The following is a 288,358-nucleotide window of genomic DNA, read 5'->3' as shown; positions in this document are numbered from 1 at the left end:
ATTTACTGTGTACTTTTTAATATATAAAATAGGAACACACACTGACCCACACAGTGTCATGTGACACTGTGACATAGGCTTTCCCATGATGCATTGGGGTGCAGTTGAATTTTTAAATTTGATTAATATTTGAGGAATTGTGTATGAAGGATTTTTTCTAAGGTATTGTGGTGTTAGTTTGTGGTGAAATAGATGTTTTAGGCTTGTTGTTTTGCGTTTTTGGACGTTTTTGGGTCATTCTGAGCAGTCACCATGAAGAAGTAAAGCGTGGGGGGACCGTGCTTTAAAAGGCCCCCGTCTCCCAGGCTCTAATGTATTGGCTCTGTGGTCATTACTAAACACTGGGAAACTGCTACTTGTCTAAAGTATGTGATATCAAAAACACAAAGGAAATCTAATGGGAAAAACTGGGTCTTCAGGGAAATAAGTCGAATTTATTTATTTATTTATTTATTTTTTTTTTTCACTTTTTAATCTCTTTTACAAAAGTTTACTTATTTTACAAAATCATCCTACTTTCAATAACATGTTTGTCATGAGCTCTTTAGTGAGTTATTTTCGCTCCTTTTTGGCATTGGCTGTGTATTTACTGTGTACTTTTTAATATATAAAATAGGAACACACACTGACCCACACAGTGTCATGTGACACTGTGACATAGGCTTTCCCATGATGCATTGGGGTGCAGTTGAATTTTTAAATTTGATTAATATTTGAGGAATTGTGTATGAAGGATTTTTTCTAAGGTATTGTGGTGTTAGTTTGTGGTGAAATAGATGTTTTAGGCTTGTTGTTTTGCGTTTTTGGACGTTTTTGGGTCATTCTGAGCAGTCACCATGAAGAAGTAAAGCGTGGGGGGACCGTGCTTTAAAAGGCCCCCGTCTCCCAGGCTCTAATGTATTGGCTCTGTGGTCATTACTAAACACTGGGAAACTGCTACTTGTCTAAAGTATGTGATATCAAAAACACAAAGGAAATCTAATGGGAAAAACTGGGTCTTCAGGGAAATAAGTCGAATTTATTTATTTATTTATTTATTTTTTTTTTTCACTTTTTAATCTCTTTTACAAAAGTTTACTTATTTTACAAAATCATCCTACTTTCAATAACATGTTTGTCATGAGCTCTTTAGTGAGTTATTTTCGCTCCTTTTTGGCATTGGCTGTGTATTTACTGTGTACTTTTTAATATATAAAATAGGAACACACACTGACCCACACAGTGTCATGTGACACTGTGACATAGGCTTTCCCATGATGCATTGGGGTGCAGTTGAATTTTTAAATTTGATTAATATTTGAGGAATTGTGTATGAAGGATTTTTTCTAAGGTATTGTGGTGTTAGTTTGTGGTGAAATAGATGTTTTAGGGTTGTTGTTTTGCGTTTTTGGACGTTTTTGGGTCATTCTGAGCAGTCACCATGAAGAAGTAAAGCGTGGGGGGGACCGTGCTTTAAAAGGCCCCCGTCTCGCAGGCTCTAATGTATTGGCTCTGTGGTCATTACTAAACACTGGGAAACTGCTACTTGTCTAAAGTATGTGATATCAAAAACACAAGGGAAATCTAATGGGAAAAACTGGGTCTTCAGGGAAATAAGTCGAATTTATTTATTTATTTATTTATTTTTTTTTCACTTTTTAATCTCTTTTACAAAAGTTTACTTATTTTACAAAATCATCCTACTTTCAATAACATGTTTGTCATGAGCTCTTTAGTGAGTTATTTTCGCTCCTTTTTGGCATTGGCTGTGTATTTACTGTGTACTTTTTAATATATAAAATAGGAACACACACTGACCCACACAGTGTCATGTGACACTGTGACATAGGCTTTCCCATGATGCATTGGGGTGCAGTTGAATTTTTAAATTTGATTAATATTTGAGGAATTGTGTATGAAGGATTTTTTCTAAGGTATTGTGGTGTTAGTTTGTGGTGAAATAGATGTTTTAGGCTTGTTGTTTTGCGTTTTTGGGCGTTTTTTGGTCATTCTGAGCAGTCACCATGAAGAAGTAAAGCGTGGGGGGGACCGTGCTTTAAAAGGCCCCCGTCTCCCAGGCTCTAATGTATTGGCTCTGTGGTCATTACTAAACACTGGGAAACTGCTACTTGTCTAAAGTATGTGATATCAAAAACACAAGGGAAATCTAATGGGAAAAACTGGGTCTTCAGGGAAATAAGTCGAATTTATTTATTCATTTTTTTTTTTTTTTTTTCACTTTTTAATCTCTTTTACAAAAGTTTACTTATTTTACAAAATCATCCTACTTTCAATAACATGTTTGTCATGAGCTCTTTAGTGAGTTATTTTCGCTCCTTTTTGGCATTGGCTGTGTATTTACTGTGTACTTTTTAATATATAAAATAGGAACACACACTGACCCACACAGTGTCATGTGACACTGTGACATAGGCTTTCCCATGATGCATTGGGGTGCAGTTGAATTTTTAAATTTGATTAATATTTGAGGAATTGTGTATGAAGGATTTTTTCTAAGGTATTGTGGTGTTAGTTTGTGGTGAAATAGATGTTTTAGGCTTGTTGTTTTGCGTTTTTGGACGTTTTTGGGTCATTCTGAGCAGTCACCATGAAGAAGTAAAGCGTGGGGGGACCGTGCTTTAAAAGGCCCCCGTCTCCCAGGCTCTAATGTATTGGCTCTGTGGTCATTACTAAACACTGGGAAACTGCTACTTGTCTAAAGTATGTGATATCAAAAACACAAAGGAAATCTAATGGGAAAAACTGGGTCTTCAGGGAAATAAGTCGAATTTATTTATTTATTTTTATTATTTTTTTTTTTTTACTTTTTAATCTCTTTTACAAAAGTTTACTTATTTTACAAAATCATCCTACTTTCAATAACATGTTTGTCATGAGCTCTTTAGTGAGTTATTTTCGCTCCTTTTTGGCATTGGCTGTGTATTTACTGTGTACTTTTTAATATATAAAATAGGAACACACACTGACCCACACAGTGTCATGTGACACTGTGACATAGGCTTTCCCATGATGCATTGGGGTGCAGTTGAATTTTTAAATTTGATTAATATTTGAGGAATTGTGTATGAAGGATTTTTTCTAAGGTATTGTGGTGTTAGTTTGTGGTGAAATAGATGTTTTAGGCTTGTTGTTTTGCGTTTTTGGGCGTTTTTTGGTCATTCTGAGCAGTCACCATGAAGAAGTAAAGCGTGGGGGGACCGTGCTTTAAAAGGCCCCCGTCTCCCAGGCTCTAATGTATTGGCTCTGTGGTCATTACTAAACACTGGGAAACTGCTACTTGTCTAAAGTATGTGATATCAAAAACACAAGGGAAATCTAATGGGAAAAACTGGGTCTTCAGGGAAATAAGTCGAATTTATTTATTTATTTATTTTTTTTTTTTTCACTTTTTAATCTCTTTTACAAAAGTTTACTTATTTTACAAAATCATCCTACTTTCAATAACATGTTTGTCATGAGCTCTTTAGTGAGTTATTTTCGCTCCTTTTTGGCATTGGCTGTGTATTTACTGTGTACTTTTTAATATATAAAATAGGAACACACACTGACCCACACAGTGTCATGTGACACTGTGACATAGGCTTTCCCATGATGCATTGGGGTGCAGTTGAATTTTTAAATTTGATTAATATTTGAGGAATTGTGTATGAAGGATTTTTTCTAAGGTATTGTGGTGTTAGTTTGTGGTGAAATAGATGTTTTAGGCTTGTTGTTTTGCGTTTTTGGACGTTTTTGGGTCATTCTGAGCAGTCACCATGAAGAAGTAAAGCGTGGGGGGACCGTGCTTTAAAAGGCCCCCGTCTCCCAGGCTCTAATGTATTGGCTCTGTGGTCATTACTAAACACTGGGAAACTGCTACTTGTCTAAAGTATGTGATATCAAAAACACAAAGGAAATCTAATGGGAAAAACTGGGTCTTCAGGGAAATAAGTCGAATTTATTTATTTATTTTTATTATTTTTTTTTTTTTACTTTTTAATCTCTTTTACAAAAGTTTACTTATTTTACAAAATCATCCTACTTTCAATAACATGTTTGTCATGAGCTCTTTAGTGAGTTATTTTCGCTCCTTTTTGGCATTGGCTGTGTATTTACTGTGTACTTTTTAATATATAAAATAGGAACACACACTGACCCACACAGTGTCATGTGACACTGTGACATAGGCTTTCCCATGATGCATTGGGGTGCAGTTGAATTTTTAAATTTGATTAATATTTGAGGAATTGTGTATGAAGGATTTTTTCTAAGGTATTGTGGTGTTAGTTTGTGGTGAAATAGATGTTTTAGGCTTGTTGTTTTGCGTTTTTGGGCGTTTTTTGGTCATTCTGAGCAGTCACCATGAAGAAGTAAAGCGTGGGGGGACCGTGCTTTAAAAGGCCCCCGTCTCCCAGGCTCTAATGTATTGGCTCTGTGGTCATTACTAAACACTGGGAAACTGCTACTTGTCTAAAGTATGTGATATCAAAAACACAAGGGAAATCTAATGGGAAAAACTGGGTCTTCAGGGAAATAAGTTGAATTTATTTATTTATTTATTTTTTTTTTTTCACTTTTTAATCTCTTTTACAAAAGTTTACTTATTTTACAAAATCATCCTACTTTCAATAACATGTTTGTCATGAGCTCTTTAGTGAGTTATTTTCGCTCCTTTTTGGCATTGGCTGTGTATTTACTGTGTACTTTTTAATATATAAAATAGGAACACACACTGACCCACACAGTGTCATGTGACACTGTGACATAGGCTTTCCCATGATGCATTGGGGTGCAGTTGAATTTTTAAATTTGATTAATATTTGAGGAATTGTGTATGAAGGATTTTTTCTAAGGTATTGTGGTGTTAGTTTGTGGTGAAATAGATGTTTTAGGCTTGTTGTTTTGCGTTTTTGGGCGTTTTTTGGTCATTCTGAGCAGTCACCATGAAGAAGTAAAGCGTGGGGGGACCGTGCTTTAAAAGGCCCCCGTCTCCCAGGCTCTAATGTATTGGCTCTGTGGTCATTACTAAACACTGGGAAACTGCTACTTATCTAAAGTATGTGATATCAAAAACACAAGGGAAATCTAATGGTAAAAACTGGGTCTTCAGGGAAATAAGTCGAATTTATTTATTTATTTATTTTTTTTTTTTCACTTTTTAATCTCTTTTACAAAAGTTTACTTATTTTACAAAATCATCCTACTTTCAATAACATGTTTGTCATGAGCTCTTTAGTGAGTTATTTTCGCTCCTTTTTGGCATTGGCTGTGTATTTACTGTGTACTTTTTAATATATAAAATAGGAACACACACTGACCCACACAGTGTCATGTGACACTGTGACATAGGCTTTCCCATGATGCATTGGGGTGCAGTTGAATTTTTAAATTTGATTAATATTTGAGGAATTGTGTATGAAGGATTTTTTCTAAGGTATTGTGGTGTTAGTTTGTGGTGAAATAGATGTTTTAGGGTTGTTGTTTTGCGTTTTTGGACGTTTTTGGGTCATTCTGAGCAGTCACCATGAAGAAGTAAAGCGTGGGGGGACCGTGCTTTAAAAGGCCCCCGTCTCCCAGGCTCTAATGTATTGGCTCTGTGGTCATTACTAAACACTGGGAAACTGCTACTTGTCTAAAGTATGTGATATCAAAAACACAAAGGAAATCTAATGGGAAAAACTGGGTCTTCAGGGAAATAAGTCGAATTTATTTATTTATTTTTATTTTTTTTTTTTTTTCACTTTTTAATCTCTTTTACAAAAGTTTACTTATTTTACAAAATCATCCTACTTTCAATAACATGTTTGTCATGAGCTCTTTAGTGAGTTATTTTCGCTCCTTTTTGGCATTGGCTGTGTATTTACTGTGTACTTTTTAATATATAAAATAGGAACACACACTGACCCACACAGTGTCATGTGACACTGTGACATAGGCTTTCCCATGATGCATTGGGGTGCAGTTGAATTTTTAAATTTGATTAATATTTGAGGAATTGTGTATGAAGGATTTTTTCTAAGGTATTGTGGTGTTAGTTTGTGGTGAAATAGATGTTTTAGGCTTGTTGTTTTGCGTTTTTGGGCGTTTTTGGGTCATTCTGAGCAGTCACCATGAAGAAGTAAAGCGTGGGGGGGACCGTGCTTTAAAAGGCCCCCGTCTCCCAGGCTCTAATGTATTGGCTCTGTGGTCATTACTAAACACTGGGAAACTGCTACTTGTCTAAAGTATGTGATATCAAAAACACAAGGGAAATCTAATGGTAAAAACTGGGTCTTCAGGGAAATAAGTTGAATTTATTTATTTATTTTTTTTTTTTTTTCACTTTTTAATCTCTTTTACAAAAGTTTACTTATTTTACAAAATCATCCTACTTTCAATAACATGTTTGTCATGAGCTCTTTAGTGAGTTATTTTCGCTCCTTTTTGGCATTGGCTGTGTATTTACTGTGTACTTTTTAATATATAAAATAGGAACACACACTGACCCACACAGTGTCATGTGACACTGTGACATAGGCTTTCCCATGATGCATTGGGGTGCAGTTGAATTTTTAAATTTGATTAATATTTGAGGAATTGTGTATGAAGGATTTTTTCTAAGGTATTGTGGTGTTAGTTTGTGGTGAAATAGATGTTTTAGGCTTGTTGTTTTGCGTTTTTGGGCGTTTTTTGGTCATTCTGAGCAGTCACCATGAAGAAGTAAAGCGTGGGGGGACCGTGCTTTAAAAGGCCCCCGTCTCCCAGGCTCTAATGTATTGGCTCTGTGGTCATTACTAAACACTGGGAAACTGCTACTTGTCTAAAGTATGTGATATCAAAAACACAAGGGAAATCTAATGGTAAAAACTGGGTCTTCAGGGAAATAAGTCGAATTTATTTATTTATTTATTTATTTTTTTTCACTTTTTAATCTCTTTTACAAAAGTTTACTTATTTTACAAAATCATCCTACTTTCAATAACATGTTTGTCATGAGCTCTTTAGTGAGTTATTTTCGCTCCTTTTTGGCATTGGCTGTGTATTTACTGTGTACTTTTTAATATATAAAATAGGAACACACACTGACCCACACAGTGTCATGTGACACTGTGACATAGGCTTTCCCATGATGCATTGGGGTGCAGTTGAATTTTTAAATTTGATTAATATTTGAGGAATTGTGTATGAAGGATTTTTTCTAAGGTATTGTGGTGTTAGTTTGTGGTGAAATAGATGTTTTAGGGTTGTTGTTTTGCGTTTTTGGACGTTTTTGGGTCATTCTGAGCAGTCACCATGAAGAAGTAAAGCGTGGGGGGACCGTGCTTTAAAAGGCCCCGTCTCCCAGGCTCTAATGTATTGGCTCTGTGGTCATTACTAAACACTGGGAAACTGCTACTTGTCTAAAGTATGTGATATCAAAAACACAAAGGAAATCTAATGGGAAAAACTGGGTCTTCAGGGAAATAAGTCGAATTTATTTATTTATTTTTTTTTTTTTTTTTTTTTCACTTTTTAATCTCTTTTACAAAAGTTTACTTATTTTACAAAATCATCCTACTTTCAATAACATGTTTGTCATGAGCTCTTTAGTGAGTTATTTTCGCTCCTTTTTGGCATTGGCTGTGTATTTACTGTGTACTTTTTAATATATAAAATAGGAACACACACTGACCCACACAGTGTCATGTGACACTGTGACATAGGCTTTCCCATGATGCATTGGGGTGCAGTTGAATTTTTAAATTTGATTAATATTTGAGGAATTGTGTATGAAGGATTTTTTCTAAGGTATTGTGGTGTTAGTTTGTGGTGAAATAGATGTTTTAGGGTTGTTGTTTTGCGTTTTTGGACGTTTTTGGGTCATTCTGAGCAGTCACCATGAAGAAGTAAAGCGTGGGGGGGACCGTGCTTTAAAAGGCCCCCGTCTCCCAGGCTCTAATGTATTGGCTCTGTGGTCATTACTAAACACTGGGAAACTGCTACTTGTCTAAAGTATGTGATATCAAAAACACAAGGGAAATCTAATGGGAAAAACTGGGTCTTCAGGGAAATAAGTCGAATTTATTTATTTATTTTTTTTTTTTTTTTTCACTTTTTAATCTCTTTTACAAAAGTTTACTTATTTTACAAAATCATCCTACTTTCAATAACATGTTTGTCATGAGCTCTTTAGTGAGTTATTTTCGCTCCTTTTTGGCATTGGCTGTGTATTTACTGTGTACTTTTTAATATATAAAATAGGAACACACACTGACCCACACAGTGTCATGTGACACTGTGACATAGGCTTTCCCATGATGCATTGGGGTGCAGTTGAATTTTTAAATTTGATTAATATTTGAGGAATTGTGTATGAAGGATTTTTTCTAAGGTATTGTGGTGTTAGTTTGTGGTGAAATAGATGTTTTAGGCTTGTTGTTTTGCGTTTTTGGGCGTTTTTGGGTCATTCTGAGCAGTCACCATGAAGAAGTAAAGCGTGGGGGGGACCGTGCTTTAAAAGGCCCCCGTCTCCCAGGCTCTAATGTATTGGCTCTGTGGTCATTACTAAACACTGGGAAACTGCTACTTGTCTAAAGTATGTGATATCAAAAACACAAGGGAAATCTAATGGTAAAAACTGGGTCTTCAGGGAAATAAGTTGAATTTATTTATTTATTTATTTTTTTTTTTTCACTTTTTAATCTCTTTTACAAAAGTTTACTTATTTTACAAAATCATCCTACTTTCAATAACATGTTTGTCATGAGCTCTTTAGTGAGTTATTTTCGCTCCTTTTTGGCATTGGCTGTGTATTTACTGTGTACTTTTTAATATATAAAATAGGAACACACACTGACCCACACAGTGTCATGTGACACTGTGACATAGGCTTTCCCATGATGCATTGGGGTGCAGTTGAATTTTTAAATTTGATTAATATTTGAGGAATTGTGTATGAAGGATTTTTTCTAAGGTATTGTGGTGTTAGTTTGTGGTGAAATAGATGTTTTAGGCTTGTTGTTTTGCGTTTTTGGACGTTTTTGGGTCATTCTGAGCAGTCACCATGAAGAAGTAAAGCGTGGGGGGACCGTGCTTTAAAAGGCCCCCGTCTCCCAGGCTCTAATGTATTGGCTCTGTGGTCATTACTAAACACTGGGAAACTGCTACTTGTCTAAAGTATGTGATATCAAAAACACAAGGGAAATCTAATGGGAAAAACTGGGTCTTCAGGGAAATAAGTTGAATTTATTTATTTATTTATTTTTTTTTTTTTTCACTTTTTAATCTCTTTTACAAAAGTTTACTTATTTTACAAAATCATCCTACTTTCAATAACATGTTTGTCATGAGCTCTTTAGTGAGTTATTTTCGCTCCTTTTTGGCATTGGCTGTGTATTTACTGTGTACTTTTTAATATATAAAATAGGAACACACACTGACCCACACAGTGTCATGTGACACTGTGACATAGGCTTTCCCATGATGCATTGGGGTGCAGTTGAATTTTTAAATTTGATTAATATTTGAGGAATTGTGTATGAAGGATTTTTTCTAAGGTATTGTGGTGTTAGTTTGTGGTGAAATAGATGTTTTAGGCTTGTTGTTTTGCGTTTTTGGACGTTTTTGGGTCATTCTGAGCAGTCACCATGAAGAAGTAAAGCGTGGGGGGACCGTGCTTTAAAAGGCCCCCGTCTCCCAGGCTCTAATGTATTGGCTCTGTGGTCATTACTAAACACTGGGAAACTGCTACTTGTCTAAAGTATGTGATATCAAAAACACAAGGGAAATCTAATGGGAAAAACTGGGTCTTCAGGGAAATAAGTTGAATTTATTTATTTATTTATTTTTTTTTTTTTCACTTTTTAATCTCTTTTACAAAAGTTTACTTATTTTACAAAATCATCCTACTTTCAATAACATGTTTGTCATGAGCTCTTTAGTGAGTTATTTTCGCTCCTTTTTGGCATTGGCTGTGTATTTACTGTGTACTTTTTAATATATAAAATAGGAACACACACTGACCCACACAGTGTCATGTGACACTGTGACATAGGCTTTCCCATGATGCATTGGGGTGCAGTTGAATTTTTAAATTTGATTAATATTTGAGGAATTGTGTATGAAGGATTTTTTCTAAGGTATTGTGGTGTTAGTTTGTGGTGAAATAGATGTTTTAGGCTTGTTGTTTTGCGTTTTTGGGCGTTTTTTGGTCATTCTGAGCAGTCACCATGAAGAAGTAAAGCGTGGGGGGACCGTGCTTTAAAAGGCCCCCGTCTCCCAGGCTCTAATGTATTGGCTCTGTGGTCATTACTAAACACTGGGAAACTGCTACTTGTCTAAAGTATGTGATATCAAAAACACAAGGGAAATCTAATGGGAAAAACTGGGTCTTCAGGGAAATAAGTTGAATTTATTTATTTATTTATTTTTTTTTTTTCACTTTTTAATCTCTTTTACAAAAGTTTACTTATTTTACAAAATCATCCTACTTTCAATAACATGTTTGTCATGAGCTCTTTAGTGAGTTATTTTCGCTCCTTTTTGGCATTGGCTGTGTATTTACTGTGTACTTTTTAATATATAAAATAGGAACACACACTGACCCACACAGTGTCATGTGACACTGTGACATAGGCTTTCCCATGATGCATTGGGGTGCAGTTGAATTTTTAAATTTGATTAATATTTGAGGAATTGTGTATGAAGGATTTTTTCTAAGGTATTGTGGTGTTAGTTTGTGGTGAAATAGATGTTTTAGGCTTGTTGTTTTGCGTTTTTGGGCGTTTTTTGGTCATTCTGAGCAGTCACCATGAAGAAGTAAAGCGTGGGGGGGACCGTGCTTTAAAAGGCCCCCGTCTCCCAGGCTCTAATGTATTGGCTCTGTGGTCATTACTAAACACTGGGAAACTGCTACTTGTCTAAAGTATGTGATATCAAAAACACAAGGGAAATCTAATGGGAAAAACTGGGTCTTCAGGGAAATAAGTCGAATTTATTTATTTATTTATTTATTTTTTTTTCACTTTTTAATCTCTTTTACAAAAGTTTACTTATTTTACAAAATCATCCTACTTTCAATAACATGTTTGTCATGAGCTCTTTAGTGAGTTATTTTCGCTCCTTTTTGGCATTGGCTGTGTATTTACTGTGTACTTTTTAATATATAAAATAGGAACACACACTGACCCACACAGTGTCATGTGACACTGTGACATAGGCTTTCCCATGATGCATTGGGGTGCAGTTGAATTTTTAAATTTGATTAATATTTGAGGAATTGTGTATGAAGGATTTTTTCTAAGGTATTGTGGTGTTAGTTTGTGGTGAAATAGATGTTTTAGGCTTGTTGTTTTGCGTTTTTGGGCGTTTTTTGGTCATTCTGAGCAGTCACCATGAAGAAGTAAAGCGTGGGGGGACCGTGCTTTAAAAGGCCCCCGTCTCCCAGGCTCTAATGTATTGGCTCTGTGGTCATTACTAAACACTGGGAAACTGCTACTTGTCTAAAGTATGTGATATCAAAAACACAAGGGAAATCTAATGGGAAAAACTGGGTCTTCAGGGAAATAAGTTGAATTTATTTATTTATTTTTTTTTTTTTTTCACTTTTTAATCTCTTTTACAAAAGTTTACTTATTTTACAAAATCATCCTACTTTCAATAACATGTTTGTCATGAGCTCTTTAGTGAGTTATTTTCGCTCCTTTTTGGCATTGGCTGTGTATTTACTGTGTACTTTTTAATATATAAAATAGGAACACACACTGACCCACACAGTGTCATGTGACACTGTGACATAGGCTTTCCCATGATGCATTGGGGTGCAGTTGAATTTTTAAATTTGATTAATATTTGAGGAATTGTGTATGAAGGATTTTTTCTAAGGTATTGTGGTGTTAGTTTGTGGTGAAATAGATGTTTTAGGCTTGTTGTTTTGCGTTTTTGGGCGTTTTTTGGTCATTCTGAGCAGTCACCATGAAGAAGTAAAGCGTGGGGGGACCGTGCTTTAAAAGGCCCCCGTCTCCCAGGCTCTAATGTATTGGCTCTGTGGTCATTACTAAACACTGGGAAACTGCTACTTGTCTAAAGTATGTGATATCAAAAACACAAGGGAAATCTAATGGTAAAAACTGGGTCTTCAGGGAAATAAGTCGAATTTATTTATTTATTTATTTTTTTTTTTTCACTTTTTAATCTCTTTTACAAAAGTTTACTTATTTTACAAAATCATCCTACTTTCAATAACATGTTTGTCATGAGCTCTTTAGTGAGTTATTTTCGCTCCTTTTTGGCATTGGCTGTGTATTTACTGTGTACTTTTTAATATATAAAATAGGAACACACACTGACCCACACAGTGTCATGTGACACTGTGACATAGGCTTTCCCATGATGCATTGGGGTGCAGTTGAATTTTTAAATTTGATTAATATTTGAGGAATTGTGTATGAAGGATTTTTTCTAAGGTATTGTGGTGTTAGTTTGTGGTGAAATAGATGTTTTAGGCTTGTTGTTTTGCGTTTTTGGACGTTTTTGGGTCATTCTGAGCAGTCACCATGAAGAAGTAAAGCGTGGGGGGACCGTGCTTTAAAAGGCCCCCGTCTCCCAGGCTCTAATGTATTGGCTCTGTGGTCATTACTAAACACTGGGAAACTGCTACTTGTCTAAAGTATGTGATATCAAAAACACAAAGGAAATCTAATGGGAAAAACTGGGTCTTCAGGGAAATAAGTTGAATTTATTTATTTATTTATTTATTTTTTTTCACTTTTTAATCTCTTTTACAAAAGTTTACTTATTTTACAAAATCATCCTACTTTCAATAACATGTTTGTCATGAGCTCTTTAGTGAGTTATTTTCGCTCCTTTTTGGCATTGGCTGTGTATTTACTGTGTACTTTTTAATATATAAAATAGGAACACACACTGACCCACACAGTGTCATGTGACACTGTGACATAGGCTTTCCCATGATGCATTGGGGTGCAGTTGAATTTTTAAATTTGATTAATATTTGAGGAATTGTGTATGAAGGATTTTTTCTAAGGTATTGTGGTGTTAGTTTGTGGTGAAATAGATGTTTTAGGCTTGTTGTTTTGCGTTTTTGGGCGTTTTTTGGTCATTCTGAGCAGTCACCATGAAGAAGTAAAGCGTGGGGGGGACCGTGCTTTAAAAGGCCCCCGTCTCCCAGGCTCTAATGTATTGGCTCTGTGGTCATTACTAAACACTGGGAAACTGCTACTTGTCTAAAGTATGTGATATCAAAAACACAAGGGAAATCTAATGGGAAAAACTGGGTCTTCAGGGAAATAAGTCGAATTTATTTATTTATTTATTTATTTTTTTTTCACTTTTTAATCTCTTTTACAAAAGTTTACTTATTTTACAAAATCATCCTACTTTCAATAACATGTTTGTCATGAGCTCTTTAGTGAGTTATTTTCGCTCCTTTTTGGCATTGGCTGTGTATTTACTGTGTACTTTTTAATATATAAAATAGGAACACACACTGACCCACACAGTGTCATGTGACACTGTGACATAGGCTTTCCCATGATGCATTGGGGTGCAGTTGAATTTTTAAATTTGATTAATATTTGAGGAATTGTGTATGAAGGATTTTTTCTAAGGTATTGTGGTGTTAGTTTGTGGTGAAATAGATGTTTTAGGCTTGTTGTTTTGCGTTTTTGGACGTTTTTGGGTCATTCTGAGCAGTCACCATGAAGAAGTAAAGCGTGGGGGGACCGTGCTTTAAAAGGCCCCCGTCTCCCAGGCTCTAATGTATTGGCTCTGTGGTCATTACTAAACACTGGGAAACTGCTACTTGTCTAAAGTATGTGATATCAAAAACACAAGGGAAATCTAATGGGAAAAACTGGGTCTTCAGGGAAATAAGTTGAATTTATTTATTTATTTATTTTTTTTTTTTCACTTTTTAATCTCTTTTACAAAAGTTTACTTATTTTACAAAATCATCCTACTTTCAATAACATGTTTGTCATGAGCTCTTTAGTGAGTTATTTTCGCTCCTTTTTGGCATTGGCTGTGTATTTACTGTGTACTTTTTAATATATAAAATAGGAACACACACTGACCCACACAGTGTCATGTGACACTGTGACATAGGCTTTCCCATGATGCATTGGGGTGCAGTTGAATTTTTAAATTTGATTAATATTTGAGGAATTGTGTATGAAGGATTTTTTCTAAGGTATTGTGGTGTTAGTTTGTGGTGAAATAGATGTTTTAGGCTTGTTGTTTTGCGTTTTTGGGCGTTTTTTGGTCATTCTGAGCAGTCACCATGAAGAAGTAAAGCGTGGGGGGACCGTGCTTTAAAAGGCCCCCGTCTCCCAGGCTCTAATGTATTGGCTCTGTGGTCATTACTAAACACTGGGAAACTGCTACTTGTCTAAAGTATGTGATATCAAAAACACAAGGGAAATCTAATGGTAAAAACTGGGTCTTCAGGGAAATAAGTCGAATTTATTTATTTATTTATTTTTTTTTTTTCACTTTTTAATCTCTTTTACAAAAGTTTACTTATTTTACAAAATCATCCTACTTTCAATAACATGTTTGTCATGAGCTCTTTAGTGAGTTATTTTCGCTCCTTTTTGGCATTGGCTGTGTATTTACTGTGTACTTTTTAATATATAAAATAGGAACACACACTGACCCACACAGTGTCATGTGACACTGTGACATAGGCTTTCCCATGATGCATTGGGGTGCAGTTGAATTTTTAAATTTGATTAATATTTGAGGAATTGTGTATGAAGGATTTTTTCTAAGGTATTGTGGTGTTAGTTTGTGGTGAAATAGATGTTTTAGGCTTGTTGTTTTGCGTTTTTGGACGTTTTTGGGTCATTCTGAGCAGTCACCATGAAGAAGTAAAGCGTGGGGGGACCGTGCTTTAAAAGGCCCCCGTCTCCCAGGCTCTAATGTATTGGCTCTGTGGTCATTACTAAACACTGGGAAACTGCTACTTGTCTAAAGTATGTGATATCAAAAACACAAGGGAAATCTAATGGGAAAAACTGGGTCTTCAGGGAAATAAGTCGAATTTATTTATTTATTTATTTTTTTTTTTTTTCACTTTTTAATCTCTTTTACAAAAGTTTACTTATTTTACAAAATCATCCTACTTTCAATAACATGTTTGTCATGAGCTCTTTAGTGAGTTATTTTCGCTCCTTTTTGGCATTGGCTGTGTATTTACTGTGTACTTTTTAATATATAAAATAGGAACACACACTGACCCACACAGTGTCATGTGACACTGTGACATAGGCTTTCCCATGATGCATTGGGGTGCAGTTGAATTTTTAAATTTGATTAATATTTGAGGAATTGTGTATGAAGGATTTTTTCTAAGGTATTGTGGTGTTAGTTTGTGGTGAAATAGATGTTTTAGGCTTGTTGTTTTGCGTTTTTGGACGTTTTTGGGTCATTCTGAGCAGTCACCATGAAGAAGTAAAGCGTGGGGGGACCGTGCTTTAAAAGGCCCCCGTCTCCCAGGCTCTAATGTATTGGCTCTGTGGTCATTACTAAACACTGGGAAACTGCTACTTGTCTAAAGTATGTGATATCAAAAACACAAGGGAAATCTAATGGTAAAAACTGGGTCTTCAGGGAAATAAGTCGAATTTATTTATTTATTTATTTATTTTTTTTCACTTTTTAATCTCTTTTACAAAAGTTTACTTATTTTACAAAATCATCCTACTTTCAATAACATGTTTGTCATGAGCTCTTTAGTGAGTTATTTTCGCTCCTTTTTGGCATTGGCTGTGTATTTACTGTGTACTTTTTAATATATAAAATAGGAACACACACTGACCCACACAGTGTCATGTGACACTGTGACATAGGCTTTCCCATGATGCATTGGGGTGCAGTTGAATTTTTAAATTTGATTAATATTTGAGGAATTGTGTATGAAGGATTTTTTCTAAGGTATTGTGGTGTTAGTTTGTGGTGAAATAGATGTTTTAGGCTTGTTGTTTTGCGTTTTTGGACGTTTTTGGGTCATTCTGAGCAGTCACCATGAAGAAGTAAAGCGTGGGGGGACCGTGCTTTAAAAGGCCCCCGTCTCCCAGGCTCTAATGTATTGGCTCTGTGGTCATTACTAAACACTGGGAAACTGCTACTTGTCTAAAGTATGTGATATCAAAAACACAAAGGAAATCTAATGGGAAAAACTGGGTCTTCAGGGAAATAAGTTGAATTTATTTATTTATTTATTTATTTTTTTTCACTTTTTAATCTCTTTTACAAAAGTTTACTTATTTTACAAAATCATCCTACTTTCAATAACATGTTTGTCATGAGCTCTTTAGTGAGTTATTTTCGCTCCTTTTTGGCATTGGCTGTGTATTTACTGTGTACTTTTTAATATATAAAATAGGAACACACACTGACCCACACAGTGTCATGTGACACTGTGACATAGGCTTTCCCATGATGCATTGGGGTGCAGTTGAATTTTTAAATTTGATTAATATTTGAGGAATTGTGTATGAAGGATTTTTTCTAAGGTATTGTGGTGTTAGTTTGTGGTGAAATAGATGTTTTAGGCTTGTTGTTTTGCGTTTTTGGACGTTTTTGGGTCATTCTGAGCAGTCACCATGAAGAAGTAAAGCGTGGGGGGACCGTGCTTTAAAAGGCCCCCGTCTCCCAGGCTCTAATGTATTGGCTCTGTGGTCATTACTAAACACTGGGAAACTGCTACTTGTCTAAAGTATGTGATATCAAAAACACAAGGGAAATCTAATGGGAAAAACTGGGTCTTCAGGGAAATAAGTTGAATTTATTTATTTATTTATTTTTTTTTTTTCACTTTTTAATCTCTTTTACAAAAGTTTACTTATTTTACAAAATCATCCTACTTTCAATAACATGTTTGTCATGAGCTCTTTAGTGAGTTATTTTCGCTCCTTTTTGGCATTGGCTGTGTATTTACTGTGTACTTTTTAATATATAAAATAGGAACACACACTGACCCACACAGTGTCATGTGACACTGTGACATAGGCTTTCCCATGATGCATTGGGGTGCAGTTGAATTTTTAAATTTGATTAATATTTGAGGAATTGTGTATGAAGGATTTTTTCTAAGGTATTGTGGTGTTAGTTTGTGGTGAAATAGATGTTTTAGGCTTGTTGTTTTGCGTTTTTGGGCGTTTTTTGGTCATTCTGAGCAGTCACCATGAAGAAGTAAAGCGTGGGGGGACCGTGCTTTAAAAGGCCCCCGTCTCCCAGGCTCTAATGTATTGGCTCTGTGGTCATTACTAAACACTGGGAAACTGCTACTTGTCTAAAGTATGTGATATCAAAAACACAAGGGAAATCTAATGGGAAAAACTGGGTCTTCAGGGAAATAAGTTGAATTTATTTATTTATTTATTTTTTTTTTTTCACTTTTTAATCTCTTTTACAAAAGTTTATTTATTTTACAAAATCATCCTACTTTCAATAACATGTTTGTCATGAGCTCTTTAGTGAGTTATTTTCGCTCCTTTTTGGCATTGGCTGTGTATTTACTGTGTACTTTTTAATATATAAAATAGGAACACACACTGACCCACACAGTGTCATGTGACACTGTGACATAGGCTTTCCCATGATGCATTGGGGTGCAGTTGAATTTTTAAATTTGATTAATATTTGAGGAATTGTGTATGAAGGATTTTTTCTAAGGTATTGTGGTGTTAGTTTGTGGTGAAATAGATGTTTTAGGCTTGTTGTTTTGCGTTTTTGGGCGTTTTTTGGTCATTCTGAGCAGTCACCATGAAGAAGTAAAGCGTGGGGGGACCGTGCTTTAAAAGGCCCCCGTCTCCCAGGCTCTAATGTATTGGCTCTGTGGTCATTACTAAACACTGGGAAACTGCTACTTGTCTAAAGTATGTGATATCAAAAACACAAGGGAAATCTAATGGGAAAAACTGGGTCTTCAGGGAAATAAGTCGAATTTATTTATTTATTTATTTTTTTTTTTTTTCACTTTTTAATCTCTTTTACAAAAGTTTATTTATTTTACAAAATCATCCTACTTTCAATAACATGTTTGTCATGAGCTCTTTAGTGAGTTATTTTCGCTCCATTTTGGCATTGGCTGTGTATTTACTGTGTACTTTTTAATATATAAAATAGGAACACACACTGACCCACACAGTGTCATGTGACACTGTGACATAGGCTTTCCCATGATGCATTGGGGTGCAGTTGAATTTTTAAATTTGATTAATATTTGAGGAATTGTGTATGAAGGATTTTTTCTAAGGTATTGTGGTGTTAGTTTGTGGTGAAATAGATGTTTTAGGGTTGTTGTTTTGCGTTTTTGGGCGTTTTTGGGTCATTCTGAGCAGTCACCATGAAGAAGTAAAGCGTGGGGGGGACCGTGCTTTAAAAGGCCCCCGTCTCCCAGGCTCTAATGTATTGGCTCTGTGGTCATTACTAAACACTGGGAAACTGCTACTTGTCTAAAGTATGTGATATCAAAAACACAAGGGAAATCTAATGGGAAAAACTGGGTCTTCAGGGAAATAAGTCGAATTTATTTATTTATTTATTTTTTTTTTTTTTTTCACTTTTTAATCTCTTTTACAAAAGTTTACTTATTTTACAAAATCATCCTACTTTCAATAACATGTTTGTCATGAGCTCTTTAGTGAGTTATTTTCGCTCCTTTTTGGCATTGGCTGTGTATTTACTGTGTACTTTTTAATATATAAAATAGGAACACACACTGACCCACACAGTGTCATGTGACACTGTGACATAGGCTTTCCCATGATGCATTGGGGTACAGTTGAATTTTTAAATTTGATTAATATTTGAGGAATTGTGTATGAAGGATTTTTTCTAAGGTATTGTGGTGTTAGTTTGTGGTGAAATAGATGTTTTAGGGTTGTTGTTTTGCGTTTTTGGACGTTTTTGGGTCATTCTGAGCAGTCACCATGAAGAAGTAAAGCGTGGGGGGGACCGTGCTTTAAAAGGCCCCCGTCTCCCAGGCTCTAATGTATTGGCTCTGTGGTCATTACTAAACACTGGGAAACTGCTACTTGTCTAAAGTATGTGATATCAAAAACACAAGGGAAATCTAATGGGAAAAACTGGGTCTTCAGGGAAATAAGTCGAATTTATTTATTTATTTATTTTTTTTTTTTTCACTTTTTAATCTCTTTTACAAAAGTTTACTTATTTTACAAAATCATCCTACTTTCAATAACATGTTTGTCATGAGCTCTTTAGTGAGTTATTTTCGCTCCATTTTGGCATTGGCTGTGTATTTACTGTGTACTTTTTAATATATAAAATAGGAACACACACTGACCCACACAGTGTCATGTGACACTGTGACATAGGCTTTCCCATGATGCATTGGGGTGCAGTTGAATTTTTAAATTTGATTAATATTTGAGGAATTGTGTATGAAGGATTTTTTCTAAGGTATTGTGGTGTTAGTTTGTGGTGAAATAGATGTTTTAGGGTTGTTGTTTTGCGTTTTTGGGCGTTTTTGGGTCATTCTGAGCAGTCACCATGAAGAAGTAAAGCGTGGGGGGGACCGTGCTTTAAAAGGCCCCCGTCTCCCAGGCTCTAATGTATTGGCTCTGTGGTCGTTACTAAACACTGGGAAACTGCTACTTGTCTAAAGTATGTGATATCAAAAACACAAGGGAAATCTAATGGGAAAAACTGGGTCTTCAGGGAAATAAGTCGAATTTATTTATTTATTTATTTATTTTTTTTTTTCACTTTTTAATCTCTTTTACAAAAGTTTATTTATTTTACAAAATCATCCTACTTTCAATAACATGTTTGTCATGAGCTCTTTAGTGAGTTATTTTCGCTCCATTTTGGCATTGGCTGTGTATTTACTGTGTACTTTTTAATATATAAAATAGGAACACACACTGACCCACACAGTGTCATGTGACACTGTGACATAGGCTTTCCCATGATGCATTGGGGTGCAGTTGAATTTTTAAATTTGATTAATATTTGAGGAATTGTGTATGAAGGATTTTTTCTAAGGTATTGTGGTGTTAGTTTGTGGTGAAATAGATGTTTTAGGCTTGTTGTTTTGCGTTTTTGGGCGTTTTTGGGTCATTCTGAGCAGTCACCATGAAGAAGTAAAGCGTGGGGGGACCGTGCTTTAAAAGGCCCCCGTCTCCCAGGCTCTAATGTATTGGCTCTGTGGTCATTACTAAACACTGGGAAACTGCTACTTGTCTAAAGTATGTGATATCAAAAACACAAGGGAAATCTAATGGGAAAAACTGGGTCTTCAGGGAAATAAGTCGAATTTATTTATTTATTTATTTTTTTTTTTTTTCACTTTTTAATCTCTTTTACAAAAGTTTATTTATTTTACAAAATCATCCTACTTTCAATAACATGTTTGTCATGAGCTCTTTAGTGAGTTATTTTCGCTCCTTTTTGGCATTGGCTGTGTATTTACTGTGTACTTTTTAATATATAAAATAGGAACACACACTGACCCACACAGTGTCATGTGACACTGTGACATAGGCTTTCCCATGATGCATTGGGGTGCAGTTGAATTTTTAAATTTGATTAATATTTGAGGAATTGTGTATGAAGGATTTTTTCTAAGGTATTGTGGTGTTAGTTTGTGGTGAAATAGATGTTTTAGGGTTGTTGTTTTGCGTTTTTGGGCGTTTTTGGGTCATTCTGAGCAGTCACCATGAAGAAGTAAAGCGTGGGGGGACCGTGCTTTAAAAGGCCCCCGTCTCCCAGGCTCTAATGTATTGGCTCTGTGGTCATTACTAAACACTGGGAAACTGCTACTTGTCTAAAGTATGTGATATCAAAAACACAAGGGAAATCTAATGGGAAAAACTGGGTCTTCAGGGAAATAAGTCGAATTTATTTATTTATTTATTTTTTTTTTTTCACTTTTTAATCTCTTTTACAAAAGTTTATTTATTTTACAAAATCATCCTACTTTCAATAACATGTTTGTCATGAGCTCTTTAGTGAGTTATTTTCGCTCCTTTTTGGCATTGGCTGTGTATTTACTGTGTACTTTTTAATATATAAAATAGGAACACACACTGACCCACACAGTGTCATGTGACACTGTGACATAGGCTTTCCCATGATGCATTGGGGTGCAGTTGAATTTTTAAATTTGATTAATATTTGAGGAATTGTGTATGAAGGATTTTTTCTAAGGTATTGTGGTGTTAGTTTGTGGTGAAATAGATGTTTTAGGGTTGTTGTTTTGCATTTTTGGGCGTTTTTGGGTCATTCTGAGCAGTCACCATGAAGAAGTAAAGCGTGGGGGGACCGTGCTTTAAAAGGCCCCCGTCTCCCAGGCTCTAATGTATTGGCTCTGTGGTCATTACTAAACACTGGGAAACTGCTACTTGTCTAAAGTATGTGATATCAAAAACACAAGGGAAATCTAATGGGAAAAACTGGGTCTTCAGGGAAATAAGTTGAATTTATTTATTTATTTATTTTTTTTTTTTCACTTTTTAATCTCTTTTACAAAAGTTTACTTATTTTACAAAATCATCCTACTTTCAATAACATGTTTGTCATGAGCTCTTTAGTGAGTTATTTTCGCTCCTTTTTGGCATTGGCTGTGTATTTACTGTGTACTTTTTAATATATAAAATAGGAACACACACTGACCCACACAGTGTCATGTGACACTGTGACATAGGCTTTCCCATGATGCATTGGGGTGCAGTTGAATTTTTAAATTTGATTAATATTTGAGGAATTGTGTATGAAGGATTTTTTCTAAGGTATTGTGGTGTTAGTTTCTGGTGAAATAGATGTTTTAGGCTTGTTGTTTTGCGTTTTTGGGCGTTTTTTGGTCATTCTGAGCAGTCACCATGAAGAAGTAAAGCGTGGGGGGACCGTGCTTTAAAAGGCCCCCGTCTCCCAGGCTCTAATGTATTGGCTCTGTGGTCATTACTAAACACTGGGAAACTGCTACTTGTCTAAAGTATGTGATATCAAAAACACAAGGGAAATCTAATGGGAAAAACTGGGTCTTCAGGGAAATAAGTCGAATTTATTTATTTATTTATTTATTTTTTTTTTTTTCACTTTTTAATCTCTTTTACAAAAGTTTACTTATTTTACAAAATCATCCTACTTTCAATAACATGTTTGTCATGAGCTCTTTAGTGAGTTATTTTCGCTCCTTTTTGGCATTGGCTGTGTATTTACTGTGTACTTTTTAATATATAAAATAGGAACACACACTGACCCACACAGTGTCATGTGACACTGTGACATAGGCTTTCCCATGATGCATTGGGGTGCAGTTGAATTTTTAAATTTGATTAATATTTGAGGAATTGTGTATGAAGGATTTTTTCTAAGGTATTGTGGTGTTAGTTTGTGGTGAAATAGATGTTTTAGGCTTGTTGTTTTGCATTTTTGGGCGTTTTTGGGTCATTCTGAGCAGTCACCATGAAGAAGTAAAGCGTGGGGGGACCGTGCTTTAAAAGGCCCCCGTCTCCCAGGCTCTAATGTATTGGCTCTGTGGTCATTACTAAACACTGGGAAACTGCTACTTGTCTAAAGTATGTGATATCAAAAACACAAGGGAAATCTAATGGTAAAAACTGGGTCTTCAGGGAAATAAGTCGAATTTATTTATTTATTTATTTATTTTTTTTCACTTTTTAATCTCTTTTACAAAAGTTTACTTATTTTACAAAATCATCCTACTTTCAATAACATGTTTGTCATGAGCTCTTTAGTGAGTTATTTTCGCTCCTTTTTGGCATTGGCTGTGTATTTACTGTGTACTTTTTAATATATAAAATAGGAACACACACTGACCCACACAGTGTCATGTGACACTGTGACATAGGCTTTCCCATGATGCATTGGGGTGCAGTTGAATTTTTAAATTTGATTAATATTTGAGGAATTGTGTATGAAGGATTTTTTCTAAGGTATTGTGGTGTTAGTTTGTGGTGAAATAGATGTTTTAGGCTTGTTGTTTTGCGTTTTTGGACGTTTTTGGGTCATTCTGAGCAGTCACCATGAAGAAGTAAAGCGTGGGGGGACCGTGCTTTAAAAGGCCCCCGTCTCCCAGGCTCTAATGTATTGGCTCTGTGGTCATTACTAAACACTGGGAAACTGCTACTTGTCTAAAGTATGTGATATCAAAAACACAAAGGAAATCTAATGGGAAAAACTGGGTCTTCAGGGAAATAAGTTGAATTTATTTATTTATTTATTTTTTTTTTTTCACTTTTTAATCTCTTTTACAAAAGTTTACTTATTTTACAAAATCATCCTACTTTCAATAACATGTTTGTCATGAGCTCTTTAGTGAGTTATTTTCGCTCCTTTTTGGCATTGGCTGTGTATTTACTGTGTACTTTTTAATATATAAAATAGGAACACACACTGACCCACACAGTGTCATGTGACACTGTGACATAGGCTTTCCCATGATGCATTGGGGTGCAGTTGAATTTTTAAATTTGATTAATATTTGAGGAATTGTGTATGAAGGATTTTTTCTAAGGTATTGTGGTGTTAGTTTGTGGTGAAATAGATGTTTTAGGCTTGTTGTTTTGCGTTTTTGGGCGTTTTTTGGTCATTCTGAGCAGTCACCATGAAGAAGTAAAGCGTGGGGGGGACCGTGCTTTAAAAGGCCCCCGTCTCCCAGGCTCTAATGTATTGGCTCTGTGGTCATTACTAAACACTGGGAAACTGCTACTTGTCTAAAGTATGTGATATCAAAAACACAAGGGAAATCTAATGGGAAAAACTGGGTCTTCAGGGAAATAAGTCGAATTTATTTATTTATTTTTTTTTTTTTTTTCACTTTTTAATCTCTTTTACAAAAGTTTACTTATTTTACAAAATCATCCTACTTTCAATAACATGTTTGTCATGAGCTCTTTAGTGAGTTATTTTCGCTCCTTTTTGGCATTGGCTGTGTATTTACTGTGTACTTTTTAATATATAAAATAGGAACACACACTGACCCACACAGTGTCATGTGACACTGTGACATAGGCTTTCCCATGATGCATTGGGGTGCAGTTGAATTTTTAAATTTGATTAATATTTGAGGAATTGTGTATGAAGGATTTTTTCTAAGGTATTGTGGTGTTAGTTTGTGGTGAAATAGATGTTTTAGGCTTGTTGTTTTGCGTTTTTGGGCGTTTTTTGGTCATTCTGAGCAGTCACCATGAAGAAGTAAAGCGTGGGGGGACCGTGCTTTAAAAGGCCCCCGTCTCCCAGGCTCTAATGTATTGGCTCTGTGGTCATTACTAAACACTGGGAAACTGCTACTTGTCTAAAGTATGTGATATCAAAAACACAAGGGAAATCTAATGGGAAAAACTGGGTCTTCAGGGAAATAAGTTGAATTTATTTATTTATTATTTTTTTTTTTTTCACTTTTTAATCTCTTTTACAAAAGTTTACTTATTTTACAAAATCATCCTACTTTCAATAACATGTTTGTCATGAGCTCTTTAGTGAGTTATTTTCGCTCCTTTTTGGCATTGGCTGTGTATTTACTGTGTACTTTTTAATATATAAAATAGGAACACACACTGACCCACACAGTGTCATGTGACACTGTGACATAGGCTTTCCCATGATGCATTGGGGTGCAGTTGAATTTTTAAATTTGATTAATATTTGAGGAATTGTGTATGAAGGATTTTTTCTAAGGTATTGTTGTGTTAGTTTGTGGTGAAATAGATGTTTTAGGCTTGTTGTTTTGCGTTTTTGGGCGTTTTTTGGTCATTCTGAGCAGTCACCATGAAGAAGTAAAGCGTGGGGGGACCGTGCTTTAAAAGGCCCCCGTCTCCCAGGCTCTAATGTATTGGCTCTGTGGTCATTACTAAACACTGGGAAACTGCTACTTGTCTAAAGTATGTGATATCAAAAACACAAGGGAAATCTAATGGTAAAAACTGGGTCTTCAGGGAAATAAGTCGAATTTATTTATTTATTTATTTTTTTTTTTTCACTTTTTAATCTCTTTTACAAAAGTTTACTTATTTTACAAAATCATCCTACTTTCAATAACATGTTTGTCATGAGCTCTTTAGTGAGTTATTTTCGCTCCTTTTTGGCATTGGCTGTGTATTTACTGTGTACTTTTTAATATATAAAATAGGAACACACACTGACCCACACAGTGTCATGTGACACTGTGACATAGGCTTTCCCATGATGCATTGGGGTGCAGTTGAATTTTTAAATTTGATTAATATTTGAGGAATTGTGTATGAAGGATTTTTTCTAAGGTATTGTGGTGTTAGTTTGTGGTGAAATAGATGTTTTAGGCTTGTTGTTTTGCGTTTTTGGACGTTTTTGGGTCATTCTGAGCAGTCACCATGAAGAAGTAAAGCGTGGGGGGACCGTGCTTTAAAAGGCCCCCGTCTCCCAGGCTCTAATGTATTGGCTCTGTGGTCATTACTAAACACTGGGAAACTGCTACTTGTCTAAAGTATGTGATATCAAAAACACAAGGGAAATCTAATGGGAAAAACTGGGTCTTCAGGGAAATAAGTCGAATTTATTTATTTATTTATTTTTTTTTTTTTTCACTTTTTAATCTCTTTTACAAAAGTTTACTTATTTTACAAAATCATCCTACTTTCAATAACATGTTTGTCATGAGCTCTTTAGTGAGTTATTTTCGCTCCTTTTTGGCATTGGCTGTGTATTTACTGTGTACTTTTTAATATATAAAATAGGAACACACACTGACCCACACAGTGTCATGTGACACTGTGACATAGGCTTTCCCATGATGCATTGGGGTGCAGTTGAATTTTTAAATTTGATTAATATTTGAGGAATTGTGTATGAAGGATTTTTTCTAAGGTATTGTGGTGTTAGTTTGTGGTGAAATAGATGTTTTAGGCTTGTTGTTTTGCGTTTTTGGACGTTTTTGGGTCATTCTGAGCAGTCACCATGAAGAAGTAAAGCGTGGGGGGACCGTGCTTTAAAAGGCCCCCGTCTCCCAGGCTCTAATGTATTGGCTCTGTGGTCATTACTAAACACTGGGAAACTGCTACTTGTCTAAAGTATGTGATATCAAAAACACAAGGGAAATCTAATGGGAAAAACTGGGTCTTCAGGGAAATAAGTTGAATTTATTTATTTATTTTTTTTTTTTTTTTCACTTTTTAATCTCTTTTACAAAAGTTTACTTATTTTACAAAATCATCCTACTTTCAATAACATGTTTGTCATGAGCTCTTTAGTGAGTTATTTTCGCTCCTTTTTGGCATTGGCTGTGTATTTACTGTGTACTTTTTAATATATAAAATAGGAACACACACTGACCCACACAGTGTCATGTGACACTGTGACATAGGCTTTCCCATGATGCATTGGGGTGCAGTTGAATTTTTAAATTTGATTAATATTTGAGGAATTGTGTATGAAGGATTTTTTCTAAGGTATTGTGGTGTTAGTTTGTGGTGAAATAGATGTTTTAGGCTTGTTGTTTTGCGTTTTTGGGCGTTTTTTGGTCATTCTGAGCAGTCACCATGAAGAAGTAAAGCGTGGGGGGACCGTGCTTTAAAAGGCCCCCGTCTCCCAGGCTCTAATGTATTGGCTCTGTGGTCATTACTAAACACTGGGAAACTGCTACTTGTCTAAAGTATGTGATATCAAAAACACAAGGGAAATCTAATGGGAAAAACTGGGTCTTCAGGGAAATAAGTCGAATTTATTTATTTATTTATTTATTTATTTTTTTTTCACTTTTTAATCTCTTTTACAAAAGTTTACTTATTTTACAAAATCATCCTACTTTCAATAACATGTTTGTCATGAGCTCTTTAGTGAGTTATTTTCGCTCCTTTTTGGCATTGGCTGTGTATTTACTGTGTACTTTTTAATATATAAAATAGGAACACACACTGACCCACACAGTGTCATGTGACACTGTGACATAGGCTTTCCCATGATGCATTGGGGTGCAGTTGAATTTTTAAATTTGATTAATATTTGAGGAATTGTGTATGAAGGATTTTTTCTAAGGTATTGTGGTGTTAGTTTGTGGTGAAATAGATGTTTTAGGCTTGTTGTTTTGCGTTTTTGGGCGTTTTTGGGTCATTCTGAGCAGTCACCATGAAGAAGTAAAGCGTGGGGGGACCGTGCTTTAAAAGGCCCCCGTCTCCCAGGCTCTAATGTATTGGCTCTGTGGTCATTACTAAACACTGGGAAACTGCTACTTGTCTAAAGTATGTGATATCAAAAACACAAGGGAAATCTAATGGGAAAAACTGGGTCTTCAGGGAAATAAGTTGAATTTATTTATTTATTTATTTTTTTTTTTTCACTTTTTAATCTCTTTTACAAAAGTTTATTTATTTTACAAAATCATCCTACTTTCAATAACATGTTTGTCATGAGCTCTTTAGTGAGTTATTTTCGCTCCTTTTTGGCATTGGCTGTGTATTTACTGTGTACTTTTTAATATATAAAATAGGAACACACACTGACCCACACAGTGTCATGTGACACTGTGACATAGGCTTTCCCATGATGCATTGGGGTGCAGTTGAATTTTTAAATTTGATTAATATTTGAGGAATTGTGTATGAAGGATTTTTTCTAAGGTATTGTGGTGTTAGTTTGTGGTGAAATAGATGTTTTAGGCTTGTTGTTTTGCGTTTTTGGGCGTTTTTTGGTCATTATGAGCAGTCACCATGAAGAAGTAAAGCGTGGGGGGACCGTGCTTTAAAAGGCCCCCGTCTCCCAGGCTCTAATGTATTGGCTCTGTGGTCATTACTAAACACTGGGAAACTGCTACTTGTCTAAAGTATGTGATATCAAAAACACAAGGGAAATCTAATGGGAAAAACTGGGTCTTCAGGGAAATAAGTTGAATTTATTTATTTATTATTTTTTTTTTTCACTTTTTAATCTCTTTTACAAAAGTTTACTTATTTTACAAAATCATCCTACTTTCAATAACATGTTTGTCATGAGCTCTTTAGTGAGTTATTTTCGCTCCTTTTTGGCATTGGCTGTGTATTTACTGTGTACTTTTTAATATATAAAATAGGAACACACACTGACCCACACAGTGTCATGTGACACTGTGACATAGGCTTTCCCATGATGCATTGGGGTGCAGTTGAATTTTTAAATTTGATTAATATTTGAGGAATTGTGTATGAAGGATTTTTTCTAAGGTATTGTGGTGTTAGTTTGTGGTGAAATAGATGTTTTAGGCTTGTTGTTTTGCGTTTTTGGACGTTTTTGGGTCATTCTGAGCAGTCACCATGAAGAAGTAAAGCGTGGGGGGACCGTGCTTTAAAAGGCCCCCGTCTCCCAGGCTCTAATGTATTGGCTCTGTGGTCATTACTAAACACTGGGAAACTGCTACTTGTCTAAAGTATGTGATATCAAAAACACAAGGGAAATCTAATGGGAAAAACTGGGTCTTCAGGGAAATAAGTTGAATTTATTTATTTATTTATTTTTTTTTTTTCACTTTTTAATCTCTTTTACAAAAGTTTACTTATTTTACAAAATCATCCTACTTTCAATAACATGTTTGTCATGAGCTCTTTAGTGAGTTATTTTCGCTCCTTTTTGGCATTGGCTGTGTATTTACTGTGTACTTTTTAATATATAAAATAGGAACACACACTGACCCACACAGTGTCATGTGACACTGTGACATAGGCTTTCCCATGATGCATTGGGGTGCAGTTGAATTTTTAAATTTGATTAATATTTGAGGAATTGTGTATGAAGGATTTTTTCTAAGGTATTGTGGTGTTAGTTTGTGGTGAAATAGATGTTTTAGGCTTGTTGTTTTGCGTTTTTGGGCGTTTTTTGGTCATTCTGAGCAGTCACCATGAAGAAGTAAAGCGTGGGGGGACCGTGCTTTAAAAGGCCCCCGTCTCCCAGGCTCTAATGTATTGGCTCTGTGGTCATTACTAAACACTGGGAAACTGCTACTTGTCTAAAGTATGTGATATCAAAAACACAAGGGAAATCTAATGGGAAAAACTGGGTCTTCAGGGAAATAAGTCGAATTTATTTATTTATTTATTTTTTATTTTTTTTCACTTTTTAATCTCTTTTACAAAAGTTTACTTATTTTACAAAATCATCCTACTTTCAATAACATGTTTGTCATGAGCTCTTTAGTGAGTTATTTTCGCTCCTTTTTGGCATTGGCTGTGTATTTACTGTGTACTTTTTAATATATAAAATAGGAACACACACTGACCCACACAGTGTCATGTGACACTGTGACATAGGCTTTCCCATGATGCATTGGGGTGCAGTTGAATTTTTAAATTTGATTAATATTTGAGGAATTGTGTATGAAGGATTTTTTCTAAGGTATTGTGGTGTTAGTTTGTGGTGAAATAGATGTTTTAGGCTTGTTGTTTTGCGTTTTTGGGCGTTTTTTGGTCATTCTGAGCAGTCACCATGAAGAAGTAAAGCGTGGGGGGGACCGTGCTTTAAAAGGCCCCCGTCTCCCAGGCTCTAATGTATTGGCTCTGTGGTCATTACTAAACACTGGGAAACTGCTACTTGTCTAAAGTATGTGATATCAAAAACACAAGGGAAATCTAATGGGAAAAACTGGGTCTTCAGGGAAATAAGTCGAATTTATTTATTTATTTATTTTTTTTTTTTTCACTTTTTAATCTCTTTTACAAAAGTTTACTTATTTTACAAAATCATCCTACTTTCAATAACATGTTTGTCATGAGCTCTTTAGTGAGTTATTTTCGCTCCTTTTTGGCATTGGCTGTGTATTTACTGTGTACTTTTTAATATATAAAATAGGAACACACACTGACCCACACAGTGTCATGTGACACTGTGACATAGGCTTTCCCATGATGCATTGGGGTGCAGTTGAATTTTTAAATTTGATTAATATTTGAGGAATTGTGTATGAAGGATTTTTTCTAAGGTATTGTGGTGTTAGTTTGTGGTGAAATAGATGTTTTAGGCTTGTTGTTTTGCGTTTTTGGGCGTTTTTTGGTCATTCTGAGCAGTCACCATGAAGAAGTAAAGCGTGGGGGGACCGTGCTTTAAAAGGCCCCCGTCTCCCAGGCTCTAATGTATTGGCTCTGTGGTCATTACTAAACACTGGGAAACTGCTACTTGTCTAAAGTATGTGATATCAAAAACACAAGGGAAATCTAATGGGAAAAACTGGGTCTTCAGGGAAATAAGTTGAATTTATTTATTTATTTTTTTTTTTTTTTTCACTTTTTAATCTCTTTTACAAAAGTTTACTTATTTTTCAAAATCATCCTACTTTCAATAACATGTTTGTCATGAGCTCTTTAGTGAGTTATTTTCGCTCCTTTTTGGCATTGGCTGTGTATTTACTGTGTACTTTTTAATATATAAAATAGGAACACACACTGACCCACACAGTGTCATGTGACACTGTGACATAGGCTTTCCCATGATGCATTGGGGTGCAGTTGAATTTTTAAATTTGATTAATATTTGAGGAATTGTGTATGAAGGATTTTTTCTAAGGTATTGTGGTGTTAGTTTGTGGTGAAATAGATGTTTTAGGCTTGTTGTTTTGCGTTTTTGGGCGTTTTTTGGTCATTCTGAGCAGTCACCATGAAGAAGTAAAGCGTGGGGGGACCGTGCTTTAAAAGGCCCCCGTCTCCCAGGCTCTAATGTATTGGCTCTGTGGTCATTACTAAACACTGGGAAACTGCTACTTGTCTAAAGTATGTGATATCAAAAACACAAGGGAAATCTAATGGGAAAAACTGGGTCTTCAGGGAAATAAGTTGAATTTATTTATTTATTTATTTTTTTTTTTTCACTTTTTAATCTCTTTTACAAAAGTTTACTTATTTTACAAAATCATCCTACTTTCAATAACATGTTTGTCATGAGCTCTTTAGTGAGTTATTTTCGCTCCTTTTTGGCATTGGCTGTGTATTTACTGTGTACTTTTTAATATATAAAATAGGAACACACACTGACCCACACAGTGTCATGTGACACTGTGACATAGGCTTTCCCATGATGCATTGGGGTGCAGTTGAATTTTTAAATTTGATTAATATTTGAGGAATTGTGTATGAAGGATTTTTTCTAAGGTATTGTGGTGTTAGTTTGTGGTGAAATAGATGTTTTAGGCTTGTTGTTTTGCGTTTTTGGGCGTTTTTTGGTCATTCTGAGCAGTCACCATGAAGAAGTAAAGCGTGGGGGGACCGTGCTTTAAAAGGCCCCCGTCTCCCAGGCTCTAATGTATTGGCTCTGTGGTCATTACTAAACACTGGGAAACTGCTACTTGTCTAAAGTATGTGATATCAAAAACACAAGGGAAATCTAATGGGAAAAACTGGGTCTTCAGGGAAATAAGTCGAATTTATTTATTTATTTATTTTTTATTTTTTTTCACTTTTTAATCTCTTTTACAAAAGTTTACTTATTTTACAAAATCATCCTACTTTCAATAACATGTTTGTCATGAGCTCTTTAGTGAGTTATTTTCGCTCCTTTTTGGCATTGGCTGTGTATTTACTGTGTACTTTTTAATATATAAAATAGGAACACACACTGACCCACACAGTGTCATGTGACACTGTGACATAGGCTTTCCCATGATGCATTGGGGTGCAGTTGAATTTTTAAATTTGATTAATATTTGAGGAATTGTGTATGAAGGATTTTTTCTAAGGTATTGTGGTGTTAGTTTGTGGTGAAATAGATGTTTTAGGCTTGTTGTTTTGCGTTTTTGGGCGTTTTTTGGTCATTCTGAGCAGTCACCATGAAGAAGTAAAGCGTGGGGGGGACCGTGCTTTAAAAGGCCCCCGTCTCCCAGGCTCTAATGTATTGGCTCTGTGGTCATTACTAAACACTGGGAAACTGCTACTTGTCTAAAGTATGTGATATCAAAAACACAAGGGAAATCTAATGGGAAAAACTGGGTCTTCAGGGAAATAAGTCGAATTTATTTATTTATTTATTTATTTTTTTTTCACTTTTTAATCTCTTTTACAAAAGTTTACTTATTTTACAAAATCATCCTACTTTCAATAACATGTTTGTCATGAGCTCTTTAGTGAGTTATTTTCGCTCCTTTTTGGCATTGGCTGTGTATTTACTGTGTACTTTTTAATATATAAAATAGGAACACACACTGACCCACACAGTGTCATGTGACACTGTGACATAGGCTTTCCCATGATGCATTGGGGTGCAGTTGAATTTTTAAATTTGATTAATATTTGAGGAATTGTGTATGAAGGATTTTTTCTAAGGTATTGTGGTGTTAGTTTGTGGTGAAATAGATGTTTTAGGCTTGTTGTTTTGCGTTTTTGGGCGTTTTTTGGTCATTCTGAGCAGTCACCATGAAGAAGTAAAGCGTGGGGGGACCGTGCTTTAAAAGGCCCCCGTCTCCCAGGCTCTAATGTATTGGCTCTGTGGTCATTACTAAACACTGGGAAACTGCTACTTGTCTAAAGTATGTGATATCAAAAACACAAGGGAAATCTAATGGGAAAAACTGGGTCTTCAGGGAAATAAGTTGAATTTATTTATTTATTTTTTTTTTTTTTTTCACTTTTTAATCTCTTTTACAAAAGTTTACTTATTTTACAAAATCATCCTACTTTCAATAACATGTTTGTCATGAGCTCTTTAGTGAGTTATTTTCGCTCCTTTTTGGCATTGGCTGTGTATTTACTGTGTACTTTTTAATATATAAAATAGGAACACACACTGACCCACACAGTGTCATGTGACACTGTGACATAGGCTTTCCCATGATGCATTGGGGTGCAGTTGAATTTTTAAATTTGATTAATATTTGAGGAATTGTGTATGAAGGATTTTTTCTAAGGTATTGTGGTGTTAGTTTGTGGTGAAATAGATGTTTTAGGCTTGTTGTTTTGCGTTTTTGGGCGTTTTTTGGTCATTCTGAGCAGTCACCATGAAGAAGTAAAGCGTGGGGGGACCGTGCTTTAAAAGGCCCCCGTCTCCCAGGCTCTAATGTATTGGCTCTGTGGTCATTACTAAACACTGGGAAACTGCTACTTGTCTAAAGTATGTGATATCAAAAACACAAGGGAAATCTAATGGTAAAAACTGGGTCTTCAGGGAAATAAGTCGAATTTATTTATTTATTTATTTTTTTTTTTTCACTTTTTAATCTCTTTTACAAAAGTTTACTTATTTTACAAAATCATCCTACTTTCAATAACATGTTTGTCATGAGCTCTTTAGTGAGTTATTTTCGCTCCTTTTTGGCATTGGCTGTGTATTTACTGTGTACTTTTTAATATATAAAATAGGAACACACACTGACCCACACAGTGTCATGTGACACTGTGACATAGGCTTTCCCATGATGCATTGGGGTGCAGTTGAATTTTTAAATTTGATTAATATTTGAGGAATTGTGTATGAAGGATTTTTTCTAAGGTATTGTGGTGTTAGTTTGTGGTGAAATAGATGTTTTAGGCTTGTTGTTTTGCGTTTTTGGACGTTTTTGGGTCATTCTGAGCAGTCACCATGAAGAAGTAAAGCGTGGGGGGACCGTGCTTTAAAAGGCCCCCGTCTCCCAGGCTCTAATGTATTGGCTCTGTGGTCATTACTAAACACTGGGAAACTGCTACTTGTCTAAAGTATGTGATATCAAAAACACAAGGGAAATCTAATGGGAAAAACTGGGTCTTCAGGGAAATAAGTTGAATTTATTTATTTATTTTTTTTTTTTTTTCACTTTTTAATCTCTTTTACAAAAGTTTACTTATTTTACAAAATCATCCTACTTTCAATAACATGTTTGTCATGAGCTCTTTAGTGAGTTATTTTCGCTCCTTTTTGGCATTGGCTGTGTATTTACTGTGTACTTTTTAATATATAAAATAGGAACACACACTGACCCACACAGTGTCATGTGACACTGTGACATAGGCTTTCCCATGATGCATTGGGGTGCAGTTGAATTTTTAAATTTGATTAATATTTGAGGAATTGTGTATGAAGGATTTTTTCTAAGGTATTGTGGTGTTAGTTTGTGGTGAAATAGATGTTTTAGGCTTGTTGTTTTGCGTTTTTGGGCGTTTTTTGGTCATTCTGAGCAGTCACCATGAAGAAGTAAAGCGTGGGGGGACCGTGCTTTAAAAGGCCCCCGTCTCCCAGGCTCTAATGTATTGGCTCTGTGGTCATTACTAAACACTGGGAAACTGCTACTTGTCTAAAGTATGTGATATCAAAAACACAAGGGAAATCTAATGGGAAAAACTGGGTCTTCAGGGAAATAAGTCGAATTTATTTATTTATTTATTTATTTATTTTTTTTTCACTTTTTAATCTCTTTTACAAAAGTTTACTTATTTTACAAAATCATCCTACTTTCAATAACATGTTTGTCATGAGCTCTTTAGTGAGTTATTTTCGCTCCTTTTTGGCATTGGCTGTGTATTTACTGTGTACTTTTTAATATATAAAATAGGAACACACACTGACCCACACAGTGTCATGTGACACTGTGACATAGGCTTTCCCATGATGCATTGGGGTGCAGTTGAATTTTTAAATTTGATTAATATTTGAGGAATTGTGTATGAAGGATTTTTTCTAAGGTATTGTGGTGTTAGTTTGTGGTGAAATAGATGTTTTAGGCTTGTTGTTTTGCGTTTTTGGGCGTTTTTGGGTCATTCTGAGCAGTCACCATGAAGAAGTAAAGCGTGGGGGGACCGTGCTTTAAAAGGCCCCCGTCTCCCAGGCTCTAATGTATTGGCTCTGTGGTCATTACTAAACACTGGGAAACTGCTACTTGTCTAAAGTATGTGATATCAAAAACACAAGGGAAATCTAATGGGAAAAACTGGGTCTTCAGGGAAATAAGTTGAATTTATTTATTTATTTTTTTTTTTTTTTTCACTTTTTAATCTCTTTTACAAAAGTTTACTTATTTTACAAAATCATCCTACTTTCAATAACATGTTTGTCATGAGCTCTTTAGTGAGTTATTTTCGCTCCTTTTTGGCATTGGCTGTGTATTTACTGTGTACTTTTTAATATATAAAATAGGAACACACACTGACCCACACAGTGTCATGTGACACTGTGACATAGGCTTTCCCATGATGCATTGGGGTGCAGTTGAATTTTTAAATTTGATTAATATTTGAGGAATTGTGTATGAAGGATTTTTTCTAAGGTATTGTTGTGTTAGTTTGTGGTGAAATAGATGTTTTAGGCTTGTTGTTTTGCGTTTTTGGGCGTTTTTTGGTCATTCTGAGCAGTCACCATGAAGAAGTAAAGCGTGGGGGGACCGTGCTTTAAAAGGCCCCCGTCTCCCAGGCTCTAATGTATTGGCTCTGTGGTCATTACTAAACACTGGGAAACTGCTACTTGTCTAAAGTATGTGATATCAAAAACACAAGGGAAATCTAATGGTAAAAACTGGGTCTTCAGGGAAATAAGTCGAATTTATTTATTTATTTATTTTTTTTTTTTTCACTTTTTAATCTCTTTTACAAAAGTTTACTTATTTTACAAAATCATCCTACTTTCAATAACATGTTTGTCATGAGCTCTTTAGTGAGTTATTTTCGCTCCTTTTTGGCATTGGCTGTGTATTTACTGTGTACTTTTTAATATATAAAATAGGAACACACACTGACCCACACAGTGTCATGTGACACTGTGACATAGGCTTTCCCATGATGCATTGGGGTGCAGTTGAATTTTTAAATTTGATTAATATTTGAGGAATTGTGTATGAAGGATTTTTTCTAAGGTATTGTGGTGTTAGTTTGTGGTGAAATAGATGTTTTAGGCTTGTTGTTTTGCGTTTTTGGACGTTTTTGGGTCATTCTGAGCAGTCACCATGAAGAAGTAAAGCGTGGGGGGACCGTGCTTTAAAAGGCCCCCGTCTCCCAGGCTCTAATGTATTGGCTCTGTGGTCATTACTAAACACTGGGAAACTGCTACTTGTCTAAAGTATGTGATATCAAAAACACAAGGGAAATCTAATGGGAAAAACTGGGTCTTCAGGGAAATAAGTTGAATTTATTTATTTATTTTTTTTTTTTTTTTCACTTTTTAATCTCTTTTACAAAAGTTTACTTATTTTACAAAATCATCCTACTTTCAATAACATGTTTGTCATGAGCTCTTTAGTGAGTTATTTTCGCTCCTTTTTGGCATTGGCTGTGTATTTACTGTGTACTTTTTAATATATAAAATAGGAACACACACTGACCCACACAGTGTCATGTGACACTGTGACATAGGCTTTCCCATGATGCATTGGGGTGCAGTTGAATTTTTAAATTTGATTAATATTTGAGGAATTGTGTATGAAGGATTTTTTCTAAGGTATTGTGGTGTTAGTTTGTGGTGAAATAGATGTTTTAGGCTTGTTGTTTTGCGTTTTTGGGCGTTTTTTGGTCATTCTGAGCAGTCACCATGAAGAAGTAAAGCGTGGGGGGACCGTGCTTTAAAAGGCCCCCGTCTCCCAGGCTCTAATGTATTGGCTCTGTGGTCATTACTAAACACTGGGAAACTGCTACTTGTCTAAAGTATGTGATATCAAAAACACAAGGGAAATCTAATGGGAAAAACTGGGTCTTCAGGGAAATAAGTCGAATTTATTTATTTATTTATTTTTTTTTCACTTTTTAATCTCTTTTACAAAAGTTTACTTATTTTACAAAATCATCCTACTTTCAATAACATGTTTGTCATGAGCTCTTTAGTGAGTTATTTTCGCTCCTTTTTGGCATTGGCTGTGTATTTACTGTGTACTTTTTAATATATAAAATAGGAACACACACTGACCCACACAGTGTCATGTGACACTGTGACATAGGCTTTCCCATGATGCATTGGGGTGCAGTTGAATTTTTAAATTTGATTAATATTTGAGGAATTGTGTATGAAGGATTTTTTCTAAGGTATTGTGGTGTTAGTTTGTGGTGAAATAGATGTTTTAGGCTTGTTGTTTTGCGTTTTTGGGCGTTTTTTGGTCATTCTGAGCAGTCACCATGAAGAAGTAAAGCGTGGGGGGGACCGTGCTTTAAAAGGCCCCCGTCTCCCAGGCTCTAATGTATTGGCTCTGTGGTCATTACTAAACACTGGGAAACTGCTACTTGTCTAAAGTATGTGATATCAAAAACACAAGGGAAATCTAATGGGAAAAACTGGGTCTTCAGGGAAATAAGTTGAATTTATTTATTTATTTATTTTTTTTTTTTTCACTTTTTAATCTCTTTTACAAAAGTTTATTTATTTTACAAAATCATCCTACTTTCAATAACATGTTTGTCATGAGCTCTTTAGTGAGTTATTTTCGCTCCTTTTTGGCATTGGCTGTGTATTTACTGTGTACTTTTTAATATATAAAATAGGAACACACACTGACCCACACAGTGTCATGTGACACTGTGACATAGGCTTTCCCATGATGCATTGGGGTGCAGTTGAATTTTTAAATTTGATTAATATTTGAGGAATTGTGTATGAAGGATTTTTTCTAAGGTATTGTGGTGTTAGTTTGTGGTGAAATAGATGTTTTAGGCTTGTTGTTTTGCGTTTTTGGGCGTTTTTTGGTCATTATGAGCAGTCACCATGAAGAAGTAAAGCGTGGGGGGACCGTGCTTTAAAAGGCCCCCGTCTCCCAGGCTCTAATGTATTGGCTCTGTGGTCATTACTAAACACTGGGAAACTGCTACTTGTCTAAAGTATGTGATATCAAAAACACAAGGGAAATCTAATGGGAAAAACTGGGTCTTCAGGGAAATAAGTTGAATTTATTTATTTATTATTTTTTTTTTTTCACTTTTTAATCTCTTTTACAAAAGTTTACTTATTTTACAAAATCATCCTACTTTCAATAACATGTTTGTCATGAGCTCTTTAGTGAGTTATTTTCGCTCCTTTTTGGCATTGGCTGTGTATTTACTGTGTACTTTTTAATATATAAAATAGGAACACACACTGACCCACACAGTGTCATGTGACACTGTGACATAGGCTTTCCCATGATGCATTGGGGTGCAGTTGAATTTTTAAATTTGATTAATATTTGAGGAATTGTGTATGAAGGATTTTTTCTAAGGTATTGTGGTGTTAGTTTGTGGTGAAATAGATGTTTTAGGCTTGTTGTTTTGCGTTTTTGGACGTTTTTGGGTCATTCTGAGCAGTCACCATGAAGAAGTAAAGCGTGGGGGGACCGTGCTTTAAAAGGCCCCCGTCTCCCAGGCTCTAATGTATTGGCTCTGTGGTCATTACTAAACACTGGGAAACTGCTACTTGTCTAAAGTATGTGATATCAAAAACACAAGGGAAATCTAATGGGAAAAACTGGGTCTTCAGGGAAATAAGTTGAATTTATTTATTTATTTATTTTTTTTTTTTCACTTTTTAATCTCTTTTACAAAAGTTTACTTATTTTACAAAATCATCCTACTTTCAATAACATGTTTGTCATGAGCTCTTTAGTGAGTTATTTTCGCTCCTTTTTGGCATTGGCTGTGTATTTACTGTGTACTTTTTAATATATAAAATAGGAACACACACTGACCCACACAGTGTCATGTGACACTGTGACATAGGCTTTCCCATGATGCATTGGGGTGCAGTTGAATTTTTAAATTTGATTAATATTTGAGGAATTGTGTATGAAGGATTTTTTCTAAGGTATTGTGGTGTTAGTTTGTGGTGAAATAGATGTTTTAGGCTTGTTGTTTTGCGTTTTTGGGCGTTTTTTGGTCATTCTGAGCAGTCACCATGAAGAAGTAAAGCGTGGGGGGACCGTGCTTTAAAAGGCCCCCGTCTCCCAGGCTCTAATGTATTGGCTCTGTGGTCATTACTAAACACTGGGAAACTGCTACTTGTCTAAAGTATGTGATATCAAAAACACAAGGGAAATCTAATGGGAAAAACTGGGTCTTCAGGGAAATAAGTCGAATTTATTTATTTATTTATTTATTTTTTTTTTTTCACTTTTTAATCTCTTTTACAAAAGTTTACTTATTTTACAAAATCATCCTACTTTCAATAACATGTTTGTCATGAGCTCTTTAGTGAGTTATTTTCGCTCCTTTTTGGCATTGGCTGTGTATTTACTGTGTACTTTTTAATATATAAAATAGGAACACACACTGACCCACACAGTGTCATGTGACACTGTGACATAGGCTTTCCCATGATGCATTGGGGTGCAGTTGAATTTTTAAATTTGATTAATATTTGAGGAATTGTGTATGAAGGATTTTTTCTAAGGTATTGTGGTGTTAGTTTGTGGTGAAATAGATGTTTTAGGCTTGTTGTTTTGCGTTTTTGGGCGTTTTTTGGTCATTCTGAGCAGTCACCATGAAGAAGTAAAGCGTGGGGGGACCGTGCTTTAAAAGGCCCCCGTCTCCCAGGCTCTAATGTATTGGCTCTGTGGTCATTACTAAACACTGGGAAACTGCTACTTGTCTAAAGTATGTGATATCAAAAACACAAGGGAAATCTAATGGGAAAAACTGGGTCTTCAGGGAAATAAGTCGAATTTATTTATTTATTTATTTTTTTTTCACTTTTTAATCTCTTTTACAAAAGTTTACTTATTTTACAAAATCATCCTACTTTCAATAACATGTTTGTCATGAGCTCTTTAGTGAGTTATTTTCGCTCCTTTTTGGCATTGGCTGTGTATTTACTGTGTACTTTTTAATATATAAAATAGGAACACACACTGACCCACACAGTGTCATGTGACACTGTGACATAGGCTTTCCCATGATGCATTGGGGTGCAGTTGAATTTTTAAATTTGATTAATATTTGAGGAATTGTGTATGAAGGATTTTTTCTAAGGTATTGTGGTGTTAGTTTGTGGTGAAATAGATGTTTTAGGCTTGTTGTTTTGCGTTTTTGGGCGTTTTTGGGTCATTCTGAGCAGTCACCATGAAGAAGTAAAGCGTGGGGGGACCGTGCTTTAAAAGGCCCCCGTCTCCCAGGCTCTAATGTATTGGCTCTGTGGTCATTACTAAACACTGGGAAACTGCTACTTGTCTAAAGTATGTGATATCAAAAACACAAGGGAAATCTAATGGGAAAAACTGGGTCTTCAGGGAAATAAGTTGAATTTATTTATTTATTTATTTTTTTTTTTTCACTTTTTAATCTCTTTTACAAAAGTTTATTTATTTTACAAAATCATCCTACTTTCAATAACATGTTTGTCATGAGCTCTTTAGTGAGTTATTTTCGCTCCTTTTTGGCATTGGCTGTGTATTTACTGTGTACTTTTTAATATATAAAATAGGAACACACACTGACCCACACAGTGTCATGTGACACTGTGACATAGGCTTTCCCATGATGCATTGGGGTGCAGTTGAATTTTTAAATTTGATTAATATTTGAGGAATTGTGTATGAAGGATTTTTTCTAAGGTATTGTGGTGTTAGTTTGTGGTGAAATAGATGTTTTAGGCTTGTTGTTTTGCGTTTTTGGGCGTTTTTTGGTCATTATGAGCAGTCACCATGAAGAAGTAAAGCGTGGGGGGACCGTGCTTTAAAAGGCCCCCGTCTCCCAGGCTCTAATGTATTGGCTCTGTGGTCATTACTAAACACTGGGAAACTGCTACTTGTCTAAAGTATGTGATATCAAAAACACAAGGGAAATCTAATGGGAAAAACTGGGTCTTCAGGGAAATAAGTTGAATTTATTTATTTATTTTTTTTTTTTTTTCACTTTTTAATCTCTTTTACAAAAGTTTACTTATTTTACAAAATCATCCTACTTTCAATAACATGTTTGTCATGAGCTCTTTAGTGAGTTATTTTCGCTCCTTTTTGGCATTGGCTGTGTATTTACTGTGTACTTTTTAATATATAAAATAGGAACACACACTGACCCACACAGTGTCATGTGACACTGTGACATAGGCTTTCCCATGATGCATTGGGGTGCAGTTGAATTTTTAAATTTGATTAATATTTGAGGAATTGTGTATGAAGGATTTTTTCTAAGGTATTGTGGTGTTAGTTTGTGGTGAAATAGATGTTTTAGGCTTGTTGTTTTGCGTTTTTGGACGTTTTTGGGTCATTCTGAGCAGTCACCATGAAGAAGTAAAGCGTGGGGGGACCGTGCTTTAAAAGGCCCCCGTCTCCCAGGCTCTAATGTATTGGCTCTGTGGTCATTACTAAACACTGGGAAACTGCTACTTGTCTAAAGTATGTGATATCAAAAACACAAGGGAAATCTAATGGGAAAAACTGGGTCTTCAGGGAAATAAGTTGAATTTATTTATTTATTTATTTTTTTTTTTTCACTTTTTAATCTCTTTTACAAAAGTTTACTTATTTTACAAAATCATCCTACTTTCAATAACATGTTTGTCATGAGCTCTTTAGTGAGTTATTTTCGCTCCTTTTTGGCATTGGCTGTGTATTTACTGTGTACTTTTTAATATATAAAATAGGAACACACACTGACCCACACAGTGTCATGTGACACTGTGACATAGGCTTTCCCATGATGCATTGGGGTGCAGTTGAATTTTTAAATTTGATTAATATTTGAGGAATTGTGTATGAAGGATTTTTTCTAAGGTATTGTGGTGTTAGTTTGTGGTGAAATAGATGTTTTAGGCTTGTTGTTTTGCGTTTTTGGGCGTTTTTTGGTCATTCTGAGCAGTCACCATGAAGAAGTAAAGCGTGGGGGGACCGTGCTTTAAAAGGCCCCCGTCTCCCAGGCTCTAATGTATTGGCTCTGTGGTCATTACTAAACACTGGGAAACTGCTACTTGTCTAAAGTATGTGATATCAAAAACACAAGGGAAATCTAATGGGAAAAACTGGGTCTTCAGGGAAATAAGTCGAATTTATTTATTTATTTATTTATTTTTTTTTTTCACTTTTTAATCTCTTTTACAAAAGTTTACTTATTTTACAAAATCATCCTACTTTCAATAACATGTTTGTCATGAGCTCTTTAGTGAGTTATTTTCGCTCCTTTTTGGCATTGGCTGTGTATTTACTGTGTACTTTTTAATATATAAAATAGGAACACACACTGACCCACACAGTGTCATGTGACACTGTGACATAGGCTTTCCCATGATGCATTGGGGTGCAGTTGAATTTTTAAATTTGATTAATATTTGAGGAATTGTGTATGAAGGATTTTTTCTAAGGTATTGTGGTGTTAGTTTGTGGTGAAATAGATGTTTTAGGGTTGTTGTTTTGCATTTTTGGGCGTTTTTGGGTCATTCTGAGCAGTCACCATGAAGAAGTAAAGCGTGGGGGGACCGTGCTTTAAAAGGCCCCCGTCTCCCAGGCTCTAATGTATTGGCTCTGTGGTCATTACTAAACACTGGGAAACTGCTACTTGTCTAAAGTATGTGATATCAAAAACACAAGGGAAATCTAATGGTAAAAACTGGGTCTTCAGGGAAATAAGTCGAATTTATTTATTTATTTATTTTTTTTTTTTCACTTTTTAATCTCTTTTACAAAAGTTTACTTATTTTACAAAATCATCCTACTTTCAATAACATGTTTGTCATGAGCTCTTTAGTGAGTTATTTTCGCTCCTTTTTGGCATTGGCTGTGTATTTACTGTGTACTTTTTAATATATAAAATAGGAACACACACTGACCCACACAGTGTCATGTGACACTGTGACATAGGCTTTCCCATGATGCATTGGGGTGCAGTTGAATTTTTAAATTTGATTAATATTTGAGGAATTGTGTATGAAGGATTTTTTCTAAGGTATTGTGGTGTTAGTTTGTGGTGAAATAGATGTTTTAGGCTTGTTGTTTTGCGTTTTTGGACGTTTTTGGGTCATTCTGAGCAGTCACCATGAAGAAGTAAAGCGTGGGGGGACCGTGCTTTAAAAGGCCCCCGTCTCCCAGGCTCTAATGTATTGGCTCTGTGGTCATTACTAAACACTGGGAAACTGCTACTTGTCTAAAGTATGTGATATCAAAAACACAAAGGAAATCTAATGGGAAAAACTGGGTCTTCAGGGAAATAAGTTGAATTTATTTATTTATTTATTTATTTTTTTTCACTTTTTAATCTCTTTTACAAAAGTTTACTTATTTTACAAAATCATCCTACTTTCAATAACATGTTTGTCATGAGCTCTTTAGTGAGTTATTTTCGCTCCTTTTTGGCATTGGCTGTGTATTTACTGTGTACTTTTTAATATATAAAATAGGAACACACACTGACCCACACAGTGTCATGTGACACTGTGACATAGGCTTTCCCATGATGCATTGGGGTGCAGTTGAATTTTTAAATTTGATTAATATTTGAGGAATTGTGTATGAAGGATTTTTTCTAAGGTATTGTGGTGTTAGTTTGTGGTGAAATAGATGTTTTAGGCTTGTTGTTTTGCGTTTTTGGGCGTTTTTTGGTCATTCTGAGCAGTCACCATGAAGAAGTAAAGCGTGGGGGGGACCGTGCTTTAAAAGGCCCCCGTCTCCCAGGCTCTAATGTATTGGCTCTGTGGTCATTACTAAACACTGGGAAACTGCTACTTGTCTAAAGTATGTGATATCAAAAACACAAGGGAAATCTAATGGGAAAAACTGGGTCTTCAGGGAAATAAGTCGAATTTATTTATTTATTTATTTATTTTTTTTTCACTTTTTAATCTCTTTTACAAAAGTTTACTTATTTTACAAAATCATCCTACTTTCAATAACATGTTTGTCATGAGCTCTTTAGTGAGTTATTTTCGCTCCTTTTTGGCATTGGCTGTGTATTTACTGTGTACTTTTTAATATATAAAATAGGAACACACACTGACCCACACAGTGTCATGTGACACTGTGACATAGGCTTTCCCATGATGCATTGGGGTGCAGTTGAATTTTTAAATTTGATTAATATTTGAGGAATTGTGTATGAAGGATTTTTTCTAAGGTATTGTGGTGTTAGTTTGTGGTGAAATAGATGTTTTAGGCTTGTTGTTTTGCGTTTTTGGGCGTTTTTTGGTCATTCTGAGCAGTCACCATGAAGAAGTAAAGCGTGGGGGGACCGTGCTTTAAAAGGCCCCCGTCTCCCAGGCTCTAATGTATTGGCTCTGTGGTCATTACTAAACACTGGGAAACTGCTACTTGTCTAAAGTATGTGATATCAAAAACACAAGGGAAATCTAATGGGAAAAACTGGGTCTTCAGGGAAATAAGTTGAATTTATTTATTTATTTTTTTTTTTTTTTTCACTTTTTAATCTCTTTTACAAAAGTTTACTTATTTTACAAAATCATCCTACTTTCAATAACATGTTTGTCATGAGCTCTTTAGTGAGTTATTTTCGCTCCTTTTTGGCATTGGCTGTGTATTTACTGTGTACTTTTTAATATATAAAATAGGAACACACACTGACCCACACAGTGTCATGTGACACTGTGACATAGGCTTTCCCATGATGCATTGGGGTGCAGTTGAATTTTTAAATTTGATTAATATTTGAGGAATTGTGTATGAAGGATTTTTTCTAAGGTATTGTGGTGTTAGTTTGTGGTGAAATAGATGTTTTAGGCTTGTTGTTTTGCGTTTTTGGGCGTTTTTTGGTCATTCTGAGCAGTCACCATGAAGAAGTAAAGCGTGGGGGGACCGTGCTTTAAAAGGCCCCCGTCTCCCAGGCTCTAATGTATTGGCTCTGTGGTCATTACTAAACACTGGGAAACTGCTACTTGTCTAAAGTATGTGATATCAAAAACACAAGGGAAATCTAATGGTAAAAACTGGGTCTTCAGGGAAATAAGTCGAATTTATTTATTTATTTATTTTTTTTTTTTCACTTTTTAATCTCTTTTACAAAAGTTTACTTATTTTACAAAATCATCCTACTTTCAATAACATGTTTGTCATGAGCTCTTTAGTGAGTTATTTTCGCTCCTTTTTGGCATTGGCTGTGTATTTACTGTGTACTTTTTAATATATAAAATAGGAACACACACTGACCCACACAGTGTCATGTGACACTGTGACATAGGCTTTCCCATGATGCATTGGGGTGCAGTTGAATTTTTAAATTTGATTAATATTTGAGGAATTGTGTATGAAGGATTTTTTCTAAGGTATTGTGGTGTTAGTTTGTGGTGAAATAGATGTTTTAGGCTTGTTGTTTTGCGTTTTTGGACGTTTTTGGGTCATTCTGAGCAGTCACCATGAAGAAGTAAAGCGTGGGGGGACCGTGCTTTAAAAGGCCCCCGTCTCCCAGGCTCTAATGTATTGGCTCTGTGGTCATTACTAAACACTGGGAAACTGCTACTTGTCTAAAGTATGTGATATCAAAAACACAAGGGAAATCTAATGGGAAAAACTGGGTCTTCAGGGAAATAAGTTGAATTTATTTATTTATTTTTTTTTTTTTTTCACTTTTTAATCTCTTTTACAAAAGTTTACTTATTTTACAAAATCATCCTACTTTCAATAACATGTTTGTCATGAGCTCTTTAGTGAGTTATTTTCGCTCCTTTTTGGCATTGGCTGTGTATTTACTGTGTACTTTTTAATATATAAAATAGGAACACACACTGACCCACACAGTGTCATGTGACACTGTGACATAGGCTTTCCCATGATGCATTGGGGTGCAGTTGAATTTTTAAATTTGATTAATATTTGAGGAATTGTGTATGAAGGATTTTTTCTAAGGTATTGTGGTGTTAGTTTGTGGTGAAATAGATGTTTTAGGCTTGTTGTTTTGCGTTTTTGGGCGTTTTTTGGTCATTCTGAGCAGTCACCATGAAGAAGTAAAGCGTGGGGGGACCGTGCTTTAAAAGGCCCCCGTCTCCCAGGCTCTAATGTATTGGCTCTGTGGTCATTACTAAACACTGGGAAACTGCTACTTGTCTAAAGTATGTGATATCAAAAACACAAGGGAAATCTAATGGGAAAAACTGGGTCTTCAGGGAAATAAGTCGAATTTATTTATTTATTTATTTATTTATTTATTTTTTTTTTCACTTTTTAATCTCTTTTACAAAAGTTTACTTATTTTACAAAATCATCCTACTTTCAATAACATGTTTGTCATGAGCTCTTTAGTGAGTTATTTTCGCTCCTTTTTGGCATTGGCTGTGTATTTACTGTGTACTTTTTAATATATAAAATAGGAACACACACTGACCCACACAGTGTCATGTGACACTGTGACATAGGCTTTCCCATGATGCATTGGGGTGCAGTTGAATTTTTAAATTTGATTAATATTTGAGGAATTGTGTATGAAGGATTTTTTCTAAGGTATTGTGGTGTTAGTTTGTGGTGAAATAGATGTTTTAGGCTTGTTGTTTTGCGTTTTTGGGCGTTTTTGGGTCATTCTGAGCAGTCACCATGAAGAAGTAAAGCGTGGGGGGACCGTGCTTTAAAAGGCCCCCGTCTCCCAGGCTCTAATGTATTGGCTCTGTGGTCATTACTAAACACTGGGAAACTGCTACTTGTCTAAAGTATGTGATATCAAAAACACAAGGGAAATCTAATGGGAAAAACTGGGTCTTCAGGGAAATAAGTTGAATTTATTTATTTATTTTTTTTTTTTTTTTCACTTTTTAATCTCTTTTACAAAAGTTTATTTATTTTACAAAATCATCCTACTTTCAATAACATGTTTGTCATGAGCTCTTTAGTGAGTTATTTTCGCTCCTTTTTGGCATTGGCTGTGTATTTACTGTGTACTTTTTAATATATAAAATAGGAACACACACTGACCCACACAGTGTCATGTGACACTGTGACATAGGCTTTCCCATGATGCATTGGGGTGCAGTTGAATTTTTAAATTTGATTAATATTTGAGGAATTGTGTATGAAGGATTTTTTCTAAGGTATTGTGGTGTTAGTTTGTGGTGAAATAGATGTTTTAGGCTTGTTGTTTTGCGTTTTTGGGCGTTTTTTGGTCATTATGAGCAGTCACCATGAAGAAGTAAAGCGTGGGGGGACCGTGCTTTAAAAGGCCCCCGTCTCCCAGGCTCTAATGTATTGGCTCTGTGGTCATTACTAAACACTGGGAAACTGCTACTTGTCTAAAGTATGTGATATCAAAAACACAAGGGAAATCTAATGGGAAAAACTGGGTCTTCAGGGAAATAAGTTGAATTTATTTATTTATTATTTTTTTTTTTTTCACTTTTTAATCTCTTTTACAAAAGTTTACTTATTTTACAAAATCATCCTACTTTCAATAACATGTTTGTCATGAGCTCTTTAGTGAGTTATTTTCGCTCCTTTTTGGCATTGGCTGTGTATTTACTGTGTACTTTTTAATATATAAAATAGGAACACACACTGACCCACACAGTGTCATGTGACACTGTGACATAGGCTTTCCCATGATGCATTGGGGTGCAGTTGAATTTTTAAATTTGATTAATATTTGAGGAATTGTGTATGAAGGATTTTTTCTAAGGTATTGTGGTGTTAGTTTGTGGTGAAATAGATGTTTTAGGCTTGTTGTTTTGCGTTTTTGGGCGTTTTTTGGTCATTCTGAGCAGTCACCATGAAGAAGTAAAGCGTGGGGGGACCGTGCTTTAAAAGGCCCCCGTCTCCCAGGCTCTAATGTATTGGCTCTGTGGTCATTACTAAACACTGGGAAACTGCTACTTGTCTAAAGTATGTGATATCAAAAACACAAGGGAAATCTAATGGGAAAAACTGGGTCTTCAGGGAAATAAGTCGAATTTATTTATTTATTTATTTTTTTTTTTTTTCACTTTTTAATCTCTTTTACAAAAGTTTATTTATTTTACAAAATCATCCTACTTTCAATAACATGTTTGTCATGAGCTCTTTAGTGAGTTATTTTCGCTCCATTTTGGCATTGGCTGTGTATTTACTGTGTACTTTTTAATATATAAAATAGGAACACACACTGACCCACACAGTGTCATGTGACACTGTGACATAGGCTTTCCCATGATGCATTGGGGTACAGTTGAATTTTTAAATTTGATTAATATTTGAGGAATTGTGTATGAAGGATTTTTTCTAAGGTATTGTGGTGTTAGTTTGTGGTGAAATAGATGTTTTAGGGTTGTTGTTTTGCGTTTTTGGGCGTTTTTGGGTCATTCTGAGCAGTCACCATGAAGAAGTAAAGCGTGGGGGGGACCGTGCTTTAAAAGGCCCCCGTCTCCCAGGCTCTAATGTATTGGCTCTGTGGTCGTTACTAAACACTGGGAAACTGCTACTTGTCTAAAGTATGTGATATCAAAAACACAAGGGAAATCTAATGGGAAAAACTGGGTCTTCAGGGAAATAAGTCGAATTTATTTATTTATTTTTTTTTTTTTTTTTTTTCACTTTTTAATCTCTTTTACAAAAGTTTATTTATTTTACAAAATCATCCTACTTTCAATAACATGTTTGTCATGAGCTCTTTAGTGAGTTATTTTCGCTCCATTTTGGCATTGGCTGTGTATTTACTGTGTACTTTTTAATATATAAAATAGGAACACACACTGACCCACACAGTGTCATGTGACACTGTGACATAGGCTTTCCCATGATGCATTGGGGTGCAGTTGAATTTTTAAATTTGATTAATATTTGAGGAATTGTGTATGAAGGATTTTTTCTAAGGTATTGTGGTGTTAGTTTGTGGTGAAATAGATGTTTTAGGCTTGTTGTTTTGCGTTTTTGGGCGTTTTTGGGTCATTCTGAGCAGTCACCATGAAGAAGTAAAGCGTGGGGGGACCGTGCTTTAAAAGGCCCCCGTCTCCCAGGCTCTAATGTATTGGCTCTGTGGTCATTACTAAACACTGGGAAACTGCTACTTGTCTAAAGTATGTGATATCAAAAACACAAGGGAAATCTAATGGGAAAAACTGGGTCTTCAGGGAAATAAGTTGAATTTATTTATTTATTTATTTTTTTTTTTCACTTTTTAATCTCTTTTACAAAAGTTTATTTATTTTACAAAATCATCCTACTTTCAATAACATGTTTGTCATGAGCTCTTTAGTGAGTTATTTTCGCTCCTTTTTGGCATTGGCTGTGTATTTACTGTGTACTTTTTAATATATAAAATAGGAACACACACTGACCCACACAGTGTCATGTGACACTGTGACATAGGCTTTCCCATGATGCATTGGGGTGCAGTTGAATTTTTAAATTTGATTAATATTTGAGGAATTGTGTATGAAGGATTTTTTTCTAAGGTATTGTGGTGTTAGTTTGTGGTGAAATAGATGTTTTAGGCTTGTTGTTTTGCGTTTTTGGGCGTTTTTTGGTCATTATGAGCAGTCACCATGAAGAAGTAAAGCGTGGGGGGACCGTGCTTTAAAAGGCCCCCGTCTCCCAGGCTCGAATGTATTGGCTCTGTGGTCATTACTAAACACTGGGAAACTGCTACTTGTCTAAAGTATGTGATATCAAAAACACAAGGGAAATCTAATGGGAAAAACTGGGTCTTCAGGGAAGTAAGTTGAATTTATTTATTTATTATTTTTTTTTTTTTCACTTTTTAATCTCTTTTACAAAAGTTTACTTATTTTACAAAATCATCCTACTTTCAATAACATGTTTGTCATGAGCTCTTTAGTGAGTTATTTTCGCTCCTTTTTGGCATTGGCTGTGTATTTACTGTGTACTTTTTAATATATAAAATAGGAACACACACTGACCCACACAGTGTCATGTGACACTGTGACATAGGCTTTCCCATGATGCATTGGGGTGCAGTTGAATTTTTAAATTTGATTAATATTTGAGGAATTGTGTATGAAGGATTTTTTCTAAGGTATTGTGGTGTTAGTTTGTGGTGAAATAGATGTTTTAGGCTTGTTGTTTTGCGTTTTTGGGCGTTTTTTGGTCATTCTGAGCAGTCACCATGAAGAAGTAAAGCGTGGGGGGACCGTGCTTTAAAAGGCCCCCGTCTCCCAGGCTCTAATGTATTGGCTCTGTGGTCATTACTAAACACTGGGAAACTGCTACTTGTCTAAAGTATGTGATATCAAAAACACAAGGGAAATCTAATGGGAAAAACTGGGTCTTCAGGGAAATAAGTCGAATTTATTTATTTATTTATTTATTTTTTTTTTTTCACTTTTTAATCTCTTTTACAAAACTTTACTTATTTTACAAAATCATCCTACTTTCAATAACATGTTTGTCATGAGCTCTTTAGTGAGTTATTTTCGCTCCTTTTTGGCATTGGCTGTGTATTTACTGTGTACTTTTTAATATATAAAATAGGAACACACACTGACCCACACAGTGTCATGTGACACTGTGACATAGGCTTTCCCATGATGCATTGGGGTACAGTTGAATTTTTAAATTTGATTAATATTTGAGGAATTGTGTATGAAGGATTTTTTCTAAGGTATTGTGGTGTTAGTTTGTGGTGAAATAGATGTTTTAGGGTTGTTGTTTTGCGTTTTTGGACGTTTTTGGGTCATTCTGAGCAGTCACCATGAAGAAGTAAAGCGTGGGGGGGACCGTGCTTTAAAAGGCCCCCGTCTCCCAGGCTCTAATGTATTGGCTCTGTGGTCATTACTAAACACTGGGAAACTGCTACTTGTCTAAAGTATGTGATATCAAAAACACAAGGGAAATCTAATGGGAAAAACTGGGTCTTCAGGGAAATAAGTCGAATTTATTTATTTATTTTTTTTTTTTTTTTTCACTTTTTAATCTCTTTTACAAAAGTTTACTTATTTTACAAAATCATCCTACTTTCAATAACATGTTTGTCATGAGCTCTTTAGTGAGTTATTTTCGCTCCATTTTGGCATTGGCTGTGTATTTACTGTGTACTTTTTAATATATAAAATAGGAACACACACTGACCCACACAGTGTCATGTGACACTGTGACATAGGCTTTCCCATGATGCATTGGGGTGCAGTTGAATTTTTAAATTTGATTAATATTTGAGGAATTGTGTATGAAGGATTTTTTCTAAGGTATTGTGGTGTTAGTTTGTGGTGAAATAGATGTTTTAGGCTTGTTGTTTTGCGTTTTTGGGCGTTTTTGGGTCATTCTGAGCAGTCACCATGAAGAAGTAAAGCGTGGGGGGACCGTGCTTTAAAAGGCCCCCGTCTCCCAGGCTCTAATGTATTGGCTCTGTGGTCATTACTAAACACTGGGAAACTGCTACTTGTCTAAAGTATGTGATATCAAAAACACAAGGGAAATCTAATGGGAAAAACTGGGTCTTCAGGGAAATAAGTCGAATTTATTTATTTATTTATTTATTTTTTTTTTTTCACTTTTTAATCTCTTTTACAAAACTTTACTTATTTTACAAAATCATCCTACTTTCAATAACATGTTTGTCATGAGCTCTTTAGTGAGTTATTTTCGCTCCTTTTTGGCATTGGCTGTGTATTTACTGTGTACTTTTTAATATATAAAATAGGAACACACACTGACCCACACAGTGTCATGTGACACTGTGACATAGGCTTTCCCATGATGCATTGGGGTACAGTTGAATTTTTAAATTTGATTAATATTTGAGGAATTGTGTATGAAGGATTTTTTCTAAGGTATTGTGGTGTTAGTTTGTGGTGAAATAGATGTTTTAGGGTTGTTGTTTTGCGTTTTTGGACGTTTTTGGGTCATTCTGAGCAGTCACCATGAAGAAGTAAAGCGTGGGGGGGACCGTGCTTTAAAAGGCCCCCGTCTCCCAGGCTCTAATGTATTGGCTCTGTGGTCATTACTAAACACTGGGAAACTGCTACTTGTCTAAAGTATGTGATATCAAAAACACAAGGGAAATCTAATGGGAAAAACTGGGTCTTCAGGGAAATAAGTCGAATTTATTTATTTATTTATTTTTTTTTTTTTCACTTTTTAATCTCTTTTACAAAAGTTTACTTATTTTACAAAATCATCCTACTTTCAATAACATGTTTGTCATGAGCTCTTTAGTGAGTTATTTTCGCTCCATTTTGGCATTGGCTGTGTATTTACTGTGTACTTTTTAATATATAAAATAGGAACACACACTGACCCACACAGTGTCATGTGACACTGTGACATAGGCTTTCCCATGATGCATTGGGGTGCAGTTGAATTTTTAAATTTGATTAATATTTGAGGAATTGTGTATGAAGGATTTTTTCTAAGGTATTGTGGTGTTAGTTTGTGGTGAAATAGATGTTTTAGGCTTGTTGTTTTGCGTTTTTGGGCGTTTTTGGGTCATTCTGAGCAGTCACCATGAAGAAGTAAAGCGTGGGGGGACCGTGCTTTAAAAGGCCCCCGTCTCCCAGGCTCTAATGTATTGGCTCTGTGGTCATTACTAAACACTGGGAAACTGCTACTTGTCTAAAGTATGTGATATCAAAAACACAAGGGAAATCTAATGGGAAAAACTGGGTCTTCAGGGAAATAAGTCGAATTTATTTATTTATTTTTTTTTTTTTTTTCACTTTTTAATCTCTTTTACAAAAGTTTATTTATTTTACAAAATCATCCTACTTTCAATAACATGTTTGTCATGAGCTCTTTAGTGAGTTATTTTCGCTCCTTTTTGGCATTGGCTGTGTATTTACTGTGTACTTTTTAATATATAAAATAGGAACACACACTGACCCACACAGTGTCATGTGACACTGTGACATAGGCTTTCCCATGATGCATTGGGGTGCAGTTGAATTTTTAAATTTGATTAATATTTGAGGAATTGTGTATGAAGGATTTTTTCTAAGGTATTGTGGTGTTAGTTTGTGGTGAAATAGATGTTTTAGGGTTGTTGTTTTGCATTTTTGGGCGTTTTTGGGTCATTCTGAGCAGTCACCATGAAGAAGTAAAGCGTGGGGGGACCGTGCTTTAAAAGGCCCCCGTCTCCCAGGCTCTAATGTATTGGCTCTGTGGTCATTACTAAACACTGGGAAACTGCTACTTGTCTAAAGTATGTGATATCAAAAACACAAGGGAAATCTAATGGGAAAAACTGGGTCTTCAGGGAAATAAGTCGAATTTATTTATTTATTTTTTTTTTCACTTTTTAATCTCTTTTACAAAAGTTTATTTATTTTACAAAATCATCCTACTTTCAATAACATGTTTGTCATGAGCTCTTTAGTGAGTTATTTTCGCTCCTTTTTGGCATTGGCTGTGTATTTACTGTGTACTTTTTAATATATAAAATAGGAACACACACTGACCCACACAGTGTCATGTGACACTGTGACATAGGCTTTCCCATGATGCATTGGGGTGCAGTTGAATTTTTAAATTTGATTAATATTTGAGGAATTGTGTATGAAGGATTTTTTCTAAGGTATTGTGGTGTTAGTTTGTGGTGAAATAGATGTTTTAGGCTTGTTGTTTTGCGTTTTTGGGCGTTTTTTGGTCATTCTGAGCAGTCACCATGAAGAAGTAAAGCGTGGGGGGACCGTGCTTTAAAAGGCCCCCGTCTCCCAGGCTCTAATGTATTGGCTCTGTGGTCATTACTAAACACTGGGAAACTGCTACTTGTCTAAAGTATGTGATATCAAAAACACAAGGGAAATCTAATGGGAAAAACTGGGTCTTCAGGGAAATAAGTCGAATTTATTTATTTATTTATTTTTTTTTTCACTTTTTAATCTCTTTTACAAAAGTTTATTTATTTTACAAAATCATCCTACTTTCAATAACATGTTTGTCATGAGCTCTTTAGTGAGTTATTTTCGCTCCTTTTTGGCATTGGCTGTGTATTTACTGTGTACTTTTTAATATATAAAATAGGAACACACACTGACCCACACAGTGTCATGTGACACTGTGACATAGGCTTTCCCATGATGCATTGGGGTGCAGTTGAATTTTTAAATTTGATTAATATTTGAGGAATTGTGTATGAAGGATTTTTTCTAAGGTATTGTGGTGTTAGTTTGTGGTGAAATAGATGTTTTAGGGTTGTTGTTTTGCATTTTTGGGCGTTTTTGGGTCATTCTGAGCAGTCACCATGAAGAAGTAAAGCGTGGGGGGACCGTGCTTTAAAAGGCCCCCGTCTCCCAGGCTCTAATGTATTGGCTCTGTGGTCATTACTAAACACTGGGAAACTGCTACTTGTCTAAAGTATGTGATATCAAAAACACAAGGGAAATCTAATGGGAAAAACTGGGTCTTCAGGGAAATAAGTCGAATTTATTTATTTATTTATTTTTTTTTTTTTCACTTTTTAATCTCTTTTACAAAAGTTTATTTATTTTACAAAATCATCCTACTTTCAATAACATGTTTGTCATGAGCTCTTTAGTGAGTTATTTTCGCTCCTTTTTGGCATTGGCTGTGTATTTACTGTGTACTTTTTAATATATAAAATAGGAACACACACTGACCCACACAGTGTCATGTGACACTGTGACATAGGCTTTCCCATGATGCATTGGGGTGCAGTTGAATTTTTAAATTTGATTAATATTTGAGGAATTGTGTATGAAGGATTTTTTCTAAGGTATTGTGGTGTTAGTTTGTAGTGAAATAGATGTTTTAGGGTTGTTGTTTTGCGTTTTTGGGCGTTTTTGGGTCATTCTGAGCAGTCACCATGAAGAAGTAAAGCGTGGGGGGACCGTGCTTTAAAAGGCCCCCGTCTCCCAGGCTCTAATGTATTGGCTCTGTGGTCATTACTAAACACTGGGAAACTGCTACTTGTCTAAAGTATGTGATATCAAAAACACAAGGGAAATCTAATGGGAAAAACTGGGTCTTCAGGGAAATAAGTCGAATTTATTTATTTATTTTTTTTTTTTTTTCACTTTTTAATCTCTTTTACAAAAGTTTATTTATTTTACAAAATCATCCTACTTTCAATAACATGTTTGTCATGAGCTCTTTAGTGAGTTATTTTCGCTCCTTTTTGGCATTGGCTGTGTATTTACTGTGTACTTTTTAATATATAAAATAGGAACACACACTGACCCACACAGTGTCATGTGACACTGTGACATAGGCTTTCCCATGATGCATTGGGGTGCAGTTGAATTTTTAAATTTGATTAATATTTGAGGAATTGTGTATGAAGGATTTTTTCTAAGGTATTGTGGTGTTAGTTTGTGGTGAAATAGATGTTTTAGGGTTGTTGTTTTGCATTTTTGGGCGTTTTTGGGTCATTCTGAGCAGTCACCATGAAGAAGTAAAGCGTGGGGGGACCGTGCTTTAAAAGGCCCCCGTCTCCCAGGCTCTAATGTATTGGCTCTGTGGTCATTACTAAACACTGGGAAACTGCTACTTGTCTAAAGTATGTGATATCAAAAACACAAGGGAAATCTAATGGGAAAAACTGGGTCTTCAGGGAAATAAGTCGAATTTATTTATTTATTTATTTTATTTTTTTTTTTTCACTTTTTAATCTCTTTTACAAAAGTTTATTTATTTTACAAAATCATCCTACTTTCAATAACATGTTTGTCATGAGCTCTTTAGTGAGTTATTTTCGCTCCTTTTTGGCATTGGCTGTGTATTTACTGTGTACTTTTTAATATATAAAATAGGAACACACACTGACCCACACAGTGTCATGTGACACTGTGACATAGGCTTTCCCATGATGCATTGGGGTGCAGTTGAATTTTTAAATTTGATTAATATTTGAGGAATTGTGTATGAAGGATTTTTTCTAAGGTATTGTGGTGTTAGTTTGTGGTGAAATAGATGTTTTAGGCTTGTTGTTTTGCGTTTTTGGGCGTTTTTGGGTCATTCTGAGCAGTCACCATGAAGAAGTAAAGCGTGGGGGGGGACCGTGCTTTAAAAGGCCCCCGTCTCCCAGGCTCTTGTGTATTGGCTCTGTGGTCATTACTAAACACTGGGAAACTGCTACTTGTCTAAAGTATGTGATATCAAAAACACAAGGGAAATCTAATGGGAAAAACTGGGTCTTCAGGGAAATAAGTCGAATTTATTTATTTATTTATTTTTTTTTTTTTTCACTTTTTAATCTCTTTTACAAAAGTTTATTTATTTTACAAAATCATCCTACTTTCAATAACATGTTTGTCATGAGCTCTTTAGTGAGTTATTTTCGCTCCTTTTTGGCATTGGCTGTGTATTTACTGTGTACTTTTTAATATATAAAATAGGAACACACACTGACCCACACAGTGTCATGTGACACTGTGACATAGGCTTTCCCATGATGCATTGGGGTGCAGTTGAATTTTTAAATTTGATTAATATTTGAGGAATTGTGTATGAAGGATTTTTTCTAAGGTATTGTGGTGTTAGTTTGTGGTGAAATAGATGTTTTAGGCTTGTTGTTTTGCGTTTTTGGGCGTTTTTGGGTCATTCTGAGCAGTCACCATGAAGAAGTAAAGCGTGGGGGGACCGTGCTTTAAAAGGCCCCCGTCTCCCAGGCTCTAATGTATTGGCTCTGTGGTCATTACTAAACACTGGGAAACTGCTACTTGTCTAAAGTATGTGATATCAAAAACACAAGGGAAATCTAATGGGAAAAACTGGGTCTTCAGGGAAATAAGTCGAATTTATTTATTTATTTATTTATTTTTTTTTCACTTTTTAATCTCTTTTACAAAAGTTTACTTATTTTACAAAATCATCCTACTTTCAATAACATGTTTGTCATGAGCTCTTTAGTGAGTTATTTTCGCTCCATTTTGGCATTGGCTGTGTATTTACTGTGTACTTTTTAATATATAAAATAGGAACACACACTGACCCACACAGTGTCATGTGACACTGTGACATAGGCTTTCCCATAATGCATTGGGGTGCAGTTGAATTTTTAAATTTGATTAATATTTGAGGAATTGTGTATGAAGGATTTTTTCTAAGGTATTGTGGTGTTAGTTTGTGGTGAAATAGATGTTTTAGGGTTGTTGTTTTGCATTTTTGGGCGTTTTTGGGTCATTCTGAGCAGTCACCATGAAGAAGTAAAGCGTGGGGGGGACCGTGCTTTAAAAGGCCCCCGTCTCCCAGGCTCTTATGTATTGGCTCTGTGGTCATTACTAAACACTGGGAAACTGCTACTTGTCTAAAGTATGTGATATCAAAAACACAAGGGAAATCTAATGGGAAAAACTGGGTCTTCAGGGAAATAAGTCGAATTTATTTATTTATTTATTTTTTTTTTTTTTCACTTTTTAATCTCTTTTACAAAAGTTTACTTATTTTACAAAATCATCCTACTTTCAATAACATGTTTGTCATGAGCTCTTTAGTGAGTTATTTTCGCTCCTTTTTGGCATTGGCTGTGTATTTACTGTGTACTTTTTAATATATAAAATAGGAACACACACTGACCCACACAGTGTCATGTGACACTGTGACATAGGCTTTCCCATGATGCATTGGGGTGCAGTTGAATTTTTAAATTTGATTAATATTTGAGGAATTGTGTATGAAGGATTTTTTCTAAGGTATTGTGGTGTTAGTTTGTGGTGAAATAGATGTTTTAGGGTTGTTGTTTTGCATTTTTGGGCGTTTTTGGGTCATTCTGAGCAGTCACCATGAAGAAGTAAAGCGTGGGGGGACCGTGCTTTAAAAGGCCCCCGTCTCCCAGGCTCTAATGTATTGGCTCTGTGGTCATTACTAAACACTGGGAAACTGCTACTTGTCTAAAGTATGTGATATCAAAAACACAAGGGAAATCTAATGGGAAAAACTGGGTCTTCAGGGAAATAAGTCGAATTTATTTATTTATTTATTTTATTTTTTTTTTTTCACTTTTTAATCTCTTTTACAAAAGTTTATTTATTTTACAAAATCATCCTACTTTCAATAACATGTTTGTCATGAGCTCTTTAGTGAGTTATTTTCGCTCCTTTTTGGCATTGGCTGTGTATTTACTGTGTACTTTTTAATATATAAAATAGGAACACACACTGACCCACACAGTGTCATGTGACACTGTGACATAGGCTTTCCCATGATGCATTGGGGTGCAGTTGAATTTTTAAATTTGATTAATATTTGAGGAATTGTGTATGAAGGATTTTTTCTAAGGTATTGTGGTGTTAGTTTGTGGTGAAATAGATGTTTTAGGGTTGTTGTTTTGCATTTTTGGGCGTTTTTCGGTCATTCTGAGCAGTCACCAGGAAGAAGTAAAGCGTGGGGGGACCGTGCTTTAAAAGGCCCCCGTCTCCCAGGCTCTAATGTATTGGCTCTGTGGTCATTACTAAACACTGGGAAACTGCTACTTGTCTAAAGTATGTGATATCAAAAACACAAGGGAAATCTAATGGGAAAAACTGGGTCTTCAGGGAAATAAGTCGAATTTATTTATTTATTTATTTTTTTTTTTTTTCACTTTTTAATCTCTTTTACAAAAGTTTACTTATTTTACAAAATCATCCTACTTTCAATAACATGTTTGTCATGAGCTCTTTAGTGAGTTATTTTCGCTCCTTTTTGGCATTGGCTGTGTATTTACTGTGTACTTTTTAATATATAAAATAGGAACACACACTGACCCACACAGTGTCATGTGACACTGTGACATAGGCTTTCCCATGATGCATTGGGGTGCAGTTGAATTTTTAAATTTGATTAATATTTGAGGAATTGTGTATGAAGGATTTTTTCTAAGGTATTGTGGTGTTAGTTTGTGGTGAAATAGATGTTTTAGGGTTGTTGTTTTGCATTTTTGGGCGTTTTTGGGTCATTCTGAGCAGTCACCATGAAGAAGTAAAGCGTGGGGGGGACCGTGCTTTAAAAGGCCCCCGTCTCCCAGGCTCTTATGTATTGGCTCTGTGGTCATTACTAAACACTGGGAAACTGCTACTTGTCTAAAGTATGTGATATCAAAAACACAAGGGAAATCTAATGGGAAAAACTGGGTCTTCAGGGAAATAAGTCGAATTTATTTATTTATTTGTTTTTTTTTTTCACTTTTTAATCTCTTTTACAAAAGTTTACTTATTTTACAAAATCATCCTACTTTCAATAACATGTTTGTCATGAGCTCTTTAGTGAGTTATTTTCGCTCCATTTTGGCATTGGCTGTGTATTTACTGTGTACTTTTTAATATATAAAATAGGAACACACACTGACCCACACAGTGTCATGTGACACTGTGACATAGGCTTTCCCATGATGCATTGGGGTGCAGTTGAATTTTTAAATTTGATTAATATTTGAGGAATTGTGTATGAAGGATTTTTTCTAAGGTATTGTGGTGTTAGTTTGTGGTGAAATAGATGTTTTAGGCTTGTTGTTTTGCGTTTTTGGGCGTTTTTTGGTCATTCTGAGCAGTCACCATGAAGAAGTAAAGCGTGGGGGGGACCGTGCTTTAAAAGGCCCCCGTCTCCCAGGCTCTTATGTATTGGCTCTGTGGTCATTACTAAACACTGGGAAACTGCTACTTGTGTAAAGTATGTGATATCAAAAACACAAGGGAAATCTAATGGGAAAAACTGGGTCTTCAGGGAAATAAGTCGAATTTATTTATTTATTTATTTATTTTTTTTTTCACTTTTTAATCTCTTTTACAAAAGTTTATTTATTTTACAAAATCATCCTACTTTCAATAACATGTTTGTCATGAGCTCTTTAGTGAGTTATTTTCGCTCCTTTTTGGCATTGGCTGTGTATTTACTGTGTACTTTTTAATATATAAAATAGGAACACACACTGACCCACACAGTGTCATGTGACACTGTGACATAGGCTTTCCCATGATGCATTGGGGTGCAGTTGAATTTTTAAATTTGATTAATATTTGAGGAATTGTGTATGAAGGATTTTTTCTAAGGTATTGTGGTGTTAGTTTGTGGTGAAATAGATGTTTTAGGGTTGTTGTTTTGCATTTTTGGGCGTTTTTGGGTCATTCTGAGCAGTCACCATGAAGAAGTAAAGCGTGGGGGGGACCGTGCTTTAAAAGGCCCCCGTCTCCCAGGCTCTAATGTATTGGCTCTGTGGTCATTACTAAACACTGGGAAACTCCTACTTGTCTAAAGTATGTGATATCAAAAACACAAGGGAAATATAATGGGAAGAACTGGGTATTCAGGGAAATGAGTGAAATTTATTTATTTATTTGTTTTCACATTTTTTAATCTCTTTTACAAAAGTTTACTTATTTTACAATATCCATCCCACTTTCAAATACATGTTTGTCATGAGCTCTTTAGTGAGTTATTTTAGCTCCTTTTTGGCATTGGCTGTGTATTTACTGTGTACTTTTTAATATATAAAATAGGAACACACACTGACCCACACATGGTCATGTGATACTGTGACATAGAGCTTACCCATGATGCATTGGGGTGTAGTTGAATTTTTAAATTTGATTAATAATTAAGGAATTGTGTATGGAGGATTTTTTCTAAGGTATTGTGGTGTTAGTTTGTGGTGAAATAGATGTTTTAGGGTTGTTGTTTTGCATTTTTGGGCGTTTTTGGGTCATTCTGAGCAGTCACCATGAAGAAGTAAAGCGTGGGGGGACCGTGCTTTAAAAGGCCCCCGTCTCCCAGGCTCTAATGTATTGGCTCTGTGGTCATTACTAAACACTGGGAAACTGCTACTTGTCTAAAGTATGTGATATCAAAAACACAAGGGAAATCTAATGGGAAAAACTGGGTCTTCAGGGAAATAAGTCGAATTTATTTATTTATTTATTTTTTTTTTCACTTTTTAATCTCTTTTACAAAAGTTTATTTATTTTACAAAATCATCCTACTTTCAATAACATGTTTGTCATGAGCTCTTTAGTGAGTTATTTTCGCTCCTTTTTGGCATTGGCTGTGTATTTACTGTGTACTTTTTAATATATAAAATAGGAACACACACTGACCCACACAGTGTCATGTGACACTGTGACATAGGCTTTCCCATGATGCATTGGGGTGCAGTTGAATTTTTAAATTTGATTAATATTTGAGGAATTGTGTATGAAGGATTTTTTCTAAGGTATTGTGGTGTTAGTTTGTGGTGAAATAGATGTTTTAGGCTTGTTGTTTTGCGTTTTTGGGCGTTTTTTGGTCATTCTGAGCAGTCACCATGAAGAAGTAAAGCGTGGGGGGGACCGTGCTTTAAAAGGCCCCCGTCTCCCAGGCTCTTATGTATTGGCTCTGTGGTCATTACTAAACACTGGGAAACTGCTACTTGTGTAAAGTATGTGATATCAAAAACACAAGGGAAATCTAATGGGAAAAACTGGGTCTTCAGGGAAATAAGTCGAATTTATTTATTTATTATTTTTTTTTTTTTTTCACTTTTTAATCTCTTTTACAAAAGTTTATTTATTTTACAAAATCATCCTACTTTCAATAACATGTTTGTCATGAGCTCTTTAGTGAGTTATTTTCGCTCCTTTTTGGCATTGGCTGTGTATTTACTGTGTACTTTTTAATATATAAAATAGGAACACACACTGACCCACACAGTGTCATGTGACACTGTGACATAGGCTTTCCCATGATGCATTGGGGTGCAGTTGAATTTTTAAATTTGATTAATATTTGAGGAATTGTGTATGAAGGATTTTTTCTAAGGCATTGTGGTGTTAGTTTGTGGTGAAATAGATGTTTTAGGGTTGTTGTTTTGCATTTTTGGGCGTTTTTGGGTCATTCTGAGCAGTCACCATGAAGAAGTAAAGCGTGGGGGGGACCGTGCTTTAAAAGGCCCCCGTCTCCCAGGCTCTAATGTATTGGCTCTGTGGTCATTACTAAACACTGGGAAACTCCTACTTGTCTAAAGTATGTGATATCAAAAACACAAGGGAAATATAATGGGAAGAACTGGGTATTCAGGGAAATGAGTGAAATTTATTTATTTATTTGTTTTCACATTTTTTAATCTCTTTTACAAAAGTTTACTTATTTTACAATATCCATCCCACTTTCAAATACATGTTTGTCATGAGCTCTTTAGTGAGTTATTTTAGCTCCTTTTTGGCATTGGCTGTGTATTTACTGTGTACTTTTTAATATATAAAATAGGAACACACACTGACCCACACATGGTCATGTGATACTGTGACATAGAGCTTACCCATGATGCATTGGGGTGTAGTTGAATTTTTAAATTTGATTAATAATTAAGGAATTGTGTATGGAGGATTTTTTCTAAGGTATTGTGGTGTTAGTTTGTGGTGAAATAGATGTTTTAGGGTTGTTGTTTTGCATTTTTGGGCGTTTTTGGGTCATTCTGAGCAGTCACCATGAAGAAGTAAAGCGTGGGGGGACCGTGCTTTAAAAGGCCCCCGTCTCCCAGGCTCTAATGTATTGGCTCTGTGGTCATTACTAAACACTGGGAAACTGCTACTTGTCTAAAGTATGTGATATCAAAAACACAAGGGAAATCTAATGGGAAAAACTGGGTCTTCAGGGAAATAAGTCGAATTTATTTATTTATTTTTTTTTTTTTTCACTTTTTAATCTCTTTTACAAAAGTTTATTTATTTTACAAAATCATCCTACTTTCAATAACATGTTTGTCATGAGCTCTTTAGTGAGTTATTTTCGCTCCTTTTTGGCATTGGCTGTGTATTTACTGTGTACTTTTTAATATATAAAATAGGAACACACACTGACCCACACAGTGTCATGTGACACTGTGACATAGGCTTTCCCATGATGCATTGGGGTGCAGTTGAATTTTTAAATTTGATTAATATTTGAGGAATTGTGTATGAAGGATTTTTTCTAAGGTATTGTGGTGTTAGTTTGTGGTGAAATAGATGTTTTAGGGTTGTTGTTTGCGTTTTTGGGCGTTTTTGGGTCATTCTGAGCAGTCACCATGAAGAAGTAAAGTGTGGGGGGACCGTGCTTTAATAGGCCCCCGTCTCCCAGGCTGTAATGTGTTGGCTCTGTGGTCATTACTAAACACTGGGAAACTGCTACTTGTCTAAAGTATGTGATATCAAAAACACAAGGGAAATATAATGGGAAGAACTGGGTCTTCAGGGAAATAAGTCGAATTTATTTATTTATTTATTTATTTTTTTCACTTTTTAATCTCTTTTACAAAAGTTTATTTATTTTACAAAATCATCCTACTTTCAATAACATGTTTGTCATGAGCTCTTAAGTGAGTTATTTTAGCTCCTTTTTGGCATTGGCTGTGTATTTACTGTGTACTTTTTAATATATAAAATAGGAACACACACTGACCCACACAGTGTCATGTGACACTGTGACATAGGCTTTCCCATGATGCATTGGGGTGCAGTTGAATTTTTAAATTTGATTAATATTTGAGGAATTGTGTATGAAGGATTTTTTCTAAGGTATTGTGGTGTTAGTTTGTGGTGAAATAGATGTTTTAGGGTTGTTGTTTGCGTTTTTGGGCGTTTTTTGGTCATTCTGAGCAGTCACCATGAAGAAGTAAAGTGTGGGGGGACCGTGCTTTAATAGGCCCCCGTCTCCCAGGCTGTAATGTGTTGGCTCTGTGGTCATTACTAAACACTGGGAAACTGCTACTTGTCTAAAGTATGTGATATCAAAAACACAAGGGAAATATAATGGGAAGAACTGGGTATTCAGGGAAATGAGTGAAATTTATTTGTTTTCACATTTTTTAATCTCTTTTACAAAACTTTACTTATTTTACAAAATCATCCTACTTTCAATAACATGTTTGTCATGAGCTCTTTAGTGAGTTATTTTCGCTCCTTTTTGGCATTGGCTGTGTATTTACTGTGTACTTTTTAATATATAAAATAGGAACACACACTGACCCACACATGGTCATGTGATACTGTGACATAGAGCTTACCCATGATGCATTGGGGTGTAGTTGAATTTTTAAATTTGATTAATAATTAAGGAATTGTGTATGGAGGATTTTTTCTAAGGTATTGTGGTGTTAGTTTGTGGTGAAATAGATGTTTTAGGGTTGTTGTTTTGCATTTTTGGTGTTTTTGGTTAATTCTGAGCAGTCACCATGAAGAAGTAAAGCGTGGTGGTGACCGTGCTTTAAAAGGCCCCCGTCACCCAGGATGTAATGATTTGGCTCTGTAGTCATTACTGAACACTGGGAAACTGGTACTTGTCTAAAGTATGTGAAATCAAAAACACAAGGGAAATATAATGGGAAGAGCTGGGTATTCAGGGGAATAAGTGGAGTTTTTTTATTATGTTTTTTTCACTTTTTAATCTTTTTTACCAAAGTTTACTTATTTTTACAATATCCATCCTACTTTCAATCGCATGTTTTTCATGAGCGTTTTAGTGAGTTAGTTTAGTGCTTTTGTGGTTCTTTACTGTGTACCTTTTGAAACTGCTGCTGGTATGAATGTGTAAAAAACAGGCAGTGCTGCAATCTGTGAATGCACGCAGGTCCTGTACAGGTAGTGTGGGTGTATACATGAGCTCGGGTTCAGCCGTCTGAGCGCTGTCTTCTAAGAAGGAAATGCTGAAGCAGTAAAGACAGTCAAGGCAGAACTATACTGTGTTCCCGCGCTGACTAGAATGCAGGGCGCGTTTTGGCGCGCAGGTGTTTAATGGCGCCAGTTTTTGTCATAATCTTCCCGCCAGTGTCTACTCACACACAGACACTCGATCTGAACTACTGTTAATGATTCCTCACCGCATCCCACACACCTGCCTACCTGACCCGTCAGGCATGCAGCACACAGCCAAGCACACAGCTCAATAATTAGCTGCAGTAGTACTTGTGTAGTGGGCTGGAATTTTATCCAGTATGAATCTGATGTTTGAAGGTTCACAGTAAAAAAATCTGCAGTGCCTGTTTGTACAATTATACTAATCATTTATTCCAGTAAGAATCTAAAAGTGTGTTTGTTTTATCTGTCTAAAATTTTAAATGCATAATATGAAGGTAGTGACCTTTTTACATCCAGTATGAATTTGCTTCATGTATTTGTACAATCTGACCAACATTTTAATTTGTAAAGTAGTATGAATAGTCAGTGTGTGAAATGATTATAGTTCCACAATGATAATAATTATGAAGTTGTCCTTATCCAGTATGAATTCTAATGGTAACTCGCCTTCATTTATAGACCTGGAACCAAACAGCTTCTGTTAATAGCAGACCACAGCATATGTAGTTTGTACTGTCTAACAATATAATTGATATGACACTGAAAATATGTATTTTTACAGTCTAGCTTTCAAAGTAGGGATTTTAATCCAGTATTAATTGATGTGAGTAAAATATATAAATTTACTTGTGGTTGGTGTGGAGCAGTGTATAACTACCTGCTAGTAAGCTAACACACATCAAGTGGGAGACTGAGGTACAATTCCTGGTCTGGGTGGTCCTTGGGCAAGACTCCTAAAACGACATTGCCCCACCTCTGTAATAGAAATAACCTTGTAAGTCACTTTGGATAATAATGTCAGCTAAATGCAGTAAATGCCAATGTACTTTGCATTATGGCCCTGCTAACAAATCCAGCTCAGGACCAGCTGGTCATCCAGAAAAAGAACATACCCTATATGTTGGTTCAGAGCTGGTTAATAAGCTAGACTATCATGGTAGGGAATGCTTTTTTATTGTTTAAAGTTTCAAAACTTACCCCAGCTTTGCAAACTACCAGACTAAACATATAATTAACAAAAATAAGGAGGAAGAAAGAAAATAAATTCTGTTTATAATGCCTTTGTTATTTGTCCTTTTCTGTATTCTGTAAACTACACACAGACATGTTTGACACCTGCTCATTCAGCATATGCGGTATCTAGTGTTCATATCCCTATAAGTAATTCTTGCCATTGGGTGTGGTTGGCCTCTCAGTGGTTTTCTATGAAAATTATACAAGCTCAGTGTGTGCCGTTAAACACAGGGGATGCACTTTCCAACCTTTGCAACTATTTTTATCCTATCTCTTATATTTGTTTCAATATAGTTTATGTTGACACCAGCATAATAAGAAGATCCACTCTAAAAAAAAATTGTGTGTTAAAAAGAGGTAAACAAAAAAAAGATTTCTTTGTAAATTAAAAGTAAGGATTCTTGCTATACAGGCTAGACTTTTGTTGTTAATGGGGATTCTATGTTCTATGTTCAGTGGTTTATGTTCTGATTATCTGATTGTCTGTCCGGCTACCACATTATTGTGAAGCTGCTTTGCGACATCAGTTTTAAAAAGCGCTAAATTTGATTTGATTTGACAAGCTTGACCTTTGGCCTGTTAACAGTTTACTGGCCAACTGAGAAATCTTTCTTTGTAAAATGACCCTTAGATCTGTATGTATTATTTACAATTCTTTTCATGTGTGTAGTTTTTTAATTGTTGAACCTAGTGTCTTACATTCCAAGAATGTTTTAGAATATTCCACAACTCTTCAGGTGTCTCTAAAATATCAACTCAAGCAGCAAAGTAAGTGTGTATTAATCCTAGGCTAATATATATGTATATATATATATATATTTAAAAATAATTATATATTAATACCTAATACCTAGTACCCAATATTTTTCTTGTGTTTTGGTTCCATTGGTACTGTGCTTACATTTAAAAAAATGGGTACTATATTCCAAAGCATTTGCCCTCACATACTGAAAAAGCTCCTGAAGAAATTCCACCCCTGGGAAATGGGTGGTTTATGAGCAGGATAAGCTGTGTCATGGTGGCTCCAGCATTCTTATCTGACCATACGCCTGAGCTAGTCTACATCAATCCCAGCTGAAGAAGCTTAGCCTCTCTTCCTCAAGCCAGGCTTACTGAGGAATCTCTAATTCATTCAGCCATTATACAGATACTCTCTCTCTCTCTTTCTCTCTCTCTCTCCCTTTTCCTCTCTCTCTCTGTATTTAGCAGAATATATTGCTAGACAGTTATTTTGAGGTTCACATGTTGTTGAAGACTACTTCTGCTATCCCACACATGCAGGTTGGATGTGTTGCAATGCAGCGCACACTGCAGTTTAATAGGTGAATAAATTAATTTAGCTGTCACAATTCACACCAAGACACTTTGTGGTCGGGTCCCTCAGAGGGAGAGCTGAAAATAGGCTTAAATGGCCCAGTTTCTGCCAGAGAATAGTCAAGCTGGAAATCAAAATGAAAGAAACATAAAAACCAAACTGAATGCATTTGGTCCAGTGTTTTGACCAAACATAAAGCTGAGTAAAGACCCAATACTTTATGCTCTATACTAAAAAGATAAAACAACACATTTTAGGTTTTGTTTGATATTCAGTTAACTACTGAAATTACGGGCTGAAATACTAACCCGTCTCAGCAGGGTGGCCTGTGACAGGTTACGAGCGTGTCTTGATGGAGGATGGCTGGCATGATTTTAGGAAGTGGGGCGACAGCTAATTGCTCTTTGAAGACATTGCTCGAGGACCTTTTTGACTGTGGGGTCAAGGTCACAGACACTGGCAGCATTTAATTGGCCCATTATCCCCCAGGGTCACATGAGAAAATGCATGTAGTCCTTGTTTCTGAGTCTGATCCCGAGTGTTCTTTCTAACTACAGCCTTTCTTTAAATAGATGTACGGTTGTACATCTGTTTAAGCATATTAAGCATATTAGTCATTGATTTATGCAAATCAAATTTTAACAGTAATCTTAGGCCTCCATTAAGGCATTTACTATTTTAAAAAAATAGGGTGTCCTCAGTAAGTATTCTCAGTATACATTTTTGACAACTATGTGTGGAATGCTTAGAATCTGGTAAGTGTCTATCAAAATATGTCTATTAGTGTTTAAACCAAACATGGTTGTGAATTGTAAGATAAATTATCTTTAATCCTTTTAACAGGCCCTTTTTCATCCCTTTTAAATGGCTCTAGTCTGCAGACTCTGGAACAGTGGGAGCTGACAGTGAAAGTCGTGTAGTGTACTATGGGCTGAGACTTGATTTTTAGTCTCAAAATTGCATCCAAATTCAGACACAAAAATCAAATGTTTGATTTATTGGGCAGAATCTGATAGTGTAAACTGAAGTTTGAATCAACTGCATCAGTAGCCAATGAAAACCTGCCTGGTGATCAGAGGTTCAACTCTAGCAAAGAGGATATCAAACTAGCAAAGAGAAAATCAAAGTCACTTTCATTATCTGTCTGATACCAACCCTGTTTTTTTCAAGGGTGGGAATCACAGGACACCTCACAAGATTTTATCACACCAATGGTAACGATGATATCAAAATTGGTATTGGTATCAGGGATGCTCCACGGCTCACACATGTAACACAGAAATTATTATTAGTGCTTATATTATTAGACTATAAAGTTATTGTGGACTTGTTTTTTTATATGTATAAATATATTTTATGTGGCAGGCCTGTCCTGTGTCACATTTTCTCCCACCCCTATTATCTATCTATATATTTATTCATCCATCCATCATCCATCTGATCTGCATGAACATCTGGTATTCCCCACCTTGCTCACGCAATCATAACCAGGCACCAGTCGTAAATTGGAGGATTTTCTTTCCCACCCAAGTGTTTCCACCCATCCTCTAACTATTTTTTCAATTGTAAGCAAGTTCTTGTTTAATCTAAATGAGATATTGAGATGAGGGCTGAGTAAAAGTGGTTTGATAAGGCCAACAAGGAAATTAAGCTTGTACAAACCCTGGGGTGTGCCACCTTCCCTGCAACTTAGAGCTGAAACAACCCTGCCTGGCTCAGCCTATAATAATACTAATCATTGCAGTCACAACACCAAGCAGTACAGGCTGGACCTGGAGGTGTTGAGAGGAGGAGGGAAAGGTGTGTCATTGCCAGGATGCCCTGCTTTGGCGCTTGACGAAGGGGGAAAAGGGATGATGTCACCCGCCCTGCAGCATGGCATTCCCTCCCAAACCTTCCCCAGGCCCCAATCTTCGTGGTCCAGCTTCCTCGCCAGTGTTCAGTGACTCCCACCCTCTATACACGGCAGGATGTAACACTTTTGCTCCCTGATTTACATCTAAATAAACACTGCCAGACGAAACAATGTGCATCTGGAAAGGAACGATCGGGCTTTTCTTCTCTGTCGATTGATATTGGCCCGATTGGCCCAGGCTGCTTGCCCTGATAAGCTGTATGGGAGGGGTGTGTTTGGCCCCAATAGCTGGATAGTCCTGGAGATGGAGAATAAGTTCTTCCAGAGGTCAGGGGAACTGTGGAGAGGACAACAGGACAGGCAAAGAGAGAATGATCATTGATTGTTAATTGGCACCTGGACATTTGATATGATTGTATAAGGATTAAATCATACATATCAGTATTTGGACAGTTACACAATTTGTGCAATTTTCTCTATAGAGATTTGACTTGAAACACTAGATAATATTTTAGATTAGAGTTTCAGTTTAAAGGAGCATTATGGGCAATTTTTGCTCCTGGGTTCCCCCTAGAGTCAGGAAATGTAATTACCTGGCTTTCACTTATGGGCCAACTTTGAGTCTGATTTGCTCCTTTTGACAGTTGAAGAAAGTTTTCCAATTTTATCTTAAACAATGATTTTCACAGATTATCCTGTAGCATGGATTTCTACAGTCCAAATTGAATTCTTTTGATCTCTCAGTGCAGACAGGCCTACCCCAAATGTGAACATATAATCGATTGTCTGTGTCAAACTCAACATTATTGTCATGCCTGTAAAACCCTGAACTAGCGAGAGCAAAGTGCTGTTCCTATCTCAAGCTTGCTTTGTAGTGTTTACAGGAAGTCCTGTGTTGCCAGCTGTCACACATTAATGAGCTTACATAAGGAGTGTAAAACTACACACTTTATTGTAAAATCTCAGCTTGGTTGTAAGGATTTCTGAATTTTAAGCACATGCACCATGTGGGCTGCAGGATGTCTCAACCGAATGAGTCATAGGTGTGGCAGTCGACGTTCAGATTACGGCAGAATTTGGGGTCAAATTTGGTGGCGCAATTAATTTGCATTTAAAAACGAATAACAAGTTACTGATTCCAAATTAATCGCGTGCGTAAACGTTTTAAAGTTGACAGCCCATGGACACATTTTTTTTCATAGTCTATTTTTTCCGGTCAATCCTAAAGGTCCTGCTATCTCTCTGATTGTCTGAATGTGTTAATTATTCTTTGCATATTTCAACTGTGGACCACATGCATTATGATGTCATGTATTGGGAGACATGTTTAATCTTAATTATAGCTTGATGTGAGAGATATACTGTATTTACACTTAAATAATGTGCTAAATATCTTGCTTTAGACCACCTCCCAAACATCTTGAGTATATCTGAAAAACACATACCATTTTATGTGAATAACCCATATAATGATATTCATAGTGCACATAATGACAATGGGGACAGTTTAAGGGACTCAAAGAGTAGCAGTCTGATGGTCTACATTTATGCTTATTCATTGATGTTTATATATGAGACACACTATTGCTCAAGACATGTGAGTTGGTGTATACGTACATTTGACAGTGCAGGATGATTGAAGAGGTGACACAGCCTATTACACCGGTAAAAACACTGTGTATGTCTTAAAGAAAAACGAAAATAGAAACAAGCTTATCTTCCTTTACCCAGTCAGCCCATAAGGACCCCCTGTATCTTATCTGACCATCGTTTGGGCTATGGGACTCCAGCAGAGTGCTAAGCTCAGGCTCCTGTGAGCAGCCTAAGGCGATACTGTCCATCTACCAATCCTATCACTCCAAATTAGCCTCAACGGCGCTACAACACAAGCCAGGCCTCGTGCTGGACTTTCCACATACCGGGGTCATGAAAACACTCCCCATTTTTTCTCTACAGTTCTGACTTTTTCACGTCTCTCACAGCTGTCTTCTCAATGTGAGCTTATCAGCTAGGGTCAAGCAGGGATTTGGTCATGGCCATGGATAAGAGAGGGCAGGCCTCTGGGAATGCACTTAGCTGAGGTGCCTGCTGTGTTTCTGTTAGCGCTCCCAGGGTGTCCTGCCTGACACAATGTCCACATCAGGCCAAGGTCCCGACGGCCAGTCGCCATCCCAAGATGTCAGCAAACAAGATCAAAATATCCCACCGTTGTCAGCAGCACACACGTTTAATACTTTGGTTACGTCATCCTTGCGATCATTCAATCATAAATTGACTGGACACAATTTACTGCGTACCTTTTTAAGACATTAATTAAAACATGATTTCCAGACTCCAGGTCTAAGCAGGTTTGTGTTGTTCTGGTGCCAGTCTAAATTTGCTTGTAGGTTTGTTGGTTGACCAGCATACTAGCGTTCATGACCAGATCAAGTACATTAGAAAAGTGTAGTGCCTTTAATACAAAGGAGAAGTTCTTCTAGAGGTCAAGTGAACTGCAGGGAAGAGAACAACAGGAAGAGGCTAAGCTTCGCCCTGTTGGTGACCAGGATGCCAGCATTTTTAACACATTCCAGAATAAAAAAAAAAGTAGTCAGTCTGCCAAATATGAAATATGTTTGGTGCTGAATTTTGTTTCATCAGTTTTACACTGGGAACGCTAATCACCAAGAGGTAGCAGAATCCCTACCTGAGAGCTTCTAGGTAGCTTGTATCTAAATGTTGATAGACATGGCATAGTATGATGTTCCATTACTTTTGTCATGTCCCATGGAAGCTAAAGAACACTACACTGACCTGTGTGTGGGGTCCTCTGCATTGAATGTAGATTGTCTATTCATTCGGTCATGATCATCACCAACTATGAGGCTCTTAAGTGCAGGTGGTAATGCCTACTGTGATGTGTTCCAAGGATACACACTGCAGTGTGGATCAAGAAAAATTAAATGCCTACACAACTTCAGAATCTAAATGTCCCATCCATCTGACAGCCAATATCAGACCTCGCTTAAAAATGTAATCATTACTGCTGCCTTTTCATGAGCTTGCTGTCCAACCTGTGTTAAACCTTATTCACATGATAACACCTTACAACCTACACACATGTGGGCATTTCTGAGCTATCACCAGACATATCTCTTCATAATCAAATTTCAACACTGCTATTCCATTACTTTTACCATGTCAGTGTTTATGCTTTTCCTATTATATGTGTGCTGTAAACCATATAGTTATCTAAAAATATGAATGAATGGAAGTATGTATCAGGGTTGTAAAACAGTAGAATGAAAAACGTTACATAAGGATTTGTATGTGGTCCAGGGCTGTTAATGGCTACATCTTAGAGAGCTTAACATTTAGGAATAAACTGTACAATTTGCCAGTGTTCAAAAGAAACAGTGGAAATATAAAATTTTATTTCATGTATTTTTTCCACCTGACATTTAAAACTGTTTTCTGTGTTTTAAAGCTATAGATAAATTTGTTTGCAAACTCTATTATAACTAAACTAAATAATGCATTGATTTTTAGCACTTATTTATAATTTATTTCATTAGATTTCAGCTGCACAGTGAAAATAAATAGGCAAACCAAAAATTCTTGAATCATTATTTAATTATTTTTTAAGACCACGGTCTATGAAGTAAAAGTTGTGGTAATGTGATGAAGAATTTGCTGACGCATCAGGCTAGTGCAGTTTCACAGCTATATAGCGCATGTACAGTAAATATTTTGAGTGAGGAGAGTTTATTTGGGGTGGGGGGGTTAGGAAAGTTTGTGGGGGCTCAAGTACGTGATAGCATGTGGGCAGGTGTGCGGTGTGCAGTAGGGGGGCAGGATAAGAATGGCAATCGGCTGTCACATCAAACGAGGCCTCGTCCCTCCTCTGTTTCCAGGTAGGGCCTAAATAAAGGCAACCCGATCCATGGGGAACTCGCCTCTCCTGAATAGGCCTTCAAAGCAGAGGGCCTGCTGTCCATCCAAGGCCTTTGTAATGGAAACCTCTGCTGTTATTTTGCCCCGCGCGTTTTCAGGCCGGGCTATTATTGTTCTCCCGGGCCCGGATGCGTTACCCAGACAAGGGCAGAAATTCCCACTTTCGGCTTCTTTATTCCGTGCGAGAAAGGCCGCCGCCCCACCCAGGGTCCATTCTGTCTGAAGGTACTGACGCCCATTCATCTTAGCAAGTCACAAATAGACGGAGAAGGAGATGGAGTAAGAGAATAGACTCTCTCTCTTAACTCTCTTAAAAATAAAGACTCTTATATGGAAATGGGAAATGTTTCCTCACAAGCACAAGAAATGGGCTTTTTACACTATTTATGGTTATTTCAGAAATGTAAGTGTTTTTTTCATGGTATTGCTCTAAATATTGCCTTTTTAAGAGTTAACTCTGTGTGTGTGGTTTGGATGGGTCTTTATTTTTGGTGAAGGAACGAGACATCACGCATAAATGACAGCAGTCTGCGGGGATTAGAGACCTGACAAGCTGAACTTTGATCTCTCTCTTTACTATGAGACAGCTACCCCCCACACTCACCCCCTTTTCTTCTTTGTGCCATTACCTTTAACTGCCTGCCTTGAAACTTGCATTATGATGTTTCTGCAGGAGATTCTGTATTCAGGCTTGCTTGGGCAACAGGTTCTGGCCCAGGAACAGAAGGTTATGCTTCATGCTTTTTAGTGTGTGTGTGTGTGTGTGCGTGTGTGTGTGTGTGTGTTTGTGCGACGGCTTGTGTCCCGCATCACCATGGGAATGCACGTTCCCCTGCTAATTACTTGCCTGAATGGGTCTACAGAGACACTGTTAATGACACGTAACCCAATCTCAAAAACCTGAGCCGCTCCATGGAGGGTGTAGCCTGCGTCCGTAAAAAAGGGGTGGGGTGGGGGGGTATCTGCTGAGAAGGAAGAGGAGGTGGAGAAGGAGGGTTGGAGTGGAAAAAGTGACCTGAGAGAGAGAGAGAAAGAGAAAGAGAGAGAGAGAAACATACAGAAGCAGCATTTGTGACACACTAAACCAACTGTTCAAGCACAGAGGCATGACAGAGGCATGTCTCTAATTCCCGAGGCCATTATGTTTCCCCATTTAGGGTGGGAGAGGTTTGCTAGCGCAGTCATATAGAGGGGCTGAAGGGAAGTTCTGTATATGAAGGGGGGGGGGGGGGATGGGGGGCAGTTTGGGACAATGACAGAGGGGCCTCGCTTGCAGCTGGGCTCATTATCTGCAGCCTAAGAATAATAATTACCGCTTTTGTGGCGGCAGTGGTATGTTAATGACATGCTCTGCCATGGTCACCTGACCAACTGTAGAAGAAGAGCTCCGCACAGTCAGAGTCAGGAGTCAGCATAGCGCAGCATGGGGGTCCTTCTCATGTTGTATGGCACTCTGAGGAGGTGGCAATAAAATGTGGAATGTGCATTACTTTGTAGTGTACAATGCATTACACATTGCATGTTTTAAAGTGCTAATTAGTAAATTCATCTACATTAAGTTCCACCCTCATTTGCAGACACAGGTGTCCAGCAGTACACACACACACACACACACACACACAAACCTCCATAGAAAACCACTGTCACAGGAGCAAGGATGCCTAGTGCCAAGGCCTACCTATAGACTATACTTTAATACTAACATTGTAGTAAATGCAATCAAATTCTCACAGCAATGTTTAACATCTGGTGTAAAGTTTCAACAAAAGAGTAGGGCTGGCTAAAAGGCACTGACAGTTGACTGTGGAATATTTAGTACTGAGGAATTTTTACAATTGGATTAGTTACACAGGGGACAGCCTATCACGGTACCATGCTGGAATTTACTGAGCGACCCATTCTTTCACTAATGTGTGTAGAAGCAGTCTGCATATCTAGGTGCTTGGTTTTATACACCTATGGCCATGGAAGTGATTGGAACCTGAGTTTAGTGATTTGGATGGGATAAGCTAATACTTTTGCCAATATACTGTAGACAATACTGTTTCCATCCACTGTCTATTAGACACCCTACCCAGCTGCTCCACCTTGTAGACGTAAAATGAGAGACGAAGCTTATCTGATGCTGACATCTAGTCTGTGGGCAAAGGATGCTGTTGTCTGAATAATTCTGATTGGTGAACTATTCTATGTTTAAAAACTCAAGCAGCACTGCTGTGTCTAATGCACTGAAACCAGCACAACACACACTAACACCACCACCACTGTTTGTTTCACTGCAGAGTGGAGAATGACCCACCACCCAATAAATACCTGCTCTGTGATGGTCCTGTGGGGTCCATTGAGGAACACATGAAAGAAGGATAATAAAGCATGCAGAGAGACAGAAGGACTACAATCTGTGATTAAAGAATAACAAAGTTCTCAGTGGAGCCGGTAAAATGGGAAATAAGGTGCAGAACCTTGTGACTGGTCTATGTATACTGTATGTACTTTATAACCTACGTTTTAAACAGGATTCATGTTGCACCAAGAACGTGTATCTATTTAACTTTTTACATTTGAGTTCACAAAGCACTTCATTTGTGGCAAAAAATTAACATTTTTTCTTTTTTTTCTTATTTAAAAAAAGTTTATCTTCTTGCATGTTGTTCGTGCTCCACTGAGAGACCAAAGCTTGTCCAGATTGTATATGTTCATTAACAAAACAAGTGTGAAACAGGCATTGTGTTGATTATGGGGTAACAGATGCATCGTTATTCGCTAGGGGGTTTCATTCATTATCAGTACGAAGCAGCAGGTTCACACTCTGACTGATCTATCAGCTTTCATTTTCATCTTATTAGCAGGGAGAGCAAAAAAAAACATCCCCAGATCTTATAAGCTAAATAAAGGAGGAAGAGGGCAAACCCACATGCACTAGAGGGGAGAGGGTGATGGTGTCAGGTGCCATACCATAAAGATGTGTAAATTGAGGAGAACACTAAGTCAGTTTGCAGTGTTTTATGTTATGAAGATGGGAGGATCATTGTGGACATCATGCCAAATTTTATACACTTTAACATGTGGAATATTCACTTCCTTTCATTTGTGTTTTAAGTTATCTTTATTTGGGTCTCATGCCCCTAAAAAACTGGTCATTAAGGTCATTCCCATAAAAGGCTGGTCAGCCCTGGCACAGTCATTTTCTGAGTCATGCGCGTCATATGACGTGTGTCCTCATGGTACAAAGTTAGTGCTGAGGAGAATAGTGTTATCATGAAAATGGCCAGCTGCACACAAACAGACCTATAGGTGCTTAAGCATTAGCCTTAAATCATTACTTTCAAGCCTTGTACCTCCATTTGTGTCATTTTTTTGTGACATTTCCACTGTGGATGGTAATGTCTTCAATGACATGCTGCCAGTACATGTTACACTGCAGATAAAGGAATGCTAAATGGCAACATAACTTGAAATGTCATCCATCTGTACACTCTCAAACATGCTCCAACTCTAAGGTAGAGCACTGCTGGTCATTGCTCTATCTTACTCACAATTAGTACAGGTGTGATCCTCCCCTGGAGAAACAATGTGTGATCCTTTAAGATACTGCTATTCCATTCCTATTCAAATGTTCATTGTTTCCTAACATACTGTACAGAATATATGCAGTTATGCACACACTGCATGTGTCATTCTCAAGGAAAAGCTGGAAGCTACTTGAATGAGATATAATAGAGCAGCTGTGCATGAGCTTATGGTCACCAAGCTCAATTCCCAGTGTAATTAGATGGGTTTAAAGAGCGATGGAGCTCCATCCACCATGGATTTGTAATCCAGACATAATTATTTCGCATCAGTACCTGTTGCCACTTCTGATTTTGTTGCTGAGTACAATCAAATACTAACAGCAATGTTTCAGCGTAAAGCTGTCAAAGAAGGATAGCGACAGGTACTGCAGCAAAGGACAATTTACACACATTAAGAAACTGGATGAGCAGTTGTCCACAGTTGATTGCACATATGGTGCATTTCTTTGAATGACTCAAATTAACTGAAGTCAAAGTACCTTTCAAAACCAACCTGAATAGAAGCTTAAAACAGTACTATAACCTATACAACTGCAGCGAAGTGTCTTTTACTGATGTTTGTCATTTACTTCTCTTAAATTATCTTCAGCACAGTGTGCTTTTTTTTGGACACTTCCATTCATATGTGGGATAAGAGACCTCTGTTGGCCAGTTAGTTCTGTTTATTATAAAATGAAGGTGGAAATGTGTTACGCTAAATTAATGTCATGACTCACAGACCACACACACGCACACATACACACACTACCTCAGTGAACATCTCTAAGCTCAGTAAACTCACATCTGTATCCTTCTCAGAATTGCGTAACCACAAATCAATCATTTGCACATAAAACAACAACAGCCCTAAATCCATCCAACCCTCCCAGTGAATATCCCCTCTGGTACAGCAGCACAGAAACCTTTGTAAGATGCCAGAAGTGCAACAATCCACCAGTCCGGACAGCCCCGCTCACAAGGCCATGATAAAAAGGCGACGCGGCCAAGGTCTATTGTACAAAGTCGGCCCATTTAGTCGTGCAGCGCTTTTGATTCCCCAGCTCTCCCATGGGTGCGTACAGTATGCCGGCGCTCGGACTGCCATAAATAAAAGCAAGGGGTTTTGGATAACTCCCCCGGGGGGCTCCCTCTCTTCCTGTGCCACCCGCTTCAGAAGGGCAATATTATTCTGCCCCTGGGCCTGAAGAATGACTCCATTGTGCTGGAAGCAGAATGCGGCCTTCCTCCGGGCCCACTTTACTGCCGTCCGTTGCTTTATTTAAAACAGCGCTGCCATTATCTAAACCTCCACTGTACGCGCCCCTGCTGTCACCCACCAGCATGCTACGCCAGCCCTGATAAGGGTGCCGCTCTAAGCAAACAGGGCCCAGCGCAGGGACCAAGGGCCTGCCAAAGGGGGAGTGGCGGCAAAGATCAGGATATTAAACAGCGCTCAACAAGTTTGATCATTTCCCATGACGATAATCAAAATCGTCGTCTCCATTTACTGAAAAAAACTGTCTGCCGTCGTCCTTTTCAAAATCAAGGGTGTCTGTCAGTGGACTAGCGTTCTCTATTGTTACATTGTTCACAACCTTACAGACCAATAAAAGCAACATACAAGAGGGCCGGACACAATCACAATAAGAAAACATATAAATGAATAAAACAGACGCAATGGGTGTAACATTTCGGTTTTTCAACAGCTGCAATAAAAGAATGTTAGTCACCCACTGTGTACAGAAGTAATTAGATTTATTGTGAGGCAGCCTCATCCACGGCTGGTTTAGGAGTGATGACTGCCTGTTTTTGTGCCCCGAGGACAGCATTCAAACCTTTTGTTCAGTCTTGGGTAGGTTTCCTTTACGCTGCCACACCTGTGTGTGCCCACGAGTCAGTAAGGGGTCAGACTGCCTGCCCATGCCTGTCCAACATTCTTCATACAATCAAGCCACAGCTCTGATAATCCCGAATGGAATGACTTTGTAAAGGAGGGATCGACCTTAATCAAAGTCAAGTCCTACTTTTGGTTTCTAAGGAGCGTGCACACACTTGCATTGAGCGTGTGCTCCGAATAGTTTCTGAAGAAACCAGAGCTACTGTTCCTCACATCTAGGAACAAAAGAGCCATGGCTGCTTCAGACACTGGTAAAAATTATTTTTTAAAATGACTTCTGCTCCACTGAGTCTCTTTTGTCAAATCTCGCAACGTCAGTCCCATGGGCCTACAAAAAACATAGGCTACGAATCATTTGTACTCGGCTTTAAGTACAGATATGGATATGGATACAGACAAAGCTTTCTGTCTGCACTCTGCATTCAATAGCTGAAGTGTACGGCCAGAACAGAGCAGTACCGGTGAAAAACTTGGGGGACAGTTTAACAAGACATAACTATATATGGACATGACGAAAAAGAAACATTGGCAGAAAATAAACGTATAGTGAACACATACATTTAAATTGTTTGAAACAGATATATTAATTTACATATTTTAAGGAGGTAAAAATGAGCCCTGATGCAATGTTGCCATTACTAATTATTCTATTAACAATTTGAATTAGAAATGTTTAGAATTTCTATTCTTGGTTTGCTTTAATCACCATATGCCTTTAAGCTGGCATTTTGTGTAAAAAAGACTCATCTGAACATAAACCCAGACAACTACATTTTAATAAGCTGAAGTTGGATCCTCGTTTTCCATTTCACCTTCAATGCTCTGCTTAATTTGAGGGGTGCACAGGCATCAGACTATAACTACAACATGGTTTAATGTGGAATGGGAAAACGAGCTTCATATAAACTTCAAGGCAATGCCAAATTTTGTGGAATGAGAGTTTTGTCAGTGGATGGGATATAAGGCATATCAAGTGAATTATACAATCTGCTATTAAATAGTGGTCCTTACCATTCATGTAGGGTTATTAGTCATTTATATAGTCAGTGTCAAATTAGCTATATATGTACTGTATTATCCTTTGCTACTGTTATTTGAGTGTTGGAAAAAAATAGAACTGTTACACAACAGAGAGTTAATGTGTGATTAATTTCAAATAGCCTGTAACACTCAACCAATTTAATTGCACTTTTTTCAATTTAGAGCAAAGTAAAGTTTACCCTGGTCTCTTGCTGTGGCCTGTAGAAGATGGAAAAGTTAAGCAACGATGACAAAGAGACAGAGAGAGTTAGAGAGAGAGGGACAGAAAGATGACAGGGCAGACAGACATTACTTTAGATACCACAGGCAGAGAATCGTCATAGGCTGAGTTGTAGAATTCCAAAAGAAGTGCATCCTAATGAAGGGGGATGGGTGGTCCCATCTTGGATGAATAATCATCTCATTTTGTGCTTGCAAACTAAACTAAGTAAGCAAAACAAAACTCCAGGTAAACCTGCAACATGTGGTCGGAAAGGAATGATGCCATTGTGTGTTAAGGAGGGGCAGCAGGGAGGCATCTCAGCCACCCAGAGAAGCACAAGTATGGGCAGCCTGTGGGATGTGTTGTCTCATGCCTCCCTGAGTGCAACAGGGAGGGAAAAAGAAAATGAGAGAATGACAGAGAGAGAGACAGAGAGACTATGGTGGACAGTTTACTTTGGAGCGGAACCCTCCTTTCACTTCGGGGATTAGTGCTGAAAGAACTGACGGTGCCTAATCCTGTGGCACGTTCCGATCAGCGACCGCTTTCTCCCAACAAAGGTGCACCACGGAAACCTGAAATAATCATTAACAAACCCATTTGTCAATCACAGACTAGCAAGGGAGAAAACGAGGGCGTGCTGAAGGTTAACATGCCACTGATGCTAGCTATTAACATAGCTAAAAGCCCAATAGGAGGAGAAATCTGCCTTTTAAATGCAACACCCCTGAGGTTTTTTACTCTGTTCCGCAGTTAAACTGAGGCTAATTTCAGCCTGTCATCTCTCCGTGAACGATTTTCTTCATAAACTTGTTGTGCCAGCAGTGTAGGCCATCAGAGATTGTGTGTGCCTCAAGCATCTGAACCATTTTCCCCTCATCACTCTGTGCAGCCTTGAACATGTTATTGAATGCAGACAATGGAACGTCACGCGCATGAACTGGGGACGGACTGCTTGAGAGTAAATTTGCAGGGAACTGTGCCAGCTTTTATCATACAGAACATTTCAGAAGATCTAAATAAGAGGTCATGAAACAGCTCTGATCCTTTTCTTAATTAGAAATGTAGTAGTGTATCATTAGAGTTATTAGGAGCCACATGTCATCATTTCTAGAAGTGCCTCAGTCACAATATAACAACACTACTCTTTACTGAAGCCTAGTCTTTGTAAAGCTTCATGAAAAATTTATTGAAATTTCATACTAACAGAAATAACCATAAATCTAAATAAACTTTTATATATGCTTATTCTAATTACTGTTATAATTAAGTTTCTTTTGGTCAATTATAATAGCAGTTTAACCCAAAAACAAATGTAATCTTGAGTTTTAATTAATGTTTTTTGTAGGTGTATATCAGTCATGAAAGACTTAGGAGTCATTAAGTTTAATGGGGCCTGCCCCTATAAAATACATTTTGTGTTTTAAAAAGTGTAAATCAAAAAAGTTGAAACACAGTGTGTAGTGTTGTCATTTCTTCTCACAACGTTTAACAAGATGTTTCAGTGCTGAGGATACCAAGTAAAGAAACGTTTCAGGTGTCTGTTTTCCTGTATGCTTGTCTCAAGGTGTGTAACAGTACAGAATAAATGTTCTCAGGTTTTAAAATTGCAGGCGGCCAGTCCAGTACCTGCACACTCTACTTCAACAGACATATGTGAAGCATGTGGTTTTGCATTGTCTTGTTAAATACTGCATGCACATCCCTGTAAGATGTGGTCTTGAAGGCAGGATCTGCTTCTCTAAGATCTATCTATGGTCATTTATGCATGATACTATTATAGACCCTAACTTTTGGACACCACAATGGTCCTTCCACTTGGGCTGAACTCTACTTTAATCTATCTGTGTGACATGATCCAATGTAAGTTGCTCTATATAAAAGAATCCTCTTTTATACATCTTTGAATCACAGCAAAGCTGTGCCATTCCTACATTAATTCCAAGAGAACTGCCTTTTCCTACACACTGCAATTCATTTGTAAAAAAAAAAAAAGCTGAAGAATATTCGCTAGAATGAATCTGAGTCTTGGCAGAAGCTGAAGTCTTATATTTTATTGAAAAATGCTTGGAGACATAATAACCCCATGCCCAATTTTACAGTTCAATGGAACTGTAAATCTTATCCAATACTACCCTGTGTAACCTGTCTTAGAGTAGCTATCACAGACAGCTGCACTGAAAATCAATATTGCCTGCAGTTAAGGCAAGATAGATGACATCACGCTAACTTTGAATTTACTACATTCATAGAGACTAGAGTTTAGCTCTAGTCTGCATGCCCTGTAACACTTTAATGTATCCACACTACACTTACACTGTAATACTGTAATGTTTTAACTATAAGTAAAATTACAACAATTCATTAAAACTATGTAAATTATTTTCACAGATCCATTTCTACTAATTGTCACATGAACAAACAGATCAAATGTAAATCTTTTTAAGGCTACCCACGGCCTTAGAATGCTTAGACTTTGGCTTATTTTTACTGAAAGCGACGGATCAGTTGGTCTGTTTGACAGCAGCCATAGTTTAGCTGTGTAAAGGCTTCAGACAAACACAGGATCATACTAAGAAAAGGGGTTCAGTTAGGAGGAGGAGGGGGGCTGTATTTGAGTGGTACAGCACAAACTCAGCTTAACCCCTTTGCCCCTGACTGCATGTTTGTGTTTAAAGGGGAATGTCTTTGTGACCTTTTCTCTGTAAGAAGTCTAGTTCTTCTGAGCTCTCTGCAAGCAATTTAAAACTATTAGCATGCCTTCAAAGCTCCCTTCAAACAGAGGAACCATCACCTTGTTGTGACGGACAAGTTTATAAAAGGGCAGTGAGTTCACGTTGCATGTTTATTACACAGCAAATTTGCCAGAACTAAATCAACACTGTTAGTGCCTTTAAATACATTCTCAGTGTTAATTTAAAAATAACAGTGTGGATTTCACATTGTTTCACAAATTTGCTAAGCACCTTTACAATGCGATGCAAATAAGGGTTTGTTTTTAAAAGATATTTTGAACATATGATATATATTGTTAAGATACTAAGATTAACCCTTTAACCCATTAATTTACAAAGCTAATTACTGTTGTTTTGTGGTAATTACAAGGCAAATCATGTGCACTGGCTAACGTACTCACAAAGGATACCCTGACTGTTAAGATTCCTTAAGGTAGTTAACTGTCCAAAACCATGGTGTAAAAAACAAACAAAAAGTTTTTTTTCAGTACAGAAAATAACCCATGATGAATAGACAAAAAATACAAGCAGACTGCCAGTGTTACGTTCTGATAATGACACATGGTTGAACTGGAATTGAACTGGAGTTTTTTTTTTAGTTTAACTTTATTAATGAACAGCAGTGAGTGGACAACTGACATTAACCTCCAAACAAGCATCTGTTGTCATAAAGGCGGATTAGCCCATTTTATTGTTATTTCCCCATCGATAGTATTGCAACATTTGATTGGACAACTGATAATAATAAGCCTTTATTAGTGTGGAAAGATATACAAACACATAATTATCTTTGTGTGTCACACAGTGCCATACAGCCAAACACACTAATGTTTTGTAAAGATTTAGAGATGTTTCTTCTGTTGATTTGCTCTTAGTAAAGCTTAAAAGACTGAATAATATATTTAAGTTTAATTACACATTCAGCTTAGGATTGCTTAGCCAGTGTACAAAAGAAGATATCAACTATTAAAAATTACTACGCTACAACCAAAATGGCAGCCTACTAGGGTTTGTATTTATTTTTTTATAAAGGTGTTTTACTTAGAATGTACAACATATTTTGAGATTATATCGTCATTATGCTAAAATAAATAGGATTCTTTGTCTAAATCATCTACTCATGATTCTTACTTCTTCAGTTCTTCAGTTAATTAGATCATTTAGGATAATGGCACATTTCAAGAGTGTGACATAAGCTAATTTATCATGCCTAAAGTCAAAATAAAATGTGAGTTGGCAATTTTAATCGTTTTCCAAGAAGGTGGTTACATTGACGGAACTCATTTTCACGGCTTCTCCCCAATCAGTTAGTGATGAGATTTTTAGTATAATCTAAAGTTTACTTCTAATTAATAGAGGCTATAGGCTAATGAATTGCATATAGTTGCACAGTTTTTTTTTGTCTCTTTATTTATTTTATTTTTTATTTTTTGTCAGCATTTTAGTCAGCAAAATAGCTGAATCCATTAGGCTAGCTAGAAATGCTACAATTTGGGGATGTTAAAATGTTATTCAATTATATTGAAGCTGACCTCATAATTATAAAAGTGAGGATAGGAAGCTCCAACCATCTGGCAGCTCTTAAAATAAGCTAAATTATATATATATATATATATATATATATATATATATATATATATATATATATATATATATATATATATATATATATATATATATAAGCTATATATATATAAACCATAGGGGTGGTCTGGTGTCTGAACAAAGAAAAAGTACAAAAAAGTGTAGAAAAAGGGCAAAACTAGTTCTGTTTTGCTGGCCTTTCGACGTGTTGTACAGATGAGAGAGTTAAGTGATTACTTCTGCAGCCACCAAGAAAAAAAACTGATGTAAACTGTTTCCCTCCCTGCAAAACAAAACTCCTTATTTAACGTGACAATAGCGCCTCCTGGCAGCGAGATTGCACACATCGCCTCAAATGTCAATTTTCTGACAGGAAATGTTTTTTATGTTAAAGAAAGTACAGTTATGACCAGGTGCGCTGCCATTTTAAAAAGCTTTGCCTGAATTTATTAATATCAATGATTTGATATTTGTTTCACTGTTTTGTAATGTTAGATTATGAGATGGACACCAGAGAAATGTTAAAATGTTAACAGGTCATATTTAAAATGTAGGATACTGTTTTATATCCAGATAAATATCAAATCATTTTCAGCTCATATAAAGAAAAGTGATGTATACTGATTAAAAATCCCATAGTAGCTCATGTGAAGATCCTGTCTCGTCAATAGCATACCAGTGCAGGTCGGACGTCATACAAACCTAAAGATAGTCCAGCGACTGAACAACAAGGGGCCTTGTTGCAGATTTCCCACGTCGCTCTTAAGGAAGCCACGAGTGCTGCCGAACTACTGAAGGCATGTGACTTTTATCTGCTGTTTAACACATAATCCTGTCCTCTGAAATCACTGTGACCGACCCAAATGCACACAATATGCAGAACATCATTTAAGCAGGGATGGGTTGGTTGGTTAGTACTGTGCCCTAATATCATATACCCTGTGAACCTTTCCACATTGTTTTATGTTACACTCACAAACTTTTATAAATTATTTGTGAGTTTATGAGATAGACCAACACAATATAGCAAGTAATGTATGAGGGAAAAAGACAATTATACATGTTTTAATTTTTTTTAAATAAATAAAAATCTAAGAAATGTAGAATGCATTGTATTATGCCACTCTTTACTCTAATAAAATACTCTAAATAAAATCCAATGTGCCCAGTTGCCCTCAGAAGACTCTAACTCTGTGTGTTCAAACAGAATCATGAAAACCAAAGAACATACCAGACAGGTCAGTGATACGATTGTTGAGAAGTGTTAAGAAGGGTTAGCCTATAAAAAAATTAAACTATGAATATCTCATGGAGCACTATCATCTATCATTCTAAAATGGAAGGAGTATGGCAAAACTCCAAACAAGACACGGCCAACATCACACTAATAGCTGAGGCGAGGAGAGCACTAATTAGAGAAGCAGCCAGGAGGCCCATGGTCACTCTGGAGGAGTTCAGATGCGAGAATCTGTCCACGGGACAATTGTTAGTCATATACTCAACAAGTCTGGCCTTTATGGAAGCGTGGCAAGACGTAAAAAATTTCTGATAAAGACACAGTAAACATGTGGAAGAAGGTGTTTTGGTAAGATTAGACCAAAGACCAAACTTTATGGCCTAAATGCAGCATGCTATGTGTGTGGCAAAAACTAACAACACACAACACCCTACACATCATTCCCACTATAAAACATGATGGTGGCAGCATCATGCTCCGGGGATGCCTTTCTTCAGCAGGGACAGGGAAGCTGGACATAGATGATAGAAGATGGATGGAGCTCAATAGAGGGCAATCCTGGAGGAAAACCTCCAGAAAGATTTGAGACTGGCGTGAGGTCCACCTTCCATTAGGACAGTAATGTTTAACAGAAACCAAAGCTACAATGCAATGGTTTAGATTTCTTCAAGCATCTAAGGTAAGGCATGAAACTTGCAGTTCATAGATGCTCTCCATCCAATCTGGCTGAGCTTGAGCTATTCTGCAATGAAAAATAGCAAAATTGTTACTTCTAAAGGTTGTAGAGATAAGGCTCAAATTATTTGCAGCTGCAATTGCATAGGAATGTGGTTTTACAAAGTATTTACACATGGGAGTTTATTACAGATGCATTTATTTGTAAACAAAAATTACTTTACATCCTTTGTCTATCACATAAAATCCCAAATAACTACATTTAGGTTTGTGGATGTAACATTAAATTGTGGAGAAGTTATAAAAGGTATGAGTACTTTTTCAAGGCACTGTATGCACATATGAGCTCAGACAAAACTCACACACATGCATGCATGGTAACACACCAACAGCTCTACACACCAGGGGCCTCATTTACTAAAGGTGCGTACGCACAAAAACATTGCGTACGCCATATTTCACGCTCACGGTCAGATGTACTAAATTTGACGTGAACGTGAGAAAGTGCGTTTCCCCACGGCACTTTTGTTTCGGGCGTACGCCTTTTTATGTATGTATGTATTGTGTTTTTGTCATTTGGCGACACTTAGAGGCGATGCATTGAAATGACAACTATTAAGATATCCTTTATGCACACATTGTAGTAAGCATTATTGGTTAAAATAAAGTAAATTAATCAGACAATTTCATTGGCTTACAGAAATTATTGTTCATCGTGTTTCCACTTTTCCTAGATTATATAAACATGCATAAAAGTTTGTGCTGGAGTTGTTGGAGATGGCGGCGTTGGCATTATTGGAAAATATTGCTAATTGCCAAATTCATTGAGAGCGCATTTTCCGTGACCATTATGTATTTTTGGCCCATGATGATGACTGGCTTATAAGCTGTTTTATATTTCCAAGAGCATAAGAGGATAAGAAAGTGCTTGACGGGTGGCTTCTTGGTAATCAACTCATTTAAAGCATTTAAATGAAAGCATTTATTATCAATCTTAGAATAATACAATTTAAAACATGGGTAATTATTAGTTATTACGCTATGCATATATAATATTAATAATTATAATAATAATTATTATTATAACATTATACTCTGCGTAATTGAGGGAGGAGACATGGCAGGTGTGATGTTTTCGTGCACTTGTTCTTGATTTTAAGTTGATTGCAATGTACTAAGAGAAAGTACTTGGAATTCTGCCTACGCACGGTTTGATAAACCCGGATTTTTTGTGCGTAAGGCATTTTTTTAGGCCTGAGCGTATGTTTTAGGTCGTAGTTGTATGTCCTTCTTGTAATTTTTGATTACACAAATCTTCAAGCAGGTACACCAACTAATACTTAAAAGGCTAAAGCTGATCCTTTTGGACTTGGTAACTTGGTACAAAAACAAAAAAAATGTAATACATTTTTAAACACCTAATACTGAATATTTTGCATGTGTAGTGCTTAAAAAGCTAATGTTTTAAAAGCTAATTGCTTTTTATTGTTTTAAATGTAACAAAAATATGTTTAAAGTACAAAAAAGTTAAAAACTAAACTAAAACTAAAAGCTAAGCATTAATTGAACGAGATTTGACGAGATTAATATTAATAATATTTGAATGTATTTATTTGTAAAGCACTCTTTACACAGAATCACACAGAATTACTCAAAGTAATTTGAAAAGTATTATGCAACAGAATATCTCTATTAAATGCAACCTCAAAAAATAAGAAAACGTATCACTGTCTCGTCACACCCCTACTGTTCACCCATTAAGAAGCCAAAAAAACAACCAGTCCGCACAGGCTACAGCACCAAGCTAATAAAAGTTTTTCAATCTTGAACAGAAGGTTTAAATGAAAACCTTTCTCTCCGAATTAATCAATAACTAATGCCACTTGTTTTTGGACGTTTTTTAGCTTCATTTACCCCCATTTATTTTGAACTCTCTCGCAGGCTCCCTCTAGCGGTCATTTTCTGATACATTACATTACAGATGCTTTTATGCAAAAAAGCGACTTATAAATATTGATGAACAATAAGAAACAGAAAACATATAAGGTAAAGGAAAAAGTAGGGAAGGAGTGGAGGAAAGAAATGAGGTTAGAAGTAGTTAGTTTGTTTGAGATGTTAGGAGAATAAACTCTTTGAAGTGCTCTTATGTTCTCTAGAAACCAGAGTAAACTAAAAAGAAAAAAGAGAGGGAGAAAGAAATGTGAGAGGGATGTCTCTTCTGAAATATGACTTCTTGTTCAGGAAGCAGACGAGACCAGTATCTTTGAATTCTACCTTCATTTCCCAATCATGATCCTGCTTTAACACCCACCCTGCACCTCTGAATAGACCTGATAATTAGCTGATAGTTCAGGCAGGTGTGGGAGAAGATAAAACATTAAATGAGTAGGATCAGGTTAGGGATGCATTGTGCTATTTAAAAAAAAATAAGCATGTTAGAGCACTTCACATCCAAACACAAAGAAATGTCAGTAGCTTATATAATTAAATAATGTTAATTTAATTCAAACACACAAGCTATTATGGTAAAATCAAAGAAACTCTTCATTTTGAAGTTATCTCTTTATTGGTCTGGACCTGTATCATACACATGCATAAAACAAGATGTAGATACAAAATAAAAGTATAAACCAGAGCCTGACTCAATACCTTTCTCATTCCATCTAACTTCATTTCTCTTATTAGTTCAGTTCCCATTTCTGTGGACATGTACAATTTCCTGTTTTCCCCATAAACAGACTTGTTCTTTCATGGAGAGCTCTAAAGGCTGGATGCCCAAGAATTCTTTCAGTATTTACAGGAAGTCCTTTAAGCTTTCCACAACTCCTGGGGTCTCATGTACTAAGACTTGCGTGGGCTTCCTACTAAAATGTTCCGTACGCATAAAAAAATCTGGATTTATCAAACTGTGCATAGGCAGAATTCCAAGTCTCTTAGTACATCGCAATCAACTTGAAATCAAACGCAAATGCACGAAAATATCACACCTGCCAAGACTCCTCCCTCAATTACTCAGAGTATAATGTTATAATAATAATTATAATAATAATAATAATAATTATTATTATTATTATTATTATTATTATTATTATTATTAATATTATATGCGTGTAGCGTATAATTACCCATGTTTTAAATTGTATTATTCTAAGATGGATAATAAATGCTTTCATTTAAATGCTTTAAATGAGTTGCTTACCAAGAAGCCACCCGTCAAGCACTTTCTTATCCTCTTATGCACTGGGAAATCTGAAACAGCTTATAAGCCAGTCATCATCATGGGCCAAAAATACATAATGGTCACGGAAAATGCGCTCTGAATGAATTTGGCAATTAGCAATATTTTCCAATAATGCCAACGCCGCCATCTCCAACAACTCCAGCAAAAACTTTTATGCATGTTTATATAATCTAGGAAAAGTGGAAACACGATCAACGATTATTTCTGTAAGCCAATGAAATTGTCTGATTAATTTACTTTATTTTAACCAATAATGCTTACTACAATGTGTGCATAAAGGATATCTTAATAGTTGTCATTTCAATGCATCGCCTCTAAGTGTCGCCAAATGACAAACACACAATACATACATAGAAAAAAGGCGTACGCCCGAAACAAAAGTGCCGTGGGGGAACGCACTTTCTCACGTTTAAGTCAAATTTAGTACATCTGACCGTGAGCGTGAAATATGGCGTACGCAATGTTTTTTTTTGTGCGTATGCACCTTTAGTACATGAGGCCCCTGATTCCTTCTAATACGATGTTGACTACTGATAAAGTGAGCTTTTCAGCTCCTTTAACACAGCTGCTTCAAACAGTCAGCAGATGGTCATCTTGTTAAATGTGGATGTTTATACTTTTCATTGCAGAGAAAACTCTTTAAAGGCTGTGTTATATATTTTATTTCATTTTATTTTATTTCTTTATTTTAATTTGCTCATAATACATGATGGTATATGTTCTACGCTGTTTTTTATAAAGCTGTATTATTTCTACGAGTTTGGATCCCTTTCTTAAGCAGAATAATGTTTAGAGTCCTCCTGATCGCTGTGAAGTTGTACAGTACATGTTTGGGTCGTGTGGGTGCAGTAGAAGGTGAGTTGGGTGGTGTGGGGGCAGTAGAAGGTGAGTTGGGTGGTGTGGGGGCAGTAGAAGGTGAGTTGGGTGGTGTGGAGATGATCTGAAATCAGTTATCCTCGTTAGTATAGTGGACAGTATCTCCGCCTGTCACGCGGAAGACCGGGGTTCGATTCCCCGACGGGGAGACTCAAGGTTTTTAGCATTAATATTCACAGAGAGAACTAAAACTTCTTAATGAAGCACAGATATTGATCCCGAATGAATTTTAGGTTGCAACAACATAATACAATTATATATTAACAGAAGAATAGATGGACATGGCAAGTAAGGGATTTTGTGTTTAGTAGATTATTTCTTTGTTGAAACAATGCTTGTTGGCTATAAATATAATGTATATAGTTGGAAAGCCTGTTCATTCTTCTTTTAAAGGAAATGTATGTGTGGGTTGGTAACGGCATGTTGATTATTGGAGCAGACACCTACTGACCCCTGTAACAGGTGCTGCCAATCAGGAGTTACCAGAAGCTCAATCAGAATATGATCAGACCAATAAGCTGTTCGGTATTAAAAGAGAAGATTTCGCAATTTTTTCATGGACGCAATTACCCACATACTCAGCTCTGCTGCTTATTCAACAAATACATGTTACTTACAAATGTGTCTCCGTAAAAAAGAGACATTAACCGGGTTTTCAATAAGATGTATTATTATTATTATTATTATTATTATTATTATTATTATTATTATTATTATTATTATTATTATTATTATTATTAGAAGCATTATTACAACAAAGAAATAATCTACTAAACACAAATTTCCTGTAAAAACTGATAAAAACTCATTATCTCTGTATCCGGGACAGCAGGGGGCGGTGTAGACACAGAGCTGCTGGAGTGAACAGAACTGCAGAGTGTAGAGGACTGGACTGCCCCTGGTTCAGATTTAATCTGGTGAGTTAACTCTGTGGAGTTACAGCGGTTCCTCAGTGCAGATCGTTAGCTGGTCATTGTGGTGTGAAAGTGCTGAAGAGACACAGTTAGATCTGGACTGAGGGAGACTCAGGACTAGAAGCTGAAGTTACAGAGAGGAGTCTAAACTAGTGAAATTTAAAATGAGTGAGTCAGCAACCTCGGATCAATCATATATTGACACTATTGTAAAGTTGTGTTGTTGCAACAATGCAAAATCACTTATTGTGATTGGCTGTAACTTTTCAAAGAGCGAGACTACAATCTTATCTGGCCTGTTTTAAACAATTGCCCAATTTTGCTGACTCCAGTGAAAGCTGAGTGAAAACTGAGACAAAGGAGATTTCCTGGAGTGGTTTATACGCCATCAAAAACTCGTATTTACCAGTGGGAAACTGGGATTTTTAGATAAGCCCAGTGTCGCAGTTGGGGGCGTGTCAGTAACAAATGTGAATAAATTAATTAAATTTATTTAAATTGCTAAATAAATTTAATAAATTGATGCTGAGTTCGTATAATGAACTGCTTAACACTTAAACACTTGCATGTTGTTATTAGCTAACTAATAAAATCACTAGCATTACGTTAAAAAATCTAGTCTGAGTTCAAAAGGGGTAGAAACATCACCTAATGTGTGTCGTATTCACTTGATACTGTAGGACAAAAGATGTATGTAAATATGTAACTATTTGTGTATTTCAGTGGTGTCAGAAAATAAACAGAAACAGACCATATGAAATGTTAAACATATAAAAATGGTTATTATTAAAGTAGTGAGGTGCCAGTAACTTTACCCAGCCAAGTCATCAGCCAAAGGCAGGGCCGAGTTAAGTTACCCATGATACACTGCAGGTCTGAAACCGCTGCATTTTTATTTTTATTTTATATATTTCTAGTAGGGTGTTTGGGTGTAAAAAAAGAAGTACAAATATGATAATACATAACCCAACTATTGCGTGTCTTATTCGCTTCTTTTTCCTGGACAAAATAAACCTCATGTTTTTATGATAATAAACCAAATGTATAAACGAAATAATTTTCCTAATGGAAAATTATATACATTAGGAATACATTAATTCCTAATGTATATTAAATCATAATTACAAGTCGACCTCCAGTCGGAGGAAGTTCCGAGGAGGACTTGAAGCGGCATAAAACCGTGTTAAATCTCCACAAACACACACATAGCGAATCAGCCAATAGCAAGTCGGCGCAGAGTTGCCCATAATGCACCGCGGCTCTCGAACCGCTGTGTTTTAGGTTGGTTCTCGTAGTTTGTAGATAAAATAAGAGTTTATATAAAACAGGTCGTACTCTTTGTAGGTGTTAGTGTTTAGAGTGTTGATGTACGGACTGTACTGGCGGTGGTGTGTTATTAACCATAAGGTAGAAGTGTGAGTGTGTTGGTGTGGTGGTGAGGCTCTGGGTCGTTGAATTCAGTACACTCTTGTTTCTCTTCAGCTCGTATAAATCTTTCGCCTTTTACTAAAGATTTCCGTGGAGAGGAGCATTATGAGTATCAACTAATTTTTTGATACCCTGCCGTAAGGTGGGGTTCCTATTCTGGTACTAAAATAAGACGTCTTAACTTTATACATAATGTCAGATGAGTGGAGGATTTTCAGTGAACAGTGTTCATAGTTCAGTTAGCGTACAGTTACACTAGGAAAATGAATGTTATGCTCAGCTCTTAATTCTTTTATTGTGTGTTTTGCAGTTTTATTTTATTAGTATTATTATTACAGTAGTGAAGTGCAAGTAACTTTACCCAATGGCAGGGCAGAGCTAAGTTACTCATGATGCAAGTTGTGAAACCACTGCATTTGATTTTTAAAAAAATCAAATTTAGGATGTAAAACGTGTTTGGATGTAAAAAGAGTTTATATCTTACTGGTGCAGACGTGATGTACGGACTCTAATGCTGGTTGTGTGTGATTAACCATAGAGTAGAAGTGTGAAGTGTTTTGGGTGATTGTTTGTAGTACACGCTTGGTTCTCTTCAGATTATATAAATATTTTCGCCTGTTTGTTGAACTTAATAAATAAATATTTGTTTCTGCGCTATTGGAAAGAGAGGGATATTTATCATGTTGCTGATCTGTTGTACGAATCTGGGCATTTACTGTCTTATGAAGATTTTCTAAACTTTGGTTTATATTAATGGCCGAGACTTCAGAAGTGAAAAATGTTCTGAATAACATATTAGGAAAGTAATATAATTAGGCCATGAGGAATGTCATATTGGAATTCTCGTTTTATAGAGATCTCTTGGAGGAAAGCTGGGTCGTTCCCTTATAAGTTTTGTATTAATAATAAAATCAATGAAGTACATTTAAAATCCTGCACAATATCTACACGTTATTATAATCTTGCTACATTTATAGATCAGAACTGTTTCGATTTTTTTATGTTCTTATTTACAATATTTTTGAAAAGCTTTAGCTAAATATTTTTCTAATAATTGTGTTTTTGGAAATTAATTAAAAACGGGCCTTTTATAGTCTTGATAAGGACTTCTGAACGTGAGTTGGGTGGTGTGGGGCAGTAGAAGGTGAGTTGGGTGGTGTGGGGCAGTAGAAGGTGAGTTGGGTGGTGTGGGGGCAGTAGAAGGTGAGTTGGGTGGTGTGGGGGCAGTAGAAGGTGAGTTGGGTGGTGTGGGGGCAGTAGAAGGTGAGTTGGGTGTTTGGAAGAAGTGTGAGATCAGTTATCCTCGTTAGTATAGTGGACAGTATCTCCGCCTGTCACGCGGAAGACCGGGGTTCGATTCCCCGACGGGGAGACTCGAGATTTTTTTAACATTAATATTAACAGAGAGAAATAAAACTGTCTTAATCTTAATAAAGCATAGATATTGATCCCGAATAAATTGTAGAAATCTATTATCGACAACACAAAACGATACATTTACACAAAAATATACACACAGAAGTAAAAATAAACATGGCCCAAATTTGTGTTTAGTAGATGATTTCTTTGTTGTAACAATGCTTATACACTTTTACATTTCTCTTTTAAAATGAAACACATTTGTAATGTATTTGTAGGATAAGCAGCAGAGCTGAGTGTGTGGGTTGGTAACATGGTATGCAGATTCCTGGAGCAGACACCTACTGACCCCTGTAACAGGTTCCATGCTGGGCTCCAATCAGGTAGAACCAGAAACTCAATCAAGAGACAGTAGTAACAGAACAATAAGCTGTTTAACAGTTTATTCATGGGCCCAATCCACATACTCAGCACTGCTGCTCATCCCACAAAACATGTTCCTTACGAATGTGTCTCCTTTAAAATTATTATTATTATTATTATTATTATTATTATTATAAATAATCTACTAAACACAAATTTCCTCTAAAAAACTGATCACATATAATCTCAGTATCCGGGACAGCAGGGGGCGGTATAGGGCATACCTGTCAAGTTTTGGACTTAAAAATAAGGGATTTTTTCCGCCGCCCCAACAGCCCAAACGAGGGGAAAAAAAAAAAAAAAAAAAAAATATATATATATATATATATATATATATATATATATATATATATATATATATATATATATATATATATATATATTTTATATATATATATTTTTTTATTTAATAGATTTAAAATTGAAATTGAAGGGTGCACAAATTTACAAAAAGGACATGGATCAGATATATTCCATAAGTAAATAATAGTCCTAAGGGGCCTACACAATTAATAATCTTTCATTAATACTTCTTTCTATCGTTCAGTCCACTCCTGATCAGTTCAGTTAATTTCAGCCCTCTCCACATTTTCTCTCTCTCCAGCTCAACCATCTCTTCTACCCATAGGCGTGGTAGTGGGGGGAAAAGTGGACCTGACTACCCAGGGCCCGAGTAGGAAGAGGGGCCCATGAAAATCCATGTTCCTTGTGTGTTGGCACGGATAGGGGCCCACTGACATTAAGAATGTACAGGGCCCAGAATTTGCTGCTACACCCCTGCTTCTACCCCTTCTAAATAATACATTACATTACATTATAATACATTACCACAATACTTGAGATTTAAACAAATTCTAACAAACCCTAAAACTAGCCCTGAACTAATAGAGTTTGGAAATGATAGTTATTGGCTGATCAGGCACATCAGGGCAGGGCATTATATATATATATATGTAGATTTTTCTCAAACCCTGAATATCTATCTAGCTAATTCTAAAGTTAAGCTAACTGAGTCACAAGCTGGATTTTATTAAACACACAGTGGGTTTAATTTATGTTTTGATTCAGAGAAGAGTCTTTTTAACCCGCTATCAGAAACAATCTCATCACAGTTTACATGGTTAATTACCTTTCTTTTAGAAAAATCTCCGTATATCCAGATTAGTTTTAACGACAGCTGCTCCGACTAGCTGCCTGAACTCACAGCGAGGGGAGGGGCGGTGGCTTCCCGCACACTAAACTGCGCTCCGCAAAACAAGCTAGCTGATTGGCTGTTTCTCCTGAAAGGCGGGACTTTCTTCTTGAACCGGCACCACGATTGGTTAAGAGACACACAGCGGTCAGTGCATTGTCGCCTGTGGCCTATATATTTTTTTATTTAGTATAATACGGGAAATTTACGGGAAAATACTAATACGGGAGGACGGCGGGAAAGAGGAGTAAAATACGGTAGTTTCCCGGCCAAAACGGGAGACTTGACAGGTATGGTATAGGGACCCGCTGTATGAACTATTCTCTGTAGACACGGAGCTGCTGGAGTGAACAGAACTGCAGTGTGTAGCGGAGGACTGGACTGCTCCTGGTTCAGATTTAATCTGGTGAGTTAGCTCTGTGGAGTTACAGCGGTTTCTCGGTGCAGGTCCACTCGCTGGTCATTATGGTGTAAAAGTGCTGAAAAGTCACTGCAGAGAGTTAGATCTGGATTGAGGATTAGAAGCTGGAGTTACAGAGAGGAGTCTAAACCTCACTTTAATCCCAGTCTTTATTCTCAGCTACATAAATATATTAATATTTCACTCCTGTAACAGATTCATCCCTGAAGCTAACTGCACGCAGCTTTAGATAATATTTGTAAAGATAAGTTTATTGTGGTTATGATACAAAAGCACATATAGCTGTACTTAAGTATGAAATGTGGTAATGAAAAAAATAAGCGCCCCTAATAATTTTGTTCAAAAAATATTGCTTACTTTCTATAAACTTTACTTCACTTCTCAGATATCACTGTGTTCGTCTTCTGTATGATATATTTAACTGAAATTGCTGATCCGAACAACCAGTTATTCATAAAAGAAAAATCTTGAAAATGATCAGGGGTGTCCAAACTTTTTTATTTCACTGTAATGTCTATGCACGCATGCATGTATTTATCATAGACTGTATTATTAAGCATGGGCAGGACGACAGGGGTTGAGACGTATAAAGGTTACGCCTCTTACGTCTCTTACGCCCTCTGGTGGCTGACTCTAGCAACGTTACAGCTTTTAACCCCGTTTTTTTCTATTTAGCTGAATGAGAGATGGCAGAATCTTTAATCTAAAATTATACATCCAGGATTTTTTGGAAAGTTGGGTTCTGTACATTTTGCACACCCCCCTCCTGTGTTAATAACCCCCAGTGTTTTTCTTAACAGTTAAAACGTTTTATAGGCGTTATTTCGTAAAGGGGTGTGGCGATGTGGTGATTGACAGCTGAGGGAAAGTTGATTGACAGGTCGCCTGAGAGCGTGAACGCGCACCTCGACTGTGGCTCAGTCGCGGAGCTCACAGTCAGATCTTTCTGACATTCGGATTTTACTGTTAAAAATTACATTTCTGAAGTAAAGCAATGGCTTGTTCAGCAGTAACGTACCCTCAGGGAAACGTTCTCCGCTTTTTTTTGGTTAGTGGATAATTTCCCTCCATCAATTCATTAGTATTCATACTTAGTTCTCCTCCCTTATTTTAGTATCTAGGTTAGGTTTTTAATCTAGCGTTACGTACTTAACGCTAGATAACTAGTTAACTAGGTTAGTTAACTCAGGTTAGATAAGTTAAGTAACTTGTTTGGTGAAAATGACTTTAGGGCCAAATTAATTCTAATATAAATCTATGTGTACGTTGCAGAGGGGGTACCCCCTATATAACATACTTGTCAAGTTTTGGACTTAAAAATAAGGGAAATTTTCTATCACCTGCTTCGAGTCGCCCACCAACCCAACCGGTTCAGAATCCCTTATATTTTAAGACAGGTTTACAATAAATCTAAAATAACCACCTGGAAACCTTTTACAAACTACAATTAGATTATCAGAATCTGACAGGTCTATCTTTGTTGACACTGAAATGTTGTGGACATTCCTACATATGTAATTCTTATAATACAGCCTAAGTAAAACCCTTTTCTAGACATTTACATGAAATCTTCAGCTTTTACAAAAAGGACATGGACCAGATATATTGCATAAGTAAATATTAGTCAAAAGGGGCTTAAACAATTAGTAATCTCATTAATACTTCTTTCTATTGATCAGTCCAGTCCTGATCAATTCAGTTAATTTCAGCCCTCTTCACATTTTCTCTCTCAACCATCTCTTCTGCCCCTTCCAAATAATAAATTACACCACAATACTCTATAAAACTAGCCCCGAATTAATACAATAAATACATATACAACCTGCTGTTGTATAAATTTCGTTCATTATAGCTTACGGTAGGCCTGCAGTCCTAAATTAATAAACACAGTTTGAAAATGAAATAGTTATTGGCTGATCAGGGCAGGTTGAACATCTAATAGCTAACTGAGTCACAAGCTGTATTTTATTAAGCACACAGTCGGTTTGATCTGTCTGTTTCAGAAACAACGTCATCATAGTTTACATGTTTAGCTCCGTTACCTCGCTATATATCCAGATATGCTTTAACATCAGCTGCTCCGACTAGCTCTCACAGCGAGGGGGCGGGGCTTTCCTACATTGCGCTCCGCGAAACCAGGAACCTGATTGGCTGTATCACCTTAAAGGCGGGACTTTCTCTTTGAACCGGCACTACCATTGGTTTAGAGACACACAGTGACCTGTGCCCTGTCGCCTCAATAATAAAGTTTTTTTTTATTTTATTTTAATATAATACGGGAAATTTACGGGAAAATACTAATACGGGAGGACGGCGGGAAAGAGGAGTAAAATACGGTAGTTTCCCGGCCAAAACGGGAGACTTGACAGGTATGCTATATAAACTGCACGCCACTGTAAGAGACAATGTTTCAGTCACTACAGATGTCTTTGTATGTTAATAAACAGAAAGCAGTTATATTTGTTTTCTGTTTTTTTTATTCCAATTCGTAAAACGATCTGAACTATGACACATAACTGTGAAACCATGATCTGATTTGTGAGTTGTTACACCACTCTCACTAATGAAAGGTGTACAGAGTTTTGTTCCATTGAATTTCGAGTGTGGGGACTGTATTTTAAATATAGTAAATCAAAACTTAGTTTTATTTATTTAACATAAAAATCAAGTACTCTGCTGTTTAACCGAAATATGCAACTATTGACAGGTAATATAATTATGAAAAAATTGAAGTTTAAATGATATTGTTTAGGGGTGTATTCGTTTCTGTTGTATACTGCAATAAATAAGAATAGAAAATAAATGTGGATAAAATTCAACATAAGTTTAAATGGGTTCTGTTACACACAAATGCATTTTTTAAGATCTGAAAAATGTAAAAAAAAAAAAAAAAAAGTTTAAATTGTTTAAAAACATTGTTTAATCATACACTGTTTTCTGATCTGTTATAGGCCCAATGGAATTTCCGAAGCTTCCTCCTCATGATGGACCTGTTTTGTCAGTGGTGGACATGCATACTGGAGGAGAACCTTTGCGGGTCATCATAAACGGTTATCCAGAGGTGACTGGGGACACAGTCCTCGCCAAACGGCGTTATGCACGAGAACATCTTGACCACCTTCGTAAAGTTCTGATGTTTGAGCCCCGCGGTCACTATGATATGTATGGAGCCTTACTGGTCCAAAGTGAAATAGCAGAAGCGGACATCGGGGTTCTGTTTATGCACAACGAGGGCTACAGCACTATGTGTGGCCATGCTGTTATTGCGCTGGGGCGCTTTGCTGTAGACTATGGCCTGGTTAAGTCCCCTACCTCACCAGAGACACAAATAAACATACACTGCCCATGCGGCTTGGTGAAGGCTTTTGTGGAATATTCCAACGGGAAAACTGGAGCCGTGAGATTCCACAGTGTTCCAGCTTTTGTATTTGCCACAGGTAAAAAGACACCCCATGCCAACCTAAGACACATACATCTAAAAACCAACACAACACAATGTCTTATGTAACAAACATACAAACAAAAATATAACTTGTCATTATTTGTGCCCTTCCAACAAATAACCATATATCAAACATTTTTCCTATTGGTTAGAATTTACTATTGTACATTTTCTTTTATTAGAAATATAAGTCTAAATGAAGAACATTTTATTTGTTAATGTACAATAAAGTAGACTCCTTGAACTTTTCCATATACTTAATGTTACACACACAAACGTAATATTTTTAATAATTTTATTGGGATTTTATGTGATAGACCAACAAACATGAAGTTGCAAGTAAAGAGAAGTAAAAAGAAAATGTATTGTTTTCAAAATGGTCACTCTGGAGGAGTTGCAGAGATCCACATCTCAGGTAGAAGAATCTGTCCACAGGGAAACCATTAGTCATGTACTCCACAAATCTGGCCTTTGTTTGAAAGCAAGACATAAGAAGTCCTGTGGTTAAGCGTTGGAAGGGAAAATTTACTGTTAAAGTTCATTGTTCTTTTCCTTCATCTTTGCAGACGTGAAAGTAACTGTACCGGGATTTGGTGAAATCACAGTAGACATAAGCTATGGAGGAGCTCTGTATGCTTTTGTGAATGCTGACAGCTTTAGAATGGATGTCAGTAAATCCAGAACCAGAGACCTGGTGGATGTGGCCACTGCAGTGAGCAATGCAGTCAAATCTCAGGTACAGGCACAGCTACACTCCTAGCAACATTCCTACAGAGTAATCCTGAGAAAATGTGTTTTAAACCCCCTGCATCCTGAATTCACTTTTTCTATAACAGGTGAAGCTGCATCATCCTGTTAGCGATGATCTAGCTTTTCTTTATGGCACCATCCTCACTGATGGCAAAGATGCCTTCTCTGACGAGCCTACAGCCAACATCTGTGTATTTGCTGACGCTCAGGTGACTGTTGACACTATTGTCTTCACACTTTTATATGTATCCCTTGCCACGTTCCAATGAAGTGTTTCCATCTAGCCTGGCTGATGTTTTGTGTTTTTAGGTGGACAGGAGCCCCACTGGATCAGGTGTGACAGCCCGCATCGCTCTGCAGTACCACAAAGGACTGATCCAACTGCACCAGACCAGGAGCTTTAAGAGCGGTACCACAGAAGCTCTATTTACAGGCAAAGCAGTACAGGTACCAAACAACTCATCCTAATGTATCATCTGAACCTGCATGCCAGCATTAAGAGCACACAGTACTGATTATTAAATTCAGCAGTATTGATAGATAGATAGCAGAAACATCTAGGACTAAAAACAATGTATCCTTCAATAGAAGTATAAGTGAAGCAAAATAGAGCAAACTGGTCCAATCAAAATGAGCTATGCTAGTTTTTAATCAGATATTATTTTATTATATATTAAACAGTATTTATGAAGCATAGGTTAAATTAACTTTATATATGTGTGTTTCCTATCTTTGTTGAAGTAATTTACATTAGAGTGAATGCCTCATGGCACTTTGGAAATTTTAAAGTACGTAGTTGTTATTGATATTATATATTGTTTTTAATCTAATAGTATAATTAAAAAAGAGATTGAGGCTGCAGCTCAAAATTCCAGTATTTATACAAATATTTGATCCTTTAGTAATAATGTGCACTGTTTTTTAGGTGTACTGTAAAAGTTTGAATTCCATGTCTTTTACCAGTTTAAACTTGTCTTGTGTTTAAAGGAGACCACCTGTGGAGAGTTCAAAGCAGTGGTGGTCGAGGTTGCGGGTCATGCCTACTACACAGGAGCAGCCAGCTTCACTCTGGAGAACAGTGACCTCCTTAAGGATGGCTTCCTTCTCAGATGAGCTTGTGTTAATACTGAAGGCAAGACTTAATTATTTGGAGTGAATTTGTGCCAAATTTCAGTCCATTCATATGCAAATGTTTAAGCAGTGAAAATAAGTCCTAAAGATAAGATCTAAAACAACATCTGTTGATTGTAATGCACAATTTATATTTATTTACTGAATGTAATAGTAAATACATGTGAAACACTTTTCTAATTTATTTTTGTTTTATCCAATACATTGGCATGTCAAATGTCATGGAGTGCTTGCGGGTACAATTTGAGCTAGCAGTCACCGGTCATTATCTTTATAATGCCCTCTGTTTCTTATTACCGACATACATGTGACCCTGTGGATGGAGGAGTGTTAGATGTCTTCAGAAAATAAAACTGACAAGATTCAACCTCACTCACAGGACAACACCTCAGAATTTACACAAATATGGGTGTTCCCAAGCAGACCTCTGAGATAACACTTTATGATCAATTCACATACTGTTATCCGATGACTTTTGGTATGTCAATGTATTAAGTAAATAAACTGGAAGTGATTTTATATGTGCAGCTTTGTGTAACCTGTAGACAAAAATCAGCAAAACCTTTTTTTAGCAGAGATGTCCGTACAGGTGCTATTTCACATTTCTTCTGTGATCATAACTATTGGGTCCAGTTCATTTGATCTATATTTCATTTGCCTTAATAATGAATAAAATTCAGTTTAAAAATATAGACGGTTGTTTTAATCTTTCCCCCTCACAGTGAGTATTTTATCCAAGAGTTCTTTTTATTTTTATCTTTTTATCTTTGTTTATTTGTCTGCTCCAAATATTTTTACAGCAGATACATTTGTTTATCACTAGAGGGCAGTATACGACATGCACTGCTTTTGTTCAGCCACTGGTCTCACTGGTCACTGCCGATGTTTAGCAGTTTATTCTATTATACACTGTGTACACTGTAATCACCAGTGGATTGGTTAAAGGAGAACTCCGGTGTAAAATGGACTTTTGCTGTACTAAAACATGATAAAAAGTACTAACCTTTGATGAAAAGCACACCTCTGCCTGCCCACATGGTTCTGAGATCCAAAAAATTCAACAGTTTGTCCAAACACCCTTCAGACTGGGTGACATAATTTACCCCAATAAATTGTTTTTTCCACTGTTATCCAGCTCAAAGTAGCTCTACACCGTCTTGCTAGAATCCAGAGAGTTCTGACATTTAAATTGAGGCATTAATAACTTAGAAAGTGCACTTATTAAAAACCTCTGTTTACATCCCATAACGTTAGCTTTAGCTCCGTCCACTGGCATATTTGTATTGGTATATTGGTATATGTCATAGACATGCATAGCGTAGCAGGCGGCGCCAGGACGCAGGCTATGCGGAAAGGAGGTGTGGAGCTACTTTGAGCCTGAATAACAGTGTAAATAGCGATTTATCGGGGCAAATTATGAACCGTGTCACTCAGTCTGAAGGGTGTTTGGACAAACTGTTAAAATTTCTGGATCGCGGAGGTGTGCTCTTCAAAGGTAAGTACTTTTTATCATGTTTTACTACAACAAAAGTCCATTTTATACCAAAGTTCTCCTTTAAAGCAAGGCCATATCTCCTTTAAAGCAAGGCCAAGCCTCTAGGTGTTTAGGCATCTCCTAGAACATAGATACGCGGCCCGTGGCATGAAACGTCTGGCCGGTGAGGTTGTTTGAACTATAATGAACAATAATAAAAAATAAATAAGTAAAAGGCTTCGCTGGCAAATTGTACTTTTTAGTTTCCACCTGTTCTCGGCCTCCCTATCTCCTTATAAGGCTTTTTTCCCACCTGTATCTCAATTCAGTAGCTGGGGCAGCGGTAGTAAAATGGACTGCGAACCTCTGGTTCAATCCCCACATGAGGGGTGGTGTTTTTTTCTCTCCTACCTTCTTCTTCTTTTCTTCTTCCCTTCTTCTTGGGTTTACATGCTTAAAAAACAGATTTGTTTTTGTGGCCGCCACGTAAATCATTTGCCGATCCAACAGATCAGAAACAGGAGGTAAGTCAGGCCCGTAGCCAGCATTGTGATGGGGGGAATCTTTTTCCCCCCAAAAGTGGACTTCATTTAGTTCTCTACTCCAATGCCCCCTAAATACACGAGCACACTTTAAACCTTTTAATTTAGACATATTTTATTCATTATAAGTTTTGTTGTGAATCTGTTGTTGCTGTCCTTATTTGTTCGTCTGTTGCTCCCCACTGTTAACATAAATTTGATATAAATGTAAGTGTTACTCAAACTTCCTACATCTGTAATGTGACTTCATTGTCTGTCTCTGTTGCTCACCTCAGTTGTCTGTTGCTTTGTTCCATTGTCTCTGTTGCTGCCCTCTATTGTCTGTCTCTGATGTTGCTGTCCTTTATTGTCTATCTCTCTACTATTGACATAAATAGATAAGAATTACTTCATTAGGTACACTATCGGTATGGTCATTAAAACTTAAACATGAATTAATAATAATATAAATTGAAGTGTTCTGTCTTATTCAAATCTTCCTACAACTGTGCTGGGACTTCGTTGCCCCCACCCCCCCTTTCAGCTCGCTGAACTCGGCGCCTGATTGGCTGACAGAGCTCATTTGCATACCGTCTGGTCTGTGAGGGTCTGCTGATTCATTAGATATGCGTGGGTTCGTGGAGCGACACATAATCCGCTTTTAATAACGCGTTAAATTTGATATTTTTTTCTGCCTCAAATTATTTCAAGCGCTGTTTGGATATATGTGAGAATTACTGGTGACTGGATTGATGGATTTTCTTAAGTTTGGAGGCGTTTTGAAGGTAAGAGTGTGGGGGAAGCGCTGGAGGGGGTTGGGTGTGTGTCTCGAGTGTCCTGAGGTAACTTAACGTTAAACACAAAGCGAGAGACAAGCAGATTTAAACTGTAAACACAGTTCCGTAATCCGGAGAGGCAGACAGTTCGAATGGTGTATAACATGTCCGCATTCGATCAAATATGCACGTACGAAAAACGCAAATATGAAAATAATATTTCATAACTTTCATAAACTAGGCATATTTCGCCCTAAATGTTTATTTTCTGAAAGGAGATACGGCTAAATAGGCTAGATAACTGAACTGAACGAACCCTTCGATCCCCCCTGGCTACTGGCCTGTAAGTAAACACGTGTCATAGTCTGTGTCAAAGTGTTCAAAACTTAAGATACATTCACATTATCAGGCGGAAGTGACTCAAATCTGATATTTTGCTCAATGTGGCTCAGATCTGATCATGGCTGTGTGAAACTGCAAAATCTGATATTTTTCAAATCAGATGAGTCACTTTCATATATGGTCCTAAATACGTATCCGATCCACGGACATGTGACATGAATGTGAACGGTCAGAACAGAATTCATGTGTGTTTTTGCTTGGATTTGAGCAATGTGGCCTGTAATGTGAACATTGTCTCTTGTGTCTCTAAGGCTGAGGTGGCAAGATGCGAATCCCTAAAACAGAACAGCCAAATTACAGTTAGCAAAAAAAGCTTTGTAGACAGATAAGACCAAGATTAACCTGTTTCATACTTCATTGGTAGAAGGCATCAATGATTTCAACAGCACAGACCACTTTCTCCCATTTATTTGTTTTAGATCCATCTTACAATGGAAGGCATTTTAAATTACAAAAGTCCAATGGAGGCATCTCACATTGTAAAAGGAAACTTTGTCACAACATAAGTCTAGACTGCGAATAAAAAGGCTGGAGCAAATCCAGGGAGGAAGGAAGAGCTGATGGAGAGAGTATTGCATTGTTTTGGTTACTTACATTTCATTTTAAATAAGTCTGCATTTCACATGACTGTCTTCAAAACAAAAAGACCCAACAACATAAATGCATATAGTCTGCACATCTGAACACCCACAGTGTGTCAAAGCACGTGGGCCTGGGTACATTTCTAAGACATCTTTAAAAATGATCTTCAGCCAGTCTGGGTCTGATATCCAATGAATTTTCCATACAATGCTGTAATAAGCAACCCACAACCCTACATACTGTAATTCAATAAAAGCACTCTATATAAAAACGGTCCTTAATAACAAATGGAAATAAACAAGGTTGTGGAGCTGCTTTACAAGTGGGGAAATCTTAGAACAGGATTTCTTCTGAACTGAGATTAAGAATGATCTTGGACCGGATTACACAGTCAGTAGATTCTACGTTGGAATTTCTTTCTTTTTTAGTCCAAAGCCAGAACTTAATCTGTGCCTAGACAGCCAGCCCAGACCCAAACACACAGATTCAACTAGTACAGGAGGGTCTGTTATTCTTGCCTGATGTTTCCTCGGCATGGAATGGTATTGTTGTTTAGTAACTCTGCATGCTGTAGTTGAACATTGAGAACATTGAGAAGTTGTGAAGAGTTTCTGCTTCTGTGATGTTTTTTTGTAAGCTTATGTGAAAGAACAGGAGAGAACCTGCAATGGAAAATCAAAGTGTGCCTCAAGTTTTCTCAAGTCAAATCCAGATTTGACCAGTTTTTCCTTTCTCGAGTTAGAAATCTCGGTACACCAGCACCAAGGTAGTCCACGTGAAAAAGAAGAAAGAAAAAAACCTGCATGAGGTGTTTTTTGTTTTTTTTTGGCAGCCGTCCTTTTAAAATCCACTCTCTTGTGTCTCTTTTTTCACTTTATGACCGGTGCCCCATTTCAAATTATTATTATTTTAATTCAATTGTGAGTGGCCAAACTTTCTCTCTCTCAAGCCAATACACTCTTTCCGTATGTGCTTTGTCTATTAAAAGTCTTTTGGTGTGCTCTTCCACTGTCCACCACTGTGGGGCAGTATTGTCCAGCAACAGAACACTTCTGGAGAGCGTCGCTTGGAGAGAATGGGTCTCAGATGAGGGGCTACGTTATCAAAGCTGAGTGGCTCGGCAATGAAGCTTTATGACTGGCCTGACAGGCCTGAGCTCAGAAGTTGAGTTTGGTGATGGGCCGCTCCCTGCCAGTTTCTGTGGTTTGGCTGTTGATGCGTTTGCGGTTGCGCTTCATCTTGGACAGGTCCTTGTCGAACACCTCACCAGAGCGCAGTGCTGAGACCAGGTCATCAAACTCTCCCCCGTCATCCTCCCCGTTCTCTTTAGCCTTCCGGGCCTTTCTCTCCTTCTCTCTCTGCTCCTTTAGCTGTAAGAGGAGAAGAAGAGCAGGATGTGACACAGTGTGACAGATAGTTACAGCAGTCAGCTTACCTTTGTTACCTTACAACCACAAACTTAAATGTATTTAATTGAGATTTTAAGAGATAGACCAGCACAAAGTAGAACAAAATTGTGAAGTGGAATAAAAATGTTGCATGTTTTTCAACATTTTAATCAAATAAAAATCTGAAAAGTGTCAGCCCCCCTATATCACTACATAGTAGAGCCATTCGCTGTAATTACAGCTCTAAGTGCTTTGGGGTTTGTCTCTACCAGCTTTGCGCATCCAGAGACAGAGATTTTTGCCCATTCTTCTTTATAAAACAGCTCAAGCTCAGCCAAGTTGGATGGAAAACATTTGTGAACAGCACAGATGCTTAATGGGATTTAAGTTAGAACTTTGAGTGGGTCATTGTAACACACGGATATACTTTGTTTAGGGTCATAGTCTTGTTGGAAGGGGAATCTTCGTCCCAGTCTTAAGTAATTTGCCTCCAACAGTTTTTTTTTCCAGGATTGTCCTGTATTTAGCTCCATCCAGCTTCTCATCAACTCTGCTTTTCTTCAGCAGAGACAGAAAATCTGGTCATTTCCACAGCATGATGCTGCCACCACCATGTTTCAAAGTTGGGATGGTTACATTTCTGACACACATAGAGCTTTACATTTAGGCCACAAAATTCTTCTTTGGTCTCATCTGACCACCTTCCACATGTTTGCTGTGTGCACATGGCTTGTGTCTTTCTTTCAACAACGGTTTTCTTTTTGCCACTCTTCCATAAAGGCCAGATTTGTGGAGTGCACAACTAATAGTTGTCCTCAGGACAGTTTCTCTCACTTGAGCTGTGGATTTCTGTAGCTCCTCCAGAGTGACCATGGGCCATTATACTGTGTGATCGGTCAGTTTGGGTGGACATCTTGTTAGGTTTGCAGTCGTAGAATACTTTTTCTATTTTTGGGATTTGTTTTTAAAACACAACCTTGATTTAAACTTCTCCACAACTTTATCTCTGACCTCTCTGCTGAGTTGCTTGACCTTCATGATGCTGTTGGTTAATTAGTGTTCTCTAACAAACCACTGAGGGCAATACAGAACAGCTGTATTTATACTGAAACTAAACTCTTATAACTAATTAGATGACTTCTAAAGGCAGGTGATTGTATTGGATTTTATTTAGGGGGTTCAGAGTAAAGGAGGCTAAATATTTTTGCACATCACACTTTTCAGATTTTCATTTGATTAAAAAGTTTGAAAACCTTGTTTTGGTCTATCACTTAAAATTTTAATAAAGTACATTTAAATTAGTGTTTGTAAGATGACAAAATATGAAATATTCCACTGTATACTGTTCTATAAATTCAACTCACTTAAATTATGGTTTATGGACATTATGATTCATGTTATGTTTTCATAGACATGGTAAAGAATAGACATTACATCAGTCTCATCAACTGCCCAAAAAATGACAGATTTCATGAGTGATTATAGGCTTGCTGCCCAGTCATCTGCCTTTAATCAGAAGATACAGTTTTGCAGTGAACATAAGACAAAAGAAAAAGGAAGCCTTTCACTTTCATGTTCATGTGTCTTTAAATGAGAGATGAAATTAATTTCAGCTTAACTGTGTACCACCACTTTAAACCATGTGATGTTCTTCACATTTGATTACATAAAATATGTAATTTGATCGGCCTGAGTACTTTTTTATGGAAATATACAGGTTGAATTTCTCACCTGAGCCTCCATGCGTGCCCGACGCTCCTCCTCTTCCTTGCGTCTGCGCATGTTCTCGTTCTCCTGCCGAGCCTCAGTGAAGGACTGCAGGAACTGGTCAAAGATGCCGAAGAACTCGTCCGGCTGCATCTTCCCAGAATCTTCACCAAAGTGCTTAACTGCCTTCTCAAACTGTGGAATATAAAAGCAAAAGGAGTTTAGCATTACACATGAATGTGCCTTAGAACATTAAACAGCCTTTTTTTAATATAAATATGGACCAGATAACGCTGTAAAGTAAATGCATGGATGTGAAGCTCTCAGTGCATAATCATTTACAATGAACACTATACAATTATTTAAAAGCATTAAATAAATTCAGTAATAAGGACGTGATGTAAAAGTAGTAATTTAAGGATATAAAAAAAGTGTATCCTGCTTTTGTTTTGCACCTTAACTTAGGGCGTTTTCACACCTGTAGTTCGTTTCTCTGGTTGGAATCAGTTGATGAGTTTGTTTACTAGGAGCGTTTTCTCCCTCTGTTTCGTTTTGTTTCACACAGACATAAATCTAAATGCACCAAAACGTGCACCAATAAACCACGCGAGCAGACTGTGTCCTCTGATTGGTCAGAGCTATCTGGCGTAGGAGTAAATATACATGTACAAAAAAAGTAAAAATAGCTAGTAAAATTCTGTTTCAGCACGTATATCTGTGCTTTAACACTGAACGCTAAAACGCTGCGCCTTCAGACACAGTGTTTGGACGTGCAGCGCAGACGTATACAAAATAAATCGAGTCACGCGGCTGTGAGAAGTGAACACAGCACAGGCCGCACGTGCATGGACACAGCCAGATAACGCTAATTACCACAGCTATGTACAAACACTAATATATCAGTTTAAACTGCGCCTCATCATCAGTTTAGCTCAATGGACTATATTTAATAGACCAAATAGTGCTGGTGTGAAAACGCCCTTGGGCTACGTTCACATTACCAGGCTGAAGTGACTCAAATCTGATTTTATGCTGAATTCATTCTAAAGCAACTGGATGGGGCACTTCACTTCAGAGAGCACAGTTCTAGTGCTCCACAGCTCTTTAAACATTAGGCCTGACACCAATAGATTTATGTTGATCTGCTCCAGAGAGTCTTATTCTACTGGCAATCCTGCTCTACATAGAGGCAAAATGAATGAGTAGAGTTGGTGTGAGCGAGTGTTACATGGATGAGACATTCCACTTCTGAAGTTGACTCCAGACTGAGACCGGCAAAAAACATGATCAAGTCCGAGACCGAGACCAGATTAAGATTTTAAAATAAAAATTAAAATGCTATTCCTTTTTATTCTAAAATTTGAAAAAAAAAACAATCACAATTTACCTCAAACTTCTCATCACTAAGGTTAGCTAGCGCATCACTAATGGTAGTTCTCTCCCTGGTAACATTGGTATTTTATCTAGCTTGTCGCTAAGGTTAGCTAGTTCATCGCTAAGGTTAGCTAGCTTGTCACTAATGGTAGTTCTCTCCCTGGTAGCATTAGTATTTTAGTTAGCTCATCGCTAAGGCTAGCTAGCTTGTCACTTATGGTAGTTCTCTACCCGGTAATGTTAGTATTTTAGCTAGCTTGTCGCTAAGGTTAGCTAGCTCATTGCTAAGGTTAGCTAACTCATTGTTGGCTTTAGTTCTCTTCCCGGTAACATTAGTGTGTAATTTAGCTTGTCGCTAATGTTAGCTAGCTTTTTGCTAAGGTTAGCTGGCTTGTTGCTAGCTTTAGTTCTGTTCCTGGTAACATTAGCATGTAATTTAGCTTATTTCTAAGCTTAGCTAGCTTGTTGCTAAGGTTAGCTAGCTTTAGTTCTCTTCCCGGGAAACATTCCTGGCTGATTCCAAACAAGGTCACGAACGAGACAAGACAGAGACCACTCATTTTGGGTCTCGAGACCGAGACGGGACTCCAGTACTACAACACTAGTGGTTATGATTGTGAACAGCAGCATCTGGCTAGAAATGTCCCTGTGAACAGACAAGTGACTCACATCCACACTCAATCCAAGAATGCCCCACATGTATTGGCAGATCAGTCCCCGCAGATCAGTGCAGGGAATTTTGCCTTCATGGGACACAATACTTAGTCTTATTAAGTCAGTCATGTCAGTAAAGAAATAAACCACTAAAAATGCTCATTTTAGTTTGAATGGGTTTTACTATTCACAAAATAACCATAGTTAGTCTTTTTAAAATCTGCCAAAGAAAACATCTTAGCTTTTACAAAATGATTGGGATTAAAATAAGTGGCACTGAGAGTAAGGGCACATGTAAAGCAGAGGAAAACACTCAGTAGGGGTTTAATGAAGCTGCAGTAAATGAACCCTGTCACGCACTGCTGCAGTTTTTCTACTGGTAGCTCAGGTCAGAGTTCTGTCGTTAAGCTGTGTTTTACTGGTGGCTGATTACAGCCTGTACGAGAGAGGGGAGTGTACAGAGAGAAAGGGGACGCTGCCGTGGCACCAACACAGCCTCGTGCCTCCTCTCCACAGGAGAAGAGGCCTAACCTCCCCACAATGTCTTTGATGTGCTTTTATCACTGCCATATGGGCCAAGCCCTCCGTAGGGCAGCTTGCACTTTAGCCAAAGGGCCTGTTTCAAGTTTTTATTCTATTCCCTCCCTCCATCATTCCTTCTGCTCCTCCTTCTATCTCTTAATATCATATTTACTATCACTGCTATTAATTCATCACTATCTCTGCTATTTATACATCATTCAACTTGCATTTACTGAATGTATTTTGAACAGCATTAGTGGTTCACACTGAGGTTAATTATTATACAGAAATAATACTGGTTCTAAGTGTGATTTTGAGATTGACCGTTCTGTTTCTTGTTTGCTACTCAGAGTATTCAAAGACAGAAAGTCCTGTTGGGTCAGTATAATGTTTACAAATTTTCTGACCGATGAGGCCATATGTGGGGGGGGGGGGGGGGGGGAACTATATCAGGTGTAAAATCTCATTATTTTTATTTTTATTTATTGTACTTTTTTATCTATTTTTCCAGTTTTCTAGTTCTTCTTTATCAGTTTAATTGATTGTTTAAGACTAAATTAGAAGACAATTTGAAAAAAAATTGTTTTCATTTAGTACACGTTTTAATTGCAATTTTCTAGCTTTTTATTTCTGCCCACAATCCGAATTTCAGAACAAATAATAATAATAATAAAAAAAACTATTTTACTAAATTTTGTAACAAAAAACACTAATGGCACAATCTAAATATTTGTTACAATATACATGGACATTTCCTGAAATTCTGATTGTGTGGGTCACAAATAAAAAACCTGAAAACTGGGACAATGGAATAATAACTATTTCTTTTTTTTTACTATACTAAATAAACAAAATTAAATAATGAAGTTTTACACCCAGTGTTATTTTTTTTAATTCAGCTTCATACGGTCATAAAATGTAACTAAAAAGAGGTTACACTGACCCTGACTGGTATGCTAATTGACGATAGTGTAACCCAACATGTTCTCCTTTCAGCACGGACGTAACACTCAAAAGCCAACATTATGTGTGTGTCCTGTTCCGCCTTTACGTCCTGTAGGGCCCCCAGGGGCAGAGCAGAGTGCCAGGGTCACTACATAGGAAGTGCTCACAGTAAGAGGGCGGAGGTCAACTCCTGCATACAGCAGGCAGAAGCTCAGGCTCTGCTGCAGCCTGTTTCCACAGCTGGTCTCTGAAGGAAACACAGGGAGCCCTGAACTGCCTCTCACTCAACACCTTACACAAACACACGTGCACACACACTCACCAGTTCCTTGGCTTCATTGAGAGAATCTTCCACATCAGAGAAGCTGAAACTGGCCAACGTGACGAACTGGCTGACCACAGACACAAACTTATCCCCCACCTCCTGAGGACGCTTCTTCTGGAAGTCCAGCTCCTGTATGTGATAAAAGATCAGAGAGATGCTCATGGGGAGAAGTGAATAGAAGCTCTGAGAACCAAGAAACAGATGTAGGAAAGTACAGCAAGTACAGTATGCTTGATATTTGGGCAGGTAACTGAAAACATCATGAACTAATAAGAGCTTACACTTTCCACACTCTTCAAGCCGCTGCGCAGGTTGTTGATCTCCTTCTCCAACTCAGTCATACTGCATCAAAGTAAAAGAGAACATGTCAGATGAGAAGGTATGACACTGCTTTTACCACTGAAAACATGCTGCGCAATATTATAATAGAAGCACACACTTTTCTTAAATCTTAAAGGGTCATTTTTGAGCCACATACTGAGTGAAAGCAAAGTAGAATTCCTGGTTTTATTTCTAGACAATTATATATATTATAATTGTCTGAAGTATAGAAAAATCTAACAAACGAATCTAACAAAAGTAACAATGCAAACAGTTTTTGGACAAAATAGGTAAACATCCACACATTCAGTTTTTTTTTTTTTTTTTACAGCTATAAGAAATCTTTGGTGAAATGAAGCGTTCACTTACTTTTTCTAGCCTGCATTCTAGCCTGTATTGTGGATGTTTGCCTGTTATTGTGCCTTTAAAATAATGATCCGATGATATTCAATGCAGAAACCAATGATACATGACATATTATGATACAAATTTTGAATAAGACTTAACACCCAACAATATATGTAAACCTTACCTTGTTCTTTTGTAACCATAAAAACAATATAATTAACTGAGAAATTGAGAAATAATTAACTAATATTTTATACTTTCACCAATGCAAACACCATGAATGGACAACAGAAATGTATTGTTCATATGTTGTACTCAGTGCGCTAACAACTTCTACAACATTCAGATAATATTACATAAAGTAAAGGCAGAGTAAAACATAACATACATGGTGGGTTTCTGTATTTTTCACTCTTCTCAGTGAACATGAAAGACTGTAATAAATTCATCAAAGATATCAAATATTCTTCACTAATATAAAATTACAACCCAGTTGTGGCTTGGCTGCTATTCTGAGCAGTGAGCTATTCTTAGCAAAAAAAAAATCTCAAAGCTTTCTGTGTGGGACAGACAGACAACTGTCCTCTATCATCAGCAGACAAACGGACCCCTGTGCAGGACAACTGTAGAGATAGAGGTTTACGTACAGTGATTGCAAAAACTGCAACCGCATCGAGTACGCACTCACAGCCATTCATTCACACATCTGTTGATCATCACACACACATTTACGAGATGTGCTTCAGGGCTCTTGGTTGAGACATTCATTTGGATGAGGCAATGAGAGCAGCTAGCAGACGCGGACAGACATTAGACTGTGAAAAGTGTCATCACTCCCTTTGAACAATGGCCATTCTGCCTGAGGAAAAGTGATACACAGAGACCCAGTGTGATCTTTGCACTCTTTTTTCCAATCTCTCAAATGAGATCAAGAGTTGGACCGGTCTTGTGACCGATTCACTCGGGGAGCACGCGTTATCGCATTAAACCATCCCGGCTGAACAGTGGCTCTGACGATGAAAGAATAGCTTTTATGGAAACTTAGTTTTTGGTCTAATGAATGCTGTAACTTTTCAATGTTTAGGTTTTAAACATGGTACTGTAAAAAGACAATACTTCTTTTTTAGCATGAGCCACAATGTTTAGGTAAGCTGTTCTCTGATCTGAGAACCAATTTGTAAAAGCTTGACTATAACATCAATAAATACTGGTGTTTTAATCCTAAAGCATTTTCTTCATTGCAATGTATGTTTATTTGATGTTACAGTCAGGATTTCTGGTTCCGACATACAAATGAATGAGAAAAATTAACAGAGAGTCTTGGAGAAAAAGAAAAGCATTAGTCACAGTAAATCTGTGCCTAGTTAAAGTAAGGGGAATATGGTTGTCTGAAGACACAGATCCCCTGAACTAGCATTTTGATGAAGATGATGATGATGACCATGATGTACAACATGGTCTAACATATCAGGCCATATTCTCTCAAAGAAGTTTAGCTGGTTTGAGATCTGGTCTTTGAAAAAAAAAAAACACATCACATGATCTACATCAATGTGACTCCATTTGCCCTGTAGGCACATCCTAGAAAAGACTTCCCATCAGGACAAAAATACTAAATTACATCATTCAGTCAGAATATGTAAAGTGGCTCAGTGACCCTTCCCTCAATGGGAACAAATGGACCCAAACATTTCCAGCAACACTAGGCACCCTCACTCTCGGGGTCAAGCGTCTGCATGTGTTAAGCTTTTCCTTTTACTTGTCTCTGACTATGTCAAAAAGAAGGATCACAGGAAAGTGTTTAAACATTTAAATTTACAGTGCAGGCTTAGACAGCCTAGAGCATGATGCCAAAGTAAGTTAAGCCTGCTCGAGTGGAATTTTTCATACGTCTCTGGCCAGAACCCAAGTTCTTGGACTGTACTTGTGTCCAAAAGCAAGGATTTGGTTCTAATCCTTTAAAACCTTGAAAAATCCCACCCTGCACAGGCCAAGGTGTTTCTGACCAGACAGCCTATCCCTGCTCTGTCTGCAACGGTGGCCACGACTCTCCATCACTGTGGTGCTGCTAAAGCTCTCAGCATCTCGGGAGACCACTTTCACATTTCAGCACCTCTCCAAGCCGAGGCCAGGGCCCCATTTCCTCATGGCATAAATTAGGCTTTGACTCTTCATATGAGAGCAGCTCTGGCTGCTATGACCCACCGGGTAGATTTGAGCCCAGTGATGGGAGGCAGCAAGACCACAGAAAACCATTTCCGAAATCCATTTAACCCAAGTAGACCTGAAGGACCTATAAATTTCAGCCTCGACCGACGTGCTACTTCTGCCTGCCGCTAGACTTACTTGACTTTAGCAGCTTCCGGCACGTTCTGCAGGTCTTCTGAAAACTGCATGACTTTGGGGTACTTCTTTTCCAGGATGGTGATCAAGTAGTGTAGGAGAGTGATGTTCCTGCAGAAGATGATAAGAGCTTTTAAAACATCACCAAAAAAACAGAAGCAAAATCATATAAACAACACTGCCCAGCACAGATTTGTGACAGCTAGCTTTTTGAAATGAATGGGCTGCTTTCTTTATTGGTTTGCAGTAATGTTTTTCAGCTGAAGGGACATTCAATGCAAGCATGATTAATAAGTATGAGCCTTATTTGTATTTGCAGGTAATATCTTCTCGTACCTCGAGTTTCTGCACTGGGCACATACTAATTTTAGCAAATTCAAACTGATATTTGGTGATTTATTTTATTATTCTGAAAGAGCAGGACATTTTGGTAATGCAAGACCTGCAGAGGCTCAGAATTCCTAAATTGGTGCATCTCTGCTTTAAATAAGAGACATCAGAAGCTACTCTTTATACAAAAAAGGCACTTTCCTGATCATACAACTTTAAATTGGCTGCTATGGTTAAAAATACATTTAAACTATTTTGTCTAGATTAAAAATTTAGCTTTCAACTAGTGATGCAAGTTATTGGGAAAAAATGACATTATGATATTTTGCTGTCCGCGATATATACTACCATATATACTACTACCATACTACAAGGTCAACAATCCAACATTAATTCACTCTATGTATCCAAGATTTAAGTAAAATAAATTATATTGTATTAAGAGGCATAACTTGTAGATATGTCATGGAAATAAGAATAGAGGAGTTTTTTTGTATCAAACAAGTCGTAGCATAACGTGTAGAATTTAAATTTGCTGTAAATGTGTGACTATTGCACATGTGTACATTGTTATAAAGATGCTAAAACTACCCTTAAAGTTCCCTTACTTGTCGATGCTGGATTTGGTGTCAGCGATCTTGTTTAGTGAGGACACTTTAAAGCCGTAAGCATTTCCTCTCTGGCCCTTGTTCATGTAGTTGCCGAATGCCAGCACCACCTCCAGGAGCTGCTTCAGATTCCGGCTCTGCAGCATCTCTTTAGAGGCCCTGGTTAATGCTGAAAAAAAAAACCACATTGACATATTTAACTGTTAACAGTCAATAATATAAATTACAGCAATAATTACTTTCACTTTTTTAGTTGATGTGAAATCACACTACGTAAAAATTTTACATATATTATTTTTTCACAGGTGTTAAGTGTGTTTATCTGATCTAATCAGTTGTGTCTAAAATTAATAGATTAAAAAATAGTATTCCCCATAAACTTTGCTTTTGTGGTCAGCACAATGAAATGTATTTATTTTTTAAGAACATTCACAAAATATTCAGTGCTGCATATAGATTTCGAAAAGCTTCTGGAACTGGGAGAAGTGTACACTAAACGAACCTACATTAATCTAACCATTTTATTTGATGTATGTTCTGCTGAGCAAGTGAGCTTGTGTACACAGCTACAGTTCATTTAAATGGCTTTAAGAAGTTGCAGCTGTCTGGCAGACGCATTTTGCTATGTCCATGGTCAATTAATAAAATACTCTGTGATAAATTCAAAGGGAGCATGGCGAGCACTTTTACCAGAACATAATAAACTTTGAATGTAGTTACCAAGGGCAGCGTAACGAAAGCCTGATGGGACACTATATTTGGGGACTGATTTGTGAAATTGATTTGCAGTATATTTGTTAATTTCAGAAAACCACAAACTTATGAACATTTTTAGTTTTCTTTGTAAATCTGAAAAACCATATACTGTTCTTTGTTAATAGGAAGTGATTGGAGTATCAAGTTTTATAATAACTGCATATCTGTAGTGAAATGTTGGTTGTTTCTATGATTAAATACCAGCACAAATCAAAATGTCATTTTTTATCTCAATTAAAACAAAACTAGCTCAGGCCTTGTGAGCAGTTGAAACATAACAGTTAAAACCCAGCAAATAAAATTATATCACATTGTGTGGTCCATCACACATTTTTTAAATTAACATATATGGCAACAAGTAGACTGAATAGGTATGCAAACATCTATTGGAAATATGCAACTGATGAAATAAACTCAATTGACGCACCTTCAACTTTAGGCTTTATCTCTGCAATCCTCTCTGCAAACTTCTTCTTGAAGTACAGAGACTGTAACCTCTGCTGGTAGTGGTTTATTCTGCGAAAGTGGTTTAAAGAGAGAGGGGTGGGGGACAGAGAGAGACAGAGAGACAGAGAGAGAGAGAGAGAGAGAGAGAGAGGATCCACATTAAAACTGAAAATGCTTTTAAGTAAAGTGAACAGCTCCCCGTATCTCACTTAATAAGAGTTTAAATGGACCATACAATGGCACTGGCCTACTCCAAGTGGAGGCTGAGGGCCTCAGTAGAAATGAGCAGAAGCATTTGAATGCTCCATCAAGTCTCATGCTTTAAATGTGCAGAAGGAGTTTAAATTGCAGAAGGAGAAGACTGATTATTAAAGGAAAGGAAAACACTTTCCTGGATGTAACAGTCCTCTGTGGTATTCAGCACTCCAGTGTTGGAAACAAGAGTATTGCCTTACACATATAACCGGGCACAGCACTGTGGGGCTGTAAAAGAACGCTCAGCATTGTTCAACCTAATCTATATCTGGCACTTTAGTAGAGTAGAGACGATTACGGTGGATTAAAATTTAATCGCGTTCAACAGGGAAAAACCCGTTGCTGAAAATATCCTGTAAATCTTTCTTCAGTTCTTCATCACTTTTCATGCAGATTTCAGTGAGCTCATGCCCACAATCACAGTAACAAGACCTGATTTTTCACTTTAAAAGAGTTTTTTTAAACTTACTGTTTTTTTTTTTTTTTTTAATCTTACTTTACTCTCCTGACTGCCTCATTCTCAGCACATTATGGGGCTTTTGCACTGTATGGTACCTACACTACATGACTGTTCTCTCTCTACTCTGCTTTTTTTCAAAGTAAAAACCATAAATAAAACCTAGTACCTGGAACATGATCATTCATAGAGCCAAGCATCCAGAGTAGAGGCTAAAATGAGCTTTGATTCGTTTAGCGAGAACAATCAGAAGTGCCATGTGTATTAGTTGAAGTTCCAGATTTCTCTTTTAGACATACTGTCTGATTCTGTTTCCCAGTGGCAGGTACTGTAAATGAGTTTCAAGTAATTAATTTCTTTGTTATTTCTTTTAGTATGTAAATGCAGATAAAAAGGCATCAAAATTAACTCTTTTAGACCTTGTGTCCATTACAATGGACATCATGTATTTTCTTATTTTTTCAAATGTTTTGTTTAACATAACACTAATTGAGAGCTGTTTTTAATCAGAATAGACTATAAACAAGCCAAAGAAATCAATCAATAAACCAGTGAAACATTAGCTCAGCCCTTCCCATTGCACTGTAAAATAAAAAAACAGCACTTAAGCCAAAGAGGCAAATTAAAAGAGCACCATTTTACTATTGTATCTGTATGTAATTTAAAAAAGCATTTTTTATGTTCATTTTAGTGTTTAGGGATGGCTTGTGTACAAAAGGTCAATATCAAATCGAACAATGTTAAGCACAAGCTTCCAATCTAATAGAAATAAAAAACAGTTACTTATTTTAGTTAATTGGATTTATTGTTAATATAGATTTTATATTAGAATATTAGAGTCTGTGTGCATTGCAGACAAAAAATCTATTATTATTATTGTTATTATTAATAATGATATATTTTTTTAAACTGTCACATAATTCAGGTCTAAAAGGCTTAATGTTATATATTAAACAATGCAAATAGAGGTTAAGTTGAAGATTATGTCTCTTTTTTTTAATCCTCACACAATCCAGACAGTGAGAGGAAAAAAGACCACTTTATTCAGGCCTTGTCTCTTTATTAAGTCATTTTCGTAGATACCTGCCCAAGGCTTTCTTTGCTGTTACACACACACAGAATCCACGCTTACTTAGTTACAGCAAATATTGATGCAAAAACGGTGTCCTTTGTGAGAGCAGATCAATGTGCAGTCTTTCCTCAGCTGCTGGAGGAAGCAGAATTTACAGACAGAAGCTACAGTAAATGTGTGAGCGAGAGCGTCAGACTCCTCGCTGAAATACAAGTCACTGTAAAGACGTGGGTGGCCTGCATGGATGAGATTCTCATAGCCGTTCACACGACGTGCGTGGGCTGAACAGCATGACACTTATTCAGCGCCAAGATAAAATAAATTGTGCAGTGTCTGAATCAGAGAGGAGTCAGAGGGTGGACTTCACAGATGGAGAGAAAGACTATCCCGCTTTCAGGGAGCAGTCCATTCTCTTATAAGCGTCAGAGTAAATACAGGGTTCATACACCTTTTAACCAATAAATGACTTCCATGACTTTAGCATTACTTTTCCATGCTTTTAAGGCAGAATTTTAATGACCATACAATTTTTACAGACGAAAACATCAGTGCAGACATGGATGATAAAACCAAAAAGCAACTAAAACTATAATTAAAATCTATTATTGTAGGACTAAAATTAATCGTATAAAAATGCTGACATACAATCTTTAATAATAAAATGTGTGTCAGATCCTGAGAGCTTCATTTTTTAGGGCTAAATTACTGAATTAACTCTGAGCTGATGTATTTGTAGCTCAAAATAGATTTTCTTTACCAATAAACTGAAACACAAAGATTTGTAGACCTAATTTCTAAAACTTTCAGGGTATTTTTATTTTTCCAAAACTTATCCAGGCCTGGATTTGCTATTTTCAATTCCATGACATTTTTTTACAGGTTTTTCATGACCGTACAAACCAACAATTTCAGTGTAACCTATCTATCTGGAATAATCCTGATTCACGTAAAGGGGAAAAGTAAAAGATCAAGGTATTTTGGAACTTCTCCTAATTAACTTAACTGCAAATACTGAAAGTTACATGAAAGCTAGGTAGATAAAATCTCATTACCTCACCCTTTGGTTTATCATCAACCATAGGTAGAAACATGTATGTAAGACAATAGGTTGAAGCAGATAAACCCATATTAAACAGCAGTAATTTGTGTAGGCATCTTCCATTACTGGTGTAAGAGAACAGTGCCCCAAACTGCTTGTGAGTTTCTGCTTGAATGCCCACCTGCTCATCTCATAGAGGAAGCGGTCAGCCTTGGCCATGCGGTCCAGCTCATGTTTATGTTCCTCCAGTAGGTCCACGTCACTCTTCTCTGGTATGAACTTCAGCATCTGCAGCAAAGGAGGCCCCCAGCGTCAGCAAAAGCAACCACAGACATGAATAAAAACTCAAAACATTAAATCCATCTTTATTTACTGTTCCTTGAACAGAACAGTACATTAGTCTAATTATTTAGTGATTTCTGCAGTGAGTTACAAACATAAGTATCACTCAGTGACCTCAGTAAATAAGCTAAAGTACCGAATAAGTCATTTAAATCAATATTAGTGCAGGCCACAAAGGCAGGAGTCAGAATAATCTAATGTAATCTAATGTAATCTAATCTAATATTTCACCACTCTGCTTTTTAGGCCACAAACCTGCTCCAGCATATCCTTCGGCAGATCTTCCTGTTCATCCATAGTCAGGATAGCCCTCTTCATTTCCTCATTGGAGAGTTTCAACCTGGATACAACAACAGGAAACAGAAACCAGACAAACATGAATAAACCCAGATTATAATAAACGCTGCCAAGCTAACAGCAGACCGCATATAACCCACCCTGCCCAGACCACTCAAACCCACAGGATATCCTACTCTGCTTTCAAAACCAAAACCAACACTTGTGGAATACAGCAATATTGAGCTGCTGAATATTCTTGATCAGGGGTGTCGGTCTTAAAGCAGTTTTTTGTTCTTCTCCAACCACATCTTCAAACTACAGCTTGTGTTGGGAGCTAAAGAACACAGCAAGCTGCCTTCCAGGTGAATTCTGTTTCACACCTTGAATTACTGAACATAATTACGGCATGATTTTCTTGGCTTTGGCAATGTAGCCCTCACACCTAGATTTGACAGTCAAACACAAAAGCTGGTCGAACTTCTCAGTTAAACTCTGGAAGCAAAAGCATTGAACAAATGTCAAAACCGCAAATGTACATGATGTTCTCATTATTTCCAAATGTAGCCTGTGAGTAAAGACTTGTCTGGTGTCCAAATTTTGCTTTTTTATTTCTAACACTGAATAAATGTATAAATTACCAGTAGAAATGGACAAAAGTAGCTTTATATTTATATAGCTAAATATTAAATATAGGTGACTTTAATGCTGCATTTACATTGATGTGCCAAATGTCATAGAACAGGAACAAGTATCTCATGTGTCCCATGACATTTGGCATATCATAATCAATAGAAGCTAGAATGTTGCACTGTGGAGTACGTGTGTAGGGGTTCCTGTATTAAATGTGTATGTAATTTCTGCCAAAATAGCTTGTCTGTTTGCACAGACAATTGTAGCCAAATGCTGCAAGTCACAAAACTTACCACCCACTGCACTGTCCACCATGGGTGTTAATGCCTTTTATGACATATTTCTGGTATCCACAACATTTTACTGTGGATCAAGGAATCTTAAATGCCTACACAACTTCAATAAATGGAATGCCCCCTCTATGTGATGCTCACTATCAGGCCTACCAGGCTCACTCCAACACCATTAATAAGCTGGTCAGTGTTCAACCCTACTCATAAGACACCACCTCACAACTCATACAGGTGTGTGTGTTCCCAAACCCTCTTCTTAAAAAAGTAATACTTCACGATTCACTTGCATACTATCATCCCGTGACTTTTATTAAGTCACTGTACATTACACTGAAGTGTTGACCTCACATAATCTTCTTGCTCAAATTTCTGCAAGTGTGAAGCGAGTTGAGACAGATAGTTGAACTGTGCCTGGTGCGTCACATCATGCAATATTAAACTTTTCCAAAACTATGTTTCATCTGAGTTCAGAAGTAGGCCAGAACTCAGCCTGCACAGCTGAACCCCCTTGTGTTTTAGCAGAACGCCAACAAAGAGGCCATTACCTGAAGCAAACACTGTTCTTAGTGAATAAGACACATTTGGGGAAAATTGGCTAAATTGTTTTTTTTTTTTTGTGGAACAGCTGCTTTAACACTTTCAGGCACAAAGGTAATTTCTTTGATGTTTTCTTAGGTTACATTCACACAGCTGGTAAAAATGGCCCAAATTCTATTTTCTTTTGACCAAACCGATATTTAGTTTAGGCTATTCACACAATATTTTTAATGTGACCCATATCTGACATCTGCCTGAGTGGTTTGTGCTTTGTAAGTGACGTGCATTTGTGACAGAGCAATGCTTCACATTAAGTTTCACTTTAATCCTCGTCAAAATCTTCAGAGCTATGAATATGTTCAGGTTGCAGCTGAGCTTATCACAGAGAATTCACATTCAAAAGAACATGAGAATTCAACAGTACATATTATTCTGCCTTTGGCAGTTTTTTTATTTATTTATTTTTTTCCCTTTTTGGGGGGGAAACTGATTTGGACCACATTTACCTGCTGTGCGTAGCCTTAGTGAACGCTGTGCACAAAGTGACGTTAACTATATAATTAGAATTTTTATTTAATAACATCATAACAGCAGAAAGCTTGAAAGTTTTCCTTGTTGGGGAGCCACACATGTGTGTTTAGGTGCTTAAAATATCATCAAATAAGCACAGAAAATGTCTGGGCTGCTCAAAACAGCAGCATTTGCTGCTAACATCACTTCTTGCCTGCTAAATGTTTAATTCTCCCAAGAAATCTTTAAAAATTGTCAGAAACTGTAGAGTTCTTCTTTTTTAACACAATTGCAAAGTGAGAAATGAAAGTGAAAAAAATCTAGGTGGTCTCTTAAAGTGACCACCATGCCTTAAAGGGTTAAAGTAAGAATTTAAGGCCTTTTAATGAAAGAAATGTGCGATGGTCACATGCTATAAAGTAAAACAGCTCTGGCAGCTTCCTGACGGAGAGATTCAAAACATTACACCAGTAGAGAGGAAAGTGTATCAGCATGGTCAACCTTCCTACACTCCACACGGCTCGTAGTCAGCATGAGGAGTGCTCTGTTAGCCAGGCGTGGGAGAGCGCCAAGCAGAGCAGGTGTTTAACAGGCTGAGGAGAGCTCCCTTAGTTCCTCTGCCAGACAGAGAGAGAGAGAGAGAGAAAAAGAGAGAGAGAGAGAGAGAGAGAGAGAGAGAGGGAGGAAGGCTGGGAACCACAGACAGGACGTGAAACACAGCCAGGGCTCTTTCACTACTCTACATGTTCATGCCAGACGGGGCTTCAAACCTCGAGTGCACTTACTTACATGAGATTTTGAATTTCATTTACGAAATGGAAAAAGGACTGGGGCACTCGGAGAGACCTCGTGCTGACCTTGGTTCAGTTCCAAAGCATTAACTACTACTGTCCTGGAACGTGTGTTTGATAACAGGAGGAAAAGAGAAGAAAATATAGGCACTTTCAGCAAAGTTTGCATTAAAGCTTACTATGATAAGCTAGAATAGTGCAGCATCTGCATTGATGAACCATCATGGAAAGAAAAGAAACATGCACCTCCATGCTCATTTCCAGCTTACTTCCAGCTCATTTCCAGCAGTCTGTCAACACGTCACTGACAAATCTGTAATAAAGAACTAGTTATCTAATACCTCATCCCACAGCTAACATCAAATGTATTATTTTCTCATTATAACTAAAATGTCGACCTATGCAGTACTGATAGTCCATGAGCTCTTCATCCAATCATATTTGTTATTCATGTAAGGCAACAGAATGAAATATATTAGAATGAAAAATATATATATATTGTTAAGTATTGCAAAAAGATTTGCATCTGCCATGTACAGCAATGAAGTGAGTAAGAGAATAAATAACAATTATTCTTATGGATGATAATCTTACACCTATGGAGCCCGGGAGGAGGCGTGGCTAAAAAAAAATAATTAAATCGAGTAAACGATATAGCAGTTCGTGCTCACATTTTCTCGAATTTTAGGGAACGATTTGCAATTCATGCTCACAATTTCTTTAAATCGAGCAAACGATTTAAATGTGCATCTATCATGAGAGCCCTAACAAAAGTGATCTATATGATGTCCAAAGCTAACAAATAAAAGAACCTTTGTAATAAGCTAACAATTAGTGAACAAAATAATATAAACAGCCAAATATACTTCTTTACATATTCTTACTCATATACATATGTTTTGTGTGTGACCCAATTGTACGCCTCATTGTATTGGGTGTAGATATGCCTTGTAGAATTATGTTAAAAATAAAATAAATACATAAAAAATAAGGTATGGCCTCGTGCCTACGACCGCAGCACAGCAGTGCCAATAATGCACGTTATATTAGGAACCTTGAGTGTATAATTGCGATTAACCCAAAATTCCATTATTGCTGTTTATTAAAAGATTTTGAGTTCAAGAGGATGAGAAAATCTAATCTGTTTGGTTATAAAAACTCTGTTTGGTTTGGAAGCTCTGCATCGTTGCTAGGTTACCTGTATGTGGCGGAGTAATACATGGAGAGCTTCAGTTACAGTGCATTACCAGCTGATAACGGCACTCATAGAACACCTCGCACCCAATTACATTCAGAGTCAGAACTATCCGTGGTATAATAAACTGTAACCACTGAATCATGATGCACATCATATCACCAAGTTCTTGTGAATACTCTGCTTTATGTCATAACTAAGCAATACTTGTTTTTTGTTCAATAAATACTCATTTAAATCAATATGCAAGCTTTATCTCAAATAACAATCACTGGAACTAGTTTTGACCATGCATGATTAATTCAGATGAGTGTGGCTGTTAGAATAAGTGATCTCTGCTGTGGTCATGCAGTGGATTGCACCCCACATTACGGCTTTAGAGATTTAGTGTGAGCTGTGAGAGAAGCAGACCACACACAATGATCTGCAGAGAATGCTGGAGCTGCTGCATCATTTGCCCTGAGGAGCACTCACACACTTTTACTCTGGATGCGCTATCATTAGTACTGTAAACTACTGGCAAGATAAAAAATAAAAATCCTATTTTTTTGTGCCACATTTAAAGATCTAAATTAACTAGGGACTCTCATAACCAGCCAACTCTAATTTTGAGCCATTTCTAAACCTTATTAAAGCATCCAAAAACTGGCACTCAATCAGCTCAGTATGTCATTTTTATCATGATGAATGATAACAGTCATACAGCATCCACCCCAACTGCCATGTACAGCAATGAAGTGAGTAAGAGTATAAATAATAATTATTCTTATGGATGATAATCTAACTCCCACTGAGCCCGGAAGAGGGTGTGGATAAAAAAAAGTAATTAAATCGATTGAATAATGAAGCACTTTGTGCTCACATTTTCTTTAATTTGAAGGAACGATTTGCAATGAACGATTTTAATGCGCACTAAGGCAAGAAGCTCAGAGGGAAAGGAGCATTGTCCACTCTTGAGCTGTTACAGGACTGCTGTGATGATAATCAGTTATCTGTTTTTATAACCTGCTGATTATTAATGCTCTAGTGTTACAGTTAGACAATACAGTGTGCAGATTTTCTGTAGTGGTGGCATTGCCACAGCACATAGGGGGCACGTGGGGGGTCTGTCTCAAGGTCAACATTGGATCTGATTAACAAAATCCTGCAGTGTGGGCCAGATATAAGAGCTCAAACTGAACACACAATAATTTCTGCTTATAAAGAACCACTACCGCACACCACACCACACCCTCATCACTAGCTTTTGCTTCTGGAATAAGTGGTATGATATTTTAAACTACCACACACATGCAGGCAGTCAAACTCACACACCCAAAAATGTACCACACTGACCAGCTGACCGATTGCTACTTATTCACCACCTGTTCCTCCCATGCATCTAAAACCCAACCTTGATGTGGAATCTTCTTCTCAGCCTAAAAAACATTTGGCCCAGTGGAAATGCTAAGCGCCATTTCGGTTTGTTTCATGTTGTTTGAGTCAGAAAGATTTAAAGACACTCTTGGGAGTAAATCCTTTGCTGGCAGATGAGGCCGAACCACATTCAATTAGTAAGCCTTCATAAATCTGAGGCCGGCCTGCCTCGCCAAATGTGACCCACTGTTACAGTTTCCTGGGCTCCGCTTCTCACACCACAATCAGCTTCTTAGTGACAAACAGAAGTCCTCGCCCAAACAAGAAAACAGAAAAAATGCAAGTCAGGCTGCAATGCATTAAATATTTCTCTCGGTGCTGTTCCAAGAAATGCTAATATTCATCATAATTGCATATAAATGTGGAAATCCATCCCAGACAAGAGCTTTAACTGGGACACTTGACGGCTAAGCACTCATAGCCTTTATTAGAAGCCTAATAGCTTGCCAAAGAGGGAAATGCCCTCAAAAATTACTCCATATTTGAACTCCACTTTACATGGATGATACTAGCATTGATTTCAGCTAATTACGAAAATCCATCACACCTGTGAAAATGGGGTAAGCATTAAACACGTGGAAGGAAATTAAAAGTCTTAATAATACAATATAAACCTGAAATTCTAGAAAAAGAAGCAAAATGGCCAACACCCTAAAATAGTCCTACATTTACAGTGAGGAAACCTTATTAGACATTCAGTACTCATACTGTGATTCATGACGTTCATGATTATTCAAAAGACATTCGATACAAATGTGAAGGCTCTTTCATTTGTTATAACAGCTGTTAAAATGTTGACCGAAAGATTTCCTCGTCCAATCCATCCAATATGCAATGACTTAATCGGCGTACTCTTCTAAACGAAGCGTAAAATGTTCTGAGAAAATCTTTAAAACACAATTTACCATCAAACTGTGTGAAACATTCAATATTCTGAATTGTAATTAAGCGAGGCGGCCTCTGCGTTTACAACAGCCAAAGAGGACACAGAAACAGAGACCCTGTGGGAGAGAAAAGATCCTGCCAACATTATCCCCTCATCATTAACTGCTCAAATATCATACTTGGCAGAAAGCAGCATGTTGTCAAGTCTGAAAAATGATTTCTCTGCTCGCACGTGATGAGCCAAATATAAACATAGCATTCCTCTCCGATGAGGTAAGGGCTCTCATTAATTGGCACTGCGCTACAAAGAATTCAAGGAAACCACCTCATGATAATGAATGAACTGGTGACTGAGAGCATTTCTCTGGAAGGAAGTAACCCAGCAGAAAACAGTCGAAGCACAGAAGAGAACACTGCACTGACTCAACACTAACTCCAGTTCAGAGCTGCATGTTCAGGATATGACCTCACGTCTGGAAGCCAGAAGGTTTTGCAGAAACAGAAACTCGCAGCCAAGGTTAAAAGCATCACTCACCGTGAGAGCAGGATGTTGCAGTTCTGGGCCCGGCGGCCGTCAATGACGGACAGCTCTTTGACTTTCTTTGAGCTCAGAGCATCGTCCTCTGCCTCTTTCTGTGGTCAGAGAGGTTCGGAAATTACTATTCGGCTGTGCATTGTTTTCTTCAACTTTTCAGTGTATGAGTTGTGAATGATGAGAATATTACTGATTATTAAATGATGGAAAATGGATATTAATTGATGTTATTTGCTAGATATCAAGTACAGAAATTGAGTAACACTTCAAAAATGCAACAAAATATATATATATATATATATATATGTTTAGTTTAGTTGTCTGCAGTAAGTCTTACCTGTTTGCTGTTATTGACCATAAAGAAGTCCTAAATGCAGGCAAGAAGCAAGGAAGATGCAGCACACGTTAGAGAGAGAGCGCTGTTTGGTGAATTCAGCCACACAAAACACAACAGGCTAGTGCACAGAATGAGATGACTGGTAATGAATGGTGAGAGTGGGGGGTGCATGGGGTGAATGAAAGCAGAGACGATGCATGGTGTGGGTCTGTAAGCGCTGGCAGGTGCATGCGTGTTGAGGAACATCTACTTTTAAATATTTATCACTATAGATATACAGTGCTTACTCTCAGAATAATCTGGCCATCTGTTAAAATTTAATAGCCTGGCTTATCCGTTCATAATAGCAGCATTAAAATGCAATTACTTTCTCATCAATTAAAGCAAAGGAGAAGTAAACAGTGATGACTGTAATGGATATCATAATTAGAAAACAATTGTTAAAATGTCTCTGGAGAGAATGATTGGCTTAGCACAACTCTAACTCACCATTAGGCATGCTAGTATAAGTGTCTGGATAAATGATTAGCAACTTACTAATGCACACAGTGTTATTGCTTTTTTTAGCATGGGTGACCACAATAACAGAACAAATGAAGGTCAGATGAATACACAGCCATAACAAACCAGAGAGGTTCTTTACTGTCGTGCATATTCTGCATGACAAATGTACTGCAATTAATTGAGGGAAAAAAAAAACACAGTCCAAGCTGGCTACCAAGAATGTTTCCAATTAAGAACCCATCTGTTTTGATGACTAGTATGCATTATAAACGTATCATGGCAATTAAATCTCTATGCTCCGAAATTCACTGTTAAGGGGCCGCCACAGGAAAATACAGCTCAGGCATCACAATCATATAAACCTCATGCATGAGTAACTGCAAATGTTGTGATGTCTTAAATGAAAGACTTATGAGAAGAGAGAGAGAGAGAGAGAGAGTGATAGTTGACTCTTTAGTGACCTGTTGTCTCTGGTATGCTGAGAAGGTCTTCTCAATGTCCGTCAAGTCTAAGATCTTGAAAACTCTGCTGTCGTCCATCTCAGCCCACACTGTGCCCTCCAGCTTGTTCTGCAGGAAGGAGAACAGGTGAACACAGGTCTTCTATAGCATCAATACACACATACTGTAGCATGAGCAGTACCCTGGTTATTTGTATTATATATTTTATTTTATTGTTCATTTTATTTTATTTTAAGTGCCTTCATGGTTAAATTCCAGAGATTTATCGTAATGAAGCAAAACTAATAAACCACTGTACTTGATTCCTAAAATAGTTGTAAACTATATATTTTTTTTATCCTACATCCACTTTTACTTCACTATATATTTTTAGATGAGATTTAACACTATAACTCTGATAATTTTTTTTATGTGATGCATCGTTACTTGTTACAATTATAAAAATGTTAGGAATCATTCTAAAACCACATTATCACTAAAGCCAGAGTGGTAGATTCTCTGCACTGTCACCAGATTTGATAAATCTGCTGCTTATCATTGAGTAAATTAAGCGATCAAGCTGATCTTATAAGAAGATCTCGCTGCTCCTGTTCTGCCTTTTTCTTTGCTTTCCACTTTCCACTGCTCTCTTCAATAACTACACAACACAGTACTGTACTTTTACTTCCAGTACTTCAGTACTACATTTTCCAATAAACTTCATGCAATAATTAAGTACAAAAATGTTGAATACTTTAGTACTTCCACTTAGATTAAAAAAACTTTCCAACTTTCCACTTGGATTAAAAAACAACTTCTACTCAAATTCTACTTTTTAAAAAAAAAAAAAAAAGCACTTGTTCTTTTACTTAAGTCTGGGTGTCTAGTACTTTATGGAAAGGCAAAAAATAGTTAATTAAGACTTAATTGATGAAAAAGCTCAAATAGTACTTTACTGACTGATTTCAACTTTTGTCTGTAAAGCTGTATAGTAACTTTTTTTTGTATAAAAAGTGTCTGTAATCCGTAGTTAAAGAAATAATAATAATAATAAAAAGCTAAACTATAAAAGCCTATTGCTAAATTTGTGAAATTGTCAGATTTTATAATTCAATCAATACATTATTCAGGGCCTAGTTTAAAGATAAAGATGATCCTTCTTCCTATAAAGACACTCCCGTTTTAGAGTGGACTTTCTAGATGACCCAAGCTACTCCGTTAATCGTGCAGTCTCACCTCAGATAACTTGGCCCAGTTGAAGGACTTGAGTGGATTGGACGGCTGGGGAATGTTCTTTTTCTTGAGGGCCGGACCTATAGGGGCTCCAGGAGGAGGAGGAGGCCCACCTAAGGGTGGACGTCCAGGGAGCGGAGGTGGGCCTCCAGGTGGAGGCGGTGGTGGTGGGGGCATCATGGCACCACAGGGTGGAGGAGGTGGAGGAGGAAGCATCATGCCCCCAGGAGGAGGGGGAGGAGGTGGAGGAGAAAGGGGGCCACCTGGGGGTCCAGGGGGTAGGGGAGGACCACCAGGTACGCTGGCTACTGGTCTCTGTGGACAATGGGGAAAAATTATACTAGGCATACTATTAGATGTTAATACAGAATTTAAAGGGGTGAATGAATAAGACACAGTATGACTGAGCCAGTAGTGTTTGGGAATACTGTACCAGGCTGAGCTCATGTAGACGTGAAGTAAGTTCTGATACTTGTTGCTTAACCAGTCTGTGTTCTCCTGTTTCTTTCTCAAGCTTCTCTTTCATCTTGCTGAGTGTCTGCATCATTTCTTCTTTCTCCTGGGTCTTGGCATCACACTCTCGCTCCTTCTTCTCCATCTTCTGCTGGAGCTCATGGTGATCTGCCATGGACAAAGGGCAAGAGTTATATGACAAACTAACCTGACTTCTATAACATTGTGATAAATGGTTAAATACATATACTAAATGCATACAGTCTGTTTAGAATACCCTAATAAATATTTCAGTATTTGATCATCAAAAAATGGCAAGTTATGCCCCTATTTTGCTTAAATCACTTTGATTAGACATTTGAGTGAGCAACAGGTGGAACATCTTCATGCAGAATTTTTCCAGCTGGGTTTTTGCATTCACAAGCTAACCTGCAGCATTAATAATAATAATAATATATAATGCTTTGGGTCATTGTTAAGTTGCATGGTCCACTTCTCTTCACTTTTTTTTTTTTGAGAGACAGAGAGACGGATTGTTGACATTTTCCTCAAGCACACGCTGATTTAATAAAAAAATAATGGTGCATTCTCTGATGAATATCTTGCCAAACCCTGCTGCAGGAAAGCAGATCCAAACCGCGCAAGTTCCATTTCTATTGACTCAACAATCTATAATAAATCAGGAGCAACCCTAACTAAATATCTGAGGTGTAAATAAGACAGGCGCTTCCAAATTCTTCTATAACCACGTTTCCATGTTCTAATTATCTGGAGCTGAAGAGGAGCACCTGATTCTAATTTCTGAAATTTAAGTAGTAACAAATGTGGGAGTGTCCTAACAAGAATGTGATATTCTATTAATTACATTTCACCAAAAAAAAAAAGGACACACATTTGCTCAGTTTTTATGTTTAGCAATTATTTAAATATATGAATCTCCATCTCTCTATACTGCCAAAACAAAGATCAAATGTCCATATATTTAAATATAATACAGCAAGCATTTCATTAACAAGCTTTATACCTTTCCGCATCTTCTCTGCCTGCTCCTTCCATTGTTTGACCTCGTTTTCATTGACAAGCCTGAAAAAATAATGTCAAAATACTTTGGTTAGATCACTAAAACAGAAATCTGTTAATACTAAAAAAATTACATTAGTTCAATTACACTACAATGTTTCACCAAATGCACTGTCATAAAGAAAACTAAATCTTTGAAATAGGTAGAAGTGTAGGTACAAAATAGGAGGCCAACAAGAACAATATAACTGCAGTTCACAAAAGTAGCTGGTAGAAATTAATGAGAAAAACAAACCACTCTCTCACCCCACCCCCAAAAACTCACATTCTAACCACATTCTTAACGTTGAAGTTTTCTAAGGGGGTGACGTCAGGGTCATGACCCTTATCATTCTGGAGCACCATCTGTTGTACGATTCGGTCAAGAAGCAACCAGTACTGCACCGTGTTCCCACTCCTCTTATCTGCAACAGAGAACATACATTTTTCTTTTTTTAATCAGCAATTTAAATGGTTTACAGTAAGATAATTTAGTTAAGAGTCACTAAACATCTCCCATAAATCTGAACTAGACAAACAATTATAAATGTTTCTATTATTAGCTTTACAGCAGTATCAAACAGCAGGATCAATAAGAAATGGGGTTCAACAAAAGAAAGAAAGCAATAAACAAATAAACTCACGAGGCATTAGCAGGCAGTGGTGTAGTACGGACATAAAGTGCGGATATGCATCTGTGTGGGTCATCTTTTTGCGTATGAGGTCAAACACCTGGGAAGCACTTTTAGTGTCTATATGCACCTAAAAGGGGGCCAAACAACAACATTACTCAGCTCACTAACAGTACATAAATTCAGAAACAAGAGCTCCAGATCACTGTGTTCACTTACGCTTTCAAAACGCCTGGAAACTGTGAGTTCATCATCATTTCGTAGCATTTCAAAATAATCCAAGTGCCTGAGGACACAAGATTCAGGATGCTCATGAGGGCATGATCACTATCCAGTATTTGGTGCAACAAGATGTAGATGAACAAAAACTTGTTAATAAAACACTAAGACACTGTCAACTATACAACTATACAATACACAATACTTATATGATGGAAGCATGAACATTTACACAAGGACTTCTTATGAACATAGATGGACGTCATACAGACAACTGTGATATCCATTTCTCAAAGGAATAAATCTAGCTGCATTTCTGAACTGCACACTCACAACGTGAAACACACAGATCAGGGTTCATACATTTTTCAACCAATACATTTCTATGATTTTTTCATGACTTTTCCATGTCTTCAAGGCAAATTTTCATGGCCATATGATTTTTAGAACATCAGTGCAGACATGGACAATAAAACAAAAAAAATAAACTAAAACTATAATTAAAATTGAGTATAGTAGGTCTGAAATAAATCAGATAAAATGTTGAAATACAATATTTAATAATAAAATGTGTGTCAGATCCTGAGAGCTTCATTGTTTAGGGCTAATTTACTGAATTAACTCTGAGCTGACGTATTTGTAGCTCAAAATAGATTTTCTCCATCGAAAAATTGAAACACAAAGATTTGTAGACCAAATTTCCATGACTTTTCCAAAACTTTCTGGTATGTTTACTTTTCTAAAACTTATCCTGGCAAATTGCTATTTTCAAATTTCAAGACTTTTCCAGGTTTTTCATGCTCATACGAACACTGACACACACAGACACACATACACAGATACAGAGTTCCAATCCACACCTAATCATAAAGTCATTCAGTCATATGCACATTTCATACACATACAAACATACACCCACTTACACATATACATAACATGGCAATTTACAATAACCTAATTCTGGGCAACATAGATTATCTAATTAACCTGATCTCTATGTTTTTGGGTTGTGGGAGAAAACTGGAACCCCGGAAGAAACAAACACAGGCATGGGAAAAACATAGAAACCCCACCCAGACAGCGACTTTAACCTACAACCCAACTTTGAGAGGCAAACATGCTAACCACCAAGTCACTGTGCCAACAAAATAATTTAATAACCTTAACCTTGGAGCAAACACCTTGTGCACGAGGCAAGTTGCCTTTGTTTTTAGAGTTCTAAAGCACTTCCTTGATCGAAAAGGTGGATTTAATGATTTCAAATGAAAGAGTACTTATGTCACTTACCGATCTAACGTAGAGTTTTCATGTGACCTGAGTTTATCAATGATGGGCTGAATCCCCAACATGAGGAACTCGTATCTCAAATGTACCCTGAACTCAAGACTGGTCTGTGGGTTAGAAGGAAAAACACTCTCAGACATTTTAATATATATTGTGTGTAACTTCCGAACATCTGTGGAAGAATAACAAGCATTCAGGGAGTTTCTCTCACAGCGTCTACTTATTGCAACATAAAACAAAGACAAAATTGGAACAAGCTGTGTTTGGCAGCTCACCTCTCCAGCCCCCTGACTCAGCACAGCATTAATGAAGGACATGATGGCTGTCTTCAAGCTGACCTCATCTCTGTACCTCCCTGTACTTCGATCCAGGTCATTTAGAAGCATCTGCCCAGAGAAGCACCGCAGTCAGGTACAATATAGCAGAGAATGGGGTAATGATGGCTATATTACTACAAGATCAGATGCTTCAAAACATTCTTAATGGCCCACCTGGAACCGCGTCCGTTCACTAGCAAATCTCTGGTAGTGCAGCATAGCCTCCAAAACCTTCTTATGGCCTCCAGGAACCAAGCACACAGCTCCCATGATCTCCAGAACGGCCACCTTGGTCTTGATGTTCTCGGTGGCCAGGCTCTGAGCGATGATGTTTATGCTCTCCGGGTGGGAGAGCACGTGGGCACGGCCCTGAGAGTTGTTCATCAGAGCTTTGATGCAGCCGATGAGGGATGTGTGGATCTGAGACTCCGTTGTCTCATAGTCCATGCTCTTCAGAAAGTTCAGGATGCAGGTCAGTCCATCCAGGTCAATAAACCGAGTGACAAACCTGCAATCCAGAAGATATGGGGGACCATTGCTAAAAAACACTGATATCAAAGTATTATGATATTTAAGAGTGTTTTTACTGGTAGTTTTCCAAAAAATTCCTAACATTTTAAACAACATTTGCAGTATATCGCCTTGCTTACAGTATTGCAATATATTGTGATGTAATCATAAGCCTTGTATTGTGATACAAATCACTTTGCCAAGTCTTTGCCAATATACAGCCCAACCTATTAGGTACTCAAATTAACCAAATTAAAAAATGAAGGAATAAATCTCAGTACTTAGTGGACTAAAAAGCCCATTTTTTTTATTTTATAATCATGAAATGTAAGAAGGAGGAAGATAATTTTCTGAATCAGCCCATTCTTTACTGAATAATAATATCATCTACTAGGTCTGTCACAATAGTTAAATCATAAAACTTGTCATATAGTTTATGGACATAATTTGTTTGGGTTTTTTTGCTGACTTCGATATTTCTCATTTTGTTTTTCTTAGCCAATCAGTCAATCAGCGCAAAGGAGCGAGTGTGTAGACATTGTTTGAAAACATTTTCATTTTATTTATGTATTATTTATCATGAATATTTAAAAATGTTCATTTTCCAATTCCATTGTCTGAATATTCTGAATAAATAAATGTTCATTGCTCTTTAAAAAGATGTAATTGCATTAATACGCTATTATATTTTCACTATATCACAATAATATTGTTATTAGTAATTATTTGTGGAACAATTTATTACCCAACCAAAAATGTATATTATAAGAGGCCTATAATCTACATTAAAGTGACAGTCTGTATTATTTTGTTTCTGAACTGAAAGCAGAAGCAAGAGTGGAGAAGAGATAAAATATTGTATTTAATGGACCATCCCTGTTAAGTCTAATATATATTTATTCTAAAAACTGGGGTGACTGGTTGCTTTTCGCGGGAGTTCTTTTGGCCACGTCACGTGTCTTTACGTACTTTACTTCACATTTACAGCCTCTAAAAGTGGATCCGGCTCAGTTCAACGCGAGCGGCTGGTGGAGCAATGGAGACTTCAGAAGTTTAAAATGTTTCTTCCGCATTCTCTGTGCAATTATCCATTCTCACCAGAGAGATTCCAAAATATAAGGACATCAGCTTTGCATCCTCTATATATAAGAATAATAAGATAAGAAACAGCTTATAATTTATTCACTTTCTCACAGAAAAATATCATTAGGGCCAAAGCAGAGTGGAACCTCTGAGTGCAGGCCTGGCGGAGGTTAATGATTTCACCCTAAGCCCAAGGTCAAAAGATCAGCCTTCAAACGTCATTGGCCTAATAACAAACAGCCCCCAAAAGAGCAGAGCAAAGGGGAGGGAGGGTGTGTTTAATGAGAAAATGAAGTAGTCATGTGCTACTCAATAGTTGGAAAACTTAACGACATCTTACATCAGCAACACGTTAATGTAAGTCAACTTGAAACAGCTGCAGTTGGCAGCTTGACATTATGGAACTTTGTGTGCAAGCCAGCAAAGGTTAAAAAAGGATAAAAAATAAAGTAAATGTGTATTTATATATATTTATATATATATATATATATATACACACATATATACGTATATATATATATATATATACATACATATATATATATATATTAAGATGTTGTGTTTGTATATAATGGGGCATAATATACGAGGGAGATAAGATCATGGGTCATTAGGAGCTTGAGGGTTGACTTTAAAGTGTAAGTGAAAACAGTTCAATATATTAAACGCACTTAGTTATTTCTTATTTCAGATGTAATTAGTTAATTTTAAATGATCAAAATCAATCAAAATTGCTTCTGATTAAAATGCTAATGTCGTCATACACAGACCTCATTGGTTGCGTCCTCAGCGCAGTTTTGAGGCTTTCTATGGTCTTATTGCGTTCCTCTTCTTCCTCCTTCTCCAGGGCCAGCAGAGTCTTCCTCTGTAGGGTAAAGGGTAATGTGCTATTAGACTGAGCGTGCAGATAACCAGATAAATGTGATTTGCTTGTACAAACAAATATGATTAAATGACTGATGTTCAAAAAAAAAACTAACAGAAACTTTGATCAGATAGTGGAAACATCAGCAGGCAAATCATAAAGGCAAATGTGAGTAAATGATGTAAAGACTGCACACTACAGCAGGTTTCTGACGTATTATGTGAACACAGCTTTTATTCAGGGTTTGTGGTTCATGTGCAAGTGCAGCAGGACAGGTTCTCTCCAGGCCGAAGACAGGCCGGTTGGAGATTCCCACCACCGGTTTAAATATCACTCTGGTTTCACCTTACCATCTCAGGCCTTTTCTAAAAGCCCCGCTTGAGCTGCCAAGCCACATTGCACAGTGATACTATAACTCAAAACAAAGCCTCTGCTTAGAGACCGCTACATTACGACTGGAAAGAACCAAGATGCGTATCAACTAATTCACTGCTTTTTTCCCATTTTTGTGGCCTCAAATTCCCATTTCTAATTGGCCAACACAGACAATCTCAGAGGAGATTTATTGTATTTTTGAAAAGCCTCCATTTCAATTTGGCAAGAACCTTGCGATTGTACAGGCAAGACAACGTTTAGAAAGATCTCATTAGAGCTTGGGGTGAGGGATTTCTTCATGGCTGAAGTGATATCACTGTTATTTTATCATGCTTCACATTTATGCATTCATTTCTTATTATAATTCTTATGTCATGGGGTTCAGCTCAGGATACACAATACTGGACATAAAAAGGCATTTTTATTTCCATTAAAAACAGTCATAAATAACTGAAATGAAAGGGCAATCAGTCCATTGTTTTGAGGACACTGATGAGCTTTAGCAGTTGTTCTTTTTCTTGTATATTTATTTTGCTCCAGGAGAACTGTGATCCTTTTAGGGCGTTTTCACACCTGTAGTTGGTTTCTTCGGTCCGAATCAATTAATGAGATTGTTTACTTGGAGCGTTTTCTCCCTCTGTTTGATTTGGTTTCACACAGACACAAACCTAAACACACCAAAATACGCACCAATAAACCAAACAAGCTCATTGTCTCCTCTGATTGGTCAGAGCTGTCTGGCGTGCAAGCAAGAAAGTAAACACAGCGAGAAGATTCTGTGAAAACATGCTTTTCTGATGAAGGTAGACAGTCTACCAGCTCTTTGCATCACTTTCTACAGTTTTAGAGCTTGACTGACTGAATAGAGCAAAAAGCACTATTTTACATATAATCTCATCAGATATGTATGATCTCTTGAAATGTATAACTTGTTCTTAATGGATGCCATCACTAGAAATGACGGGTGGACCTTTCAGTAGTACAGCAGATAAACAGCAGATGAAAGCCCTACTCTTACATTTAAACAAAGCATACTTACAGCTGCCATTGAGTTGAGCTGATCGATGTAGTACTCTGGCCAGCTTGTAGCACCTTTATTCTCTTCTTGCTCCTGTTGAAAAACAAAAAGGAAATGGAATAATCAGTGAACAGTCAATCTTAATATGAGCCATTTCTCTAGAAACTTGTGCAAAAGTACCCACTGAATACACCAAACATCAATAATCAATGCTCTATGAGGCTTCTCATCCTAATTCGATCCACATCTCACCAATTAATGTTGCCATGGGGAAAAGAGGCAAAAGAGTGCAAAAGCAAACAATGTGGCTACGACCAAGGGAGCAAAGGAATGAGCTGGAACAGCATGAATGAGCTGAGCAAGAAAGTAAAATTAGGAATGACAGTGTAATTTGGAAAGAATGGAAGGAATCGGACGTGTAAGAATTTGTTGTGAGAAATGACTCAACCCATTGTGGAGATCAATACAGATCGTCAAGCTTGCTGGAGTGCGTAAGTACAGATTGAATGTTTGCCAATAGTCTGTTTTGCTTGACAGTTAAAAAAAAAAAGTATTGTAGTCTCTCTGTTTGTTTGCCTCAGCTATCGCCTTATACTTTATGTAAATGACCAAAAGAATCTCTTATAACAATGAGATGTGTGTCTGGGGAGAAAGGGACGAATTCCATGAAGAATGTGCCTTAATGCACAACCACATTTGCATGTCAATGCACATACATCATCTTTTTTACACACCAAGCCAAGAAACAGACCCAAACAATCACATTGAGAGAAACAGCACAAATGGTGCTGGGTAAAATTAGGACAGAACAGTTCTGATGATTATAATAACCTCCAAGCATTAAGCTCTAACTTTGGGTTATGAGACTCCAGACAGAGATATATCAGAAGTCACCTTGACATCACAAAGGCTACACAAGCTCATTTGTGCTTCATTCCTGCAGAAAATGTAATCCCACTGATCCAAAGCCCATTGCTGTGGCCTTTATACCCGTGTAGTTGAGCCATGACACTGAGCATCTTACAGCATTTTTAAACATGCATTTTCTAAGTCAGGAACATTAGTTCCTGTCTGGATAATTTCATTTATTTATTTCCATATGTCAACATTCATCAAGCAGCCCTGACTGCACATTGGATATGAGGAGTTGTGATATTTTTTTGAAGCTCTATTAGTTTCTGAGCTGAGGGAAGGCTTCTCTGGCTTCACAAATATTTGTTCTGATCTTAAACTCTTTGCAACCCTGTTTAATAAAGGATTCCACCTCTGGATCAGCACTGGATAGGAAAGTACAGCATGGTTGTCTATGTATTTCAGCTGTGTCCATGAGAAAAGGGTGTGGATGTGTGGATTAGTAGATCCCTCTCTACCCTTTTATTCCCATGAATGCTTGGATCTCAGACCTGAATCTTAATGTGTGTGAACAGTGAGGTTTGGGTCAAGAACCATAAATGGAGGATCAAAATATTTAGCTAATTGTATCTAGAATTATAGCTCTTTATGCAAAACCACAGAATAAGCAATTCATAACATCTTTGTGGACATGAGAAATGGCAACTTCAGTCCAAACTGAAGTTGCACACTTTAACCACACGTTCTAAAGGGGAGTCAATACAATGATTTAGGTTAATGGTAGACTAGTGAGGCATATTAGGAGGAGAAAACGACAGCAGCAATGAATTAAATTGTTACTCAATCTCCACATTCCAACCTAATGGGGAGCTAAAATCCACAACCTGAGCACAACGTGTTTACAGATGTATGTTTTTAGCAATGACAGTAGCCACAAATCTCCACACTTTGACAGTATTTCAAACACTCACTTGAGTAGTATTTCCCAAGTGAGAAAAAGTTCTGTCATCTCAATCTCCTCACTGTCTGGACAATCAGTCCTGGCCGACCGCTGAGGGTAAAATACAGGCTTTCCTCATATGAACTGCCCAGTCACTGTATTTCTTGGCCCACTGCCCAAGAAACTTAAGCTAAACAAGTGCACACAGTGTTCACAGTTTAAGAACCCGACCCTTGGCCTGTATCTCTGGAGAAATACAAAAAGATGGCACAGAAGCCAGACTGTTCACGCCACAAACAAAAAGTAAAGCCAAAGACATGGAGAAATAACATGCAAGCAAATCTTGCCCCCCGAATCAAAAGAAACAAATCAAATAAGCCTGGCGTCAATACCAACATAAGTTAAGACATGGATAGTTTAAACTAATCTCCAGGTATTTTTTTCTTAGAGATTTAAAGCTCGGGTTACTCCTAAATCTGCTGCATAAATGCTACCGTGAGAATACTACAATAACGATAACTTCATTTGAGCTGTATCTGAATGCTCTGATTACAACTTTATCATCCACACAATGGACCCATCTCAGAGAAAAAATGAGCTCAGTCTCCAAACTGATCCGTCTTAATCTTGCCTTCCCAGGGCCGGGACAGCCCTGGCCTGGATCCAGGAGCAGCCCGCACACCTGACTGCAGCAGAACACGGAGGCTGAATTATCACGGCACAGAGTGTTCGGGACAGGGAGAGATGTCAGCAGAATGCGCCAGGAACTTAAAATAGCCTTCGTCCTTCACATCCTGTAACTTTACAGAGTAAGAGCTTGTTGAAAATTCACTATATGGACAAAAGTACTGGGACACCTACAGGAGCTTTTGGTAAATTCTATTCTAAATTCATAGGAATTAGGACAGAGCTGGTCTCCTTTTGCAGATCTAACAGATTCTACTCTTTTGTGAGGGCTTTTTGTTGGATTAAAGAGTTTGTCTCAATAATTTCTATTGTACTTCATCACAAAGGTGTTCAATGAGGTCAGGCTTCTCTGAGGGCTTTCATGGGCCTTGTTTTGCACACTGGGACACTGTCATTCTGGAACAGAAAAGGGCTTCCCAAAACAGTTTCTACAAAGTTGCTAAAGCATACAATTGTCCAAAATGTTTCAGTGAGCAGAAACATTAAGATTTCCCTTCACTGGAACTAAGAGTCCAAGGCCAACCTCTGAAAAACAACAGCAGAATTATCCCTCCTTCACCAAACTTTACAGGTGGCACAATGCAGAGAGGCTGGTAATGTTCTACCAGCACTAACTAAGCACAAGTCTTCCTTCAGACTGCTATATAGAGAAGAGGGAGTACTCACTTCACTTCTGCTTCAGTGAAGGATTACATCACTCCATCCAACGCTTGGAATTGTGCTTGTTGATGTAAGACTTGCATTGCATATCTGCTTGGCCATGAAACCCAGGGCTATGAAGCTCCTGTGTTGAGGTTTTGTGCTAATGTTAATGTAAGAGAAGGTCTAGAACTCAAGATTAACTTAAGTCAGCAGAGCATTGCAACTTTTATGCTCCTCAGAACTCTAAATCTGGCCAATACCACAACATTATTATAAATATATAAAATTTCAAACAACTTTGAAATAGAAGAAATTCATGTTGAACTGCATGTGATAGAAAAGCATCTACAACTGTTAATAAGTTTTTCAAACTGGCTCTGTCCCATTTCAAAAGTACTAAGAGTAATAAAGGCTTATGGGAATTTAAAGCATTTTAAACATTTTTTTTACAACATGGTTTAATTCCCTAGCCGCATTTCCAGAATGCTCAGCTTTCATTTGAAACAGGGCGGCAGTTATAATGCATGTAGAGGACAAGCGCAACCTTCAAAGTTCACAGCCTCGCAATGAGCCGTAGCCACAGAATGGAAAGGCCAATTGTGTCATGCCCTCGTGCACTGTGCTGACTGCAGGTCTAGAGCCAACGCAAACACTCAGCCCATTCAGGCCTGCTCCATGATTGAAGCTGGCACAGGCCGGCCAGTCACTAGCTTCTGCGGAAATGCCACCAGGCCCTGCGGTTATCGGGAGAACAGGGTCCAAACCTCTCCACTCCAAACACTTTCACTTCTGAATGAACCAGACGAGAGGACGCAAGAGCACCAGAAGGAAAGGACGAGTGGAAAAAGAAGGTTTTCAGGCTTTTTCTCTGCTGTTCAGGCTTTTTCAGCTTTACTGTGGACCCCCACCCCTTTCAGAAACAAAAGCTACACCTGCAAAGGGAGACCTTCCTGTTTGTCTTGGACTAGGAAGCATTTCCCTTGCTGCCCTCCCCTCCAACCCTAAACCCTCCCAGTCTGAGGCTGTTGGGAAGTCGTGCCAATTCCAGGCTCTCTTGGGTACAGGCCAGGCATGCTGCTGAGTCGGCATTATTGCTTCTATGCTATTGCCAAGATTTGTCTCCCAATGAGCGCACTCCTCTCCTCTTTAATTCTATCCTTTGCACTCCTTCAATGCTCTCAGCCTGGGAAGCAATCTCAAGGGGATTATGCCTGATAAGCGCAGCACTAAATTAATTGGGCTGAAAAAATCAGCAATTAGAATAGCCGCGCCTAGGCCAAGATCCGTCCAGCCACGTGCTCTAGCTGGTAAGAAAAGGGCAGAACAACATGCAGAGAAAGAAGCAAGCTCTGAAGAAGCCTGGAAAGGAGGTCAGAAAATGAAAACCTCCTCCCTTTGAAAATAGCAGAAGGCAGGAGAGGAGCTATTAAAAGTAGGGTGCCCCATTTCGTGTGAGATCAATATGCAATTTTTAGCCTAACAGTCCCGGGACAATATCTAATTAGGTTTGGAATAGGGACACAGCATGTGGCAGTTAGATAAGATGTATACGTCATAGCCCGATACTCCTCCAGTCTTTTTCAAGCAGCATTTATTAAACATTAAGACTAAATAATATCTTCTTTTAGAGCACCAATGTTTTACAGGGTATCTGCAGAAATGGGGAAGTTAAATTTAAGGCTTATTACTACCACTCAGAAGTGTGTTAACAATGAACAAAAAGGGAAATATGCAAACAACAATACTAAAATCAACAGACTTTACATTTAGCATTATTTCCATATTTCCTGAAAAAACAGAGTATCTTCCAACTAGCAAAAAAAAAAGTAATGAATGTAGATAAAAAAAGCTGTGCCCCTCAAACCATATATAATTTAATTGGTTCTGGAGTTATTTAGTCAGTCTGTCTTTAAATCAGTAAAAAGCTAACTTTAATATCAAATTTGGATATTGCATAGTACAATGTGTGAAAACTATAATATAAACACAATGTATTTACTATCTGCTGCATTTTTAAGATCTTTGGGAGATGGATTTAAGACATTTTAGGACAAATAAAGGATTTTTTTTTATAAATATAAGACCTATAAGACTTTAGACTCCACCCCTTCTCATACACACACACACACAACACAAAGACTGTACTGAAATCCCAATCACTCTACACACACACACACTCAACACACAGAGACTGAAACTGTCTCCATCCCTATTAGCATATTCCAATAAGAAGTATATATATTGTTGCTGTCCAATGAAGAACAAGTATCTCCAAACCAGCAGCTTTACAGGAGAGAGAAAAAAACATTCTAAACTTTCTATAGAAGTTAAGCAAAAGAGTTTTATTTCAGGTCATTTTTAAGTATTTATTTTGGTCTGTTCATCAAGAAAACACATTTTGGCACAGTGTAAGGGACAGTTTGTCTGTTCAAATTAAGCAGTAAACTAAAAATCAACAAAAATGGAAATACTTGTTTATTATTGGGCAGAGACAATTTACACTACCCCAATAACTGCTTTGATCATGTATGACCTATATGTTGCAGTATGTTATACATATATATGTTATTAAGAGACCATTTCAGTTTCTAAATCAGTTTCTCTGATTTTGCTGTGTATAGGTATATGTTTAAGTAAAATAAACATTGTTGTTTTATTCTATAAACTACAGACAACCTTCCTCCCAAATTGCAAATAAACATATCGTCATTTAGAGCATTTATTTGAAGGAAATGAGAAATGGCTGAAGTAATAAAAAAGATGCAGAGCTTTCAGACCTCAAATAATGCAAAGAAAACAAGTTCAGAAATCAATATTTGGTGGAATAACCCTGGTTTTTAATCACAGTTTTCATGCATCTTGGCATGTTCTCCTCCACCAGTCTTACACATTGATTTTGGATAACTTTATGCAGCTCCTGGTGCAAAAATTTAAGCAGTTTAGCTTGGTTTGATGGCCGGTGATCATCCATCTTACTCTTGTTGATATTCCAGAAGTTATCAAACTCAATTTCTAAGTGGTCTCTTTTTTCCCAAAGCTGTTTATCTCTTGACTATTGACTTGGCTTTTTATGGTTCTACAAATATTTTGATTTTAAGGTCAAGGGAACCTAGAAAATCTAAAATCTAAAAGAAAATCACTTTCATATCTATTAAGACTAAAGAACAGCAACACTTATTTCTGATGGGAATCTCAGGCAGCAGCAGAATCTAGGTTATAAAAAGATATATAATATATGAGTCAGCATCCTGGTGGGAATGGGATTGCTTGTGAGTAAATCAGTCTCCCCCTGCAGACTTGCAGAGAGAGAGAATGAGCAAGCCTTTATTCTTTTGTTCCTACACAGTTGCACCTCACACCCACAGCATTCCTTCAAGATCACAGACAGGTTGGGACCACCTGCTCGCTCTTCTCATGTGTGTGCCAGGGCAGGGAGACATGGGGCTTTTCTGAGGTGCAAAAAACTCCCAAGGCTTCTGAAAGGAAACGTGACCCAAACCTCTTCTGACAGCACACTGCGAGCGGCCCATGTGAAGCATGAAGACATTACTGTTCTGCTGACAAGGTGCTGGCCAACACATACAAAATCATCTGCTGCTTTTGTGGCATGACTGCGTGATGAATGATACAACTCTTGCTGATCTTAGAAGAGGTAGATCTCTGCCCCGCTGTCGTGGTCTCATATCACTGCCTGAGCACAGAGGGATTTGCCCAGGCCCAGACGCTGATCCCGTTCTGCAGATTGAAGGATTTATGCAGCTCAGTGCTGAACCTGGTGTCTATCTGATGTCTGGGGTTGATTAGTTCCCCTCAAAGAGATCGGAGGAATGACTCAGCCACACCTTGGCGCCCGTCTCTATCGCACATTGCTTTGAGTTGGCTTTGAGAAGATGTTTGTGAGGGTGTGCAGAACTGATCTGGCTTTAGACAATACAGCACAACACCGGGACATGTAACATTTAAAAAAATGTTTTAAAGAAAGCTAAATTAAATATTCAAAATGTAGTCGATCACCCTAAACATCTAAAGTGTTACCCAAGGAGACAGCTTTGGAATGCTTGCACATTTAGTTTTGAGGTGTTATCTTGTTTATGAAGTTGAACACTTGTCAGTGTCCTCATGGCGAGGCAAAATTTACCCTCAACTTACTCAACTGTGTCTCCAAAAGTGCCCAAACACAACAGATTACATATTTACTTAATAAATGTTTATGTAAACAACATCTAGACAATTTACATGCTTTTTAAATTTCACGTTTAGCTGTTTATCATTTTTAGAGAAGAAGCACATGGCAAAAAAATAATCGCTGACTAATCGACTAATAGAGAAAATAATGATTTTAACCATTAGTCGACTACCAATATAATCTTTAGTATTTAAGTAGGAATCCATCATATAAGGCACAGTGGGTGGTAATGAATATAAGAATACCTGTTCTTAGTTTTAACTGTTGTTATATATTTTTTTTAATAAAAAAAATATGTGCCAAATTCAGGCTTCAAGACACTTCTCCTCATGACTAATAATGTAATTTAGAGCCACAAAGCTTAGTTAACTATATTTTGAATAAATAATGTAATGTATTTTCACAATATCTGTTTTTTTCCAGCAAGGCTCGTTAAACAGTGATGGACAGCTGGTTTTTTGAATGGACAGTGTGTTTTATGTGTGTTTTTTTTAACAGGACATGCAGTGTGAAAGAGGAATCACTGATGAGCTCTGAAGTGATAACTAGGTGTGAAAAGTAGCAAAGACTGAGCAAAATTCCCTGATCTCACCACAGAAGGATGCAACTCTTCAAAGGATGAGAGAAAAAAAATACAGACCCATCCAAGACTCAACTCTCATCTGCATCGAGCTGAAAAAAGGCACATTTAATAAAAATATAACTTCTAAGCGGTTGTAGGGGAGGGCAATGAGATATTTTATTATATTGTACTTACAATATTTTAAGTATATCAAGGATCACTAGCATTTAAAAACTATAAGTATAATTAGTCCTGTTTAACTGAATAAAGAACAGGACATTTTGGATTAAAATCACTGTTCTCAGTATTGGATAATGTATGAATAGTGTTGTTTTAAGGATCTGACCAGTAGTTGTATTAAGCTAAATATTGTGTACCATAAACCATTTTGTTTTCTTACCATAATGCCCACCGCTAAGCAGTTGCTTTGAAACGATGGAAGCAGTTTGGTTTTTCCTCTCATCTGTTTTGGAAACGGCACACAGTCTCATTGGACAGAGAGGCTGCCTGAGAGACCCACCACTTAACCTTCTCCATGACAATGAGCCCAACATCTCCTGAGATGAAGGTTTAGAGGACGAGTGAGAGTCCACTTAAACAGCCAGCTCTTTGAAAAGCAGTTACTGGAGTACTCTCAAGTACCGGGGCACTACTGGAACAGTGTTTAAGATGATGATAAAAGAGTTCTCTGCAAATTAGGAAATGGACATGAGAGAGGTTTGAGGAGGAGTCCATTTTTTTGAAAAGAGCTATGAAGTCTGCATTGATTTACGATAATCTTCAGCAGTCTTTTTAAAGACCTGCTGGAGGGCCAATTAAAAATGAAAGATGAAAGGGGGTGAAAAATAAACATCAGACACACATTAGTCTCTGACTCTCTTAATCTGAGGCAGAAGCAGCATTGAGGGTAAAGCTTTACTTTAAGAGTCTATTATAGGTTAGCTTAAAGATTCTCAACTTTTTTATTAACATTCCAAAACTAAAGGATTTTAATGAAATAAATTGAAATAAATTCATCACACCCGCCGAGCTTAAAATGATTCTTCGGTGCCATTATCCATTCTCACCAGAGAGGGCCCTAATTCCCCCAAATCCCCCAAATCCCGCAAACATATGGACAATAGCTTTAACTCTTATTTATAAACAGAAATTAAATAAATTCAGGGGTAACCTGTTATCCTAACACTGCTGTGCAACACATTAAACCAAAGGGAAATCAAATTTTAGCAGGGAGGCACATTTTGGCACAACACCTAGAATGGCAACTCACTGAACTGACAACATTCTACAAACCAGTCAATATTGAGTATAGAGAGATGCAGCTTACATAAATGATGATGGCAGGATTAAGCAAAGTTCTTCAGTCAACTCACTACACTGCAGTGTGAAAACTAAACTTACAAGACTTAATGTACACAGTGCAAGAAATATATAGACCCTGGTGCAGATCGCTCTGCACTTTTAGGGGTGAAAAATGTCATACACAATAAGTGTCTTCATGTAATTTGGTAATAATATGGATTTGTAGGGGATGGTAAAAATGAAGTGTGACTTCGCTGATCTGTTCTCACCTTTTTCTTGCTGCAGTAAATCTGCCATTTCTTTTCTGCAGGCAATGCAAACATGGCCTCCCTGTGCTTCTCTGTGAGATCCAGCTCATCCTGCAATTAGAGAAAAGGAAAAACGCTTAGATCCCACATCAAACAGCATTATAAAAGAGAGAGGAAAAAAACACGCTGGGATCACAAACTTGCAAAGTGTACAACTTTCACCAAAATTACGCTCACGCTTTTTATTTACTCTATCAAAATGAGGAGGGGTGTTAGAGAAACATCTGAATAAAACTCATTCATGCCCATATAGTAGTGTGAGTTTACAAACACACACAAAAACACAGTAAAGACAATGACATTAAAAACCCAGCAATAAACTTCTCCACTAGCAATTTCCTTTCATTTGGCACTGGAAATAGCACACCCATAACACACGCTGTGTTGTGGTTGGCCCTCAACTCCACAGTGGGAGTTGCTGAGCATATCTAGCTGGGAGAAAGCCCATGTGTCCACAACCACAAATACCCTGGAGCTTTTGTTTTCCAACTTAGGATGCAGGGGTCCCAGTTGTTGCATCCCACAGCTCATACAAATATTTTAATTCAACAGGCGTGCACACACACACACTCACTCACACACACACACACTCACTCACACACTCACTCACACACACACTCACACACACACACACACATTCCATTCATATCTATATGACTGCTGGAGTGAAACCATACTCCATACAACCATTCCCTCACTCCCTCCAGAGGACTGGGGTAATATCTCCCCAGCATGACCTCACACTTCATTCCACTGTCCCCAAGAGGCAACGGCAAGACACTCCTATTCATACCAAATAAATAGTTTAGGATAAAGAAGAATTCACCAACAGGTCTTATACCACTGCAAAGCCATTGGTTGATTTCTCCAACACACTTGGGGAGTTACAGACCACAAAGCTATGGGATTGGTAAATGAACTGTTGTTATTTAGTTCTAAATAATATGTACTATGGAATAGAGCCTGTAGTATCTAGATAATGTTTTAGATTTAGAAACTATGCAGCACATCTGGGGATTTGTAAAGTGGTGCAATTTAGTGCTGCACGATATTGGAAAAATTTTACAATGCAAATGTTCTTTTTTCTACTATATATATCGCAATATTAAACAATGCAGGGCCTATGACGTCGCCAGCCCCGCCCCCACCCATGCACTGTCTCGCATCCGGACCAATTAAGAGCTGAGTCAGCGCAGAGCACTTAATACCCAAGGAATACAGCAAAACAACAGTAATCAGCCCTTTAATCGGGCATTTAAATGGCTTTTTAAAAGGTAAATAAGAGCACTTTCCTGGGATTTAAAAGCGTGAATTTAGATGTGACTAGAAATATCTGCACAAATCTGTGATGTGCACAGTTTATGACACATGCGTTTACAAGCACGTGCCCAACCATGTGGATGGAGGCTATGCCGTTACCTCGTGTTTAATCCTGCCCTCCCTCCCACTTCTGAGGCAGCAGCAGCCTGTTACTTACACAGACACAGAGACAACGCTGTGTATCTACTTCTTGTGTCAAAAATCAAAACACTGTAATCAAACAGACATTAGAACTGTAGAAAACGCACTTCTGTTGAGCATAAAACAAATCCTTGTCTAAAGTCTTATTTATGATTAGTTGAGAATTATACAAGACCTGTCTAAACTCATCCAGGACCAAGCAAAGGCCAACGAAAAGAAAGACAAAGCAAGGATTTCTTCAGAATCTTATGTGGCCTTTAACTGCTTCCAGTCTTTCCAAACGGATTGGATGGATTGCAGATTCATTAACAACAACAGAACTAAAGCTTACAGGCTATTATAATAGCTCCGCTCCTACTTGCAAACACAAATGTGTCAGTTTTCAGAGTCAAATGGCTAAACCAAACAGAAACACAATGGTGGGGGGTTGAGTTGTTCAAATACACTGGTGACAGTTAAAAGTGAGATAGTAAAATTCATGTAATTTTAAAAGCAGTAGTTGGTCTAGGTCTAAACCAGGTTTGGTATAACCTATAGGCAGGAAAATGAAAATGAGAAAATGCGACCTTTCACAAACAGCTGTTTTTCAGCTTGTTTTAGCCTTAAATATGTTGTATAGAATGGATTCACAGAAGACATCTTTTTAGACAAGATTTTGCATCTTATTTAAGGATGCACAGATGCACACCCATCTGTGTGGAATTGTTGACTTGAGCTGTATTCTTTAAGACTTTAAGACTGCTCACCAGAAAAAGTCCTACTGAGATGGTTGAGTACCATAATATCTTAAGGTCAGTGTTAGCCCTAATTTCTAGAAGTACTGGACAGAAATGTCATGTCAAAAGTACCTGGTGAGAACTTTACTAGTACTGGAGCATAAAAAAGTAATAAAGTAAACCCCATACAATGACAGATCCTATAATTTACACTTGTTGATAACATTCTTGATGGTCCTTTTTGTTTTCGATCCAGAACTCACTGCATCAATTTCTTCCAAAAAAGATCTGTAATCCTAATTGATCTAATAATTATATGACAATTGCATGATGGTTCATTCAAGATCCCGCAAAGCCCAAATAAGATAACACTAATTTTGGTCATGGTTATTAGAAGACTGCTGTTTCATAGTTCCACAGTTCTGTCTATCTACAAAGCAAGCCTTCTTTTCTAAAATTGCTGGTCATACTGTTGTTCAAATCGAGTTTCCTAGCAAGAGGTTTTAATACCTAACTAGGATACCTTCTGGAACTGGGGTTTCTAAAGTAAAGGATTCTTTAGTGTATGAGTTCAGACACGGTGACCTAGGATCAATAAGTGTGTTCGTGTTGCAGGACTTCCTATACAGTACAGTCACTTTCCTTTAGCAGTTTTATCAGCCACTACAGAACGGTGTTAATGTCTTCCTGTCTGGTCACTCTTGGTGACAGCAATGTCCTTGATGCACAGCAGGGAGAGCAAGAGAGGAAGAGCTGCTGTGTCCCCCTTCCTGCCCTAAGCCTGCTCTATCACTCCTCTTCCTCTGAACCCTCCCGTCCCATCGGAAACATGATGCACACTCAGCAAAAGCTTTACCCTCCCACAAACATACACGCACTCATTCACCCATACAGTTTACAGAAACTACTGTACTACTTACTGTAATCCACTGAGCAATGCAAAACCTGAAAGAACTCCAGATTGAGCATATGTCATGATATGAAATGATAATAAAATCTCCTTGAATCCTTAAATATAAATTATATATAGTGAGGCAAAGGGGTCACTATACATGACACTTCCTGATCAATTTACTTTTGTCATTTTAAGTTCCGTCATTTTAATCTCTGTTGAGTCATCAGATTTACAATCCAATTACATCTGAAACTCACACCGGAAAACCATCCATTCTTTTGTATTTCATGTGGACTAAAGAATCTTACATACTGTATATTATAAAACATTATAAGGGAACTTAAACGCCTGCACCGCACTTAACTGACTAGAAGATTATGCGCAAAAAAAAACATTTTATTGTTGGTGCATAAACCTTACAGTACAAAGCCCTGCTTATTGTGTTGAAATATTATCTGGGTCTTAATTTATGTTTATGGGTAAACACACCTCGTCATGACTCCTCACAGCGTGCCCTGTCTAGCTTCACTTCGCTGGGTGTAAAACATGACTGATAATAGGTGTAATTCAGTGGGCTGTGCACATCTGCTTATCAAAGGTCTCCTTGCAACATAATACACATCACCTCACGCCTCTGTGCAATCTAGACAGTAGTAATGCTGTGATCTCGGATGTTGGAAATTCCTAGTTCCAGGAAGAACATTGTTACTGGAACGCTCCTACAGGTTGCATTTCCTATTAGGAAAGACGGGAGAGCCTCAAGAACTCGTCGTAATACTTAGTTGTAAAATACATAATATTGCACAGTTTACTCACTTGTGTATCATTAAATCAGTCTCAACACACAGTACTGTTCAACTTCTGTATGTACTAGGGGTGTAATGGTACAGAAAATTCAAAGTTCGATTCACACCTGAGAGAGAGAGAGAGAGAGGGGGGTTCAAAGAAAGAGAGAGAGAGAGCGAGAGAGCGAGAGAGAGAGAGAGTACGAGCGCCTAACCCTGCGTTCACACTGGAAAGCTCTCCTATAGGTTGTACCATGTATTCTGCGTGTTTTTTTTTTTACGCGAACCGAACCGGACCCCCGTGCCGTGACGGTCGTAAAGAATACACGTACTGTTACATCCCTAGTATGCACACAAGACGCCATGATATTTTGATGTGCAAAATACCTCATACTGCATTGTTATCAACTAGCATTAGCAACAATTAAAATGTGGGCCAATTTTAGCAATGATAGCGTTCCAGTTAAACATGTTAAACTTGATTGTGACATAATTCCCAGCTCTACCATCAAAGGTAAATGTTGCGCAGCATAAGCTCACATAAAAGAGCAGGCTCTTTCTTTCTATTATTGCAGATAAGTTAACGTGGGAATGGGAAATGTTGGATATGGCATCGTGACTTTCTGCAGTGTGACATATGGGCACCAGGACCAGGTCTGCCGCGGGTTTTGTGGCTCTGTAACTACAAGAGCAGCCAAGACAAGAGCAGTGCCTCAACGCACAGGAATGTGAAGAGAGCCAGGAGAACAGCATGGAAAACGGTACCGGCTGCTCAGTCGGAGTCTGGAGTAGATGTCAGTCACATTGCAAGTGGCATGAATTTAACACGGATACTATAACTGTCAAAGCACTCATCTGGTCAAGTGCTGAGCTGGTGATGACAGGCTCAGGTCCAATCCCATTTCACATTTATACTCCTTCCCCTTGTTTTCAAACGGTTCCATACATCAGTTCCATCAATAAAATGAAATGAAAGAGTTAGCTTTGTATCACTTGTTGAAAATAAATTCATATTACAGCATAAGGTTTACAACAGTGAGAGTGGCCTCATTGAGTGCAACACAATTTGGCACAGTCTGCATCTCTGAATCCTTGTATGGCTTTGCCTCCTCAGTCACGGTTTATGCCTCCATCTCCAAGCTATATAAGGCAATACAAAAAGACCCCCACGTTTGAGTCACTGGCTTTTCACATTAAGCCTAGATGTTTAAATCTCACATCTGTGCCCAGGCCTGTTACTTACACAAACCTTCTGATTCGCTTCCAGACGAAGACAGAGAGGCTCACCCTCTTTTCTCACAAATACAGAGCTACAGAGGACAAATCTCAGTTCTCATGCAACTTATTCTTCTCATATCAAGCAGGTCCTTTGTATACAGCATTTTCCCATTATCCTTTCACCCTAAATATATAGATGCTTCTAAACAGAGAGATCCTTTCAGAACAGACTGTACTCCACCAAGGGCTCTATGCAACATTCACAGTGTTTCGCTTGTAATTTTATCAACTCATTAGACAAAGGGCAATCATTCTTTTTGGCTTAGCACGCAAACTAAATTAAATTAGGACGGAGGAACGAATCTGCAGCGTACTCAGTGGAGATACCAGGAAGATAAACGTACAATGGACTCTTCAATCATGGTGCAAAACAAAGATGCAGAACTTTTCCTTCACTTTTATTAATTACATATTTTAGTGGCACTAAATGCTAAACATCCTGGATGCACAAGACAGTTAGTGAATGCATGTATATAAGACCTCAACAAGCTAATTTTCCAGAGACAAAACAAGCTAATTTAAAAGTTTTAATTTAGGGCATCATGTTCTTCAAATATTGTCCACCCCTAATTCCTCTGTGATGGGGAACTAAAGTAAGCTACTGAGTAGCTTCAGGTGTGTATTTACCTGTTTTTATTTAAAGAATGCAGCCACAGTAACTACTGAAACCCAACAAACAATTTATTATGCTTTAAAATTAGTATATGTATTGCATATAACCAGTTCTGAACTTGTCTCTAGAACAAAACGATTAAATGTACAAGATAAGCAATGAAGTTGTTGTGAAATGTTACATTGGGATTTTAGCCTTAAAATATTTACTGAATAAATCATGTATCCTATCACAATAATAAAAAATACTAATGAGCTGCTAAGATACTTTAACCTTAACTGTTTTCAATCAATATTCAAAAATGGCTGTGGGTTCTTTTGGGTTAATAAAAACTATTATACTTATGACTTATCTTCAATGCAGAATGTGCTGCTCATTATAAATTTATGTGTAACATGCATCCTGGCTGGATAAACAACCTGACTCTAAAGTAAATATTTTAAAATATTTAATTGTTCAAGTTTACTTGGCCAGTGCTCTTCTAGACATTTGGACAACTGCACCAGCCTCTCACCGCAGAGCCAGAGCCACACGTGGCGAAAGCACAGAAGCCATAAATATTAATGTAAGGCTGTGGAAAGAGTGACTGAAGCTGCTTTGTGTTGTACGTCCATTCATACCGAAGCATGGGACAAGGCGGCTTAAGAGGCAGACAGACAAAAACAAGCAATTAGTCTACAGAGCAGGCCAAAACACAAGACCACTCAATGGGACCCACTGATGTGCAAAGCAAAGATGCTTGACATCCTCAGTACTAGTGGAGCCAACAGACCATGGGGGTTGGCAAGAGCAGTAGACAGAACAACAGAAACTAAGAAAAGGAGCTGAGAGAGAAATATCAGGTTATCTCTCTATTTACAAGCCATGTGCCACTGCATGTGTACACATCTTACACCTAAACATAATACATGTTCATAAACATTCTTTTGCAGTGTAAAAAAAAAAAAGGACAGCTATTTACTTGTGCCATCAGAACATGCTTATTTCAGCTTTTATGGTCAAGTGTCTTTACTCACATCTAAATGATTTTTCCTGAACTTTGGTACTAATTTGTCATTAGCTTTACTTGAGTTGAAGTCTTAGCTCTTTCAAAATTCCCTGTTAAAAAAAACAGCATCGCAAGCTCAAGCTGGACAAGATGATTGAGCAACAGTTTTTGGTAAGTTTAATTAGCTGGTTTAGCTGCTCTACAAGCATAAAAAAATCTGCCCAAGCTAGACAACCAATATGACAAAGCTCCATCATGCTACTTGTCTTGCATAAGCCCTATCCGGAGAGGATTCGTTTCTCAGGGGGATGTCTGTGGAAAATATTTCACATTTTTACTCAGAGATAAAACTCTTGCATCCGGACTGCAATTGAAAAAAACAGGAGGACCAGTGAGTTTTTTTTGCTTTCTCAGTCACATGACATCGCGTTCAGTAGCTCCTCCATTTCCACTCGCTGTTGTGTTTAAGTGGATCTCCAATGCCCAAAGTGTAATTACGGTGGGTGGAAGTGGACAAACAGCTATTTAATTAATTACAGTAGGTAATTCAGCCTGTAATGTATTTAAACATGGCCATTCCGTACGGGAATAAAATCACAGAGGACCCCCCCCCATAAAAAAGAAAATTACCCCAGGACCCTCAGATAAACTAATCCTGTCCGAATAGGGCTATAGACAGCATAATCAAGGTGTTTGTCCAGGTATGACCAAGCATGACTGAACTCAAGTGCAACATACTAATGGGTTAGCAAGATAGATTATGAGCATATGGTTTGATGACTAGATTTTTCACCACCTTCACAATCAAAGACAAGCTAAAACCATTCAAAACCAACTATCAGCAACAGCTGGTCTTGAGCTGGATCCTTCAGAAGGCTTGACACAGCCACACAATATAAGCTTATAGAAGAGAAAAAACTTTCACACAGAAAGAAGAGTGAACAGTGTCGTAGGATGCTGGACTATAATCTGGATTAAAAGCTTTCAATTCATTTGTGAGAGATGTGGTGGACTCCTGTGATTGGAAAGCGCCCAGCAGGCATTATATCTAAACCTGATGTTCATAAAAGCCATCATGAATGTTTAGGAGTATGCCTGGATGCAAAATCATTCTGGAATTGGGGAACCAGAAGGTTCACTTGATTATATAAACTGGCCTCATAAAATCCTGCAATTAAACACCAATCCAGAGAAACTGTCCCATCAGATAATGATGCCTATAATTAATCATTGTAACAGCTGGCAACAGAAACTGTTGTTCTCTAAACAAACGTGTCCAAGAGAAGGGCAAAAGATGACTCGTGAGACTGTATTCAATTTTTCCATTACTTATAATGATTTATAATCATTACCTCAGGACACGTGACTCTTAAAGCTGGTTTTAGATACAAGCAGCTCCAAATGGCAGTGTGGCAATAAATTCCAACTTTGTGAGGCTCGGGACATGCATTTCCTTTTCTTTTCTTTTCTTTCTTTTTTAACTAAGGCTGGATAGCTGAGGTGCTGTTTCATCTACGGTCGTAATTTTGTGGTGTTCAGCAACAGGCCTATTAAATTTGTGTTTGTTCGTGTATGTGAGCACTGAACTGCAGTCTTGGATTTTTTCTATATTTTGCCGTTTTTGCAGCTCATCATATGAATTTTAGGTGCTGGTTGCTTCACATTATTTAGAAGACATTCAGAACCCTTAACAGCAGACACTTACAGTTACAGTCAATCTGACTCACCTCTGAGCTGCTGAAATAACTGTAATTAAGTTCAAAGTTAAAGTTCTTTTCATATGGTGTCTTTTGCTCACCCATTGTACTAGTGTATCAAGTGTCCATGTAACCAGATTCAAGACTTAAATCACACAGGAATGCAAACCACAAGAAGACAGGTAAATTACTACGGGAGAACACGCAAGCAAGAGCCTTTTATTTTCTTTTAGACTGTAGTGCACTAGGGCTGGGCAGCTGAATAAAAACTTGTATCTCCATATGTTTTAGAAAAATCTATGATATGATACGATATGATGAAACCTTAAAAAAAACTGTAAAATATCAGTATTTATTTGAAACACAAAATATCACTACGGTAACATATTATATACGGTATAGTTTAATAGAAAATATCAAACTGTGCATCTAAACAAGTATTTGACCAACCCAGAAAACTTTGCCATTATTCCAGAAAACAAACCATTTCTCATAAACCACCCATGTACAATCTACTTTGGAAAAATATTGCACTCATAGCAGGTACAATATTTCAATACTGTCATGTATGTGTTTTTATAAAATTGTCTTTTTTGTGTATAAAATGGTTTTGAACATATTAGAGACAGAGAGATTGATGGGCTATGTATCTTTATTCTCCTCCACTCCGTATTGGTTTATACTAGATATTATTTTGGTCAACTCTGCTGTTAATTTACTCTCAGCTTAAATTACCAGCGTTTGCTTAGGCGTGGATATAATTAGGGGAATCTGTACCAGGTATGCCTGGCACCTGTGTGGCATTAATGTGGCATTTGGCCCCGCCCAATATCGATATCAGCGATAGGCCGATTGAGATGAAAGGCAAACGATGATTGAAATCTGCCCCAAAAACACTGATCGGTCCATCTCTGTAATATATATTAATATATATTTACGATATACTGCCCAGACCTACTGTGCACTAATATGAACAGCAGGAAAGCACATTCAGTACAGATGCTAAGTACAATACAAACAAAAATGAAAATCTTCCGAAACATATGAAGTCTCTTACCACAAGCTCGGAGAACATGGCATCCAGCTCATCGTAGCTGGGGATGGGCAGCGTGGGCTCCATGGTCTGCAGGACGAAATCCTCTCGCAGCCGGTAGGTGATCTCCGGGTGGTCACTGCTCTGGAAGCAGCAGAAGATAAAGGACACGCCACGTCCTCCTCCACCACGCTTTCGGGGTGCCATGGCTGCTTAAGAGGGGGTCCGGGGTAAGGGTGAAATGTGAGGGGCTCGTGCTGCTCCCTCAGGTACCTCAGCTAATGCAGTCTTCCCCCTGTCACAGAACCCTAAGAGAAAGAGAGAGAAAGTTTTAACACTATAACAAATAAAAAAATAAAATGCTCAATATATCAATACTGTTAATTCATTATTTACAGTGGTATGAAAAAGTTTGGTCACCCCTGATTATTTTTATGGTCTTCCTTTAGAAATCATTGGTTGATCAGATCAGCAGTTTTAGTTAAATATATTATGTTGCAGATGTGAAATTAGGTTTACAGGATTTACAGAAAGTGTGCAATAATTCTTTAAACTAAATTAGGCGTGTGCATAAATTTTGGCACTCTTGTCGTTTTATTGATCTGAATACCTTTAGCACTAATTATTGGAACACAAAATTAGTAAGCTCATTGACCCTTGACCTACATACACAGGTAAATTCAAATTATGAGAAATGGTGAAGAGTGGCAACATAGGAGCCTCAAAACACACAACTCTCAAATGACCTGAAAACAAAGACTGTTCAACATCATGGTTTAGAGGAAGGATACAAAAAGCTGTCTCAGAGATTTCAGCTTTCAGTTTCCACTGTGAGGAACATAGTGAGGAAATGGAAGAACCACAGGCACAGTTCTAGTTAACACCCGAAGTGGTAGACCGAGAAAAATCTCAGATAATCAGAGGAGAAGGATGGTGAGAATAGTCATAGTCATCCCACAGAACAGCTTCAAACACCTACATCATCTTATTGCAGATCACTGTGTCACTGTGCATCGTTTAACTATTCAGCTGTATGGGAGAGTAATGCAGAAGAAGCCTTTTCTGAGCACATGCCACAAACAGAGTCGCTTGAGGTATGCTAAAGCAAAGGCACATTTAAACAAGCCAGCTTTATTTTGAAATAAGGTGCTGTGGACTGATGAATCTAAAATTTAGTTATTCGGAAGATGGTATGTATGGTGAAAAAAAAACCAAACAAAAACACAGCATTCCAAGACAAACTCTTTCTACTGACAGTAAAATTTGGTGTTTGTTCCATCATGCTGTGGGCTGTGTGGTTACTGCAGGTACTGGGAATCTTGTTAAAGTTTAAGGTCGCATGGATTCCAGTCAATATCAACAGATTCTTGCGAACAATCAGTTCAAGAATCAGTGAAAAATGTAACACTTATTTGTTTATATGGTAATGACAAGTGTCATTTAATTATCATCTATTACGATTCCACATTTAGTGGTAGTACTCAATAAATAAAAAACATGGCTTTCTTGTAGAGTGCATGAAAAGACTAAGCGCACACTACTGCATCACATCCTGTCTGATACTCTAGAGGCAGAATGCATTAACACTGTTCACATCCACACATATTGATCGCTGAGAGCAGGCTAGATCTGAGGAATGCTCAGGAAGTAAATCCGAGACAGCCTTTAGCTTGGCCCATATCCAATGAACCCCAGTAATGATTACAATCAGCCCTGTCTATTCATAATCCGGTCTCAAGCTCCCGTGAGGCTTCCAGAGAGCACAGGAAAACGACATTCCCCAAGCTGCCTGTTCGATACAGGGTCACTCACAAAGACCCACAGGAAAATGAGCACTGGTGTCAGAGAAGGCACTAAAATGTAACTAAAATTAACACTTCACAATATATAAAACAGTCATATTGCCTTACTGTCATACTGTCTGCAAATGTACCAAACTTAAGCACATTATTATGTTCCAAGATAATTTCTCACAACACTTAATTCAAGGTGCAACTCCAGTGACCCTGTTAATAAGCTCTCGCCAAACCCTCAGCATAGCTGTGGTCTAGTTTGTTGTTTACACATTTGTCATCCAGCACAAATGTGTGCACTGCAGTTTCCCCATCTGTAGCATCATCAGCCATTCTAGTGTAACAGGAGTTGCAGCATCAGCTATCATTACGGCACGAGGCCATATATCACAGAGGCTGTGGAGCACAGAATCAAAAACCACAACATTTCCAATGTTTAAAACCAATTAGAGCCCTCCTCAATAAGAGATGCATAATACAGTCCATATCTAAATCAGCAGTTTAGAAATAGAATTTGGCTCATGTTCAAAAAACGATCCCTTTTTATGGGCCTCGGCAGTGTTTCTTAAGAAAGAGAAAACATAAGAGATTTTAAGAAGAATACTTCAGTGATTTTGGTGCATTCTGGTGCATTTGGAGAATAAACGGGGTAACTGTGGAATTCTTTGAGTCCAACATCAACTGCAGATTTGAATCACAGCTACAAACCTCCTGTACTATAAACCACATGTATTATAAATACATGTGGTTTATAGTACAGGAGGTTTGTAGCTGTGATTTCAGCCCAAAAACACATTATTTCATAGATATTTTAGTTGCTTGTAATGATCATGTATACAGGTTGACCCTTTACCCAAACACATTTAAAGAATGAAATCTGAAAACTTATAAGTGACCATCATAATTGATATAGGACCCTATGAAAGCAGCATTGCAGGCTATAAGAAATTGGGAAATAAATCCAGACTTGAGATATAAAGGCAAAAATGTGACAGAAATGTGATAAAAAAAAAATTAAAAAATAAAAGGAAAACAGAAATTTAGGGGGCGAAAACAACAATGACAAAAGTTTTTAGTTTGAAAACAGCTACATTATCTGTGGGTTGGGTTAAAAAATATATGGATGGGGAATTCTCCCTCTAAATTCCATATTTGAGAAAGACTACCCAGCCCTTTTCCAAAATCAAAAAGAAAATAATAAAACCTACTACATATATTTGTCATATTTCTCATTCAAACCTGAATTACACCAAAAGACAAGAGTTCTATTAGTATATTTTCAGTAATAGAAGAGATGTCTATTACTGAAAATATACTCAAGCCCAAATCCTGAGAGAACTTTCCTGTTTCTCCATGCCAAACAGGAGACAGCTGAACCAACATTGCTCAAATACCCCAATAAAGTTCACTGGGGTGGCAGGTGCTGGAAAAGCACAAACACCTGTGTGGCATGTGAAGAGAGAACGGCTGAAGTGTGCTCAAGCTTGATACCCTCAGATCCACCAGAGCTACTATGGGAAATTTGATGTCCAGCACAATGTTGCAAGAAAAGCAGATGTCTACAAAAACCCATGGAGAGGAAGAAGTGGAGGGAAAGTGTTTTAGATGGTAAATATGATGCTGGTGGAAAGATCTGTTATAGTTCTTTATGAGTGGGTGTTATGGATGCCCATCTACCCGCTGTTGGTAACCAATATAATCTCCACAGCTGGAGCACAGCTGAACCCTAACCCCTTCAGCTTGTCTGCCGCCACCAAGGAATCTTGAACAGTCCCACCCATGAGGCTGAAACAATTCCGCTCAGACTGCCTGTGCACTCACACTTGCCTCAGATCTCTGACCCGAAGAATACAAGCCTGCTTATTTGGCCAAAAAGAATCCAAGTAAACACGTGCAACGCTGGACATATTGACATTCCACATTGCAACAGGAATGCTAAGGCTTGTTCTGCAGGATCACCCATCCCTAACTAGTCAAGATATCTGTCTAAAACAACCGTGCATTCCTCTTCTGTGTGGTGCAATGTCAGCGAAGTCTCTACAGATGAGCTAATTGCAAGAAACTGCATGCAAAAACATCTAGCTCCTGGATGCACATTCATCACAGTTCTCGACAAATAAGAGAATGAAGAACTCACGGTCGGGTTTACAGGCTGCCTAACCTCTGGCTGACTCTGAGAAAGTAATCAAATCATGTTCAACTGCATTAGGCACACTGCTTTAGGCCCCAGCCTTGAGCAAAACCTCCAAACTATTGTGACAGACAACAAACAAGTGATCTATTGCCGAGTTACAGGAACGCAGACGTACTGTATGACTATCCTGTAGAGTTCAGCTGCAGCACGCACTAGTCCAAATGGCAAACACCACACTCAAAATCTCCTCTGCTCAAGATTGCAGCAATTAGATCTCTTTATATTGTGTGTCAGAGCAGTGTCTAAGCCAAGACTCTGGGGAGGGAGGGTGACCTGACTCCTGAACAGGGCGGAATCCTCGTGATCTATGGGAGCCAATCTAGCTCAGCGTATCCCGAGGCTTTCAAAGGCCTCTCGACACACATGCTGTAAACGGCTGCCATGGCCGCTGCTATTGGTTTCTGGTTCTCCAAAGCCCAATGGCTGACCTTCAGACTATGATTTGGTGGTTTAACCCAAGGGGGTGATTGGAGAGCTAGACTGCAACTCTCTCTGTCCAGAGGAGGACAGATACAGCAACAATGGAAGCAGAGGAAATGAATGGGATTTGACATAGAAAAAATTATCTCCACTTCGACCACAGGGGGAAACACATTTGCTACACAGCCCAGCATGGAAAGCTCAGCAAGACAAAGAGAAAACCATGTGTCTCTTACGTAAGCAGTAACATGCACTTTCTCCTGTGAATTTATACACTGAACGAGCTGTTTACAGATATACAGTAGAGTATGCACTCCACTCAAAATGGAACAGAAACAACTAATCTAGCAGATATTGTTGCACATAATCCATCATAACACTGCTTACAGAAAATTGCCTTTATTTAGCAATCGATTAAATGGATTTGCCAAAAGTTGCCAAAAAGTTTTCCAATTACTGGGAAAGCAAGAGGATGTGTTTGTATCGCTGTAACATTTATTAATATACATACTGTCCAATTTGAACAATACTGTATTTACATTTGTGATATTTTTATTTGACAATATATGAATCTGACAGATGTTCTTTATATTGTGCAAAAATGACATGATGAATGGACCAATAGAAATACCAAAAGGGTCTGCATTAATTTTATTTTACATTGACTTTTACTGAAAGTTATGATGGTTCTTTGAAGAACAATGCTGTGTCCACGAGTAACAAAATAGAAACAAAGTTTCAATGCTCCTGATCAAGGTTTTAAAGATATCAAAGTGGGTAAAAGATAAGTTGATTTCTAAAGGACAACGATATGAGAAAACATTTCATTAACACTTTAAATAACAGTATGTTCTTTTCCTCCTTTACAGTTTTATCATGGCCAATAGGAATTATTTAGAAAAAAATCTTTGTTACACCCACTTTAGCAAGAATCAAGTCTTTTTGTACCCAAAGGGTCTTTCAGTTATTGTTTAGGTGATAATTGCCCATTCACAAAAGGCTTCTAGTTCTGTGAGACTTCTAGTTCATCTCACATGCACTGCTCCTTTAAACAGAATAGAAAACAGAAAGTAGCAAAATGGCTTTTTGTATCACAAAAAAAAATTGGTAACCCTTTCATTTACAGTCCCTCAAATTAAGTAGGTATTAACCAGGTAACTATGAGGTACAAACTTAGAAGTACCAAGTCATTATTTTGGGTAACAAGATGGTAAGTACCAGGACAGTCTTGCCTAGTTACACTAAAATTTCTCATGGGATCCAGGAACTATTAAACAGAAACTTGAGAAGTACAAACTTAAAATTACTAGGTTATAATTTTGGTTAACAAGATGCTAGGACAAGGACAGTTCAACTTAATTACACTGAAATATCTCACAGGTTCTAGATATGAACCAAGAAAATGTAAGGTACAAACTCCAGTAAGATGATAATACGAACCAATATAGTCTCTTTACAATGAAGAAAGCATAGCTTATTTCTCTGGTTTTACTGAGTTTTTACCATATAGGTCAACAAATATCCCTTTGTAGAATTACCTCCGCAAGCTCATCAAGGTCTTCATCAAGTCCAAGACTTATAAATGTTATAAAAATCTTTCTGGATTCCCAAACCTTTGCACGGTCCAATGTTCCTTTTGTCTTCCCTTCACTTAACTATCTAATAAAAAGAGAAGTTTTAGCCTGGGAAACACAAAATGTGCATGCCTTATACTGTATGTAATCACTTTAACTGTATACTGTCAAATATGAATAAATAAAAAGGTATTAAGTACAGTTGGATCAATAAAAATGACAGAAAATAAACTGACAACAAAACCTGAAAGGAACATTTAGCAAGAGTTTTGCTTTGGGCTAAAATTCCAACTAGAAACGCAGTACAGTCGTAACTTGAGCCTGATTCCTCCTCTCACAAGGGTGATTCTTACTAAAGCACGGTTAGAGGCACTCGTATAAATCAAATTACACAACAGCTGAATAGACTCTGTGGAGCACTCTACCTGTGCTGTTGGTCAACAGTACAGACATTCTGAGCCAAGCAGAAAACAGCTTTTGTGAATATCAGAATCATCACACCACAGAGAGACTGCACCCATCACCTCCCCAAACCTCACAAATCTTTAAACGGAGTGACACAGACACGTATCCTCGGAGAGATATTGATGTTGCGAGGGAAGAGGTGTATTTGCCAAGATAAGCATGCTAATGTATAACTCGCTCCATGAAGGTCTAGCTGCATGGAAAACCCAACATTCAGGAATCTGAAAGAAAATGATCCAGAGACTGTCATATAAGTTCCATAGCCCAAATGAACCATAACACCTATTAAACAGTATGAAATACTCATAAAAATAAAGTAGGATATTGAATAAACGTATCAGTTATGAATACACATATTAAACACTGTAATTTCACTGTGTCATTAAATAGAAGAGTAGTAGAACATCTTGTGGAAATCGTGTGGTTGTACAATGTATTAAAACACAAACCTCAGACTAAATGTATGACTGAAGTTATTTGGATCAAACCATATTTTGGAGACAAAACACTGTATTCAAGTCATCAGAAATACTAAATACTAAAAAACACTAAAAAGAAAGAAAGTTAACAAATAAAACAGGGAACCTTGTGCAAGAAATACTCATTAAAATAAAGCAGACGTTTGAACTAAACGTATCAGTTTTTTTTATGAAGCAGTAATTTTACTGTTTCATTAAATAAAAGATAGCAGTTTTTGTGGAAACAGTGTGGTTGTATAATGTATTAAAACACACACCTCAGACTAAATGTATGATTAATGTTATTTTATTCAAATCATATTTTGGAGACAAAACACTGTATTCAAGCCATTGGAAATACTAAAAAAAGGAAAAAACAGGGAACCTTGAGCAATTCAAAGGCAAACAAAAGTTAATGATCATAAATATGTGTACTAGTACAGTATATCACTGAAGCATTAAGGATTATTGGGTAATGGAGTCTTCAGTACATTACATTACATTTGGCACATGCTTTTGTCCAAAACGACTTACAATAAGTAAGCGGCTTATTGTCCTGGCAAAGTTTCTGCAAAATTTACCGTTCGCTGCAATCTAGCGCACCTGCTTCAGCTCCCAAGCTAATAACCAGTTTCTTTACTAGTTCTAGAGACCAGGTGGAATAGAACTGGAAAAATGCTTTGCAGTGAATGAGACCCTCAGGGCTCAGAGACCCCTGTGTTTAAGAGTAAAACTCCCAGCATTTCTAAATAGAATCAATCCTACCCTCTCCTCATGGCGTTTGGAAGCATTCTAGAGTACACTCCTTTGTCTTAAATTTCCCCAAAACAAACTAACATGGGAGCACACTGTCAAAGCAAATTTGCAGAGCCAGCACAGGAATAGAGTACTGACTGTGTTCAGTTCACTAACTCTGCTCTCCCCTCCTCCACACACTTCTTAGAAGTTCAGAAACAATGAAGAACAGCTCACAGAACAGATCAGACATTAACAAGGCTCAGCTGGTGCAGAGTTACCAAATACATAAAAACTCATGAAGGAAGAAAGAAGTTCACTGTAAGAAAGGTGGAAAAATGCAATTTTTGTACAATCTTAATATAATAAGCGATTAAACAGATCAGAACTGTTAAACTTTCTGAACACTTGGCGGCCAAAAACAAAAAAAGAATGCAAGTCAGAAGGATCTCAGATCAACACTGGATAAGAGATCACACATTTTATTTAATCACAGTTCAGTCAAAATATTGGCAGCTGGATACACACAGAAGCCTCTTTAAAGGAGCATTAGTTCTCTCCCTTTCTTACAAAATTCAAAACATTTAGAAAATTTTTCATTCATAAAATATTTGGAACGTAATATAAAATAACTATTATCCAGCATCAGCACATGTGTATTAAGTGCCTGAAAAACTTGGTATTTAAAAGTGTGCCTCAGACCAGATTTTCTTCAGCAGTTACTCCACCTGCATCTCTGTCTGTTTTGCATGGAGGAGCAGATAAGTGGCATGTTGTGCTTTGTGGAAAAGCATATGCTGTAATGCCCAAAACTTCACGACAACAAACATTTAACAGGAGGTAAAACTAAAATGAAAAATGAATCTATAAAGAGAGAACAATCCTTCCAGTGTTGCTGCATTCACCACCTCTCAAAATGCTAGATGTTGTGTTTCTTCTTGAGAAGTTCAATTTCAAAACAAACAAAAAAGATAAAATGTATCTTTTTTTCGTAGGTTAAAAGGTCACTAAATATTAGATGCAGCAAATGAAGTGGGTGTTACAAAGGCAGTTTTAACCAGTTATTAGGAATAAAAATTGTGTATGGCTAATTTAGACAAATATTTACTGATTCTGGGCAATCATTTGAAAGCTATTGAAGACAGAAATCAAAATATGCAAATAAAGCAATTTCACCACTTGTTAAAAAAAGAGCTATATAAGAAACGATACAAATAATAACGTATATCTGTAGGTTAAGTCAATAAGGACCATTAGCTTGGGGCTATGCAGTGTTTGGGGAAAACTTCCTTGAGAGGGATGAATCATAAAATGAAGAAAGATGAGGAAGTTGCACTCTGTTGTGGCTGTTGTACAATAGCTGAATTAATCTGGGATAGCCCCTACTTTTCCTCTCTTCCTCACCTCTGGCCGTTGAGAGGCATTAATCTCCCCCTATAGGCATGCCTTAACATGACACATTCCACACATAGCCAGCTGGGTCCTACCACCAGTCCCTTCTCTAACCTCGCCCCCATGCCTCAACTCCCTAATCAAACCAAACACTCTAACCGCCTTAACTGCACTGCTGTAACTGAACTGGACCACATCTCGATTCAGATGTGGATGATTCTGAATCATTTTGCAAATGCCAAAAATCAATTCAGACAGTACGCATTTTGTGTAACAGGCTCACATTTTGACCTCCTAGCACGCTTCAATGATTCCATGTTCTAAAGTACACATATTGATTGAGCTCGCATTTTCTTCATGTTGTCCCAAATTTGTCTGTATGAGTGTGTTTGCGCCCACTCGGCATGTCGGGCTGTTTATTCACACTGATTTATGTCCGGTTAGCACAAACGCTAGCGACCCATTGAGCCATCCGCTACTTTCCTCCACTTCATTTTCCTCCTAACTGCCAACACAGCAATGCTGTGCTGAAGATTCTCAAATCCTGTACAGAAGAATAAGATGCTTCGATAATAATTTTATAATTGTAATACCGACCTCTGTATCATGAACGAGTTCAATCAAAAAAAGAGATCCCACCCAGTGGTAAAAAAGTGGTATCGAAGGATCATACAACACTGTTGTCTAGTTGTCGGGGTTTAAACACAACACTAAATGAATCACTGTATTTACATGTAAACTAATAATTAAAAATGTATACTGCTTTTAACTTACTATTTCAAAACAAAATAATGCAATAATCCAAAATATCAATAGCCTTACATTTCCACCACACACTAGGTACAACAGCCTTCATCACTATTTAAATATTCAAAGCTTTCAACAACTGTGAGGCTCCTCACATACAAACAAGAGGTCACATATGTCCAGGTCTGCAGTGTCCCTCCCATTGAAATCATGCAGCAGCTGTGATTTGCAAGAACACAGCTGATGCAAAGCAAAGTGTTCAGATTTCAAACAGCTTTGAAACCTAATGGAACCACCCGTCTGTAAATTAATGACTAAATACTTCATACCTGCTGCATTATAGCTCGTAATTTAACCTTCATGCACATGATTGTACTGTAAACCTGATATTCAGTGTACGCTCTTGAACTGCAGATGAAGTCTCTGTGTCCTTCTGGTCTGTCAGGTTGTCAAGAAGGCCGAAAAAAACAGAAGACGGCGGATGTTTAAGTCAAGTGAACCCAACACTTGGGCCATGTGTCAGCGCAGAGCCTGTGCTAGCAGTGATACGACGTTATCGGGTATGACAGCTCGGAGACTTGCATTAAGGCTGACATAAATCACACACACACCATACTACCAAATGTTAGATTATAGTCACTGCTAAAACAGATGTGCATATGCACACAAGGCTTGTTTAGTGCTTGTGGAGAAGTAATTCCAATAGAATAGGACCCTCTGCAGCAGACAACATGAACCTATTGGCACCATGCCTAATACCAGGTTTAGGCAGGTGGGGTATAAAGTGTCACAGCACTGAGCCGTGTAGCAGTGGTGGTGCTCCATCCAGAAAATATATTTTCTGGATGAGTTACTGTAGATAAGTTGGAATGAGGTGAGGAGTTGGTCATCCAACATTATGACCTTACTGACTCTCTTGCTGAATGCAATCAAGCCCTCACAGCAATGCTCCAATATCTAGAAAAAGTCTTTCCTGGAAAATTACTCCAACAAAAGCAGGACTGATTACATTAATTAGGAAAGAAAAATGAATTACCAGGTGTCCTAATACTTTTGTCCAATGTGATCATTTTTACTCACTCCCTTCTTTCTTTATCTATTTAGTTATTACCCATTTGTGTCCAAAAGGGTAATATTAATAAGCATAAATGCCATTAACTTTTAATTATTTTACAGCAGTAGCTCTGCACATTCCAGTTCGAGCTAAATAGAAGGGCTTTCAGCCTGGAAGAACATGCAACAAATTGCAGCCAATCAGATCATCAGAACATATGGCTTCACTAGTGTTGCTTGGTATGTTGAGGTAAGCTTTGTTCCTAGTTTTAACAAACTTTCTGAGGTAAAGATAACTTGTACCCTATCTACACACCAGATAACTGTTAGCCTATCTACACATCGAGCCTGGGAAGAAGAAGGCTGTTTAGCCCAGTGCAGACTCTAAATCCACATAGAGAAGATACATAAAACACATATTAATTAACAGTTCTGTGTGCATATGTTTTTTTCTGGTTGATGATAGTTATGCCAAGTGAGATGTGAGTGTGAAGCAGATGGAGAGATTACTGCAGTAAGTTTTTTGATGATGCATAGAACCATTATTTAACGGTTCTATATAGAAACATTGTATTAATTAGCTACAAAACCTTTGAGAAAGACCCTTTAGGGACAACCCCTCTTTTCTCTCCAGATATCGATTCAAATACATAAATTTAAGGTATTGTCTAGATTTAGATGTCAGAACCAATGTCAAATTAACGCCTTGTAAAGAAAAATAAAGCTCTCCTACAAGAACAGGAGGTAACAAAAAAAGCATATGAATCAGAGGATTCCTATTATGAGTCAGTGCTACCAAGCACACAGCTATTTATTCCCTTATCAAATGATTCACAGCAGTCAAAACCAGTTCCACTGGCATGACTGATTTTGACTGAAACAGCAGCATTAATAGCACATCAAGGAATGTGTTTGCTTATGAGAAACTGTTAAAACTGCCAACCTATTAGAGTTGCACGGTGTACCGAAGGTTCGATTCTTTTTCGATACTACGTCATCACAAACGATTCGGTTCTTTAGCGTTCGATGCTTTCGATACTGTATATAGCCCAGTCACTAGCTTCAAATGAGTCAAATTAGTAGGCGCGATTTGATTCAGTTCATAAGAAAACTGATTCACACCGCAGCAGTCGGTGTGGCAGTATTCAGATAAACTTAGTGTTCTGAACAAATGAATCGATTCACGCGCAAGCCAGCAGAGCAGCAGCGAGTGTAGAATGGCGACGGCTAAAATAACAGATGTCTCTCGTCCACGACTTGTGGACAAAACGGGCGCGAGGAGTGAAGTGTGGGAAAATAGTCTGAGATGTAGGCATCGGTTTTTTATTTATATTTTTATTTTTAAATAAAATAACGAAAATAACGAAAACTGAAAGTGAAACTAAACTAATTTATTTATTAGCGCTGTTTTCACTCCCGCAGTTGTACAGCGGGGGGTGTTGTGCCGATTCTGTCCGCGAAGCGGGAGTCGGATTCAGTAGCGGATTCGGCACAAGCGCGGCGGCACCTCGCGGTCCGCGGTGTTAGTTGTAAGCGCTCGCGCTAGCCACAACATACGACAGAAAACACTGAGGGAGACTTATGTGTGGGACTAGAATATGAACACGAGGAGATAAAAGAGAACCTTTACCTGTGAGTAGCTCACATCAGAACACGCAAATCTCTCTCTCTCTCACTCTCGCTGTGTCTCTCTCTCTGTGTCTCTCTCTGTCTCTCTCTCGTGAACGCCTCCGCGTTTGACCTGCAGCACTGTGTTTAGCTGTTCTTAAAAATCATTTTAATTAAATAATAGTTCTATGCTTCTATGTTACAGTGTTATTTAACATAATTCTGATCATATTTCGCTCATTCATTTAGCAGACAAGCACCCTGATCTCTACAAAGAGCTGAGAAGTCGACAGGTTAGTGGAGTTAGTCAAGATACACTCTGTCTGTAGCTTTACTAAGATTTACTAGCGACTGCTAGTAAATCACGTTAACACGGAGAGGAGTGTGCAGGAGTTTTGTTTTGGACCCGTGGTTTTCTCTATTTCTCCATTATCCCATTGGCTGTGAAACATGAACTCAAGATGTTCACGGTAAACGGTTGATTAATAAAACGGAGCAGTGAGTGTTAAAATGAACATAACATTGTAATGTTCTTCTGTCTCTTTATTTTCCTTATTCAGAACTTAACTTCTGCCCGCCCGTCAGGTTCACATAGTCAGGCTACCATTACCTCTGGTTTTAGTTTTAGTTTTTAGGAAGTGTTTAGATAATTATGTTATAGTTAAGGTTATAATAACGAAACTTGTTTTTTGTTCAAATGTTTCATTTTAGAATAAAAACGTTTGCACCGATTGTTCAGTGTTCAATCCAGTTCAGTCAAAAATAAACATTTTATGTTCAGATATTTTTATTGTTTTTTTTCTTCTTCCAAGTATCGTTTTGGTATCGAGAATCGTGATACTACAGTTGGTATCGGTATCGAAGTCAAAATTTTTGGTATCGTGACAACCCTACAACCTATACTAATAAAATTCAATATGGCATTCATATGCTACTGCATGATGTTGCTTCTGGCTATAGTGAAGTCTAGGCAGATGAACTGATGAGAGGCTATGATAATGGATGAGTAAATGGAAGAAATGCCCTCGGCCTTTAATTGCAGTAAAAGTCATACCCATGATCTAACACCAGTCATGATTAATGAGTCGCTTGCCATGATATGCTTCCATATTAACCGATGTACTGTTTCAGACTGGCCACAGGCAACAGCACACTGAAGTAATAACTCCTTATAGGAGAGACAAAATATGCCTTGCTTCAGTGTTTTTGCAATATTGTGCAAACTAAGCCCATATTCAAGCAGCCAACACCTGGATAGCTGCAGCTGCATCAACCTTCTTAACAACCCTCCCAAAGAGCCTCTCTTGGGCTAATTTATAAAATGGCCAATAGGTAGATCAATTAGTCTATCCAGTCATCTTCCGACCTGGTGAAGGTCGTAGTGGGTCCAGAGCCTATCCAGAATCTTTCCAGGGAATACTCTCTAGACAGGTCGCCAATCAATCACTGAGTGCCACTCACCAGGCAAGGCAATTTAACATGACCAAACCAGGAGCACCCAGTTCAAATCTCTGGATATGCTGCTTCGACATCAGCAGCCAGAGCCAGAGAAGCATAGTTGGCCGCACCCTCTCTGGGTGGAAAGATGGAAAATGATGCTGGAAAAGGCCAGTGCTTTCTGGGCGTGTTGGATGCCTAGTGATTCTGCACTGGTGTAAGTCTGACATTTGTCGGAGAAGACATGTGCTTGTTCTCACCCTCCCACCCAATGTCACGAGCATTGTGAAGAGGAACATCCTAGTAAGTGGGAGTTAAATGTAGAAGAAAAGTGTGTAAAAACACGGCCAATTTATCTACCTATGTGTTTTCGCTGCTTAAAATATAAAGCTGTATTACTGCATGTTGCTTCCAAAAAGTTATGCAAAGCTAACACTCAACTTTTGCATCTTGTACTGAACAACACCCCACATGGGAACACTTATGTTAAATAGTTTATTCAGCAGGCTTTACGGTAGTGCACACAAGTACTATGGGGAGAGCTGTATACATGTACATGCATGTGGATGCAGGGAATGCAGATAAGAGGCAGGAAGGTCTTTTCTGGCAGTTCAGGCATCTCTCTGATTACAGGTCTTTCAAGCAGAACCCACCTTCATGTGTCCAACAGGTACCACACAACCCCTAATTCAAAAGCAACATCGTAAACCTTTTCACATGTTAAGAAGAGCTCCAACACTGGGCAGGCCTAAAATAACTTTCTTGAATCAACAGTCTATAGCGGGCCACTGGGGAGCCATTAGTAGCTCCGCCCAGCATGGATACTAGCAGGCATTTCTAAAGAAATAGATACAGTCTATGCTTCTCATAAGAAGAGGTGTTGAGTAACACAGCTATTATGAGAAAAGTCCTCCATTAATCACAGGGGCGGCGGTAGTTCGACGGCTAGCTGTTGGGTGTCACGCTCGTGTTATAATAACCTCACAAACCACCAAGCCGGCCGGTAAAAGGTCCACAACAAAGGCTGTGGCGTGGTCCAAACACAACCAGCCCTAAAGTGAACCTATGGAGGGGTTCAAATTTCACACTCCCTCCTGTCTTCAGCAACTTAGAGAGAAAAACATGACAGCAGGGGAAAAATGAGATAAAGAGGTCGAAGTGCTGCTCTCCAACACAGATGGCTTGTCAAACGTGTTCTGCAGACAATGAGACCCCATCCCCCAACACAACGTTTGCACAGGCCACACCGAACCACCCAAACACTTCTGCTCTCAAACACATGCACATAAAAACCCAATACACAAACAAAAACCACAAACAATTAGGAATCAAAGTAAGAATTAATATAATGTGAAGGTATGGGCAGTTTAAAAAGCTTTTTTTTAACTAAGAAGTTGTAAAAAACATTAAAAATGTTCTGTTGTTCGTAGCAAAAATAAAAAATGTAAATAATCAATTTGTCCTGTGCCAAAGTTTGGGCCCTTCACTAAAATTTAGAATCATTAACACTTTGGCATAAATTAAAACTTTCAGTTCTTGCAACTGTGTTTTAACTTCATTAGTCCACAGCACTAGGTTCCAATCTTACCTAGCTTTTTCAGTTATGGGGAGCACTTACATCTGAGTTTTTCTTCACATTCATTAACATTAGTTTTGTGCAAGCTATGCTGTACCATCCTGAACCCACTAAACCTTCATGCAGATTGAGAGCAGTCAGATAAAAGGTTTGATTTGCATGTCTTACCAGCATACAAGCAGTTCTTCTTGCAGTTTCCCTGCACCTACCATAATTCCTCATCACTGAGCAAGCTGAAAAAGTATTGTGGTTTCTCTGCCCTATTGGAATCAATTACTTTTTCAATTATTTTCAATTATTTGGAGTTTTAGAGGAACACATGATTGCTGAGCGCAGATGGATACAAAATAATAACAATAATAATAATAATAATAATAATGATAATAATAATAATAATAATAATAAAGTTAAATAAAGCACTGCCTGCTATCAACATCAAATGCAATGCTTGAAAAAAAACTGTTAAATATCACAATGACTGTATAATGCAGGGTGTATCAAAAAGGTTGTTAAGATTGTGACTGGAACACAGCAGAGACTACACATAAATGGGTCTGACTGAGAACATGCTGTGAAACACTAACTAAGTAGCTGCAGGAGATTGGGGCTTGAACCCGATCTATGGGAAGTGAGTGGACCCGATGGCCCCAACGGAAGTTAATCCTAGCGTTCAGCTGAGGACAGCAGGGGCTTTAAGCAAACACACAGTACAGTCAGGTTCTAATCAGGTCACTTTCACTGTTCCACAGAGATAACCATGACACTACATGTTCTCTGTGAATTACACAGATACTGAATATGAAATGATACCAAGCTAAGCTCAGCGTTAATTCTCTTTTAGACTTCAATGTCTCTGCCAGGTTTTCTCATCTCTTTCAGGCACAGACGCATCAGAGCAACCAGGTTAAAAGCAAGTGTCCGTCTGATTCTACAATTTTAGATCAGAAGCCAGCATGCAGCAGACCGGTAAAGCGGCATGCATCTCACTCAGCATTAAAATACTGCACTGAAGAAGCTGGCCATCCCTACCCCTCTGCTGCAGTTGCCATAGCAACCATCTCTTGCTTTGCCAACCGGTGCTTTAACTTTTTTTATTTTTTCTTCCAGGGTAATCCACTGATCATCAAATCAAGGTGCTTGGTCTGTGTGCTGCATTGTAGACAAAACAGAGTTTGACCTTTAGACGCATCAAACAACAGTGGTGTCACGACCGCTGCAAACACACTGAGGCAAGAAAAAAAAAAATCTGCTACCCTTCGAGGGAGCCACACCCTCAGCTTACCATCTTGGAAGCCTGTGGAGTGAGTGACAGGTCAGCTGAGCTTTCTCATGACAACTGCTAATGACCTGCTACAACACAAACAGTTTAATTAACGGTTATTCAGAAGCCTGTGATTTTGATTTGTGTGGCTGGATGAGCTTATTTGACCTATTGATTGCCTGCAAATATCAATAAGGATATACAACAGAAATATGATTTAAAAGACAGACAGTCTTTAAGCAAATGCTTTATGTAATTGTTTGAATATGTTCAATATCTAGGTCTCGTCTTGGTCTTAGCATACTCTTTTTTTTAAGACATTTGATCTCAGTGGGATTAGCCTGGTTAAATAAAGGCAAAATAAAACAATTATAAATGAAAATCTGTTTTAATACCATAGTCAAACGAAAGGCCAATCTGTCATATTCAGACAGATTAAACGCAACAGTGATATGCTGTGCAATATCTCAAAAGATGTGAGAGAACTAAGGTACAGGTATGGAAATGTTCTCTTCAGAGGCTGCAGCTCTAGAAAAACCCAAGCTCAGAGGAGAAACTGAAAAGAGCAAAATGAGAGAGAGCGCACACACAAAATAAAGAGGGGAGATAATGCAGTGTGCGCCTGAAGGTGAGACTATTTGGTGTGTGACACCATGATGGAAAAACAAATGATAAGACTGCAAGAGTGAGCTGTAAATGGAGGCTGCTCTATTTTCAAGGTCCATTCCTATTGAACACCTTATCTCCAATAGTCCACCACCCCCCACCACATGCTAAAATGGATTCCTGCAGCACCCCCCATATCTCTCTCACACACACACTTCCACATACACACACACCACTCAGGGGAGCCAGTACACAGCTCATATGAGAGGAGGAGGGGTGGGTTAAATATCGCACTCATCAGATTGCCATTGCCAGTTTCATTACAGCGCAGATGAGCCAGTATACTACGTGTACGACTCCATCAACCCCCTGCAGCTTCTACGTTCATCATCAAGCCTGACACCTCAACGCAGCATGGTGAGAGGACACACACGTCATTCAGGGGTTAACAGTCAGTCAGTCAGTCAGTCAATCAAACCAAATTGCCCCCACATAGATAAGAACAACACCATGGAACAACAGCAGCATTGCGTATTCCAAACCACAACCAATAGTCTACTGTTGGCCCACTGTCATGTCACCCAGCCCCACAGGCAAGCATGCTTGTCTTACCTTCTACACCCCTGACTAGCCTCTGTCCACCGTGTGTATCCCTGGAGTGTTAACATGATCAGATCCGCAAGCCAAATAAAAAAAAGGAGAATGTGGTTCCAGCAGATGAATAGATGAGCTGTAAATGGCACTACAAAGCAAATCCACAGTGTTTCCAGAAATGTCAGGTTGTAGGCTCCGAAAGCCAGCAGAAATGAAAAGCAGAGCACTGCCTCCACTGCTGATTCTCCTTACTATACCGGCTCACACTCACTCCCTCACTCAGCCCCTCCCTGCTCCTGCTCTCTCACAGCCTGAATCACACTAACGCCCTTCCATCCTCCTTCCCCCTCTCCCTCTCTCTCTCTTTCCACACACACTCACACACACACACACACACACACACACACACACACACACACACACACACTCACAGATGTTACTATCTACAGGCCACTCCCCCTTCTCAACATCTAGGCACCTCATAGGACATAGGCTAAACCTAGCTTCCGCCCTCTGCTCCTCTCTCTCCTTCACTGCTCTGATTCCTGCTCACACCCCTCATGATCCCCCATTGCAGTGCTCACAGCTGAGCTGGAGAAGGGATGTGAGAAATCCTTCCTAAATACCACAGGGTAGTGAAGTAGTGCGAGTGTGAGCACGGTGCCTGACCAATTAAAACAGATTTAGAGGGCTAAACATTCTGATAACACGGACCTATATAATTATAATATAGACTTTAAACATTAAATATTGCTTTCCTGAGAGATATTGTGGCGGCTCTGGGTTGTGTGTGTGGCTGCCTGCAGGATTATTAGATGAAAGAAAGAGAAGTGGCCAAATCTGGTTAAATGAGGCATAATCTCCTTTGTCGTAGCACCACCACAGGCAACATGGCAGCTGCAGACACACTAACCTTGTTTGGAACCCCTGCAGCAAGCAAGGGACAAAACAGCCAAGCTACCCTCCTGCAGTGTGTACTGACAGCTCGTCTAGACCATGGCCTCACCTCCCCACCCCTCTGTGGACCTCCTCCTGCCGACGTGCTGATAGGACACCCTGGGATGTTATGATGTTATGCACCATGACATCTGTCAATCATTTGACACTGTAGACTGCACACACCAGCACTAAGGGCAAGAGACAAGAGCCCACAACAGATACAGGCATGTGTTAGGATTAGCTCAGGTTCTAGAATGGTGTTTCTCAAGTTATTCATGAGGATTTAATAGTCTGTCCACATCTTCTCTTAATACACCTCAACTAGGTATTTTACCTAGAATTAGGTTTAGGAATTCAAACCACTTTTAATGTATTAAAAAAATAGCCTAATTTCAGCAAGGTCTGCACAATATATTGGTTCAGCAATTTAAATCATACACATCACACTAAAAAGGAAAGATAGACACTGTTCTCAATTAAGAAGGACATTTCTACCAGAAGCAGATTATATTTGCCCAATATTGTTTAATACATATTCTTATTATTGTAACATGTTGGATCATTGATTAAAATATTGCAATATATGCAGAACATGTTTCCCAAAATCCTGCAAATCTAATTCCAATCTGACCCAAATTTTAAACCTAAGCCATGCTGTGCCCCAATGTTATGTCTGAAACCTTAGGGATGGCTTCATACCACCAAGAGTAGTGAGGCTTTTTGGGGGGTTATTTTAAGCATTTTACCACTGCAGAATTTAAGAGTTCTTACTGATAGATAGATCTGCTAACTAAAATTTCTAAACTCTAACAGAACTTCATAGAACTTAAAAAAAAATCATAGTTTGGTCAATCTTTACCAATACTCTTTCTAGTTGAACTGGATATTTTGATTCATGTTATAACCTGAAACATAGACATTAACTGTTTTCATCAACTGTATGGCATGAACAGTTGGGTCCTAAAAGGTTTGACCAAATATCTAAGACAGTTTACAGAGGTACCTGCTACAGTTATCATGGCTATGATGTTGGCAGGTGAACTGGGAGCTGCAAGTTGGAGAAAAGAAATGTGGACTGGTAGGTCTTAAAGACTACATCAAGAAACAGTTCTTTAAAACACTTTCTAAGCAGGCCAACAACACAGGTTCAGACCAGTTCAAATCTGCCCTGAGGGAACGTATTCACAGAACCCTTTCACTTGGTTTACAAACAGCTTTGTTAATAATTTATCACTTTAATATGATCTAGCACGCTGCCTCTCAAAACACTATCAGCATATGCTAGGATGCTCATGCTTCACTGCCATGCTGATAGATCTGTGCTCAGACTTCTGTTCACAGCTGGCATCACCATCTGTTTTGGGTGGGCTGATCACAAGTGAATAGTGGGATATAATCACTTTAATCTTTCATTTTCAACACATTCAATCTTGAAAATCCAGACAACCGTCCAAACAAAAGTTTTTGTATTTTTTACATTATGTGCGTTTTGTCCGGTTTCACACTGCAGCTCGGTGATCGGTCTAAAGAACTTTGATGCATTATCATCCACACGGGCTACGTCTCCCTATACTTGACACCTATTGCCTTTCTAGCTGTTGAGACGAAAAGTGCTGCGTCCCACAGCAGAATGAGTAACAGTTTACCCTCAGATTTCTTAAACTTCTGCTTCTAAGTAAGGATCAATCTACAGTAACAGTAGATTCAGAAGTCACAAGCATAAGAGTTTGTGCCCATATTGCTGCGTGACGTGTACACGCAAAGGGGAGTTAAATTTTGACAACACTTGTTCTCTTTTTTCTTCTTCTGTTGATGAATGGTTAAAGATAAGCTGCATAAAATTCCTGTAACTGGTCTGAAAGTCCAAACCATCTAGAAAAGTCCTTTCACACTGCAAACTAACCGGATCATGGTTCGTGTTTTATAGTTAAGACCACATTGGACTTTGGTCCAGACCATGGTTAGTGGCATCTTTCACACCAGCTATTTTGGTTCAGACAAGAGTGAAAAGTCAGAAAGTCCATACCAAACAAGATAAAGCTTTTTTAAAAAAAATAAGCGACCACTTCAGTTTCTGAATCAGTTTCTCTGACTTTGCTATTTATAGGTATATGTTTACATAAAATGAATATTGTTGCTTTATAGTATAAACTACGGACAACATTTCTCCCAAATTCCAAATAAAAATGATCATTTAGAGCATTTATTTGAAGAAAATTAAAATAGATTAAATAACAAAAAAGATTTAAGAGTTTAGAAATCAATATTTGGTGGAATAACCCTGGTTTTTAATCACAGTTTTCATGCATCTTTGCATGTTGTCCTCCACAAGTCTTACACACTGCTTTTGGGTAACTTTATGCCATTATTAGTACAGAAATTCAAGCAGTTTAGCTTGGTTTGATGGCTTGTGATCATCCATCTTCCTCTTGATTATATTCCAGTGGTTTTCAATTTTGTAAAATCAAAGATTTTTTTCAGAGCTGTAGGTGTGAAAGCACCTCCAGTCTTTGATGGAGCTGCAGATTTGAAAACTGCCAGCGAAGAGATCCTAGACATAACCAACCAACTATTGAATGTCAAAGAATCCAAATCCCTACTCTCAAGCAGACATGAGCAATTGCTTCATGAGTAAAGTGACATCGCAGGATCGCAAGACAGACAAATAAGTGTACCTTAATTTCAGCTGAACTTGTACCCAGGATCAAAGCAAGTCCCATCTTGCCTCTAAACCAAATCATCTGCACCCCTGCTTGGGTGTGGGAGACCTCACAACAGCACTTGGGAAGGTTTCTGTATGCCACACCGAGGAGCGCACTGTCATCAAGAGTTACAAACTGAGCAAATCATCATAATTAAGTTGAACAACAGCTGGATGAGCAAGATGATTCAGCAGACATGAGGTCACAGTACCATATGAGAAAAGAAATATAACCTTGCAATCTCTTGAGTATGTTGCCATTGGCAAAACAGTAGTAAACGCATTTACTTCTGGCCTTTGTTGCTACATGTCTCTTACGGCCAACAACAGTTCAGAATTCTGAGACTGAGGTAATTCAGGCTAAAAGGGAAAACACAGAAATGTACAAGAGGAAGATAAATGTGCATGCTCGCCTCCAGAAATCCACACACTGTAAAACATTACAGCCACATTAAGTTATGTGAACTTATTTGTTCTTTTCAATTCCAATTGCCATGACAAGTTTAGTATATTGAACTCAAGTTCCTTCGTTTTACATAAAAATAACTTAAAATAACATATTGTCTTAACTTCCTGTGAGTTATTCAAATTTACCCAAGTTTATTCAACTTACGTTTTTAAGTTATTGGTTAAAAAAAATGAAAGTGTGAAGATTTGAAAATGCAGAGAGGTAGAGTGATAGGCAGCAAGTTAGAAAAGACTGGAGTACTTTTTACAACTTTAAAACCGTGGGCACATTGGGCTAAACACTTTTTAACCGACGCATAGCAGTTAATAATAACAAGGAGCAAAAAACTAAAGGGGATTACTTTCAGCTGCGTGAGTCACCAACACTCCAAAAAGTAATTCTGTGTTTTAGTCAGAAGAACTAATGTTATTAAGGTGAGTGAACTCACCGGCCAGTACAACTCCATTGTTTTCAACCGGAAAACTTAAAAAGGTTTGTTGAGCCAATGAAAAAATGTGATTTCAACCAACTTTTAGCTCTTTCTACAGTGTTGGTTCATGCAGCTTTCCTATTGGTTCCTGGTACCATATATCTGCATATTGGGTGTAGCCACTCCCTTACTTACCATCTTTGTGTTGTCTGTTGCCCAAAGCTACCTTATTCTGGGCGTGCACTAATTATAATATATACGTTGATTGCCAGGCCAATATTTGCATATTGGGTGTGGTCTCTCCCTTACTTACCATCTTTGTGTTGTCTGTTGTACAAAGCTACCTGATCCTGGGCGTGCAGTAATATAATATATGTGTTGATTGCCAGGTCTCAGTGTTGTAGGCTGTAAGAGCACATTAACTTTGTTGTGTTTGTAGTGATCACAGTATGCTGGCTTTGAGCTACAGAGTTCACTCTTTACTGAGTTTACTCTTATTCTGCCCCAGCAATATACTGTCAGTATTGGCAGTTAAATAATAATGTTAAAATGTTTCTAATACTTATGGTTAACTTAAAATAATAAGTTGTGTGAATATTACTGACGTTTTACTAACTTGAAAGTGTGTGTTAAAATAAAGCTGAATTGTTAGTTTATTTGACTAAACAGAACATTTTTTAAAAAAGGACAAATTAAACACTTGAATTGTTTTAACTCAGTGCATCAAGTTGAAACAATAAGTAATGAGTATTTGAACAACTTGTTTAACTTAACATCTTGAGTTCATACAAATGTTTATCAAGTTGAGTTAACTCAGCTTTTTAAGGCAGCAGGGGAACTTATGTTGCTGAGTTTAACCAACTTAAAATGTTTTACAGTGCATAGTTCCCAAAAATAAAAAGCACAGTGTAAGTACATTTAAAATAGAATTCAATACATGACTGAGAAATGATTCATGACAGCCAGGTTGATATTATCACCGCTAGACAAGCCAACATTCATAGTTTCCTGTGGTATGAAAATGAAAAAAATCTGAAAATGTGTAAGAATAAAGACTGCATGGTGCAACTGTAAGACACTTCGAAGCACTCCAAAAGCTTCAACACAGAGAGCAACATGGCTAGTTTAGCTGCACTCCTGGGGCAAAGTGACATCTTAGTTGCAATATAATGAAGGATTTACACCACACACTTTTGAAGCTGCTACCAAACATAAAGCAGAACAAGATGTACTGATGGAGCAACAGATCGAGATCACTTTTATTTTGGATGTCTACACAACAGCCTGTATAGGCTTCGCTCCGTTACTGAGAAGCCTAAAATTAAAGAGCCTGTTTAGTGTTCCTTTACTGGCTTCTCCTTAGACACAAATATATATATATATATAAATAGAAAATGTTTTTATATTTTATATACAAACTGGCCCACAAACATACATAGCTGATCAATAATTTCAACCTTATTCTATATGCATATAGGACAAACAGACCAACTGAACAGATCAACTAGAACAAAACAACTAAAACACAAACATGCATACTAGAGTCAATTTAGTGTATAAGTGTAAAGGATTCAGTGCATGTTATAATTATACAGAGGTTCTGAAAAGAAATGTCCTATAGTTGCATTAAAAAAGTCTTCAAAGTAGAGTGCATGTGTACAGCAATGGTTATAGCATCTAAGAATTAGGAAGAAGCAGCAACAGTAGATTTACCAGATTTACCTTAGGTAAGAATCTGAAGGTGACAGAATAGATACTTTTGGGACATTGCCTGTTTGGTAGGTATTCATGGTTGGTAGAGAATGGTGAAAGTCAACTGCACTTCCCTGCAGTTCAAGACAGTGTAGTTCCATAACAGATAATCTGAGAGCAAGTAAAAAAGGTAAAAGGAGATGGATGATGGATGTTTTGCTCTAATCCCCCTCCTCATGTTGCTCCCCAGCAAGGTCATGGTTGGGTTTTCTTGGACAGGCAGGTGGTGTTGAAGATCCAGATGAGGTCATGTGTTGATGTGGTGAAAAGCTTTTGACCTTCTTCCAAAACTGAATAATTGATGTATAGAGAAGACTCAGCAATCATCTCTATGTTTTATCAAGATTAAGAGATAAGATTGTTGGTTGTTGTCTCCGCTCCTGTTCACAAGCTGCTCCACCTGTTCCCTGTATGCTGGCTCATCATTGTTCCTGATGAGGCCCAACTTTGAAGTACCAGCATGCGATGCTAGATGATGCGATTTAAGCTGTGCTTTGAAGCACAGACATGGGTCACCAGTGTAAATAGCAAGGAACAGAGCACATGGCCTTGTGGAACCTGTGATCTGTGTGTTCAGTGTGGTGGTGGTGCTGGAAGTGATGTTGCCAATCCTGACAGCTTCTCGATCTTGTCATGATGTCCACAACCTAGTTAAAGACCAAAGATTTCAGGCCAAGAAAGCTTAGTTTCCTCTATTAGATATTATGGAATGATAAGTTACAATACCTATTTTTCTGATTGGATGATTTATTTTCAGAGAAGTAATTGAGTTAAACAATAATCATTTTAGGACCACTATACGCCACTGCTTTAATTATATTTTATTATATTATATATTATATTATATTATATAATATTATATTAATGCAGTTACAACAATTATCCTTTGATAATTAAGAACATTCAGATATAAGAACAATTGTAATATTTTTTTTATGCAAAAATAAATAAAACATAAGTAACACAAAGATGACATGAAATGGGTAATATTGAGGTCGGCAAAAATGATTGAGGCCACATTCACGTACACGAGTTCAATAAGTAGATAATTACAGAATAACAAAAAAAGTGAGCACACTCCGCAGGAGTGCTGTCAGCATTGCTGCAGAGACTGAAGAGGTGGGGGTCAGCCTGTCAATGGTCAGACCATTTGCCACACACTACCTCAAATCGGTCTGCATGGCTGTCACACCTGAAGGTAACCTCTTCTGAAGTCGGTACACAAGAAAGCCCGCAAACAGTTTGCTGAAGATATATCAACAAAGGACATGGATTACTGGAACCATGTCCTGTGGTCTGCTAAGATCAAGATTCATTTGATTGGTTCAGGTGGTGAGGTGGTGAGCGGCAATCAGGTGAGGAGTACAACGATAAGTGTGTCATGCCTACAGTCAAGCATAATGGTGGAAATGCCATGGTCTGGGGCTGCATGAGTGCAGCAGGTGTTGGGGAGTTACATTTCATTGAGGGACACATGAACTTTAGTATGTATTGTGAAATACTGAAGCAGAGCATGATCCCCCTCCCTCCGGAAACTGGGTCGTAGGGCAGTGTTCCAGCAGATGTGGCAAACAGCCTTTCATGAGCCAACACTCATGTAACAGTTCGGACACCATCTACTGTAACATCTTTTTGTCTGTAGACAGATTGAGTGCTTGGCTGTCTGGGCTTGTCTTTCTTGACAACTTAACTTATTTGGGTTGCAAACCAGTCATAATAGTTATACAGTACGTCTGAGATTACCAATTCACCATCGCAGATGTGGTTTCATATTGTAAACAGCGAATGCCTGAATGCCCTGCAACATTTGCAGCAGGTCTTTCAGGAAAGTGTCCCTGGATTCTCTTCGCAGAGTTGCGCTTCACTTCTCTGATAGGCCGGGACAAGTTGCATCTTGCTCTGGTAAGGGCCATCTTGTCATTTGACCTAAAGGCAGCTACTAGCATGCACTGTTTTGCAGTACTCTAAAGCTTCTGGTTAGCATGTGTGGTGATCTTGAGGGAAGTCCCACCACCTTTGCTGTTGTTGATCACACGCTATATATTCCTACAGACCAGTGGAGTCACTCTGTAAACAGAGTCACATTTGTGTGCTCAAAACTAACCTGGAGTGCTGAGATGGCCCCTCAGACCAGGTTTTCAGTGGTTTTAAAACTGGTTTGGTCAGCTTTGAACAGAGCTTTGTGTGCTGGAAGAGATAACGATGTCTACAAGCATCTAAGGTGGGTATGGGGTGCAGTGTTCCATGCATCCAGGATGTTTGTGTTGGCAAGATCCAATCAGTGTCATTCCTGAAACCTTTATAAAAACATGAGTAAACTTGTAAGTAAATTTAAAGTAAAATGGCTTTTTTAAAAACGTAAAAAAGGTCACTAAACAACAGATTTATTAGTAGAAAGTGTGCATGCCAATGAATTGCAATGGTTGGTAAATTTGGTCTGCATGTATTTTCTCTATAATTATCATTTATTTATCATAACACACCCAACATACCCTTAAGGCCATTTTACACTTCTGCACCTACCCCGTAACCATGTAGCCAATACAGTAAGCCTGTTGCACACCTTCCAAGAAAGCAACAGCTGTGATCGATTCGCCGAGCATCATGTTCCCATTAGGGGTGTGCCATTTCATATTGTACAAATACAGCTAAAAATATTGTGATATTGCAATATTCCTAAAAGTACTTTGTTTTCAGTTTATATGCACTAACTATGCTGCACTTTAGTTTTGTGGTTGCTTTTTTGTTGTTATATAACTTTACTTTTGTTATACTTTATGTTGTTACAGTATTATTATTTTTATATACAAAATCAGAGTCTTGTGAAGTTACTGTTTATGAAAGACAAACGTTTATAGATTTTTTGTTTCTACTGAATGTATGGAATTTCTAATATTTATACTGAATCAAAACTTTGTTATTTATTTTGTTACAGAAATATATTTTTATTTTAAAAATGTCAATGTGTGGATATATTGCCAATAATATATTAATCACATTAATAACCTGAAATTTTGTTTAATTATTTAGGACCTCTACCACCTACACATTCCTACCATCGAGCGAAACTGCAGAGCGATGCAGACACACCAGTGCACATGTATAAATGTGCACAGTGGTGTAGGGCACTCATGCAGGCTAAACAAAAAATTACATTTTTGCTATCTAAGAGAGAATATAAAATGTAACTCTTTACGTAGCAAAAGGGTCTAATTTTTCAGTGATCTTTTTGTTAGAGTAGTATGAATCACAGATTTAATTTCTATATTATTTTATTCAATCTCTCGGCTCCTGTAACATTGTTTTAAAACAAATAAAGCCTTCATGTGGAAGAGATTACAAAAGACTTTAAATGTGGAGTTAAAACTAAGCTGTCAAACAAAAACAATAACAATTAACTGCACTGAATTTACTGTGTTTGAATTCTGGTAAGAATTATCTTCTTAACAGAATTATTGGCAACAGTTAAGACAATGCCTAATTATGGAGTTAGTTGCAATTCTAATCTTCTAGCCAAAATCTACTCTGGTTGAAGTTGTTTCTCTCTCTTTATTATCCGTTACCAGCTCAGACCATTTCATGTCATCACAATAAGTTTGTTGTTGTTTACAGCCCGTTTTGATGATACAGTTGTTCAGTCATCCAAAAGCACTAATTACATCAATGATATACACCAGGGGTGTCAAACTCATTTTGGCCGAGGGCCACATTGGCATATTGGCTGTCCTCTGAGGGCCAGATGTAACTTATAAATGTAATAAAATGTAACCAAATGTAATATAAAATTAATGTAATTACTCCTTAATGTTAAATAACTCTCAATATATTATTTATTCAATCAAATATTACAGTTGCATGGAAAAAAATGTTTGCTTGTTGCTCTATTAACATAAATCCTTTTAATTTGTCATGTTATGAAATCCAAAAACTCCACCAATCAAGAACCAAACTATTCAAGTGAATAGAAATGACATAAAATACAAGTTATATTAACTTTGATCAAAACGTTTAATACTGAAATAAGGCTTAATAAATATAAAATCAAAAATTGTGAGCTGTTAAGAACATGTGACAGATTTAGCATTTCCTCAGATTTAGCAGTTCCTCATCCAACCACTAGTGGGAGCTGCAGCAGCACAAGCCTGCAGTCTTTACTGAGTCAGAGCTACAGCCCAGCCACGGGCTACAGGGCTCAGCTGAGCCAGTCTGGAGCGTTTTTACAGTTTTTAAAGTTCTTCTGTATAGGAAATAAAGGTTTTAACCGCACTAACCGGATAATACAGCTCTCTACAGTTCATCTTTCAGCCCAAGCAGCTAACAGCAGCAGGTTAGAACAGCCATCCCGGAGTCACTGCTCGGATTACATTATAAACAGGTCAGTTAGCGCGCTGCTAACCTCAGGATGTTTATAACTACGGAGTTTAGAACACACCACGGCTGCAAGGTTAGACTATAGAAGGCTCCTGAAGACTATTAAAGGCTATTGGAGGTTATTGAAAGGGTTATTGGGGGCAGAAATCAGTACAGGCTGGTTAGATAAGTGATTCACCTCCTCGTCCTTTGCTGGGTCACAGTGATGTTTATTAACATCATTAAAACAGATTGTCAGGTATTGTCTTATAAATATTTACACATAACTTATATCTCTCCTAAAAAGCGTTTATTTTGGTCAGTAACACTCTTCGTAACACAAAAGGCATACCGGTCTTTCGCCTTGAAGCACAGCCGTCCGTCTGCATCAGCTTCTTTTTTTCTGGACATTATGGGATAAACATGTCTCAATTCCACCCGCGAAGTTACACCTTCCCTCCGGCAGGGTTTCCACATCAATGACTACACTGCCGTGTAGTGGCAGTAAGCCGTAACTTTGCGGGTAATACAATCGACAAGCATTGTGGGAAATGTAGTTTTTGGTCAAAGAACGCTTCTGACCTATTTATTATAGACACTAAGATTTTACAAGCTCTCGCGGGCCACATAAAAGGACGTGGCGGGCCACTTTTGGCCCGCGGGCCTTGTGTTTGACACATGTGATATACACATATCTTTTTCACTCAGCTGAGTGACGAGCATCCTCTGTGTTATGAAAGCAGTTATGCTTTAAAAGAGGCTAGGTGGTCAAATATAAACATCAGAGACCTTTATAATGAAATAAAAGGATAAAGCATGGGACAGCTGTTATCCCCGTGTGTCTGTGGGAAACATGGACACTGTAAAATGCATTACGTTGTTTTTAATCCAGTTCAGTGCACAGCAACAGCAGTGACTGAATTGACAGCCGCTGCTGATGATGCACTTACCGCAGTTGAAGGGTATAGTGATGATAACCAACCACAGCTTTTCCCCACCCGCACCAATCAGAAACACATGTTCTGCTCTGGGGTTAAAATTATACTGTGTGTGCACATTAAATGTTAACTGAGAGTCAAAAGTACGGGACGTGTGGAGACCACAGCTCTATCATGGCCCTGCTCTAGGACCCTTTCAAAAAAAGGAAAATTAAACAGCAGAAAAAGGGGGTTCAGCCCAGCGCCACTCAGCTTATAATTAGTTCTGCCATAGACTGAGTTGCCACACAAACTTTTTTTTTTCTTTCATTTTTATAGTAATCTTTCATCTGCAGCACTTCAGTTGGAGCTCCAGATTCTCTAATAGCAAGGTCTCTCTCCAGAACACCAGCTTAATGTACGCACAATTTACCAAACATTTATTATTAAACTACGGCAGGGTAAATGCTGCCTTTCACTCTAGTGAAACTCTTCCCTAGCCCACTACACTATGTCCTACTTTGTCATCATTAACTATAATCATTGGTTTTCTTGCAATACCTGCACTTTATTTACTTTTGCTCATTAGAACTTTCCTACATTTTAGCGAAAATATGTTTTGGTTTCCTGTTAGCATGAATCATGTAATAGCTATACACTGGTTATTGTTTATAGGCTTTCCAAAATTAGTTATTTTTATAATGCAGTTTTTTAGCCGTCTATGAGAACTGAAACCAGAAGCCACACAAACACCCAGTCAGTTTGTGCACCTGACTGTGTATTTCCTCAGATCCCAGGGCAGCAACATAGGTTGGAAAAAGCCTATACGCCCTTGTAAAAATGATGCTATTAGTTTGTTCATAAGGGGCAAATAATTGCAACGCTCCTCTGGTTAGTACGCAACAGCTAGAAAAATCTTTTCATTTTCACAAATGACCGTGCATGTTTACTGTGTTAAAACAAGCTACATGGGTCAAAATGCTCTGGGTTACCGGAACATTCATGTTTCCTCAGTCTTTTCCTCAGCATTTACTAACACTAAGCGCAGCTGCCTAGCGCTGCTAACCAGGGCTGGCTAAGCACTTGCTAACCGTGGCTAGTGCTCACTCTGACAAAATACTGGAATTCTAAGCTTACTGTTAACAAACAGAAGCGCTTTACTCACCCAAATAAACAGTTTTCAGGAGAGAAATCTGTGTAAATTAACATCCACCACTCGTTTGACTTTGAAAGAAAAGTTTTCTTTAAGAATTACTGTTTTGTTTACATAGGGGGCCTCAGTGGCGAAACCTGCTGAATTAGAAGGGAAATATGGCGACACTCCTGTTCGCTTCAAGTATGCATTTTGCTTAATGTGCCTTATTAATTAGGTGCGCCTTATGTATAAAAATAAACCAGAAAATAGACCTTAATTGACAGTGCGCCTTATAATTCGGTGCACCTTATAGTCCGAAAAATACGGTACCTTCTTTAATGTACAGAATTGGCTATATGTAAATTTGCCTTATCATATACCAGTAAATGAATGTACAGTAAACACATGTTTAGCACAGCTTTATGTATATGACGATCCAGGTGGCTTTAGCTAGCCCTCCTCTGCTATCCTATGCCATGCCTAAATAGATAATAGTTTGTAGCTGTTTATAGCTGTGGTAAGAATCTGGAAACCTGGGGCAATACACCAGGATCAACTGTACCTACAAAGCTGTTTAGCTGGATCGGACTTAAGGTCAGATCACATTCTCACCACAAATGAATCACACTGGAGTTCCCAAGTTCCAAAGATGGATACAAGAGCACTTCTCCTCAAGGGTCTTGGTGCAGTTGTTTTCATCTGCATTCAATTGCACCAACTTTATTCACACTTGTCAAAATGATTTGCACCAAGCTTACCAGCTTACCTGTGCTAAAAAGTGCATGTGTAAAGACACCCAACTGATGCAGCATACAAAAAATGGCTGCAATTTTACAGATTAAGCCCGACAGTTTGGTGACACTCAAGAAAAGAAACCTGGTGTAAGCTCATATCCAAAAGGTTATGGTGTGAGAGCGAGCAGTCAGAAGCATCTGGGACCAAAGATTCTTTGGCCACTGGCCCAAACACCCTGCCAGGCACGAGGGGCACAGCAGGAAGTGTGGCTTGGCTCGGATTTGGCAAAGGAGACTGTGCCATCCGAGGTAGACTGCTACCAACTGTTCAAAGTAAACATAACATAGTTTAAGAGCTGTACTGTAGGCTGTACTGTAAGAGCACCCCAAAATTTAAAGTTTCTGCTCTATGGACAAGGCATCTTTTATTAGGTACATACGCTGGAGGGGTAAAGTGCTCAAATTGCAGCAGAAACCAGCCATAAATCCAGGTAAAGGCTGCCAGTTAGCAGGTGCTGCTGCTGCCAGGCACAGATAAGCAAATGCTGGGGATGAGCACTCAGGTTACAGTATCAACCAGTCCTAAATCCAGGTGAGCAGACCTAGTTAGCAGGTGGTGTTCCCAGAAATAGAAGAAATTGCCTTAAGGTCAAAGAGAGGTTGTGGTGCTGGATCAGACAGTCCATAAAGAAAAACAATAACCCAGGAATAACCCATATTTTTGTTCTATACACCAAATGAGACTGTATATTATACTATATAAGATATCTAGTATAATTAGTATAAATATTCTTGAAATGACTTAAATATTATTCACCCTGAATTTCGCTATCGCAAAAATACCCTGAAATACTGTGGTATCACTATAGGGCCATATATTTTATATTAGAATGAAAGTTAAATAAAACACTGATTTAAAACAATAATTGAGTACGGTATCATTTATCTGTCTTCACTGTTAATTAGAAAAAGGACAAACCAACTTTAGGCTAAATTTACCAAAGAAAAAAAGGTTGTTCTTCAATGGCACTGATCTAAAGACTGTTTAATGGCATTATCTATGTACTTTATAGTGTAAAATGACAGCTAGTTTACTGGAATAAAATTGAATAGACAGTACTTAAAAAGGTTAGAGCTCTTAATTGCTTTCCACATTACAATACTAAAAAGGTACAAAACTTGTGCATTTCTAATCTAATAGTGAGAACAAAATCCAAAATTAGATAGGCCTGGAGTAAAGAACTCATGGCACCATGGCATAATGGAACAGTGCATAAATGTACTGCATAAAATGTCTTAGTTAAGGCAGATATAACCATAACATTGGAAATATTGACACCGGCACATAATTCACACGTACGTGTTTACTTAAACAATACAGTAACTATTCTAAATATTTAATAATGATTTTCAGATGTTTAACTCAAAACATCTTCAGTCAGATCTTTTGTTATCTTCATAACACTGACGCTTGTGAAACTAACAGACACCCTAGCCTTTCCCTGACCCCAGCAGAAGAGCCAGGAAGACGTGTGCTTAGACTTCAGACACATCCAGCTGCTTGCTTTTCGGTGGACAAACATTCAAAGCCATTTTCTCAACATGCAGTACAAAGCCATGATGTTGACCCAGGCCGTGTCTGCTATTTATGGAACACCATTACCTCAATTGCTCAACCACACAGTACACTCCGCTCCAGAGCCAGAATTTAGATCAGCAGAGACAAGCCGATTTGAATCAATTAAAATTTGAGGTTAGAAATGATCATTAGAGTCACGCTGAGTTTTGGAGACTGAAAGCTTTCTCGGCCTGATGAATAAAAGCGTGCTATGAAAAAGCAGTGCAGCTGTTGGAGACATGCTTACAGCAGATTACTGGAATTTGGGGGTTAACAGCTCTGGTTTAACTCACTGATCCCCAGATGTGTCTGTATCTTTTTGATGCCAGAGCGCTTGTTGCGCTAATCTCAAGCACGCAGGCTCGCGGTGCTGGGAACGGCCTGTCAGCAGCTCGGTCACGCCACTTTAGCCACAGTCTGCTCTCCGACCAGGCACTGCCGATAAGAGCTCAGAACTGTACCCACACAAATGTGCCTCAGGAGCTTCATGTTACAGAATGAGACATCAATTTGAGACACCAGGATTTAGCAGATTCATTTACAATAAAAGGAAATTACACAGAGTTTTCAAAATCTCTGGATCCTTTAGTTGCAGAGGTGTAAATAGAACACAGTTTGGTTTGATGTAAAATAACATATGATATGCGATTTCCAATTTCTGTCAATACAGAGCATTGATACCAACTATAACTTAACCGTATTTTTCGCACTACAAAGCGCACTTAAAATCCTTATTTTGAAAAATCATCAGTGCACCTTATATTCTGCCGTGCCGTATGTAAGCATTGGCATTAGCCGCTAACCGTGCCAAGCGATAGCTCTTTTGTCGTTCAGAGGCGAGTATATCTGACCTTAACCTGCGTGTTTACTGTGTTAAAACAAGCAACATGGGACAAATCACTAGCTAATATCCCCCTGGCTTACCAAAACACTCAGGGTTCCTTAGTGTAGTGCTGTCAGGCAGCATTTACTGTCAGCCGCTAATGCTAATGCTGCTGCACGCAGTGGAATTCTGGAAATCTAAGCTTACTTTAAATGGAAGCGCTTTACTCACCCAAATAAACAGTTTTCAGGAGAGAAATCTATCTGTAAATTAACATCCAGTGCTCACTTAACTTTAAAAGAACCTGCTTAATTAGAAGGAAAACATGGCGAAACCCCTGTTAGTCGACAAAAAATTTTTTTTTTGATGACTGATAAGGGCTGGCCATCCAGTGCAATGAATTTAACCAGTTTTGCTTTAAACGCTGGTCGTTCCCCCACTTGAAATATTGGTGTTACTCATTTTGCAACAGACATTTTCCTGGTGTTCATTTAAGCCAAAGTTCCAGTATCGATATTGGTGCAACAATACTTTTTAGCAGTAGTGGTGAACCAGGAATCACACGCAAAAATGCAGATATTTTTCTTACTATAAAAAACTACCAGTAACCCTAAACATGTAGCATTGATAACCTTGAAAAATGGTTAAAAAAATGCCTACAGGTTTTCTTTTGGGACTACCGTTTTACATTACAATGCCACTACACCAATGGACTGAATAAAATACACTGTATCTTAAACCTTTATCACAAACATCACAAAACAATGTCTCAGGCATCAGGAAACAGGTAACATATAATGACATAGCTATGTGAAAGAGGAAGGCTTGAAGGCTTTGATCTGATTCTATTCATTCCTAGCAGTAGGCTTCTCTAGAAAAAGGCATTTCAGACCAAACAACTCAGAATCACTTTATTTACCATCGTAAACAATACATTCTGATAACTCTCGACTCTTTGGAATCTCCTTTTAAAATTTACACTTACAGCTATTTCAGTGACCTATGATATTGGTCACATTTTGAGTACATGTAGTACTGCATAATTGCTATGACTGGTCAGTTACTAAAAAAAGAGACTATTTTTTATTATTTTCTATCAATGTAAAAAAAATCTAAGATGCTATGCCCTTTTATGCCACTAGTCTTCAGTCTGAAGCTTTGAAATACAGAAAACAGTGGCCATCAGTGCTAATATTAGCAACATTTTCATTGTATTTTTTTACAGCTCAAAAACCCAAGAATGCCTCAACACATCAGCAAAAAGCACATATTTAGCTAGAAAGAAATCCTACCGTTTCTGAAAACTGCAGCGTCATTGCTCTCCAATGAGGATCTGTGATTAATCCATTGATAATTCACCAAATTTCAGCGGAGTCCCAGCTTTTAAACACTGATCGATAGATTAATAGATAGATGTTAAAATTGTTATTCTCAAAATCTACAGAAAATATTTGATTTCTCTTTAACAAAGATAACAAATGTTTAGCTTTCCAAATATGAGATTAAGCTATGGGACCTATTCAGGCTAAAGAAGCTTCATGTTCTTCACTGCTCGAACTTTATAAACCCTTTTCATTTGCATTGCAGGGAACAGTCTACTTCCTTATACTACATGTGCCTCTATGACACGGTAATGCACCTGAGACACAACATGACACTACGTGGCAACCTACCGAGCCACGCTGACTCACTCAAAGAGAAAAAAACACTTATCTCCACGCATGTTTCAAAACCTGTATGGTCACAAAGCAGCAACATTAGACAGGCCATGATTAGACACACAGAGTCACAGACACACACAGAACATCTTTAGTGGCCATTAGAGTTAGTCATAATGACACATTAAAGATATATGTGTGTGTGTGTGAGTGTGTGTGTGTAACGCAAAAAGAGCAGGTAAAGCAGGTGAGTTGCACAGATGCTGACGCATGACCCGCAGAGTAAGAGGATCAGCCTTCTGTCTGGAGCTCACCGCCCAGAAAGGATACAGTGCACTGACTACAAGATCCTACCACACTCCAGACACTGAAAAAATAAACGGCCAAGAACTGGTAGGACGAGTCAACCTATAAACCCTTCTGCTCACAGTTAAAACTCTGGGCAAACACAGACCCAGAGAAAAACAATTAGGCCAAGCTCCAGTAATAATGCTGGCACAGAAATTATATCAATTATAATTTTACTGCTATAGCAATGTATTAGTAGGGCAGCAGTTGGCCCATAATCCTGCCTCCAGGCAACAGGTTATACAGGGGGAAGCTGAGGGCATGCATGACTGCACGGTGCACTCCTGTTGTTATGCCAAGAGACATGAAGGACCAACCGGCACGGCACGCACCTGCGCTATGCAAATAATGCGAATAATATAACCACAAGCGACAGATTACACAACAGTCTCAAAATAAAAACAAACAAAGCACACAATATGTGTGGGCCCACTGTAGATGTTTTATAGATAGATTTTCTTTATTTTAAAATTATTTGAACTTAAACAATTTGGAAACATTATTTATTAATGTAACCTGACTTTTTCCAAGCCCTTAATACAACTGAATATTTACCTCACCCAGAACCCAGCCCTAACAAGCAGCTGTTGATGAGCAACTGTCACCACATCATTAACCAAACTGAACAACACGTCATACCCGACATAATAACATTTGAAAACACAACTTGTCTTTTACACTGCATGAACATTTTACAAAGATTGGTCAAAAGAAATGGTTTAAAATTGGGCTAAAATGTGGTGCACCCTCATTTCCTTCAGCAAAAGAAATTTAAGGTTGACATCAGCCAACACACATACCATATTTTTCGCACTGTAAGGTGCACTTAAAATCCTGTTAAATTTTCCCAAAAATCGCCAGTGCAATTTATAATCCGGTGCACCTTATGTATGAATTTTACCAGTCAGGTTGTAAGGAGCAGTAAAGCCTCTCTGCTGAAGTACAGTTAAACATGAGTTTCAGTTTAGTTCTCCAGCACCGAGACTGAATCAGTATTACTATTAGCCACTAACTGCTCTAAGCGCTAACTCTTTTGCTATTCAGAGGTCAGTTTTATTGGCCTGTAGCCTTCTGCTAGTTAGGTCTTTTAAGTGTGCAGAAGTGAGTATATTGGACTGTAGTGTGCGCGTTTACCATGTTAAAACAAGCTACGTGAGATGAACCGCTAGCTAATACCACCCAAATAAACAGGAGTTAAATCTGTGTAGATTAACATTCAGTGCTTTTTTGACTTTAAAAGAATGTATTTATTCTATTCAATTCAATTACATTTATTGTCATTATACTGATACAGGGTTGTACAGTAAAACAAAACACTATTAGGCTAGATCTCCAGTGAAGACAAAAACACAGAGAAGAGACAAAACAGAGAAGTGCAAAACAAAAAACACACAGTGCAGGGGTAAAAAGTACAGGGGACACAAAACACACTTTTAGGGAAAAAGTACAGGGGACACAGACAATAGTTACAATATGATTATTTTAAGCCAGGCGGACACTGTGCGATTTTTTTAATCGGATGCGTTCTGGAGAGCTCAAACAGCACGTTTGAATCGTTTGTCGTGTATGAACAACGCCTGCGATTCATCTGCACACACTGTACGGTCCGACTGACCTGCTGCGACGGGGGAGCTTACACTGCACGTCTAAACGCAGCCCGTAGGCGGAGCTTTCTTTGCGTACAAACTCTCGCTTCAACACAACGCCTTGCAAAAGAAAGCGCTTAGCTTTGCTTATTTGTGCCCTGTTGTGCGCTGAAAGTCCACGGAAGAGACGTACATGGACTCGCAGGTGGCTGAGGCGACGTGGACTCTACGGGTTGTCCGTTTTACAGAAGGAGAGCGCATAGAAAAATGACTGCGCGTCAGGCTGCGAAAGAAACACCAGCAGCTTAAATAAAATAAAATAATTTTATTTTTTATTCTGTTTATTGTTTATGTAAAAACTGGTTTTGCAACACTGAATATTAAACAAGCAATCGGTTATTCACACTGGATAGGGACCCTCATTTACAGTGCCGCTGAGCATTAACAGTTTAAAAGGGATTAATAATATATATAAAAAATAGGAATAAAAACTGACATTTATTATAGACGAATAAAATATATACGTAAAAAAGGAAAAATAGGACCTTAAAAAAAGATCATAAAAATTGACATAAAAGGGACAAAAATTATATCTTATGAAGATATATATTTAATGATTTGATTAATAAAAGAAGAAAAATAATTTAAATGAATAAATAAAAAATATAAAATATAAACTCATTAAAAATTCGTTTAAAATAACCCAGGCTTTCTGCAGAATAATCAAAGTTTCAGTTAGTTTCAGTTTCAAATCATGAAAACAGCTCACCAAAACCTCAAACTATACTTTATATTTGACTATATTTACTTACAGGTCCTTTGCTTGTACTTACAGGCCCTTACTTATTTTTATTCAACTGAACTGAGTCCTCGCGCTGAATTCAGCTCCGCGCTGCGAAAGAGAGCGAGAGAGAGGCGCAGCGCATTTTGTCTGATTTATCTTGATTAATTATCAGTACATTTATTAGCTTTAGTAAGTTTAATAGCACTAATTTTACTACACTTCTCCGACCTTATTTATTAAAACGTTTATTTTAGAAGACAGAGGTTATTATGCGGGCAATGCCGCGCGCAATGCCACGCGCTGCGCTAAGCTGGCTTTGCGTGGCTAATATTCTGGAGCACTGGACGAGATTTTAATTAATAAATTAACATATTTATAATTTTAATAAATTTGCCCTGGCGAAAAGAAACGAATTATAAAATATAGCTTTATATTTCTGTGCATGTTTTAAGTTTTATATAATTGACGGGCAGCACCAGAGGCTGACAATGTGCTTTATTTTTCAGATATAATAGCAAAGTGAAATAAAATAAATTTATGTTTGTCAAAGATATTTTCTCTTTTAATTTTTCTTTTCAAAAACTCCAGCTATTGACTGAGAATAAGCATCTGTTGAAATTCTTAAACAGCAGAATGCCTGTGTCTGCTATATTAAGCTATAAGTCTGTGTACCGAACATAAATATAAATCCTTATAACTGACAGAAATAAATATGACTAATAATTATTTATAGTTACTGTGCAGATTTTTGGGAAAACAGGTCGTGACGTTAAGAAATCGGCCCGCAAAACAGCTCACACTGTGAGACAAGCGACCAAAATTTCTGGCATGTCAGAAATCCCTGGTCGCGTCCGACTGCTCATTCGCAGCTCCTATGGGCAATTAATCGGACATCGCTTCCCCTCTCACACTGCACGACAAACGACACACGATCAAGCTAAAATTCGGCCCGATCATGAAATTCAGTCGCATCCGACCAGATCGGGCTTAAAATTGGGCTAAAATCGCACAGTGTCCGCCTGGCTTTAGTATGTTTATGTTTGTGTGATGAGGTACTGTTAAGGTAGGGTTAAAGTGCAGTAGTGACAGCGGTACATTATATATAGTCCATTTGTGTATAATAGTAGAGGTAGGCCAGGTTGATTAAAGTGCAGAGCGCATTTAAGTGAAATGATTAAAGTGCAAAGTGCATACAGTCTCTGTGCTGAAGCAATCATTTTTTCATTTTTTACAGTGTTGTTTACTCAACTTAGTTTTAAAGGTCTCGCCACCCAGTGGCAAGGCCTGCAGAATTAGAAGGAAAACCCTACTTGTGATGCATAATGTGCCTTACGTATGAAAATAGACCAAAAAAAAAAAGATGTTCATTAATAGTGTGGCTTATAATCTGGTGCACCTTATGGTGCGAAAAATACGGTAATTAAATTGGTGGTTTTGGCAGCATTCTTTTAGCATATTTATCCATCTATTGGTGTGGAAAATATTAGGTGTTTTTAACAAGCGGTACCTGGCTAGTGGGTGGAATTGACTTATATACTCCATTCAGATGGGACAAAACTTAGTAAAGTTAACGATTAATGCAGATAGCAATATTACTGTAAATTACAGTGTAAGAAACCATTTAACCATTTAAGCCCACACAAGACTGATGTTTGCTCCCCGAGTACAGCCCCGAAACACGTCTTGCATAAAAGCGAGTCTAACCCGACTGCTTCAACATGTCTGAACAACATAAGCTGCTTGTTTGAAGGAAACATTTTTGTTTTCTTTGACACGCAGGCTAAGAGAGCAATAAATTAGGTCACGCTTCACCACGCATAATCCCTGCTTTCCCTGAACCAGTCCAAACCTTCAACACAGAGCCAAGTTTGGATCACTGCTCCAGAGGAGGCTCTATACACGATCCTGGCAGATGAGAGGCCTTCAAGGAATGTTTTGTCCTCATGATTTGGCTACAAGTTGGCACAAGTCCACTATCCCTTATCACAATCCCACTTTCTAAACACGGGTCATGTTCAACAGGGGTCCTGTTAGGAGCTCCTTTCACAAGCTGCCATTAAACATTCATCAGTGACTCTGACATGACAATAGCACTAACGGCCTGCCCGAAGTTTTCAAAAATGCGTCCAGTCTGCTTAGCATAATAAACACAGATATGTTCAGAGCTTGCTTTTTATACTTACAAAAAAACTTGAAAATATTGCTATATTGAACAACACTCAGTTAAAAGTATATGTCTATTTGTAATAGTATGACTACTATTGTTTGCTCATTCCTTATTTACTCAAAATTATATTATATATTATATACCAAATAAATATATACAAAATAATCACTCAAGCAAATAAATGCTTACTTAAATTAGTTATTGATTGCAATGAATTATACAATTGAAAAGTACTTAAGTCTGGATTTAAGTAAGTAAATGATGTGGGGTTTCTGCAGTTGGTCTGCAGGTCTAGGTTCAGCAACAGTATGTGCTGAAAGAATGAGGTCAGCTGACTACCTGAATATACTGAATATAGACCAGGTTATTCCATCAATGGATTTTTTTCTTCCCTGATGACACGGACATATTCCAAGATGATAATATCAGGATTTATGGGTCTGGAATTGAAAAGAGTGATTCAGGGAGCATGAGATCATCATTTTTACACATAGATTGTTCACCACAGAGTCCAGATCTTAACCTCATTGAGAATCTTTGGGAAGTGGTGGAGAAGACTTTGTGCAGCGGTCAGACTCTACCATCAATGCGTACCACAATCAAAACTAAAGGCACTGCAACAAAATATTGGTGTGCGTGTGACCTTTTTTTGACTTTTTTTTTTTTTGGTGGCAACTTTTTTTTGGCCATGCAATTTAAACTGACATGCCACAGGTACTTTCATATAAAATCATGATACACTCCCATATCAGCACATTTTTTCATCCCCTATAAGCGGAAAATAATTAAATTATTTAAGTTGTCCATATCGAGATACTGATGATTCATACTGCAAAAACATACACCAAATACATGCAAAAACGTCAATGTAATTATTCAACATCATTAACTTTCAAAAAACAATATACTGTACAAGAGAATAATTTAGAGATTATTCCAATTAGTGACAAACAATTAATAAAATCAACCTAGGTACATCTAGTGCATCTAGAAGTAATTCACTAATTATATTGATTAATTAATTAGGCAACAATTTTCATAGTCAATTATAAATCAACATATTAATAAATGAAAAGTTCAAATGAAAAAGTTCATTAAAAAAAGTATCACACAATAAAAACACTGCTCTACTTGAACATTTACAAAGAAGGTATGCTATGCTCAAACCTTTGATGGGCACTGGACACAGATCAGCCAGCCTTAGAAACATATGCAAATCATATCACACCAGACACTCCCTATAATCTCCCAGTCAAAGCCCCGACCTAAATTCAGTCACGGCTTAACTGGCCACAGTCTCCAGCTCCAGTCTGCTTTTATCAGGGCTGTGGATAAGGCGGGTCTGCACCAGCATGAGGCCATCCTCCTGAAGCGGGACCTACAGGCTCTTCATCAGAGCATGGCTTCATTATCATACTAATCTAGGTCCAGAGAGAGAGAGAGCGAGAGAGATAAAGAGAGGAACAGGGCCATGTGGAAACTCAGGGAAAATAGGACACAGTTCATCAGGAAGAGCGCACAGGAGCAAAGGGACCTGGCTCATACTTCCAAACAGAGGGCATCACAAGCTTCCAATCAAATGTTCATGTTCCTCTCATTAGACAGGGCTGGGGTTTTCTCCGCCAAATTACAGATGAAAGTTTCTTAAAATATCAGCGTGGTGCAACAGGAAACACTTCCCAAAGGCCACACCTGAACCAAGCTAAACATATGTAGTACAGACATGAAGCTGTGTCCTCTGTAACTGACAAGTGTAGCCAATTGCTAATTTTGTCACATCACACGCGGCATGATTCCAAAGCAGCCCTATATATCACAGATGCTGGGTCTGGCCCTCAGCCTCAGAAAATGCTCTCGATTTACAGAAATAGAGCAGCATGTGCTCACACTCAAGGGCACTACAGCAAAAAGTTCTTCACAGCCCAGATTCTGGCTGTAAAGCAACCTACTTCTGTAGCTAATTTAAAAAGTTGAGAAGAAGTAGAGAGAGGAGTCTTGATGGTAGATCTGATCTTAAAGAGGAGAAAAAAAACAGCAACCTGAGACACATACAGGAGAGGGAGTGGAAAAACCTGACAGTTATTATCAGCATGAACCTGTGAGCACACATGACATGTCTGTACAGACAGACCTTCAAAAACAACCACGTGTCCAACCACATGCAAATGCTCACAACATGGCTAAACATATAGAGGCTTTAAGACTAACAAACAAAAAAAACAAGTTAATCTCTTAATAGTTTTATAGCTAGTTATACACTTAAATATAAACATGTACATTTAGGTTTCTATTCTATTTGAATGCATTAAGCGCATTTTGTAGAACTGGCACCGTCTGGATATATTGAAATAAACACTGGAGCAATATTTGTATCTTTATACTCAACTTTTCAAGACAAGAACAAGAGAAAGATTCTGCTATCTATAGTGTTAGGCTGGATTTGGATTTTTGTAAAAAAAAAAATCTGTGTGTATGGGCATTGTAGACATGACTTAAAAGGAATAAAGACGTTCAGTATTTGCATATTTAAAAAAAAAATCTCCACATTGGAGAGCATTTTTCAAAAAGATTTGTTTTAGTGGCAAACACACTACGTTTTGTGTGGACGGGAGACCAAAACTAAGACAAAAACCGCCATTTAAAATATTTAAAAGGATAGAGCCCAAATTAGTTTCTTAAGCCCAGACATTTTTAAAAACATGCATAACAGATTCACAGAATTTAGAATATGACATTCTGTGACTTGCATATCATACTACACAGGAATTAGTGCCTAATTTAGGTTTAATCTTCATGTGCATGCATAAACGAAGAGAAGGAAATTTAAAAAAATACCATGCAGACTTAGTTCTACACTTAAAAGTAGAAATACAACCATTTTGGAAAGTTTTGCTGTATAATGAATAATTAAAATATGAACAAATCATTCAGGCCCCAAACTAGAGAAATTTACAGATCTGTTCACAGTGGTGGTAATATGGACCCTGATGCCTGATGCATACAATGAATCTAAATGAATCTAAATTATTATTGCATAAAGTGTTTAGGAATATGACAAACAGTAACACAAAAGCTCAAAGATAATGATTAGTCTCAAAATCTGTTTTCAAGCTATTTTTTAGCTATGGCAAAACAACTCTAAAATCCAAACCCTATTTTATCATTAGTACATATTAAGTTACTTAATATTAATGCAGGTTTACTAATCATTTTGGAATTAAAAGACTATAACTGCAGTTTAGAGAGTGTGTTTTCTGATTCCTATCACAATCACTGTTTCTTTACAATTAATCACTTCACACCAAATCACTTTGAGGGACTTTCTTTATCACACCAACATGAGTTAAATAGATATTTGGTCCAAAAGCTACATTGGACTTCATGTTACAGTGACATCACTGAACTGATTTCCAGCGATGTTGGGTCATGCACACAGGCCTCTGGAACTGCTACAGCTGCAGTGGAAGTGACTGAATTTAAATCAAACTGGTTGCAATTATGGTAATACCAGAAATGTTAACTGTCAAACTTGGCTATAGTCTAGCAAACTGGATCCTGGAACAGATGTATTCAGTCATTTCTAAAGCATGTCACTTGCATTCAATAGCCCTTCCAAATGATCCTCCAAAAGGGGGAGGACCATTACCAAGTCTTTAGTGCATCAGATACGAATTACACTCCTGCTTCAAACCAAGGTCATATTGGACTTCCCATATGGCTCTTAATTAAAACCACATCCCGCGTTTATGAGAGAACTTGAGAGAGCGAGGCAGCAGGAGCAATCTGTTTAAGTACACTGAAGATTTAAAACCCTACTCACTTTTCTGCTTTACCATAAAAAACGTTTACCTTAACAGGGAGAGATAATGACAATTTACGAGAGATCTTTTGACCCTCCAACCCCGTGCCCCCAAACACACCCTCCTTTTCAGACTAAGGGAGTGTCTGCTCTGTTTAGCTCCTCTGTGAGTCTCTTACAAGTGCATATCATGAAGACACCTATATACATTTAGGAACTTTCAGATTTCTTTACATGGTCCTGCTCTGCCTCTTTGCACCCTTTCTCTCTCTTATAATTAAACTAAGGCCAGACAAAGTTTATTACCTGAAATTGAAGCTGTACAAATGCAAACCTTCATGTTCACCTTAGCTTTGGCTGGATCAATGCATAAACACAATAGTTTTTAAATGGGCAAAACCTATTCTAAAAGGGAATCAGAATGATATTACAATAAGAACCCAAAAAAATCGAAATAACAAGGCTAGCTAACTTCTTTTCTTGGGAGGCTTTTAAAAAATTCATTTGATTTCTCATAGCAAAGACAGGTAAAACAATGCATCTGCAGCATGAGGTTAGTTGCCATAGCCAGTAACTGATTTATTCACAATGCACTCCTATACTTGGAAAAACAGAAAAACCGTGGGCTCACAACACATTACAAGCAGATGACAAAAGCACCTAAAGCATCTGGCCACCGGTGTCCATTATATGTCTTAAGTCAACTGGTCTTTTGTCCGTTTAAACACCACAACATTGTCCAATAGTAGTTTAAACAACACAGAAATTATTGTCCAATAGTAGTTTTCCATATGCTAATATTTACACTTTTTCCTGCAAAAATCATAATATAAACATTTTAAATAAACATTATTTTGCTACATCTTAAAAAGAGAACATTACACATAGAAATAAAGTGATTGACATACTGCTATTGATCATGTGATCCTGTGCGGTTGGCTGCATTGCGAACTCAACAAAGAAAGGGGCAGGTCTAGAAAAATCTTCACCTGTAGTCTGCTGTGAACCCTCTGTTTAAAAATTTGTTTTGGATTGGGCAGCTGATCGATCAGTGGCGCACCTGTATTTCCCTCCACCAAGATCAAAACACACCAGATATTTTACTTGAACACACCTCACTTCCAGACCAGTGTTAATATATTCCTAAATTCTGACGCTACTTTAACGGTGTGGGCGCAAGACGTAAACATAGACTGTTGACAGGGTGTAAGATGCAACAAGCATTGTGAAGTGCCTTGTGCAGGGTGTGACACGTACCTTAATCTTTATCTACTTGTTCAAACAGCATTAAAGCACAGAAATGCAGAACTGACCTGAACAGAGCTGATGAAATAAACCATGTTAAAATGACCAATTTCATCCGCTATAACAAATCAGTTTTGTCCGACCCTTCACAACAACACGTTTGCCACAATTCCTTGCTTGGCACAAATATATTATTCTTACCAAAAACATATGGACTGTTACTTTAAAATGGATTAGATTTTGGCAGGGGCCTGGCCTGACTAACTCAGCCATTACACACCTGGATCACTGAGCTTCAGACACTCTCTCACCCCAGATGTCACATCATCACTGTACAGGTAACAAAAGAGCAGGGACTAACAAACAGCTTTACAGTGTTCAGTGGGAACACACGAGCACAGAGGGTATGCTGAATGAAGAGGATGTGCACTTCAGCTGGAAGACTGGACGATGATGGAATCAGACAGGCACTCATTCACAGTGCGGAGCAAAAGACTTAATTGAAGGTCTTTCAGGAGATTCTGGCTGACAGGTCTGACACAGAAATGGAATGGAGCTTGGTGCCAAAAGCAGCCCCTGAAACACACGTGTTTTTTCATGTACTGAAAAGATTTTGGCAAGAGTGCAAAGAAAGCACCGTGACTAAACAAAACCTCATGCCTTCCTGCTAAGCACACCTTGGAAAATAAGACCCCTGAAAATAACCGGGATAAATAGTACCTTTAAAATTCCACAGTGGTACACAGTGGTCCACCCCCAGACAGACACAACAGAAACACCTAATCAAGGAGTCAGTTTTCCGAGGAATGCTACATTTACAACGCTGGGGGCGGAGCGTCGGCCATCCTCTGAACACATACCTGTGTAATAAACTTGCCCCCGACGTCCTCTTCCCCCTTTTTTTTTTTTACCACCTCCACCCCACCCTACTGGAGTGTGTCAGAGCCCTCCAGCCATATCGTACCGCCCTGGAAGGAAGATGATGCCTCTGCTTTTCTTGGCTCGGTGCCTTGCTTTATCTGATCGGCTCCGGCTGTGCCACGGATGGAGAAAGCGCAACATCCATCCACCTTCCTTCAGTTAACTCGCGTGTCTTGGATTTCAGTGTGCTGAAGGCCATTTTGACCAACCACAGAGCAAATACATGACCACCAAAACCACAAACTCAAACCCCACAGATTATTAGATATCATTTACAACAGTGATCCCAAACTCCAATCCTGCCTGTAGACCCACTGGCTCTTTAAACAAAACTGATTCTGCTCATAAAGAGCTTTGTAATATGTTGGAACAAGCATGATACCAGGGAAACCAGGGGAAACCAGGGAAATCTTGACAGGGTAACTGATCTCTCTGATATATCATAATAGTGAAGAGAGCTAAAATATAAGTGGAGATTAAACATCTTAAAGACAGAAAATAAGGAATGACTGATTTAAATCAATCATAAAACAATAAACACAGTCATTCAGAGAAAGAGTGGTTTGATGTAAAATGTTTCATTCTAGAAAAAACAAATAAGAACTGCTAAGTTCACAGTGGAGTTCAAAATAAAGAAATTGCATTGTCCATTCTAAGTCTCAAAATCAATTTACATTTTTTGCTTATAATTGATTGGTCCGTCTTGAAAATTAACATTTATAAATGTAATGGTGCTTCTCCACTCCATGATACCTACACTGCTCAATTCAACAGGTCTTTATATTGTATATTTTCCTGACACTACTGTTCTGTCCTCTGTGCTGCTGTAACATTGCAAATTCTCCCTCTCTGAGATTAATAAAGGTTTAATTTATTGTATCGTTTTGGTACCTGCTGTTTTATACATGGCCCCTGGTTCATTTTACACAACCAACGTTCCCCTAAATATGTAGCTGTTAATGTCAAAAAACATCGCCACTACAATCTTCAGATTTGCAACACAACAACAATGAAGACTGCTAAAAGGACTGGGTTCCAGATCCGTGGTTTGTGGCTTTTTACTTTCTGGGCAATCAACACATTATTTGGTTCACTTGGAGCCACAAGACCCTCATACTAACTGTAAAGCACAGAAGTGGAAATGTCCTGGTCAGGGGCTGTTCTGCTGCATCAGGGCACAGCAAGCTCTCCATTAAAGATCCACTTTAAATTATTCACTGTATCAGAGGGTGCTTAAGGAAAACAATCTGTTCAAAAACCATAGCTAAATTGGAGGTGGACCATGCAACATGACGATGTCCCAAAACAGCAGTAAATCCACCAATGAATGGCCCAATCGAAGAAGATTGGGAGTTCTGGATTGTAGATGGTTACAGAAAACATCTAATTGAGGTTATTTCAGCCAAAGGGGGAAATACCAGCTGTAAGGACATAAGACGCTCTAACCTGTTCCTCGCATGACATTACATTTCTTTCAAATACATTTTACAACTTATTTTTCAAAATCATTTTTTATGTTTAGTTATATAGGTTCTCTCTGTTAAAAAGCTCAAAAGCTAAAAATCTAAAAAGACATATTTTTATAAGGTGCCCCAAATTTGTTTTCACATGACTGTAATTCACTGTACTTTTTCACAATGAACCATTTCACATCTGAATAACTTTGTTTACTTCTCAATTACTAAATTCTGCAGCATTATAAAATGTCTGCAACATAAAATGTCTCTGGAACTTCCCTTAAAAGAACCAAAGCTCATATTTCTTTATAGATATTTGGATTAACGCTAGAGGAATATTTATCTTACCATAAAACCACAGAATTTAGGAACTATAGAGTTTCTGGAAGGATATGAAACTGCATTCCAATGTTCACCACCTGAATTCACACTTCCCACCTATGAGTCCACACAGGCATGAATGGCAAGTCTGAAGTTTTCACTTTAAGAAATACCTAATACTTAACCGCAGTTGAACTGAGAACAATCCTTTTCGGTAAAAAAAAAAAAAATTGGCAGGGCACTACAACTTGGGAAGGGGTCACTCAGACCCATTATTCCCATGCTGGATCATTAGATTTGCGGCAGCAGACACAGCGACTTGTCCAGCAAGCATTAACAGAATGGTAGATTCTTACGACACATAAGCTTAAAAAACGTCAACAACAGATATCAAGTTTGCAGGCAATATTGAGAGCTCAAGGATGTGGAATTCAATAGCAGGCCTCCATAAATTAAGGCAGCTACCCTATTCACAGACGAGACGTGAATGGCCTGCTCCTTGACCCAGGAAAAATAAGGAAGGTCGAGGGGGCCTCTGAGAAGAAAGACGGTATTTCTCTGAGGCGCTGTGGAACGGACACTTTACCTCTCCAACACCTCTCCTCCAATGTCAATATGCTGAAAGCTACAGGAGCACCATTAATCACATTTTCTCTTAAAGTAGGCTTTCCTGATCTTTGGTTCTTTGGTTGGAGCAGCCTTGCAGAAAGGCGGCAGAACGTTGGACTGAGCTGAACTGAGCTGAAATGTTGTGTAAATCTGAAGCATTCTGATGCTTCAGTACCTCCTTCTGGCCCTGCAAAGGTTTATCAGGAAGCTTGAAACAGAAGGAAACAACAAGAGTAAAATATGTTTTTTTAACTCTAGTGGCTGCATGCCAGCCCCGTAAACCATAGACTAATTATTCAGTATTAAACATTTATGGCATTCCACTGGGTTCTACTGTAAGGCCTGTTAAACTGATCTAAATAATGAATTTATTAGTACTGTAGAGAGTGAAGAACTTACGTGTGGGTTAGCACACAAGGTCTAACAGGTTAAGCAAATGTAAAATATCATGAAAATAAATACAGTATATAAAAACTTATAGATTTTAATCATTAATATTTTATTTGTAACAAAGGATTTTTTCACAGGACCAGTGATACAAGTAGATGTTCTAGAAGTAGGTTGTAAGGAGCTTTAAAGCCACTCTGCTGAAGTGCAGCATTATAGTTTAGTTCTCTAGTTTAGTTCTCCAGCACCGAAACTCGAGAATGAAGCAGCATTAGCATTAGCTGCTAACCGTGCCTAGCACTAGCTCTTTAGCCATTCAGACATAAGTATGATCAGCCTGTACCCTAACCCGGCTACCACTGCTGAAGCAGCATTAGCATTACCCGCAAACTACACTAAGCGCTAGTTAGCTCTTTCGCCATTCAGAGGTGAGTATATCAGACCTTCCTGTGGGTTGAACCGCTAGCAAATATCGCTTTGGCTTACCAGAACACTCCAGATCACTGTCGGTCTAGCCTTAGTGAAAATATGGAAATATAAGATTACTGTAGATAAAGGGAACCACCTTAACTCACCCAAATGAACAGTTTTGAAGAAAAAGAAATCTGTGTAGAATAACATCAAGTGCTCATTTCACTTTAAAAATAATGCGCTTTATGATTTGATGCGCCTTATAGTATGAAAAATATGGTATTATGCTTTACTTAAGTAAAAATATAGTGTGTTTTAAAAAAGAAAACTCCATTAGCGATTCTGGTACGGTAATAGAGGTACCATGCTTTCTTTTTGCTTGTCAATAAGCTTGCAAACTTTCTCCAGTACGTGCTGGATAGACATGATAACAAGCAGCTGTGATGCTAATCCATGAAAACCACAAGCTAAGACGAGAAAGCAATAAGTCTTTCATTTCCTAGCTAACCAACACTTACAATAGATGGAAGGAGGACTTGTGAAAGGGAGTAGAAGGGAGAGAGTGAGGTAGAGATCAGGGTAATTACAGTCACCCAGCCATGCACATAATCTGCTTACTGCCACAGTGAAGGACACGGGAGAAAGAAAAACAAAAACAATACACAATATCTAACTTATGCAACATGCACACGAGGGTAGGAACACAACCCCTGTAATTACTGGAATTCTGCTGACAACACAACGAGGCACGCAAGTCAGAGATGCATCAGAATCTAAATGTCAGGTGTGGGGGCGCTGCTGCTGGACCAGTGCCTCTACGGCAGGACCAGCACTGAGTGAACAGGAGCAGTCTGGTGACAAGCAGGGCCTCTGAAAATAAATGATGCTAAATGAGGCCATTGTCTGGTCCAAGTGAACCACACCAGTCAGAGAATGGGACATTCAAACGGTCACACAGGCCCATTGTTATGGCATGTTGGGCGGGGCTCTATCTCACAAGGCCTGGCAGAACCCAAAAGGCTCTCTGCCTCCCGCTGTGCTGCATTACCATGCTACGATCTCTCACAAGATCCAAACCCAAAGTGCTTCTTATCTCCTTGTGGAAGAACGCAAAGGTTGTCCAACTGTAAAACAAACAAACACTGCAATTGTGCCCCACACACTTCTACAGAATGGAGGAAGGAATTAACCCCCAGAGGAGCACGGGCTCTTAGTAATACACCACTGAGCTGCAATTAAAGGAGACCTCAGAACACTGCTAGGAGATGTCCTCTGCTGTGTGAAGGCATCTCAAAAGGCATCTCATGACCATCTATGTGTCCTGTGCTTTTTTTCTGGCTTTCAGTGAGAAGAAGTTGTTAAAAAATAAACATCAAACAATTAAAGATTTCACCAATAACTAAACTAAATTGAAAAGAATTAATTCAATTTAAACAGTAAGAGATATTTTAAAGGAGAAAATAGTCAAAAGGTTATTATAGTGGTCAAAAGTAAAATATTTACAAAATTTACAATTTACTAAATTACTAAACACATTTTTAGAAAGTTGCTACATCATTACTACATGGTTACTGGATTTTGCTCGGAAATATTTAATGTTGCTGTAGTAAAGCTAGGTGGTTGTTAAGGTGTTGTTTACTGATTGCTAGTTGTTGCTATAAAATTGTTGAATGAACCAGTATACCACCCAGCACTAAATTGTTTTATAATTTAAAATTGAATTCAGTTTGCATTTTTCACATACCACTAGAGGTGCTGCGGAGCACTGTGTAGAACAGCACCGCCAAAGAAGCACACTGGCACAGCTTGCTAGCTAACGCTAGCCAGTTAGCATAACAAGCTAACACACTGGAGTGGTGGCAGCTCAGCCCTGTGGAGTCAAACGCTCTGTCCTGCCAGGAGAGAAATGAGAACAGCACTTTATCAGAGAACACCTGCTGCTGTTTCTTCCAATATGAGTTATATTATATTATATGTAAATCTAGAGTTTTAAACAGCAAAATAATGTCTTCTCATAAAAGCCTGTTTTGAAATAAAATATTGTATTTTATTTAGATTCTAATAATTATTTAGAATTTATTTCGATTTAATAATCAAACACTTCTTTACCACCCTCAGACATTCCAGCGAGGCTTTACGTTGTGCAGCTCTAAAAGCAAATCTGTGGTATTTAAAGCTGGATTTGTGATGCACTGAATCAGATTAACTTTTTTTTTTTTGCATTTCAATATCCAATCAAGCATTTGACCAAATATCAGATCTGTGCCCTTTTTAATATTTCAAAATGTAATTGGAAGGCAATATTACAATGAGGCTTAACCGCTAACGGGACATATAAAATAAATGAAAAGGAAAAAAACATTAAGCAGCGATTGCAGATTAAATTGCTGCACATTACTTTTGCAATATTGGTTGTAACTTAGTTACCAGGTCCTGGGCTCGACTGCTGCACTGCTTTACCCTCTGCCACTAATCCCAGAAGAGTCAGAGCAGGGTATACTTAGGCGCTGGACCATGACTGTGGTGTTGGTTTGTCCCAGCTGTCCCTAGACCACCCCCTTCACCAGCGGAAACAATTACCACTCCCAGCGGCGTCTTGCCTTTCGCCTCTCGCCTCATTCACAAACATGAGCTACTGAAGCGGTGACAGCTCTGCACCAGCCAGTGTAACTCAACACGTAACTAATTAAACCACACGCACACACAACCTGCACCCACACACATCCCACATGGGTCACAATTTCATTTTGACTGCATCACACACACACACACACACACACACACACACACACACGTTGTGTTGTACTCGCACTTTAGCCCCTACTGCTGTGACTGAATAAAAAGTCACCTTTTTTAAATTCAGATTTTATGATTTTGCAATACAGTGATTCTGTGATATTCAATATATAATATTTTCTTTGATACATTGCCACTTCTGTGTTACTAAAGAGGATAAAATACTCCTAAACAAGCAATATATGTTACTGAACACACTACCACCATAGTGGACAGATCATGACAGGCGGTATCTGGCTAGAATTACCCATGAGAACGGACAATTGACTTATATCCACATTCATTGCAGGAGATCCTGCACACATATTCCACAGGTCAGTGCAGTGTTCTGAGCTTCTACTGAACATGGCTAAAGTCACAGGACACATACTAGTTCCTGTCTCAAGGCTTTTTACATGTTTTATCATGTTTGTCACTTTTGAAGATCTTAGACACTTAGATTCTCTATATACTATTCAGAATTTACTCTCTTGATTTAAATATTCTGAAAGTCTACTCCTGAATTGTGATCTTTAAATTCATTTTTGGTCAAATCTGACCGCTCCAATAATTCTCAAAAATCATCAGTATAATTCTTGATCTCTTATACAGTGGCAGGCCCGAGGTGACAGGCCTTATGCGACAGGCCCTAGACTCCACGCCGGCTGCATGGGCAGGTTTACAGACTTAGATTAATAAAGCCAGAGACAGCTCCTGCTGCCATGTGGTTAACAACTGTACACTGAGCTTCAATAGCAGCGCCGTTACTTTGTCTGCCAAACGACACAGTGTAAACATGCTACACATAAGAACACTACACAATGAGGAGCGTAGTGATCTCCATCTGTTAACACAGCTGAGTGCGTCAGGAACTTTGAGTTACTGCTAAGCACTCTATTGTAAAGGGTCTATTTAATTACACACAGTGAGAGCTGTGCAGAGCCCCATGTAATGAAAACGTTCTTCAGTAAATACAGTACATCACCCAGGCTGAAGCTCTCTCTTCATTTCCCAGAGTAGCCGTTGTGTGATTAGCAAGTATTCATAATGAACAGTGGGGAAATGCTGACTGCAGTGATAAAAAGAAAGGTCAATGAAGCAATTAGAGCTGCAGAGCTTTAGAATCCATAATCGAAACCTTCATTGGACTCTGCCTACTGAATCTCACTGAGGGGGGTTCAGACGAGGTCAGCAAACCGGCCATGCACCTTTAAAACATGTACTCATACACATTTACCCTCTTCAATAAAGTAGTTCTATATGCTTATTTTAAGATAAATCAATAGTCATATGTTTAATAAACATAGTGACCAATATCATGTTTAACGCATAAAATGTGCAACTATGTCCATGGCATCCAGTTTGTTGTTCAGTCTTGTAAACAGGCTGGAGCTGGGAGGCAGGATAAAAGCGGTGCATTATGTGCTGCATAAACATGCTGGATTGAAAAATCTAACTACATAAGAAAGTCCATAATTAATGGAATTACTATTCTTTATCATGCATGTTGTCAAATTTCTGTATTGCGAAATTGCAATGCTTTAATGATCACCAATATAACCATAGTTATCGCATTAGAAGTCTTCACAATTTTGACACCCTAGAGTACGGGTTGTGCGGGACATATCAAAACTCCTTTACTATAGTGCTCTAGTGATTCTACTGGTATGTTTTTAAGTAAATATTAAATATTCAATTTATTGATCCTATTAATATATTATTTAGTAAGCAATTATTCTAAATTACAAAATGTTCAAGTTTTTTGTCAATATCACACGCTCTACCCTAGAAGTAGTAGTTCTAACAATGAATGCCCCAATATGGGCAGATTTTCATGTACACTTATTTGTAGAGTCATGAACACTAAAAAAAGTCATGGGACTTTAATATCCAAACCTGAGAATAATGATAATTTTTGCATCACATGCTCTGACAATCTTAACCAATCACAGTTTGAGATTATGTTCAGTTTCCCTGACAGGGATTAAGCCTAGTTGTAGATTATTTTTTTTATGGGAAATCTCCAAAAATGGCATGTAGTCCAACACTAGGCTTAATCCATGTTTGGGAAAAACTGCCTCTATGTTTTCACATGTTTTGGTGAATCAAGGTATTGATACAATTTTCAGAGATTAAAGTAAAATGCAGGCGAGTCTTAAACCAATATCTCATTTACTGATGCATCAATACAACCCTGCAATGTACATCAAGGCATATCACAACATGTACGAATATAATCACAGTTATTTCCCCTTAGGTCTGCAACAAGCAGCCCTGCAACAAAACTCTCATTCCAGGGCTTTCCAACAGCTTCCACATCATGTTATCTCAATGGTACACTTACTAATTAGAGGATTTTTTCTGTTAGCTCAGGGAGTGACAGATCTGAGCACTCTTGCACTGAAAGAATGCCGCCTCCTCAGAAAACCCAGTGCCCAGATAAGGCCCCAGGGAACGTATGGGGGGGTGAACACTGGCACAGGCCAGTGCACTGGTACAGTCTCCCACTAACAGTGTTCTGAGTAACTGAGGGAGTAGGAGCTGGCTGGACCACCAGGCAGGATGCTGCGTATCAGGGATGTCTCCACGTAAAAGCACGGCATGGAAAATCCGATTTCACCCCAGCAAGCAGCAAGCACACACTGTGTGGCCAAACGATTTGGAAGGCGTGGAATTTGTGTGAATGTGAAGCATGCAGGAGAACCCGCGTGGGACTGTAGCTCCATGGTGGCAATTAGTCAATGAATGGGTCCTCCCACGTGGCCAAGGGAGAGAAGCTTATTGTGAGAACATTACTCATCATAAATAAATCACTCCAAGGCCCTGCCAAAAGGACAGCAAAATAGATCTAAACAGCACATTCTTTCTACAGGATAAGAGATGGACTGAGTGAGCCAGAAAATGTTTAAACTGACCAAAAAGTGGTCTTAACTCTGCCCAAGCCCTGTCTTAATCAACGTAGCCTAATGAACGAAGTGTGATATACAACACATTGTCTCTAGAATACCGCAAACATACATTCAGACATTTATTTATTCTTCATCTCCCACTGGAGCTGGGGTTTTCTTTAATAATTGTTAAGTTATTTTAAATTTATTTCCAATTCCTTTCCCATTTTCTCTTCATTTTAAGCGGCCAATTACCCAACTCGTTAGGACTCCCCCTATCACTAGTGATGTCCCGACACCAGGTGGGTGAAGACTAACACATGCCTCCTCCAAAACATGTGAAGTCAGCCACCACCTCTATTTGAACGGGTGCTGATTCAGCATTGCAGAGTAGCATCACAGTGCGCTCGGAGGAAAGTGCAGCGACTTGGTTCTGATACATCAGCTCACAGACGCCTTGTGCTGATTAACATCACCCTTTCGATTGATGTGGGTAGAGAGTGCCATCTATCCACCCATAGAGGGCAAGGCAAAATTGTGCTCTCTCAGGGCTCTGGTAGCTGATGGCAGGCTACATGAACAGGATTCGAACCAGCGATCTTCCAATCATGGTGGTAGCGCTTAGCCTGCTAGAACACTCAAAGCCCCCTAATTGTTATTATTAATAGCGATACTGGTACTTACACACAGCAATAGAGAGCACCAGTACCACAAAGCAGTTACGTCTCTGGCTTGATACCTCTGAAACTTTTCAAATGTGCAGTTTCCCAAACCCGCAAATGCTATTCTTTTGAGCTTATCTTATTTGGTATACAGAAAACTGCATTTACCAAAATAAAACCTATAAATGCAACTATACAGGATTTATAGGCACATTCCAAGTTGTTAAGTCAGAATTGGTATTGGTACTGGTACTCTGCACTGGCAAACACTTGAAAATCTTTGTGTCGGAAAAGGGAAAATGTGGCATCAGTTGCACCCTAAGTTTTTTATTAATGAATTCTCCAGTGGCAAGCTCTCCAGTGAAACAATGCACAGATAGGGAAGGAGTTGAGGGGCCAGGCCTTTATTCACCAACCAGGGTGCCAAGGGTCTAAGGTGGCTCTTAAAGAATCCAGCTCTCATTCACAATCTACTTAAAGCTTTATCCCCTGAAAGAACCCAACTCAACCACAGGCACATGACCATAATGATCTAATTTAGTACTAAAAATTGAGGACAGAGCAACACAATAGGGCTTCATCCGTGTTCATAGCTTAGTCAGCCAACATGGATTTGCTGTATGTTCTATATAACCACAGGAGAAAATGGCAGATGGCTCAAGAAGGCAAACTAATAACACTCTGTGGAAACACTAAGCTCACAATGTACGCCATTCAGTTGTTGTTCGGCTCTTAACTACGATGCCAATGCTATAGTCCAGATTTTCCTTAATGATTTGGTTTTGGTGGTGTTTGAGAGCAATGCAATTCATTATTTACAGCAATTATAATGTATTGAAAATATGAATTTCTGAAAATGATTTAGGAAATTAAAAAAATATATAAAAAGTGTCATATTGTTATACCCTGCCTGCTGCTAGATTACCACCTGTGTTCTTACCAAAATGATATCCAAGGCTCTATGTGTGGAAATGGCTTGTTTTTCTGACGGAGGAACATATTTTAAAACATATTTCTAGCCTCGCATGCTGTTAGCCAACCAGAGGCGATATGTTTGCATGTATGAATATTCATTAGCAAGAGTCAAAATCTTTTTCTGCCTACTTCTCCACTGGACTAAAGCAGCATTATACCAGACCACAACTGGATATGTAAAAATGAATGAAAAACGATTAAATAAGACCCCTTTAAAAATGCAGCATGTTGTGTTTTTTTTAATGTTACTGTAAGTTTAATGCTGATATTTAACATACACGTACTCGTACTCTTTAAATGTCTTCTTTAAATGTTCATGTATCGTCTGGTATTGCCATTCCTATGAAGCATATTAGTCAAATCAAGATACGAGTTTCTCACTCATTAACAGCAATGTGTTGGAGTGATGTGGGAGAGAGGTATATGAGAGGGATAGCTGCTGCAGTTTCACTCCTCATGTAAAATTAACGCTGTTTCTCTCCGAGTCCACACACACACACACACACACACACTCTAAACACAGCGCACAGCGAGGGGGTCACAGAGTGTGTGAAGCGCGGTCCGCACTGACACAATGTTAACTATGTCTCCACACCAACACAACCACAAACACTCAACCCCCACAGCCCGCTGCAGCTCAGCGGCTCCTACCTCTCTCTCCGCTCCATCTCTCGCTCAGCTCCAGCAGGGTCAGCGCTATGTGGAGCTCCGGACGCTTTATCTCCGCTTTGAACGAAGCCGAATGAAAGTTGACATCATCCCCTTTAACAACGCAGGGCTCCAGTGCGCATGCTCGCTCCGCGGTGCCTTCTGGGAGATGTAGTCATAAAGGAGGAACTCAGTGTAAGTGCATAAAATATGGCTTTACTGGGCACTGTGTGTAGCTACAGTTAATAACACGGCTATTACATCACAGTATCACCACCAATGACTGTTAAAAACACATTTACAGTTATTGATATGTACTGTCAGTGATATTTTAAAGCTCGTTTGCATATTGCACAACAAACGGCTGAAGTTTACTGAATAAAATCAATCTCTTAATAAAATCAAGTCAAGTCAAGACAAGTCAAGTAGTTTTCTTGTCAATGCTGCATATGTACAGAACATACAGATAATTGAAATTACGTTACTCTCCTTCCTAAAGTTACAACAAGTACAGAAAGATAAACATATAAATATAAAGAATGAAAGACACTAAATGTACAATACAGGTCACAGACAGACATACAGGAGACAAGAGACACAAAACAATAGTGCAATAGTGATATGGGGGGATTAAGAGTGAATGACAGTACCATTGTAAACATGACCCATATAAATATTAGTGTAATAAAAGCTTAAGGCCGGTAAAGTGAAATGAGTGCATAAAGTTCTTTAAATGTCACAGTTTTATGGGGAATTAAGGTGGGTTTGATAGTGCAAGTATAAGCAGTAGTGCAGGTATGGAGTGTGTGAGTGCATGTCAGTTTTTAACTGGTAAACTACTGAAGTGCTGTAATTATTCTGTATTTAGTATGGAGGTATTAAAACATGTTAATTTAGATTTTTTTAACAATTACATTAATTAATTACTTAGGTGAATTACACTTTTAATACATGCTTGATGCTAACTAGCTATACAGATTCAGAATTTTATTAATCTCTTAACCTTCTGATATCCTGACTTTTGCTTGGTGTGCATTTTTAATGCATTTTATAAAACAAAAAACTGTGTTTGTATAAGAAGTCGTTTTTGCAAAAAAAACTTATATGGGGACAGTAAATTATTTTAACATTTAAACAAACAAAAAGTCTTTTGTTATCTTTTATATTATGTTTACTATATTGCTACAATTTTACCTCTTTCACTCTCATTTTTTTAAATGGTAATGATTAATATCTCCTCTGTGTATGTGAATTGTAGTGTGTGGGAAATACCCATGAGACTGAATATACGGTACTCTGATCAGTACAGCCAACTTGTCACATAATTTTTTGTCTTTCTGTTTCTAAGAAAAGCACATTAATGGCTGAGCCTTAGGGAAGGTCAGAGAGTCAATAATCCCTTTATGTTATTTCTTATTGAGTTACATTTCTCTTGTTTTGCAGGCGTTTCGTAGCAATGAGATTAGCTCTCGTCGGTGGGAGTGCCCCCTCCCTCTGCTCAGCTTTCTTCTTCGCCATATTGAATTAGCGAGGGGAGAACATTCATCTGGAGCATCATAATGTGGTGTTTTTCCCTCAGAGAGGAGCAGGCCCAGGCCTTCCTGGCCTTAATGTGATTCTATGGATGCTGTAAAGGGGCCTGACATGCTTAAGTTTTCCTTTATGCCTGGCATAGAAAGGCCATGATACAGTAAATAATGTAACCTTAAGCACTGCTCTGACACTTCCCAGCTGCACAGGCATCCTGCAGTTCAGAGAATCCTGTCTCCATTTAATATGGAGGGGCTGAATCTAATGAGAAGCCCACTGAGACCTTCTGCATGGATGACACGACAGGAGGAACACAAATGAAACCATGTGTTGTTAAGCTGTAATGGAAAGAGAAACCTATATAATCTTTTACTCAATTAAGTATATTTTATAACTTTGTTTTTCTATAGTACAGAGCGATGTGTGCTTTATTTTAGGCATTTTACCTGTAGATTATAACTTTATTTATAAGAGATTACCTTTCTGGTGTTGGAGTGGATTTAGTGTGTTTACTTTACCAGTACACTCCCAGCTTAGTTTTCCAGGAAATCGTATCTTTTTGCTGGGAATGTGTTTATGTTTAGTACACTTTGCCAGCATAAAGTGGAAAAATAGACAGTTTTCAGGGTGTAAAATAGCAATGAACATCGGTACGTGCCTCGCACTGGGGTTTAACCCTTTTGAAACACGGTTTAGTTTCTATATTTTTGCAATACATTAATTGAATAATTAAGTATTCAAGGTATTCCTCAATTAACTTGTTTTTAATCATAGTACATCTTTTTTTCTTTTTAACTTTTTGAATAAAAGCCCTTTTTGTATCACTACCAAACATGGGTCAAAAATGATACACATTCATTTTCTATGTAAATTCATGTATAGCTGAGTGTTTCTATGATATATCTTAGCAATTAATTAATTCAATCATTCAGTATCCAATGTCTTCCTCTATTGTTTTTAACCATAGTACATGCTTATTTTATTTTTACTTTTCTAACTTTTTGAATAAAATCCCTTTTAGTATGACTGCCGCTCTAATGCACAGCATGAGTAAAAACTGACCTGCATTTATTTTCTATTTTACTTCATGTATGACTCAGAGTATCTTTAGCACAAATCTTCATTTTTATTCTCCTTTATTACTTTAAAAAGAAGTTTTTGTATTATTACAGCAGTTTTACACACACGGGTCAGACACCACCCACATTTACCATTTCACAGCTCAGCACAGCTCCCGTCTTACAACTCAGTACTGGTTTGCAGTAACATTCCCTTATATATATATATAAAATATTTGCTGCTAGTAGTGAAAGATAACTGTACATCATTTTTGATATGGTTTAGGTTACCTTGAGAGTGAGTGTCTGACCCGTGTGTGTAAAACTAATGTAAAAATACAAAAAGGAAAATAAAAATAAAGAGTTGTGCTCAAGAAACCCGCAGTTATACATGACTTAACATAGAAAATGAATGTGGACATATGTGTATTAGAGGGGTAGTGATACAAAAAGAGTAAAGATTTAATAAGGATGATGATCAAAAATAAATAAATAAAGAATACCTTAAATTGTGAATAACTGAATTGATTTATTGCTATGATATATCATAGAGACACTCATACATGAAGTTACATAGAAAATGAATGCGGGTCATTTTTGACCCATGTTGCGCGTTAGAGGGGGTGTGCATATGTTGCACATCAAAGTGTTAAGATAATGCCCGAGGCATAAACGCATAAACCCAACTTTTACATCAACAATAAACAGAATACAGAATAAAATAACATTGCTGTTAGAAACAAAGGCCCTTAGAGCCTGTAACAGTATTGTAAGAATTTGACTGCATTCAGTAACAAGAGCATTAGTGCGGTCAGAATGCTGGATGTTCACCACTCCACCTTACCTCCAACTCCTTAATCCATAAGCAAAAGTATTGGATGGAGCACCATCATTCCAGAGAACACAGTTCCATTGCTCCACAGCTTAATAAAAAGTAACACTGTGGAAGGTTCACTTCTATCAAGGTTAAATAAAATAAAAAAAACAATGCATTAATAACTGGTTTAACTGTTGTATCTCTAACATAGAAACACAAGCTGGAAAGGAAATCACAGAAGACTCAACAAGTATTCCTGTACACTGCCAACAAAGGCAAACAAGCGTTATTCACTGCATACAGGTGTACATCCTTTTGTCTGGGTCATATCCAGTATCTAAACACGGTGTACTCAGTGCAGAGTGTATTTTTATGTAAACTCTGTGAGTCTGCAGAAAGCCTAACTTGGCATCAGTCAGCAAGCATGTGTATGCATATGCAGGTGTATCAGGCTCTGTCATAAATCAACATAAGCTGATTTTTGGCCTCATGTCTGCAGTGAAAAAAGATGAGCTAGGGCTGTCTCAGGGATACTTGATGGAACTGGATTTACAATTTGTAGAGCGCACAAGCCGGTCCAGTGAGAACAATGGATGGGAGAGGTTATGTTACTGTCAAACAGCTGTTTATCATATGTGAAGAGTTTGTTAGGTTGCACAGGGCCCATGCTGGAGGAAATGTAGGCCTGTGCTTCGTCCAGGATAGATGTCATATGGTTCCAGTGCACCGATTCCCTGTTAATTTCAGGAAGAGAACGCTGTCCTGAAGAGTTGGGACCAATAAACCGCTTTCACAGTTGTACGTGGAGGACATTTCCGTGTCAATCGTCTCTCATCAGCTTAGACAAACTGCTGAGCAGCTGTGTTTTCCTCCTTCTGTGGTGGAATTTAATAAACAGCACATGGATGAGGCCTACCTGCTTTTAAAGGGTTCCCCTGAGGCTGATACAGCCTATAAGCGAAAACACACCTGTCGTCCACTCTCAGCTCAGCCTCCTCATACAGCCCGTTTCTATCCCAAATATGAACAGAGTTAAATATGAACAAAGGCAGGGCTACGTCAAAGCAATTTCATTGAAAGACTGTTCCATCATTTAAAAAGATCCCATTTTTTGATCATGTTATTTGAAAGAGTACAGATACTGGAAGAGCTGGATTCTTTAGCTGGAACACGCTCAAGTCGTGACACCTCCAGGATGTTTGAACACTTGGCCACACATTCTGTTTCCAAAGCACATTTGAGTAAACATAGCTTGTCATGCAGAATGCTGCCTTGTTTGTTTGCTGATGTGGTCAGCTGGTGGCCACACGTCTTTCGGCACGCACGCTCGAGTGTACGCATCTGTGCAACAGATCACCTGCCTTCCTGAGAGATCAAAAGCCAGCCTCCGCCTTCTTCAGCTATTGCCTGCATTTCTTAGCAGTGTGAAGGAGTCAGAAGCAGGTGCTGATCTCAATATGAGGCAAAACCAGCGACTACATCCCAGCTATAAACATGTGAAAGACAGTTTACTGTTTATCTTGTTGCAATGGAAATCTTGAAATGGGAAAGAGGACACAAGCCTATGAGTGAGTTGAGCAAAAACTTCTTCATTTGGCGGCATGGTGGCTTAGTGGTTAGCACGTTCGCCTCCCTGCACTGGGGTCTTGGGTTTTGCGTCGGTTTCTTCCGGGGACTCCGGTTTTCTCCCACAGTCCAAAAAAAATGACTGTGCCCAGATATGGATTCTCACTCTGTCCTGGGTAAATGCTATAGTACCCAATGCAGTCCTCCAGGTGGACGGTCGTTTCTGGTTGAGAGCACGCTGTGCGCTATTTGCTGCTGCTTCTCACTAGTGTGTGGATGAGTGCTGAGTATGAATGGTTGTATCGTGTAGTCTGATCCGGGCATAAGTTGAACTTCGTTCATTGGTCTCAGAAAAGGACACATTGAAATGTTACTTCACTTTAAGACGGCACACCAGTGTGGTTTCTCAATCTGCTTTTTGTGTGTTTTTGCATTACATCATGTCATCTACCACTGTCCCTTCAAATACTCAGGAATGCATACATCATGTATATGTTTAAAGTTCTTATATGTGTTCTTGTTCCTCCCTAAAAAACAAAGGTGTATTGATTGATGACTCACCGAGGACATGAACAGAAATCCCCATCATGCATTTTGAAATCAACACCGACACAATGGCAAAGGGATGAGACTGGACAACCTTGGTCTAAAAAGTCTCTTCATGAACATTCCTCATCTGATGATGTATCTTAAAGACTTGGTTTGTTTGTCTTGTCCTCCTTTTAGCATGACAAATGCAGAATTAAGCTTGAAGCTGCAGTAAGGATATATTTATATATAAATTGCTGCACAAACTGTATTTGCATAATTCATGCTAGCTTCTCTAGTCCAGGAACATTGATGGATGATACAAAATATTCTGTAAATTCTGTGAAACTGATTCGTCTGAGCAATGCAGTACTTTATTCTGAAATGCCAGTTAACGCCTCAAATCTTTATTGTGCACTCACCATTTCCTCTGTTGGCTAAAAGGTGAGAGGAGGTGTCTGGCTTGTCACTCCTGATCTCCAAGACAGCGGCCCTGTTGCCATAATAACCTCCCAGTAGAGTAAACATAGAAGGGGCCTAGAGGATATGATATACAGCAGGGTACGGAACAGTCATTTGAGGCCCAGTTGTAGACCAGTGAGTCTTGTATTAACAGTGTTATAGCTGTTCATGCCAGAAAAAACACTGACCGTAAGTGTGAACTCAAGTCGTGAGTTCCACAGTCAGAGGGCGGCAATACATCTTTTACATTTTTAAAAAGTATCTATACATCAATTATGATTAGTGCATTCAGCTTTTGTAGGGGCAACCATTACATGTGATCAAATGCACATGTGCAGCTTATAATCTCTTAAAAAAAGCATTACCAATCAAAGGGTATGCGCGTAAGCCTTATCAACCTCCCAGCACAGATTTGCAGAGCAGTGGAACTGGGTTTTCTGGAGTGATTGGTCAGTATCTCAGGAAGGAAATGCAGAGGAGTTCCATCTACTAGTGGTAGGGTTTTCGATTCTCATTAGGCTTAAATGAAAATAATTAGGGGTACACTCCAAACGGAGGAATATAAGAAATCACTGGCAAGATTGGGGGGGGGGGGGGGGACCTACAATATTATCCTTGTTAAAAATAACGATATCACTAGCTATATAACCATAGTTACAGCAGTTACAATGATGTATGGCCATTTTCTTCATAACAATTAAAAACTCGCTAGTAAATTGTCTAGCTAGGAAGCAATCTAGCAAAATTAAACGCCTTAAATGGCAAAACAAACAGCAGAGGCTGCATCATTTAAGGTGAAATGGGAAATTTAGTTAGTTAGCTAGTTGGCCATCTTAATTAAAGGTGGAATGGAAAAAAATTAAGCTAATTTTAGCTTCCCAAAAAAAAAGGTTTCCAGCCACACTAGAGTTTACTTGTTATTCCCAAGACAAGTCATGCGTGACCAGTAGGAATTCAATCATAAGCAACTATTAGTCATAAAATAAATAAATAAAACACTGATACATTCACAGTAAATGAAAAATGAAGGCCTGAGGGCAGGTCACTGATTGGATAACTGGCTTCTATTGTCCTCTGAATATCTGGACTCATCCTGTCACATAATCACATGGTCTCCTCTGCTGACTGGCCGTGTGAGTGAAAAGACATAGCTGTGCAGGGATGATGTTTAAGGAATCCAGAGAATTTGAGTTAAATACTTTTATCGTATGAAACGACTCTGTTGTTGCCGGATTTCTCAGTTGCGTTTTATTCCTCTAGGTTATGAAATAGACAGTAGACATGATGTCGCTACTTTTACATTTAAAGACCCACAGTAGCTCACTCACTTCTACTGTACTCTTGTTAAACATGTGCTAATGAAAGAGTATCTCAACTCCTCACTGTGCTGCAGGGCCTCCAGGCCTCCAAATACACAAAGCAGATCTTCACACGCAAGGACAAGACAAGTGCAAACTGTCTGATTAGCAGCCAGGCTTTACGTTAAAGCTTTTTTTTTTTTTTTGCTTATGTAAGATAACTGCTTCCCCAAGGAATCTCTGCCAATACTGGTTTAAGTCTTTGCTGCATGTCTGTGTTGCTGCAGAATGCACACAAGATCCATAAGATGGAGAGTGATGACCCAGAGTTGGACAAATGCTGCTATATTGCTTCAGTCCATTACTGCTGACCATCTGCTTATAATGGGAAACATGTATTGATTCCAGTGATGGACATAGAAGAGCACTTACAGCTGTAATAGCTTTGATTAAAAAAAAGCCACCAGCCAAGCCAAGCTGCTTTATGTTTTATTGAGCTGAAAAGTTATAAAAGAAAACATTTTTGACATTCAGCTTTTTCAGTGGCTGAATATGTGAAACCCATTGGAAAATACATGCTAAAGGAACTATTTAGGGATTGTGAACCTAACTGATAAAATATGAGACACAGACAATGAATATAGAAAATAAATAAATAGAAGTTAAAGTAGAAGAAATTAATGGATGTAATCCTTGTGCATTCCCCACAATTCTAATCCCATTTCTTGCATGTTTCCATGGGCAATCAGACAAGATGACTAAAGAGTGGTCCAATTGATTTTGACAGTCCACCACTCTTTGTAAACAGAGCAAGAGATAGTGGACATGCTATTCTCTGTTCTGTGGTTCTTTTAACAGCATAGGTTATCGGCATAGGTCCTGAAGTGAACATGCCGTGTATAGTGTAACACACCTGGTTCACCTAATCAGCTTATTCACAAGCCCCAGTTGAGTTCAAAATGATTGTGCAAGATCGGGAGAATTTTAAAATGATGGTTTTTATTATTAAGTGAGAAAAAAATTCAAACCTGCCTTCCTTAGCAGCAACAACTGCAATCAAGTGTTTGTGGTAACCTGCAATGAGTCTTTCACAGATCCACTCTTCTTTGCAGAACTGTTGTAATTCCGCCACACTTGAGGCTGTTCGAGCATGAATCACCACAGCATCTCAGTAGAATTCAGGTCAGGACTTTGACTAGGCCACTCCAAAGTCTTCATTTTGTTTTTCTTCAGCCATTTAGAGATGAACTTGCTGGTGTGTTTTGGATCATTGTCCTGCTACAGAACCCCCAGTTTGTTCCAGCTTGAGGTCATGAACTGATGTCTGGATATTCTCCTTCAGGACTTTTTGTCAGACAGCAGAATTCATAGTTTCATTTATGACAGCAAGTTTTTCAGGTCCTGAAGCAACAAAGCAGCCCCAGAATATCACACTACCACCACCATGTTTTACTGTAGATTTGATGTTCATTTTATGAAATGCGGTTAGTTTTGCACCAGAAGTAACAGGACACATACCTTTAAAAAAAAATCAGCTTTTGTCTCGTCAGTCCACAGAGTGTTTTGGAGATCATTAAAATGTTTTCTTAAAGTTTTTTTTGCCTACTTTTTTTCTTATGGTAGAGTCATGAACACTGACCATAACTGAGGCAAGGTCTGCAGTTTGTTGGATGTTGTTGTGGGTCTTTTGTGACCTCTTGGATGAGTTGTCAATGTGCTCTTGAGCTAAATTTGGTTGGCCGGTCACTCCTGGGAAGGTTCACCACTGTTCCATGTTTTCATCATTTGTGGATAATGACTCTCACTGTGGTTCAATTGAGTCCCAAAACTTTAGAAATAGCTTTATAACCTTTTCTGGACTGATAGATCTCTATAACTCTTTCTCATTTTTCGTGAATTTCCTTGGATATTGGCATGATGTATAGCCTTTTAGTATCTTTGCTTAGTCAGGCATGTCCTATATAAGTGATTTTTTGATTGAGTAATTAGTAATCAGGCCTGGGTGTGGCTAGAGAAATTAAACTGTGAAAAAACACAGTTGAGGTATGTTTTAATTAATTAAATGTTATATTTTTGGAGCAGAATAATACCCAACACTGATTTATTAGCATAGTGGTCTAACTGTGTACGCAATTAAATGGATTAATTAATTTAACAACAAATGTTGCTAAATGTATGGCTCAGTGAGTTTTCGTTATTTTTAAAATAACTTATTGTTTTATTGTACAATGTAAATACTTTAAATCCTAACATGTTTTTCAAGTGTAATTTGTATCTTTAAAGACTAGGGACACAAAAATGGTTTCCTTAAGTTCCCTAACTTAACTTCACTAAGTCCTTTTATCAGTGGCATCTCGCTAGGATGAAAGCTGCAGTGAAAGGCTGTTGTGTGACAGCGGAACGCTAAAGTCCTTAATGGTTTTCAGCCTAGGGCCCACGTCCGTGAGTGCGGACCCCTGGTGAGAGGGCTCAATCACTGATGGTTTAATGGGCGTCAGTTGTGAGGCATGATGATCGATGGCCTGAGTAAAAGACAACAAAGCCACTGCTCCCCACTCCAGCTGCCCATAACCCTAGAGACCTGCTGTGGTCCACTTCTGAGACCCTGCCTGGCCCTGAGGCGGCACACAAACAGGGACAGCAGCGGTGCATGGCCTGGAAACATCAACCCCTCTTTAATGGCCTCTGCAGTGTAGGCCAAGAGTCACCATTCAACCAGTCAACACATCAATGAATAAAATGCAAAAAGCATCCGATTTCAATGGGCTACATAAATGTTTTTGCATATAAAAGGAGGCATATTCTTCCATTTTAAAGCTAATGTTCCTGGGGTTCATTTATATGAGCTCCTTGCATTTTCTGTACCTAAAACAAAGACAATTTAATGTTACATGACCACTTTTCAAGCTCGCTTTATTCATTAGTATAAGCACACATTAGTATACGCTGTTTTTGTTACTTTTACTTTTAACTAATTGACAACGTAATATTTTACCTCATTCAAAAAGCGGTCCAGACTAAAACACTTTTTACAACTTTAACATGAACAGGCAGGGCTAAACTGCTGTAGGCTGAATATGCACATATACTTATATATGGTATATAAATGATAGAATGACCGGTAGTTTTGTGAAACTGTTACTAGCTACAACAATATACTGTGATTTTTTTATTTCTTTAGAATCTACTTTTGAAACATGAGGCATTCACAGTTACTTTATTCTAGTTGTTTAATAACATTTTCAAACAGTCATTAATAGAGTTATATGTGTCATACAAATGTCATACAATTAGGCAGAATCTTTGATGTCATAAAATGACATCCACCAGTCTTACACACTGCTTTTGGATAACTTTATGCAACTCCAGCTTGGTTTGATGGCTTGTTTTGATCACCCATCTTCCTCTTGATTATATTCCAGAGGTTTTCAATTTGGTAAAATCAAAGAAACTCATCATTGTTAAGTGGTCTCTTATTTTGTCTAGAGTTGTATACACAAAAATGACCTTCATGGAAGAGTAACCAGAACAGGACAGCAATTAGGGTAAGAAGGAAATAGGTGTATGTTAATTCATTTGTTTTCTAATTTTAATCTAAATTCAAATCCCTACCCACAATGAAGGAATTAAACGTTTAATGTGAGGCTGTTATAGATAGACCCATCTGGGTTGCCAGACGAGAAGCTCCATCCCACCCTGCTCTCCAGCTGTCACTTGCTCTGCTTGGTGTCTCTCCGCTCTCTCCAGAGATCCCACAGGACGCAGCTGCCTCGTCCCCTCACAACAAAGCCTTCCAGTGGTGGTGAGCAAAGCCAGACTGTTAACTAAAGTAAAAGTCACCGGGTTTGGGTTACACCCAACATATGGATGTTTTCTCTTTCTGATTGGCAAGCACAGATGCTCACTAACAGATCTGGTTCCAATGCACTTGCATGCTGTTTAGTCAATGCTTGTGAACCCAAATACAGGTCTACAAACATGATCTACATGACCAAGCTAAACCACCGTGTTCAAGCTTGACCAAGCTAACCAAGATTAAGCAGCTACTTACCAGTATAGAGTATAAGCTGGTCTTGTACTAGATCATCAGATAATTAATTATATCATTTATGGTTCTTACATACATTTCCTCAAAGCAAACCTGACAATGTGCTGGTGTTCACCTCCCGTAAATATTAAATATAAAATAGATAAACTTCCTAATATATACAGTACATATGGCATGCACAAGTTTGTAAAAGTGGTCAAAATTACTAATGCTATAAACACTTAAGGGCCATTGCACTGAATGGGTGCCATCTGCTTTTTTAAAAATCTTTTTTTAACTATTAAAAACATGTACTGGTCAATCTCAGCCAACTTTCCTTAATTTGTTATAAGGTTGCAAAGCCGAAGTTTACATTTTTCTCAGTCCTGTAAATAAAACTCATGTGACATTTAAAAAGCATGTTTAAAAGCAAGCCCACTAATTATTTTGATTTCCTCTCAATAAAGTCTTTATTTTAAAGAAGTGGTTGACTGCATGTTCAAATAATTGATATTTATGACAAAAAAAAAATCATGACAAAAATATTCACATAGATAATTCAATGACCCAGGGGACTCTTCTCACTCCTGTTACTGGCACTCACTCCTGTTACTGGAACTCAGTCCTGTTAATCTTAATGTGATGAGTATCAGGACTAAAAGTAACAGAACTAAGTTTTTAGCATAGAAATAGCTAAATGGTAAAAGCTAAATGGCGCCTATGCTAATAGCATAAGAACATTCTAGTGATTTTCCCAAACTTTAGATTTGTAAAAATAAACAAATAAAGTCTAAGAATTAATTTAGATAACAGGACAGAGTGTTGAGATTGATCTCCTCAGTCATAGTTACAATAAGATCAAATATACAAAAAACAAATGAGGGAACTTAGCTTAATTGATCTTCAGTAGAACCAACTGATGTAACGTAGTGTTGTAAATGTGACTTGTAAAATGTTCCAGATTGTTCAGAAGGGGTAATTGGTTACAGTAACAGGAATGAGGGGAACCCAGAGACACAACTAAATTGTGTATTTTAACTTAAACTTTATGAATTTATTATATAAAAAAAAACATATCTGAAGGATTTTAATAATTATATTTCAAGATTGAAGTTTATAGTAAGACAATGATGACAGTTGACAGATGACAAATGCAAATTTTTCAGTGTACTAAGTAGTTTTTATTAATGATTTTAATTACATATCTTACTTTAGCAATAAGGTCATTGTACAAGACACTATGCTTAATGATTAAATGTATTTTTCAGTTATTTATATGAACATTTATACATGTAATTTCCTGGGGACAAAAACTGTACCATTTCGGCAAGTTGAAAATGAAATGCACTCTGCTGAGGCGCCAGAGACATATTGATGATTCGGCCTGTGGGGCCATCTGGTGGCCTCTTAATGCAGTGCAGAAAGACCTTATGAATATTGAGCTGTAATTGTCAACGTGACTTCTGGAGCAGAGACTGAGATCTTATTAAAGCAGTAACATTGTAAATAGATGAAACATTAGGGGTGTACATTGCAGAGATGGCAGGTAACACGCCAAGAAAGTGTCCTGATTACTGTAGGGGATTTTCCTGTCTTTAATTATATTCATTGGTAATTATCAGAATACTTTACCTTTTATTCCCCTAACTACACAACGGGTTGGACAGTTACAAATTGAGCAAAAATTCTTATTTATTGGATTAATTGTTTGTTATAAACACTTTTCAACCAAATTGCACAGTAATTTAAAAATATATTTTGAATATTATATATACTAAATTCAAGCAATAGTTACAAAAGTGGAAATATTTTATAAAAGCTTTCAAATACATTCTACTGCATATTCCCACTGTTCTGCATATTCTCGAGCTTTCTCTGTTTAAAGGCACTTTATAAAGTAAGTGGTGGTATGATGTGTCTAATAAACTGCTGGATATACATAATTATTGATTTATGGTCCACAGGGGGCTAAGGGATTTTAACAAGTAAACTCAATAAAGGACTGTTTATTAGCTGATTAGCTGGATCCTGTAGAAAACAACCATTTTAGGACAGAGATGAGGGTTAAGAAACTAAATGGATTGTAAATTCATTATAGCTTACAAGTCCTGCAATCCTAAATGAATAAACAAAGTTTTAAAATGAATTAGTTATTGGCTGATCAGGGACATCAGGGCAAGTGGAACATTACTTATATAGTTTTTTATTAAACCTTGACTAATTAGCTAATTCCAAAGTTAAGCTAACTGACTAAACACAAGCTGTATATTATTAATCACACAGTGGGTTTGATCTGTGCGTTTTGATTCCGCTATCAGAAACATATCAGCACAGTTTACATGGTTAGCCTACCGTTACCTCTCTCTCTTTTTTTTTTAATTCGCCTTATATCCAGATATGCTTTAACATTATCAGCTGCTGCTAAATCTCACAGCCAGGGGGCGCTTTCCCCCACCAGCAAGCTGATTGGCTGTTTCTCCTGAGAGGCGGAACTTTCTCCCTGAACCGGCTCCACGATTGGCGTTAGATCTCCCAGCCACACACAGCTCCTCATTAATATTTCAGCTGAGCTGAGCGGAACGATTTCATTCTTTCCTACCCATCCCTCCGGTTTCTACGCCAATGCTGTCTGTGTTAAAGAGCATAATATTAAGTATTTCAGCATGAAAGCTCATATTTGTAATGTGTGACAGTGTCCTGAATCATTACTACATCTCTGCTCTTTGTAAAACCAAACCGTTAGCCAAACTTGTTAGAGTTGTGATTATTATAGGTGTGTTACACACCTTCCTCAGTACTAATTAATGCACTGGGAGCGCGTGGTTGACTCCTCCAATATGGCGGCCGCGCTGATACGCCAGCTCCAATAGACGGCGTCAGAAGCCTCTTCCAGACAGAAGAAAGCTAAGAAGCTGTAATTTACAATTTGTTAAAACTGTTTAGCATCTACGCTAGAGGATGATAAGTTTAATACATACTGACTGACCTTCTGTCCTTAAAAAAAAGTACAACCGATTAGTTTAGACTGTGTTGATGTAACTTAAAAAATCTGCATCTGCCAAGCATTTACTTACATTTTGTATTACTGTTTCTTATTAATAAGTGCAACTCATATAAAAGTGAGCAATTATCTAAACATGAATTCTAACTATGGTATATAGCTTAAGTGTTTTCATAACTGATTATTTTAAATAGTTTAAAGCACCATCTCTCACTGTATACAGTAACTGTAGCTATTGTTAGTGGGGCAAAAAAACATTTTTTTTATTCTGCTGTAATACAAGTTTTCAAAATTTACTTTGATTAGATATTTTAGTGTTTTACCCTCAAGTGAATCCCTCAGAAATGTAGTTTGTTACCACCTGCCAAAAGAGAAAAACACACACCGCAGCTCATAGTTTTAGCATGTTTTAATGGAGACACTGATTAACCTTAACCTGTGATGAGTACATTAATTTCCATGGTTTTCCGACTCACAGCCAGACTTAGAAAAGAAAAAGAGGAAGTATATCAATACGTAGCGGTTGCAAAACTAAAGTACATTATTTACATTCCAAAAACAAAAATGAAAACAGTGCCATTGTTTCTTAGGGATGGAAGTGAACACTGAGGCCTGAAAATGACAACTTGTATTTTTGAAGTATGTCCCAGAACGACTTGGCGATCCGACTCTGTTGTGGGCTGTCTCCGCCTTGTCAGAGTACAAACAACATTTTAGTAACATTTGATATCTGTTACAAAAACGAGGCAAAAAAACAGACTAAATACTCAAATGGACCAGGAAGGAAAATAGTCCTGATCTCAGCAAGTCTATTTTTTTCTTTATTACAAAATCATTAGACTCAAAGTCCCACACCCCATTGCAGCAGTGAAGCCATGAGAGGGTGTTTCTCTTTTCTTTTTTTATTGAAGTGCGTTGACTGTCTGCTCCCCCTTTGTGTGACTGCACTAAGCTATGCATGCGAGTCGTTTCCATGGCACCAGTGATGAAGCCCGCCAGGTCCTGTGCATCAAGTAGAACAAAGAAGAGCACAACACTTTAGGTCCCAGTCACTTCCTGCCTCGTTATACTGGTGGGGGTACAGGAGAGTTGAGGTGAAGGAGTTAATTAGGGGAGAAGGTGAATCTTCCCTAGATGAGCGTTGAGGAGCGCAGGGGCAAGAGGGCAAATAATAATCCTATCTAAAACACAATACACAATACTGTGGCCGACTGGTTTGCCTGGCATCAAAAAGAGACCAGGGTAATTCTAAAGAGAAACACACTGACTTCCTGTCATGCCCGTGTGTTTTACGTCAAGGGGGTTAAACTTTAGGCTTATAGGGATACTAATGCAGTAGTGCATGAACGAAAATAAAAATAATAACGCCTTCTGTTCAAATATCTTTAGACCACCAGTTGCTCCAATCAATAATAAAAAATAAAAATAATAATAATTAAAATAATAATGCTTCAACGCAGGACATTATTGCCTAAGGCATGATTCTATACATTATTTTCATTACATACTTTTGTGAGTGTTTGACAGAACAATCCTTGAATCTGCTACTTTTTTGTCAACAAAATAAAAAAATGAAAAGAATGTACAACTTGATTATAGTAGTTTTGTGTGCCTTTGTCCTTTTGCCACGTTTGATTCTTTTTCACATTTTTGACTCCAGATACATATATACTTTTTTTTCCTTTTACAGCTTTAACTCGTTGGCGATTTTTGAAGCGATGTTCTTGAATGCGATGGATGTTCCCGATATCCGCTTGAAGCGCACGCCGTTAAGTGAGAGGCGGGGCAGCTTGCACACCTCCATCTCCCACTGGACCAGGCTCTCGGCATGGCCGTCACCGTGGACACAGAGGAGCAGGAAGCGCTCACGCTGCTCGTAGTCACAGTTGTTGGCGTCCAGCACCTTGCGGATCTCGCGCATCATGTCGGTGGGCTCCATGGCCGACGTGGTCTTCATGCTCCAGGTGAAGCGCAGCGAGCGCGGTTTGGTGTCTCTATGATCCTCCTTCTGATCCCCAGACATGTTACGACTGAGAAAGAGTGAGAGAGAGAAGTTTTAGTTAAGAAATTATGTTTGCATGTGTGAGTGAATACTACAGCTTTTTAGGTATATATATCCTGCATATTGGCTGTATTAACATAAAGGAACTCCTTGTAGATTTACAGTTAATAACTGTAGCCCCTCTGTTTTCCACAAATGCAAAGAACCTCTTAATCAGACACAGAATCATAAGCATCCAAACATTTAAACAAACAGTCATGACCCTATGTACAGAACCACAGTCTTTACTGAAGAACCCTAAAGGTACCCTCTTTTTCCTCTGTAACAATCAGAATACGTGCCAAAATGCAATTGCACTTGATCTTTTTATAAAAAAAAAAATTCGCATTATAAGCTCCACTTAAAATCCTTTAATTTTCCCAATAATATAAACAGATGCGCTTTACTAACCCAAATAAACAGTTTTCAGGAAAGAAATCATCCAATCATTTTTTTATTATGTTAACTTAGCTTGGATTTACTGGACTCTGCACCCAGCGGCAAGACCTGCTGAATTAAAAGGAAATCATGGCGACATCCCTGTTCCTTACTAGTGTTGCATAATGCGCTTTATAATCCGGTGTGCATTATGTATAGAAATAGACTTTCATTGATGGTGTGCCTTATAATCCAGTGTGCTTTATAGTGCGAAAAATATGGTACACTAAAATTTATTGATTTATTTATCAATTAAGAATGATATTCAAAACCAAATGCCGCATTTGTGTCAGAATTTCAGACATTGTATTCCAATGTGTGTCGCTGTGAATGTTCGAAAGCAAATCGCAATGCACAGAATTGCATTTAATCTAAGAGCAGTGCGGTATTTGTGCAAAAATTAAATATAAATCACATAATCCAATCAGAACCCACTACTGAACTTGGGCGGGTATGAGAAACCAGTCAGGGTAAAACTTATGAAGGGGAAGCGTCACATTAAAAAAATAAACCAAACACACCCAAACGAATCCGGGCTCCAGACAACCAACTGGAGATTATTATTTTGCAATGCATTTTGCATTTTAAGTGCAATTCTGACATGAATTCAGTGTTTGGTTTTTGGTTGTATTGTTTTTTTAATAAAAAGATCAAGTGCAGTCAAATGAAATGTAATAGTTTTTTTCCCCCATTTAATTTTGGAACGTATTCTGCATGTTTGCTTTTCAATTTGGCACCAATTCCTCTTCATAGTTTTGTAAAGTGTAAAGTACATATACATCTCTATGGTAGGTGTATCTATTTAAAATTAGCATATATATAAAGGAGGTGTACCCAATAAGCTGATAACTGGGCAGACTCTGTGTAGAATTAGATGATTAGAATGATGTTTATCAGTAGCTGAGAGTGTAATGAGCTTGTGTTAATCAGTAAACAATTATCACTGATTAACAGAGCGTGGCCCTGATGGGCGCAGTGATAGCAATACTGTATCTTACAACAGAGAAACATCCACACATGCACAGTAGTACACCATGCAGGAACACAAACACCACCACACAAACATCTGACAAACATGCAAATCCACTGAAACAGAAGACAAAAATATGCTCACAACAGAATAAACAGTTTACTGTGTCAAATAATAATAAAAAAAATCATATCACTAGAGGATATTGCAGTTACTGCTGATTTTTAGTCAAGGCATTTTATTGTATTGGGATTCATTTTTCATTGTGATAAATGATATCTAAAGCATATCTGAGAATATGCTGGATTTAATCAGAAAAAAATTAAACCAACTGACTACCATTGTCATCACAGAAAGTGTAATTAGTACTGTGTAACTGAATGAAGTGCAGCACATTTTACAGAATAAAATGTATTTAAATTGCTCTAGTGCTTAATTTGTGTTTTTTTTAGAAGCTGACGCTACCAATGCATTTTCATTGCCTATAAAAACATTATGTAATTTGATTGTAATACCATTTTTCCCATTGGTATGTACTGCTATGTCCATAGAATGGGAAAAAATACAGGAATTAACATCACATTTTCCCTGAAATTAATGATACATGTCATTAATAATAATGCAAACTGTACATCAATTATTAAAGAACAAAAATGGAATTTTGTAGAAACAATTTGTAATTTGGTAGATATTTGTTCATGGTAAGTATGAACAATTAGGAATTTTCTTTGTATGAAGCAGCAAAAAAAAATATCTTCAACATTTGATATCGAAAGAAACAATGCACGTCCTGTGTTGTGATTATTGGACACAGCAATGATCACAGTGTGTAGAAATAGTGTTTAAATAAAATGTAATAAAATTTAAATAACTGTAGTTTTAGTTAGAGATTAGTAAGAATCTGACACCATGTTAAAATATTATATTAATTATTGTGATACAATTTTTTTTGTATCATGTTGCCCATTGTTATATATTGCTATTTTGCTACATGCATAGAATGGGGTCCCCAGCACTGGCTGATATTAAAATAGCCTGTTTACACCAAAATAAATGTCAACTATTATAAGCAACGACACAACAACCAACAGACACCAGGGCTAAATAATCAGGTCATGCATGACACTGCAACCCTGTGATTTGTCCACAAGGTGGCAGCAGAGGAAGGGAAATGGCTTCAGCAAAACAGAGCTGAGTGACAGCTGGAAGACATGCCCTAATTCAGACATTATCCACCTAAGCTTGGGAAACTGTGCAGCCACTGTATTGTTTTAGTGTCTTTCAACTCTATTTCTTGTAGAAGTAAAGCACCTCCACCCTGCATATTTAGTATGTTCCCTGATTTAACAACCCGATTCAACTTCTTCAAATTACGAAGCTTTCAGAGATTAAGAGTGTGTTTTTTACACCAGGGAAACATTTAAATATGCAGGACAAAGGTGCACCAGGACCCTGCAACTGAATTTAATTACACTAAGGTTGCACAATAGTGGAAATAGCGATTTTTGGTGTTTTGCGATATACAGTGCTGAAAAAAATGTAAAGACCACTTTAGTTTCTGAATCAGTTTCTCTGATTTTGCTAATAATATGTATACATTTGAGTAAAATGAAAATTGCTGTTTTATTCGATAAACTACAGACATTTCTCCCAAATTCCAAATAAAAATATTGTAATTTAAAACATTTATTTGCAGAAAATGGCTGAAATAAGGAAAAAGATGCAGAAATCAATATTTGGTGGAATAACCCTGGTTTTAATCACAGTTTTCATGCATCTTGGCATGTTCTCCTCCACCAGTCTTACACACTGCTTTTGGAAAACAGTCGAAAAGGCACTCCTGGTTCAAAAATTTAAGCAGTTTTGTGATCATCCATCTTCCTCCTGATTATATTTTAGGGGGTTTTAATTTCAAAGAAACTCATAATTTTTAAGTGGTCTAATTTTTTTCCAGGGCTGTATATTGCAATATTAAAAATACAGGAATTAACACCACATTTACACAGAAATTAATGATCCAAAGGGTCATCACTAAAATGCAATCTGTGCATCAATGATTAAGGTAACAATAATAGTATTTTGGAGCTCCATCTGTAATTTGGTAGATATTATGTAAAATATGAACAGTGTGAAATTTACTGCAAACAATTTATGACACTGCATGTACTGTGATGTGATTATTGTTCGATGCTGAAACGACATATTGTGCAGCCCTAGATTACAGTGGGTAGAAATAGTGCTGCCCCCCTCGGGGATCGCTCCAGCTCTGCAGAGGCTGTGAATAGGGAGCACAGTAAAAGATACACAGATAGATAAATAGATAGAGAGAAAGTGAGTGGATGGGGAACTGCGTGTAGCTTCAAAACTAGAAAACTAGAAACTAGAAAACTCTGGATGTCCTGCCTCACCTTGAGCCCTCATATCTCCCATTTCTCTCAAACTCTGTTGGAAGTCTTTAAACCAGGACAAAAGAAGAAGAAAAGTCAGAGGTAAAGAAACTAACAGAATACAAATTTAAAATGGAGAAACTCAGCATGTATCTCCATGTACAAATCCCTGTGTGGGGAAGAAAATACTGCACTATACAATATGTGCTTTGATAACCAGAGAGTGATATAAAATTAAGTAAAATAAAAATAAACCAAAAAAATGTGAAAGGGGGAGGGGAAAGGGGTTTTCTGCTAGTCAATGATTCAACTTCCTGTTCTAAATGTATCACATGCAGTGCCAGTTGTTCTTTTTGGTATGCCCTCCTTCTGACTCTCGCAGAATAAACTGTAAAGAAAAACCAGCAGCAGAACAGGAAGAAGCTTCACGTTTTTAAATGACAAGGATTTTTTATCATAATTCAAAACATAGAGATAATAATCCACATGGTATAATAACAAATACAATCTAGCACACACAGATTAGACAAACATTCACAGCTGATTCACATGCATTCATAAAAAAATAAAAGAAAAAAGGTTTTTGACAATGAAAATGCAGTGAGACACAGAAACAGCTGGAGTGGAGATTAAGAGGAATCATACAAAAGGAATTATGGACATTGGGCTGGATTAGAAATAACAACATCCCTTAAACTGACTAATAAAAAACTGACATGGGAGCTACAGCTTATCATTTTTCTTAGTACAGTTCTTAGCGTAGGAATTTGATAATTAGCAAGTAATCATTAGTGCGGAACATGTCTAGCTCATTCTAGTCATGGGGCACTATATGGATCAAACTGCAACTTGTCTGTTCAAATTAATGTTTGTATTTATTATTTTCCCCCGTTGTACCGCACAGTTTGTGTACTGTCACAACCCAGCAGTGTGTGTTTCTGTATATATATATATAATTATCATTAGTTACAACAAAGCATTAATTATCATCATTGTATTTCAAATCATCCCTGAATTTTCATACTGGTGCATCACTATCTGGTATGCATGTCTGGTGGCTACAGAGTAAGAGTGATGAGGCTAGGCTAGATGGGGGCTCCAGCACTAGGCACAGCTGAACTGGCAAAATTCAGCAAAGCTCATGTGCTTTAAAAGAAACATACAAATCTATACTGGGCTTCTCAAAAATAGTCCATATATTCTTACGCAAAAAATAAAAAATCAAAAAACAAAACTGTCCCTGACTTGTAAAATTCTAAAAAGTGCTCTTAGCTATAAAACCAAGCACCAGTAATGATGGTATGTGGGTGTATGATGAAAAACAAGAGGGACAAATAAAAGAGACAGACAGATCCATTCCATACTAAAGGGAAGAAATTACCTGCTTTAACAATGCTAAATCATTCTTTAGGGATTTGCACCGTCTGTGCACAACTGTGGTTGTAGGAATTTATCCCCCAAGAATTAAAAAGAAAGGACAAAAAGAAGCTGACACTGTGTGACGTCCAAGCCCTTTTATAGTGGGATTACAAGGCCTTGTTTAGGAACACTCTTCCTGGACAGATCTGGGGAGAGCTGACAAGGGCAGGTCAGAAGATTTGGGGCACACTCTACAACTAGGGCAGGATACTGGAACATCAGAGCAGGGCCAGAACGAGGGGGCAGCGTCAAAGCGAGTTTTTCAGTACCTGAACTCCAGAAATGCTGTAAAGAACCATCTCTCAATCGCCACATCTGTCAGCGGCCAAATTTAACGCCCAGTAGGGTGGCCTGAATTACACAACCAACAGTTTGTTATCTCAGCGTGAAGAAATATCCAGGTCTGATGTTACCCAAGTGCACTGAGGAGGTGATTCAGAAGTGAAACAGAAAACCTACAAATAATACAACTGTCACAAAGAATTTGTTAGCTATCAATATACAAATCATAGCAACAACCCACAGTATCTTCATCCGATCCCGCAGTATCAGATCTCATGCCATAAACAGCTGTGGATGTGAAAATCATTCATAAATGTGACAAACATAAAAACATAAAAAGAGAAGTGTATAATAAAACGAGAGATAAAAGAAGAGCTCGTTTCCATCCTGTGGAGGCATGCATGAGTGATTAGTAGAGCTTCTGCTCAGACGGTTTCTGCCCGTTGCAGACTGAGATGTCAGGCATGCTCGAACACACTCCGATTACGGCGCGGTGTGGAAGGGGGTGTCAAAGAGTGAGCATCAGGCAATTAATTCAGCACTTTGCCACACTTTGTTAAGAGTTAAACTCCAGTATTAAATTAAAAGTCAAACGTGTTGGTTAACTGCATACAACGCCGAATTGAGAGTCCTACCTTTTGGTAAATCTGAATGACATGTTTCTACAAAACAAACAAACAATGCAAAAAAGCTTCAATCAAAATCTAGAGCAGGAAGTGTAGACAGCGCCACAATAGAAAAAGCTGTTTAAAATAAATAAAAAAATAATGATTTAAATAACCTATTTTGGTTTACTGGAATGAGATATGGAGAGACAGTGTTGTGATGGAATAAACTAAACTGAAATAAATGAGTATGTTTGTAAACAGGATGTTGAAATGCATGAGGTCAACAGTTAGGGTTTAGTTTGTGTTGAGCATGAGAATGCATAAAAGAGCATCGAGAAGCAACACAAACAAGAACATGAAACTGCGTCTATTTTTCAATAAGGGAAGCAGGCAATATACGGGAAGCCTAATATTAAGTTCAAAGAATATAATATCAAATATACAATCTGTAAACATCTGGATAATAGAGGGGACAAGGCACTTACAAATGAATTTTACAGTAAGGGAAGCACTAGGTTGAGCAGCACAGCTCCTAATGCTGTATTACTTTCATTATAAATCATTATAATGCCATTCCAGTGCTGTGCCAATGTAATTCAATTTGATCTGTTCTGCATTCAGAGTATTCAAAAACCACATTTATAAAAATACAATTAATCATGTGCTTCAGATTAAGAGCTAGGATAAAAGAACAGTGTGGTGTGCTTACCTGCGTGTGAGTTTGGAGGTGAGCTTGGTGAAGAGATTTGTGGAGCCCCTGCTGCGTGACTGGGACAGGGGTGTTGCATCGTGGGACAGGGTGGGGGAGGCAGGTGGTCCGTTGTAGGTGGCTGTACGTCGCTCCCTCAACTGGCCTCCATGGAAGGTACTACGACTGGCTGTGCCTCGTGGGAAACGTAAGCGGTCAGGCGGTGTGGCGCTGCTGATGCTGTGGGTGGAGGCTCCGGGGTTTCGCTGGCCAGAGGCTGTAGTCGTACTGAAGAAGAGCAAGTCAAAGGGGTGGTGAAACTTTTGCAAGGATTTTGTGAACTTGTTGCTGCATACATATTTAAATGTTAGAACCCTATATAGACGGGGACCCAATTTAAAACATGACTATAAAAAGAATGCAATTGCTAGTTTTAATGAAATAAATAAATAAAACAATTGCTGCCAGTTCCCAGAATCCAAACACTTGGCTCACAACCTTTCCTTCCTGTAAGCCACAAGGCCACAGATAAGGACACACTCACTTTGATCATTTCTGTGCAAAATGTATGCATGAAACCAGGGGGAAGCAAATCCTCTGAGCCACTTCAGCCTCAATTTGTATTCCTGCACGTCAGTTTCTAATCAGTTTCCTGTGTACGACTGCAGTAAAGTCTTGGGCTACTCTTGACCTCTTTATCAATTTCTTGTACATATGCAATCTTACACACAAGAGATCTGAACTAGATTACTAGATAACTACAGATTGGACACTATACAGGTCTTCAGAAACCACTTCAGTTTATGAATCAGTTTCCCTGATTTTGCCATTTATAGGTACATGTTTGAGTAAAATAAACATTGTTGTTTTATTCTATAAACTACAAACAACATTTCTCCCAAATTCCAAATAAAATATTGTCATTTAGAACATTGATTTGCAGAAAATGAGAAATGGCTAAAATTACAAAAAAGATGCAGAACTTTTAGACCTCAAATAATGCAAAGAAAACAAGTTTATATTCATAAAGTTTTAAGAGCTCAAGAATCAATATTTGGTGGAATAAACCTGTTTTTTAATCACAGTCTCCATGCATCTTGGCATGTTCTCCTCCACCAGTCTTACACACTGCTTTTGGATAACTTTATGCCACTCCTGGTGCAAAAATTCAAGCAGTTCAGCTTTGTTTGATGGCTTGTGATCATTAATTTTTCTCTTGATTATATTCCAGAGATTTTCTATTGGGTAAAATCAAAGAAACTCATAATTTTTAAGTGGTCTCTCATTTTTTTTCTAGAGCTGTATGTCCAGTGTGTAATGAATTAATTCTAATGCTACATTGGTACACGTTGTACCATTGTTAACACAGATGTGCAAATGGCTCACTGGAGCAGACAAGCATGAACCTGCTGGCACTATACCTAATGCCATCCATTAGCTAAAGGGGTATATAAAACCCTCCAGCACTAAGCTGTAGAGCAGTGGAACTGTGGAATGATGGTGCTCCTTTTGGGATGAGCTGGAGAGCTGGACATGAGGAGAGGTGGCTATCATCCAACATCATTGCATCTGAATGCAATCAAATCCTCACAGCAGCGCTCTAAAATCTAGTAGAAAGCCTTCCACGGAGCATACAACAAAAACTAATTTATTCCTTTTTAACACCCTTGATTTCAGGACAACAAATGCCCCAATACTTTTGTCCCACAAATAACATCTGCTTGACATTTCTTTTTAATTAGTCATTCAAACACATTATCAGAACCATAAGCTTCACACTCTTAATAATCTGTATTAGACTGTTATTCAAGTTAAAAATACCTAACAAGACATTCACACAACATTGCAGCAGTTATGAATAGGTCTAATCCTTTCCACTGCTTTACACTATATTAGTGACATTTATATCCACTACGAGTGGACAGTAATAAGTAGTGAGTTTAGTGACACATGAGAAGTTAGTATGGATGGTCTGAGTGGAACGAACAGAGAGGGATCTTCACAGACTGGCTGCCATAGATTAGACAGTTCTCTACTGGGTGAGTTGCAGGTGGAGGGCTGTTACAGAATCATAGACGCAGACAGCAGAGAGGTCAGAGGGCGTTAGAGGGGTGAAGGGCTGGGTAACGGTCATAAGTTGAGACAGACGCGAGGATCGTGTTTACTTAGGCCTGAAGAACTCAGCAGCGCCTTCACTAGGGGGCAGAGCAGAGCGGCAGGTGTGGCCCGAAGCGGAAAGTGCCATGGCCTTCTGGTGCCTCAGGCGGACCGAGGCGGACGAGGCAGTGAGGGCTGCGGTGTACGATGTCGGACTCGTGGCAGCACACGCTGACATCTCGTTCAGGCTGGCAAAACGGGTATGAACCATTTTAACAAATAAAACAGGAACAGTAAAGAATGAACAGAACAAGAGCAAAGAACAGGAAGAAAAGAAAGAGAGAGAGAGAGAGAAAAACTGCTGTGACCTTTTCATAATGAAGCCTCCGTTTTTATGAGGCCAGTATTTTGGAAGCAGTAGCTGAGCGGTGCAAAAGAAGACGGTGGAAGAGCATGGCCGTCAACACAACACTTACATATCACTAGATAGTGACTGCGGCTCCAAAGCTTTTATCTAGCTTAAAGCACATCCAGTTTAAAGTCTGGAGCACAACTGGGAATTGATGTAACCAATGGATTTTATATAATAAGTGTACAGTGGTATCAGGCTGTCCTGGAAACACTTTACTGTTTTACTGAACTACGAGCTCAGGATATGGCGAAACCAGATTAGTAAGTGAGATCTTAAGAATGTTCCTCATTTCTGTAACTGAAAAGCTATTAATGTGTTGTGTATGTGAGCCAAATAAAGACATTTATTATTATATTACAGCTAAATATTTACAAGTTACCATTAACACACAGCTCTGGCTATGTCTTGGCTGGTGAAACAGGAAACAGGGGAAATCGGTATAAATGGAAGCTTTGTGTAAGTGTACAACTTAAGTCAAAGTTGGAGAGGAGGCATACAAAGCTTCCAAAAAGCTTACGTGTAGATGATGTTGCAAATAAACAGAAATAAATGCTTGTGAGAAAAAAAAAGTTGTGGGGGATGGGGATCAAATAAAGAGAACTGGTTCCTCTTTCTCTTATATCACATGCAACATGTGACTGACATGTGGGAGGTGCTGTTTGTCACCACTCAGAACGACTGGTCGGGTCAGGACCCTTCACCTCAAGAAATAAACTCACCTGTTTTCTTTGCCGTTCTGGATGACAGCGTGGCGGTCCCCAGCACTACGATCACTACAGACGTACGTGTTTCTCCTGGTCATCCCGCCAGACACAGAATTACCCTGCAGGAAAAGAGAAAGCATTGTAAATTCAGCACAGAATAGAGCATCATTTTTACTGGTGTTCTCATAGAGTAAAGTGCTGTAGTGTGTAAAAAAAATAATTATGGGATGAATATTGGATATCATATTTGTTTTTTGAATGGAACTAACTAACCCCAGGAGTGGTAGAGCCCTTCTTGCGGTCAGGAATGTCGGCCTTGTTTGGGTTGTTGGCGTTGCCCAGCAGGGGGCTAGCCGGGGCCATGCCACGGCTACCAGAAGAGTTAGACTTGCGTGGCTGAGCAGTGCTCTCCTCTTTGTGCTCACCATCAGGTGTGGTGGTTTGGCTTCTTTTAGGGTAAGCTGTTGCAGGAATGGCTGGACCAGCTGTAGAAGAGAGGAAGAGACCTTGTTCAAAAAATGTCCTGAAGAGTAAAGTCCTAGCTAATGATAAGCCTAGGAAATGCAGAGCTCACCCTGGTCACTGTAACGCCGCTGTTTCTGGTTGGAGATGCTCCTCTGGACTTTAAGGTGAGACGGTGACTGGCCGTTATTGTGCTCACTGTTTGGTCTAGCTTTGGCCAGAGACAGGTTACTGCTGGAGCTCGAGTCACTGGCCTCCAACTGAAAATAAACAACCAAAAAATACATTTAATTACTTTTCACAATTTCATTTATTTCAGTCAGCTTTCAGTTATTTGTGCTGGAGAATAACACTCTGGTACATGGGAATACATGCTCTTTAAAATGTTCAAAAATATTAAAGCATCTTGAAACAAAAAAGATGCATTAAGGCTATAGAAATTGTTGACAGAGAAAATGGCACAGTGAGGTTACGGTGCAGTTTCCTGAAATTCAGACACTGTGAGGAGTCACGTGGAGAATCATGTGACTAGCCGTCAGCTACTAAAATCTAACAGGGTAAGCAAAAAAGGCAGACGATTATGAGAACTACTAAATGATATATACGCACAACACCACAACAACTTTTACTGCAATGTGACATCAGGTCAACATTCATGAAAAAAATAAACCATTTAAAATAAAAATGATTTTCCTTAAAACATAACAAACAAAAATTCTACCTACTCAGTCTGAAACATCTACACGCAGATATAGCTTTCACTGTGTTCTGAATCAGCATGCAAGTGACTTCAATTGATTTCAGATCAAAAATGAAAATTCTATTGGATTTCAGTAAAATGTTTTCTTTTTTTTGTTTGTTTGTTTCTCTTATCCTTTTTGACTTTATAACTTCATTAAAAGAAAACCTACTAAAACAGGTTGTTCCACATTATTAAGCAAGTCACAGTTGTTGTGTAATATGGAGAGGAAGAAAGATCTTTCTGAAGATGAAAAACATAAAATGCTGCAATGTGTTGTAATAATTATAAAAATAACTGAAATTTCTTAAAAACTAAAGCAAGAGTTTGTGATTAGGAGCACAAAGATATTGGTCCAGATAAAGGCTTATTAATGGAAAGTTCTATCAGACAGATTAAACAGCATTAAATGGAGGCTATAAAATAAACAATATTTTTTAGCAGCAAAGAGTTACTTAAAGCTGCTGGTTTTCTGGATTCTCAAGATCCTTTTGTTGCAGGATCCTCCAGGTGCTGGCAGTTGGTTAAAACTTTATTTCTGCATCTAACCAAAGCTCACAATGAGGAATGTTTGCAGTGGGACACCACAGTAATATGAATGGTGTGGTTATATGTGGAATTATATGCACTGTAAAAAATGACAAGCCTGTTCCAACAAAACAGTGATGACAGAAAGTAGGTTGTGAAGCACTCATTTGAGATGTAATATTAAAAAAATTAAGGGTCCCTGCGTAACAATATTACCTCTGCCCCATGGCACGAAAAAAAGAAAAAAAAAAAAAAAGAATTGAGCCTTTCTAAAATAAAACTATTTTGTTGAAAGACAATAAACTCTACCAGCCTGCAAAATCACATCTGACTTATAATTGCCCTGAAGGAAAAATGGTGTGTACATGACAATCCCATGGAGGTACATCCTGAAAGTGTCCCAATTCAATAAATCTATTTCTATAGATGTGGACAGTACTTTACAGCAGCTCTAGGATATAATCCTGACATCCTTAAACGAACTAGAGGTAAAAATAAATTAATATATACCTAGGCCATGTAATGATCATGCTTTTTTATTTGTTTAATATATTGTTATATTTATCCAGATAAACATAATCATTGTCATTTTATGACCATTTTATATCCATGATATAATGATAATAAAATAGAACAATACTGCAGTTACTCCCTATTAATTAGGAATGCAGATTTAATAATTAAAAATATACACATAATAAATGATAAAAAAGTATTTCTCCAAAATAAATAAAAATGAAAACGACTGTTTTTAAACAAAATTACATACTGGCTTATATTTATGGTCTCTCTCTATTTGATAAAAAAAAACATAGGGGAGTATTGAGGTCAGAAAAATAAATATTGAAAGTATATCCATATGTAGCATGTTAATGTAATGATCATGAGAAGCCTGAAAAAACACTCATACACATGTTTAGAACACCAAACCCTACTAAAATGGGTTTAGAATATGACTTATCCATTAGTCACCACGTACCTCTGAGGGCTTCCTTCCTAGTAGCAGGTAAGTGGCGGTGATCTCATCGTACTTCATTCTGGTCAGAGACTCATGGATTTCCTCACGAGAATAACCCATCCCCACCATTATGTCTGCAAAACACAACACACAGCGTTATATGATGGCACATGCCTTAAAGATGTGCAAAAAAAAAAAAAAAACTGACACTAGAATTTTCTTAGATCTTAGCACAAGTCATTGATCCTACATGCTGTGATACAAAGAACAATGCACAGTGCATGTTGAAAACTGGAACAAAATAAATGATATTGAACAGATATCTAATATATTAATATGATACACTATGATGAAACCTTCATAAAAATATAATGTTAAAGTATTAATATTTATGCTAAAATATGAGTATTAATATTTAATATTTATGAGTCCTCTCTGGTGAGAATGGGTAATTGCGACGAGCAATCCGATTCCAGGTTATGTTCGGTCAGAGAGAGAGAGAACGCTCAGTCAGAAACTTCACTCCTTCGTTTCTTTGGTTTTACTATGAGTGAATGAGCTACTGAGCTCTGAGTTTCCCCTTCTGAAGTCTCCATTGCTCCACCAGCCGCTCACGTTCAGTAAAACTGAGCTGGATCCTCTTTTAGAGGATGTACGTGTGACGTAAGTATGTAAAGACACGTGACGTGACCAGAAGAACTTCCATGAAAAGTGACCAGACAGCCCATTTTTTAGAATTAATATAATAGTGTTAGCAGGGATGGTCGTTTCAGCACACTGGTACCATTAAACACAATATTTTATCCCTTCTCCACTCAGAAATGCTCCTGCTTTCAGTTTAGAAACAACATAACACAGACAGCCACCTTAAACAGGTAATCTGCACAGCAGACACAGTATTATGTTATGTTTTTTTTTTTTTTTTTTGCATAAAATGCTTTAGAACAAATCAATATTATGTTATATTGACCAAACCTAGTTCTGTCGAATTTTTACTTTTGTATCAAGCGAGTTGTAGCAAGATATGAACAAGTTAATTTGCCTTATATGATATTGCACATCTGGCAATGTTACTTAAGTGCATGTACACATTGTAATGACAATCCTGAACTTTTTTTGAGTTTTCATCAATGAAAAGATGAAGCTCATCATACTGATTTAGCTATTGGCCAAATTATACATGCATACATACTTTACAAATAAGGGATTAACTTTAAGTGGAGCTAAAATCATTAAAAATATTATGTACATTCTGCTCTTGACTCATGGTTTTAACTTCAACTGAAGTTAAGTGTGAAGTCAGAGGCAGACTAATTGAATCCTAGATCACTGCACGAGTTGACTCAGCAGTCACAGGTTCAACACAGCAGTAATCCCAGGACATGGAGAGCTGTTTCTGGATCCATCAATGCTTTGAAGGGCACAGCAGCAGTGGAAAGTACAGGGTCTGCCTGGCCTAAGCACCATCGACCCTTACATCACTCAGATGGAGCTATGGCCTAGGGGCACATTAAGCACTGCCAGCTTCACGTTGAGGAAAGCATGTCAGTCTAATGTTTTGGTCTAAGCTGACGAAAAAAAAAGCATATACATGCACAGAGACACGTGCATCAGTGAGGCTCCTAACAGAAAGTTGCACAACACAACAAGGCCAAAACATCCAAATCTGTGGTTTGACCCAGGACTCGCTATTCTGACTCAACTTACAAACTTTAATAGGTTTCTGAAGCGTCACATGATGGTCTAAAACACAGTTAAATCAAAGAATAATTACCACCCCTTTGTTTATGTCCTGGGATTACTGCTGTGTTGAACCTTTGTAGTTTTTTAATTACATACTGTAGTTCTGTATCTGCTTCTCTGTATACTTTATTATTCTCCTCCTCTTAAAAGGATGACCACCTCAGCGTAAAGATTATTTGGGTGGTGGGTCATTCTCAGCAGTGTGATTAATCGCGCTTGTTCTTCTTAAGACACATTTTTATGGTGGACATTTAAATGTAAATAAAAAAATTGAGTGTAATAAATGTAAAATGCAATTATATTTATATTAGTGGTGTCAATTAAAACTCTAGTATAATCTCTTGTATATTTGGGGGGCGCAGAAGAAATTGGATAGAGGACATTGTCTTCCTCTATCCAATTGGTTGTAAGGATTTCTGAATCAGAATGGGGGGATGGGGGGCATTTAAATTGGCTGGGGGAAGGGACAGGCAGATTACAGTGGAATTTGGGGACAAACTTGGTGGCGTAATTAACTTGCATTAAAAAGTCTTGCTGTAAATAAGTCTATTCACCAGAGAATGACATGAAGAGCTTTCAATTATTGAAATTAAATCAACTCTCTAAAAGGGAACTAAAAAAACAACTGAACCAATTTTCCTTTCAGTTCAACCAATATATACTTATGTAGTATTCATTTTTTATTCTTTACAGTGAATAAGCTGAAAAAGAGAAGTGGGTTTGATAGATGAGCTCCCAGCCCAGAGGAAACGTGACTTCTGCCTTTCTGTTCAAAACAACAATAAGGTGGTAGTTTACAGAGTGAAACATACAAATGATGACTGCGCTTATATCATCCAAGTCATTGTGGACGTGCTGTGGTTTTAGAAAAAACTAAAAGATGTTTGGTGCTGTACCTATTCTCTTCTGGTCCGAGATGTCAAGCTCTGGTTCCACAAAAGGCTTGAGTTCATCCTCCTCAAAGCCAGCATTGATCCATCGGTCCTTCATAATTTGCTGAAGAAGACACACAAGACTGCATGACAGCATCTGTCCAGCTTGTATATATTAAACTTTCAGGGTGACTCAGGACAGAGGAACTTAACCAAACACAAGGGACAAACCAGGCGGGATGTTTTCTCATTTCAGTGGAATTAGAGGGGGATGTTTTTATGCACAAGAACTGTTTGAACTGCTTAACATACAATGACTGGACACAGGACACAGGACAAAATGCAGCTTTAACAAATGCTACACTAAAAGTCAGTTCAGCCAATGCATGGAAGATAAAATAGGTTTATTCAATTTTACAAACACAAACATGCCTCAGGATATGTTGGACACATGCTAATGGTGGGGTTGGTGGCAGGTCTGCTAGTAGTTTAAACACATTATTATTATTATTTCTTTTATGGAACACAGAACACTTCACTCTCTGCTGCTCACAGTTATGTTTTATTTTATTTAACACACTTTTAGTACAGTTTCATCCAAAACAATGAAGTAAGGAGTAACAAAGTACACATGTAAACACCTCAGACCTGAGATTTACCGTATTTTTCGGACTATAAGGCGCACCGTATTATAAGACGCACTATCAAAGAACGCCTATTTTCTGCTATTTTTCCATACATAGGGCGCATCGCATTATAAGGCGCGTTAAGTGACACTAGAAAGGGTGCCTATATCAAAGTGAACAGGGGTGGCGCCATGTTTCCCTTCCCCCACCGGGGGTGGTCGCTTGCCGGTGGAGCGTCTCAGTATACAAATCTAGCTATTTCAAAGTCAAACGAGTGCTGGATATTAATCTACACAGATTCCTCTCCTGAAAACTGTTTATTTGGGTGAGTAACGTGCTTCAGTTTATTTACAGTAAGCTTAGATTTCCAGATGTCCACTAAAGCTTGCTGCACCAGCGTTAGCATAGCTATCCGCTAGCACGCTAGCTAGTCACCTAAACTAGTAAAGTTAACCCAAACTTAAACGACAGTGTTACACTGAGTAATCCTGCGTGTTCTGGTAAGACAGTGAGATATTAGCTAGCGATTCGTCCCCCGTAGCTTGTTTTAACACGGTAAACAAGCAGATTACAGGCTGATAAAACTCACCTCTGAGAGAGTTAGCGCTTAGCATCTAGCTAATGCTAGCCAGGCAAAGCAGCACAGACTTACAGGCCGATAACTCACCTCTGAACGGTGAACGCTTAGCGATTAGCATCTAACTCTAATAATACTGCTCCAGCAGTATTAAAAGTGCTAAATTTAGAAAATACTGATCTCTGAACAGTGAAAAAGCTAGCTAGCTAAGCGGTTAGCATCTAGCTAATGCTATTGCTGCTCCAGCCTCGGAGCGGCACGGCTCTGCACGGAGTGTGTGTTTACTGCTCCTTACACCTGACAGGTAAAATTTAGATAATACTGATCTCTGAACAGTGAATAAGCTAGCTAATGCTATTTGCTGCTCCAGCCTCGGAGCTGCACGGCTCTGGACTCTGTATAGCACTGAAACTCTGTATAACGCTGCACGGAGTGTGTGTTTACTGCTCCTTACAACCTGACGAGTAAAATCCATACAAAAGGCGCACCGTATTATAAGACGCACTGTCAATTTTTGTGAAAATTAAAAGTTTTTAAGTGCGCCTTATAGTCCGAAAAATACGGTAGTCCCAATCCCATTTCACCCCTTGGCCCTAGCACTATTCCCATTTCACTCCTTTCTCTTTTGAAAACAAGTGGTAAGGGTACAAAATAGAAACGGGATTTGGCCTTAGTAACACTCTTCCATTATTTAAAAGCTAAAGAGATGTTTTGTTAGCTGTGCAGTGTTTCTGCATGGTGGCATGTCCACTGGCATGCAACCAAACTTAAGACCACAGTAGGCATAGGTGACTGAGCCTGCAGGACACCAGCCTTTTTCCCACATTCCAAGTCTAATGACTTACACTATCCACTGCCTCTGGTGCTGCAGCTCTGATTCAGTGAGTATGTATGCACTGGTCAATGTGAACCATGATGACTTGATGGACTGGTGTTTTTAAGCAAGCTGCCAGTGTCATGTACAATATGAATCATGTGACAGGAAGCATGGGGGTGAGAGGAGTGTTCAGGAAGTGGATGGCAGTGTGAAGTTCTAAGGAAAGATGGTTTTAGGGGGTTTGTAATAAAAACTAAGCATATTTACATTTTCGCCGTCTTCTCTCACCTCAAGTGTGCCCCGCTTGGATGGGTTGAGCACCAGGAAGCGCTTGAGGAGGTTTTCGCAGTCGGTGGACATGTAAAAGGGGATACGATACTTCCCCCTCAACACTCGTTCCCGCAGCTCCTAAAGCAGGAACACAAGAGCCGCATCAGTTGGCACTGTACACACTGGAAGAGTCAGGACCTTAAAACACACTATCTTATGCATGTTAGTGTTAGTGCCTGATTTACCCATTTACTACAAATCTAAAAGGGATTGTTAATAATTTAATTATTTGTATCAGGCGGTTACATTCACACAGCAAAAATAAAGGCAAAAAGAATGGCAGTATACATTCCAATTTGAGCCACTCTACTTTGTGGTATTGAAATCTGATTAAAGCTTAGATTCTCTGCCCAAACCAGATACGACCTGAGGCCTGACCCGAACCCGAACGGCCGAGATTTTTTTAACCACTTTTCTTTGGGCTGGGTCAGGTTGGGCTCTGTTATTGACAATTTTATTTAATATAAAGCTATGGTGTGATAATCACAATATAGCTACATACAACAAATCAAACTGTGTTTAAAAAAAAGTTGCACAAGTTATAATGTTCATAATCACGCAGCTCTGGAACTGCGCAGTGAGTACTGCACACGTCAGCTCCTCCGCTTGTCCGTGCATTAACTTATTGCAGTGTTTTGTACTGAGGCTTTTTGCTTAAAATAAAAAAATAAATAGTTCAGAAAGTGTTTTATATTCTAAAACATTGATAATTATATTAGATCATAAAGTGTTTTATATTCTTAGACATTGTTACTTATATTAGAGTAGATGGGGAGATTCGTTCTTAATAAACATTGTTTGTAAATAACAGGTCTATGCTTCTTCAGTGTTGCAATGTTAAAAACATCATTTTGCACAGATTTTGTTTATTCATTCAAACAGCCCAAATTTATTTATAATTTCTTTTTTCTAGAAAAAATACCAGGTTTAATTCTGGCTCGGGCTCACAAAAACAGTTTATGGGTCAGGTCAGGTCAGGCCAGGTCGGGCCGGGCTCAGGCAGAACGTACACGGGCTTGGGCCAGGTCGGGCTGGATTTTTTGGGCTTAATCTTAGCTCTAACTCTAATAAATATTTGATTTAGGAAAATGTGACTCAGTTTGAACAGCCAGTTTACTTTTACATCAAGAGGAAGGAAATAAGGCGGTGGAAAGAGAACAAAATGCATGAAAGCAGTGGGTTAGGGGTTCGGTAGTGGGATATGATGATAAGTCACAGACCTTAAATATTTGAGTAAGGTCTCCCTTCAAAACAACATTTAGGAGATATATATCGAAACCACTCTGTTTTTAATGAAATGGCAAAAAATGTCCACAGGAAGTCAATAAAAAAGGAAAATAAAAAAGCTTAAAAATGAAGTTAATTAAATTAAGGAAACAAACTAAACAAGTGTTCGAGCATCAGAATATCATCGAAACATTGGTGTGAAAATCAGATCTGGACCACTTTCACCTGCTGTGTGAACATAGCCTTAGTGACCTCACAAATAATGGCATGCTGACCTTTAAGTTCTGGCCATCAAAGGGCAGCGAGCCGCTGACCAGCGTGTAGAGGATGACTCCCAGGCTCCAGACGTCTACTTCAGGTCCATCGTACTTCTTGCCCTGAAAGAGCTCCGGGGCTGCATATGGCGGACTGCCACAGAATGTGTCCAACTTGTTGCCCAACGTAAATTCATTACTGAAGCCAAAGTCTGCTATCTTAATGTTCATATCTGCATCTAGCAGCAAGTTCTCTGCCTGGAAGTGAGAGAAGGAGAAATCATGAGGATGTATTCAGTTGCAGTGTGTGCCAAAACTGCTACAATTTCACATTAATTATGGGCACAAAAAAACTAACAGCTAAATCCAGCAAAAGAAAAGCTCAGAGGTCTACTTTACACATATTATGCATACAGTACGTCCTCACTGAGGGAAGAGAGGAAAGAAGACAAAGCATATCATGTATGCATCATGTAACAAACTGAAACAAATAAAGAGGGAGGTGTTGGTGTTTCCACCTGGCTCCCCAGACATGCTGCTGTGAAACAGGCTTAATCTCATGCATCATTTAGGAAGCACTGCCCTGTAAGTATGGCCTGTAGCAGAGCATAGAGACTGGAAAGGAGATGGCGTTTGTTAAAACAATTATTTCACCCATTCATTCCTAGATCTTGCTAAAATGCTGGAGTTTAAAATTTAATCACTCTTAGTGTGGTTAAAAAATAATTTGAAAATCATAGACAGGATAATTTTTAGATAAGAAAAAATGTATTAGTATTTTTTGTTACTGCTTCTTTTGAATTAAAGACCTGTTTTGACACCATGAGCTTGTGTTTGTATTAGTGAGATGTTTTGGCATGGTTGGTTCATTTGTAAAGCTGACTTCTTGTTTGACATGGTCAGTTGCTTCTATGTCACAGACTAGACAGGGTGGAGTCACATGACTTCACCACATGTAGTAAGTTTTTAAAGGAACAGCACATACACATAAAAGAAAGCATAAACAGAATATATATAAATGCATACATGCATACTCCTACATTATATAGATGTATTACACACAGAGTGATCTATTTTAAGCTTTTATTTCTTTTATTGTTGATAATTGTGGCTTAAGTCAGTCTCTCAGAAAATTAGAATAATACATAAGACCTGGTACTTTTAGCAGTGTGGACAGTGTGCCGACATCTGCATCTCCATGAAAGTTGTCAGCAGAGGGAATCATGAAGTGCTGTTAGATTTTCTGGGAAAACACTGCACTGACTTTGGATTTGATAATATAACACAGTGGATCAACACCAGCAGATGACATGTCTCTCCAAACCATCAGCGACTGTGGAAACTTCACACTAGACCTCAAACAGTTAGGACTGTATGTCTCTCCACTCTTCCTTCAGACTCTGATCCCTTGATTTAGAAATGAAATGTAAAATTTACTGATGGTCAGTGATGGTTCAGAGAGACATGTCATCTGCTGGTGTTGGTCCACTGTGTCAGTGCTTGACTATATATATATATATCTGTTTATGCTTTCTTAATAATATCAAGCTTATGGCATACTGCACATGCTCTTACCCATAGCCATACATTTTTAATCATACTATCTAACCACTAAATTAATCATGCTATGCAGTGAATGCAGTCTAACCCTACACCTTAAAAATCAAAGCTGCTTCACATGTTTCTTTGAGTGAGGCCACAGACGATCCACTTCTGGTTCAATAAAGAATCCTGTGTGTAATACAGTTATGTGACGAGTAAAGACCCTTTCAATTGGTAAAGACTCTTTACACAAACAGTATAAAAGTTCTTTATACTTACACATCTCTTACACACAAGGTTCTTAATGGAAACAAAAGTAGTACTTCTATGCCATCATTCGCATAATCTTTTAAAGCACCTTTATGAGTCCAATCAATAAAAGCCTATATGAGAGCCTACAAGGCAAAACAGAACCAACCAAGTCCTCAGGATTCTGATGGTATAAAGTTTGAATCAATAATAATTTGGAATGGTGTATTATCATCCTGTCTGGGTTTAAGCCAATTTCCGAGCCATTACCCATATTAGGGATTCCTGCTTCTGCAAAATTTAAGTTCTAAGGGGAGAACTGAGAAGTTTCAAAGTGGTTAAAGATCTTACCTTGAGGTCTCTGTGCACGATGTGTTTTTGATGGCAGTACTGTACAGCTGATACAATCTATAGAGGAGATGGGGAGAGAGTAGAAAAACAGCATGTTTTAGCAGGCTAAGGTACAGAGTATTGGGACAAAACGAAAGACCAACAGGACCTAGATGTTGAGTCGGCTGTGAAAGCCAATTAGCCACATCGACCGCCACTGCCACGTTTTTCCCAGAAACCCATTGATTGGGCGAGGGGCATGTGCCCTGTCGGCCCTGCAACGTGGTCTAAAGTAAGCTGAATTGAGCAACACAGAACCTTATACTCGCACGCTAGCAGGTTAATCTCACTGTTTTAATTTAATTAGAATAAAGATAAATATTAGATGTTTAACAAACAACAACTTTCCATTTAATTCAACTTGGACTACTACAAAAATGTTGTCTCAACAGCCCAACTTGTTGTTTGCAGTCACATCAGTATATTTAACAAGAGAATTTCGCAAAAAAAAAAAAAAAACATTTTTATTATTCCAGCAGTAATGCAGTCAGTCTAATACACAGTCATGAACTGTCTGCTATCTAGTGCTAATTACCCCTCTTATATAATCTTGCACTTCACTGTTTGATATAGTGAATGAGACCTACATAATTTCCAGCATTTATAGTTTGTTATTTATTTCATTGTTCACAATTGTACCATTAAATGAAAAACTTGAAATCAATCGGTTGAGGGGCAATTGTAAATATAAAATGACATTTAATCTTTCGAATTTATGTCTGTCACAATGATTACACAATACTGATTTACTGCACATGGACAGTATCTTAAACATTTTTGCTGACTTTAATATTCCCTGTCGTGGTTACCTAGCATGAATGAGCCTTTATGCTGACTTATTTAACAAAACAACACAGTGGCATTATTTCTTTTTTTTTTAATGTAGGATATTTATTCTTATTTGCCAGTTCCAATGCTTAAATGCATTTTATTGTATTGTTTTATCATTAAAACAGTGTCATAAAATAGCCTTAAAGTTACAATACTATTGTTTATCTCAATTATTTGTTGAAAAATATATTGTCCAAACAAAAGGAGTTACCTGTCCAGTCCTATCTGCATTGCATTGCAGATACATTAATTTTGTGAACAAGTCTTTCAAATGTAAAATTTAGTGCTCGAGATATCCTCCATACCGGTATCTTGAAATTCACTCCCATGACTTTAAAATTGACAATATTACAGGCTTCTGACATGTATGCTTTTCCTGATTTCCTTAGTCTGACAGTAGAAGGTTCTGGGTGTTTTCTTGAGATGCTGAAACGTGCAACTAGCACTTTCGCCTGACCCAGATAAGCTGTCTCCTCAGCAGCAGCAGCAGCAGTAGCCGCAGCAGTAGCCACAGCAGAGGAGACTGAGAGACATAGACTGTAAGTAAGAACAGTGTAAAAAAGGTCTCATATCAGTGACTGCACCTGACTGACTGAGTTTGTTACCCTGTAGTTGGGAGATCTGATTGGCTCACAATGTGAACCTAGTGGAGCAGAGGTTTGTAGTGTTGTTGGTAGTCGTCAGTGGGAACTACATCAAGATAACTGCGATTTCAGCACTCCACACCAATATAGACTAAATGTACGCACTGTATGTACCTTTGATGAATGATCAAAACTGCTCTATTTCAAGTCAGAGCACAATGCGGTACTATACCTGTCTAAATTTAGCTCTGGCCTCCTTCTCCTTCATTCGACCATGCGCTACGAGGTAGTCAAAAACCTCCCCTGCCAAGAAAATTAGAAATTACATCACACAGCAGTTCTGTACACAGTACATTATCAAACATCTGAGCATCTGAAAATAATCTAAATTCGCAAAATATTTTTGATTTACAGAAATATAGATGCTACTAATAATGGCTTCAGGAAGGATGCAACATCTACTCACCTCCACTGGCATATTCCATCACCAGATAAAGGGTTTTCTCTGTTTCTATGACCTCAAACAGCTTTACTGTGGATTAGAGAGAGGGAGAGGGAGAGGAGGAGATAGAAAGAGTGAACATTAGCTGGAATGCAGCCAACAGTATTGCAGGTGAACAAAATGAGTGAGAGGTCAGATAATGTCTCTTATTTTGTGAAAACACCTTGCCATCCTCTCCTAAAAGACCAAATAAATACATTTTAAAACTGAAACCACATTGCAACACATCTGCAGGACTCCAATTTATTTTTGAACAAATTAATCAATCAATGAAAAACAGCAAAGAAAAGCTCTTCACCAAACCACCACATCACAACCAGAGCTTGTCAAAATAAAAGTCACTAATATAAACAAAGGAGTAACAAAATAGTTCCAAACCGATATCTAAATGTTACTGTCAAATAATTTTAGTTCTTTTTTTGTTAAACTACAGGAACCCTATTTTTCTTTTTTACTTATTTCAATAAAACCTTATCTGAATAAGTATGCATCTTTATTGTCTTTGTTGCTGCATTGGGTCAATTTAAAAACTAAATAGCTAACTAAAGCAGTTTTGTATATAACTGCTTCTTTAAGGAGTGCAAGTGAAATGACATTACTAGGGTTTGGGTGTGATTATGATTTAAAGTAGTCATGAATACAGGCTTTTATGCTGACAACCAAATATAGCTCTTTGTCAATAGCAAGTTGGTAATGGAAAAAAACTCAGTGACCTGCAGGGTGGACAATGTTTTCAGCTGAACTGATACACTACCACCACATTATGACTGTGCTGCTACGCTACAGTTTGCATTTGAGATATCCTGAGCTCAGCACCACTTCCTGTTTAAATGCAGCAACAATAACAAATCCATGCCAACCTACCAGGGCTTTTCCTTTAACAGAAAAAGACCAAAAAAGTGTGTCATCGCTAGGGAAGAAGGTGGCGTGTGACTAGACACAATAACCCCACAGATGCCAAAGAAGAGAGTCCCTCAGGCCAGAGCAGCTGATGCTGAAGGCATGTGTTTTTAAACAGACCAAAGCAGGAGATCACACAATCGTCAACATAAAAGGAGGGAGATCAGAAGCTAGCACAGTTTTGATGACCCCTGACCCATTTCATACAATTCCCAGAATTCCAGAGTGTTACCCTCCACATTTTATGAAATTATTAAACAAAATCTAATTTACCTAAATATTTTTACACTTCTGAGCAGCTGATTGACCCAGGCAGATATTTCAACCAAAACAGCTTCAAAAGCTAAGACATAAAAGCTTCAAAGCAATCCCACACACAGTTACTCATGTGGTTACTGGCACTGTAAACCGCACTATTATCTGAAAAAAGCACCCAAGCAACAGAAGTCACTTGTGTGTGTTTTTTCTTTAATCACACTGTTTCAGAGAGCCAATGTAGATCTCAAAGTTCTGCAATTACTGACCTAATTCCAAGTAACCAAACGAGTATCGCATGCTTATTCATCCTGACCTGCTTAGAGCAAGGGAATAAAAATCTGTGTTTACACTGAAGGTAAAAGGGCTTCAAATATGCTGTTTGTCTTTATATTTTTCTGTGATATAGATTTGTTCTTTGTGAGCATTAAACATTCTGAATCTGAACTTTTTGAAGGATTTTGAACACTTGAAACTACTCAAAGACACTACTTTTCTGCAACGGTAACTCAATCTGCCTTCTTCCATCAATACCTTTCAAATGCATGTCACTATAGTCAGCAGTTTTTGTTTATGACAAGAACGGGTAGTTTTAACAGCTTAACATAAAATTGTGTAACAAAAACCAATGAACTATTTTTTTAAAAATAGGTCTTAAATCAAACAACACATAAGTTATAGAAACTATATATATTTATTATATTTATAATTTGGCTCCAGTCTTGCATCCCTTTTGTAGCACAGTTATAGTTTAAAGTAATCAAAAGTAAACTAAGCTTCGCTTCCTCATTTAATTGACTTTCAACAATTAGCACAGAAGCAAGTACATTTTTCTCTTCCATCTAACTATGTTCATGTTTGGGTTTATATTTTTCATAAATTGATGTAGCAGCTAACTTGGCTGGTTCTGAAGTCACATGAAATAGGTGTTTTATTCTTATAGAAGCACAGAGGACATTTGTTACTTCAAGTTGTTATTTAAATGTGAATAAATGGCAGTCATCCTTTCATAAAAACTAGGGGTAGGCAATATGCTGGGGGAGGCTCACCCACGCAAAAACTGGATCAAATGAACACAATGCAACAAAGACATAACCCTTGGTGCAGACTCTGGTCCAGGGTTTCAGATGTGAACACGCCTTAATACGAACTGAGACTAAACTGAAGTCTAAAATTCTAAACCTTACTACTGAACCAACATTCAGTACATTCTATAGACATTTTTTTTACAGTTGCTGTGTCGTCATGTCTGGCTCTTAAATAGAATCTTCATCGTATTTTCGCCTGCACTGTATAACAGGTCGCTCAGCTGTTTTCAGAATCCCTCAATTATCTTTACTGAGCTTTAGCACAGCTAACAGAAGCACAGCTTACATGTTTAAACGCTCTTGCAGCACCGACTAAAGTCTAAAGTGTATTGTGAATACTGCTTCATGCTAAAGTGTAAGACTATAGAACCGTGTGTGATCCTGCTGTTTACCGCTTACAGCGGACGAGTTTGTACACAGCAGAGAATTTCTTTACATCTCCTCATCTCATTTCTGAAGTGACAGAATAAAATAATTACATTTACTGAGCTTCATTCTGAAGGAGAAAAAAGGTGCAGGGTTTTCCACTTAGTCACCAATTTACCAACTGCACCAACTACTCACTCCAGTTTAGTTTTACTCTCGTTCCATTGATTTTCTGGTTAAAATAACATTTAACAACCTAAGTTTTGGAGTTGAACAGCTTAATCCGGATGAAGTATAAACTCTGGTAACTTTTTTACTGGTGTATTTTAGAACAGGCAGTAGCCTCAGCCGCTTACCAGCCGCTGACAGGAAACTGCTTAATGCGGCTATGTATGCTTCGGCATTAATAAACACAGAAGTGTGAAAAAAGTCTATTGTGGATAGAAAAAAAACATTTATTTAGAGTATTTAGTAAACTGATGTTAATAAATGAATTGAAACTGTTCTTATGATTGATCAATTCAGTAAAGTAAGGCATCAGTGCTTGTTCTGAAACCACAGCGTGGTGTGATAATAGACTGGACTGCATTTTGGTTGACTGACCTCTCTTGGAGAAGCTGATAAAAAAAAGCATGCCAATGTCTTTGTCAAGCTTTTCTCATACCAGACAGACAGAACAGGAGGGAAGAAGACAAACTAGAGAAGCAGGCGAGACGAGCTGGAGGTGGGATGTGAACAGAGTACAACGGTTAGGATGTGAGTGGGCCGAGACAGAGGAGTGTTAGCGGTTAGATTCCCTCCACCTCACTCTAAACACTTATCCTACTCAGAGTGGTAAATATGTCTCACACACTCACACACACACAAACACACACACTTTACATGTTCACCTAATGATTTTTCAGTGAATAATCTGAGTACTATTAAAGTACTGTATGAGGTAAGGTGTACTTGTTCAATTTAACAAATTAATAATAAACAATAATTAAAAAAGATATAACAGAGATTCAATTATTTTCTTTATTAATCTCTTAAAAAGACATAGCATTCACTTTATGGCATTATTCTCCTCAGCTCCTCACCTCCCTGTTAACAGGTAAGCTGGTTTTATGTCATATCAACCTTTTACCTGAAATAGATCATTATTATGGGTACCTAAATCTAGTCTCAAAACTCATAGTGGTAAATACCACAGTGGGGCAATTAACTAAATATACAGGTATCATCATTATAGTGTAATCACATGATGTTATGCATTCTCCCGCTGATGGTGGGTGGATCTGGGCTGGGTTTGGGACGTGGCTCAGATTCCTAACATGCTCCTTTTGCTCAGGCTGGATCAGGATCTCTCAGAAACTTCTCAAGCTAAATATCCATGTTTCAACTAAAGATCTCAGGCCTGATTAAAGCTCTCCTCCCAGATCCTCCTTCCTTTGCTTCAAACACACACCTGCTCAGCTGTGTGTCTGAGAGAGGCAGATGGGGCTAGTGTGGGGCAGTGGGGTGAGTAAAGGGTCAGGGGCACACACAGCTAACTCCACCAAAGCAGGAGACAGGAGGGGGTAGAAGCATGTGCAGGCTGTCAGATGATGGAGACTCAACAATGACACACACAAAGAGGCTCACAGCAGAGCTTTTGTGCTGGTGGGAGGAGCTGCACGAAAAGCCGAATGGGCGTTTTGCGACACTCCTGAGAAAAGCAGAGGGAATTCCTATAGAGGGCTTTATAAAGAGGCTCCTGCAAGGGCAGAAGGCCAGTCCTTCATCACTCCCTCATCTATTGCCTCAAACCCACAACAGCAGCGACAAATGACACTCTGGACAGTAGAAGAGCTTTAGAGAACTCACCAATATTTGGATGGTTTAGAATCTTCATTATTCTTACTTCCCGGAAGAGCTTTAAAAGAAGAGAGAAAAATTATTAGAACATTCACTAGAATGAAAAACTTAATCCAAAAGCTAGAGTCTAGAAGAGCAATATGGCAGACTAACACAATATTATGATGCATCATGATATTTTCATAAAAAAACAATATATGTTTTTTTTGTGTGTTAATAGAGCCAAAGCAAGTACAGTTAGTAGTTAGTATTACATAAATATCACAATAGCACAAAAAGTCATGCTGCCCACCCTACATGGACAACTTTTAATAACAATGGTTCTGCTACATACAGCTCTGTAAAAAAAACTAAGAGACCACTTTAGTTTCTGAATCAGTTTCTCTGATTTGCTATTTATAGGTAGATTTTTGAGTAAAATTAACATTGTGGTTTTATTCTAAAAACTACGGACAACATTTCTCCCAAATTTCAAATATTATCATTTAGAGCATTTATTTGCAGAAAATGAGAAATTGCTGAAATAACAAAAAAGATGCAGAGCTTTCAGATCTCAAATAATGCAAAAAAAAACAAGTTCATATTCATCACGTTTTAAAAGTTCGAATAACTCTTCTCCACTAGTCTTACACACTGCTTTTGGATTCAAGCAGTTCAGCTTGGTTTAATGGCTGATCACCCATCTTACTCTTAATCATATTTCAGAGGTTTTCAATTTCGTAAAATCAAAGAAACTTATTTTTTCCAGAGCTGTACATTTCCACTGCTGCTCAAAATGTCATGAAATATTATGAAATTACAATAAGTCTTTTTTTTATGTATACAGGAAATGGAGACATGTTGTACGTGCAACCACAGCTTTCTATCTTTAAACACTCTACAGTACAAATAGAAATGAGAGAGACAGGGAGAGGAGAGAAGAAAGAAATTACATTAAACCAACTACCGTTACGTTAGATAGCTTTTACAGATGTAAAGAACATTGACAATATAACATAAAGCCAGCTGCACATTGGACAAACTGTTGTTTATATTATAGACATGAATGCTGGTCTCAGCATTGCATGCTGATGCACACAAGCACACCATGACTCAGATCACTGTTGATTCTTAAGTGTGCCACAACAGACAATGCAGAATTCTACAAGTACTACATACATTTTTAAAACATAGTGAGACCCCATAAAGCCACCCTTTGATAACCAAACAAATGCAAAGGTCAAGTTACCTTAGCTAACGTTACTAAACCTGCCCTGTACAGCTTGTAACTTTTAACCTTAAAACAATTTGTGAAAAGATAAGAGTGTGAGAAAAGTACTGCAACATGCTACAGAAGGTTAAATAACACTTAAAACACCTACAGCTAACATTATCTACCACAGACAATACATTAGTATATCAGGAACTAGAGATGGTCAATATGAACAATTTCATTATTGTTCCTAAAATCAATGCTGTGGGAACTTTTTTGCCAAACACAGCATGGTACAGAATTTAATCTGAAAACTGTATAACAGGAAGTCAATAGGCAGCTGTTCATATACTAAGTAGAAAGAAAATCAAGTACCCCTTTAAACTTGAAGCGGTTTGAAACTCATTACACCACTTTGGATAGATATTGTAATTTCTTCTGCACATCTTGCTACATAATTTACTTTTGGCAAAACACACAACCAAGCTGCAAAATTTAATGCAAATCACGCCATGAAAACACATTTTAGCACATTATTTCCCTCTTTGCATGTTTAACATGAAGATAAACATTCCTGCACAGTGTAGAGTGATTAATCATGATCAGGCTACTTTGTGCTGCGACACCTCGACCCCCCCAGCCACCCATATAGATGATCTTATGACCCCATCCCCTGGAGAGAGGATAATATGTTTGGGTGGCAGTCATCAGTGTGAGACAGATGGTTCAGCAAGCAGAGCATATCAGGCCAACTCACCACAGACATAATACAACCAACGCAGCGTAGAGACTCATCACCATTCTGTCTGTATGCATTTACCAATGCACCTTTTCTCTTTCTTTCCCTTTCCTTCATTTCCCCCTCTTTTTATTACCTTTTTATTCTTTCTCAATGTCATGCAAAGCGACTGCCCTACTTCAGTGAAACAGAATGATGATGTTGGACTTGTGGCATATAGTCACTGTTGTTCTGATCATTGGGTCAAAATGTTGTGATAAATGGACCAATGGTAATGCACCAAAATAGGGATTTTCCTCCTACTGTAAAGCAATCCGTGTGCTGGGCTGTTTTCACAGGTTATGTAGTATTTTTGGGTGTTGTGTACTTTGTGCCTACATCTCCTATCACTGAACTATTTAGGCAAAACCTAATTCTTATTAGATGTGCACCTGATAATTGTTAACCTGACTTTCACCTAGTTGGTATTTATAAAATTGTAGTCAGATTGGTTTAAATTAGTATAAATTAATCTCATCTTAAATACCGGAAAGCGGGAATACGCAGTAGGAAGACAAGGCATAGGCCTGCTGGCTCCTCCCCTACAGCAGGTGTCCCAATACTTTTGTCCACATCGTGAACATTATGCACTTTCTCCATGCCATGTAACACAATCAATGACATGCAGAAAATAGTGGCATACAGTAAACACACTTGTGCATGTGACATGTGGTTTCCGTCAGACGCAGCAAACAGCAAAAGACCTGAGCTGACATCAAAGAGGCCGCTTGTGGCCGCGTGCCCGGCTCCTCAGAGTCGAGGTACAGGACCTGCCCCCAACAGCACGGCTCCACAGAGAGAGGCATCTGTCATCCACAAATACACACTTACACACTCACACACACACATTAACCGAGACTGTAAATGGCTAAATTTAGCGGCTAACGCGGCCTGTGACTTTGAACATGAAAAACAGTAACACAATCTCCTCGTGGACGACCTTCGCCAGCTGAAGGTGCGCTGCAGTGCTAAATGTGGCACACCAGACTGAAACTTGCTGGTGTTTCGCTCACATTCTGGACTCCTTTAGCGTGCTGACTCCTGACTGATGTGTGCAGATGCAGGAGAGAGCACTGTGGCTGGTTTGTGAATGGCTCACAGTGAGCGCACGTGGGAAGGCAGAGATTCATTAACCAACTGTGTTCATTAACTGAAAAACACAAGACCACATTACACAGGTGTGCGTGTAACATCTGGCTCCTCAGTAAAAAATAGGCCACGATTAGAGGAAAAGACAGAACAACAAAAAAAAAAAACCTCTCTGAAAGCAGATTACTGAAGCTGAAGAGCGTGACATTACCTCATGGTCTGAGGTAAAGGGAGGGAGAGTGAGCCCATGTGTGAGCAAGAAGCACCAAGCAATAGAGAATATGCCTAAAGCCACTAATCACTACGCAATAATAATTATTCAAAAATAAATAAAAAAATAAAAAAAGCAGCCATGCCATGCTAACGAGCGGAAGACGTCCAGACACAGCAGGGAGGGACAAGATGCTAAAGGGGGGATGTCAGCTGGTTTCCAGTGCTCCTCGGGCCAGACGCGATGACTCATCAGCAGTGTGTGAGATACAGAGTGCATGCATATCGTGCAACTCTGAGGTGAAGAGTAACTGGCCACACAGCAGCAGAGCAACCACATGGTGCACAGCATCATCTCATGACATGATACAGAGCCACATACCATTTAAATGTGCAGAAATGCAATGACTTAAATTAAGCAGGTCAATAGAACAGATTTTTGGTATATTACAACTTGCTGTAACCAGCTATACAATACAGTTCAGCAAAGCACAAAAATTCATATGCTATTTTCAAATATGTAAAACGTTTGTGTATTGTTTTCACTAGGACAAACTATTGACATCGCAATATATCATATCATTTTCATTTGTGATACATTATTAATACATCTGCATACATACATGACTTGCCCCAATCTGATTTACTAAAATTCAAGTTAAATTGCTTCATTACTTCACGTAGTGAACAGAGTAAAGTAGAATATTGGTGAAGAATATTGGTGGTCAAATTCTGTGAAACTGACAGCAATAAATTTGCTAATTTAGGAGTTATTTATCCTCTTCAGTAACAAAGATGCCATGAAGTATCAAAGAGAATCATCTTTGACGATATTGAATTGATGATATAATGATTATCACAGAAGACCTTGTGTATTCAGGTATTTGTGCAGGGCCAGACAATATTGGAAAAAATATTGTGAAGAATGTAAGTATTTCTACCAAATGTCAAAAAGGTCAGTGCTGCAACATGTCATAACATTAATAATAAACATTGTGAACTCCAAAATTGGAGTAAAATGAATATTGGGCAGACATAATCTATCTCTGATCCTGGAAAATGAGAACAGTGAGATTTCCCCTTTTTTAAGCATTAAAAAAAGCTGTAACATTTATTTAAACATTTGCCTTTGCACATTGGACATCCTGCAATGTGACTATGGTGTGTGCACACATTGCAAGGATGATGTGGAAAAGATACACGGTGCAGCCTTAATTTCTCCTTTCATGACAAAGGGAGAGCACATTTACACTTGAAATAATTTGCACTATATTGCCATTGCACCAATTCATGATTCGACATGGTTTTATGATGAGGTAATTGGAAAGTTTTCCTTCATATATCTCTTATTTCTCCCTTTTCGAGAGTATCAGTTCATTCATTACTTTTAGCTTTTTAAACAGCCATTTAGAGTAGACTTTGGATGTGAAACAACAAGATTTTGAAAAAATAAGCAATTTAAAAAGCTTGGAAATATGATTAAGATCTTTTATTAGACCCATTTATTTACATACTGTGAAATTAAAAATTAATGCAACTGTTAAAAACAGGTAAAGAATAAAGTTTGGTCTGTGCCAGCATCAAAAACAGACCATTTGTCATTGATTTCAATGAAAGTGATGCACTGTCAGACAGCAGACGTGTTGACATTGCACTTAGTCCAGTATGTTCATTAGTCAGCCAGTAGAAGATGGTGCGAGGTGGGACTTTTTTTGGCTGCTGCTAATGAAAAGATCAGCAACCGTCCGCAAGTGCTGATTATGAGCCTAAACGTTCGAAACATTGAGATTTGTTTTTTTTGCAACACTTTAGCTGTTAAAATAATCAGTAATTTTTTTTCTTTATTTTTTGCACTATAACGTGCTCTATCAATGAACATCTATTTTCTGGTCTACTTTTATACATAAGGTGCACCAAATTATAAGGCGCATTTAAGAGACAATATAACCGCTACCGGTTAGCGGCTAATGCTGCCCGACAAAGCTAAACTGAAGAGCTAACCTGAAACTCCCGTATAACACTCTACTTCAGCGGAGTGCCTTTACTGCTGCTTACAACCTGACTGGTAAAATTTATACACAAGACGCACTGAAATTGTTTTGGGAAAATTAAAGGATTTGCACTTTATAGTGCAAAAAATATGGTAATAGCTTACTTAGTGTTACGTCTAACCACAGAATGCTAGAGAGCAGTGTTCTACTGCCGTTACATCTCGCAGTTCTGACTGCATAAACAGTAAAGTTTTTTCATTTACTAGAATTTATACTGTAACAGTTTCCTAAAACTGTATTAAAATAACTGTAATACATCACCTAGCTTTCAGTATCACAATACACGGCAAAATATTAAACCATAACTCCTAATCGTAATATGCATTAAATCGTCAGGTTCTTGCAAATACATGGCCCTAATATAAACAAGCAACCATCTTGTATAATAAATGCTTTAAAACGTGTGTTTAAAAAGTGCTGCCTTCGAAACAAAGGGAGGAGCTTTAAAATAATGAAGATTTGATGAAACATCTGTAGGTCATGTCAAGTGTGTGTAGACATAGTGTTCAAATTCAAATTAGCCTGTTGAACACCTGTAAGAGTTTGTAGGTGGTTGCAGACATGTAAATGCTTGCTTTGTGGCAGGAGGATGTCAGAGAGCATTTCTGCCTCTGTATGTGTGTGTGTGGGTGTAATGCATGTGTGTGTATCTCGGTCTCTGCACATGTGTGTGTGTTTTGCCATGACCTGGGGCACCAGCAGCTTGCTGTTTTTCACCATGGCTACACAGAGTAGCATTCTATGGGAGAGTGAGTGAGGAGGGAAAAAGCCCACACAAAGCACTTCTAAATAATTTACTCAGCTTTGCGGACTGACAACACTCCAGTGGTCTCCCTGAGCCCCTGGTATGCAGTCACGGCCTAAAAGCCTCAACACAGGGCCTAGAATCCAAAGCCACGCGGGTCAATCAAACACATCCCACACAGCCGAGCCTCTGCAGGGTGACCTAGATGGCACAGCGTGCTCCTCTGAAGTGAACGCGATCAGAGAATAAGCTTACCTCTGTCTCATGAGAACAGCAGAGCGATGAGAAACCACAGGGCACTCTCTGTGAACTGAGTGAGCTTTCTGTGGTCTTCAGGCCACACAGTAGTATAATGTCTGCATCAAGTACCTCCTTGTTTTGCAATTCACGCTCTCTGCAACTCCTGATTCTCACACTACATACTAGGCATGACACCTTAAAACAAACAAAAAAAAAAAAACACAGCCTTTCTGATATTAAAACCTTGAGTTTTAAAAGTGCTTAACTTTAAATAGAAATATTGTCAAAATATCAAAACATACTTTACCTCTTTGCACAATGTCTATATATTAAATGCATTTAGCCAACAGCAGCTTAGCTCTGCCTTTTACCTGCCATTCAGTATTTCAGACCAGAACGTAGTGAGAGAACAAGCCACAAAAGCAAACAGCCAATCACAAGAAAATCCATTTACATATATTTATCTTAAAGAAAAGTAACAAATACAATCTTTTTAAACTGGGAGATAGATTTGCTGCCTTTAAATTTAGGCCCATAATAAAGATCTGGAACTTATTAATATGGGTCATTTTTTTTTAATTATGCACTTCATATACTACAAGATCATGCACAAACTCCTTAAACTTTCTGCAAACCACAGGAAGGAGAACACACATCTAAAACCAAAAAATGCACAGTTTGTGATTACAGGCTAAATTTGTAGCAGGACTTTGTATCCAGTTTGTTGTCTGATACAGCATTGTCTGCTGATTTTGATACAGCAAACTGGACTATTGACACAAGACCATCTCTGTGCCTCAGCAGAAACCAAGATCCATCAGATCCCACTATGTTTTCTCTAGTCTTCAGCAGTTTGGTTTTGGTAGGTGTGACTCCACTGCAACCTCAGCTTTCTGTTTTTAGATGACAAAATTGAAATCTAGTGTGGTGTTCTGCCGTTAAAGGCCACCCAACTCATAACAATGTTTATTTTGAGATATTTTTCTGCTCTCTACAATTGTACAGAGTGATTGACTTACAATACAGTTAATGTAGCCTTTCTGTCAGCTCCAAAACAGCTCTCTATTCTCCTATTCTCCATAAGTAGCAATATGGGGTTTCTGTATTTGGAATTGTCTTTATGTTGAACATCTTCATTGCTCAATATTCTGAATAAACTATACTCTAAAACTGTTGTGTTAAAATTTCCAGAAGATAAGCAGTCCTAGAAATACTCAAACCAGCCTGTCTGATAACAACAATCAAGCCACTATCAAAATACCCTGCAGACACGCAACAGCATTAGATGTTATCCTGACATAAAAACTTTGTTATCTGACGTCATGACCAACATTCAACCTGAAATTAACATCTAGAGACGTTGGTGGCCAGCTGGCTAACATCACATTTTCTCCAATTCTAATGCCAAAATACTATTATGGTGCACTGCAACTACACAACTGCCTGATAAGATGATTGCATTAATGTGCTGGTTTCAGCTAGAGCTGGACAATATTTAATTATCAAAAGCATAAAAATAGACCAATATTTCTAAGAGATAAACAACATTTACTGCATCTATCACTGACTGATGTCCATAACACGGAGTTGCTATCAGTAAACTGCATTCAAGTCAAGAAGAAAGGGCAGAACACTAAAACCTGGCAGCACCATTGTGCCATGACATCAACAACAGGTGGTGGCTTTCATACTGTTTATATTGATATAAGATTTATAGCGTATCGTCTTGGGTTGTGCTATATGGCCCTAAAATAAAATCATGATATTTCATTATATCATTTCATGAACGATACTCTTGAAGATATGACCAAACACTAAACAAAAAAATAGTTCAAGAATACACTACTGCAACAAAATTAAAAATATAAAATTTTTATTAACTGAGATATAAAAAAAATACAAGAATTTTATCAGATCTGTTGCAGAAGTCTGAATATCTAGATAAATCCAGGATTAAAGTAAAATAAATGATACTGGACAGATAAAATCGGTCTCTAGTAGATATATAATGGGAAATGAGAACAGTCTGAATTTTCTGTTGCTAAAAATAGGAAAAAAGTAGTACCCTAATGTAATAATTACGGTAGGTGATATGGCACGATATTTTAATGTATAATATCATTCACGATATTCAAAAATGTCTAGGATATTATTGTATACGATACGATATGGCATACACCAAATATTGACCCAAATTCTAAAATATATTGTAATATAAATTTTGCCAAGATCGACCAGCACCAAATGTTCCTACTAAAGTGCTAGGTGTTTGAGAAATGGCACTGTGCACAGAATGAACATTATGAAGCATCATCTGGTTTGTGACTAGGACTGCAAATGATTCAGCACTGCTTGGGTGTGCTGCCTCACTGACACCCACAAAGACAGCTGAAAGTGCAAACTAATTTCCTGCAGGTAGAACGATTAGGCCCACCCACACAGTGGAACTCCCAATCTTACACAGCTCTCTGTGAATCTCAGCGGGCTACTGGCAGCCCGGCTGCGAAGTCGTGAAGTGGGGAATCTCGCCTCCCTCCCTCTTTTCTCTCAAACAGGAAGCAGCTCACGAAGATGTAGTTTAGGTGGTGGTGAGACACGCTTATTACACCCACGTGAAGAATCAGGAAAAACAACAACAAAAAAATGCAAAACTAAATAAGGGTGCTACACATATACAGCAGTATTCATGTGAGATTGGGCAAAATTACAAATGTGCCCTTAACTAGAGAATCACAATACATGAAATACAGCACGATGTAGGCCTGCTAGCACGCAAGCAAGGACAAAATGCCTCAGAATAACAACAGACACATTTAAAATGAAAACAAATAGATAAAAAATATGTAAGATTCAACCCAAAGCCAAAAAGGCTCAAGGAAGCATGTTTATATTAATAAAACCAAGTAAATCCCTAGCCAGCGGACACTGAAGTGGTAAGTTTTTCTTTTAATAAGAAGCTGTGAGATGCAGACAGTACCTCTTCAGATGAGCTAATGTCAAAGCTAACACTGAAGAGCTTTTAACTCCACATACTTCCTATGAGGGGCAGGACTTCAATTGAAATGTTTTATGTTTATTTATTTTTACAAATATGTTAAATTGGAAATATGAGCTCAGTGCAGCCCTCTCCAGTCTGATTCATTTATCAAACAGCTAAGTTAAACTGATCTTAACTCTCTACGGCTTAGTGCTGCCCCTTAGGCAACAAATCAAAGTTTTGGTTGATTATTACAAAGCAACAGATTCTATTTGTGTATTTATTTATTTATTTTAATATAAATGTTACAAGGCATATCTACACTGAAAAATACAATGAAATCATTACAAGTGGGTCATTAAAAAAATATGTAAATGTGCAAGAATATGTAAAGAGGTATATAACAAACAAGCCTTAGTTTATATTCTTACTTTTTTGTTGTTGTTGCTGTAAACTTATTAAAATGTTGTTTTTGTTTTTTTTCACCAAAATTATACAGGTAGACCACCCCTGCATCTGATCAAATTCCGATGCAAATGATCAGTTTGTTATCAAAAGTCATTTGATACTTCCAAAGGGACTTCAAAGCTTTTAAAAATGTTTTTTTTTCTTCTGTAAAACACATTTCATGCCATAGAGGTTTAATACTGATCTGTAAAAAATATTATCGTTTAAACCAGTGTTTAATAATACCCATGATACATTCTTAAAAGTGTTTTCTGATGTTATTCACCACAATAACTTGATAACAGAGAAGGAAACACGTGTATCCTGCCAACGTTCATCCTGATCATCATGCACACACAAAGCTGTGAACAGGTTAGCCTGCATGCTAGGTTTATGAGATAGGCTGCAGGTTATCACTGCTCCTCTGAAGCTCACATTCCACCGCCCCAGCGCTATCAGCTACTGCTCCCCTCCAACTACAGCCAAAAAGCCTTTCTCTCACTGAGGAGAGATAGAGACACACTCACACAACAGCAGCAAACAAACACACACTCACACAACTTTGGACAGCAAGCTGGTATGAAGGCAGCTGTCTCTGCTTGTACTCCTGCTAGTAACTCATTTCTACACATCTAAAAATCTGCAAATTGCAGTGTGATTAAACTAATTAAAGGCAAGTATTGACTATGTCTGGCTGCCTTTCTAATAACGAATAGTGATGTGCCATGCCTCTCAGCTGGGGCTTAATATTGGCCTCTGAAGTTGTGCCCAGCCCAGGTACTCAGTGGAACAGCAATCTTCCCACAGTCAGCAGAAGAGATGATGGGGGGGAAAAAACAGAGACTACAGTCTAGGTCTGTACAAGATTGGAAAAAAAAATCAGATGTTAGTGTCTTGTTTTTCCGTGATATACAATGTAATATTTACCCAGAAGCCTCTGCCTATGTTACAAAAAAATGAGAACACAGCCAACTTTCCATTTGCATCAATCAAATAAACTGTATTTGCCTTACATGATACTGCTCATCATGAGACATGCATATACTGCATTAACAATGAGTACAGTATATTGTACAGCTCTACTACAATGCTGCTGTAAGCCAGGTGCAGGCCTTCTGGCTTAGATACATGTTGAACTGACAAGCTTAACCACTTTTCTCACAGCATATACTTTACACAACCCTATCACTTTCCCATCCTTAACATAAGTGAAAGTTATTTGGGGCTTAAAGGCAAAAATGGTGAGAAACACAGTCTCCAAAGTACTGGAAAAGAGCGAGCTCCACAGATTTGGCAATGCAATACTTAAGGACATGTCCAGACACCGTTTTACCAGAGGCAAATGCTACCGTGAACAGATCAGGTATACGGCCAAATTTTAAAAACACATAAATAATCTATCAATCATATCTAAAAGACTGCTTTGAGAATTCTTAGAGAAAGGCAAAATCTCACATTCAGCAGATCCAGTAAAACCTCTGTGACCTCATCATTTAATCCTATTGGAAAGCTTGTACATACAGGAAGCGAGTAAGCTTGGGCAGTAATGTATGGATTACTGTTTTTATTATTACTGTCTACTAAATGTGAAGATTCAACAACTCAGAAACATGAGTTTAATACCCTGGAAATTTAAGTCTCCAGTCTGTTTACATGTGAAAAAAGTCAAAAGTTGAAATGCATGAGGGGCAAGGATGCTGCTCTAGTCCTGCTTTGCAGGTGGGTAATACAATATAATATTTTTGCACAGAAATATTTGATGAATTTATATGTACTGGAGATTCTATGTTTCCTTTACATAACTCCAACATACTTTTTAATGAGAAAAATCCATGCTGTCCAGTTTCAATACATGATCAATGCATATATGTATACTTATTTAGTTGTCACTGTTCTGATTAAATAGTCTAGACGTTGGTGAGTATTTCTAAAATATCCACCAATTTAAAATGACTGTACGAAGGTAGGGGTATGCCATATCGTACGTATGCAATAATATCGCCAACATTTTCAAATATCGAGAACGATATGACATCCTGAAATCTCATGCCATATTACCCACCCCTAATTATCACATCACGGTACTATTTTTTCTGTTTTTAGCAAAGGAAATTACATTGTTCTCATTTCCTATTTGAGATCTACTAGAGACAGATTAGATCTGAACAGTATAATTTATTTCACTTTAATCCTGGATATGTGGAGATATCTGGAGTGCATAATTAGTATCATGACATTCTGGATCATTGACTTCTGTTGCAAATCTGATAAAAGTCTTGTATTTTTAAATATCTCAGTTAGGGGTGTACCATATCATATTGTATGCAATAAGATTTTTTTTGCAGTAGTGTATTCTTTAAATATATATATTTCTTATGTTTTGTCATATGGCCAAGAGTACTGTTATCGCAAAAATACCATAAGATAACATGATATTATTATTAGGGTCATATCGCCCACCTCTAGTAAGAGGCAATACAAAAATAATAAATAAATCATAATTTGCATTAAAATCCTTAATTATCTTGCTACATAATTTATCAATTAAACTCCTAAAGCTAGAGGGCTGTAAAGATTATACTCCCACAAACAGAAACAGACGCAGGAGAACAGAGCACAGAGGGATCTCTCAGCTGGCCTAATTGGCCAGCGGCCCACTTTCCCCACCAGTCCGTAATGTGTTTTCCTCTCTGACTTCCTCCTCTGCGCACTTCCCTGTTTCTTCAACACATATACATGGCTATGATAGGTGTGTAAGCAGCTGCCCGTCGCGCTGCTCTCCAGCAGTCAGTGCTGCAGGAGGAAAGAGCCGCTCATGATGGGGTTTCTAATCACGCCGCTCTTTCTCAGGCGGGCCAGGGCTGAATGCCTGCCACGTTGCCATGACGCTCTGCTCGACGTGACCCTGTAGACTGTTTTCAGGGCTTCTGAAAAGACAGGAAGTTTGACAGAGCTGCAGCAAAAGAAACAGATTTATTCTGTTCAATGGTTGCTTTATCAGCGCCCACATCTATCTATCCATTTACTACATTAGTCTTTATATCTCAAGACAAATACAAGACAAAGCCATGAAAAACCACAAAACCTGAGCAACTACACAGGATCTGTCATAGAAGTGTAAAAAGTGACAAGAAAGAAACATTTAAAAGCCTCAAAATAGAAATTTGTAGAGGAGCTGTCTCTAATTTTAGATCAACACAGTTCCTATATTTAGCATTGAGCTTTCTGTATAAAAATAACAGCTGACTCCATTTCATGTGAGGTTTACGTAAATCATCAGCTGATTCCTGGAAGAGATATACACAATCACTATCTTCCAACAAGCAAATAAGATTTTGAGGGACTCTCCTGAGGGCACTGGTGATGGCCATTCAGCACAAGGGGGTAAAGTGAGGTTTAGATTTCTCGCTTTGAAGAAATATCCATACATAGATTTGAGAAGGAAGTGCTTCACTACCTCTATAGGGATTTAGCTACTGCCTAAGCCTTGATCCATTGTCTCGAGCCTCGAAGTCAAAAAGAGGGTTGACGCGTGCGCTACGCAAATGCCGCAGAACACTGTAGCCGACGCCGCAGACATTGTGACTGCTCAAAGAGCAGCCCTTTCTCCAGAGACTGTGGACATCCTCATCTTCTTAAAGAAATACTTGAAAATATAAAAATAACAGTTGTTTTGTCTAGTCTCAAATATGTTAATAGTTTTGGTAATAGTTTAAAAAAGCCACTAGATGGCATTACATATATATCTTAATTAAATTATTTAAATTTGACCATTAGTGCTTAATGTGGTGTATTACAGATCACTTGTATCACTTTGCATTACTTATATCAAGCCCACCATTTGAAATAAGGTATTGTAAACTTGATGAATCAAACCAATGACTGACCATAGACTAATCTAAAACTGGCATAGGCCTTTCTGCTGTAAAAAAAAGAAAAAAGAAAAAAGAAAATCGAGAATCAAATCGAATCGTGACCTTAAAATCAGAAATTAAATTGAATCGAGGATTTAGAGAATTGTGACGCCCCTATCATACACCCTTACTACATATTTATTTTGATATAGTTAAATAAGGCAATACTGTAAGTGTCAAACTGCTAACCTCAAACTAAAGAAAATCCCATAGAAAAAAAAGAAACTAAAAAAACAGCAATATAAAATATGTAGAATAAACAGACATCCTCTAGCGAAAGCTTTCAAACATCCATTTAAAGCTGCAACACAGTACAAAAGAAACAAACATCATATCATACAGTTATGCTGTATAAGCTCCAGGTGATCTTTAGGCAGCATATGATTTGATTTCTTTCTGGAGAAAGTTTCCTCTGTGGGTTTCATCTGTGGCTGCCTCTCATGAAAAGCACTCAAAGTCACTTACAAACTTTGGCTGATATTTATCTAAAACATCAGCCAAAATATCTGATACATCAACAACATAAAGGTTTATATCCTCCCCTCCTGAGACAATGCAATAATTGGGGGAAGAAAAACAGAATAAAAAAGGACTTTTCAGGGCATCAGGTGGTTTTGGCCTCAGATGCCTTGGGGTTCTTTGTCTTAAGTGTTGCGGGTTGAATGAAGATGACTCTTTCTTAATCCTGACATGTTTGTCCTCTTCTGTGTCCTTAACAGGCCTTCTCAGGGCGCGTCAGAGCTAAAATGTTTGTGTTGTGAGTAACACTGTATTTAGAAAATGCAGGAGAGCTCAGGAAAAAGGTAGCAGACTAACCCCTGCTAGTGCTCTGTGTGCGTGTGTGTATGTGTGCGTGCGTGCATGCGTACGTGTAACAGAGAGCTGAGCAGAAACAGTGATGACTGCTTCAGTCTGTGATATGCACAACATGCAAGAGTTCTTATTAAATTTCATTACATTTCATATTATTACACAGCTGATCCCTGATCCTATAGTAAAACCAGAGGTTAAAGGAAAAAGAACAACCCCCCCATGGCAGAGCAACAGCTGTTCCGGCTTTGAACAAAACATTCAGTCCCTGCTGCTAAGGTCCCTGTTGTAAGATACCCATGCACCGAAGTCAGGATGAAAATTGGATTGTGCATCTCTCTACTAAAATAAATCTCAGAGAGACACAAAGCAGAACACAGTGTGAAAGACACTGGTAGAGAGAGAGAGAGAGAGAGAGAGAGAGAGAGAGACAATGGCAGAGAGAGAGAGCGCGAGAGAGACTGAAATCATTGGTACGAGAAAAACAGGAAAAGGAAAGTTCCAGTGATGTGTGTGCTGTGTGAATACAATGTAGAGGGTTTAGCCCACTTCACAGCATACAGACACATTAAAAACGAGCAGGCTTTGGCAATTATCTTTCCACTTTATCTTTCACCAGAATGCCAAATGCCCTAAATTTACTGTCCTTAAAACACTTGAAAAATCATCACCGCCATCATCACCATCATCATCATCAAACCTGGCAGTCATGTCCCAAACAAACCATTATTCAATCACAGTGACAAAAATTGCATAAGGATAAAAGCCTAGACAGCTCCCTCACACATAACGGGATGTCAGGTCAAATCCAGACACACAGTAATGACACAAACGAGTAAACAAATAGAGCAGCACAGATGCAACAGTCTCAGGGTGATGCAAGCTCGAATGAGGTCACTGCCAGAAGCAGGACTGGCCCACATAGCAAAAGGCCGCCAGGCTGCAGAGATCGCTCTAGCTGCATCCCCAGAGCACGGAAGGATCTGGAAGAGCGTATCACCTATACAATAGGTCTTCAGTATGGTATTCAGGATTTTATCTGGATATGGCTATGCTACATACACTGCCTGTCTCTCCACCTGGATTTAACTAAGTAAATGATGTGGGGTTGATGCTGCAGTTGGTCAGGTCTTGGTTCAGCAACAGTATGTGCTGAAAGAATGAGGTCAGCTGACTACCTGAATATACTGAATGCAGACCAGGTTATTCCATCAATGGATCTTTTCTTCCCTGATGACACAGGAATATTCCAAGATGACAAATCCTGGATTCATGAGGCTGGTATTGTAAAAGAGTGATTCAGGCAGCATGAGATCATCCTTTTCACACAGGGATTGTTCACCACAGAGTCCAGACCTTAACCTCATTGAGAATCTTTGGGATGTGCTGGAGAAGGTGATAAAAATGAATGCTTGGTGAAAAATGAATGCTTGGTGAAAAATGAATGCAACACGGGATTGAAATAAATCTTGACATTGCACAGTGACTGGAGATGCATTTGACTGGCAGAAGTGTGCATATGCCTAAAAATGTTATCAGGATACAATCTGTAAATGGCTGTTAACAAGATATACTCTATTGAATACTGATCAAAATACAATGAGAGCTACACCAAACCTGAAGTGCCTTCTGAGGAGATTTATGAAGAAAGTTACCTCAGAATTCCTAAGCTTTAACCTTTAACCATAACCTAGATGACTGAATCCTGGTGATACTGCAAATTCAGCACCAACATCTACAACATAATACAACAGAAACTGTATACCTCTCTAAAGTGACGCATTCTATTCCCAGCACATTATCGAGCATTTAAGATGTTTCTTATACACTCCCTCTAAACAAACCCAACTGCTTTGTATGTTTCTAACATACCAATGCTTGGCAATTCCCTCACACTTTGTCTACACGCAACAATGACGCTCGGCAGCCTGTGTCACCTCTATAAGCTACTGAGCATAGAGAGTATTTCCAGACTCTCTATCTCCACTCAAGCGCAGGCAGTCGATGGCTGACCCTGATCTGATAAAAAAAAAAAGCAGCTGATTCTAAAAGAGGAGACAGAACTAGAACCAAGGGCTCTCCTCCCACACCCACCAATTACATAAGAGCAGGTCACACCAACGCAAATCGGAATGGCGTCAGACAGAGACTACACTGTGCAGTTACATGATAATAAAGAGATGTTTTAAGCAGGAAAGGCATTCCCTGTCTCAGAGAAGTGCTAAGACCTGGGGGAGGGCGCGGGATTTCTGATGAGGGTTAAGATCTCAGACACAAATAAACAATTTTAATTCAGATCCGTTTCCCTGTTAAAACTAAACTAAATTATCACATGATTGTACTCACTAGGGGTGGGTGATATGGCTCTAAAATAATATCATGATATTTCATGGTATTTTCACGATAACGATACTTTTGGTATCGATATGACAAAACACTGAATTAGAAAAATTATTTTGAATTTTATTATTGCATGCAATATGATATGGTTAACTGAGATTAAAAAAAAATAAATTATCAGATTTGTAACAGAAGTCAATGATCCAGAATGTCATGATACTAATTATGAATTTCAAATATCTCCATATATCCAGGATTAAAGTAAAATAATTGATACTGGACTGATATAATCTGTCTGTAGTAGATATATAATGGGAAATGAGAAAAGTGTGAATTTTTCTTTTGCAAAAAACGCAAAAAAGTAGTACACTGATGTGATTATTAGGGGTGGGTAATATGGCACGATATTTCAGGGTATAATATTGTTCACGATATTCAAATTTTTTGGCAATATTATCACGTACAATATGATATGGCATACCCCTAGTACTCACAGTCTACTGTATGCGTGATATAAATCAATCTAACAGAACATTAATATTAACGTTATAATATTATTGTTATTAACATATAAAGTAGTGAAAGCCCATCTTGTCTCATTCACACCCACATACAGCTTCATTACAAGAAAAGCTAACAGCGTCCGATTTATGCAACCAACAGCGTTAGCCAGCTTAAGAGCTCCATTCATTCTCTGTGCTGCCAAAAACAATACTGATCTGGCATTTAACAGTTCACACATTCTAGGTGTTGGGCATTTTGTATATGAATACAAATTTGTGTGTAATATCCCATATTAAAAAACACAGGACAATTTTCAAAATCAGAGATAAAATGGTCAGTATGATTTCACAGTGAAAGTAATCTAACTTAAAGCAGAAGAGATCAACTACCAGTGCACTGTAAGACAGTCCTGTAATTGTCCAGCCCTAACACATACTATCAAAGTGAATGATTGGGGACATTAAGGCAAGTGTCATGTGCTCCCTTCCTACATATGATACATATATTATATTGTAGTAGCTGGCACTTCTAAGGAAAACATTTGCTTACTAAATATATTAAAAAGAAAAAAATCAGCAATAGATATGCCAAATTAAATAATATTCTGTGATTAATCATAATAATATGCTGGTATTTCCCTGTATTGTTGGCAGAGACACAGTATTAATAGAGTAGTGTGGTTTAGCACTGGCAGACTAGAGCTTCTTTTTTTTACTGCATTATAATATCTCAGGCTAGTTTTCATGTTACTGTGTTCAACTAAGAGCTCTAATGGGGAAAATACATGCTACTGTAGCTAGGAAATCAGCTGTGTGTGTGCATGTGTGTGTGTGTGTGTGTGAGAGAGAGATAGAGAGAGAGAGAGAGAGAGAGAGAGAGAGAGAGAGAGAGAAAGTAAGAGAGAGAAAGAACAGCACAGCAGATATACGAGAGTCGAGAGTCTTCAGTACAGTGACGGTGTGTCAACAGTTAGGAGGAAAATAGAGTGGAGAATAGAGGCTGATGGCTCTTTAGGTAGCTTGCTGGATTAACCTCCTAACCAGAAACATGATAAACAGTGCAACAGCGCGAGCGCCCACAATCATAAACTCATTGGTCCCTTTTTTTTTTTCTTACAAGGTCGCTGACTGATGTACATAGCTAGATGAGGCTAAGCGAGTGGCTGGGTGAAAATGAAGTACACTACTCAGCAGCAGAATCAACTTAAGTGACAACTTGACTGAAAACGAAAGATCAAATGGTATGCATACTTTAGAACATGGAATCATACGTGTGTACCAAGGGTCAAAGGGTCAAAATACATGCTTGTTACGCAAAATCATACATGTTGGCAGGTCTGCACATTCACTTGTAGCCGGACAACAAAGACTTGGAAAAAGATCCAGTCAGCAGGCACCACAGAGGCACAACTAGTTTTCCCCACAAGGAGCAAGAGACTGTCTTAGAGCTGGACAATTACAGTAAAGTGCACATATGGGAACAGTAAGACAAGGCAAAATAAGCTGGGAATGGGAACAGTACCCACTTACACCACAATATCTCCACAGGTCAGTGCAAGAGACCACATTAGAAGCTTTCTGTGTTTTCCCAGCCTGCACAGGCAGTGCAACTGTTGTAGAAAACAGGTATCAAGGGTATCCATCAAGGGTAACCATCGAGGGTAACAAATGCTTTTATAATCATTATTTTATTAATCCATGTGGAAAAGGGGTGCTTATGTAATGTGCTCACAAGCGCAGAGGTTTACCAGTATATCTGCTGTGCTGTTCTGCAGCACAAACACTGTAGAAGTGAATGGTCAACACAGGCAATGGTGTAGTGGTCTCCTTCTGCTCATATCACATAGATTTGGTAGGTGTGAAGCACGCAATAGTTAAGTCAAATAAGGCAAATCTGCACAGACCCCACTCAAACCTCAGCTCCACCCTGACTGACCATCCACTCCACCCAGCACCACATGCTGAGCTATGGGCCCAAGGGCTGTCAATGGGTCCGCAAATGGAAAACAAACTAAAATCAATGGCCTGGAAAAACAAGTCCCAGCTAATTACAGGCAGAGGAGTTTGGTTAGTGAAAGGCAATGTTGTAACCCCTTCATGGGCTACATGTGATCTATAAAGGCCAAACAGAAATAAAACAGCTCCAACACATGTAGATCTGAATGAAAAAGATCTAGGACTAAGAAAAGCTGGTTTTCCTTAAGCACACTGAGCAAGAAGCTTCTCTCCTTCCCCTCCTACCCGGTTCACTGTCCCATCTAAGTGCTCTGCTTTCTGCTCGGGCATATGCAGCGTTATTACTCCTGCCTCTCATTCGGATTTCTCCAGTCCTGCTATTATTAGCTGCCTCTGATATCCAAGTCCACAGAGGCTTCCTCCGTCAGCCTCCACCTACCCAACATGCACTGCTCTGCACTGAAGTGAGGTTTTTTTTTTTTTTTTTTTCTGCTAGCTGGAGTTAAAGGGGCTCAGTCTGTAAAGTGGCAGAGTGCAACTGAATTTCAAAGTGAAAGTCCTGCAATTTATTAATTAAACTCATGATTAACACAAGAATGCTAAAAATATCTCTCTCCAAAGAGAAACAAGGGGGGCTGGGTGAGGAGATGGATGGAAATAAAGATAGAAAAATGTAATGCTCATTTGTAAATCCAAAATATTATATCCAAACATATTACCTTTTGGAGGCTGGTAGGATTAAGCTGCGTCTTATCGATAATTTTTATGGCCACCTGCAGGAAAGAATGGAGACAAATTATTTTATTAATATTGCTGCTCACTCATGGCTGGCAAAAAGCCAAAATAGAAGTACAGCAGTGTTTATGTTAACACTTCCCTGTATGTTTCATCTTATTTTTATTTTAACTGTCAAAAACAAAACAAAAAAAACAAACGAAAAAATGAGAGAACATGCGAGAGAGCAAGTGAAAGAGAGAGCCCGTTCCTGTAGATTCCACACTATTTACTTTTTCATTTTCTTTCATTTTTATTTTCTTCTTGTAGTGCAGGACCGTCCCAATAATCTCATTACTGACTCATCATAAAACATAAACATGGCCTCAATAATTTTGCTGACCTTCTTATTGCCCATTGTGTTTAATTAGTGAGAAGAGACAATGAATGAGCCGGTGTGCCAACAAAAACGTGTTTTATTTTATTTATGTATTATTTATTTACTTACATATTTATTTTTACATTGTTTTAAGATAATAATCCTAATCAAAGCATTCTTGATAACCATTTACTGCTTTTTTGATAATAACCTTCTAAAAGGCAAAAAAAAGGTTTAAAATGACAATAATACAATTAATCGCAATTATTTCTGGGACAATAATCATCCAAAACTAACGTGACAGGCCTAAACTTTGTGCACTTGATTTATTCACTAATCACGGTCTGTTTAAGTAAAGAACAAAATGTGTACAGCATGGACTCTTCTGGACTAAAACCACCAGTCTAATAGAAGCATCATACTGTGAGGGAAAAAACAGACAAAAGCAATTGAAAATCCCTGAGGCTGGGCAACCTTAATAACCCACCTCTCGCCCTGTGAGAATGTGTCTCGCCAGTTTGACCTTGGCGAAGTTGCCCTTGCCGATGGTCTTGAGCAGCCGGTAGTTGCCGATATGTGGCTGCTCGTCGGCACAGGAGGCGATGGAGTTCCTGCAGCGTGCTCCGGTGCGGCTGGCCCGCGTGGCAGCCTCATTCCGCCCATCACTGTGTGAGGTGTGCTGTAAATAAACCAAATTAGAGCTCATCAGAGGAGAAAATAGCACTCCCAAAGGTGAAACACCTAGGTCATGGTACACAGGCAACATTTTTAAACAACATACAGAGAAAAAGTGGCTCCAAGCTCAAAGCTGCTGTCTAAAACTATGTAGTCAGATTAGTGCAGTCTACAAGCACTATTAAAACACCCTCTAGTTTTTCCATTCTAACATTCAAACCTAATATATTTTTTAAAAATATATATTTTCATTTAGTTAAATTAAGTAAATGTCAATATCTTTTAGGGTCAATGATTTAGGGCTGGGCAAAATAAGTAGTAGATTTTAAAAATCCAGAGAAATAAAGTTAAAAAATGAGTCAACCAAGGCAAATCAAGGGTAGTAAAGTGGTATTACTATGAGGAAGTCACATTTGTACGGCAAAATTTTTGCAAAACAAGGATAACAACCTCCATTTACTCAATTCACACCAGAATATAATAATATGTTTACTTATTAAGTACTGAGGATTATTTAGAAGAAAGAACCAGACAAACATTTAAGGAGGATTGTAAGGAGAACTTGCCAGCAGTGGCCATCTACAAGAATAGTGGTGTTTACCACCTGTAACTGTGGATGTCCTGTATTCTGCAGTTACTCTTCGGTCACTGTTTTTATTGTACGCTTCCATCCACATAACATGACAACTAAACTTGGCAAAGCAGACATTTTTTTTAGCAATGAGTTCCACTACATAGGGATTAATCACTTTCTTATTTAGTATCTAATTTCAAGATTTCCTAACAGTACAATGCAACACACAACCCTTTCTGGATTTTGCTGTATCGTAAAGCAGAGATCTGAAGCTGTTGAGCAAACTTTAACTGCATCAATTGATGTAATGCTGGACTTGACTGGACCTGGAAATATGAGAATATAACATTATTTAATACAGCACAGGTTATTTGGTAATCTGGGCAAATGTTAAAGATATCCCCTCCCTAATAAAAATATTGATGCCGAAGATGAGCTTGTTCTCATTAACCTAAAAAAATGAGTATCAACCAGTAAAAACAATGCAGTATTTTTAGCAATCTTGAATACTATAACCACTGTGTGTATGAATGTAGTCCTCTGTGATCAGCTTTAGCATTAATTCTGTACAGTGGATTTTATTAACAGACAGAATCTCATGCCCTCTTAAATACATTAATACTACACTGCTGTAAAACAACAGAAACAAAGAACTAAAGTCTTACACTGTGCTGCAGTGAGTGCAGTACTTTTGTGTTGTGATTAGGCCATTGCTCACAGGCCTGACAGTTGAGGAAATGCATGTAAATAATGCTGGCTAAAGAAAATGCCTTGCTGTTTCCTGGATTTCAGCCTCTACTTCCTCTTTCTAGTGAAAAACAGTGAGAAAGATATACTCAACTACTAGTTCTACCAGACACAGGTAAATATGAGTATCAGTTTAAAAACTCAGTGAGAAATGGTGAAATTAATGGCATAGCAGTCAAACAACTACAGTGTAGTTTCCTTCTGAACAGCATGTCCAACTCTCTACTGTCATGCTCTCTACTACATGTCTGATGTCTAGTAACATTTATCTAAGATCTCATTACATCTCTAGAGGTCTGCACAGAAATAAAATGAATCCCCAAACAAAGCCCAATTCACTGATTCATTTTCATACTTCTTATAGAGACATACTGGTACACCAACAGACAAGTGCAGCTATCAGTTAGCTTAAATTGATTAACAATGAGTGAGAACAACCACCATTTTATTGAATAAAAAGTCTAAAATCTAAAGAACCTAAAAGGAACAGAGACATTCATATTTTTCTTTTACTTTTAATTCCTCAAATACATAGGGTTTCATAAACCTATGGCTTATTATTCAATAAATTACATTGCTGGATGTAAGTCTATGATATACAATTTAAGGGAAACATTTTTAGTTAAAATCAACCACAACCCTAAATTACTAATACAAAGCCAAACTGAAAAAACAAATTGAGGCAATGTGGAAAACGCTTATAAAAAAAACTCTTCTTTTTATTCTATCACAGATAGCATGAACCCAACACAATGTTTATGTTTTCTCTGAAAACTTTTTTTAATTGTATATATACATCCATATTCCTGCAACAAAAGTTAAGACAATAAAGAATTTACTACTGGAAATACAGGCAGTCTAGTTCATGTTCTCACATTTTGCACTGTTTGCAGCATTTGCTTTTGCATAGTCTACAAAAATATTTGAGGGCAGCATGTGCATGAAACAAAAAATATCTGGAATATTAATTTGTCTGAGCAAAATATCCACTCGCTGTGATGGCCCATCCAAGATGCCTCAGAGCACAGACCAGCGAAAGACTTTTTATTTCTACAGTATCTGTTTAATAAGAATTTTTTATTTTTTAAACTCTGAAAGTGCATGATGAAGGCTGACGAAAATGACATCACCCGTTTTTTATGACCTTTTTTATAATTTTATTTCTTTAACCTAATTACTGGTAATAAATTGACCCTGTCCCAAACTTTATTTTTGTTGATAAAACAAAACACAAACTCTCTAGACTGTCTACAATTTAAAAAAAGTCTAATCTAATGCAAGAAATACTTTTTGTTTGTTTTAGTTTTTATATTAAGTTTTCTGATAAGAGGTTTACATGCTTTTGCTCTGACTCTTGTTTCATACTGGGAACTGAATTAAGAAATAAATATCGGCAATAAATAGCCACAAACGTCAACGTTACTCTGGCTAGGGCTTGTTTGAAGGTCTGGATTCCCGGACATGGATTAAGCCCAGTCTTGGACAAACTCACAAAGCTATAGGTGAATCACCATGGAAAACCTTTGTAGTTTAGACTGAGGCTTAAACTACAGAGAACTGAGAACGAACACATGTTTCACAGCCTATAGGAAATGCTTAAGCCTCCACATTTGTTTAGTTTGTAGAGATGCGATTAGCCCACATTGTGAAGGCTCATCTGTGTGTCGCATCGTTTCAAACTCCCTGCCAATCCATCTGGAACAGAGGTGCTCAAATTAGCACATAAAGAGTTCAAGCAGACAACTGCGTAATATCTGATGAAGGCTGGGAGAAACACACAGACAGTGGATACGGTGAATGAGAGGGGACAAGCTGGAGCTAACTCGAAAATGACAGTAAAGATATTTAAATCATACCTGTGTGTGAAGAGAAGTTATTTTGTGCTTCCCTGTGAGTGATGTTAGTCATAATGTTCATGTCACGACAAGAGGAGCACTGTAACTAAAAGGATATGTGTTTATGTTAAAGGCACAATGAATCATATTCTGCTATCTGCTATCAACTTGTTAATTCATATATGAATAGGAGCTGCAGGCCATACAGCTGCCTGGCTTAGTAATATTACCAGAAGACTGGCCGCTCTAAGCTTTGCTTTATCTTTGCTATGAAACGGTTTATTTCTTCTCACTATTTTATTAATTATCCCATTTTTCAGTGTCACTGTGCTTTAAGTATGGGTTAAATGCAGTCTTTTCTCAAAACATTCAACCCTGCAACTTAACCACTTTTCTCCAGCACAGTCTTCAAACTTTAATTCCTATAATCCACTGTTCTTTGTGGTAAGCTGTTCATGGATGAAAAAGAACTCTAGGCTAAGCGTAATTATCATGTACTCACTATAAAAAGTACTGTTATTATCTAAACTAGATACAAACCTCCATATCACCTAACTCTAAAACAAGCTTATTCCTGCGTACTGTCCTTCCCATTTACATGGGTCACACTATTGGGCACACTGTCTGTTACACTATTGATCACTTAAAATGCTCTCAGCCCTCTCAGCACCAAATCTCTGATGGCTTTCATAAGCTCTTCCCTTGCTGACCCATAAGCAGCAGACTGATGCGCAGACTCAGGAGTTGGCCTTATTTAAAAAAAAGGGGGGCCAGATACACAGCCTCTAAGAAAATATGTTGAATTTGATTCAATATCATTATCGCAATGTTCAATCGTCACTTTGCATAGTCAAATTATATTTTAAACCAATTATGCTGCTTAATACTCGAGATGGAAAGATCAAGTAAGATTAATTTGGGCCAGAAAATCTCAGGCTAGGCTCTTTTAGTTATATTTTAGCTAGGCTATTTTAGTTACATGCAGTTTCTTCAGTTCATATTTGTGGAATGTGTAGCTGAAACTCACAATTTACTCCACTAACAAGATAATACTGCTCTGCACAGAGCAGCTTTCAGCCCATACTAGGATTAGCAGAGCTAAGATCCAACACCACCAACCACACCAAACAGGGAACACTCAAAATAATGGAGTTTTAGCCCTGGATAAGCTGCTCTTTTCAGTTGTGTTTCTTCTTTAATTCCACAGTGAATCTACAGGGATTCACAGACTCTGTGAGCTGGAGTTTCACAGTTTATTTAAAGTGACTGAGTAAAGTACATTTTATGTTGAGAGATGATGTACAATATATTACAGAAGGCCCCTTCCTCCAATCAATGATTTGTTGGCTTCTAAGCAAAAAAAATTAAATAATGCATATTAAAAAAAATCATTTTAAAGTCAAATTAGTCTTGGATATTAATCTATGCATACATCTCTTTTGGAAATCATTTATTTTGGTGACTAAATCTCTTCCATTTATTTACAGTCAGCTTAAATTTCCAGTACTTATTTAGAGGTAGCAAAAAAATTGGTAAAATTTCCAAATTTGCCCATAAACAGTATTGATGATCGGCTGATCGAGTTGAACTTATTGGACCCATGGCTGAGCCTTGCTGCGTATCTAATCATCAAGAACTGTGAAGACAGTGAGTGTGTGCTTACCATATAAGAACATAATTTATTTTATTTTATTAATTGCACTCTTATAAGATCAGTAAGTCTCCTGATTTATAAAGACACTGCACACAAATGTAATATTTTGCATTTAAAATCATTCATCAGACAACTGTAACTTAAGGATAAAGATGGTTTAGTGATGATGTACCTAATCATATATTAAATGATCAGTCACTAATTTCAACTATAGGAAACAGTGCTTAAATGTATGAATATGTGTCTGCCTTAATATATAGCCCTCCAAATGCAATTTATAACAGTTAGAGAATCAGAATAAAAATACCTGCACATCTAGGACAGCAAAGAAATGTCAGATCCTCAGATAATAACAGCTTCTACAGACTTTGAAGTCCAATTCTTATATTATATCTACCGGACAAGCTTTCTTATTATTAACAAAAGGCCAAATCCCAAAAGTGTCAAAACTGTAAAAGTTTAAGTAAATAAAAAATCCCTATACCTTGTTCTACCATATTTAGTCACAGTCTCTCCTAGAAAGCCCCAAAAACTTACTATGGTGATGCGATGTCTCTTGACCGAGTGGGAGCCCTTCATCCTAGCATTGGCGATGGGAATGGCAAGAGTACAGACAGCTATTCCGTTTTTGTGCTGGCAGCTCATTGATCCAGCAGCACTGGAAGAAGCTCACAGGAGCGTGAAACACATTTCGCATCGGGCACCTACTCGTGTCTGGGGGGGGGGGGGGGGGGGGGTTGGGGGGGATGGCTGGAGGGAGGGATGGAGTGAGGAAGGGAGGTGTAGAGGGAGCCCCCTCCATCCCTCTATTCAACCTGCTTCAGGCTCTGTGAGTTCTCCATATACAGGAATAGTCACAGGACAAATAGAGCTAGCTTCTTCATTACACTATAAACTAAATAGCTAGTTACCCAACTATCCATAGATGGGGGATCCCAGCTTTAGTTAAAAACTAATACTGAAAGCTTAGCGGGGGAACACAAAAAAAAACAACGTCCTTAATGCTTCTTTGGCTTGTTTTTAGTAGCTAACTTGACAAACTTTGACTTCACAATAAAGGAAGAATTAGCTAGCTCTCCAAGAAGAAGTGCTATTAGTTAATTAGCTAGACAGCTAGATATAAAACTAAATACTATAGACTCTCTGTACTCTTGTTGTATTGCTGGTGGAAAAAGGTTGAAATGCTGCTCACTCTCAACAAAGAGTCTTGACCTGCCTGAGAGATCAAAGCAATATTAGCCTATATACAGCTAGTTACACTCACTCATCAGGTCAGACCTAGTTAAACTGTATTTACAGATGTGTGTGTGTTGACACCCCTTCTAAAGATCGCATTCAGCACCTTTAAAATGCACCCGTGTGCTGAAACAGCTTAACTAGTCTCTGACTCTGAAGCAGACTGACAGAAACCCATTGGCAACATGCCTAGAGGCAGGTGTGGTCTAGAGAGGTATCTAGCTAACCTATAAAGCTTCCCAGCACTGACCTGTAGAGCAGTGAGACTGGGCTCTTTGGAATGATGGTGCTACATCCAATGCTTTTGGGATGATTAGGAAGTTCTGACCTCACAGCAACGCTCCAAAATCGAGCAAAACGCAGCTAGTTACTTCAAAAACAAGAGGCTTGAGCTGCCTGTGTAGGAAAAGCAACGCTGGACTGTATACAGCTCTGGAAAAAAAAAATCAGTTTCTGAATCCGTTTCTCTGAATTTGCTCTTTATTATTATATGTTTGAGTAAAATGAACACTGTTGTTTTATTCTTTAAACTACGGACAACATTTTTCCCAAATTCCAAATAAAATATTGTCCTTTAGAAAGTGAGAAAATGTGTAATGTATAATGTAGAAAAGTGAGAAATTGATAAAATAAACTAGATGCAGGGCTCTGAGAAACTGAAATAGCGCAAAGAAAACAAGTTCATATTCATAAAGTTTTAAGAGTTTAGAAATTAATATTTGGTACAATAACCCTGGTTTTTTGGATAACATTGATTTTGGATAACATTATGCCACTCCTGGTGCAAAAAATCAAGCAGTTCTGCTTGGTTTGATGGCTTGTGATCATCAATTATCCTCTTGATTATATTCCAGAGGCTCTCCATTTGCTAAAATCAAAGAAACAGCTTGTCTTGTCTCTGTCTCTAGACCAGACCATAGACTGCTATATACAGTCTATGGACCAGACAGACAAGAACCTATTGGCAATATGCCTAGAGCCAGGTGTGGTCTAGGAGGGTAACTAGCGAACCTATAAAGCTCCCCAGCACTGAGCTGTAGATCTCTCTGGAATGATGGCCACTTCAGTGTTCCATCCAGTGCTTGTGGGATGATTGGGAAGTTGTGACCTCAATAATCCTCTCAGCAGTGCTTCAACAAAGCAGAAGAGCTAGCTGAACCTAACAACAAGAGTCTTGAGCAGCTTCAGTGGGCAGAAGCAGCCCCTGAAGTTTTGAGAAAAGTTGACTAAAGCTATTTAGGTTAGGTTAGTTAGCTAGCAGCTACAGATGGATTTAGCTAAGAGTAATGTCAGCTAGTTAACTAGATAAACACTCACATTTTCGGTGTCCCTCTCGTTGACAGTAGGCAGTGGTGTTCTGGTTGACATCTTAACTCGTCCTCGCTCCTCAAACTGCTCCTCCTCTCCTCTCTGAGTCCCGTTTAACTGCAGCTCCTTTACTCCCAGGGCTGTACAGAAGAGGCAGCAGGCACCGTGCAGCCGAGGAAGAGGGTGAAGAAGAGGATGACCATCGATTCGGAGCCACAGCGACCCGCAGTCAGTCCCCAGACAAGTAAGTTCAGCTACTCCTCAGCTACACACCGCGACTCCACTCCAGCCAGCACCTCTCCAGCTACTGGAGCCGCATTACAGCAGCGCACCCCCGGCCACCCTCCGCGGCCTCGCCCGCATGAGTCCCACAGCCGCGCGTTCACTGAGTGTTTTATTAAACTTAAAAACAACTCGTGAGAAAGTAGTTAGTGACCTAGCTGAGCAGCCGAGCGCTCAGAGCAGCGGTAGTAGTAGCAGGAGGGGAGGGGAGAAGAGGAGGAGAGAAGAGAAAAAGAGGCACAGAGAGAGATAACTCCCAACTACAGCCGGTTCCAGAGCTCCGAGACTGAGCCCCGCAGGACGCTCCTGCTCTGGCGGACCACGCCTTCCTCTTCCCGGGGACTAACCGATGCGGAACACTTGAGCTGTTCTCCCCGACACTCCTCACATCATCCCAAACACTGACAACTGCCCTGACAGACCTCACAATCCAAGATGGCCGCCAGTCCGCCGACAGAGAGGCCAGCCAGGCCGACCCAGAGCCGGTTTATTGAGCCTGCCCACTGCCCGTCTCCGCCGCTGTAGCCGAGAACCACCGCGCACCGCGAGAGGGAGCCCGCCAGCGAGTCCTCAATGAAAGGCGGCGAATAAAGTTAAACGGCTAAAATCTCTGATTAAATACAGTGTCTGACTACTTCTCCACCAAATATTTTATTTTTAGTAAAGTAAAAGGAATGATTTTACTAAAAAAGCGAAGTAAATTTAACTATACCTGTTAATTTTTCTACAAATAAATTATTTGTGCAAAAAATGCGCTAGCTTCACTGCTACTGAGAGCTGACTGGTTGGTGAGCTGTCTGATTTTTGAGACACGACAAGAGTAGGGTTGGGCGATATGGTCCTAAAATAATATTACGATATTTCATGTTTTTTTTTTTTACAATAACGATACTCTTGGCAATATGATAACTAAATAACAGACGATTTGTAACAGAAGTCAATGATCCAGAATGTCTTGATACTAGTAATGCACTGCAAATACCTCCATATATCGAGGACTGAAGTAAAATAAATGATACTGGACAGATATATAATTTGTATCTAGTAGATATACAATGGGAAATGAGAACAGTGTGATTTTTTTTCTTTTGCTAAATACAGTAAAAAAGTAGTATACTGATGTGATAATTAGTGGTGGGTAATATGGCATGGCACAATATTTCGAGGTATAATATAATTTACAATTTTCAAAAATGTTGGCAATATTATTGCATATGATATGCTATGGCACACCCCTATGCCAGAGCACATTATTTTAAAAGAAGTTTAAAAACTTTTTAAACTGTATTCTAGAATACATAATTGCATACATAAATGTATTTTAATACAACAAAAAGTCCAATAAATAAAAATACAATAAATGTAGAATACATTTAAAAATGTATTCTAGGCAGGGATATAGTAAGGATGTACAACTACTTCACTACTGTACTAAATTACTAAAATGCTAATCTGTCTCTACTGGAGTATTTTTTTTCTGAACATGTTGTTCATTAGTTTAATATTTTAGTCCAATACATTTTTTATGTGCTGCATCGATACTCATTACAATTATTATTTAAAATGTAAGAAATCATTATAAGTCAATAAAGTGATCAAACTGATATTATAGGAAGACCATGTTCTGCCTTTCACTCTGCTTTCCACTGCTTTCTGTAATAACTACAAAACACAGTACTGTACTTTTACTTTCAGTACTTCAGTGTTACATTTTAAAATAAACAAAATTTAGTACTTAAGTACCAAAATATTGAATACTTTAGTACTTCTAATTAAGTGTGGAGCTTAAAGAACATTTTAACTTCTAATGAAGTTGCTTTTTATTAGATAACTTGTGCTTTCAACTGGGCCTCTATTACCTTATACATATCTAATTCTAGAGCTGCAAAAACAAATAAATAAATTATTTAAATTTGTTAGCATCTAATTATTTTCATAATCAATTTGTTGGGTTTGAGTTACTATAATTTTCGTTTTAGTAAATGTAAATCTCAATATGTGTCTCCTTTTTAGTAAATGTAAATCTCACTCTTGCACAGCTACAGCCTTTTATAGGATTTTTCTGACTTAAATTGTATGGAAGTGTTTGAGAATCTCAGCCAAGTGTATTTAAATCACATACACTGTTGTTGTGATGATAATAATAAAATGTAATCTGGTTATAAGAAAATAATTAATAATAAGTAAAATGTTACAAAGTTAATTCTTCATGTAAACACTAATATTTTTTAATAATGGTAGGTTGTGTGCTCCTTGCTCTTGATTTTGCTGTTGTAGTCACTCGGGAGCGCCCCCTGGTGGCTTAACAAACACAGACAAGATGATTGAGTGGGTCTTCTCCTCTCTAGAGACTCTCTGGCCAAGCCAAACCCATCATTGCGAGCGCCGGAAGTGAGCGCACAGGCAGCTCGCAGCCCATTGGATCATCGGCG

The 288,358-nt window shown here is 37.8% G+C and overlaps 3 protein-coding genes and 1 non-coding gene across 28 annotated transcripts; 2 read left to right on the top strand and 2 right to left on the bottom strand.

Moving 5' to 3' along the window:
- The first annotated feature begins 90,292 nt into the window (after nt 1-90,292).
- LOC103042342 (trans-L-3-hydroxyproline dehydratase) lies at nt 90,293-101,216 on the top strand. Of its 5 annotated transcripts, none has more exons than XM_007238742.4 (6): nt 90,293-90,381; nt 98,153-98,638; nt 99,210-99,379; nt 99,480-99,602; nt 99,703-99,840; nt 100,381-101,216. In XM_007238742.4, exons 2-6 carry the CDS (start codon nt 98,158-98,160, stop codon nt 100,504-100,506), a joined length of 1,038 nt encoding a protein of 345 aa, XP_007238804.1. In that variant the 5' UTR covers nt 90,293-90,381; nt 98,153-98,157; the 3' UTR covers nt 100,507-101,216. The 5 variants fall into 5 exon arrangements, with proteins under 5 accessions (XP_007238804.1, XP_022519783.1, XP_049338027.1 ...); XM_022664062.2 differs by lacking the exon at nt 90,293-90,381 and adding an exon at nt 90,411-90,546; XM_049482070.1 differs by lacking the exon at nt 90,293-90,381 and adding an exon at nt 94,916-95,070.
- On the top strand, nt 91,841-91,955 carry LOC125785775 (U5 spliceosomal RNA). Its single transcript, XR_007428129.1, has one exon. It is a non-coding gene; the product is annotated as a U5 spliceosomal RNA (small nuclear RNA).
- Nucleotides 101,217-104,089: 2,873 nt separating the features above from the next.
- Nucleotides 104,090-213,401, bottom strand: daam1b (dishevelled associated activator of morphogenesis 1b). 4 transcript variants are annotated; one of them, XM_007238744.4, is made up of 26 exons: nt 213,262-213,401; nt 155,882-156,165; nt 146,353-146,442; nt 136,934-137,005; nt 135,425-135,519; nt 133,236-133,569; nt 133,020-133,130; nt 132,748-132,851; nt 131,461-131,527; nt 131,254-131,371; nt 130,896-131,034; nt 130,575-130,633; nt 129,531-129,718; nt 129,101-129,412; nt 127,886-127,993; nt 126,921-126,950; nt 126,584-126,681; nt 119,768-119,852; nt 119,352-119,458; nt 116,328-116,416; nt 115,145-115,313; nt 114,210-114,317; nt 111,476-111,536; nt 111,192-111,323; nt 107,399-107,569; nt 104,090-105,649 (listed from the first exon to the last, which is right to left on the bottom strand). In XM_007238744.4, the coding sequence occupies exons 2-26, from the start codon at nt 156,062-156,064 to the stop codon at nt 105,437-105,439; spliced, it is 3,243 nt and encodes a 1,080-aa protein (XP_007238806.2). In that variant the 5' UTR covers nt 156,065-156,165; nt 213,262-213,401; the 3' UTR covers nt 104,090-105,436. The 4 variants fall into 4 exon arrangements, with proteins under 4 accessions (XP_007238806.2, XP_015458339.2, XP_007238805.2 ...); XM_015602853.3 differs by lacking the exon at nt 213,262-213,401 and adding an exon at nt 190,910-190,995; XM_007238743.4 differs by lacking the exon at nt 213,262-213,401 and adding an exon at nt 173,789-174,108.
- Nucleotides 213,402-227,939: 14,538 nt separating this feature from the next.
- mark3b (MAP/microtubule affinity-regulating kinase 3b) lies at nt 227,940-286,349 on the bottom strand. Of its 18 annotated transcripts, none has more exons than XM_022664115.2 (19): nt 285,654-286,349; nt 278,103-278,294; nt 277,242-277,295; nt 257,280-257,328; nt 252,787-252,852; nt 252,553-252,623; nt 250,867-250,923; nt 248,746-248,982; nt 247,202-247,321; nt 244,918-245,017; nt 242,300-242,412; nt 240,166-240,313; nt 239,865-240,076; nt 239,607-239,710; nt 238,544-238,723; nt 236,400-236,666; nt 235,718-235,744; nt 233,403-233,447; nt 227,940-229,575 (listed from the first exon to the last, which is right to left on the bottom strand). In XM_022664115.2, the coding sequence occupies exons 1-19, from the start codon at nt 285,702-285,704 to the stop codon at nt 229,230-229,232; spliced, it is 2,439 nt and encodes an 812-aa protein (XP_022519836.2). In that variant the 5' UTR covers nt 285,705-286,349; the 3' UTR covers nt 227,940-229,229. The 18 variants fall into 18 exon arrangements, with proteins under 18 accessions (XP_022519836.2, XP_022519831.2, XP_022519809.2 ...); XM_022664110.2 differs by having other exon boundaries at nt 247,181-247,321; nt 285,654-286,348; XM_022664088.2 differs by lacking the exon at nt 285,654-286,349 and adding an exon at nt 283,638-283,760 and having other exon boundaries at nt 247,181-247,321.
- Between the last annotated feature and the right edge of the window lie 2,009 nt (nt 286,350-288,358).

Source organism: Astyanax mexicanus, chromosome 1, assembly GCF_023375975.1.
Source record: "Astyanax mexicanus isolate ESR-SI-001 chromosome 1, AstMex3_surface, whole genome shotgun sequence".
Classification (NCBI taxonomy): Eukaryota; Metazoa; Chordata; class Actinopteri; order Characiformes; family Acestrorhamphidae; genus Astyanax; species Astyanax mexicanus.
Note: the sequence above shows the minus strand (reverse complement) of the source record. Positions and strands in the feature narration are given on the sequence as shown.

Bases quoted from the DNA above. Each gene is read 5' to 3' on its own strand.
- LOC103042342 (XM_022664062.2), top strand. The intron at 99,380-99,479 runs GTACAGGCACAG...TTTCTATAACAG, and splicing joins GCAATGCAGTCAAATCTCAG to GTGAAGCTGCATCATCCTGT. The intron at 99,841-100,380 runs GTACCAAACAAC...TTGTGTTTAAAG, and splicing joins TTACAGGCAAAGCAGTACAG to GAGACCACCTGTGGAGAGTT.
- daam1b (XM_007238744.4), bottom strand. From the start codon at position 156,064: ATGGCACCCCGAAAGCGTGGTGGAGGAGGACGTGGCGTGTCCTTTATC. The intron at 129,719-130,574 runs GTATAAAGCTTG...TGTCCATGGCAG, and splicing joins GGCAGAGAAGATGCGGAAAG to ATCACCATGAGCTCCAGCAG. The intron at 107,570-111,191 runs GTGAGTGTGTGT...TATATTCCACAG, and splicing joins TCAATGAAGCCAAGGAACTG to TTTGAGAAGGCAGTTAAGCA.
- mark3b (XM_022664088.2), bottom strand. From the start codon at position 283,745: ATGAGCTGCCAGCACAAAAACGGAATAGCTGTCTGTACTCTTGCCATT. The intron at 252,624-252,786 runs GTGAGTAGATGT...TTTTCTTGGCAG, and splicing joins GATGGAATATGCCAGTGGAG to GGGAGGTTTTTGACTACCTC. The intron at 242,413-244,917 runs GTACAGCACCAA...TGTGTTTTGCAG, and splicing joins CTCGGACCAGAAGAGAATAG to ACATAATGGTGGGGATGGGT.